We start from the raw sequence: 285,013 nt of genomic DNA, 5'->3' as shown, positions 1-285,013 counted from the left end.
TGCATTAGATGGTTTACTGTAGTTCTTTCAATAACAAAAAATAATTACATCAACATACGCATGTTGATGCAGCAGTTTAATAAGTGTTTTTTCATATCATAAAACTTTGCACTTCCTGACATGGCAACTAATACAAGCCATAAGTTCTACTTTCTTGATTAGTATTTCTTTGCTGTCCTAAATTCAGGTGAATTATTTTTATTTTAAGGTGTTTTTTAATCTTTGGTATGTCAAACTCAATTATGTTCTTATAACATGGAAGAATAAATGCACACTGCTTACTTGTTTTAACACCCAAGAACAATACTTATGTCTTCTCTTGAGGACACACATTTAACATTTATAACACAACTGAGCAATTATAGGCACACACACACATGCCCACACACACACCATGCTCTGACCCAAGTGGCAACCAGCACAGTTGGACATGAAATACTATCCAGCACTATCATCTTCTTTTCTTACAGCTTTGTTCTCCCCTTTTCTGTGTTACATCTCTTTGTCACAGCTCCCTCCTCTTCCTATTATGATTTTATTCCTTTCTCAAAATGAATCATATTGTTATATGAAAAGCAGACAGCTCTTCCTCTCTTGGCTTTTTTTTTACAGTTTTTCTTTGTTTATTTTGTTTTGTTTGATGAAGTGAAAAAGCGCAAAAGTTTGTCTTTCATAGTGACTGTCCAATTGTTTGACTTTATCTTCTGCTATTGTTTTTTTTCTTTTAAATCTGTTTACAGAGAGTATTTCAAAAAACCAAAAAAAACAACAAACTTTGTAAAACTCAAGTTAATCAATGGGATCATAATTTCGTTAGTTAAGGGATTAAATCATATTCCAGTCAATCTTTAATAAATTGCATAAATAGATATTTAATATTTGTAAATTCACAAACTAGTATTTTAACGGCACTATTATTTGATCTTTTTGATATTTTCAGTTAAAAACTCATCATGTGCATGCAGCCACAATAAAAGGAGAGTTTTGTTTATATAAAAAAGATTGTTTAGACTCTAGTGACCTTTATGAAACAGTCCACCAATGGAGCAGCACAATGCCCCATTAAAGGAATATTTTAATGTACAAATTACATAAATGGCCAGTTTCTAAGATTATGTATTCATATTCATATTCATATTATCTATTTATAAGATCAAGCTCTGATTAATGTGTTAATTACTACCTTTAAGTACTTTGAACTGCCTTGTTGCTGAAAATGTGCTATATAAATAAAATTATTTTATCTTATCTTTAGGAAGTTACTCCAAGTAGCTTGGAAAATACCCAACAGACAAATAGTGCACCTTTCTTAGTATGTTGGACTGTGTCCTTTCTGATTGCACATGTACAAAACAGTCTGCTTGTACTGTCGAACTCCAGTATGCCGGCTGTTCTGAAAACAATCGGCAACAAAGAAGAAACATTAAAATGTTAGTGTTGGATTCCACAAAGTAAAAGCCTTTGGTGCACTGACAACAAATCCTCTGATCAGAGGATGTTGTTTACCAAAGAACATGTGGTAGCATTTGGAATGCTAATTCAGAAAAACTTCCTCTTCTCCCAGTGTTGAGAAGATGAAAATGCCCCTATTGTGAAAAGAACACCTTCCAATGACACACATGTGAAAGTCGCTGTCTTTAACTGAGTTAAGAAAAAAATGAAAATAATCTCATTGCTGTGGAAATGTAGGCAAGAGTTAATCTAACTTTGTCCCAAGTAAAACGTTCAAAAAACTGGATTTTCTGCACACAATTTTAAATATCTACTCTCCTACACATATTTAAATGTAAGATACCTGAAACAGAAAAAAAAGACAAAATATTTGATAAGTACTTCCTGTTTTCAAGCTTATAAAAAAATATAAAACATTTAATTTGCTGAAATCTCTAATTAGTGATGTGTTTTGGATAATCACATTTAAGCAGTAAAATTACATTAACATGAATCAGCATTGTCCAGCAGGTGGTTCTGTGCCAACAGAGAGAACTCACAGAGGACAGCAACCTGGACTTCACCCCTGACCTTTGACCTTCAGCTAAGTTCAGTTAAGGGTCAGCTTTCACAGGCAGAACAGAGCTCAGGTTCAAAGAAGGGACATGGAAGGCTCCGTTTAGGACTCCAACACTTTGCTCATCATAGCAGCTTCTTCTACACTTTCTGTCCACTTTTAGTGAGATTGTTTACGTTGAAGATTAAATCATGCCTTTTTTTTTTTTTTTTTGTTAATTCAGTGTTATTTGTATAATGTAATATTTCATACAGAGATATTCAATAAATTATAAAATATGTCAGGTAAGTCAGATTAAAAGTGAAACATTTTCATAAAGACTACATTTATATTTTTAAAATACTTATTTTTAGCTGTCAGATGTAATATTCTAATGTTTTCATTACCTGTAGGTGGAATCTGATCACAGTAAACAAAAGTAAAGACTTTCAAACAGTCATCTGTGTGTAATTACTATAGGTAATGTTATGCTAAATGATAAAGTTTCTGAAATAATTCTCCTTTTCAGTACTTTTCTATGTTTTGAATGTGTCTGTGGATTAAATAGTCAGATTACTTGCAGTACAAAGTTTGTATTTTCAGGGTTTCCCTCTGAAAACTTGTTAAGTCCGGTTGCAGAGCTTCTGAGAGGTCCACCAGTTTTTACTGTTTAAAAAATGTTACAAGAAAATTTGACAATATAAATATATAGTTGTGACATTGGAAGACATTACATAAACACCAGCTTAAAAAGGCAAACTCCTTATAATACAATTAAAATAATAAACAGTTTTTGCACTTCTGATTGGAATAATAAGTGACAACCAGAACCAGCATCTAAAAGAATACCATTATTTTTCATTTATGGATTTTCTCCCATGCATTTTTTCTGGATGCAGCACACTGAGTAAGGCTCGCTGCATACATTCAGAGGACTATTACCATATCACCCTCCACATGTTTTTATGGTAACGGTATTAACACAAAAAATACACATAGCAGCAGTCATCTTAGGTGAGGTATGCATGCCTGTTCCTTGATGTTTATTGTTATTTAGCTCATTTCCAAATAATGCTTCCAAATAAATTTATTTGAAAATTACCTCTGAACAATATTGTCACTTCCTACACAGATGTCATGGGGCGGTCAGTCTGGAGTCACATACAGGTCAGTGTTGTATGAAGTCAAGGGTCATCTCATTGCCCGTTGTAGAGAAAAGGTTAAAGCACCATTTGGGTCAGTTTTATAGTTGTCTGCTGACTCTTGTGCGACATAAAGCTTGTATTCAGAGAGAGGTCTTTTCATCCAATCTAATAAATCAGCATAAAGAATATTCTTTTCCAAATCAAATTTTTTGATCCACAATAAAAAGACACACTGAATATGTCCCACCATAAGAAAAAGATCATTTTATTTTCAATGCAAACTGATGCATTGCTTTTGCCATTGGATTCCACTGAGACGTGTTTTTATTGTCTCACTCTTTAGAAACCTATTGTCAACTTTAACTGGGAAGATGTCCTCCAGATTTATTTTTTTTAACAATTTTTAAACATTTTACAGAAGCAAGTAACATTTTCTCAGCAGTCAGTTTTGTGTTATGTTGCAGATGTTATGTAAGAGAAAATGGTTTACATTAGGACACGTGTCACTGTCATCAGACAGCGAAGCATTTTCATTTCATAGAGAGAACAATTTCATTCAAACAAGAGACCTGTCCTTGTGCCATCAGCGATTAATGGCACAAACAAGCACATCAGTTGGTCTCCTGATGGAAAGAGAGGACAAAGACTTCAATCATACCAGCATTGAGGACATCATTTTACATTGTATTGTAAATAACTACACTTTATTAAAGAATATATGAACAAATTTGTATTTTACATCCACATGATCCGATTGTCATTTCTAAACAGAAACTACCTCCACATCATGGTCCTAATGTACCATAACACACACACACACAAAAACCATCCAGCACAATATTTTATGCACAAGTCGGCAAAAATGAACATTGCGTGAACGTGTGAGGTCATCCATGCAAACTTTTGATTTGCTGTGAAAATGTGTGTCTGTGATGCAAATGTTACCAGCTGACAATAACAAACATCTAAATCCACTCAGATTTGACTTCTTTCAATCCAAACCCAATTGTTTCTCAAAATTTAAATCTTTTAGTGCTTAAATTTTGATGTAGAAACAGAATCACATCTAGCCTCATGAATACCATAATACACATCAGAAAGTTATGAAAAATTCTCAATCAAGTGTAAATAGTAGAACAGTATTTGTTTTTGTTGACTTCCAGGTATACACACTAATTTGAATATGTATATGGAGCAGACATAATGCGTGCAGCTGCACCCAATTAAAAGAAAATCTGAACATTGTTTCAGAATGTCTTCTTACTGCAAACATTCAGTGCGAAAACTGTTGGACACTTCTATCCACGAGGCCCCATGAGCAGCAAGAATGTCTCCATTCAAATGTACAAATCAACATTATCAAACAGAACAACAATTAGTTTCATCTTCCCCAATATTACCTATATTTGAAAATCTGTTGTATCATCAACAGGTGTAAAGATTAAGATGATGAAGAGCTGAAGACTCTTTGACTCTCTTTTGGTGGAAAATATAATATGAGTGTGTATCTATGTTTCAGAATATGATCTAGCTAGAAATAATCCACACCATGAGGGAGTTAGATCTACACCACCTCACACTGTAGAGAAAATGCTGGTTGTTTGGGGAGTGATGTGTCAGACCCCTTTCACAACTCTGAGAACATTACACAACTCTCAAAAAGAACAAGAGTCCTTCACACCTCCTAGGCGTACATCTGCTCTTCTAATAAATTGTTTTTGAAGTGAAAAAGAAAGAAAGAAAGATATTGAGTGCTACCACTACTGTAGTAGTCCATATATCAGAGGAAAAGACAGATGGAGGAGGAGAGCAGAAACATTGCGGGTTCACCAGCAGGGCAACGGCCTTCTTTCTATTCTCCATCACCTATACCCTGGGGGCAGGCAACACAGCATGCCACTATGCTTAAATCTGCCCGTTTCTGTGTGTGTGTCTTATCATTTCTCCCCTTGTGAGGCTCATTTCTTCCAACAAATACTATGTTGTGAGGACCCAGTCTTCCTCAAGGGACCCAAAGTCTGGGCCCCATAAATAGAAGTGCTGTTTTTGGGTTAAGGGTTTGGTTTAGGACTAAGGTGTAAATAATCTGCATGGGTATGTTGAGTCAGGGTTAGGCTATAGAAATGAAAGAAATACTGAATGTAACGTCTTTGTGAGGTTAGGGAACTGAGTGGAGAGTGACGGGAGCGTTATTCAAATTCAAAAATACTTTATTGATCCCAAAGGGAAATTAAATGTTGTAACTCGTTAATTCAAATTCCTCAAACAGTTATTGTAGATAGTAATGGACGCTGGCAGGAAAGATCTCTTATTATATGTTATTATATCTGATTATATATCAATTATCATATGAAGATACATTAGGGGTAACTGCAATAGCTAATAAAGCATTTACAAACTAAAAAAAATGAATGTTTCTATTATTATTCTTTTCTGTAAAATGTGAGCTACATAAAAACCTTATTAAATGAACAAAGAAGCATGAAATCTATTTTTTAAAGCAACTTAGCATGCATGTCTTAAACTCTTCTGAGTCTACCATATTTAATTTGCATGACTTAAACAAACAAAGACAATTTTTTGTGTGATTCTAAAAAGGTGCAGCATCTGATTATTGAACGTTCCTCATGGCAGCATTGAGGACGTAATTCTGTTGATTCTCTGGCTCATGGTGAACTCCTGATTCCAAAGACTATGACAGTATTTCCAAACTCATGAAAAACCTGGTTCAAATAAAGGCCCGAACATATTTAGTTCTGTTAAAATATTTGCATTGTATGGTACCTGCATTTAGCTATTTTGTAAATCTTTATTGGCTCTAGTAGCCTTTATTTGAGAGTGATCAGACAGGAAGGTGGTTAATGAGAGAGAGGGAAGACATGTAGCAAAGGTCATCAGGCCAGGATTCGAACCTGTGACTGGCACAGGTTTGAGTGTGCTCATGCTGTACCCATGCATCACCTCAGCATTTATTTCAAAGCTATTTTGTTCAGGAGCTACAATATAAGTCCCATTACATTCTGAACTCTGTGACTGGTCTTCAGTGGTGTATTGTAGGACAATTTCCAATTGGAAAATTTTTCTAAATTGTTCTTTATTTATGAAGTGACATGTGGTTTGACAAATTAGGCTCACCAGATACAAGCTGGATAAAAGAATGCAAATCAGTCCAAATCAAGCTGCTAATATGAAATGACAGCTTATACCCAATCCCAACGTCTGACCCAAACAGAAACAAAACAGAACAAAAGAACACAATACTGTTGTCTCTCTAGTGGGACTGTCTTAAAGGAAGGCTGCTATATTTGAAAAAATTAATTGTCAGCATTCCCTCGGAGCCTAAACTTAATTTTTTCTAGTTTTAAAAAGACATGACATTCTTCTGCTGGAGGGTCAGGAGTTTTCCATGATAGGAGAATTCTTCGTCATGTCGGTAATGAAGTAAAGGCAATAACTTCCATTTTCTGTCAAACAGATTTTTTGTGAAATCCTCTGGAAAATTATGTTAATAAATTCTGACATTGTCTGTGTTTATTGTTCTTTGTGCATCATTGACGCAGATTCACTCCTTCATTCAATGATCTATAACACCACACCTCAGACTGACTGGGACCTACACAGACTGAAAGTGTTTGGTTTCTGCCCCAACTTGGAGACTTAATCACAGATTATTCTATTATACTCATAAGTATTCTTTCATATTTATAAGTAAAGGTTATTATTTCCCAAAGAAATAATAATAAAAAATAACCGGAAAGAAAATCTCACCCAAAGCTAAACAACGGACCAACTCTCCTGGACTCTGCATCTATCATCATTCAATAGATAATTTGCTTGTTTTCATTTTTGTACATTTTTGTTTTTCTACCTAATTAAAGACTAGATATTGAATCATTTAATTAGTTCCTTGACTGCATTGATTGGAACATTGTCAGCCTCAATGCACCAGCAAGGCCCAAAAAGAAATTGGCAGTAACACCAGAGGAACAAAACCCAACTACTGTTTAACAGAGACATCCCTCGAGAGTGTGAAACCATAAAAACAAACTTTAAGTCCCCCAGATAGATCCTGAAGACATTACAACTGCACAACTAAAACAAAAAACTGTCAGTGCAAAAAACTTTGTCAGCCAGCTCCAAATGGTATGGAGCACAGTTTACAGGAGACTGCTCATTTCCAGTTGCTTATATTGTAAATTAGGCTAAACATGAACTCAAATACGTTTTTTTTTCTTTTGCAAAATTCCCAGTTTCACACAATTGATATTTCTTATATTTGTAAATTAAATGTGACTGTGGCTGTTTTTACACACTCTATATAAATTTGTAATTAGTTCTTTAACTCATAAATCATTAGATGGTAAAAATAAAAGCATTATCTCTCTTAGCCACTCTTCAAAATGGGAAAGATAATATAATGTCCAATTCAGGTAATGCCATCATCATGAAAATGGCCAAAAGTGGCAAGTTGTCTAAAGAGCTGCTTAAGCTGCTGAAGGACATAATGACCACTTTTTCTCACTCTGATAAATTATATGCATATGTCTATCTGTTATTTCAATAATTGGAAGATTGATGCACAGATTGAACGGCTTCCTTCGCTTCCTCTACTGCCAATGCTAAAACTAGGCAGACTACAATTCTGAAACAACACAGAAAATCAACATCATCCTTCAGAACTTGTCCTTCTGATCGCTGATTGAAATTCTACCAGAGAAATACAACTCAAAGGGAGAAAGTCCTGATTGAGTACAAGACTGAGATGACAATCAAGCAGAATTATTTTGGCAGGCCATGGCCAGAATACATTGATATGTACCCTCAGATCAGACATAGATTGGTCACTGCGTGCTCAACTTTGTGCCACAAAATTCACACATCAAGCAATCACAACAGCACATTTATTAACTGATATAGCACAGAGCTCTGATTGCAAGCCTTTCCATTTACACACAGGCCCATAAAGGCTGCACAGTGAGTGGTAAAACATACCATGTCCACCCATATGTACACTCTTGCCAGAACATTGCAACACCTCTCAGTGCTTAGTGAGTGTATTTGTCGCTTTTGATTGGCTGGACTTTGTGTCTGTGCATGTATGTGTGTGTGTGTGTGTGTGTGTGTGTGTGTGTGTGTGTGTGTGTGTGTGTGTGTGTGTGTGTGTGTGTGTGTGTGTGTGTGTGTGTGTGTGTGTGTGTGTGTAAAATCATTCCTCTGAATAGAACTGCCATGTTTGTTGATTTGTTCGTTTAGAGTCTTTATTGTATGATCACCTCCTTTTTCGTTTTGCAGGTGATAAAGCTTTTTAAATCAATAAGCAGGTGCTTATATTATTTTGTACTTTTAGTGTACTTACAATCCATTTAAGATCCACAACTGAGATGACCTTGTAGGTTCTGGGTTGTCAGAGCTTTTGAGGAAACAGGAGCCAGAAACAACACTAACTTTGTTGTTCTTGTTTTGCTTGTTAGAAATGACAAAGCGTCGCCTTCTGAACCAGGAGTTTGCACTCAAAACTTTATTATTCATCACCAGATACAGTCATTTTAATTCCCCACTGCAATTTACCAGCGCCATCATCAAATATTGCCACCTGCTGGTCACCTTAGTTATCACAATTAACATTTTACTGCACATCCAGGCACTAAGAATGCTGGTTCATCAATTTGTTTATGTATGACAGTGTGATTAGTTCATTTGAATTTGGTTGCATTATACTTTTGTTTTGCTTTTTCATTTCTGCAGTGGGCCTGTCCAGAATGCTTATCGCTCTGTTAAGTTGCTCTTGTACATTCTTTAGAAATCCTTTGTAAAGACAGGGATCTTCAAAGGATTTGCCAGTGTTTTAGAATCACTATTTTTGCACAAAATGAATTAGATAAGTCATTTAAACTTACAGAAATTACAGCGATATGAAGTGTTGTTAAAAGTGCTATTTTGATATTTATCACCAGAAGGATAAATGGCCACATCATCAAGGTTCTTGAGGTTTATAGAAAGGTCAAACACCTTGATCATTTTATCACAGACTAACAGGAGCATGATGACGATCATGATAATGTGCAGATGTTGCAACTCTAAGCTCAGGCAAATGCCATCGATTTTAAATTTAACATTGCTCACTGTTCTATAAAGAATATAGAAGTGTGCTATGTTTCCTATAAGAAATAAAATATGCCGAAGTTTCATGTTGCATATAATAATGGAATGAGAATTCTTTCTAACCTACTCAGAGGGGGTTTTCCAGTCGGATGTTTGTAATTGTAGGTGTTTGCACTTTTGAAGTACATTTAAGAATGTTAATGTTCACTTTTATGGATCAAATAAATGCCTTTGTAAGCACTATAATTACAACGCCACAAATCCAACTGTGAGTTGTTACCGTCGCTCATCCACTCTAAGGAAGCACTGCTTAAACTTAGAGTCTGAAAGTTGATTTATTTTAATTGTGCTATTGTATTTATTTTCTGCTTTTATTGTTTTAAATATATTTTTAAGATTTGATTATGATTTTATATTTCCTGTTAATTTGTAGCTCTACGTCTGCTGTTAAGGTTTTATTAATTGAAACAGAAAATACCCTCCATTTCAATGCTGGTTTTCACCAGTAAATCTTTCTGCACGATCAAACTGAAGGGTGAAGGAAGGAGCACTGTCACATTTTCCGAGTTCCTTCAGTCCTCAGAGCTGGTCCAACACACCTGATTGAAAAGGGGGCTATACCTTCTCAGCATGTCAGAATGTTCTGCAGGTGTCCTGAAACAGAGAAAGACGCACTGGCCCTTGAGGACTGACTTTGGACATCACTCCCTATGTTCCTTTGTCCTACTCAAACAATGCAGTTGTTGATTTCTTTAGCCGAGTCTGTGTTTAAAAAAAAAAACTGAGTTCAAATATAACAATTTCAGCAAAACTTTAAGTAGATTTTAAAATGTGTTATTTTATTTTATAAAATACGTATTTTTCTTTATTTTTATTCGATATAAGCAGCTTACATTGACACAATGCTAACGACATAAAACAGATTATCCATGTTAGACCCACAGCTCAGCAAATTCCGTTCACTAAATAAAGGCTGAACTGGTATTCAAGCGCCCTCTGGTGATTAACACATACAACTGCGGCTTTGACATGACTAACTGAAAACATGTTTGTGAACTTGTTTCTATAATAGGATCTAAATGCTTTCTTACATTTACACACAGTATCACTGACAGTGTCATTGAGGAGAAACAGGGGAATACTGTTGTTCATCAAGTAAAGACAATTAAAACACGGCCATCCGAGGGGTTAAATGTCACTGTGGTTAACTGATATCCTGTCTTCACAAATGATCACTAGTATTCTTACTTTACTAGTTTAAATGTTTTTTTTTTCTAAAAAGCTGTTTGTTATGTATCTCTGATATATTCATACACAATAAAAGATTTTTGACAAACTTTGAAAATGTTGCACTAATGCTCTTTACAATGTTTTTGCAGCATTAATTATTTAGTTGTGCTATTCAGCTGAGAACCGAATTCAATATGCTGCAAGTCAACAACTTCAAGCAGTGTGCTGGATTTCTTTAAGTAAGAACTTTTTAATCAATTTGACTATTAAACTAAGGTTGACTGCACTGTTTGTACATGTGATTGGATTGAATGAGAAATATTGCGAGGTAATGCTATATAAACAAACTGAATTTAATATGCACAAACAATACTGTATCATACACAATGATATAAAATAACATTTCACTGTCCATGTAATCCAGCCTTTAGATTTATTAGAACAGACGCAGTTTTATACTTTGCATGTTTTCAGAAACTATTGCAATTTGTTTGTAAAAGTAAAAGCTATAACTTTCATGAATATTTTGCTATATTCTTGAAGTGATGTTGAAATGTGTTTTCATTTGTTGTGCAGCATAACGCCCAGAGACAACGTAACAGCTGATTTTATGGACTTGCTTTTTATGCTGTAGTTGCATGAATGGCAATGACCAAAAAAAATTCACACAGTTGGATATAAAATTATTTTATGTATTTACACTAACAGAGAGTTCCCAAAATAATGATCAAGTAAAAACAACAAAAAAAAAAAAGCTTTATGATGGTGAATGTGATTGCTAAAACTAGAAAAACACGACTTCACACACAACGTTAAATCAGCTGAGGAATGTCCTGGAATTTATGAGAATTTCTGTAAGTACAGGAGGACTCCAGGAAATCCACCACAATAAATGGCCTTTATCAAGTCAGAGGACTCCAAAGTGTTTTACACTACATTGAAGCATTTATAAGTCATGGTGAGCTGCATTGTACAGCTGCTCTGGCACAGTTTGACAAAGGTCAGGCTGCCATGCACAGGCACCACTTGTTAGGCCCTCTGACCACCACCATCAGGCAAGGAAGAGGAAAGTTCCCAAGGACACAACAACGGAAAGTGTATTTTTTAATAATCTGGAGGTAGAAATACTCTTATTTTTTTATACTTATGAAATAAATTTAAAGGCCTGAAAATTAAGCATTTTGAACCTTTAATGTATTTATCTGCTTTCCCTGATGAATACTGACAATAAATGTCTAAAAAGCGTCTACCTGTTTGATTGTGTCCCAGCTATAAAGCTACAGACAAAGTAGCCGCTACACTGAAAGACGTTTTCACATTATTTATAATTAAGATTCAATTCAATGATACCTTATTGATCCCAAAGGGAAATCAAATGCTGCTGTGTCTCGTATTAATCGGAGTGGAGTTGAGGTTGAAGCCATTGTCATCTTGACAAAGCAGGCAGCAGCACCATTCAATCTGATTAAACTCAATGTTAATTTAATCAACCAATTACAGGCAGATTGTAATTGCATGTCTATTGTTTGTAGATTGTTTAATTAATGTTGTAATTGCAATTACAATTCTACAATTCAAATTGTAGAATTGTATTGTCTGTAATATATAGATAATACTGTGGTCGTAGTATTAAAATAGCTTCTACTGACTTATTTAACTTTGTGGACTGGAGACCTGTCCAAGGTTTACTCCAGGATGGATGGTTTAAATCCTAAATTGGGAATATCTTCACCAGAAAGATGTCACCTGTATAAATAAGTGGAACAGCAAATATGCATGAAAAATAACTATTGGTATGTAGTGTTGTTGTATCCTTGTATGAATTTCAATTCAATAATTTTATGTACTAATTTGTAATTAGCCCAAAATCACATCAAGGCGTGAAATCCAAAATTTGCGCCGCTATTTTTTGGCCACTAGATGGCAGCACTGGTCACGTTTTTGAATCGTGTTCCTGCTGTTCTGTTTAGATCAGGGTGTCCAGTTCAGAGGGACAGGTTCTCTGATCCAACACAGCAGATTGAAATAGTCCAATTACTTCCTCAGCACGTCATAATGTTCTGTAGAGGCCTGCTAAAAATGAGAGACTGGGTCCAGTCTGTTCTGGTAGGTACTGACCTTGTGTGATACATGCGGGGAGAGGGGCTATATTAAGTTTATTTGTGCTTATCTATCTATCTATCTATCTATCTATCTATCTATCTATCTATCTATCTATCTATCTATCTATCTATCTATCTATCTATCTATCTATCTATCTATCTATCTATCTATCTATCTATCTATCTATCTATCTATCTATCTATCTATCTATCTATCTATCTATCTATCTATCTATCTATCTATCTATCTATCTATCTATCTATCTATCTATCTATCTATCTATCTATCTATCTATCTATCTATCTGACTGATTTCTAAATCAGACTAGTTTTCTATTTCTGGTCAAGATTGTTAGGATTACCAAAATTGTCCTTGGGGACATTATGCCAAAGAAATAAAAAACAGGGCCATTTATCCTGAATTATTTCAGGTTTCCTCAATTTCAGAAGTTTGAATACATTTCCATTATTCTTGGCTGTGTTGGCTTCTCAACAAATATACACTACCATAAAAGATGTGGTTAAAATATTTCAAAAAGTGCTATTACATGTCGACCACATTTTGCATAATTTATTCTCACAATAACGAGCTGAAATTGTGAGCTGTTCCTCCAGACACAGTGATGTGACCAGGACTAACTGTCCCTCGGTGGCGGAGGGGGCGGGAGAGACGCCGAACAACTCAATATCCGGTGGAGCTGTTGGCGGGCAGAAACGGGTTGGTTGTGTATGTTAGCAACGCAGTTCAGGCTATTGTGTGATTGAGTTGCGAATGCAAATACAGTCTGCACTAAAACTAGCCTGTAAGCCGTGGGATACTTTTAGTTTTTTCTCTGTTCAGCTCCTTGGCCTGTTATTCGTCCTCAGGACTCTAGTAAATATCAGTCTTTTCACTTCGGCCTGCTGCTAGCCGGACAAGCTCCGAAGGTTTCTGCAGAAAGGTAAGGCTCGTGTTTGTTAGCTGAGCTGGAGCGAGCAAAGCACGCCAGCCGTGTTGCCCCCAAGATGCTGTTAGCAGGCCGTCCGGCTCGTTTACATGCACACGTTGTGATCTGCAGTCCACCGCGTTCTGTGCGATATTGAGCAGCTTCTCCCACTGTTAGCTCGTTTCTCCTGGTCGCAGCCTGTTGGGCTGAGCGGGTGAAGGCACGAGGCTTTCAACGTGGTGCAAACGCAATGGAAAACTGCATGCAACACGTTGATTGTTGTCTTTGTGATCGAGGGAAGATGCATGTTTAAAAATGAAGCATCATATGTTTGCATCGTTGGTTGTTGCAGTGAGTGTGCATTCACATTCTGGGTGACTTCCAGCTGCGTGAATCACGCTCCTCCAGTCTGAAACATGGAGGTTACTTCATGGAAAAGGCATGTCTCTGAACGCTTGTGACATTAATTTCGCGCTGAGCAGTGTTTATGGAGCATCTTATGTATTTTTTTCTGTAAAACCTGTATTAAAAATGCATGCCTTACTGTAGCGCAGCTGCAACTACATAAACCCGGGCCCCAAAGTTCGGTAGATGTTCCTCAAACGGCCTCACTTTCGAAAAGTGTTTTTATATGTTAAACAGGTGAACTGTTTGGGCTTTTGATTTGGTTTCACCTGCGTAACTTTTTCTTCTTCAAAGCATTTGAGTTTCTGCTGTAAGATGTTCTCTAACCAGCGCACTGTCTTCATTCCTTCGTGGTTGTCTTTGCGTCTGACTCCGATAGCTTTGGCCTGTTAGAGCATGCACTCTTGCAGGCCTTCCCACTGTAAGCCCCTGCAATCATCAGAACCAGTCTGCTGCAGATCTGATTGGTCCCCCCACACAAGTCTTGGTTGCATGTTCAATATTCATTGCTGAAACTCCCAGTCTGAGGGTGGCGCCAAACTTTTAACAGTCACACAAAAGCAGAGAAGTAAAGCAGAGAATTAAAGCAAGAAGCTTGCAACAGTTTTATTATGAACATCAGCTTTTTTAGAGCTGGTATCTCAATAACTGGCATCACCAGAAACAGAAAAACAAGAATAATTACGGTCGTTTAAATTGTTAGAATAGCACTTTCTTGATCAGCAGTGCCTTGGTTTTAGTTGTTATGCATTTCAACTGTGTGAACCCAGGTCAACAGTAGATCACTGGTCTACATCTCAGAATTGCATGTTTTCTGTTGTCTACAGAGTCCTCTACAGACATCAAACTGGCGACCGTAGCAAAGAAGACCAAGAAGGTTGAGGATGAGGAGCAGCCGGCGGCCCCGGCCCCAGCGGCTGTGGTGGCAACGGCCACCGCGGGAACAGAGGAAGCACCTCCAGTAGAAGCAGCAGCAGCTCCAGCTGCAGCGGCAGCTCCTGCAGAGGAGGAGGAAGAGGAGGAGTATGTGGTGGAAAAAGTTCTGGACCGCCGTGTGGTGCGGGGCAAAGTCGAGTTTCTGCTGAAATGGAAAGGCTTTTCAGAGTGAGTATAACCTGCTCAAATACAGGATGCTGCTTTTTGTTCCAGGTGAACTTAGCACCACCTCACAGAGCAGCCCTCCCCCATAACTCCTCCACTCAGCTCCTTCAGACTAGCCAGCAGCAATTAGAAAACACCTTTTGGAACTTCTGAGTTCATTATAGCAGCTACTCCTTTGTGAAATGCTGGTAAAATTATTAATAAAGGGTCAATAGAGAAGCCATATCTGACTTCCTGAAGGTTGAGTTTCAGAAAGAGCAAGAGTTTCTTAAAGAGACAGAGGCCCAAATTGCTGCCATATCATAAGAATATCCCCTCAGACACAGTCAAGCATCTGAAACGATCAGCGCTGATGATTGTTTATGTTTTATGATGCTTTCTGTCCATGAAGCTGTTGAACAGAAGCTTCCAGTCTGCTCACTGTTTCTGTGTGTCGTCACTTTGTAGAGCTTTCTCAAAGTCACATTATTCTCCTGAACTTTTACCATCATATGCATTAACCTGTTGAGTTAAAGTCATCAAGAATCTTTGTTATTATTGAAAGTGTTGAAGGATTGACTTCAACATTTTCTTCAGCATATTTTGACGTAAACATGAGCAAACTGTATCAATTTCTGCTTGGTAAAGTCTCTTAGACGAAATGTTCTATTTTTAAAATGTTGTTTATTACAATTATATAAAACTACTATTGGCTGGGTTATTGGTCTCTGCCACAAACTTTCTACAGTCATCAAAAAGTTATTATGTATACTGTCTGATTTCCTGTTATGATTGCAGATTTACAAGACTTCTGAGAGGCTGACTTGGGAATTTTGGAATGTTGTTTCAGAGACATCCATGTCTAAAGTTATTTTTGTATTCATCCATTTAGTGAGGACAACACATGGGAGCCGGAAGAAAACTTGGACTGTCCCGACCTGATTGCAGAGTACATGCAGAAACACAAAGAGAGAGAGGAGAAGAAGAAGGAGAGTAAAAGGAAAGCTTCCAGCGAGGCGTCTGGAGATGCAGAGGAGCGGGCCAGCAAGAAGAAAAAGGAGGAGGTAATTTAATTAACGGCTCCACAGCCAGACAGAACCTAAACCTGCTGTTTAGATTCTGTAAGATGCCATTTCATCATTTTATTCCACATCTTATGCTTTTGTTCTCCTTGCTTGACTAGTATGTCGGTCCTTGCACAGTTTCCCAGGATTTTTACCTTAGAGACCGTTTAACTCACATGTATCAAACTCAAGGCTCGGGGGCCAAATCTGTCCCACCGCAGCTTTTTATGTGGCCCTTTAGGCTTATTACATCGATAGGCACTGCTATCTCCAGCTTTTCACAAATCTGCAAAATTCACACAAAATCAAGAGTCCCACAATTTTTCTGATTGTGTGGACAGTTTATTATCAAAATCAGTTCACCAAAGAACATTTGCTTGTCTCTGACAAACTAACATTTTTGTTATATAATTGTTGTGGGTCTCAGTCTGAGTCGTGCCATGTGTGTGTTCTGCTGTCAGGGGGACAAGGCCAGAGGTTTCGGCAGAGGCCTGCAGCCTGAGAGGATTATTGGAGCCACCGACTCCAGCGGAGAGCTGATGTTTCTAATGAAGTGGTGGGTTCTCATAAACACTTAGAGATTCTAGGCTTTCTGATAAAGTCACATTTCACCTAAGATGTTCTACGCTTTACCAGGCAGTGAAATTAACCCGTCAATGTTTCAATACTTGTTGCGTTTTATCCAAACCCCTAAGTGTTGGGGTTCACTGACAGTTGGTTGTGTAACAGTCCTCTTCCTCATGTCGTCCTCCGCTTGCTTTTGGGTTCTAGTTGGAAGTTTTGAGGAATGTTGACCCAAAGCTCAGAGTCAGCAGCAGGTTGCAGAGGAAACAGTCTTTATTGTCGCACTGGGGGCAAAACTCAGCAGTAATGGCAGCATTAGGATATGGAGGTTAAAAATTCCAAAACTATCAAAAATATGTAACATAACAAACAAGATAATCAATAGTAAGATTAATATACTGCACGATATTAGAATATAAAATAAAAATACTGTGGACTTATTAAAATGATTATGATCCAAGGGATGTGCAATTAAGTGATTTTTGTATTATTTTCTAATTTTCATAGTGTATACTGAACATTAAAGGGACAGAATCATGTAAAAAAAAATCTCTCTCTCTTTTTCCAAGCTTCATATTATGTTACACATTTTTTCTCTCATAAAAAGCATACCTGGAGTGTTAAATTGATTCTTATAAGAAGGTTTGAGAAATTCTTTCATCTCCATGGCAACCATTTGGCTGTTCAAAACTCTTGGGTGGACCTATCTCTGTATGCAACTCCTTCTCTGAGCTGCAGCTTCCAAGCTTCTGCCTCACAGAGCAGTCCTCCTCCTCCTCCACTCCCCCAATCGGCTCCTTCAGACTAGCCAGCAGCAGTTAATAAACACCTGGTGGAACTGCTGATCTGCTGAGCTCAATGTAGGAGCTGCACTGATAAAACTTTTGTTAAAGGGTTAATGGAGGAGCCATGTTGTGATGACTTTCTAAAGAGAGAACTTCAGAAAGAGACAGGCCACAATTTCAAGGTGTTAAATTCCAAAGTACAATTTCTTTTATTTGATATTTGTAAAAAACTGAAAGTAACATAGTTATTTGATTGTGCTATAAAATGGCACTGTGTAGCTGGAAAACGCATAACACACCAACAGAGAGGCAGGAGGAGTTGTAGGAGCTGCTGGTTTTACTAGATTAGATCTGTCCCTCTCGTCGGTGCAGATCTGCCCCAAACCTTGTGACTGGTGCTTTGAGTAGGCCAGACCACCTGAATATTGTTGTATCCCTGTATGAGCAACACAGATCTGACCTCAGTGACCCTACTCACTGTGGAAATACTCCCCTTTTACAAGTTGAAACCTCCAGCAGAACCTGGCTCAGGACCAACAGCCGACCAACAGAATGCATGAGAAGAAACAGAAGAATTCTTTGCTAAGTTAATAAAAAGTAAGAAGTCAGTAGTAGCAGAGGGAGACAGCAGTCCAGCTGTAATGGATGTTTAAGGAGACATAAACCATTCAGTCATTTAAAAGTTCAGATGTGAAATATTTTAAATATGGCTTTAATGTGCTTTTGTTTTTCGTATTCTGCTTTGGAAATGGAGCTCTGGTCATGACGTCTCTTCTATTTAACAGCTGCATCCATTCAGGTTCACCTGAAAGAAAGTATCAGTGTTTCACAGTCTCTTTCCCCCAGAACCTGACAATCTTTCTTCTTCTGAAACTCAACAGGAAGAACTCTGATGAGGCGGACCTCGTACCGGCCAAAGAAGCCAATGTCAAATGTCCGCAGGTAGTGATCTCTTTTTACGAGGAACGCCTCACATGGCACTCTTACCCCACAGAAGAAGAGGAAAAGAAGGAGGAGGAAAAAAAGGACTAGTGGATGAGAGGAGATACAAATGAGGTGAAGAGGAAGTGTGACAATGCAGGGCAGGAAATCAGCTCCCCACCAGTTGGCTGTTAACTTTCAGTGTCTCTGACATCCTACAGTATGAGGATCAGCAGCTGTCAGTGGAAGTGACAGAAAATCTGTTTTCCTGCCCTGTAAGGATTCAAGTCCTGAAAAGATGTTCCCACCCGTTAGCAGTTGCAGCGGTTTGTTTCCAGCAGGTGTGTTTGACGTCTGCATTCTGTTCTGTCCTCTTACCATGAATGTGTTGTGCCTTCGACAAGTATTCTTCCAGACCACCGAGTATCCAATGGGAAAGAAAAACAAACACGGTTAAACATTAAGGTCAATGTTTGGTTTCGGATGAAGTTCCTCTTTCCCCAAAGTGTTGAGCTGATGGCGTTGCAGCCACAGCAGAGGGAATCTGAGATGGGTGGGAACTTCTTTTAAAAGGAAAGCAGTGAATTTTCCAACATAGACAGAAAGCAGTTTTTCCCTTTCTGTGACTCATTCAGAAACATTGCTGATCTGATCCCACCAATATTTTACTCTAAAGTGAACAGTTTGTGAAATCATCTTTTTTTTTTTTTTTTTTTTTTTTGCCTTATGTTTTCCTGTCTGAGGTAAAGTGCTCTGTGACAAAGTGGACTTCACTAGAATTAGGGTATGTCTCGCACTATGCTGAAAACTCTTTCTTTAGAAAATGGTTCATGTTCACTTGTACTGCGTCCCACATCTGTTTTCTAGGTTATAAAATCTTAGCATGCACTGCTGGGCAACTCAACTATTCCTCATCTGTTATCAGTTGCCAGGCAGTTTTTTTAAGACGCTCAACATACAGAGAGGAAAAAACCGTCTCACTTCTTTGTTGTTCTCTGTCAAAGCTTTCCAGTTGTGTGTTAACTGTAACCCAGCTGTGCATTTCTATGTAAACTGTAATAGTGTGGTAGCTCTCATTGTTAGTACATTTGGTTTTGATTGATTTCCTTCTTTTTTTTCATCTGGTTTCTTCCTGCTTGTCATTTGTTAGGACCCATACTGTTTTAATACATAAAATAGTGGTGCATGTATTGCACCTTCATCCATTTTAACGATTTGCTATATAAAAACTATCCATCTTGGCTCAACTGAAAACTCTTAAAGCATTTCACAAATTTTACTTGCTCAGTTGTTGGTGATTTAGTTATATTTCTGTACCACATCTATCAGCATTTTAAATATAATTTTCTACATTTTAACCAAATGCTTTCTCTGCTGATGTAAAGAAGTTCTATTCATCTGTGCTGTTTTTTTTTTGTTTTTTGTTTTTTTCTGTTTTTGTATTTTTTTTTCCATTTATCTTTTTTGTTCCAAGTGGATTTGCTTGTTGATCTGTTGCATGTCTGTTGATCTACTTTTAAATGCTAATTTCAACAATAAATGATTTGGGACCCTTGAGGTTTTTCATTCTTTTGTTCTATAATGAAACATGGACCACAGAAATCTGATCATCTGTAAGACCAACCATTGGTGACATTGATAGCTGTTGCACTAGATGAAGGTGACATTTCTGCGACCTCTGGTTATTTGATGACTAAACACAAATGTTAAGTAGTTTAAACTAAATCTGTTGAAAAGACAAGTAGAGTTGAAAATTAAATTCTCAAAATGATTGGACTGGTCTTCAATCATTTCCATTTGTGGTCAGTTCAAGAATTGCTGTCTTTGACTGCTTCTGTATTTGATTCCCTTTGCTTAATTTCTGTAATATTTATTCTGGTGCAACTCTAGACAGGTGGAGGTTTTAGTTTAGATTTAAAGGAATTCGGTGTTTCAGTTTTGTGGTTTTCTGGAAATTTTGTGGTGCATAGAAGCTGAATGCTGCTTCTTCATGTCTCCATGTAGAGCAGAATCAGAAACAGAAGACCTGAGAGTTCTGGAAGGTTGATAAAACAGCAGATCTTGAATGTGGTGCTAAACTGTTCAGTGATTTATAAACTAACTATCTCAAAGTGTTCTCTCAGTGGCAGGACTAGAACTGGGTGACTGCAGGCTGCTGTATGAGTCCTTAATCTTTTTTCTGCATCTGCCGCTTGGTTCAGGGATGATAGTATCATTCACTGCACAAATGAACACTGACTGCTATGAAAGAGGGAGATGTGTTTGAGATCATTGTAAGAAGCGACACTTGCCCCAATAACAACCAGACATTACTGGCTTGCATGATAAATTTCCCACATTAAGAGAAACTGCTGAAGTTGGAGGTTTTCATGTCACTAATAACTTCAAGACATTCTCTTGCAGTGGAGGAGACTTCAAGATACCTGAGAGCAGCAGATCCAGCAAGGAGCTCTGAGGGGAATTTAACACCAGCTCAGAGCTTACTAAATATTACTGCCAGCAGATAGTATTACATCAGTGCAAAGTTATATTTTCTGACTAATTTTTCTAATTTTGGTCATCTGGTCATTTGTTCTGGTAAAATATTATAGTGTAGTATTCTAATCAGAATTTAGAGTCTGCATCTACAAGCAGGTTGAAGGAACAGTCAAACAGGCGTGTTATACTTTATAAAGTATATTTGGATTTTCTGTTTACCACAAATGACTTCAGATGTATGAACACATTTCTACACATTTCTTTTCTTGTCAGGATTTTCTTGTAGATCACTGCAAAAAAGATCCAACTGTCACTTCTGAATACAATAATGGATTATTATTTACATAGAACTGATAGAGGTAAAATCAACATCCTGGATGAAAGTATATTACAACAAAAGTTACAAAATTTCAAGTCCTATTCCATCTTCAATAGTTTCAGTCTTTGTGCTGAAGGTGAGGCAGCAGGGCGGCGCCAGGCTGCGCAGAGAACTTTACACCTTCAGTGTCTTTACAAATGGTGCCGGTGAAAAGCTTTTCTTTGTTCCGCTGTGATGTCCGCCTGTGGTCCGCTGACCAGCTGCCTGCTGACCAGCGCTGCCTGCTAACCAGCGCCCCCTTCTGTTCAACAGAAGATGACCGGTGCTCCAGCCAAGGCTGGTATTCTCTGTTCTCCATCAGGCAGCATGTCTTCTTCTTGTGCATGAAGAAGACACTAAGCAGTGAAGGTGCACATGCAGAACATCAGAATCATCATTCTTCAGTCTGAATAATTTTGTTTGAACTCCAAGTCATTGAGACATCATTTGCGACAAACTGATGTAGTAGATTTGTATCTATTCAAGCATAATCTAATTCACATATTTTCTAAGTACCAAAGATTCGAATTGATCTTAGCTTGTCCAAATACCAAAAACGGTAAGAAGACTCCCAAATGAGCAGAAGCCAGATTTAGCTCTGTTCCTTCAGGAGGAGAAAACCGACATGTTTTATAGTCAAGTTTGTACAATGTTGTTAAAAACAACCAAAAAAATACAAGAAACTGAGTCTGCAAAAGTATACATTTTGAAATTGAAAATTTTAGAAGCTCTAGTTTACATCTGATGCGTACAGAACCTTCCAGTTGAGGTCATCCAGAGGTCAGAGGGCCAGTGTTTCATGCTTTGCCAGGTTCTTGTTGGAAGCTCATCCTGCCTGTTCCAACCTGATCTGTTCTTATTTAGCTCCTCCTCTTCTTCACACCTCTGTGTTTTTTGCTGCTTTGACTGGCTCTGACCGACGCCACAGAAACTGTATCATCAGGTCCAAAGCGAAGCGTGTACTCTGTGGCATCCAGTGGCCTGCCGTTGTCATCTGCCAGCTGGGAGAAGATTTTCTGGCATAACTTCTCATATCTGCTCTTCATGTTCTGCAGGTGTGTGAGGCTGTTCCGCTTCTCCTGCAGCAGCTCTGAGCGCTGGAGTCTCAGGGCCTTCAAGTCTTTTTCCAACGCTAGCAGAACGTCTAGTTTCCTCTTCCTGCAGTTCTGAGCAGCTATCTTGTTCTTCCCACGCCGCCGGATGTCCCTGATGAGTGTCAGCTGCTGCTGGCTGACCTGGCCACTACTCAGCAGCTGGTTAAACTCCTCTACTGGCAGGTTAACAATCAGCTGGTAGGAGAAAGGGATCCTGAGGGCCCGGGCTCGCTCCTCGTCTCGACTCCAGGTTTTAGTTTCTGGAGCCAGGCTGGAGGAGGAGCGGCGGTACAGTCCGGAGCTGCCGGTCCTCACTGATGATTCAGTCAGTATGGGGGACATCGTCCCTGGAGCTGGAGAGGACAGCGAGGACAGGGGCAGGTTGTTGTAGGTGTGATCATGGCCGATGTGTTCCAGCCAGGAAAAGCCTGGAAACAGTTTGGAATCTTCGTGGTTAACAGGGAACCGTAGTACCTCATGTCCTCCAACCGCTCCCATCTCCTCCTCCACCTCCTCCTGCTTAATGGTCACCTCCACTTCTAAATGAGATCCAGCTGAGCCATCCTCATCACTGCTGGCCACCTCATCAGAAAACACATTCCCCACAGCCGACGCACAGGATGAAGAAGAATCGTCAGAAGAAGAGCATTCAGAAACAATAGAAGAAGAGGAGGAAGAAGGGCTGTGGATGAAGTCCAGAGACAGGCCGGAGTCTGAGTCTATCTCCACCTCCACCTCGGCCCGGACATCTAGGAGGACGCAATGGGAAAGATCAAAACAGTTTCACAGATTGTTTCTTCAAAGTCTGAATGTTTGTGACATTGCCTCTGATTTCATGAAAGTCAGCTTTAAAACAAAATTTGCACATTAAAAGCCATTAAAACCCTTTTACCTCTAAATACTACATGTATTGTCCTGCCAAATCAATCTGCTCAGAGTATTAACAAATGAATAAATGCTACATCCATCCAGGAGGAAGTTAAGTCTTTTTGAGTTTACTCTTTACAAATGATCTATGTTATATATTTTTTGGTCTGATGGTCAACAGGCAGGACCGCAGCTCATCAAGGTAGAATGGATGGACGGGTCAGTATTTCATTATGACACACTTTACCGGGTGTCTTATGTGACTGAGCAACATTTAGATCAGTTTAAAAATCTAAGGCCACAGAATTTTTTTGGTTCAATGAGACAACATGGTGAGGACAGGAAACCATGGAAACAGCAGAAAAAAACAACAGGAGAGTGGAAAGAAATATCATGAGTTCAGCTGGCAGCACACACTGCAGCAACCGCTCCAACTCCAAGGTGTCTGGTAGAGGAGCTACTCTCACAACAAACAGCCTCAGCGTGGGGCAAAGAGGTTAGTCAAAGTAGAGGTTTACTGTATAAATACTTTGCATGTACCTGGGTGAGCTTGTAAAATTCATATAAAAATGTGGACATGCAAAGTATGGCCAACAGAGAATGATCTGGGAGACAGCCAACAGCTCTACTAAAGGAAGCTGAAGTTTTAGTCCAGGTGAAATCTGAAAGGTTCCTGACACCAGTCAGTTTGACCCATGACCTTTAGGTATCTGCTGGAAAGCTGATACCGAAGCAAGATTTTAGCTTGATTGAACCAAGTCTTCATCCAAATCAGGAAAAACATTGACATCACAAAGAAATATAATTGTTTGGAATGGCCTAGTAAAAGTAAAGCTGAGATGTGTTCTGTGGGGTCGCATGGAGAAGAAAGTTTCTCACGATCTGATGCATATTAGGAACTTTTGCAAAGTGAAAAAGGCAAATATTGCCAAATTAAAGAATCAGTTGCTAGAAAACCAAGATGCTTCAAAACATGTTGGTGTCACTGATGTTTCTGGGTTATTGCACTTTTCCCTCTGACAGAATTATTTATTTTTGGCTGTATGGCAAAAAACAAATGTGACATTATCATGTCAAAATGATTTATTAATAATTCTGCTCGCTATAGTGAAATACCTCCGGGTCTGCTGGGTTGCTCCTGATCTTCCATCCAGTTGCCTCTTCTATCAGCTCCATGATGGACTCCATCACAGTGTCGCTGCTCTTCCTCTTCCTCATCAGACCTGGCTTCCAGCTCAGGACTGAATCCCTTCTCCAGTTCTCCATCCAACAACTGAATGTCTTCCAAGATGTTCAAGTCCTCCAATAGGTCACTGATGTGGCTGGGAAAACCGTCTGCATCTTCCTCAACCATCACAAAGGATCTGGATGATGTTCGCCCAAAGTCCTGGTCCAGATCATTCCCTCCGGACTCTTGGCTGACACTAGGAGTTTTCAGGTCATATGAAGGAGAGTCTGAGCTGAAGGGAGAAATGTCTTGAGTCAGCAGGTTCATGCTGAAGGCTGCCAAGTTATCTCCGCCATTCATTCCTTCATCAGTGTTTTCTGTAGGATTTTCATCCAGCAGGTCAGTGTAGTCTGAAGGAATTGTCCAGGAGTCCATCCTGTAGTTCTCCAAAGTGAAGCCTGTGTTGATCATTGAACCCTCCTCATCCAGCTCATCACTGGGAGTCAACGGAAGCAGAACCGGTTCCTGCTCCAGCTGTTTAGCAGTCCCAAACAGATCTTAAAACAAACAGCAAGTATTAGGGAGAAAACGTTATCTTTGAATAATGATAATAAGCTCTTTTTGAATTTATTATATATTTTAAATCTCTGCTCCTTTTGCATTTCTTAGTTTTCAGCTAATGAACATTCGGTTCACTTTCATCTAAAACAATCAGAGCTCAATCCAAGGTTCAGTTTTCCTTTGCCCTGTGTTGCTCACCCTGCTGCCAGCAGGTCCCTGTGAGAGGTTCTGTCCCGGGACGGGTGCTGGACCATGGGGGCGGAGCTTCAGACCCATCACTTACTGCAGTCCCAGGTGTTCTTGAGTCAGCGCTGCGGTTTGAACAGGTCATCATTTCAACATCTGTGTTCTGCAAATAGAAGATTACAGTTTCATCTTATTTCATCTGTATTTATGATCTTTTCAGAGGTTTCATGCACTGCATCTTTGGATCTCTTTTTTGTTGTAGTTCATCACATGCATTTGCATCCCTTCTAATTCTGTTTGTTACCTCAGGCTCCAGGATGTCCATTAGATCCTGCCACTGGAGTTCCAGGTCGAGACCCAGTGGCTGATTTTCAGGGAGCGTGTCGGAGGATTCATCGTTTCTGTCAACATTAGTTCTCTAAAGAACAGCAGAGGAGGGATGAGTGTCCAGACATCTGGGGTGGGGGACACCTCTGACATGACACTGTCATAAACATGATATAACACCTGTTATGAACATGAAGGAGTCTTATTCTGTAAATAATGACTCTTTTAATGCAAAGTTAAATTAAAACTTGCATGAAATGTCCATTAAAAGAGTCGACTTTGTGTTAAAAGTGTCGTTATTTACCAAATAACTCTTCATAACAATAGTTATAAACATTTCTGAAGATTCCTTCATGGTCATGACAGGTTTTATGTCATGTTTATAACAATGTCACGTCAGTCATGCACGCCCCTTCAAATAAAGTGTTACCAAAAGCCTTAATGCTCTACTTCTGAAAGTAAATTTTTTGGCCTCACTGTGACTCAGATGATACACTGCCACGTTTAAAATAGAAAAATAAATAAAATAAATAATACCAGACATACAGTTTAAAATTAAACACATTTTCGAGATGAAATATTAAAGATTAAATAATAAATATTTTTTATTTCACATATCCAGTCTGACAAAAATGATTGAAGTTTAAAAACAATTTTTCTGATGAGCAGTTCTGGTAAAATGTGACGGAGGTCATCCTGCTGCTTGTTTGTGAATATGTGTAGAAGCAATAAACAAGGTGGATTGCAAAACTGGGACATATAAGTACGAGTCAGGATGTGATGATCAGGTTTCAAAACAAGACAGACAGTCACGAGGTTGACTGTATAGCACCTGATATTTAATATAGGAGGGGATTTCAAAACACTGCTGTACACACTTTCATTTAAAGGAGCAGCACACTCACAGATCTGTGTGCTGCAGCTGACTTTCACAAAGTAATCTGACACTGAGAGTCAGCTGTAGCTTTTAATCCCATGCACCCTCCATAGCAGAAGAGGTTGTTGCCTTCTAGGATGTTCTTGGCTCTCCATCACTAGTGTTGGCTTTTGTGTTCTAACATTAACAATCTGAAGTTTGAAGTCCTGTTTGCTTCCAACAGCTGAGCTTTTAGTGATGTGAACTTGAACTACCTTCCTGCTGTCCTTTTCATCCCAGTATGTTTACCAAATCTTTCTGAGACGAAAAAAAAAGTCTATTTTTTTGGCAGATTGTTCATTTGTTTGCACAATGATAGTTTGCATTTAGACATTTATCTATGTCTAGTTAACTGTCCCCATAGAAAATCTGCACCTGAAGCACAAAGAAGCCAGACTGGGGTTGGACCCCAGGACAGAAATGCTGCAGTTCTTTGTGGATGAACATGTCTGAAGGATTTCTAGGTTAGGAAGGCCATGCAAAGCAGAAATATGAGGCCAGAGGTCAGAGGTCAAGGCCACACTAACTGATTTACAAGTTGAAACATGCAGCTACAGAAACAGTCAGTCTCTCCAGTCTGCAGCTCCGAGACGTTCGGAGCCGCAGACTGAACCCAAAGCTCCTGTTTAAGGTTGGTTGCACTGTGTAGACAACGTTGATCGGTGGCCTTCATTTATAAGCTTGGCTGTTTAGTCAGGCTTATAAATGTAGTAGTTTGTAGTAAGCACTGTCCTACAGATGAAACTCAGAGGATGCAGCCTAAATACTGTTATCTCTTGGAAGCAACTCCAGAGGACAGGTGTCTTTTTAGCATTTTTACAAAACAGACAACAGAGCATGATGTGGCAAGAAAACGTTACAAAACTCGAACAGAAACCATAAGGGCCGGCCAACCCACGCAGAAAGGCTTGGAGATATGCTCAGAAAAAACAGGCCGCTTCATATCCTTAAAATGGGAGCAGAACATGTCAGTGTAACAAAACAAACATCTTTGATTTCATCTTATATTATGGAAAGAAGTCAGAGTGACACACACACAAGTGTTGCAGCCTAACTGAGTTCATTGCTTCATTTTTCTGGTGACATCAGGTTTGCTGGTGACTCATCAGTTTCTGACTCAGTGTCTCACAAGTCACCAAGCTCAGCTTTTATCTGTACCCAAAACAAAGCCACTGCATGAGTTTACAGCCTGAGTGATGGAGAGTTATTGGTAACCCGGCAACAGCAGTGTTGTTTTCAGAGGGTGACTGCAAAAGTTGATCTTGAAATAAAAATGTTAAGAACTAAATCATTTTGGTCCCAGAAGGGTCTTTTTTTAAAATAATAACACTATGAATATTATCTATTATTATTACTTATTACAGATAAATGGTTTCATATTTTCAAAAGAAGTCACAGTAACCTACATTATTTCATTTTACACAGCAAAATATATTTGAGCTTATACAGATATCTTGTTTTCTTAAAATGAAGGTAAATGTACATTTTTGATGTTATTGTAATATTATGTCATAAAGTTGTTACTTCATGGAAAACATACATGAGGCATTGCTTTGATTCTTTCATGCATGTTTGAGGGATCCTTGTATCTCCTGTTGCAGCCAATAGTGTGTAGAGCCTCTATAGAACAGTAGCTCTACAGTCGGTTGGTTCTACATTCAATCTCAACTCTCATTGAGTGAAAGCAATATGATTACATCAAGTTATTAGAAAAATACTTAGAAGGACCCAGTATATAAACTAGGTGTCTGTAACTCGTATGCTGGTCTCCAGCAGCTTCTAGAAGTCTCTCTGTACAGCTGGGATGCATGCTAGTGTGTAGGACCAGAGACATTACAGGACTCTGGCTCTCAAGCAATGCAGTGAGAGACCCACACACAAAATACTGCTGGGTTATTTCTTTAGCCAAACAGGTTGGATTTCTGTTGAGATCAAAGTTGGATAGTTTTAACTGAATGTTAGTCCAACATTCACTGGAAGGTTAGAGGAGACTAGAGCAGAGTTGTTCAGTCAGCTTTTTTCCTGGGAGTAATAATATAACTGAGACACATCATGATGTGTGATCATCTGTCATACCTGCTCTTCGTCCTCCAGACTATCCAAAGCTTCTCCTTGTTCAGTAGTTGGCTCACTTTGGACTCTCTCTACCTGACTCAGTGTTCTGTCCATCAGAGAGTTCTGGTCAGAAAATCGTCCAGAGAGAGGACCGGCTTCCTGCTGGACGAGCCATGTCTCCAGCTCTGCCTGAGGGACCTGTGAAGAAAAGCTTCAGGTAAAGACTTTTACAAACACAGGCAATCTGAACTTTTAATTAGAAACAGATTGTTGGACTAAAGAAGCAGATGATGCTTTCTTCTTTTAAGGTGATCCTCTTTTTAATTTTCAATCTCATTTAGGCTTTTTTCTCTAGTTCAAAGGGAACGTGTTCTTGTTATTTAACTCCTTCACTTCTTCATTATTCATATTTTATGAAATCTTTGCAACATAAATGCCTTATAGATGATTCATTCAGTTCAATTCTTTAAATTAAATTTTAAATGTTTTTATTCTAAAAGAGATGATTAAATATTCATCACAACAAGCACACAAGAAATGTGTTTGTTGTGATGATACAACAAACACATTTGGATCCACACTTTTACATTTTTGGTCAATTTCTGTATATACAGACTCATGGTGTGTGTGGCTAAAAGTTGGTCCTTATGAGGGTGTGTTTCCTTACCTGTATCCGGTCCAGAGAGCGGACCCAGCCTAACAGCCTGCGCGCTGTGAAGAACTGATCCACATCCACTGTCTTGGGGTGCAGGCTGTGCCGGTTGCAGAGGTTCAGGATCTGTGAGTGTGTCAGCGCTGAAGTCGGACCCAGAATCAGCTCACACCAGGCTGGAGGCATGAACGCCTCCAGTTCCACATCCACCCAGACTCCACAGAGACTCAACAGGATGGCTATCTGAATCAGCCCCTCTGTGAAGTATTCCTTTATGTGTAACATGGTCCTTTGGTTTGTGCTGTTTCTCTTCCTGGAAGATCCGTCCAGAACAAACTGCTATAACATGGCTCTCTGTGGGAGGACGTGTGTAACTATAGTTTGGATTTTATGTTAAACTGTTTTATTACATTTTGGCTTCATTGTTTTCAAAGATTACTGCAGATAGCTAACGTGCCGTGCTGCTTCAGTCTAACAAGAGAAAGATCTATGATGAGTTTCTGGCCGGTGATCAGGGTGGGTCTTCTTCAGAGTAGAGATGTGCCTTCAGACCACACAGGAAAAAAACAGGAAAGGAAAATACTCATTATTTTTTCTGACAAACACACAAACTGATGAAATAAACAAACCTTCTTTTGCGATTAATATTTGTCTTTCGGGCTGAACTTTGTGTGTTTTGATGATTTATTGTTCTTTTTTAGGTATGTCATGTACATAAAGAATGCAATCTTTTGGACGTCTCCCTCTTCTGTTATTAACTTTTCATAGCCAGAGAAAGTCATCAGTTCATCTGTTTGTCTTGTCACCCAAACTGAGCCAGGTTCTGGTTCTGGTTCTGGTTTTGGTTTTGTTTCTGGTTCTGCTGGATGTTTCTTCCTGTAAAGGGGATGTTTCCCTCTCCACTGTTGCCAAATGATGTAACCAGCCATGTTTGTCTTGCTTAAAAAACACACTTCCTCCTGGTTTCACTTTCTATGCTGGAGCAACACAGTCTGTTGATACCTTCTGAACCCCATCCTCTGGTCAAAATGGAACTGTTATTATTATTTCAACTTTTTTGAAATTGCATGTTTAACCAGAAATCAGAATGAGCTCTAAGGTATCTGTTGTATTTACTTTTATTAACACAAGACAAATAATCTTGAGAAACTACAAAAAAAAAAAAAAACACTCTAAGATAGAGATGCTATGACAAAAACAGTATGGAAGATGTATGTGTCAGAATTTAAAAAGTTAAATGTCCTGGTTATTACAGCTGAAGCTGATTGAAACATGAAACCCTGGAAAGTGAGAAAAATAATTTATCAGATTTTTTTCTGATTGGATGGGTTTTATTATGGAGGGAAAAATATGACCTGTCAGAAACAGCCTGTTGTTTAATCTATATCATTTATATTTAGTTTTACATTCCTTATAAGATGTGCTGACTTGTTAAAAAGTCCCTTTGCTTGAAACCTAATAAGCCAATATTTGTTTCAGACAAAGTTACACGTCTTTGTGGTTGAATCCCTTTTAACCTACTTATTGCTTCAAGCTCTGCTGCCTTTTGACTTCAGATATGAAGCTCAGATAAAGGTATTTAGTACTTTATTCACTGTTAATTATTGACACATTATGTCATCATTGCTTATATGATTACTAATTTGTCCTGTTAAAAAAAACATCTGAAAATGAGCAACATCCTTTATGCAAAATAATAAAAAATATATATATATTCTGAGCTTGTACAGGGTGACATTTCAGGGTTTAATTCCATGAAGAAATCTTCATTTGAGCTAACCACTGAGGAGTTTAAAATAATTGGAAAAAAAATTTTTTTTGAAGTGAATCCTAAATTTGTAAGATTAGGAAAGATGTGGAGAAGTCAAAGTTCATTGTTGCATGATGCTTTGAAAGCTCCCCAACAGTCTGTCAATGCAATATGTTACACAATGTTTCCAGCTGTCATAAACAGATCTCTATAAAATAACTTGGGAATCAGTGAAGTCACTATGAGGTCCAAAACAACTAAGAAAACAAGCAGTTTGTGATTATATGACACAACTTTTTGATGAAGTGTGCGATCTATCAGATCACAGCAGAGATAAACTTACAGTCAGTAGAAATCTGGATCTAGTCAAAGTGTTTCTTACCGGGCAGACAGTTCAGTGGTCAGCAGCTCAGATCCAGGCGCCCTCACTCACTTCCACCATTCGCTTTCTGTTCTGACAAAGTTAGAAGCTGAGCCTTTTTAAAGCAGCTGGCCTGCGCTAGGCTCCTCCTCCTGGTGACTCACACTGTTACCAGAGGAGTGTGTCACTCTGTTGGTGTATGTTGCTCTGCTGGTGTGTGGCAGCTCTGCTGTTAACAGTGTAAAATTGCATCATCCTCCTGCCTGCTGTCTGGTTCCAGGACTGTGTTGGGAAGTCAACGGTGTTAAGAAATAACATCATGGATACACATTTCAGTGTTTCGTCCCCCAAACACAGGCAGATCCACCGAGACAGAGTTCCTGCAGAGCGCTGAGAACAGCGGAGGAAATACACGTGAGGAGAGTTGTCTAAATGTGGCTGACAGTTTGGTCCATTCATGTCTTCCCAGCAGGTTTTTTTTATTCCTAAAAATCCATCTTCATAATCAGTAGTGAACAGTGATTCTACAGCTTCTCCTCACCATGTTCACATTCTGCAGCTCAACAGACAGGAGGAACCTTTAAAGAACAGTGAGAGGAGCTGAGATGTAGTCTCCACAGAGCCCTAAAAGCTGCAGAACCTTTAAGAAAAAAATTATTTCTTTACAAATTTGTTAAAACTGTCATCATGTCATGACAGTTTGGTATGAGACGTAACCTGTGAAAAGATCGAGTACCTCATCTGCAGTTGTCTGAATAAATGCATTGACCAAAACCAACCAATCAGAGTCAAGAGGAGGAGCTTAGCACTGTCAATCAGACTCATGTACTCGCTGCTAACTGTACTAATGACAGAGAAACACCTCATTGTTCCAGAAAAACCGTTTATGGATCATCAATGGCCATGCTAACTAGCGTTAGCATTCATGACAGACTTTGCTAGCTGCACCACAGATAAAGGGGAGGGAGAGAGGAGTGGCATGAGAAGTACCCCATAGAAAATGATTGACAGCGCTAAGATCCGCCTCCAGGTTCTGATTGGTTGTTTCTAGTGTTTCAGGTAGAAGGCAGATGAACTCAATCTTTTCACAGATTTTCTGTCTCATACCGTTCTGTCACAACACGGTGACAGTTTTAACAAATATGTTAAAAACATTTAGAAAAGATACATATTGCAGTTTTAAACCAGATCTTGGGTTGGAAAAAAAGGCAACTGAAATCTCTGCAGAACTCACACATCCTGGACACAAACTGTTTACACTTCTACAGGCTTGCAGCACAAAGACAGCCCACCCCCAAATTAGAAGACACATTCCAGGAAAAAAAAACTACTGTTTTTATTAAGAAAAATGGACATGATCCATACTGGGACAGTTAGGCAGACATTTAATAAAACAGAGACCTACACACGTAAAATAATAAATGGCACTTTGAGCTGGAAATGTTAGCCACTGTTTACATACAAATACAAATCTTTAACAATTAATTTACTTGTCGATGAACCAGTTTGGTTCTTTCTCACAATGAAGTATTGTTCTGGCAGCTCAAGGTAGTACGGTCATATTAAAGAATGAATACACAACAACACATTGGAATACCAAGCTGAGAAAATCAAATGCACACACACTGTAATATTCAGATCAGGAATCTGCAACCTTTACATCTCAAAGAGCCGTTTCTGCCTCCGTCCAACTACATCAACTCATTTAGAGTCACTGATGCCTCTGTCCAACTACATCAACTCATTCAGAGTCACTGATGCCTCTGTCCAACTACATCAACTCATTCAGAGTCACTGATGCTGCAGAAGAAAAACAGACAATCTTTGTCGGCTTACAATTTTATTTTGACTTCTCAGTTTTAAAATGAAGATTAAACATTTGCAAAAAGAAAATAGATCTATTTTGTTCTTGGTAAAAGTCATTAAATTTCCAACTTAATGACAAGAAAAAATGTGTACAGTAAAAAATGTTACCTGTACTTCATGCCATTCTGTTGTGGAAATTCAATCAGTTTGTTTCATAATTTTTTTTTTTCTATAGGTGTCATTTAATATGTCTATATTTTAAAACATTACTTTATTCTATATATATATATATATTTTGGGAGGGGGCTAAAGTTATTAAAATCCATAATTGACTGTCCAAAAACTTATTTACATCTTCAGAGCCACAGGTGATACACTCTGATCCTATAAACTACCATAACTTAATATTTATTCTCATTTTCACTATAAAATATTAAACACTTTCAGCTTCTTCAGAAAAGGTTTTAACTTGAACTTCCCAATCAGGACGTTTTCCAAAACGACAGAGTTAATATCACAAATGGTTTTCTGAGTGGGAAATTGTGAAATCTGACCTGTGAGCAAAAAGCAAATGCTATAACTGAATTAACAAGAACAGAACTGAAACCTTGTGTATTACTGAAACTTCAGTAGAACCTGTTTTCCCGAGTCCATAAGCTGTTTTGTTTCTAATAATCAAGATTTCAGCTAAATACAGGAGAGCATGCTTCCAGTAGAAGCCCAAACGCTGCTGAGTGCTCAACGTTTCCACGCAGCAGACGCCGCTCTGCACCTGTCAGCACAGCTGGAGGAAAATCAGATCACTCAGAGATCCACCAATCAAATGAAGCATGACCAATAAGTTGGATCAGATTGATCTGTTTGTGGATTCTGTAGATTTTCTTTTGCAGAAGAAATAAACTGATCAATTTAGACATTTAGAAGAAATCTTTAATGTGTTTCTCAGGTATCAGATCAAGAAACAGATTCTTCATCTGCAGCCATATAGAACTGATTTTCTACATTATCTTTATTGAAAATAATCCAGCTGATATTCAACATGTTCCTATGTAATCAATTTAAAAACTATCATAATCTGGAAAACAGTAACTTTGGAAATAAATATCAGTTTCAGAACCACCTGGTTTACCCAACAACAAGGACTACCGGCCAATCCTTCTCATCCAAACACAACCATAGATATTTAAAAGCCTTATGGTGAGTATAAGTTCACTGATCCTGGTTCAGTCAGAATCAGTAAAGGCTTCTGTCTCAAGTCATCATATGTACTATGATCAGTTTAAGACGGCAGTAAAAAGAGAACATGATTGGAACATTTAAATTATATTCCAGACTTTAACAGCCCTGTATCTGTGCAATTTAAAGTCCACAATAACAATATTGACTCTAAATCCTTCAAGTTTTAGGCAAACAGTTGTTCCAATGTATCGCTAAATATGTTATAAAATATGCATATTAACTGAACACATACTGAGACTTGCGACCCACTAACACTGAGCCGCCCTTCGGGTAAACCAACATTTTTGTTGCGATCCAGTCGCTCATTTCCACGGCAGCGGTAAGCAGAGTCCCTCACACCACCACTGTTATCAGATTTATCTAAATGTGTAACTTCTTCCTAAATAACAAACATCAGAAGATGGCGGCAGTTTCCAAGCAATGGTCTGGTGTAAACAAAGCCGTTGGGGACCAAGCAATGCTAGACGTTACAAAATAATGTTTTACTTCATTTAAAAGAACAAAAAACATCTATCAGACCCCCGAACCTGAAGTGTATGTAAAATGAAACTTTCACCAAAAAAAAAAAATATTTGACATTTCCTATTTTGTAAACTTCAGTAACTACTTAGTCATTTTTACCTGTCCTCCTGGTTTTCTGTCCTTCACAACAGACTCCATAATGATTGCCGTTTCATTGGTTTAGGTTTTACTTCTTTAAAGAGGCAGTATCACATAAAAAACAACTTTTAGAGCTTTACATCATGTTATAATGTTATTACCACATCAAAAACATACCTGTAGGGTTGTCTTGATTTGTTCATGTATATTTGAGAAATCCTTTAATCCCTCCACCCATGAGGGATCCATGGGTGGAGTTTGCCCCACCTTTGAGATGAAGCTCATCCTCAGATTTGCAGTTTCCAAATCTGAGGATGAGGTGGAAACCTCACAGAACTGCTTTCTGCCACAACTCTCCCACTCAACTCCTTCAGACTAGCCAGCAACAATTAGCAAACACCTGGTGGAACTGTGCATCTGCTGAGCTCATTACAAACTATTTTTCAGTGAAACACTGGTAAGAATGTTCTTAAACGGTTAATAGAGAAGCAATGTTATGACTTTTTCATTTAAAAAAAGGAGAATTTAAAGCGTTAAATTGCAAGGTTAAATTTCTTTTAAGCCATATTTGTTTTTTATTGTATTTTATAGCTAGTAAAGATGACAGTTATTTAATTGAACTATAAAAAGGCTCTATGTGCTTGGATAATACCTAATTACTGGCCCTTTAAAGGCTGAATACCACAATATACAAACATGATGCAACAAAATCATCAACTGATGTGTTTTAGTGTTATAAAAAGGCCTAGTCAGGGACTCCCCGCTTGGCCCCACCCCTTTATTGCATCACAAAGCCAGCTAATCCATGGAGGCTAATAGGTAAGCCTTTGGGTGGCACAATAGTGCCACTATTGTGCTAAAGTGTGTGAAAAATATGTTTTCAAGAAAACTAATAAAAACTCAGTTATTGAATTATAAGATTAAAGGCACCAAACACTGCGCCTACATACAGAGCAGCTGCTGTGGAAATTAAGGAAAACGTTGAAAAGTACAATACCTCAACTGACGGGTTCAAATTGTACAGACTAACAGGAAATGGTCCTGTTAGTCTGTCTTCACAAATCTATAGTATTTGCAATGACCTTCAACACATGCTGCTTAACTGAGGGTTTATCAGAGGATCACCATTTCCTGCTTCCATCACAGAGTATTACAGATGGGAGGAGGAAATGTCTTTATCAAAAAAGAAATAATCAGCGAATAAGTAGGTCATTGATTAGTGATCAAACTGCTGGAATCTTCTTTATTATCTAAAACTACATTAATAAGCATCCAGCCACTGCTCAACATAAAAGTTCTTAGCTGTTGTGCGTGCGTGCGTGCGTGCGTGCGTGCGTGCGTGCGTGCGTGCGTGCGTGCGTGCGTGAATCCGTGCAATGGCTCTGGACACTCAGGGTGTTTGAAGGTCGAGTTCCAAGTTCCAGGTTGGATACCACTTTGCTAGCCTGTTTGCTCCTTCGTTGATACAACATGATGTATTCATGTAAAATGATTTTTGTTCCAAAAGGTAAATCCTGTAACATTAACATAAGGTGGTTTAGACCAGCTGGGTAGAATGACAGATGAAACTACAAATGGTTCCACAATAAAAAGGGAAACACTTTCAGTCCTTTTCTCCATAACCATGACCACATGTGCAAAAATTGTCAATCTATAAAACTTGTCCAATTTGGTCGATTTTCTTCTGGTTTCTGATCAGAAAATAAAGAAGAGGTGAACCAGTACCCCTGCTGGGTGTTTAGGAGCCAGCCTCCTGCTCCTGCCCCATGGCCTCCAGCAGGAGCCCCATGGGGGTCCGCTTCAGGCCAATGCTCTCCAGTTTGTTCTCCAGCTTGTTCTTCAGGTTCCGCAGCCTCATCGATGCATGTACCAGGACCACTGGAAATACACAAGAACAACCTAATCAACCTTTTAAGCACAACAAAATAAAGAATAAATGCTTCTGTTCTGGTTATTTTTTTATTTTACAACCATTATAGGAAAAATATCATGAGCTATTAGACAGATGATCAGATTCTTTATCAAAACAGAAGTGATTTTCACTAATCCCAATGGATAAGGGGCAGTAAACACATGCACAGGTGCATTTAAAAAAAATAAGAAAACTTTTCTTTTTAGTAATTAAATTCAGATAATGAAGCACCTTTGCAATAGATTCATTATATATATTTGTACTTCTAAAGTGCTTATTTCTGTCAACTTAAATTTGATGAACATCCCAATTCAGTTTCTCAGACAATGACAAAATGACATGAGGTCAGATGAAAGCGTTAGCAGTCCCTGACATAGTGAAGTCATTTCACAGCAGGACTTGCGTTCTGAGCACACCACAGAAGCGTCACTACCTCCGATAATGACCTGGTCGATCCAGCAAACACTGGAGAATCTCTGGAGGATTGTCAAAAAGAAAATGAGATGAGTCTGAACTACAGGCTGATCACTCAATGCTACCCTGGACTGAAAATCATTTCACTAGTCTGATGATTCACATGTTCTGAGAAAAAATATTTTAGCTTCTTATTCACTTTTTATAATTATCATAAATAGCAAACATGTCCCTTTATTTATTATTATTTTATAACATATAGAACTTTTCAAAATGAACTCCTTAAATAGATGATATTCTTATTTGCTGGGATGCATCTATGTAGAGAACTCAAAACATGTTCAGGTGCTGAAAGAAAAAACATCACAACTTCCAGGCAGAAAACAAACTCAAGATCTGAAACAATGAATACAGAGCAGTGCGTGTGTTTACAGTCTTACTCAGTACTGGGCTGGCTATTCCAAACAGGAACACAGCCACTCCTCCCAACATCAATATGAAGAGGTAACTGGCCAAGAGAATGGCGAGCACAGACAATAATGGATGGTTTCTTCGGAAACGGCGGATCGGAGCTTTGTTCTCCGCAGCCCAGACGAAGCCCAGGAACAACGCGGTGACCACCGTCATCCCAACAAACATCTGGATGGGCTGGAAATACCTGAGGGAAGAAAAACATCCTCACTTCACATAAAGAGGCTGAGCCTGAAAATAACGTCACAAAGCTTCAGTGATGCAGACGCAAGAACAATGTGGATCCAACTCAGAAGACCATAGTTTATCAAGTAAGCCTACAGTGATCACCCAGCTTTGAAAAAACTAGCCTGCTCATTCCAATTCTTGCCTACACTCATATTTTTGTCTCCAAGTTGCTAAATGTAGCAAGAAAGTCACTGAGTTGGTAACAGTGGGGTCACTAAAGTTAACTGCAACCGTGCAGTCATGACCTGGTGGGCGGCACTAACAGAGCTGAGGAGGACAGTGGCTGATTTGTAGACCTTTGCTGAGGAAGATAAGATCAGCTTCACATGTAAGCATGGGCTGATCACCGATCTCACAAAATGAAGGAACTCCCTGCCGATTTATTGGTGCAGCCATGTTTTAGAACAAAGTCCCTTTTGTTCTCCTCAAGTCAGGTTTTAGTTTTCGTCTGTCACTCATTAGAATCAGGGATGTCAAACTCATTTTCACTTTGGACCATGTCAAAAATCAAAATGTTTTTAAAGAGCCAGTTGTATGTATTGATAAGCTTTATAGAAAATTAAATAATATTGAACATCTTTTCACACTGGTCAGTCCATCCAGAATTTCGTAAATATTTTGGGCCATATGTTTTTAGTTTTTTTTTTTTTTTTTATCAAAATCACAGATTTTTGGGTGTTAATTTACAAATATTTGTAAGGAATTTTTATATTTGCACTAATGTATGATGCTAAATGTAACTTTTTATTATTTGCCATATCAATCATGGACTACAGCTTGACATCAAGTCAGACTGAGGCAGCAGTAACTTAAACCCAATGTTTTTGGCTAATTTTAAGAAAAAAAATGCAGTAAAAATCAGAAAAAAATGCAGGGATTTGTGGATTTTATATAAATTTTGCAGATATTAACTGATATAATTTGGAGTCCAAAGGTCCACATAAAAAAGCTATGGTGGGTCAGATTTGGCCCCTGGGGCTTTAATTTGACACGTGTTCTAAATGAAGGACGTTTCATTCTGAAATATGTCCAGTTATTGAGCCTTTCACAGTTTACAGCTTTAGCTTTTTCTTCTATGGCTGATAATAACCTCCATCTCTACAAATAACTAGAGATGTGAACCTTTCAGTGTCTAGCTATTGGATTCAATTCCAATATTTACTTGCACAATTCTATTCAGAATTTTCATTTCAAAAGCAATTTTACTAAAGGTTTTAGAGACTCTGTTGAAATTATGTGCATGTCAACGTGGACAACATTTTACACCTGACGGTGACAGTCAGATGTTTGACTTCATCAAAGAAAGGCTCCCGTCCACGAACAGCGCCCCTGCAAGGACAAAGATGGACCAGAGCCGAGCAGGGTGAGACCTGGTCCGAACCTCCTTGCATCTTCTGCAGCTGTTTTCCAAGGTGGGGGAACTAATCACTCAAACCAGCTGCATGAAACACTGGCTGCTGAGCGGAGAATCCCAGATGAAATGTCCATTTGCACCGAGAAAATTACATTGTTCAGTAAAGTAAAAACTGTGAGAAAGAGAGAAAGGAATGATCAGGATAATGAAACTTACCCCACAAGCAGCAGGAAGCTCAGAGCGGACAGGAAGTAGTTGCTTTGATAATACAAAAGGTTGTTGATCATGCGGTTGTTCCAGCGGTCCAGGTCCCGCACATCTGGCACCGCAAAACGAGCCGAGCTCAACAAAAAATCATCCAGGCTGCGGAGGGGAGGCGGCTGCACGCCTGCCATCGTTCCCACATCAGAAACAAACTGGGTTTCCCAGAATGCGGCGCGGTGAAAACGAGAGGCGCGTCTCCGTGTAACGGAAGTGAGCTTGTTCCTGACGTCTCATCACGTCTGCTTGATTAAACTCACAGCGTCAAAAGTGACGAGGCTACAAGAAAACATAAACATATCGATAAATAAAAAGAAGCCCTTGTGGGAAGAACCGAGGGCTTTTAACACGCTTATCAGCCTCTTTGCGGGGTTAAGAAAACTCCAAACTCTGTCTGTTTTTATCACGCTAATGTACAGCAGTTTATTGTCAGCCCATACTCAATAAGCTCAACCTGATTCACTCTAACAGAACTTTATGCTGCACTCATTAGTTCTGTTCATAAAACAATATAGAAGCAATCCAACACAAATAGCTCTGTCTGAACAAATAGCAGACTGTGAAGGCAGACTTAGAGCAAGCACAGGGAGAACGTGGGGAGAAAAAAAAAGGTTTTATTGGCTCTAGAGGAATTTATTTTTATAGTGAATTGACATGAAAGAGGAAGTCGGAGTAGCTGGAAAGAATCCAGAGCATCCAAACCCCATGTGGAAAGACCCCAGGCTGGGATTCAAACCCAGGACCTCCTTTCAGTGAGGCAACAGTGTCAACAACTGCAGAATAGAATTGGCATTAAATACAGAAGTTCTAATTAATTTGAAAGTCATTTAAATGAATCATTTAAACACAATCATTGAAGAAACATATAAATATTTTTTTAAAGCGGATATCCACTAATGAATGAAAATATATTCATTCTGGCCTTCTCACTGAAAAGCAAAAAATTTAAAAAATAATCAAAATCAGGAGACGCACAGACTTTTATTATGAAAGGCAGGAAGAGAGGCGGAAGAGGCGTGGTCCTGGAGCGTTCTCTGTTCTACTGGTGGTTGTGTGCTCGTGGCTCCGGGTCGGGAGCGCGCGCCGTGTGACAGCTCAGGGCAGTCCACGTCAACACAGAGTGAGGCAGCGGCGGCGGCAGAGATGGACTCCACGTCCCTGGTGAGCTTCTTCGCTGTTAAATCATCTGCGTTAGTGGACATGGGCAGCAGCACTGCAGGCTGCGGTCAGTGTCCAGGGCATGTGTTGTATTAATCTGCTGGCTGTCGGTGGTGGACATTACAGAAGACAGTCTTGAATAAGCCAAGCGGGGGAGTGGACGAAGCTTGGTTGCATATTCTCCATAAGATTTGATTTCTTCCTCAGTTCTGACGGGATCTCACTCTATTCTTTTCAGCTCACCAAGGCCAATTTGATCAGGGCTTTCTCCATGAAACCGCAGCGTCGTTCGATTTATTTTTAATCCTATATTGGTTTATAAATAGTCGAGAACTTCTCCGGGTGTTAACACCATTAGAATGGACTAGTTGATCCACAGCTGTTTTGTTTTATCAGAGCGCAACAGGACAGACAGTGGAAGTCATGGCTCGATGTCTCCACCGAGCACTTTTATAAATTAGTGGCTCCAGACACACACACCGACACACACCTACACACACACACACACACACACACACACACACACACACACACACACACACACACACACACACACAGCGCTGTGCGTTTAATCCGGTAACTGTGTTTCCAGTGGCTCTGCGTGTTTCAGTGCGCGTGTGGAGCGTGAATGTAGTGACGTGTATTCCAGGGTAGGTGCCACGTCCACCGTTCTGCCTCGCGCACCATTTCTTCAGCTTCAGCCAGGTTTTTGGAGCTCGTGTTTGTCCTATGAAGCTGCATTTACTGATCAACCGCTCCGTCCTTCAGAGTGCAGAACTGCATTATGTGGAACAGTTGGTAAGAAAAGTTCAACCCCAGGAAAAATTCTGGGAAATCGAATTTTCATTCCTTACGACGCGTTTCCCATTTAATGGTAATCAGAGATAAAAACCCACTGTAGCTGCTTAATATGATAGAAAAATTACATTAAGTCAGATTTCTGCCCAATGTGGCTCTTTAGGGCTTTCCAGTGGCTTCTCACAACTTCGGCTAAAGCCTATGCTAATAGTACAAAAAATAAATAAATATTTAAAAAAAAAAAAAAAAAAAACTTGTAGATGTAATTTCAATGGTTTTTCATCAGTATTTACCTACATTTCTTCAACGAAATGGCAGTGCTGTAAAAATCCATTATGTTTGTGTATATATTTGCATTTTTGCCTTTAAGCTGCAAACATCACGTGTAAGTAATGTTCATTTATCAAAATTGTGTCGGTCAGTTATTTATTTGAGGTGCTTCCTAGACATGTGATACCGTTTGGTCATTTAGTCTGTCATAAGAGAACATTTCCCACCAAAGAAAATGAATGTAACAGTTTCAAACTGAATATTTAATTATAGCCTATAGCTAGATATTTAGTTTGAAATATGTTGCTTGAAGCTAAATATTCGGCTCAAAACTAAATATTTGGCTCAGGGCGAAATATACATTCGCAAATTCACTTGCCGATAACCGGAAATAGACTGTCAAAAATAAAAGCTGGGTCTCGGTAATCTCTGTATAGACTCGTGGTGTGGAGCTGGAGTTGTTGCTGTTGATCTATTGTAGCGTCTTTATGGCCGTTAAAAGCTGAAATGTTGTACAAGTCGAGAAGAGAAGGAACACTGATGAAGTGATCACATGAGAAACGTTTCCGTTTGCATAGCCCAGCTTTTATTTTGGTAGTCCACTTAGGCTTATCTACAAATAAATTTGCATATCAGTATAATTTGGTCTTTAGAAGTAGAGAGAAGTTGCAAAATCGCAACTCTACATTGAAACTTCCTCCAGCCGTGTTTTTCTAGTGAGGACGGGATGTGTGCCACATCACACTGCAGTCACAGAGAGAATTTAACAAGGTTTTCATCCCACATGCTCAACTCTGCAGCCTAAAACATAAATGTATTTCCTTACAATAATAATAACCAAAAATAACCAGACTTTCCAACAGTGCAAGACGTATTGGAAATGTAATTTAAAAATACTTTATGGTGTTGACTGTGCCTTCAGCACATCATCACATGAAGGAGACACGGACCCAGTTTCAAGGCGTTAAATTATGAAGTCATGTTTATATGTAAAACATCTTTATAACAGAAGACTACATACACTGTAAAAAAAACAAGTTACTGTGGAATTTACAGTGACTTACAAATACAGTAACTTACAATAGCAGGTCTGCCAGCCAGTTACTGTAATTTTTACGGTAAAGTAATCACAGTAATTTTACTGTAACCTTACTGTTTTACTGTGATTTTATTGCAGTTTTACGGTATCATTATTACTATATTACTGCAATTTGATTAGTGTTACTGTAATTTCTTTAAAATAGCACAGTAATTATATAACATGGTTACTGTGATTTCATCACATTTTTATCATAATAAAATTACAGTAATACTGTAGAATAACAAAATGTTGTCATTTCACAGTAGTTTATGAAACTGCATACTTTGCTAGTTTTTTAAAGTTTAAATGTGAACTTGCAACTTAATTTACCAAACTCTCAAAAAATGTTTTATTCTGCTAATTAAGACAAATAGACATGGACATTTTAAAGTTGCTTCATTTTATTGTCAATTTAAATCTGGCAAACTGAAGCAAAACAAGATGTAATATTTTGCAGCAGCAATATTTGCTTGTTACATAAAAGTCAAAGTATTGCAACCAAAGTGAAAAATACTCTGATCTAAAAACATAACTGATACATTTACAATCATGGTAATATTACATTGAATCTTTACTAAAACAAAAGTGCCCAAATGTCAAAGTTTCCAAGAAAACTGCAGGTCAAAGTCATAAAAACAATATTTTATCAACTTTTCATGTAAAACTTACAATAAAAATTCTAAATGTCTGTCTTTATCTTCCTTTGAAAGAAGGAAGGGATCCAGCAATGTCAAATATTGAAGTTACATATTTTTCAAAACTGTATTGGAACCCCAACAAACATTTGGGCAAGTTTAAGACTTGGTGAACAGCCAAACAAAAACAACATGGATGAGTTCTGAGTTGGTCTCAGTCCTGAACATCAGAAATCATCAAAGGGTTGCTGGAAGATAAAGAAAGAAAAATATGTTTTAATACATGATAAACAGCATATTAAACTACATTTACATCAATGTAAATGTAGAAAAGGACAGATTTAGTGGACAGACACTCTCTCTGACCTTCCTTCATTGTAGATGTCCTCCTGTCTGTCTATTAGAAATGGACAGGACAGATTCAGAGAGACAGGCAGAGAAAAAGACAGAGAGGGAGAGAGATGGAGTAAGAGAACTCATTGTGTATAAATGTCTACTTTTATCATTTTAAAAGTTCCACTGGAAGTCCATGAAGGAGAATGGAGACACACGGGTTCATTGTTGTCCTAGTGTTTTGCATAAGTCGTCCTGTTGTATTTGATGTCACTTTTCCGTTTGCAGCTTTTGATCTGCTTTCTGGGTTGAGGCCTATGAATCGCCTAAAAACAGATGGGAGACTTTTCAAAACTACCTTTTTGTTCTTTAAGTACAGATTATTTTTTTATATTATATGCCTGTGAACTAAAGGCTGTGTAAAGGCATCACTGAACTAGTTCTCAGTTCTCACCTATGGAGCAATACTCTAGGTGGCAAAAGGCGCTGCTGGACCCGCTGGTGCCCTTGATGCTGTTTCCTGAAAAATAACAATGTTCAGTGATATTAGTTTTAATTTTAACTTAATACTCAGCTAACAGACACATTTCTTTAGGCAGATACATTCATCTGTCTCTATTCATATACTATGTTTGCAGACAGAGATGTCTTATGTGCCTTCTGTGCCTCTATCTGTCGACCTAACGTTGGCAGATACAGAGAGATGGCAATATATCATTATGTCTTCCATCTATTAGACAATGGACAAAAAGATGGAAGTTACAGTGAGACAAAAGACAACTGGAGTATCTGGGGCGGTGAGAGGGGTCAGAGGTCGGTCTTGTCACCCCCCACAAGATGCTGCCATGGGCGGTCACCCATAGTAGAATCTGGCACTGGCTGATTAATCAGAATTAATCACTATACCTAACTTTGTAAGCTTGAAATATAAATATGCACACAGCTGTGCAAACCCCTCTTGCTGCCCGCCAACAATTTAAAATTCAAGCAATTATCTTGCATTTGTAGTCTCCATACTCAATACCAACTAAGAGAAATTTACTCCAATACACATACATACAAGTGGTACCAAACTTGTTCAGGAGCCAACTGACAGATAAGATCTATTTTATTAGATATATTTTAATTTCTAGTCATTGGATGCCTCACCATTTTATGATATCTCCAAGGGCAACATGAAGCCCATATCAAACATCTGCATTCTCAAAAAATGTTTTGTTGTCTCAAACCAACCATGTCCGAAGATTCTTAGATTTCCAGGTTTTTATATCCAGGAAGGTTTATGAAAAGTCATTTTGCTTTAAACGTTGGTTTAGAAATGTTCCTCTACATTCATTTCCTGTGATGAAGAGCTCCGCATACATGTGTTTGTATGCGATTCCCTGAAGTCACCATATTCATTTTCTGGAATGAATTAATCTGGTTCTTGCAATCAGACACACACACACACACACACACTCTAATAAAACTGTGGTGATTGTACTGAGTCACTGACTTTGCAGCAGTCCCTCATCCTGAACAAACACGTGGAGACAGTGGAAAGGAATGATCCCATTTTTGCTGGGTGTGTCCCTACTTCAGTTCCCTGGATTGAATCTACTCCGGTGTGTGGACGCTTGTTCATTTGGGTCAGTTGGGATGGAGCTTGGACTCATTAGTCTTGTGAATCACATCTAACAGAAAGTACTCAACCGCTTTCAGATTCTGTTGTGCATACTCCATTATTCTCCCAACATTCCACTCTGTGTCCACACAAAGTGTCAGATTGTGTTTCCTTAAGGTACTGTCTCTGAATACTCATGTTCCAACTGCGACATCCCAGTGTGCTCTTCTTACGGTTCTGCTATTGGTCTGTGATTTGTTTGTGGTCACCACTGATTTGAGTAAAGCTGGAACAGGTGCTGCTGGAAGTCATCTTACGTCTGCCCTATCCCAGGTCTGGTTGCATCACTTTAGCCTGAACTCTTTGTTTTAGCGTAAATCTCACTAACACTAACACAGCCTGGCATCAGACTAATAATGACACAGAATTTAAAAATTTCATTATGTTTTAATTACCAAAAAGAAACTCTAAGGTGAATTTTTTGGAATACATAAATATAAAGTGGTTGCCTCAGTGGTTGGAAACTTCAACAGAATGGCTTTTATTGCCAGGCCTGATTGTTAAAGAAAAAGGTCCAGGTCATATTGGTCATACTATATTAATGTTAGCAGTATGTTGATAATTAGTGTTCATATGTTACTCTGTTTTGTCAAACATCTCTTTGGAGTTCGTGTTATGAAATAAATCTCCTCGGAAGGCTGATGTAAGCAACAGAGTAGATTTACTTTTGACTCCTAGCTGCTATGATTCAGAAGCGTTTTGAAGGTAAAGAAAAGCTTCAGTGTTTAATGGAAGATAACAGCCAGAAACTGTTCCTTCAGCAGCTGAGGATGAAGCCAGCTGACTGAGTGAGGACACAGAGTGCTGCATGTTGCTTGCTAGATCTTGGATTAAAGAGTGGGTTGTTGGGTTGTTGTTGCTTGTTAATATGATCACAATTTTCTTCTTTTTTTTTTTTTTTTTTTTTTTGATTTTCTGTCACACTTAAATGTTTTACATCTTCAAACTGGATAAAAATAACCAGAGTGAATTAAAAAAGCAGTTTTCAGTCATGTCTTCATTCATTAAGGCAAAATAGCTGAGCAAGCAAACCTGACCGTTTGTGACAAAGTAAACCCTCACTTGTTAATTCATAGTTTCTGTGATTAAACTCCATTTTGGAGAAAGCCAGGCTCCTTTCCAAATCATCAGGTTCTATCTTGCTGATAGATCATTTGAAGTAGAACCTCTCTAAAGGCTGAAGTAGGGAAGCAAGTCAGTGACATCTGTTGGTATGGAGAGTATTACAAAGCCATTTCTAAAACTTTTGGAAAACCATTTTAGAGCCGTTATTCATAATGGGAGAAAACATGGTCAGACATTCTGGCCAAACAGAGTTATTCCAAGAACCCATCAACAATTCAACCAGCAGGTTGGACAACAAGCCAGAACAACATCTGTGCTCTGCACACCTCACTTGCTTCAGTTAATGCTAGAGTTTATGATTCAAGAAAAAGAGAAAGGGAATTGTATTCCAGTTGAACATGACCTCCAGAGGAAGACCTGTTCTTCTTAACTCAGCTCCTTTAAACTCCCTTTGGGTGGAGAGTCACCCAGCATGGTTGTTCTCTGCTGTGCAGTTTGGATGTAAGAAGCACAGCAAGCAGCATTTGAACACTTCAGTGTTTGAGCTGAGTGCAGTGATGTGGCTTTTAGCTGATGATGCTGCTCAATGTTCAGTACGTCTTGAAAATTATGATAGGGTTAAGCACCTATAAACACAAATTAACAAAGACAGGAAAGACAAAACAGTTAGATTCTTCAAGACGTACTGAACATTGAGCAGCATCATCAGCTAAATGCCACATCACTACACTCAGCTCAAACACTGAAGTGTTCAAATGCTGCTTGCTGTGCTTCTTACATCCAAACTGCACAGCAGAGAACAACCATGCTGGGTGACTCTCCACCCAAAGGGAGTTTAAAGGAGCTGAGTTAAGAAGGACAGGTCTTCCTCTGGAGGTCATGTTCAACTGGAATACAGTTCAACTGCAAATTATTTTGTTTTAAAATAATTAAATCCTATTGTGACTGCTTGCTTATACATACACAGTGTAACATTAATTGTGCTCTATATGTATTTGGTGATCATTTTTGACAATGTCTACGCCTTGTAAAATCCTGCTTTGTCTGTCGGTCAGACTTATTTCTTGCACACATCTGTAAATGCCATAAAACTGCTCTTTTGATAATCATGTATTTTTCTTTTTTTAGCATTTCCTGTGATTTTTAGGGATCAAAATCCTCTTTGTTGCCATCATTCCACTCTTGTTTAATTATCAATGTTAGAACATCCCACCTGCTCCAAGTTGTAAATATAACTTAGTATAAATACTAATGTACGTCAGATTTAGTGCTTTTTTTAATGTGAGACCCTGAATGTGATGGAGTTGAGGCTCAACCGATCTGTCATCTCTTTCTGCTGCTTTGACACTGTGGCTGAGTTTCTGGTCCAAGTTCTGTGATACACTCTGACTGTGAATCTCTGCTAGTCAGTGCATAACAGAACTTTGTCCCGTTCCTGAAGACTCTTCAGTAGGACAGCCCTATAAATGATTTACTATGGAATGTCACTTTTCCTCGACCAGAAACAGATAAAAAAAGAAAAAGGGTTTGAAGCTGAAGCTGGAATGGATCCGACTGCATTAAGAACCAAAATGTGATGGCTTCACCAGGAGAGAGAAGAGATGACAGATGTCTGTCAGTAGCGTTAGCCTGTAGATGAATATCAGACTGTTCAGAGTGGAGTATTAACTTCATCCAGATGGATAACAGAGGCAGAATCTGAGACCTGAGAGGATGATGGCTGTACCAGCTAACTGGCAGCCAGGGAATTAAAATCTGTTCCATCTCTAATAAAAAAGACAAGAGTTACCTGGTTAGGAAAGGTCTAATTCACAACAAGACCAGGTGTGAAATAAACACAGCTGGAGAGCTAACATAATGTAACATCAGGAAAACTAAGCACATCTAAGTTAAACCTCTTGTTGTGTGTTGTTGCAGGAACCTTCTCTTTATACAGTGAAAGCTGTTTTTATTCTTGATAATGATGGCAACAGACTTCTGTCCAAGGTAAGGATTAAAGTATTTTATGAGATTTTATTTCACTTAGTAAAAAATATTTCCCTACTTGTATATTTTGTTAGTTTATCCATTCACAACCATTCCACCTCCAAAAGATAAAAAGACTTTGAGCTGGTTGATAAAGATGCCTGTGTCTGATAATGAACCCTGAGCTGATTTTCTGACCGATCACAGTTTGAACGCTGGAAAAACCCAAAACCTGCAGATGGAAGCTTTAAATAGTTCATGTTCAACCCAAATGTCACTTTCATTACTATATAATTTTCATTTAATATATTATAAAACTGCCATTTCATAAAACGGCACAAACATGCTTTTGATTTTCATAATTATAGATGAATTGTAAAATTAATAGGAAAAATGTTAAACTTTTCATAGAAATCAGAACTTTGAAGTTAAGTGGTTGGTTTAAAAAGAAAGAAAAAAGACAAACAAGAAACCTTCTTGATCTGACCCAAACAAGTGTCTGCTGTTGAAGAGCAATACAACCAATGATCCATCAGCAACATGGCAGCCATGTTGCTCACCTGCAGTGAGATAAAAAAGACTCCACTGAGCTCTGATTCATACTGAATAGTTATAACTTTGATGGGATCTCACATTGCAAATCACTAATTCATGTTATTGTCAATATACAGTTACTGAAAAGCTAACAATTGATTGATACAATCAATTATTGACTAATTGATTGATTTGGTGCCAACGTGTGTCTCTGTTGAAGTACTACGACCCTGAGCTTTATCCCACCATGAAGGAGCAGAAAAACTTTGAGAACAACGTCTTCAGCAAAACACATAAAGCAGACAGTAAGTTTCTTTATTTCTGCATCTTCTGTTGTAACTTTACACCCAACACCTTCGAAGCCTTAAGTCCTGCTGTACAGAGGATTCACAGACATCTCCAGTGTCAGCTGTCGAGTGTTCTGCTGCTGGTAGCCTGAAGCAGTTTGCTGGTACCTGCCGTGGAGTTAGTACCTGCCAGCTGGACCGTGTTTGTGACTCTGAGATGTTGAATGACTCGTAGGAAGTGAAGCTGTTTGGCTTTGGGAGTGTTTAAACAGGTTGAGTATATGTTCAGAGAAACCAGATCTCCCTCTGCCGTGGGTTTTAGAGACTTCACAGCGTTGTTACCTGATCTCCACTCGCTCCCCTGTCCCCCACCCAGCAGGCCACCCTTTGTTCCAAACTCCTCCTCCTGCCCTTCTTTCTGCAGGCCTGTTTTCACCTTTACCTCCTGCTCTCTCCTCCTTTCTGTTGCTCCACCCAGCCATTCATTCCTTTTCTCCTAGTTTCTCTGCTGCTTTCTTTTTATTCTCCTATCAGGTCTCCTTCCTTGTATCAAAGTTTTGATTTAAAGAATAAGTCCTGAATCACGCCGACTCATTACTTTCTGTTTATTTGTAGATGAGATAGCGTTCCTGGAGGGGATGACCATCGTATATAAGAGCAGTATAGATCTTTTTTTCTACGTGGTGGGAAGTGCTCAAGAAAATGAGGTACAGTGATTTTAGCTTTTATAGGAATGTGCTATATAACAGTCTTTTTTAAGTCCCTTTTTTTTCCTGGGTGGAATGATTGGACAAAATACAACATCAATGATTTCTAATGAGTATAAGTGTCAATATTCTACCTACTTTCTCAGATATATTCAGAAATCCATCAAAATCTTAGGTCATCCTTCCTGAAGTAGTAAAATCTACAACATCTTTAATCTTTAAAACATCTGTTAACACCTGTTTAGCGATCTTAAGAAAAGGCAGGTGATATTTATTCTTCACCAGAATAAAAAAGATATGTTTGAGGTCACTGATTAGATGGACCGATACTCAGAACCACGGGAAAATCTAAAGAAGATCTGAGAACTGTAGATGTACTCAAGTGTTGAGAAAATATTTCTTCATTTCTGCAGACTCCAAAATATTTGTTTCAAACAATCAAAAATAGGTTATTCATTTAGCTATTTGGACGAGTCATCACTTTACCAAGATCTGGCAGAAAGACGCTGAACTGTATGAACATTTCTGAACTTGTAGAGCGGGTATAATTTTAGTCATTGCCCATGAATATTTACAGTTTACTTCTTTGAAAAAAATCCTATTTACTGTTTTATTATTTCTCTCTAGAAACATAACAATTCAAATAAATCACCAAAAGTCATAAAAGAGTGTCATGATGAGCAGAACTGTCAGAATACCGTCTCATCACAGGATGAGACAATGATTTGGAGAATTTGCTTTTGCTACATTTTAACCTTTGGGCTTTTGAAAGAAAACAGTTTTGTGTGAAAATCAATGACAAATATTTTATTTAATATTTTCTTTTCTGTTGGTAGCTGATGCTGATGTCTGTGTTGAACTGTCTGTTTGACTCCGTCAGTCACATCCTGAGGTAATTTTTTTTTTCTTCCTCAAATTATTTTTAAAAATGAGGATAATTTTAGTATATAAATGATGTCTGTCAGCAGGAAATAGCCTTTTGTAGCTGTCTATCTGAAAAGGATACTACCAAAACAAAGCTGCTGTCAAAGGAAAAAGATTCGTGGATATGTGTAAGAGAGCTGGATTCTTGATACATTAAATATAGATCATTTCTAACTAGTATACAAGAATGTTTGTAAATAACTTTCTACACTCACTTGAAAAACCAAGAAAAGCTAGCAGTGAGTGTAGAAAAGGTGCTGAAATGACCCGGCAGAAGAACAGTTATTTGTGGTGGAGTTTATCAATTTCTCTTTTATTGTTCCTCTTTCACTTTTTTATTATTTCTTGTTCAGTGACCTTGAGTGAGCAGATCTACATTCAAATAAAATGTATTATTATTTAATATTGGTTTTATGTATTTACTGCTGGGTACTATGCATTACAACCTGACGAGGCCTTCATGACCTGAAACATAAACAGACATTTGCAGCAACGGCAGTGTTAGGATCATTCAGTTCAAATAACTTTATCTGTTCCTGAGGGGCCATTTTAAGGCACATGAGTTGTGCAAGTCGACTAAAAGGTTATAGCTCAGACAATAGAATTGATCAAATATAATATAAAAGCAATATCCTTGAACGTGTTCATGTCTTAGTTGTCTCTTCTGTGGTCTTAGTGTGACTCCGTCTCTGTTTTGGTGGTCATTACAAACTAGAAAGCATCAAGTACTGCATGTGTCTAACAGTTGCTTCTGTGCTGCAGAAAGAACGTGGAGCGGAGGTGTTTACTGGACAACATGGAGGGAGTCTTCCTCGTCGTGGACGAGATCATTGATGGGGGGTAAGGAAACATTCACTCAGTCGTCGCTTTAGCTTTTGAGAAAGTCTTAATAGTAGTAAGATGTTGTTTCTCGAATTTTTGTATTCCTATTAGCTTTATTCTGTTATAATAATTTCTCATTCTGTTTGGCTCCAACCCTTTCCTGATCGGTTGTTTATCTTCTGTTGCCAGGGTGATTTTGGAGAGTGATTCCCAACAGGTCTTACAGAAGGTCAACTACCGGGTAGGAAGGCTATAAGTCATTGTAATTTACAATCATATTCATTTCAATGTTTTTCACTATTAGGTGATCAAATTGAACAGGAAGCACATTAACCTTCTAAAATCCCAGCAGCTGTTTAACTTGTTTTCAAGAACTTTTCTATGATTGGCTAAAGTTTGCTACAGTGTTTTCGGTGGCATCTTGCTTCACCTTTGTGTCTCTCCTTCTCCCTGTCTCTCCTGTTGTCATTGGTGTCAGCTTATGTCTGAGCCAGCCTATGGCTTCGTCCTGTTTGATTACATCACCGGTAACCTAGAGGCACAGACAGACAGGAGCCAGCTGCTGTAGACAGTCAGACAGACCCGGGGTGAGAGAGACTGACGGACTGAGAGTGAGAGGAAGACAGTTGGGGGATGGAAGGCTTTAGCAATAACAAGATTCTGTGAACGCATGTTGAGAGCATGCAGACTGACCCTCTGATTGACCTTGGTCAAAGTTTTTAAGTTTTGTTAATTAATAACTGGCACAGTCAACCATCCATCTAATAATGATGCTTCTGGACTGACTGACTGAATGGGAGAGAGAGTTTTCTTACCCCACAAGCAAACCATTAACATTCTAAAAACTAGACTAAAATGTTACTGGTTTCCAGTATGGAAAACTGCTGTTACTAGTTGTGTTTCCATTAATCATAAAATTGTGCAAATTGAAATGACAAAAAATACATTTATTTTGAAAAGACTGACATTGTTCTATTAAAAAGTTGTTGCTCTGCCATGAGGTGGTTTTTAAGTTGTATCAAAATAGACAAATTTTGTTAAACTGCAATGGAAGCACTTTATTCACATCACACAAGTCATATAATCAACAGCCACATGTTACTACTGGAGAAACGACAAAGAAGTAGTGTTTGTATTTTGGACATTGTGCAGCTGGCTCCTCCAGAGCTCCACAGCATCACAGTTCGTAAAAAGTTGTGTGTCATTCCAAAGTGTTGAATCCATAACCATTATGAAAAATCATAGACTGCAATTCCTGTAAACGCTCCATTCGTAGCCACTCCCAAGCAGGCTTGTCGCTCTGACATCTGAATAAAGCGCATACATGTCTTCTCTATATGGCTGACAGTGATGAGTGCTAGCACAATGGCTCCATTCTAAATATGTCATGTAACTATTGATATCAGCTGCTACCACAATTTGTAATGACTTATTGAGGTTATTTTAATTTAAGTTGTTATTTAATGGAAACCCATTAAATTGTCAAATTGTGTTTTTTCAACATTAGCAGAATAGGCAAACATTTGCACATATTTATAATGGAAACGCAGCTACACATGGAATGGTGCCTGTGCTGCTTTGCGTCGGCGCTGTGTGCCTGAAGAGTTGCTTCTGCACTTTCCTTCATTGACATGTAAATGTTTTCTTTTCCAGGCTGATGACAACCCATTAACTGAACAAAGTGTGGCTCAGGTAACTCACACCGGCCGTCAGGCAGCATTACTGCAGTTCCACCTCAGATCAGACAATATAAGAGAGAATACAATATCTGATATGGTTTTACATTGTTATTGTATCACACATGCAGTAGGTGTCAATGTAACTGTGCCCATCCCCAGCAGCCATTAGGTGAGAGTTTGGGTAACCAGTCCACTACTTCTCAGAGACACACAGGATAAATAAAATGTATTATTATTTAATATTTGTTTAAATAATAATACATTTTAACACACTCATAATAAAAGATCAGTATAAGCTACAATTTAATGCAACCCCTGCTAAGCAGTGGACTGCAGACTCTGCCAAGACAGACAGACGGATGGACATTCTGAGCAGCTGTTGTCAGTATTATTTTATGCAGAGTAAAGCAGCAAAAATGGCAAATATTCTACAAAATAATACATTGTATTTGAAAATCTCTTCTAAATATAGGAATGTTTATTAAAAGTTTGCTTAAATACATACCAAAATAATAAATGCATGGTATGGAGAACAGTACATCATAACAATAAATAAGTTCTGATTGTTTTAACACTACGGATCATTGTTGTTGCGCTGTTTCATGTTGAAGCACCTCGATCATGTTAAGCATTTCTCTTTTCAAATTCTTATGTAAATATTTGAACGTCTTTTTGTTTTTCATATCTTCTCACTGGAGTCTCCTTCCTTCCCATGAGTACCACTCACTGACTTTCGTTAAACTTTAAAACAGACCAGAGGTTTGAAAGATTTCTCATTCTGTTTATTTTGAGGAAATTTCAGACACTGATTTGAGGACAGAAAGGCCACTTTGTTTACTGATAGAATAAGGAAACTGAGACAATTCTGCTTCAGAATCAGATCAAGGAATGTTTCTGGCTTCTAGAAATATTCCAATAATCTTTGTATACTTGAGATTCACCAAACTATCATAACATCTGCTTCATTTTACACTGTCATGACATAATTACAGTTTTAACAAATATGCAAAAAACAATTTTTTATTAAAGTTACCTATTGCAACCCTAAGGAGATTAATTACTCCCTAATTAATTTTACTCTATGTATGAGCAAGTTCTTTATTTAGATTGCCATTAAACTCTTCTTTGACGTTTCAATATGTACACAGACTAACAACCTCCCATCTAGTCAGAGAAATGCTGCCCTTATAAAACCTTTTTCTTTGATGCATGAAACACAACCATATTCATCAGTCATGGATTACACTCACAATGAAATCTTGTGTCTGCGTTTCTTGCTCCAACAGGCGGCACATTCCCTTAGCGTCATGCTAACTCTTTAACAGCACAAGCAGGCTCCATTGTGAATGCATGTTATAGAAAAAATATTTTCTGTTTTTGCTTAATAACTGCAGCTCTTGAAAAACTAATATTCTCTCCTGATTTCTTATGTTTAAAACCACTTTAGCATGACATTTGTTTTTACTTGTGATGATTTGTGTATTTCTACAAACTGTGTACTTGCTTTCTAAGTTTTTGTTTCCTGCTTTAACCTTAACAGCACCTAACAGAGAAGCTGGCACTGACCACTAACGTAAGTCACTGTTTTGTTTCAGTCAGAGCTCCAGGCTTGGGTACTCTTTACCAGCCCTTTAATATTTCTTAATATTTGGCATCTTTCTCTTTGTTTTTGCAAGTGGTTTCAAACTCCAAGCTTCATATAATACAGTGGCTCTAAAAAGCCTACACCTTGTTAAAATGCCTCTCTGTGATTTAATAACACATACAATTATACAACCTAATGTGTTATTTCTGTGCAGTTTAGTAGAAAAGTAAATCAATCTGTTAGAGGAACAAAAAATGGGAATACTCTTCATATTAAAACTTTGTTGAAGCACCTTGTCATTTAATTTCAGTTTTCTATGGCTTGACAATTTTTTCTATTCAACTCTGTGAAAGTTCTGCTTGATGCTGAGGAAATAGGCTCTCCACAGCTTTGTGCAGGTCACTCTGTAGACCTTCTGTTGAATTTAATTCTTCAAGATTCAAAACATGCTTTTCTCCTGGGAAGTGATTCTTTTGTTGACTGAAATTTATCACTGATTGTCCTGCTGGAAAAAAAAGGATCCTTTTATCATAAGCTGTTGAACAGACATCTGAAGGTCTTGCGCTAAAATGACTGATATTTGGAACTTTGACGAATATTTCAACTCTGTCTAAGTGACCCAAAACCAGAAGAATGTAGAATTCTGTTGAATTCTGCTGAAGTGTGCAACATGGCAGGCGAGATGTGGAAAGTTTAGAAGTAATTTGTAAAGGGGATTATTTTACAGCGCATGCCCTGATATTTTAACGAGGATAAGCACTTCTGACAGCCACTGTAGAGGAAAAAATTGAAGTGAATCATAAAATATTTATTCTTTTTATGTAAAGGCAAATAAGTGTTTGATATCTTATTGATTATTCACTGTCATGGTAACAATTAAACTTTACTATTATTGTAGTCCTGCATCTATTACTAACAGCAGCAACAGTGAAGTTGTTAAATTACTGTAGTGGCCCAGAGTTAGAGGGCCATTGGAACCCTGGGGGCCTTGGGGGCCATTGCAAATACTCTACAAAATAATACATTTTGTAGTGTCCCCATGGGGACCCAGAGGGCCATGGGGACTCTGAGGACTCTGGGGGACATGGGGCTCATGAGGACGCTGGTGGCCATGAAGGCCATGGGATCTGAACCAGGAGCCAACAGGCACACACTCCTTACCTCTTAATCTATACATAAACACACAGATCTGACTGTTTCACTGCTTGTTGCCTTTTAGTGTTAACACTTTGCGCCCCCTGCTGGCAAAGCATAGAATATTTCCACTAATGATTGTCTATGCAAAGATTGTTTAAATATGCACTGCAGTTAAATGGAAAAATTAGTATTGCAGCTATTTAGTCAGCAGCCCGTGCCAGCGTGTGATTGGATGTTTGGTGTTTTGGGTCTTCCTCAGAATGCCTCCATTCAGCTGTAGGTGGAAAAAAGTGTTAAGCAGAAATACCAGAAATGTTTCTTCTGATAAGAAGGCATGGCACCACAGAAGTCCCAAACAATTTGCCTGACCTCTTATGGTGGGATTGTGGTACTGCATCACTGAACCTCATTCTAATCATCTCTCTTTTTGTTCTTCTTTTTAGGTTTTGCAGTCAGCTAAGGAGCAGATAAAATGGTCCATACTAAAATGACCTGGGAAGAAAAAAAAAACAACCAAAAAAAAAAAAAAAAGACAAAATGACTGATCCGTCAAAAAAAAAAGTAAATATTTTCTGTCTCTAAGCTATTTTTGTAGGACCATTTTGACAGACCATCAGCTGGCCTATCAGGAGCCAGGAAAGCATTTCTTCTGGTCTGTCTGAATGATGGCATTTTGTTACTTTTTGTGGGAAGTGTATTTAATGCTTTACTTTATTGTATTCTGTTTACAAGTGATGGTAGTAATGTAGACATGCACATGATTTGTAGCAAGCCAAACGGTGCTGTCAGTTTTAAAGGGACAAGCAGGAAGAGAACCAGCGCCTGGCAGTTCAGCATCAGGGTTCCAAAGAGTAAAGACGAAATATTCATTAGAATTTTCACTTACAAAGTAGAGAATATTATATATACAGTGAGGTTTTTTGTTTTGTTTGTTTTATCCTGTCACATAAGCATGTCCACCATAAATCGTTTTAGAGTCAGTATATTTGTCTTTCTATGGATAACCAGAAATACTGGGGATTAATAAACACCATGGCAACACACACATTCTGAATTGTCCTTCAAAGTTGTTTTGTTGGAATGTTTCTTCTGAAACATTCCAACAAAATGTTGTTATATTTAAAACTATAACACTGAACTGTCCCAGATGAGTTTGGACTGTAGTGAACATTGCTCCAATAGCCTCTTTCAACAGGAGCGGCTTGTCATAAAAACACAAAACACAGTTTATGAAGGATTCTCTACTATAACATTTAATAACACTAAGTCTGCTGATAGGCTGTTTAAAAGTCGACACTCACAGATGCACTGAATAAAAGATGCAAAACTGAAATGTCTTTCTTTTGATTGGTGTTTAAATAGATTTTTGATGTCAAGAAGTAAATAAAGAAGGTAAACCTATAATGTGTACAAAGTGTTACAAAGAATGTCTGTTTTAATTTTACAGTGAGAAGTCAAGATGTTCATAGATGCTAAATATTTTCATAGCTGGAAGTGGAAAAATGCCACAGCTGTTACTGCTTTTGGTGGTACTAATAAACATCATTATGCTGGTTTTAATCTCCTCACTTTCTCACTTTCACCCATCATTATAGACTTTTTTAGGACAGTTTGTGGGAACTTCAGGAAATCTGGAAAAAAACAAACACAAGCGCAAAACATGTGACACCTCTCAGCCAATCAAATTCCAAATCTTAAGAAACTATATGAATAGTTATGAGCAGTAAGAACCAATTAAAATCAGGGGGTTTGGTCATGAATGTCATTGGCTGAGGTCATGTAATACCAGTCAGCACGTGACAGGGGTCCTCCAGCCAATAATCGTGTTTCCACTTCACAGTGATCTGATTGGCTGGATGTGTCTTCCTCCCAAAAATGATCCCACAAGCAGAAATAATCAGACTATTAGTTCTTAGTTATTTTTGTTAAGTATAGTTTAAAACTGGAAGAAAAGCCTTGTGCAGATCAAAACATAAATAACATTGTTTCAAAGTAGTTTCTTCTGTTCAGAAACAGAACTGCGCTCTCTTTTATCTAAGATAAAATCTATTGCAAACTTAATCTATAAGGCTTAATTGGTCACACTCACTGCCTTAACTGGAAGAAATGAGGGTCAGTACTCCCATTAGTATGGGAGGAAAAATGGGCAGATCTATTGATCTGTTGATCAAAAATGTTACTGTACAAAAATAGCAAAGTAAAAAAGATCAAAAACTAATTCTTTATCAAATCCACAACCAGTTAAATCCACAGGGGTCCACTTAGAATAATCATGGATACACTTTTAATTTTAAGCTTCATGGTGTTAGCATACCATCGATAGGAAAAATAACACTGAAAAAATAACAAACAGTCCTTAAAAACATATGAAAGTTATAAATTCCTCTAAACTTAAGATTTTAATAAATTTACATTGTTGCACTTTTCTTTTGTGAAATATATTTATTTTCAGTGTCAGGCTTCAACAAACCAATGCCACTGTATCATCACCATCCCTTTAATTAGAATTTTCTTATTGCGTTTCAAAACTTTAAAGCATGGCTATTTTAGAGCTGACTGGAAACTCAGTTTGAGGATTTTCAATTGATAAAAGGTAGCCAAGTCATGGATAAAATACAAAACAATAGAAGAATCAGAAAATGATCAAGATTTCTATTTAAACCTTTATTAAGAAGACTGCACTGATGGTTTACAACAGAGGAGAGCATCTCCAGCCCCAGAGCCGTTCTGCCGGTTCCTGCTCCAACACACCTGGATCGAATCAGTGCAATAGTTGCTGGACTCTGGAAAACCTGACTGCATGCTGACATCATTCAGACAGTTTATTATGGACACACTTAAAAGTTTCAAGACATTGTCCATCAAGGACTGGAGTTTGTTTTGGTCTGCAGTGGTTTTGGCCTCAGACCAAATGATGCTACTGTTGCCCAATTGCTTTCTTATTGTTGAATGACCTCTGACCTTGCCTGTGAGGCCTGCAGTGCTGAAGATGTTTGTCTGTGTTCTTTGTGTCTCTGTGTCTAGAACAGCCAACCTACCTCTCCTAGGACGATTCACCAAACTCTAACTGTGGCTCCCTGGAGTCGCAGTTTCTGAAGGTTCTGTGGGTTCTGTGTGATTTCTCTGTCCTGATTTCAGGACTATGAAATAGATTGAGTTATCCCAAAAAAAACTGACAGAAGTTTTTAATTTGCTCCTCTGATCCTGAAATATCTGGGGTGTCAATGACTGTAACATGTTTCCCAAACACCGTTCCTGTTTCCACTGAGATGTGTTTGGTGACGTTTCCAAAACAACGGAGATTGAGGGCGACTTAATTATTGATTTATTTCATTCACTGTGATTTCTCTGTCCTGATTTCAGGTCTGGCTGAAATCAGGACTATGAAATAGATTGAGTTATCCCAAAAAAAGGTGCTTAATCCCAGTTAACTAATCAATTATTCATGATTAATATCGGTTTCTCTTGGACAGATAAACCGGTAAAGTAACTAAAATAGTTTGAAATAGTCACATTTCCTTGGTAGCAAAGGCCTTCTTGCCATAGATCAACATCTAAACTCAATTATTTTGCTAACGAAAATGTAAATGACAACATGTTAAAACACAACAATCACCATTTTTTAGAGTAAACATTTTCTTCTTCACTCTTACAATGCATTTCCATTCGTCCATCCGTCCATCTTTTTTCCAAGGTAAGGTTTCAGAGGCAACAGGTTCAAATAAGAAACCCAAACATTTCAATATGTTCTGGGTCCACAGTGATATCTGTTACCTGTTACCTCTCTAAAGGAAGTGTCTGGAAGCTCTCTGCTGAATTCCTCCAAGATGGCAACCTGTAAGGCTGAGCCCAGCTAAATTATAGCATAAATTCTTAGCCACACAATATGAGATTCTTTTCAGGATCTGTGTATCATGACCATAAAATAGCCAGTTTAAGAATCGTCAATGCTTCTGCTACACTACTAAGAGCTGCTAATGAATGAGGCTGAAGGTTGAAGAAGTGTAGATACTTTGTTGACTCCATGGTAAGATGTTCATCATTCCCATCATCTTCATCACCCAGTTTTCACCAAATCTGGGTCCAGCTGCTCTTCTTCCTGTCCAGCTGTCATTTCATGTTGTTCTCTTATAAAAAACAAACCTGGAAGGTTGTCTTGATTCATGCATGTTTGAGAAATCCATTAATCTCCATGGCAACCATTCAGCTGTTCAAAATGCCTGGGTGGACTTAGCACCGCCTTTGAGACTCAGCTCCTCTTTCCTGTCAACAGCCATCTCTATCTACAATAACTCTGTGAACAATTTTGAACTACTATGAGTTCCCACAATATTTAATTTCCTCTTGGGATCAATAAAGTCCTTTTGATTTTGAATTTTCTGAATGCAGAGCTTCAGAAAGAGCAGGAGTTTTTAAAGAAACAGAGGTACATTTTCAAGGCATTAAATTACAAAGTGAATTTTGTTTGAAATCATATTTGATATATATATAGTGTTTTTATAACCGCTGAAGTAAACATAGTTACTTGATAATGCTGTGAAATGGCACAATATGCCTGAACATACATAATGCTGTATTAAATATAGAGAAACAAGATGGAGGAACACAGCAGCTCCCAGTCAACCATCATCCACTTCATGCTGTTGTTCAGGATGTCCTCTGGTTTCATCAAACAGTCCCAACCACGCCCCCTGCTGTTACATGTGCTGCAGTCAGCCTCAGTTCCATTGGCCGCTGGCTCAATTCTAATGCAGCAGCTGATTGGCTAGTGTGGTGACAGTGATGGATGGTGGTGCTCGTAATTGGTTCATTTCACCGTGATGTCATCAGCTGTGGGCCGGTCAGTGTGTGTTCATACAGAATACTGAGTCAGAACAAGTAGGAGGGATGAAAATAGATAAAGAGACATTTAACACACAGGAGAGAGAGGAAACAGAAGCGACTGGGTGGAGCCGACTCTCTCTCTCTTCCTCTCTCTCTCTTCTTCTCTCTCTCTCTCTCCTCTCTCCTCTCTCTCTCTTCTCTCTCTCTCTCTCTCTCTCTCTCTCTTCTTCTTTTTTCTCTCTCTCTTCCTCTCTCTCTCTCTCTCTTCCTCTCGCTCTCTCTTCTCTCTCTCTCTCTCTTCCTCTCTCTCTCTCTCTCTCTTCCTCTCTCTCTCTCTTCCTCTCTCTCTTTCTCTTTCTCTCTCTCTCTTCCTCTCTCTCTCTCTCTCTTCCTCTCTCTCTTCCTCTGTCTCTCTCTCTCTCATCATCATCATCATGGGTTGTCCTTCAAAGTATACATTTAGCCATGTTCCATTCTGTTTTTTGGTTGTTGTTTGCTTTTTATAAACTAAAACTGTGCAGAGGATCAGGTTCAGACATATTTGTATCTTTTTCGTAACATGAAACATCTGATTCAGTTATATAGAGACTATTACTGCTGTATTCTCCCCTTCATTGAAGTAACCTCCTAACTCTCAATTTGCTGCCCTCGTTCAGGCAGAACTTTCTGCCAAACCAACCCAGGATAACATCAGACATTATTTAACAATGCAAACACTGTGTCAAGGCTGATTAAATGCTTTGTAAACTCTGTTTTGAATGATTGTCCTGCCTTCACTGCTGTAATGTAAACTTCTTTCCAAAAGCAATATTGTAACCTCACAGAGACGTTTCAGCTTTTCATTAAGCTCCTCTTTGCTCAGCCAAACGATCTGCCTGCAACGTCTCACCTTTAATTTCATGTGGAAATGTAATTATATTATTCTTGTACAGCGGGCTCCAGCTGGAATCCTGGCTGTAAAAATTAATTAGCATCTTCAATGTGCCAAGTCCCTGACAAAACGAGGAGTCCAGTGACGGCACCTGAATCACTGCCAACAGCAGGAGACAGCTGCAGCCTCCAGAAGCCTCCAAAGCCCCCCAGAACCTAACCTTCCAGAATCCCCCAGAAACTAACCTTCCAGAACCCCCCAGAACCTAACCTTCCAGAATCCCCCAGAACCTAACCTTCCAGAACCCCCCAGAACCTAACCTTCCAGAACCCCCCAGAACCTAACCTTCCAGAACCCCACATATCCCCTTCACCCTGGAGGAAGGGGATATGGTAGTTCTGGAATCTTCCATAACCCCCAAGAATGATATGAACTTTACTAAATTTTCAGTAGGATTATTTCTTGACTGGAATCAGAATCTTTTTAAAGAAAACCTTTAAAAAATTTAAAAAATATATTCTCTTGTCTTTTGATAGAAGGAGAACTGATATGTTTTTTTCTAATTAATACCTGATGCTCTACTTTGTGGCAAGATTATTAAAAGTTCAGCTCAGCCTAAAATATTTTACATTAAAAACTTCAAAAACGTTCAGGTACAGGGTTCTGGAGTGGAGAAGGGTTAGAGTGCTTAGTCCTCAGCGTGGGCTTGAGTCCGATGACATTTGCTGCACGTCTTTTCTCTCTCTAACAACCCTTTTTCCTGTCTGACAACAATCAAATAAAGAAAAGAGAAGAGAAGAGAAGAGAAGAGAAGAGAAGAGAAGAGAAGAGAAGAGAAGAGAAGAGAAGAGAAGAGAAGAGAAGAGAAGAGAAGAGAAGAGAAGAGAAGAGAAGAGAAGAGAAGAGAAGAGAAGAGAAGAGAAGAGAAGAGAAGAGAAGAGAAAGGAAACAACATTAAGACACTCAGTGAAACCTTTTAATGTCAGCAGGAAAATCAAGAATTTATGGAAGCAGTAAAAATGTTTCATGATGGGACAACAGAACTTGTGTCTGTCTGTAAGGCTGGATTCTCGCCAGCCTTTCAGACTGGCAGTCACAGTCAAGCACCACACACATCCAGAACCCTGACTGTAGAAACTAAACCCACTGAGCTCCATCAGGGAGCTCCACCCAGACCCAAGCTCCAATCAGTCTTCATTCACAGCAATGAAGGCTGCTGTGAATGCCTCTATAGGGCTGGACTGTGTGGCTCCTTTCTAAACAAACACTGACTGAAGGAACATAATGCAGGCCTTGGTTGAAGCAAAGCGAGGAGCTGCTCATGCCAACATCTGGCTGAAGTTCATCTTTGTTCCAAAGCAAACAACAGAGGCTCAGGTATTTATACATCTATTATAGACATAATAGATGTATAACATAATTCTTGGGATCCTCAGCTTTATACTCAATCTATTGTATTCAACATGGCACCAGTGTTTGTGTTATATAAAGAAAGACACAATCTACTTTCTGTTTCACTTTGTTTAATTTAAATGTAATTATACCCTATCTTACATAATGCTTCTAACAAACAGTCATGGAGAAAATTTGTGTTTGTGTGTGTTTAACACACAAAAATGTTTTCTTCAATTTTAATTAATTTCCACAGCCTAACCTGACCATTAACAGTACATGACTGATCAGCTGTGGGTCTTCACAACGTAGTATTTGTTGGACAAATGGACCTTACAAGATTATGAAGAAATGCTAACACACACACGTTTTATAAATTATGCCTCTACAGTTGAAAAAACAAACTGGTTCCATGCAGGATCTCAGCTCTCTGATTGGAAAAACACAAAACCAGCCAACAGAAAAGCATACAGAAGCAATTAGCAGCAGAGAAGCCATTTATCCCAGTGTGAGGGTAAACAAGCAGAGACAGGCCGGTGATAAATAGAAAAGAGGCTGGATGCAGAGAGGCTGGAGAAGTTGAAAACAATAAGAGTATTCTTGGTTAACTTATTTATCTTCCTATAAATGTTTAATGTTTCTTCTTTTCTTCTTGTCTTCGACTTAAGACATGCACTTGGTTGCATTTTAAAGTCCTGTTTCACTCCTCTGACTCAAGTGTTGCAAAGGGTTCCTAAATAATCAAATTTGAACATTTAGCGTGGCTCGTATGACCTACTCAAATTAATATTATTCCGTCTTTGTTGAAAACCCGACCCCAGATAAAGCTGAAGAAAATGGATGGATGGATGGATGGATGGATGGATGGATGGATGGATGGATGGATGGATGGATGGATGGATGGATGGATGGATGGATGGATGGATGGATGGATGGATGGATGGATGGATGGATGGATGGATGGATGTTGAAAATGTATTGTTCTTTGAAAAATAATTTATTTACATTGCATGTATTGTAAGGCTATATTTTCTATGGTTAACAAATTTGGCCCACAAGGTGGTGCCAAAAGCCTGACACACCTCAGACCAGTAATAATACATTTATCTGGCTATTATTGCCCTTAGGTGGGTGTGCATGGTTGCTTGTTCTGCATGTGTGTATTGCCTTATGATGCTGCAGGCTCTATTCCACCTTTGGATGGATGGATGGATGGATGGATGGATGGATGGACAGATGACGAATGTATGGATGATGATGGATGCATATAGCAGAATGTGACTGTAATTTTTTCCGGAAACCAATGAATGCCTAACTCTAACCCTTATTGCTGATTTAATAAAAAATGTTAAACTTTTGACACTGCAGGTTTGAGGAAACCTGTACTAAAATACATCTTCACTTATAATTAAAGACTTTATAAATAAATCTAATCAGAAGTTACATAAACATGAATGCAAAAAAAATAATAAATCCTCTGAGTTTATACTAGACAGCAGAGATGAAACAGTCACAGAAAACACAACCACATTTTGGCCTTCTGCAATGTTTAATTTGAAATTAATTCAACAATTTAAATTTAAGTGGAAAGGAGCTTTTTAGGTAAGATGTAGATGATGTTATGCATAATTTAGGGAGTGATGGCGCCTTGTTCTGCTTCAATCAAAATGTGTCAAACAAACACTTCTAGCCAGTTTTTCATAGTGATTTTCCAAATGGCTTTCAAAAGGCATAGCCACACACACACATACAAACACACATAAAGGCATCTGAGTAGTTGTCCGTTCTGCTTGTCTGAGAAGACCAAAGGCAATCCAGGACAAAGGGGAGGTGGCGAACCTCTTTAGTTGGTTAAGTGAATGATTTGACTAACATTTAGTAGCAGTTGGGTTGGATGTGTGTGCGCTACAAAGCTTCTTGGTAGATTCTGATGTGTCCCGGGAGAGGAGTGCTGACTTGGCAGAATAACAAATGTATATGTCTACTCCCCTAACAAAAACAACCAAAACAAAACTGCTGCCTCGACTGCCACTCTGCACTGAAAATCAGTTCTGAATGCTCGACATTCTTGGAGTTTCTGAATCCTGTCAAAGAAGTGGTGCCATTTGGGAACAGTGATGTGCCATTGGGGGACTTCAGTTCACATCTGGCTGATAAAGATAATGATTTTATTTCGAGTGGATCCAACCCACAACCAGGGAGAGAAGTTCATTGCTTTGTTCCCGTCTTAATGTCCCAGACAAAATGCTGTGATGATCAATTATGAACTCAATCTGTACCAAACTCAAACTTAAATTATAACACCAGTTGCCCAAAGCAGTTCCAAATATACTCAAACCTTTCTCTTTGGGTGGCTTTGACTTATTCAGCCCCAGCAATATGCTCCACTTGCAGATCCTTCGTGGTTCCTCCTGTTTTTTCATGACCACCTCAGGACTAGAACAAGTCAGACCAGGTCGTGTATTGTCTACAACCGATATGATTGGAAGCACACTGCATTTTTTGACTGGATTTATGTCAACAACATTTCAACCGTCATTATCTACATTAATTGGCAAGATGATGAGCTGCAAATCCATAATTCCATGGTCAAACCACAAGGTCCAAATATTTTTATCAATTGTGGCGAAAGAGCACATCCAGCATTAACTGGACAGGACAATGACCAATAAAGAAATTAACAAATATTTTGGAGAAATTGGCTCCTCAAAAATACACACAAAAATTGATCATTGGTGCAGATTTCCTGGGTTTTTAAAGAGAACTTTTGAAAGACAGCATGGGCAAATATTGTCCCAGTCCAGAGGTGGGAAGAAAGTCAAATGGAGATACTGAATCAAAAGGTGGTTAAACTAATTAAGAGAGGCACGTCAGGGGTTTGCTGACTTGGATCATGATAACATAAGTTGGTCTTTATAATGATGATGCTATTAAACTATTTTAACATTCAGTGTGCGTGCGTGCGTGCGTGCGTGCGTGCGTGCGTGCGTGTGTGTGTGTCCAGTGTATGTGGTACTTGCCTATATCAGGACCATACTAAAACTAATTGGAAACAGTTGGAGACTGAGTTCTGAACTCTTTAGTATAATATCAAGGTACACACACACACACACATTCACACATTATGTTTAGGGTAATGATTACCTTGTGTTCATTTATAATCGATCTCAGACTCTTGACATTGGCTGTAAATAAACAGAAGTGTGCGTGTTTGTGTGACTGTGTGATTTCCTTTTGGCTGGTACGGAACACCAGGCAGGAAAGTAGCTTCGGCATCTATCCATCACTGTGTCTCTGCTGCAGCACACATGCCTTGATTTGCCTGCCCACTCTCTGTGCAGGTTTGTGGTTTAACCCCTGTGATTGGTTGTAATCTCTTACACATGGCTGAGGCAGTGAAATTCATTTTTCTTCCTACACACAAGCTCACACACAAGTTTTATTGGAGGAAATTCTTAGTTTTACATTTAAGTTGACTGACAATAAATCAATTTTAATTGCGATGTATATATATTTATATATATCTATATATGTGTATATATATAGATATATATATCTATATATGTGTATATATATAGATATATATAAATATATATACACAAATTCTTATAGAAAAAATTTGTGTATGCATTGTGTATGCATTTATTGACAGAACCTCATGCTCCTGTCAATAAAAATATGATAAAAAAAAAAATCCCTGTAATTGATTGATTGGAGTTGTAGTTTGAGTTTTCACTTAATGTCCCTACATATGAAGTAAATTAAAAGACAGAGTAGTCACAAAGCTGAACTGTGTGAACTGATCTGATGGTCACTTCCAGTCCGCAAAGACTCAGCGCAGGCCTTGAGGGGAAATGCTTTTATGCAACAGGCAAAGTTTGTGAATAAAAAATAGCATAAATCTATCCTTCACCCTTAAACAGATCGCCGCTAAATGACACCGAGATGAGCTAACAAAATACCAGTTATGTCAGCTCACTTTTAGCAAACTTCAAAACGAAAGCTTAATTAAATTCTGAAATGCAGCTGCGGATTGAGGCTTGAAAATTTCAACCTTTCTACTCTTGACTAAACATATGCTATCTAAGATGAATAATCAAAGCAGCTGAACTCAAAATTTTAAGATTTTGTTTACTGGAGGCATTCACCTGTTTCTGCATGCTCTGTTGTCTCTTTCTGTGCCCAAATAATGTGTAAAAAAGTATATTATTGTGAAAAACAAGTAAACTTGACAAATCCTTTTTTACTGATCTGTAGCAGGGGGAGCTTTTTTCTATTCCTCAGTTTCTCCCTCTCTATTGTCTCCTCCTTCTATTCATTCCCAGATGGACAGATTGTCTCTTGACTCACCCTCCAGTCACATTTGACCTGGAAGTGCTGTGATTGGTCCAAAGGTCACCCAGCTTGTCTTTGATTGGCTCTGGGGTCATTCCACTGACTGACATAGGCTCCACACCAATCCATCAATGTCACTGCTATTTCTGTTGACACTTAGTGTAAATGTGTATGTATGATAATTTCTGCATTTGTGTGTGAGGTCTTGTATTTGATACATCGCAAGTACCATTTCCCAGCACATAGTGAGGACCGACTGCTGCTGAAGGGGATGGAGACCTGGGCCCCAAAAGCAGAATTCTGTTTTGGGGTTATGGGTCAGGTTTAGGACTAAGGTGAGAATTGACTTTAGGTTAGGATTGGGGCTAGCCTGCAGAAAGGGTAACCCTTGTGACAGGAGAAAGACATTGTGTGTGTGTGATGGGGGAGGAGTGGGATATTGAAAAACATCTCCATCTTGTTTCCCAGTATTTTCAGCTCTAGGCTTCTTGGTTTTGAAAATAGCATAAAAAGATGTTTTCAAAATCTATCTGCTCCATTCTCAGGGTGTTGTGAACACTTCAGATGCGTAATATGTAATTGTCCTGCAAATACAGACATCTGGTTAAAAACTCTAAGAAAGAAGAAAGAGAAGTGTCAAGTATTTATAATTTTGTTGCAGATTATATGCAGATTTTTGGAAATTCAAAAAAATAAAAAATAAAGAAAAGGACCAAGAGACAACTAATGACTACATTCTTACTCACACACGTTTAAGAACACTATAGTATATATAACAAGTACTGAAAATGAAAAACAAAATGCAAATGTCAAAGTGAAAACTGATATTTACAAATTAAAATAATTAACATAAAATAAGTGTTTGCATAATGTTCACCCTTTAAGTCAGTACTGGACAGTTGTTTGACTGGCACATCACTGCACTGACTGCAATGTTACTGCTAAACTGTTCAGCATCTGTCAGGTTTCATGGGACTCGACTGTCGACAGCATTTCTGTGTAGTTGGATGGAAATAAATATTCTCTGAAACCGTAGTTTTCTTGCAGATGGAAACAATTCGTCCTCCAGGATTTCTTTATGGTTTGTTGTCTTCATTTTATCTTTCTCATACAAGATCAAATTAATATTTCTTGTAAGATTCATTTTATCTTACAAGAAAGATAAAAGAAATATAAAAGAAGGCAGGACCTGCCAAGAAGAGTTTCCACAGTGTGTTGCTTTCACCATCACGCTTCAAGATGGGAATGGTGTGGCTCTGGTGACATGATACAAACCCCCAGCTACTTCAGGCATAGCACATCTTGGACAATTAGTGAAAAATCCTCCTTGCTTTCACTGAATCAGCCAGATGCAGAGCAAACGCTCTGCAGCGGAAACAGAGAGAAAAGGATGCTTCCAAAACCGGCTGCAGTTTGACAATTAACTTCTAATTAAACTGGTGACATGTCGTCTCTGTGTGTGGTACAAATATACAGTCAGGATGTAGGTGACAATGTACATGACTAGATGACTCACATGTGGAGGAATCAACAAGTCTTTTTTTGTCTTTTTTTTTTCAAATGTTTAAATAAAGCCTTATGTGTTGATTGTCTGTTTTTATCTGATTGTGAGTCCGATGCCCAGGCAGCTCTTGCAGATGGGGCTGACCGACTAGATGTTCTTCCTCTGAGGGTCAACACAGTCTCTTCTTCCAGAGGCTTCATTCACATGAACTCTGAAAGAGGAGCTGGGGATAAATATGATTTACCTTATAACTCAAACATAAATCTGCAGGTTTATGAAGATCAGTCCCATAAAAATCCATCAGGCACCTCTCAAAGTTATCTTACTACATGTGAATCACTTTGATCACTATCAGTGTCCATCATCAGGTCTCCAGTTTGCCATCCTGCCAGGCACTGATGACCTTCTGCTCACAGCTCTGGGAATCTGCATTTGCAGTCTGTTCCCTGGACATGGCCCATTTACACTCCGTATGGAATATCAAATCAACTGTCAGTAGTATGAGTCTTCAGTCGGAGGTTTCCATTAGACCCTCTCTGCTCCAGGTTTACCAGCTACGTCTGTCATCTTCTGTGCCCCACATCAAACTCAGTGTCGAGTGGTCATCAGCTGACAGTTCTGCTCCACTCTAATCCAGTTTGAATCCATTCAGTGTTACTCAGTAAAGCTATCATTGAAATCATATTAATGTATTTTGAAAATTAACATATTTGAAAAGAACTGTTCCTTGTATGTCATCCCATTATTGAGTGTCTGCCTCTTTCAAAGGCATTAGAAAGATATGCTTCATGTGAATAACATTTTCAGGTATGATGATCATACGTACACATGTACAAAACCCACACATGTACCAATACACACTATGTTGCATCTGTCACACAGAAATCTAGCAAAAAAAAAAAAAGTTTACAAAAATATACAAGTCTGCATTTTTTTCTTACCTAAGCCATGGCAAAGATGTGAAGGAAAAACTAAGCTCAGGTTTTTCTTCACCTTATTGCTGAAAATGTGTTATATAAATAAAATTGCCTTACCTTAGGTTCGGATTATCCTTCTGTTGTCTATACCTGTTTCTTCATGCAGGTCACAGTCATGCTGGTGCCAAGAGGCAGGATTCAACTTGGACAGAGCGCCCAAAAATGCACACACACTCTCTCCTAAGGGCAATTTAGAGAACACAGTTAACCTAACATGCATGCTTCTGGGCTGTCAGAGGACCATAGAAAACTCAACCAGGCATGGAGAGAAAATACAAACAGAATCCAGAAAGACTCCAGTCTGGAGTCTCAGCCAGGATCTTCTGGCTGTTCTGCCAGTTCTACCAGCTGTTCCACTGATGAGCTCTACTTCTGTTATTTATGGTTATGATAATGACCTGCTCTTTAAATATGTCACACATTACAAACAGTTGAAGTACATCCATGTCCAAACTCACTGTGTTTTAACAAAATATCCAAGATGCTCCCTCCCACTCCTTCCCCGTCTATTGGAACATAAACTATCCTTCCATTTGCAAAATAATGTGCATTTAATTTTATTTATCCTAAATTATAGCATCATTGCCGCATTCTCCAACATTAATAAATATCATGTTTTCCTAACACTATGCAGCCCTGACACCCAGTGAAAACACACTAATACAATTACAGTACTGATAAAGAAGACACTGAATTTCTTTCAGTTTTACAACTTTAAAAAAGCACCCTTGATTATTTTTCATTAAAAAAAATAATCTATTGTTTTAATTTTGAGTCCAACAGGGACCAAGGCCCCAGAAAAAAAAACAGCTAAAATTACACACATAAGAGTTTTCACTTAATCCTTGTAGCTAAATATGAACACTTTTTGGTTGGTTGATTCAGACTTGAAGATAAAATGTATATGCTGTTGGTTTAATTTGAAGTTAGTAATGGACTCTTTTCTTTCAAAAATAAAAATAAAAAACAGAAACTTTGGTAGTTAAAGGCTCATCTTGGAACGGGCATTGAGGCGATAAATGTTTCACTGTTCAGTACTTGTTTGTCCCCATTCAAATAAACAATAAAACAAACAAATAGTTTTAACATATTCTCTTTGTCTCGTTGAGCCCCTTAATCCAAACACACACACACACACACACACACGCATTCACACACCCACATGCACACACTCATGCATATGTACACAGACAGACCCACTCCATACTGAATTATACCAAACCCAACCCCACTGTGGATCAGCTCCATGTGTCCTATTAGTGTCACAATTACTTCTGTGTGTGTTTGTGTTTGTGCATGTGTGTGAGTGTGTCAGGTGGTACATAGCCAGACTAGATTCCGGTGGCTCCTTGTCCCCTGACACAAACAGACACACTCACACACAGAGACCTCTGCCAGCTGCCCCTCTTCTAAAGGGAATTGACTCTGCTCCAACCCCCAGCTGAGCTCCGAGGCACAGGACGAGGGAGCAGCTGTCCATGGTGTGTGTGCCACGGTGGTCAGCTCTACATGGAGAAGAAGACCTGATTACTCGTGTACCCCGAGTCTGTGTGCGTGTGAGTGTGTGTGTGTGTATTAGGCTGTTACAAGGAGTAAGTTTGAAAAATGCTCACCCTGTGTTTTGTTCAGCCTTCCTCTGAACTGGCAAAAAGCAAAACACACAGGAGAGATAGAGATCATGAGCAGCTTCTCTCTTTCTATTTCTTTATCACATTCTCTCTCTCTTTCTCCCTCTCTCTCTTTCTAACTATCTCTGTATCTCTCTCTCATGCGGGTGTCTTTTCATAAGGGTTTAACCTTATGTCAGGGCTGATTGATAGCCGTAATAATGATTGGATAGAAATATATGTGGAGGCAGGGTGAGCGGTGAGAGGGGAGGGTAGAGCAAGAAAGGTGGAGAGAGAAAGAGAAAGAGAGAGTGAGAGAGGCTACTCATGATCTCTATCTCTCCCTGTGTCTTTTGTTTTTTGCTTGTTCAGAGAGATCCACATAACCAATCCGGCCCCAGAAAAGGTCTGGACCCACCAATCAAAGACAGGACCCAACGATTAGAGAAGTAGGAAGGTGGAGTTTGATGCGCAAAGACAAAGAAATAATGTAGAGAGAAAGAAAACAAATGAGAATGAAAGAGTTTTGTTTTTGAACATATTCAACAACAGTAAATCTTCTTCAGTGTTTCAGTTTATAGAACTGATCATACTGGTATATAGTAGGAGTAAACATTATTTATGTTTGTTGCAGTTTCATAGCAGATGACGACAGCCTGCTCTCATTTTGGTTCTCAATAGAAGTCAAAAGTTATCAAGTCAGCTCAAAACATTATGAAGCTAAATCAGCAGTTAGTTTTCTGGTCGGAGTGAACTGCTTCTCTAACAAGCTAAAAATAATCATCTGCTGTTGAAAAACTGATACTTTTGTATTTTAGGCAATCGTATGAATATGATTTTTCTTTCTACTTTTCCCTTCAGATGTCTGAGTTTCTGAATGCGACTCAGTGGCATGAATTGTTTTAAGGTTAATGCTTTGTGCAAAAGCTGTGAAGCAGGTGGTAAAAAAAAATTGTTGGAAATAATTTGCATATTCATAGATTCATGAATTTAAATGAAGCAAAGGCTCAGTTGAAAATTTTGTGATATAAATAAATGAATGTATTTATTTTGAGGCTTCTAAATAACTGAATAGTATTAGCAAAGATAAACTTTAATGTCCCTACTGTTACACAATGTGACTAACTACTAATTACTAATTATCACTCAGTTCCATGTATAAAGATGCATGCAGGCAGTCACACGTTTTTCACATGGTGCTCACTTTACTGAGATACAGATCAGGAGACATGTACAAAAGAGGGGAGGTTTGATGAGCCATAGTGCCTCTTATATACACACTTCTTTCCATTAAAGCACATATGCAGAAGAAACATACAACCTTCAAGTGTCTGCAGCAGACACTTGAAAGATGGTGCTCTCCATTCAGATCACCGGGTTTGTGTAAGAACAGAATCCACCAGCCACAGTTAATGCTGTCTCCATCCTTCCTCCTATTAATGTATCTGTGTTCACCTTTTTCAGTTCCAAAAATGCTAAAATTGACTAAATTACATCCAATCCACACATGTCTGCCTGTTTATTCTGACCCTCACTAAGGAGATCTTATGGAGAAACTATGGAAGAACCACACTACTGGTTCTGTTGGACTTCAGTGCAGCATTTGACACTGTTGACCATGATATATTATTAAAGAGACTAGAGAGTTGGGTAGGACACTCTGGTTTCAATAGATAACCTCTCATCAAAGCAGATAGAAGTTGTGTATGAGGTACACCTCGATTATAACTACGTTCAGTTTTCCAAACCCACCTCTCCTCATTGGGTTCCTGTAGTGAATGTTGTAACTGTGGTTCTGCCTCTCATCCCTCACATGCATCAGTATGACCAGGCTGAGGACAGAGGTGCCAACTCTGATTTAAACTGAACCACTTCTCCCAGGTTGGTCACTCTGTGCTTAACTTCACAACTCCTAACCCCAGTCCACTCATTCATCCAGCCTAACAGCCATTCACTCTGTGAGCTCCTGTGGCAGGTTATTGAGAAGTTGCATGTAGAGTTGAACAGTGTATGTTTGCCACCGCTGTTGGCAACAGCCTCTTTACTTCACTCAATGAATTCACAGTCCAACTGCTCTCTCCCTGACAGATGACTACCACAGGTTCAGAGGTGTTAGGGATGGCTGTGGACATATTAAAATTGACATGCTTGGCACCGCCACCTTTTTTGTCTGCTACAGCTCAAGAACTCCCCCAACATTCACATTCCAGGTGTCTCGCCATGGTGTCAATCTCCTCAAATTTGATCTCTTCTGCACCCTGTGACAACACAGAAGCCGCCGTCCTTGTGGTGGCCACAACCTGGCAACTGTTCACTGGTCATTCCCAACTGGATAAAAAAAAATCAATGGTACCACAAATAAGAGAAAGGTGGCAAAAAACTAGAACTGATTTCTGTTCATTCTTTACTTGACAACATCTGGGTACAAAGACACACACGTCCACACAAACAGACCATTTGAGCTTATGTTGCTGGAGAACCCCTCTGGTTCAGCTAAGTTAGTCCTGAGTGTGACTGATGGGGGTCGAGACCCCCCCTGCCCCTCACACACACACACACACACACACACACACACGCATACACACACACCCACATGCACGCACACACACACACAGACAGACAGACTCCCACAGACACATGTAGATAAGCACAGTACAATGTTTGCCATTTAAAATCCGCCCAGATACACAGCAGACTCTTCACCCTGAAGGCAGTACATTGTCAAACCCCCAACCCATCAGCAGCTGAGCCAATTTTAAATACACATTTTCCTTCAGGTGGTATTTACGCATCATGTGTTTCAATACATATGTATACATATTAATTGTAAAAGCTCCTACATGATGTATGAAGCTCGTGTGATGCTAAGGCTGTATGTAGCCAGCCACGATGAAACCAAGAACAAATCTCATGGAGGTTCTGTTGTTTTTTTTTTTACAGATTCTGAAAGTATGGCTTTTAATCTTTCTAATGATGTTAAACACATGACAGTAAAAATAGAAATATAAAATGAAGAAGACATGGGAATTGGTGTTCAAGTACTCTGGAAACCAGAGTATGCTCAGGCATAAAATGGTTATGTATTTTTATAAAACATAATATTTACAAATATAAATATCAAATACCCATATTGTACTTTACAAGTGTTCTGTGTATTAATACCATTTTAGGGCGTTGTAATGTGGAAACATAATAAAAGGACAATGTTAAAAATAGAGAGAAAATGTGGACTTGAGAGAAAACCGTTCAAAAGAATTAGATTGTGACATTAGTCTCTCAGCAGGAATGACTTGAGACTGGCTTATCTAGTTAAAAATATTTATTTTTAGAAGTTGAGAGGAGGAAAGATCTCCAACAGTTGTCTGTATTATAGCAAATATGAAGAACCTTCTGACTGAAGACATTGTTGCTGTTTAACAGTTTCATGTAGAGGATGCTCCGAACATTATGTTCATCGTTGTCTGAGGACCCAGAACAGGGCTCAGAACAGAACCAGCCTCCTTCACCAGATTGCTGAGCTTTTGTGAGTCACAACTTCTAGTGCTGTTTCTCCAAGAGATGATTGCGGATTAAACTTAATATTTTTGCAAAGCTACAAACTAAAAGACTGATATGCTGCTGTTTTATTATATAGGAATATGTTTTAGGGGATCCTAAACCTAATTTTAAATACAACAATCGAAATTTTATATTTCAAATAACAAATGTTAATCTGTGTACCTGTGTTTTTTAAAAAGATTATCTCAATTCCATCATGAGTTAAATATTTTAACTAAGGTCTAAAGAAACGGTTTTCACATCACAACTATCTGACCTCTGGAAAGAGGGCTTTAAAACAGATAAGTTGTCTTGAACACTGTTCATTCACAACATGCAAAGTTTATATTTCCCAGTATTTCCAGTAGCTGTCTGCCACACACAACTTTATCACTGGAAAGAAAAACTCTGATATATAAGAATGACCAAAATCATTTTTGCTATGATATATTATAAAACTTCTTCTCTGAAAACAGGTTTATTTTTAACCAGAGGAAAAATATCAGTTTGAAAACAGAAGCATTGCCAGGACTTGAGTTTTGCACTGCAGGACGTTTTGTCTTGTTGCTGTGATATAAACGTCCATTCATCCTGTTTTTCATCCTTCTTTCTTGCTGTGTCTGTCTCTTCAGGAAGCGTTGGGTGTGTTGGGTAGCTAATGGCTGGAGGCCTCTTGTTCCTCCCAGTCTCTAATGTGTTATGCCTCAAAACATGCACCACGTTTACACACACTCAAAAGAATGCAAACACACACAGATGGACATCCACACACCCAAACCCTGCTGTGACATCATGATGGAGTGTCAGGTGCTGCTGGCTAATTTCTGGCTCTGTGTGTGAGTGCAGAAGTGGTAGAGTGGATGGCTATGAATACTAAACAGTTAGCTAATGATATCTATTGGACATGTGCATGTAGCAGCTAACTAATGATATCTATTTTCTTGGTGGAAAAAAAACATGATATGTCTCTGCTGTGGCAAATCCTGCTTTCTACCCCTTCTTTTCATTGCACATGTAGTGTGTGTGTGTGTGTGTGTGTGTGTGTGTGTGTGTGTGTGTGTGTGTGTGTGTGTGTGTGTGTGTGGGTGTGTGTGTGTGTGTGTGTGTGTGTGTGGTGTGTGTGTGTGTGTTGTGTGTGTGTGGGCACACACGCATGCAGACAAACATGCAAACTCTGAAAGCAGATTACCAACATCACCTTCCTGCTCCCACATCCATTATTGGCTTATTGTAAATCTTTATTTTTGAAACATCTTAATGGTAGTAGAATACTACAAATAGTTGTTTAAAGTTAGTAGTGTCAATTTTAACAGCAATACATGATGTAGCAAAAACTAAGTGTGACTGGTATGCATTTAAAGTTGAAGTAAGAAGCATCGAGTTGGTGATGGTTGTTTTGTTGGTGTTGGTTGTTTTGTTGGTGTTTGTTGTTTTGTTGGTGTTTGTTTTGTTGGTGATGGTTGTTTTGTTGGTGTTGGTTGTTTTGTTGGTGATTGTTGTTTTGTTGGTGTTGGTTGTTTTGTTGGTGTTGGTGTTTGTTGTTGGTTGTTGTTGTTGGTGTTGGTTGTTTTGTTGTTGGTTGTTGTTGTTGGTTGGTTGTTGTTTGTTGGTTGTTTTGTTGGTGATTGTTGTTTTGTTGGTAATGGTTGTTTTGTTGGTTGTTTTGTTGGTGATTGTTGTGTTTGGTTGTTGTTGTGTTGGTTGTTGTTGTGTTGTTGGTTTTGTTGGTGATTGTTGTTTGTTGGTAATGGTTGTTTGTGGGTTGTTGTGTTGTTGTTGGTGATTGTTGTTTTGTTGGTGATGGGTTTTTGTTGGTTGGTTGTTTTGTTGGTGATTGTTGTTTTGTTGGTAATGGTTGTTTTGTTGGTGTTGGTTGTTTTGTTGGTGATTGTTGTTGTTGGTTGTTGTTGTTGTGTTGGTTGTTTTGTGGTGTTGGTTGTTTGTGGTATGGTTGTTTTGTTGGTGTGGTTGTTTTGTTTTGTTGTTTGTGATGGGTTGTTTTGTTGGTGTTGGTTGTTTTGTTGGTGATTGTTGTTTTGTTGGTAATGGTTGTTTTGTTGGTGTTGGTTGTTTTGTTGGTGATTGTTGTTTTGTTGGTAATGGTTGTTTTGTTGGTGATGGTTGTTTTGTTGGTGTTGGTTGTTTTGTTGGTAATGGTTGTTTTGTTGGTGTTGGTTGTTTTGTTGGTAATGGTTGTTTTGTTGGTGATGGTTGTTTTGTTGGTGTTGGTTGTTTTGTTGGTAATGGTTGTTTTGTTGGTGTTGGTTGTTTTGTTGGTGATTGTTGTTTTGTTGGTAATGGTTGTTTTGTTGGTGATGATTGTTTTGTTGGTGATGGTTGTTTTGTTGGTAATGGTTGTTTTGTTGGTGATGGTTGTTTTGTTGGTGATTGTTGTTTTGTTGGTGTTGGTTGTTTTGTTGGTGTTGGTTGTTTTGTTGGTGATGATTGTTTTGTTGGTGATGATTGTTTTGTTGGTGATGGTTGTTGTGAATTGGCACAAAAACAGTCAATTCAATAGTAGTGTTTCAAAAAGTAAGATCATATGTTGGATCAAAATGAGCAAACCTTTATCTTTCTACAGTGTTCAAAAGCACTGCTTTTAGTTTAAAATACATTCTATAACCTGAAATCAGGCAACAATGTCAGGACATGTATCTGCATGAATATCAAGATAAATAACAATGAGTTGTTAAACTTTCTCCATGCTCCAGTGATTTTTCTAATATAGAAAGTCGAGCTGTGCTTCTTCATGTAACCTTGACAAGCAGAACTTGTCTGATGTTGAAGTCAGATTTGGGGCCGTGGCTCCTGCAGTTGAAACTCATCCAATTCTTGTCACTGTGATTACAGGACAGATACCAATAGTTTTTACTGCTCCAAATGGGACACTGCATGTTTAGAGCTTCTTGTGTAAGTTTGAATTAGTGTAAAGTTGAGTTGTTGTTTTTCTCCTAAAGGTTATCACTTTTCTTTCTGTTATAAGTAACCCTCATGACCTCTGACCTCCTTAGTGATTTCGTACCTTCTGTTTGAAACAAATTCCTGCCAAAGAGGCAGATATAGACACTCCAACCAAGTGTGTGTTTTGAGCTGAGCTGAGCTGAACTGTGTGTGTGTGTGTGTGTGTGTGTGTGTGTGTGTGTTTGTTCTCTCAATATCCTGGCTCTGTGTGTGGCCCATTTACACACAGGACCTGCTGCTGTGCTGTAATCTAATTTCCATTTTTCTAATCAAATTATTAGAAGTCTATCTCAGATTATAGACAATGGTAAATCACACACACATACACACGCACACACACGCAGACAAAAGGGTTTCTATTTGTGTTTGTTGCTCTTAAAGCAAGGCAGTGTCAACCACTGTGAGACACATGCACAGAGACTCAGATAAATGCTCATTCTGTTTCACATATGCACTCACAGACACTTTTCAGGATGCCATTCATCAACAGCAATAGGCTGGAGGCTGACCTCTGACCCTTTGAGAGGTCAGTTCCCAGGAGTCAGGAGAGCTGTTGTTGGAGCAGAAAGACATGCAGGCATCTGGTTTGAAACAAGGGGGTTGTCTGTGTTGCTTTAGGGCCGTTTGTGTGAATGTATGTTTGAACTGGGAAAAAAATGTTTTTTCCAAAATCTCGTTCTCCTGCCATTAGGACTTTCCATAGTTTTTAACCCAGTCTAATTATTTTAAACAAACAAATCATGTTTTATCTTTACACAGTTGAGTTTGTATTTTGTTGTTCACACCTTGTAAAACACTACATATTTGTAATATATGTGGTTTGGTGGTGAAAAAGGAAGAAGATCAAGGTTTCTCAATGGGAGAGGTATCGCCCTCTGGGGGCTGTTAAGAAGATGACAGGGTGTGCTGCAAGTCTTGGGGGCTTCAGGGAGGGTGCTTAAAGGGATCCACGATTAATAGTAATGATAGACTTTACTTGAGAAATTTTTATTTTATTGATAAAAGCAATACAGTAATAATACTGTAGGCTGTTTAGATTTTATAAAATTTAATAAAATATTGTGACTGTGACAGACTGACGACCTGTCCAGGGTGACCCCGCCTCTCACCCAAAACGTTTGCTGGAGTTAGTAATGCACCCCTCCTGGCCCCACGAGGGACAAAATGGATCTATGGATGGAAAATATTGTGACACAAACATTGCCATGTTGTTTACGCTGCAATGCATTCTGGGTAAATGCCATCTTTAGATCCAACTGCGCTAGTTCTATCCAACCAAAACAGCCATGAGTAACGTCTTTAAGCCTTTTTAATTTGAATCGGCCTCTTTGACATCAATGTGAATGTAGAAATGTTGCTGATAACCTTCAGCAGAACTTCTCTATCAAAGCCTGCTTCCATATTGAAAATGTGTGCTCTTGGATTATGGCAAAAAAATTCCTCCATAAACCTTGACCTGAACTCAGTTCACACCCTATTCCTAAACCTAAATATAGCACTTGTCATAGGGCCCGGGCTCTGGACCCCAGAAGGACAGACCAGTCCTCACGACATAGCATTTGTTGGAAAAATGGTCTTTACACAATGTCAAAAACAAGGCCAAACACGCATGCAACACACAGGTGTTTATAAGTTTTAAAGCTCCAAATGATAGAAACAGTGGCTGTAGCTGAAGTGAAACTGCACAATGCTCTGTGTGACACACCATCCATTACACTGCAACACCAGGGAGTGTGCTAGAATGAGACGCTGCACAGACTGTTTCAGTTTGCTCACACGTTTGGCTTGGTGTATTAACTTCTCTCTCTGTCTCTGCCTCCCTCGGCTTTTCTGCTGCTGACTTAGAAAACTTTATTCACATTAGCTCAGACATTTTTTTTTTGTCATATTTTCTCCATTGGATTGTTGATCAATTAAACAGGCTCTTGACAGATTTGATGGTCTGGTGGGTGATTAAAGTTTGCATAACAGACAAAAAGTCATCACTCTGAATTTGTTCGAGCACAAGAACTGGAGCAAAACTAAGAGAAAATCAGTCTCACAGCAGTGCAAACTTTGAGAGACAAAGATTGTAGCTATTGGCTACAAGAAAAATTGACAGCATTTCATCTGCCCAGAAAAACACTTCAAATAACTTTGATTCAGTATTTTTAAGTAATCAATAATTTTTTATTAACTATCCTCAACATGCCCACAAATATATTTTGAAAAAGAAACATTCTACCTGAATGTTTGATTACCAATTAAAGGAAAGTGTGACTAATGAGGCCTCTGTGCAGCCCTGATAACAGCCACCGCATGTTTCTTCTTACTCTGCCATTAGCATGAAATACTGATAAAGAAATTATATTTAAATGGTAGATGGGCTTTAAAATCTCCTTCTTTGTGGCAGCGAAGGTGTGATGGAGGCAGTGTGTGTGTGTGAGCGTGCATGGGTGTGGGTGTCTGTGCATGTGTGTGGCGCTCATGGTGGGGGCTGGGGCAGTTAATGTTGTGAGCGGCTGAATGAAACGGTGCGGGGAGTCGGTGAGTGCAGATAAAGCCCTGCTCATGTATCAGCCTGTTCACCTGTCTGAGCCAGACCGCCGTAATGGATAGACACAAGCTGCAACCATCACTCATAATCACACGGGTTGCCTCTGAGTATGTGTGTGTGCATGTGTGTGTGAGAGAAAGATAGAGAGAGCATGTGTGCTGGTGAAAGAGAGTGAGAAAGAAAGGAGAGTTGAAGAAGGCAGTGTGTGTGTTTTGTGTATAAGATGGTGGTGGGAGTGATTATATGTCTGCATGGGTGCATGACAGAAAAAGACAGAGACAGAGTGTGTGGATGTGTGTGTGTGCGAGTGCTTGTGTGTGCAGCTCCTCTGTCTTTTGCAAATTTTTGATTGATACTTGGATCGTCACTTTTTTTGGATGAATCTCTCTCTTTCTATCCTCTACATCTCTCTATTCCTGCTAATCTGCTAATCATCATGTTGGGGAACATGTGTGTGTGTGTAGCCTTCTATGTGATACATTTTAAGGAACAATTTCCTAACACAATGTACATTGTGGGGACCAAAGCCTGAGCCCCATAAAGAGCAGAGCTGTTTTTGGGTTAGTGGTCAGGTTTAGGGTCAGGATTAGGCTGTAGTAGAAATGAATGGGAAATAAATAGAGTCAATACAAAGTTCAGGTGAAGACAAAAAGACAGACTGTGTGCGTGCGTGTGTATGTGTTGTGTGTGGGTGTGCATGTGTATTTGTTTGTGACGCACACACACACACACTTGTGAGGACCATTTTCCTGACACATACCACTGTTCATTATGAGGACAGACGCCTGGTCCTCACAATGAGGTTTAGGACTATGGTGTGAATTAAGTTTTGGTTAGGGTTAAGATAAGATTTAGACAAGAGAAATGAACGGAAATCAATGGAAATAGAAAATAGAATAGAAACAGAGTAGAAAATTCTAACTTAAATTCGACCTGAAATGCTAATAGTCACATCTCACAGGTTCCCATGGTACATGCTGCAATGAATTTTATTTAAAAAAGGCTAAATATGAATCAGCTGTAGAGACAGCCTCCATAGTGGACAACAATATTTCATCAGTGGACTGATCTATAGCTGTACTTATACAGCTATAAGTACAGCTATAGCTATACAGTACTTTATAGATGTACTTATAGCTATGAAGTACTAAATACTTTATAGCTTTATAGCAATGGTGTAGCTATAAAGTTACACCATATTCAATAATTAGATAATCAATTTTGGATTCATTTTGGAGAATCTGAGTAAAGGGGGCGTGATGCATTTTCAGATGCTTTTTTTGTTGTTCTTGTTCAAAATGACTAAAATCTTTCATCTTTTTCCAAGTGGCAACTTATCTGAGAGGAACTACGATGTTTTCTCAATGACTGCTGGAGATAGGCGCCATTCCCCTCTACATACACACACACACACACACGCACATGCACACACACACCCTCCCAACCCCACAACTTTGCAAGAATAAGCAGAAATTGTAAAGATGGTCACGCAGATCATTGTAATTATCATCAAGGCTGTGCATCACAATGAATGAAACCGAATATACATTATTTTACAGACGTTTGCCAAAGTAAATGTGATATAGTTCTTCAATATAAAGAAACAAAACTCTTGAAAAGTTAGTCATTTTCCAAACATTTAATGGTCAGTTTGACTTGTACTGTGTGACCAGACCTGATTTGTGTCAAAGCAGCTTGATAAGACCTGATTTGTGTCAAAGCAGCTTGATAAGACCTAAAATCACTGGATGCATAAAGATAGAGAGGAAAGGGTTAAAACTTATGGGCAGACTTCACTTTAATCTTCATAATGATGGTTAAGAAGGACAAATGATACCTTCTCTCTTCTCCCCAGCCCTCCTACCTCATATTTTTCCTCTTCATTTCCACACCTCCATCCTTCCCCTGCTGACCTCACTAAGCGTTGCTGCTTCCCTGACTTTATCCTCCCCACTCTGCAGCTCTCTATCATTTCCTCCTTCTCTCGTGTTTCTGTCCTTTATTTTATCTGCTCACTCTTACATGCCATAGTAGCATTTTTTACATTTCTAAATTAACTTTTCATTTATAAAATTAATTCAATTATTCATTTGTCCCTTTGCTAACCACCTCTATCACAGAAGTTCACTCTAAACATTTCTCCAAAATAAAAACATGAGACAACGTTCGATCCTGTAACAAGGCTCATATTCATGGAACGTTGGCAACAGTAAAAGAACGTGGGCATATCAAAATTTCTGATCATTTTGATTTAGGAAGCCCTGCACTTTTGGACCTTCATATTGTTTTTGTTGAAACCAAACAAGCTGGCATCAAACTCTACAAGATCTTACTGTAAGACCATAACAAAGTCAAGCTAATAATAGCTATTGTCTTACATTTAGTTACATATTTATCCCCCAGGATGTAATGGAACTGCATGCAGCATCCACTGAAGTATTGGAAAATAAGTCTGTGTGTGTGGAGGGGGGGGGGGGGTCTTTGTGTGTGTCAGAACGAAGGAGACGGTGATGGATGCACATTTGTGGTAAATGATCTAGAACTTCCTTTAACAGGAGATACAAGAGGTGGCTAAAAATCCCAACTAATGGAGAATTATGACATTGGGTGAGGGGAAAGGTTGGGTGGAAACTGAGCAAGTGGAAAACATGATATGAAGTGAGGCACATATGGAAATCAGAGAAGGAAACAGGATCTGAAAAGGGAGAAGAAAGTGATGTGGAGGACATGATTCTCTGAAATAACATGGATGACAAACTGTTATAACTGCGAAAGATGGTAGGCCAAATGGCATTCCTTTAAGCTAGAAGGAGACAGTGGTGCTGTCTCTTCTGGCAGACGGAGCATTTTCTCTTATTGACAATTCTATGAAAAATCCTAAATCTGAACAATTTGTTAAGTTCAGAATTTCTTCTGTTGCTTCTACTTTGAGCTTGAACAACATGTCAAATAATTTACCACTGGAGACAGGCACCAGCACACCACACAAATCAATCGATTGATCAATCGATGGATGGATGGATGGATGGATGGATGGATGGATGGATGGATGGATGGATGGATGGATGGATGGATGGATGGATGGATGGATGGATGAATGGATGGATGGATGGATGGATGGATGGATGGATGGATGGATGGATGGATGGATGGATGGATGGATGGATGGATGGATGGATGGATGGATGGATGGATGGATGGATGGATGGATGGATGGATGGATGGATGGATGGATGGATTTCAGTGTCTAAAATGTGCTTCTGTTCCATTTAAAATATTTCCAGAGGGTCAGCAACATTTGTAGAAATATTCCAAGATAATAAAAACATAGAAATGTCTGGTCAGAAGCTAAATGAAAAGTTATTTATTGCTGTAAAGAAAACTGATGTTTCCATTGATTATTTAGAAGAGTGCTGATCATTTTTCATAGATCTTTTTAATACAATGAAATTGCCACTTCTTTCACACTGTTTTATGTTTTGGGGGGGTTTTGGAAGACGTGTCTGATTTCCTATCAGAAACAAACTTCTTTTTCTAATATTAATCCTTCATGTCTTTAAAGTTACGTGAACCAGTACTTCTTTATTGACCAAAATCGACACATACTCAAAGAAACAACCTCAATTGTTTTAATGGTGATTAAAAAACTGTACATCTTCTCAAATAGTAGATGAAAAAGTATTTTGGCTTTTTACTTGTGTTTTGATTTATCAAGTCCAGAAAACCCGAAAGCATTGCGCACTACAGTCAGTGTGTCAGACTGACAGGACCAAGGCTGCCATGCACCGGCGCCACCGGACCCTCTGACTGATACCATTTTCATTAAGCTTTTCTAGATGTAATCCATATAGACACAATATTTGATTCCAATTTGTTATCAAATTACTCAAATTTGCAATTAAAATGTTCTCTTTAACAATGCTGTATTTTACCATATCGACAATTTACTTTTCGTAAATTGCTAAATGATTGCAAATGGTGTTATTCAACAACAGGCAAAGCAGAATATGCTTTGCCTGTTGTTGAATAGTGAGCATAGAATATGCTCACTAATCTCACATTGCTGGAGATTGTGGCAAACTTTGCCTCATGGTAAATCTATTATGAAGATTAAGAAAACCTTGAAATCATGCAACCATGCACAGTGTCTGGTTATCAAACAGTGAACAGCTATTTGCTCTCATGTTATCACATTACTTCATCACACTCAGAGAAAGTTTTATTTGGATATGTAAAGGTTTATTTGCACCGCCTCCATTAAGGGACTGTAGCGTGTTTTACACAGTTTAGTCCAACATCAAATTGGAATAGAACAGCGTTTTCAGCAATCTGTATTGTTTAGAAGAATACAGATTTTAATGAACATGCTTCAAAAATATCTTATTATTATTATTATTATTATTATTATTATTATTATTATTATTATACGAAGAACTTTTTAGAACACTCAAAGACGTTAAATCATTTCAGAATAGCATGTTGTATCTGCAGAGAACATGTATGCAAGGAGATTATCTCATCTAGCCTCTGAAATATGGAGGACTATTGTTTTATGCCACAAGATGGCGACAAAGCTCCACAATAGAACAGAAAGTTTAACTACAAAAATCCACTGAAGAAAAGTGAAAACTTTCTAAATGCCAAAGCTTTAGAAATGTTAGTAAAATTTAAAATAACTAAGGGCCAAACCTTTTCTTTAATCATGAGGACTTGAGGAAATTAAACTTGCAACTAGAAAATGTTTCTGTACAGTCCAAAAACACAAACATTGGACTTCTAGTGTGTAGATTATCTCATCTGCTTTTCTTTTCTTGTTTTTGTCTGAGATTTTTTTTCTTTTAGTAAAATTATTTATTTCAGTGTTTTTTTTTTTTTTTTAAAGTCAAGAATATTTAACTGACAATTAAAAGCTTTCAGGTTTTGATGGCCTCAATTTAGTCATAACTATGGCAGAAGCAGAAAGGCAGAATGCTGTTGGGTTCTAAAAGTTTATGTTTTGGTTCAAGTTAAATTGCTAAATATCTGCACAGCTGGATAGATGCTCAGTTCTATTTAGTTGATTGCTGAACATATTGTCTTTTCAGCTTTCCCCTTCAGGGGTCAGTAATCATCAGTGACTCATCTGGCTCTGGTTGATCCTATCCTCTTCACCCTCACACCGACTAACGTCACCAGTATGATCATCTCCCCTCCTCAGTCAGGTGCCTCTGGCTTTATTTCAATTCAATATGGTTTATTTGTATTTAGTGAGGTTTTCACATCATTTTTTGATGCGAGCCACTTTATTGTATGAAGCTAAATGTGATTTAGTTTCATCATTTGGGTTTAAAATAATAAGAGATTAAGCTCATGTCGATGAATTGGGTTTGATGTTCCTTGAGTTAAATGATAAAGCTTTTTTTTCTTTTGTGAAAAATAATTCATTGTTTTGAGTGAATTATGTGTTTATCAATTTATTCTCCACTAGATGTCCCTGTTGTAGCATTGTAGTACCTCTTAAAATATTTTCCAAATCTTCTCTATTAAAAGAACTGTCAGGTGGCGTTTTTATATTCTTCAGAGGAATATAAATGTATTATTTATCATACATGTTAAATGATCAATAAACATGTTAAATGATCAATAAACAAAATTTATTAAAAACAATTCTAAGCTTTATCGGCCATATTTAACCAACAAATAACATTGTTTACAGAACTGTCTAGGACACATGCTTTTGTATGTATATCACCTAAAGTTTTATCTCTGTGTAAAACAAGTTTTTGGCTCAGTAAACTACTACAGAGACATTATCTGTTGAAATATGAAGCAGTCATTTTTAAATGAGTGTTGATTTCTAGATATAGGTGTAGACAGAATCTATTGTCTTTCAGCTACATATTTACAATGTACATAGTGAGGATTTTTTTTGTTGCAAGGCTCCAATAAAAATGACTAGATTAATTAATTAATCAAAAATTGAAGGGGTTGTTATGCTTCCATCTGGTGTCTCTGCCGAGTATTACAGCTGAAAAGTCTTAGCAAAAACAGTGAGAATCTGGGATTAGAGCAGGAAGCAGTGCAGATGTTATTGGATGATGGTTTTAAACCTTGACTCGAAATTCCATACGTTGTATATTCCATACATAAGACATTTGTTTTGTTTTTTTGTTAGATTTTTAATGGGCAATACATTATGCATAAGTTCTATTACTATTGTCACAATGTTTCAGGTTCAGCCATCTTTGTCTTTTCATTTTATTTTATAAAACATTCCTTTTGATTTGGTCTCTTTTCAATATTTTAATAACTTCAAATTTAATTCAGTTAAATTGAAAAATACTTTAATGATCCGAAAGGGAAATAAAATGCCGTTATATCGCATATTACCTCAAATTCTTAAAATACTTATTGTATATGCAGATGGCTGTTGGTAGAAGGAATATCCTGTGGTGGTCTGGATTACAATGGTTCTGAAGAAGCTTGTGACACTGTTTATCTAAGACGGTCTCATGATGAGGATAGTTCGGGTTTTACCTTCTTTGCATCATCATCTCCAAAGGTTCCACAGTCGTCCCCTGAACAGAACCAGAACTAGCCTTTATCAGGTCTGAGTCTTTTAGGTCCCTGGTTGTGATGCAGCAGTTCTAACAGATGATGGAAAATGGATGACAAACTCAACAACAGACATTTTGCTTCAAACCTTGAAGGATCTTGGCTTCAGCAAGTCCAGTCTGCTCTGTTCCTTCGAGATGCTTCACTGTTGCATCTCCAGTCCAGTCTGTTGTCCAAATGAACGCCGAGGTATTTCTATTCCTCCACCTCTTCACCCATGATGGAAATGGGATTTGAGCTAACCCTGTTTCTCCTGAAATCAACAATAAACTTTGTTTTGTTCACATACAAGAATCAAGATGAGTATTTCCACCAGCTCTCTGCGCTCATTGTGTGTGGCATTAGATAATAAAGCCCCCTTGAAAAAACAAGATAACTATTCATAGCCATTTATGGAAGCTTGGTAAATCCACAACCCAGTACTCTAAAGCACCTCACCAGGAAACTGGAGAGAAAACGGCAATCTACAAATCTAGAAGAGTTCTATTAATCCTGCAAAAGTAGTCCACTGCTCTATTTAAAGACCCTTTCCCAAACTAGAAAATTGTATTTATCATTAATTGAGAAGAATAATTCTAGGGTTCTTTTTTTGTCCAATTTCATGAGATACTCAGCAACTGCAACTATTGGAGGCAATTTTAAAATTTGTATGACCATCATAATTCTATTTCTTGAAGTTGCTGAGTATTTCGTAAACCAATCAAGACCAGAATGATCATCTTTTCCTACAGTTTTGGAGACCCTCTTAGTGGAGCTTGCGTGTCCTTCCTATGTGTGACTGAGTTTTGTTCAGATACTCCATTTTGCATCCAGAGTTTAATAACATGATCTGTTTGTGGGAAAAGTAGTGAGAAGTAGTCCAACAGAGCAGCAACATTTATGTGTTTCAGCCAACAGCCAGGCAAAAACAGAGGAAGTATGACTCCTGTTGGTAAAGTTACTTTAACACTGATGACTACCACCTTCTACATATGAATCTACTGTTATGATCTGTGCAAACAAAAACACACACAAGGCAAACTAGATCCATTATCTCATCTTTTAATAACACATTCATATCTATGGTCTGTTTGTTTACAAGGAATTAAAATAAGTGTTGACGAGGAATAAAGAAATCATTCAGGCAGAAGGTGAAAGTCCATATACTGTGAAGACCAAAATATCTTATGATAAAAGTGTATATTCATGACTCTGTGACTGCAGCGATTCAAATCCTTTAATTTCCTTTTAAAGGTCAAATCTAAGTTTTGATAAGTGTAGATGAATCCAACACAAATCAACAGTGAGACAGCATCGCCCTCCTTTCACCAGCATCAACACAGTCAGCTTAGAAAACAGGTCCTTTTGCTTTTGTTTCAAATGAATCACGAGAAATGAGAATACATCATAGTTTGTGTAAAAGGTCCTTGTAGGGTGCTGAAACTTTTCACAAAGAGAAAGGAAATGCTAAACGCACCCAAACATAAGAGTTACAATCTGATGTCAGAAAAGGGAGAGAAAAATAGGAGTCAACCAAAATGAGGCAAAACATGAAGAGTTTCAAGTTACAAACAAGAAAGTTCATTGAAATAAAAAGGAATAGATGTGAACTGAGTAAAGAAATCTAAAATATTTTGAGTTGGTGACGATGAGAATTAGGTTGTATTTGTCCGTTTGATATCCCATCATATATTTCCTTCCAAATCAACTCAAAACAGAGAATGTAAATAAAGTTATCTTTGGAAGAAGTATAGGTTTCTTTTCCTTTAATAGACTATCCACTACAGTATATGGAGATGCCACTACCATGTTATTCATTCATCTATATTTCTTTTGAAAAATTTCTGTCTTCATTTCTTTTTAAGGGTTTTATTTTGAAATCTTTTTTTTTTTCCCCAACAGAACATAACCTATTATCTTTTTCCTAAGAGGTAGATTAACAAATTAATTACATGGTTTCCGATGTCATTGAATCCCAGAGAGGGGGCGTGTGGAGGGGGGCTGGAGGGAAACTGGGCTAACTTTAGCTGTTCTCACTTCTAATCCAGTTTAGATGGAGGCCCATTATGATTTCAATGGGCCTCCAGCAGTCGGCCTGTGACCCACAAACAGGATCAATCAACACTTTGCTGTGATTGCTTGATGTTGGTCCAGTTAGGTTCTCCAGCTCACAGCGCCCCCTGACTTCTGGCACGCACTACTACACAAATTCTGGATTTTTCTGTGCGCATCTTCTTTAAATTTACTCTTTTCAGTTTTAACTCTACCTGGAGAAGTACAATGTTAAAAACTGAAAACTTGAAATCAACGAGTGACAAATGTAATTGTGCTATAAAATATTGTGTCCTCCTCTCTGTTTGCATGTCCAGCTGTCTGAATACTCACTCCTGTCCTTTTTAACCTTCAGGAAACGGACAATCTTCCAGCTGTGTTTGATCTTTTTTTTATTTTGAGGTAGCATTGCTGGTTATGTGTTAAGAGGATCACGTTTTGTTATTTCCAGGTAACAGTGTCCCTCCGCCGTGTTTGTCATTGTCCAGCTCGGAGCCGGATGTCGGGACGTTTCGCCACATTGGAGTTTTGTCAGTTCCTCTGAGTTCTGTCGGGGCAGACGTTCACACTGCTCTTTAAAGTGCAGCTTTAACGCACTACAACACACAAGAAGCTTCTAAGTCTGACTTTCCAAGGTTCTACACTTAAAAGGGAACAAGAAAATGTATTTTTATTCATTTTTGTTTTTTGATTTTTTTTCTTTTGTCATTTTGTTTTTGCCAATTTATTGTGTACTTTTCATTAATGCTGATCATATACTAATGTTTAGGTAATGTTTACATCAGTGTGCTGTCATTACACTGTTGTGGTAACAAAATGGATTTTTTTCAGCCATAATAAGTAGCATTATTACCCTGAAGAGTGTCTGCTATACTCTATGGATCCATGACGACGCATGACTGCATCCAGCAACTAATCCAACATGACAACAGAGGCTTTTCTATTTTCTTCATCAGTTGTTGGTGAGACTTTACATGTTGGTGTTTGTCAGCAACTTTTTGGAGTGGAATTTCTCTGGTAAGGGATTCCTGGCAACTCATTCTCATTGCAGCCAAAGACTTCTTAGAATTTCCCAAATAAACATGGCTCCAAAAATCATGCTACAACAATAAAAATGAAAATATGACATCTGTTGTTTTCTCCCATTACACTTGCATAAAATCTGATTGGATATTTTACGGAATTTAAAAATGTAACGCCAGCTTTATTCTACAGAAATGATCAGCAGTAATGCAAAGTACTTCAGAATGGAAAGGGGCAAAACATGCACAATAAACTAAAATGAAGATTCAAACAGTATTGAAAAGACTTTAATACATATTTAATGTTAGCATTTGAAATTAATATTGAAATAGTTTTAAAGGTGGCATCACACTAAACTCTGTCAATCTTATACAACAATAGATCAGTCTGGAATTAGCCCAGAAATGATCCAAAACTAGGTATTAAATGGCTGAGAGCAAATTAGAAGATAGTCCTTCTCACTACATTCTGACCTACAGAGGAGCTGCAGGCAGCACAGCGTGTGCTGGCTTTCAGTTTGATCCTAACAGCCATTTTCTCTAATGTACAGAATAAAAAATAAAACAACGAAGAGGAGTTCAGTTCCAAGATGAGACTCTGCTGTTTCATAACTTTACCTTCAGGAACAGCTCAAAGATCAATTGCAGATATTCTTAGTTTGCATTTTTGGACCGAGCCTCTACTGTGGGTTTGGCACAGTTAACATCCTGTACTGATACTTGTTAGTAATTCAGTATTTTTAGTAGCCATTTTGTTAATATATGTATGTATTCATGTAGAAGTTAAACTATTTTCAGATTTTCCAACCAAAAGAAAGTTTAAACATTGATACTCTTTTTTAAAGTGGACTAAATAGAAAAATCAACAGGTCTTCAACAGAAGTCAGCAAAACGAACACAATGGAGACCAGCGCAAGATAGGGCAAGAGACCCCGACGTTCCTGCCCACTCCAAAAATGAAACATTATTCAGAAACTGAAGGAAATCAAATATTTTCTTTCCAAGAATACAAAAAAGAGGAGAAAGACTGAAAGCGATCATTCCATCTCTATTCTCTGCTGCACTTTATCTTTTTCTTTCGCTATGTGGGCTGGGTGTTCTCAGTCGTTTTGGTAGTTTGTCATCGTCAGCATATTTTATCAATTAGTGCAACACTAAGTCCCTAGATGTTATGTCCAAATAAAGCTTGCTGTATTGTCTAAACTAGATAAAACAAAATACGTCAAATCTAACCAATCAAAAACCCTGCAGACTGAATAATAAATCCTAACTAATGTGTCTTGGCGGTTGTTAACAGAGCTCTATGGTTTGGAAACGACAACAATGCCGAGCTCTGAAGTTCGGGCCTCTGGGCAAAAATGGAAGCATAGACATGACAGAAAATGCTTTTCCCTGTTTGATGCTCAGGTTGCAGCGCAGCCAGCGCAGCCAGCGCAGCCAGCGCAGCCAGCGCAGCCAGCGCAGCCAGGCCGCTTTGTTCAGCACTGTGAGGACTTGAAAGGAGTTTTACGTTTGGCAGTGTCCTATGATGACTAGCATTATCTTTCTGTTCTCAACTGCTTTCCTTTTTGGGGTTTTTTTTTCTGAAATTTTCTCCAAAAATACAAAAGCATAACGATCACTGAACAGGTTTTAAGCTTTTCGCAGCAGTATGGCTGCCATTTTGCTCCCATTTTCTCAGAAACTTTTTAATTCTCTCCATCCTTGATGGGTTTGCAGGTGGAGGGCCGTGGGTTCTCATCCTACTTTTTTCAGCTTCTTGTGAACCCAACCACATTCCCTGACCAAAAAATAAAAAATAAAAAAAATGTTTAAACTTTGAACACAAACTTGCACATGCCTGCATTCACATACACGCCCATGTAGCCAACAGGGAGCATCATGGTCAGTGCACAGGTAATAAATATTCACATTTAGAGACATCAAAGCCGCCTGCAGTGTAAGCATGAACAGTCGGGCTCTATCTGGAAAACAAGTATACAACTGATCATAAAACCAAGTTCTTAAACTGCTGAGGGAGAAAACACAGCTCCTGTTTAGCGCTTCCTGATGATGTCAATAAGGCACCAGAGGAGGGTCCTTGAGGGTTCAAGGCAGGCACACTGACAAAGACTAGAGGCAGGGACTGGACTGGTCAGGGGGGGTCTGTCTGTCTGGAGGAGGACATCCATTCATAACAGTCAGCTAAAGACCCACTGAGTGGTGTGTTTGGTCATCCTTGAGCCTGTTAGGACCCTCCCCTTGAGGTAACACTGCTCCCCATTGGCCAGTTCTCCACTTCAGGCAGTGGCTGCTCCAATCACACTTCAGGTACACAGATGGGGGGTTTTCCCACCAAAAAAAGGCAAACTAGCTCAGCATCATGTACTGTACCAGCTCTCTGCTAAAAGAGAAAACAGCCTCTTTGTCATCCTGAATTCACTGATCTATCCGTCCCCACCAAAAAAAAAAAAAAAAAAAAAAAAAAAACAGAAAAAAATTAACCAAAGCAACAAGACAATACTTAAAAAAAAATCTTTTTTCTTAAAAAAATAAAAAATATTCAGGACTATTAGCTCTTTTTCTTCTATTTATATAAAACACCAGCAAGCGAAAAAAAGTTAGGAATACTGAGGTAATTTTACCCTGAGGTAGTTTTTTCTGTTTCATTTCTTCTCTGATCTGTTCTAATCTTGGTAAAAGCTTCCATCCTCCTGCCCCTCTTTATCATACACAGGCAGGATGTGGAGGCTCCGCCCACAGGCCTGTGGCATGTTAGGGAGAGAGAACCAGGAAGCTGCTTCCGCTCAACTCAAACTTCCTCTACCGAGGTCCAGGTGGGGAGCTGCGGAAGACTTGACTTATTGCTTCCTGTGCCGTCAGAGCAGAAACAGAGACCCTGACGGGAGAGCCAGGCTGCTTCAGAGAGGTCACCTTGCAACAAGCAGAGGGGCTCAGACGCTCCTTGTCTGTCTGCCTTTGCCGGACTTTCAGGTGCAGCAAACCCTCACAACTGACTCACTAGCTACAGTCCACTCAGCGGGGGCCGGGCTAACTCACATATCATATATATATAATATATAGAAAATATGCCGTTGACGGTGCGAGTGGCGGCCAGCGAGCACGGCTGCTGGGGGCTGTGAGCCGACCACTGCATTAGAACTGCAGGACCAGCTCCGACTGCCGCCTCCTTACTGTCTCCTGCTGCGTCTTCCCACCAGCAGGGGGCGCCTGAAGACCCCCCTCCCCTCTCAACTTGCTGTAGGCACTGTATGCTACATCTCAAACAGGAGAGAGGGAAACATAAAGACAAACCCCTCCGTTTTTCTTAAAAAACGTGGTTCGGACGCAGCATTTTTAACAATAACTTGAAGATTATATATTTACAACCTCATATTTTCATTTTTTTTTCCATTCAGCTCCGGCTGCTTTTTAGAGAGCTGTTTAAAGAGCAGTGTTAGCATCTACGGCCCCCTCCTCAGGACCCCAGAGCTGGCCCACCTTTGCCCGCTGCAGCAGCTTCCAGACTCTCTCTCCCAGCTCCGCCTCACTGCATTCTTATCATAATAGCTCTGAATAAAACATTTCTATACATATATCTCTATGTTAAAAAACGCCCTTAAAATATCAGACTGACTGCAGATGTTTGGAGAGGTGTGTGGAGGAATGAAGCGTCGGAGCAGCTGCACACAGGCCAGTGGAGCTGCGACTCACACAGGTTTCATTAACTGCACCAGCTCTCCATCACTTCATGGAGAGAACCGCCTGCCTGTCAATGAAAGCTATCGATCCAAAGTGTGAGAACTGCAGCGAGCCAGGAGCTCTGTGCAGCCACACCACGACGCCTGATTCATCCTCTCCATCCCTCCTTCTCTTCATCCTCTCATCCACACTCAGTCTCTCTTCTGGCCTGGCACTGGGTCTTTGTTTTCAAGTTTCTTTTTATCCCAATCATTTCAGCTTTTGATTGAATTAATTTTAGATTTTTCTCACTGAGGATGTTTCTCAATGGCCATCAGGCGTACTTCCACCCTTCCTAGTATCTCCCTGTCTATTGCTGGGTCCGCGTTTTACTCTTCTGTATCCGTTCGTCTGTCCGTCTGCACGTGTCCGTCAGGTGTGTGGGGCGGGGGAGTCCCACAGCAATGTGAGGGGACCCTCACTTCCTGCGTGGCTGGTGGTCCTGAGTCAGGCCCTGTGTGGGGCTCCCCATCTCAGTGAAGCCCTGAGGGTGGGGCCCGGGGCCCATACCCATCCCACCTTTCTGGGACATTTTGACCTGCGTCAAGATGTCTCGGATCTTCCTTTGAGCCAGCTGGAAGACAGGCAGAGGACCACAGAGTTGATCGGAATTAATCAAAAACTACATACAGACAAATTAAGCAGCATATTCAATTCAAAAATCCTATTTGCTGCTCAGTTAATGAATAAATAGTCAAATGAGCCCACTAACAGAGATATTTAAAACTGTTCTTCTACCATCAGATTGGTGCAGCTTTCCAGTTCTTCTAAGAAGTCCTGGACCTTGTTTAGAAATGTGGTCTGTGGGTGCTGACTTTGGTGTCTGTGCTGCTGCTACATGTTTAGCATCAAGATGCTATTTTAGGCTTGGATAGTTTCACTGACAGGCTAACTAATTTTAGCATAACTTGAACAGAGCAATACCCTGATTTTTGAAGCAAAAATTAAACCCCGCGGGCCGAGAGAAGCTGGTTTGTCTTCCATTGATGTTTTCTGCAAATGTTGCATGTGCATCAGATTTAAGGGTGAAGCAGAAACAAGCAAATATAAAGGTTCTGGCCAGAAATGTATTATACATTTTTTGTAAAAACAATTAATTGCATTTTTTTTAAGTATTTATTTAAAATCTATTAAATAAATGTATCAAAATTGAATACCATTCTGAATTCATTTTTCTGTATAATATTACTGAAAATTACTGGTCAGTCATATACAATATCATGGAGATGCAATGAGTTTGTTGTAAATTGGCAGAAAGTGAAACATGAAATGTGATGTGCCTCATGCTAGCGACCCAACAGGGAACATACCTGGCTGGCGTAGAAATGTCCATTAATCTTGACAATGACCTGGTCGTTTTCATCAGGTGTCTGCTCTCTAGGGACCACCACCTCAGCTGCTGTCAGGTTCTGAAGCTCATTCACCTGCAAATACAACTCTCAGTCACTTCAAGAATGAGCAACGGTCGAATGTTAATTTGCTTGATATCAGAACAAGCACTCTGGAGCTCAGATTAGGCTCAAATCAGGTCTGCAAGCACCAGGTTTCTGCTGCTTACCGTTTTTCCTCCTTTGCCGATGACCCTTCCTGCAGCTGCAGCAGCCATCTTGATGTGAGTTTCCAGTTTCACTTCCTCTTTAGGACCAAAAAAATTCTCCTCTTTCAGTTTGCCATAAATTCTGCCCTGAGCCTATGGGTAAGAGAAAGAAAAGGAGATTAATAATCCTCAACAGAAGATAACCCCAGTAATCTGTCGGCTCTTAATGTTAACCTTGAACTGAGCTTCTGGAGGTCCGGTCACAATCACCATCCTCATCTTGGAGTCTGGTGTTTCAGCTGGTGCAATCTGGGGAACAACAGGAATATATTACTGGCTTCAAGATGTCAGCTACAGTAGAGGAGCTGAAATTCTGTTGATAGAAACTATTACTTTCATTTTTATCCAAACCTAAAACATGTCAAAGTTTTTATTTCAGGAACAGCTGAATGTTGCTCAACCTTGGTGAATAAACCAGAGAGCTACAGTGTTAAGCAGCGTTAACACTGATCCGTCCTGCCAGCTGCTGGGAGACTTTATCACAGGGGTCCCCAAAGTGGGTCCTGGATGGCCAGCATCCTGCGTGTTTTAGTCTCTCCTTAGTGGTAGTGACAACCTTTCAGAGTGTCAAAGTTCTTCTTAGGCCTCAAACAACCCATCTTTAGATCCAGGTGGGTTAAATCAGGGAGAGAACTAAATCATGCAGGATACTGGCCCTCAAGGACCAACTTTGGGGATCCCTGCTTTATCACGTCACTGCTCCCAACAAACTCAATCAGTAACTTTACATCCCTGCTTTTATTTGCAGTTTTCTCATTTCAGATAACATCCCTGCTGTCATTTGCACAGCCCCGTTTTTGCTTCTTAGAAATAGTCCTTTTTTTTATGTAGCTCTTGTACATTTTTCTTTTTGAATGCATTGGCTGCACATTTCTTTTAAGCAGAGTAACAATAACTCTACAGCATTATTTTTCTAATATAAATTTGAGCCACATTCTTGTTTTTATCTTTTTGTGAATATGCATGCTCCCGCTTGCTGTGGTGACACCTGAACATTATAGCATATTTCTATTCTTCTCTTCTATTTCCATATTTAACAAACCTTAATGGAGGCTCCAGCGAAGCGGCTCAGCTGTTTGATGTGCTGTCCCTTCTTGCCGATGATGGCTCCCACTGCTTGTGCTGGGATGTATACATGAACAGTCTCCTGCTCTGGCGCCTGCCCACAAAGTTCATATGTATGTAGGGTTAGGTTGGGTTAGTCCTTTGCTCCCTTTACTGATATGCATAAGATTTGCAGTGTTTTGGCTGTTCCATAGTTATCCAAATTCTATGATTTGCACATGCATTTCAATCATTTTAAAACCTTTTGCATCAATATGCAAACATTTCATAAAGATTCATGACCAGAAATCTAAACAATAATATCACCATCACATTCTTTTAAATGTGATTTTTTAAACTTTGAAAATCTGATCTTTTATGTATACATTTGTTTAGTTTATAAAATTCTTCATGACATTGTTGCTCCTCTTTCAAGAAAGTTTGTCTGAGATCAAATAACATGAGTGGAGTGTAGAGGGCAGTGCAGCATCCCAAAGTAGAGGACGAGATAAGATCATTTATTATTCTCCAGTAGGAGAAATTTGTCTAGAAAGCAGGGGAAAACAGCACATCCAAAGGGATGTGCCATAAATAAATTCATAAAAGCATAAAAAAGATACATTTAATGCATTTAATGAACGTGACAAGTCATTGGAATAATTTGCCAAACAAGATTACATGTTCTAGTTATAAATGTTGGCACATTTGGTAAAAGATTGCTTGTTAAATTATCAGATTGCACTCTCTACTGATGACGGCAAGGACATTGTTTTATGGACTGCTAGCTGGTTTGTAATTTGAGTTGCTTGGTTTTAGTGAGATCTGAATAATGACTTGTCACACATGTACATAAGGAATTAAGAATTTTCCTTTGTACTCTGACTACATTACCCCAAAGGAGCCATAGGGGGTTCCTCCAACTGCATTTCCAGGCGGTGGGGGAGGCATATTGGATGAAGGGGGGAAGAGACCCAGAGCCCCCAGGTTAAGTCCAGGGATCAGGTGAGTTTGTTGCTGTAAAGAAGAATATCACAGGAACATTTAGAAGGTTGATCTTAGCTGTCAACCTTGAAGATACAGTGACGATCTAAAAATCTAGTTTTAGATGTTCATTGATCTTTATGAAATATCAACTGCAGTTACTCAGTACTGTACTGAACAGGTAACACAAGCAAGGGTACATAAACCCAATACATACAGAAAACGTTTGATGTGTCGGAATTCTTCTGCTTTGACCTTTTCTCCTTTTACAGAAACAAGGTTTTGAAGTCTGACCTGAATATTTAAAGGTCATTCCAACCTTTTCATCTCACCTACCAAGCAGATTTTTCACATTATAATTGTTTAAAAAAGAAGTATAGACATATCCTTTGTAATCTGTCCTTCAAAGGATAACATGACTGGAGATAACAGCTCTGATGAGCATGTGTGTGCACTTACATTCATCGCTGCAATGTCATTCTCATAGGCCTCTCTGACCTTCTTCATAATCTCGACCTCGGCCTTACAGCAGGCCTCGATGGAGCCTTTGACTGTGATGGTTCTCTCTGGGTTGTACAGGGTCAGGTCCTGCAGACTGCACACATCAGCACACCCAGCATGGTTACTCACACGCTGCGTTCGTTTGGAATGCAGCGCTTCAGCTTCCTGTTAGTTTGCAGAACTGAGAGATACTTTCACCTAACACAGGAAGTCCAGGTCACAGATATCATGAACATGCTTCGACGTTACAAAATGTAAATGCTCAGAATTATTTAGTGAAATGAAAGGTCAGTAATTATCTCAACTTTGAATAAGCCTGAAGACAGAGTTTTGACTGCCAAATGTTCCCGTTTATGCAAAGCAAGAAACTCAGAACTCTATTCATAGAAAGAACTGTAAGTGCCTAGATAAAGCTGATGCAGTGAGAGCTGCTGTACCTGTATTCATCTGATAAATGATCAATCAAGCTTGTGGCCTTCAGTCACTTCAGACAGAGCGGGGGATCAGAGGAGGAAGACTAGTTCAGAAATCAAAGTCCAGACAACGACATGATAGATGTATCTACATAAGGGGTGCTAGCTTTACCACTGCGCTAACAATATAAAAACAAGAACTTTGATTTTAGTTATACAAAAACTATTTAAACTATTTCACAGCTTTCTCATACAATCAGCTATTGTTGGCCAACAAAAGACATTTTCATATACAGATAAAGAAACATTTTACAAAACAGTACAGAGAATATTTCTACTACACATTAGACTTCCAGAACCGTCTCAGATTACAACCACAAGCTTCAGAGTTTTTATTGGGCTCTGATGTGATAGGCTGCTGCAGAGTGGACTTGTTAGAGAAACAGAACAACAAGCTCTGTTCATCTTAGTGTGTCCTGTGGACCAAAGTGTTCAGTTCTGGTCCCATCTCATCAGAACACCTTCTGCCACATTCTGCCATTTTCCCAATATGGCTGGTGAGAAACTGTTTGGATGTTGCTTTAGAACCTAAGCCGCCTTTACACGTCGTCAGCTTGTTCTCTACCAAACCTCAGAGGCCTTCACAGAACAGCTGGATTCCATTTACTAATGAGGAGAATTAGTAAATGGTGATACCAGTTTATTAAATGGTATCAGTGGAGAGCAAGCCAAATATTAATTGATGCAACAGTTTTGTTTGAAAAACTTATTATTATTTTCCTTTGTCTTTATAACTGTGTACTACTTAGTCTGTCACATGACGTTCCAATAAAAATACTGTGAGGTTTCAGGATGTAGTGTGACAAGACAAAAAAAAGTTGTCAGAGCTTATGCAAGACATTCTAAATACTGGAGCTGGTCATAGTTAGCATGTCTTACGGTGAGATGGTTATCTTGGTGTCCGTGTCCTGCTCGACTTTTTTCAGGTTGCGTCCCTCCTTCCCAATGAGGCGGCCAACAAAGTTGTTGTGGGCCAGAACCTTGAGAGGAACCTCGTCAGCTCTGAAAAGCAAAATCCCTGCTTATCACACTGGACATCATGCGGCCTACGGTCATCATGCTCTGCCATGCTGGATCTGTTTGACACATACGTCTTGGTGTCTTTGGCCTCCTGATGCATGATCTCCAGGATCATCCTGCAGGCGGCTGAGCAGCCCTCAGGAGTGGAGTGGATGCTGATTGGCTTCTCAGCAGCACCTGCATTCTCCTTGCGGTGAACATCGATCCTGTGGGGCAACACAGTAAGTGTGCGGGTGTAAATAATTTAAAAGTTGAGATTAATAAATTTATAATCTGTCCCGGTATTGAAAAATAAATTAGAGATTGAATATTGGTGACAATGTGCCCGATCCATAACGTCAGATCTATTCAGTCTAATTCTATGCTTTGTGCTCTGAGCAATGTCACGTTTTATTAATTTTACATTATATTTAGAATTCCTAATTGCACTTTCTGAACCATTTAAAGTTTCTTCACGTTGGACTGAAGTAATCAGCCTGCTGTTTTTGTCAATTTCAGTTTCTTTATTATTTATTTTGCATTGGCTGTTTTACTCATAACTGCACTGACTGAACAAGTGAAAGTTGTTGTTTTTACATGTTTGACCAAGATTCTGAATCTATTTCTGTATTTATGCACATTTTTAAGAACAGAAATGTTTTAAGTCAATTCAGCTCTGTTGTTCTGTATCACATCAGTATCGGCCCATATTAAACCTCAGATATCGATACTGGAAGTGAAAAAAGTGGATTGCCACATCCATAGTTGGTATCTCTCTGTTAATCACCAAAAATCCACAATGGTCACTGAAATCATTTGAACATGAAGAAAAAAAGTAATTAAATAGTAATAAAAAAAAACAATTTTCAAACTGAAAGTTAACCAATGAAAATCAGACACTGCTTTTGAATTGTGGTTCAAGAGAATCTTAAAAAAAAAAAAGATACTAATGAAGCACAGTGTGTTTCCCTTGCTGCAGGTCTCTCTCTTGTCATGATCACCCACTTGCTCTGCGTCTGCTTGGTGATGTTGCGAATGGTGGCTCCCTCTTTGCCGATGATGGCTCCCACGTACTGCGTAGGGACCAGCAGTCTAAGGGGGATGTCAGCGTGTGGAGGCTTAGGGGGCATTCCAGAACTGGGGGACCCCCCACGGAGTCCGCCACGGGGCCCGTAACCGGGGCGACGGCCATTTTCAGTTCCCCGTTGACCCCCCTCCATGTCAGAGGTCTCATCAGGGATATAGGAGACACGCAGGGCGTTGCTCTCCAACTGGTATCCGTTCAGCTTCTGGATGGCTCTGATGGCAAACAACAGATCAACACCTGACTGCAGATCCGTTTACAGAGAAACAGGTCTGGCATCTTAACAAAGATGTCTTTCCATTGCCATTTACAAATTTGGTTGTTTTCTATTTCATAAAAATTCACAGCAATGCCTATGTGTTACACTCTGTATAATATAATATAAAATCAATTTTAAAATCCAGGCACACCTCAGAACACCAAAATTCTTCTCACATATAAAGTTCATTGTGTTCTATCAAGTTACAGCAGTCAAACAGCGCTCGCCACTTCACGACTCTTTTTGTTTGTATGTTTGTCAGACATGAATGTAGCGGACCAACCAAACAAATGTAAATACTAGTCCAAAATAAAACAATAAAATTAATTCTTCAAATCAAATTTATTATATCTTTGTGTGAAAAAGGGACTGTCCCCTAAACTTGAAATCTATTAAGTTGGGCTTACACCGATTTATATAAACCAATACTTTTGCATTGTTTTTGTTTTCTATATTTTGGAATCTGTGCTTCATTCCTTCTCCAGGCACAGCTGACATCTGGTTTAGAACATCTGCACCAAAACCCATGGTTATGAGCAAATTCAGAAGAAGTCTTGAAAATCTCAAATATAGCTGGAGATGAGGCTTAAAGCCAAATTATTATCACTTAAACTGAACTGCAGCAGAACTTGATCCCTCACTATGGGGAAAAGTTCAACATAAAAATGGCCACTAGGTGGCAGACACACACCATGAAAAATAGATGAAAAAAGTTTTATGACGGCCTTCTTTGATTTAGGGACACACAGGCCTAGTAATAAATGGATTTGATTACCCAATTATGCCAAGTTATACATATCTCCAGATTGTTTTCTTTGGTATATTTATTATGCTGTGTATTTTTAGAAGAGCAAATGAAAAAATTAAAAACTTAAATTAAAAAAAAAACTGGAGTAACTTACTGCCTTGCATGTTCCCGGGATGCATATGTAACGTTAACCACTGCAGTCTCGCTCTCTGTGTTGACTGAAACAAAGCAAACAGGAAATGCACAAAGTTGAGTGAGAATCAGCCTGATGCAGAGCTGCTGTGAGGAGCCTGGCTTCACCTGCACCTTCACATGGAAAATCTCAGGAATGATTAAAGGTAATGAAAGATTTTTCAGTGAGGAACAATTCGTGTAAGAGCAAAACTTAATCAGAACCAGCTTAATAACAGGCACAGATTAACCACAACATCTATAGACACTATGGTAAACTGAAAGCACATTACTGCAAAGAGTTGGCTTAATAATCCTGATAAATGATAACCAATCCATGTAGAGCAAACATTACTGACAGAACACATGAGATTCCCCCTGGTTAGCTACAAGGCCTGCTCTTCAAATTAAAAAAGAATCCGTTATGGAAGGATTTACATGAATTTTTGTGTTTGTTTTACTAACTGGTGAATCATTAAATCTCAGACAAAGTGAAATTGCAGGTTTAGGCTTTCAGAGATCTCAAACACACAGGGTGCAGTTGGGTAAGAACAACCTGACATGTTTAGGCAGTTTAAAGCAGAGAAGATGACGAAATAAGAACAAAGCTAATTTCACCCGATGCTGAAGGTTAATATGATTAAATTAAACTAATTTAGTAATCGATTAATTATTAACCAGAGCACAGAGACTCATAAAATGCAATTTTTTGAATGAACATATTTAGAGAATAAATTAAACCAAAAAATATATAATACATGTTACATTTAAGGCAATAAAAATCTTTGTAAAATAAATAAATAAAACAACTCATATTAACACCTTTTGCTGTTGCATTTTAGGTAATAAATGGTTTTCTTATTTAAAAGAGGAAGTAAATGATTTATTTGTATTTCTATGTACTTCAAATATTGTATAAAATAAGCTTCAACAGTTAAATGGAGGATCTGCAGAATGTGCCAGTTTTTTTTTTTTTTTGAGTAATCAAATATTTGTCAGGAAAATGTAAAAATTGAAATAGTATGTCAGAGACTCACCTTGTTCACAGTTTTCAACGGTTCCACACTGAGCCAACAGACCATCCAGCACCTGACAACACACACACACAAAAATATCAAACCAAATAGATAACTGACACAAACGTATAAATTTATCTATAAATTATTCATTCATATTTACACATTTTTCTCATCTTCTCAAACTCCTGCTCTTTTTTGGGGGCAATTATTTTGCTTACTTAAGACTGGCTTCAAACTAACAAACATTTAATTACTCTCAGGATTTTTACTGTTTAAATGTATGTTTAAAACTTCATTATAATTTAAAAAAGGCACAAAAAAAGGACTAAATATTTTAATGAAATAAACAGATTGGGGCACATGCATACATCTGGTAGTGAGTGGAAACTTTTTCACTTTTTCAGCTGATTTTGTAAAATCTATTTCTAAACCTTGAGACTTTTTAAAGATCTGGCTCCATAACAGTACAAACAGAACAATTAATTTATCAGCCATCAATAAAAAATTTTCTTCTACATAAAATATTAACATCATAGAACAAATTGCTACACGCTGTAATTAGATGAAAACAAAGAGAATTCAATAAAAGTCGATGGAGAATTGTTGGTTATTGACGGTCCAGAAAAAAAAGCTTCTAGTTTTACATAGAAATACGAATGGAATAAATCAGATTCATTGCTAATCTTTGACATAGTCAAGACAATAATCACTATTTATTTTGTGTGAATTAACAACCTTCTCTGGGGGATTTTTTTTATTTTTTTGGTAATGAGCAATAAACATTTCGGTTAAAATCCCAAAGGAATAATTGTTTGATAGTTTTTACCAAGTCTTTAGTAGGGTAATTTATTTATTTAAAAAAAAAATCAGAAAAAGAATATACTTTATGTTGTAAAAAGTAGAGTTCTTGCAAATATTCATACCACAGATTTTAGATCTTCAACAATAGGTTAACCCTGTTGTAATGAGCAATAAATCAATTAATTGCATGATAAATTAAAACAAACATAATAATTTTCATTTGCATAATTTGTTTTTCTTTCTCTCTCTCCACCAAAAACCAGATGATTAAATGTCTTCTGCATTGGTTTCAATTAAATCATTTTTTGAAGGACAATTTTGTTTACAGAGATTTTATAATTCATTTTATTTTTATTGTTTCCGTTTTGTTTAGTTAGGATATTTAATATGTCTTGTTAAATCCAGTATTAAATGTTCATTAGAATTTGAGGTTTACTAATCTATCTTGCGTTATTATGTCATTACATTTAGATTGTTTCAAAACAACAATAGTGTCGTTTACCGCAACAACTTCTGGAACAATTTATAATCCACCAAATCTTGTTATTGTGACAGAAATACAAAAGGTTAAGAACTCTTCCAACAATGCAACAAACCTATAACTCAGTATTAGTCAGTAATGATTGAGGCAGTGAGAAAGTGGACTGGGGGACAAAGCTGCTGAGACACCCAGAGAGACACCCACTCCTGCCTGGGGCAGGAGTGGGTGCTCTGCATGCAGGCTGCATGCAGGCTGCATGCAGCAGAGCAAGAAGCAGAGCAGCAGGGTGAATCTGGATGGAAAATGTCTGACACAGGATTCATCGCTGCAGCAAACTGCCCAGAACATGGCAGAGGAGAAATAACAGGTGAAAAACCCTGGTTTCAAAAAATATACAAATCATAAAGATACCTGATAATATTGTATTTGCTTCTGTATCATATTCAGTTTGGTACCATTTCATTTTATTTCATTTATCAAACCTATATTTGATTATTTTATTCATTCATTGGTTTTTGTTTTTTTTCCTCAAGTAAATTGGGGGGAAAAAAACTCCTGGAATTTAACATCTTTAGATTCGACTCTCTTGGCCAAGCTAAACAGGCTGCAGCCAGACTGGATTCAAACCAGAAGAGCGATAAGATGAGAGCAGTTGGCAGTGTGAGTGCAGAGGTCAGACACAGTGTGTTTATGACGAAACAGAAACTAACCTCCCACTGCAGGTGAGGTGGAATGTTTCTGATCTGCAGTTTTCTGGTCCTGTTGGCAGAAGAAAAACAGACATGAGAAACAACATGATGAGCAGAGAAAAGGTGTAAAGTCAAGTTAGACTTTAACTGAATAATGTAATGTAGGATATGTAAACTCAAAATCAAATGTATTTCTGAACATTTCCTCTGCTGGTCTGACAGTGATTCATGCTGAACACCAGCTCTGTGCATGACAACTCAACTCAACCACTGCATTTCAAACAAAGTGGACTCATCACTGCTGGCCTCTAGCTTTAATGGGAGGATCACCAGAACCGATAGCATGTTGGTGATAGAGTACATACTCCAAGGCCTGCGGTTTTCTTATCAGTCTGTCTTCTTATCCAGCCCATTCTTGGGCTGTTTCCATGGTTTCAGCCTATGGTATAAGCTGTGGGTCAGCAGGTGGTAATGGTAGGGGTCAAACAAGTCCTTTGATGGTGACTAGGGCACTGATGGCTTGCAGTGGCATGGGGGGAGGATGAAGAGTGTTCAGGTGCTGATAAGACCAATTTTCCATGTGCATAGTTCCATTAAATGTGGCAGTGGCTCTGACTCTCAGCGTTTTGTCCAGGTTTGGTGGTAAAGGCCGTCATAGAGCCACGAATCAAGATGATGACAGATCTTCCCATTGGGGCTGCCAGGTATCTGAGCGACACAAAGACGATATCCATGGTAACGCCTCCTGGGAATTTAGCATTCGGGTGGGGGAGTGTTCTGGTATGAGTGGGTGTGGCTGTTTAAACCTATTGATGCTCAGCTGGGTGCAGGCAGTGATTGTTATGGATTGATGCGGATGGTAAAGATGGATTATAGAACTGATCCATACATTGAAGCTTTTTACAAGAGTGAATGAAAAACACTGAAACAGAGCAACCTTACAAACTCCTGCTACGCTGTTTTAAATCACCTCTTTTAGTTTTTTGTTTAGAAATGTCCATTTAATGGAGAAAATATCTATTTGATATAGAACTTCAAACTTAGAACCACATTCTTCAGAATCAGGTCCATCTCAACTTACATCTGAAGAGGTGTTATGTGAAGGACAAACAATATGAGGTTAAAAACTGAACTCAGTAATGTTCAAACACTGTTTCCTTCCAGATTTACATCCATATGTATTGCCAGGATTAGGAGACAGTCCCACAATCGTCAGAGTAAAAGGATCAGCGATGAAGCTGCTGAACGGAAAAGATTCAGCAACTACAAGATTTTAGTCCAAGATGAGATACGGCTGTGACATTAGGTTTAGAGTCGGGACCTGAACACATTCATTTTGATTGCCTAATTACAATTAATCAATCAATTTTAATGCAATTAATCTCGCTTTAAAAAAAAAAAACATACAAAAGTCCTGAGCCAGAACCATTGTACTCATGTGTTTTTGGTACTCCCATAAAACTGATGCACAAGTGTGCTAACAACGGCGATGGGCGATAAAGCCGGTTAATTTAGTTTTAAAAAAACTATCTAATCGGACGCTGAAAAAGCTTGTTGAGTTCAAGCTGTGCTAAAAGGAGTTAGCCTATCAGGGAAGCTTTTCAAGCCTCAAATAGCATCTCAATACTAACCAGGTAACATTGACAATGTCGGCGTTCTTAGTCCACATTTCTAAAGAAGTTCCATCAATGATCAGGAGTTCCTGAAACACTGGGAACATAAATGAATGGAACATTTTATTCCAATCTGATGGTAGAAGAACAAGTTAAAAACAATAAATATCTTTGAGCTAATATGTCACTTGATTCAGCAACTGAGCAACAAAAATTGTTGAATTAAAATGTTTATTTTGTGAAAACATTGTTCAATTACTATGAGATTAAAATCACTTAATTACAAACTCTGCAATTAACTTTATCAAAATTTTAAATAGAGGCCCACCACTAATTAACGGAATAGATTAGAAATCTGTCATATCCAGACCGATCCAGACTTCAACACAATAACTGACTTCAACACTGATCTTTGACTCAAAAAGATGGCTTCACTGATGAATATTCTAGAAACATTCATAGAGTTGAACTAACTGTGGCAGTTTGAAAAGGACACCAGGAATCAAGACATAAGAAAATTTAAAGCTGCAGCATCATGTACATTAGTGCCATTTTATAGCACTATGAACTATGCTATAAAAATGCTGCATATCTCAAACATGACTTAATTACTTCTCTTTAAGAAGCTCCTGCTTTTTTTCAACACCGCCTCACAACAATGAGGCGCCATTGTGAGAAATAACGTTTCTCCATTTTAGCCTTTAACATTTCTACAAATATTGGACTGAGAAGTAGTTTGTATGATGAGCTCAGCAGACTCCAGGTTCCAGTAGGTGCCAATTGCTGCTGCCGCTAGTCTGAAGGAGCTGAGTGGGGGAGATGAAAGGGAAGGGTGCTGTGTGGGGCGGAAGCTCAGCTGGAGACTGCAGCTCCATGGGAGCAAGAGCCCCAATGGTTGCCATGGAAGATTGAAGGATTTCTCAAACAAAGAATCAACATAACAGTTCAGGTAAAATAAAACCATATGTTTTCTTTAGTTGCATTAGGACGTTCCACCAGATGAGCCTGCGTCTTCAGCAGAGTGAAACATTTATGCTCCATGTGTCAGGAGGAGCATGCAACTCCAGCTTCTCATGACACAAAGAACCGGTGATGAAAAGAACAAAACAGAGAAAACACAGAGAAGAAACGATAGAAAAGGCTTTGGTTTAAAGAGGAGTTAAAGGTCAATGGTCACAGCTCTTCAGAAAGGGGGTGGGCAGTGATGGGGGGGCCGGGTATAATAAGACCACTAAAGAAAGATATGAAAAATCTTTCACCTCTGTCTAAGCCGGTTGGGTGATCCAATCATGAACAGGCAGCAATAAATACAGCTGAGAAACCTATCAGGATGGTGAAGGACTCTGGGGGGCGGGGCTCATCTGTACCAGTTCACCAGTCCAACAGCAACATGTCCTGACACACAACAAAGACCACCGGCCCACCCAAAGGTGCTGATTAGACTTTTGAAAGGATTCAGAGACAATATTTTTCAACTTATTGATGCTCTATTATAGTTGGGACGAAACATTGGAACCAGTAGAGCCATAAAAAGTTATTATACAGAGAGAAAACCAACATCATCCAATATAAAGCGTAATAAACATGTACAGAAGGGCAACAACATTACGCTGAGCAGAGTTAAAGAGCTGACAGCTCCAACAGCATCAGGGTGGGCGGGATCTCTCATGATGCTCTGTCCTCCAATTGGATCTGGTCGACATCTGAAGGGGCCAATAAGCTGCAGCCACTGGTCACCCTCTGCACCCCCGTTTCTCCACTGCCAGTAATACCAGCAACACTACACTGCAGGAGGAGCCAACATGCTGGAGCCTGACCACACCTTCTGCCAACACCCTGAAAACAGCTGCTGGGCCTGCTGCAGGCGGAAGGTGTTGTCCTGGAATCCCAATTCATCTGAAGCTGGTGACAACTTCTACTGGAGATACTGAGCCCATTCTTTAGAAGGTCAAAGTACTGAAGAGATGATAAATCAGGTTCTCAAGGTGACATGCAGTGACTCAGACCCATAACTAACCAGAACACAGTTTTACTTTAACAATGAATTAAAAATTAAAGAGCTGCACATTTCAGAGAGGATCAGTTTTCACCTGCTGGACCACGACTCTGCATCCTGGAGGTTTGGAGCCAAAAGTGGCTCTGTGGCTCTCTTCACTTATTCAAATAAAATATTGCACTTGTTCTGCTTTCATTGCTTAGTTTTGTGCCTCCATGAAAAACCCTCTGCCCCCACACATTCAGCTCACCACGTTTAAGGTAGGATGCTCTAGTGGCCCTGGTGCAGATCACATGTCAATACCAGATCTCACCCGGACTGACGACACTGTCCAGACGTGGAGCCAGCACCCGACTGACAACGTCACGAGCTGCTTTCAAGACATGTAAGACTGGAATGCCATTTAAGCAAATAATCACGGAATCCCATCATGTCAGGTTATGTCAAAGTCATTCATCTTCCAAAAAACTAAACGGATTACCTGTTACGTGTGCTGAACTGTTTTGTTCTCATTGTTTGCTTATTGTGTCTGCTTTCCAACCCCCTTTGTTCATTTCTTATCTCAGTCGCTCCTGTTCATTCCTTTTTCACAGACATCATCAGATTTGCAGTAATTGCAAGATTTCTATTTCTGGAAAGAGGGGAGTGACAAACATCCCAGCAACAGCCCCACTGTGTGTGCAGTGCTGTTGGCACAGGTCAAGCAGGAACTACTCTTTGATTCAAGCCAACTATCACTCACACAGCTCAGAACATTTTCCAGATGTGCTCTTTAAATTAGAAACATGTATTTATTGCATGAGTGATCAGATCTGGGTCCTGGTTTATAATGAGACATCCCATAATGCTGCAATTAACACAGTAGGATAAACCAGAACAGCTTTAGTCCAAATAAACACATCCTCAGTATTTGAAGAACACAGTCAGCTCACCACTGTTAAGTGTTAAATTAGCCTTTTAGGACAAAATGTAACAGGCTGGAATTTCATAGAGGAGTTTGTCCAACATGGTCAACGCGCTTCCAGCTCAAACTTCCTCCAAAACCCGTCCAGTCGCCCCACCTACCAACAGTACAGAAACTCCATCAATTTTGAAATAAGAATATTTGTCTCTGTAATCCACGGTCGGCTTTTTTTCTGTGACTGTGGCGTTCTCACATGTTTCATTCTGAGCTGTAACTCAGTCTGGGCAGGAAAGGTGTTAACATGAGAACCCACAGAAAGAACCAGGGAGCTCATTCAGACATGCCAACAAGTTCATCTGCCGTCATTACCACACTAAACAATTAGAACACAGTTTGCTCTCAAATGTCCCCTGGTAGGGAGCAAGAGCTGGGGCCCGACGCAAGAGCACAAAAGTGCAGGGGCTTAATATTTTATAAGAGCTATCTAAGCAGCATAAAAATGAAAGATGAATATTTTATTGCTATAGCTGCAGAGCAAGGAGACAGAGGAAACTAAACACAGGCTAACATGTATGCTAGCTTAACCATTCAGTAACGCTCCAGCTAGTCTAGTCAAAGTAAAGGAAAGCAAATATAGCCTCTCAGTAGGTCCTTAGAAGGCTTTCAAAATGTGAAAATGAAATACTGGATGTATCACATGCCAAATCAGAATAAATGTAACATATCACACAAATTCCTAAAAAATTTAAAGAATAAACAACTATTACACATCGCAAACTTCAGCGATGTTTGTGTGGCAGCGGCAGACAGGAGAAGAATCAACCATGTTCTGCAAGTTCACTGTAAGGTCAGACATTTAACTCGGAGCGCTGCATGGACGCCACACGCCTCAGTAAACATGTTAAAACATAAAGTTCAGCACAGGACAAAACAAGTTTGAAAGCCTCAGAACAAAACATTACAGCTTACATTAATCAGGATTCATCTGGAAAAACCACAAGACTTCAGAAAAAAAAATGTTTTAGCAGCCAATTTTATGAATTATACTTAATCCAAAACAGAACTTTGCATTGTTTTTAAAGGAAGAAGGAAAGATATGAAGGGGAGTAAACTGATTGATAACTCATATTCAATTACTTTTAAAAGGTGACGTCTGCTACATGATTAAATCATTTCTGCAAAAATATAACCACTCCATACGTAGAGGGTTCAGACTTTATCATTTCTGTTCTGCAGGTTGTTGGCTTGTTGTGTCCGCTTTCCAAACCCCTTTGTCAAATTCTTATCTCTGACGCTCCTGTTCATTCCTTTTCAGGAGTTTTCCATTCGCAAAAAATGGATTTAATTAGAAGATTTTTAAACAGAAAAATGATTTGAGTTGGTCGGACAAACGAAGAGTTGAGAAAACGGCAGTATTTCTGACTTCACCTTATTGAGATGAGGTGTTTTAATGTTGGACATGCAAGGGTTCAGCTATGAAACGTCAAAAACAACACACAAAACACGTTTATTTTTATAACTCTTAGTATGAAAAATACGATTAAATCAAAAATTAATCAAAAAATGATCTGCAACTGTCACTTTCTTTTTTTTTTTTCATTAAATCCAATCTATGAGAGAAAATGGAATTTAGACGGGGTGAGAATCATGGTGAAGACAGAGAGGCCTCAGGTCTGGAATCCATTAAGGCCAAAGGAGAGGTGGGGGTGCCATGGGTCAAAGTTCAGGTTGTGCTCTCCACCACCAAAACCACAACCACCCCTCCCCATGCTGCGCGCCTCCATTTTAAGGAGCGTCTCCATTTTGAAAGGGGGCGCCTGACTCTGCGTCATTATATCAATCAGCCAAACCAGCAACTTTCATCCCGGTTTGAGTAACGAACACGACCAAACTCAACTCCAAGTTGAGTCTGTGAGACTTTTGCTATGATATAAAACAGCAGATTAGGAGAAAACTACAAAGCCTCGAGGCGCAGGTCTGCCCAAGACGCACGTGCTACGCAGAACGAGCCTGTGACGTGTGATGGTGTGATGTGGTCAGAGTAAAGACTAAAAAGCCAAAGAATAAATGAAATGATAAACTCGTGAAAACCAGCACCTTATAGCCTTTACCTCCTCCCTTCCCGCTCGCCATTTTGCGCTCATGAAGGCGCGCGGACACGACTGAGTAACAGCAGAGCCACAGGAAGCCATGTTAGTGGATATCAGGCTCCTCAACACGAAGCCCAGGTGGAAGGAGGTGGGACGGGACCGGCTGTATGCACCACTACTCTGTGAGAAGGTCACAGGCCGGGTCACGAGCCCTGAACCGAATCAGGATCCCCACTACATATTTAGTACTCATTTAGAACATCAATAACTAACAAAACCATATGTTGAAAAATCTCAGGAACGATGCGGACGAAGAGCGAACAGGAAGGAAGCGAAAATCTACTGAAATTCAACACCGCCTCCCTTCTCCTCTCGCCCGGCTCTTGTTCGCACACAGGATACATACATGTGGGAGCCAGCAACCCGCCATCTTGAACAGGCAACGCCCATTTACTACAAGAGTGGACCGTCACGTGACGTGGAGAATTCCCCAGAAAAAGCACGAAGCGCCTGCGAAGGAGGCGGAAACGCACACAGCAAAACTACATGAACAATGGAGCCATGAATGCGAGGCTGTTGGAGCTGATCTCCACACAGAGGAACAGAAAACCTGCGCAGAGGTCCTCTGAGAGCTTCATCTGCTTCACATGCACTGACTGGAGGCTGAGCCAAGCTCTGAATCTGCAGGGGTTACAAACAGAATCTAGAGGAACTAACTGTAGGTAAAATGAACAGAACAAACTGGCAGCTCCGGGTCCCGTCCAAAGCGCTGGTAGAGCTTACAGTCGCTCACTTCAGTCTGAAATTAAAACAATAGTTTCTCACAGTACCAGTAGAAAACACGTTAACTTAAAGCAGCAATGCCTTTAGGCCAAACTTGAAGGAAACGCCTCTTTGTCCATCGCCTCCTCTGAATACCTGCCGTTGTCCGCGCGCACAGTGAACAGCGCGAGCGCCTCCCCGTTCACAAAGAGCGCCAAAACGAGACGACGTCTTAATGCGGTTTCTTCAACTGCTCTGTTTTCCCCTCAGAAATAAATCTCTCAATGTTCCCTGGAAGGAGAACCTCGGTGATCCACCAGACAGATGTGGAACATGGAGAAGATTTGAAGTCATTTAGGAGAAATTTTGTTTTTGGAGTCCAGCCAAGAAAAATATGAGACGTCAGTGAAATAGGAAATATTATCCCAAATACAGAAATACACTATACTTTGGGATATAGTGTCTTTTCATTATACCTTTTTAAAAATAAGCAGTCATAGAAAGGTTACTACAGACAGCATTTATAGGTCAATGTTAGAAAGTTTCTCTTTAATTAGTCCTCACCCTATAACACAACAAAACAGAAAATATATAATTATTTACGAAATAAAGCAACAGGCTGTTTCTTTAAAGAGAATTGCATTGCTTACTTTAAGATACCTTTTAAAAACAGGTTTAAATTTAACTAAATTAAAATCAATCAAACTAAGTTTAATTGTTTTGTACTTAAACATGCCAAAGTCCAGCTAAAGAAAAACAAAACAGAAAAAGACAGAAGATTAAGAAAAAATGCCTTTTTATAGAAATAACATAGAATATTTGATTAAAACTTAAAACTGTGATGTTTAATGAAACATAACTTTAAGAGGGGGGGCATAGCAATAAAAAACTGAGCCAACAAAAAACCAAGTTTGGTTTTTCAAAAGGCAAAATCCAGAATAATGCAAATCTCTATTAAGTTCCAAAATAAAATGCAATTATTACAATTTTGCTTCCTGATTCATCCATTCGCATTAAAAAGCGACTTCCTAATATTTACAAACATCTAAGAAATATTATTGAAGCAACCAAAAAACTAAAGGCTTTTGCAGGCAAAACCAAAATCTTTTCACCATTTTTTACCCCCGTATTTTTATTAAAAACTTTACAACATATCTATAAACAACTTAGGTAGAAGGAAAAATTTTGTTTATGTATTTTTCATTTAACAGTAGCTTACTTCAGATAGAAACAGTATTCCATAAAGTTATGGCATATGAAATGCGTTTTCAGAAAAAAGTGTTTTTCACTTTCTTTTCTTTTAGCATTCATGTTCATCATAATTTTGGTGTCACTTGTTTGCAAGAGTAAGACTGTTTTCAATTCTAGGAGTCATTTATTAAATCACCTTTAATATTAAAGGAAATAAAATTTCAACTCGAGCAGACTGTTAGCAGTGATTTAATTATATAACAATTTTTAAGTTGTTTGTAAAATGTTTCTGAATATCCTAATAATTAATTATATGCACAATATATATATATATATATATATATATATATATATATATATATATATATATATATATATATATATATATATATATTACAAGGTAGTTGATTTTTCAAAACAATTAATCAAAAATCTAACCATAGCCCTTTAGTCATAATCAATATTAAAGGTTTTCAACACCTTTCCTTTTCCCCTCAACATTTTTCCCTTTTTTTCATCTGACTCTTTGTTTGGTCTGAAATGGAGACACTGACACCTCGGAACCAACCGGGCTGAAGGAAGAACATAGATCCTGCTGCCGACAGCAGCAGAGCAACCCCCGCTTTGTTGTGCGTCTGTGAGAAAAGGGGCGGGGCCAACAGCAGCCAATCGAGAATCAGCACGGAGAGGGGCCCGTCTTCACTCCACACATTTCAGTGCCTCGCCTCACTGGATCTCATGAAGCTATTGCAGGTTCGGCCGGCAGAGGGCGAACTGAGTCACACTGCGTCTCCGAGCTCTACAGCGGCTGCTGAGCCTTGAGTACATCAAACCTCTGCGGTGTTAAATCCTTCATCTCTGGGCCTCGGCTTCTACGGGCAGCACATCCAATTCTACAGTCAATTTAATTAGATATGTTGGTTTAAGAAAAATAAGGTTAAAGAGTCGAAATTCTTATATTCTTTTTCTGTGTCACTGCAGGAGCAAAGGAGCGAAGGATCAGCTAAATGATGGCGTCTCTGTGGGTTTCTGCTTTCCATCAACCCAACCTTTGGAGCATTCTCTCATTCTTGTTGTTCAGTGCTTTTTCATTCTACTCCCCCCAGTTTAGATTCACAGTTGTTTGATCAAAAATGTATAAAACATTGATCAAAGATATATCTATAGTACTCGTCAGGTATGGTGAGAGCTTATTACATGAAATAAGCTTAAAAGAAATCAAATTAAAACATGCTTCAAAGAATCTGAGGAGTTTTCTCAGCAGATTCATGACATAAAAGTTTTCTGTCAAACTTGTGGATGCTGCAAACATAATGATCAGCTCCTGGACCATGATGCACAGCTTGAAATACCTAACAAAATAATTATATAATCAAAGAGGACTGCTGTAAATAAAACTAGCAGTGTTTTTTTCCTCCTACCAGATTCCTCTTTGCTTCACATGGACCCAAAGCTCTTTATGTTTACTAATGAGTACATTTTGCACGTTTGTGGCATTTATTCAGGACAGAGGTCTGAGGAAAAACCACACAGCTACAGTAACTGAAAGTTTGTCTGACATTCACTCATTTTCAGGCAGATTAAAATAATAAACTAAAAATGCGGTTTATTATTTTTGTCATAAGCAGGAGAGTTGTTAATCCATAAGAAGTTTCAAAGATTTGAGTACTAAAAGTATTGTGCTCAGGTCACCTTCTCTTAAATTACATTTAGTTTTTTTGTTTTAGGAGAATTAAGGGTGACATTCTACTCAGTCAGTCAGGTTACGAGTTCATTCAGTTCTCCGTTTATTAACTGACTGGATCATCTCAGTGGTTTTGTTTTGACCTGGAGGGAGATTTTCAGCAACAAGTGGGGCCAGAACGACGGGCCGTGAAGGCCTTTTGCATTAGGATAATTGGGCCCTCATTTCTCCTGGGGTCCGCTCGGCTGCTCCAGCTAAACGACCTCCATCGGCCCTGAAGCAGCCGTCCCACACCGCTTCACCGCGTTCTGAATTCAGTGAATAATTTGCTAGTTTGCAAAGACAACTAGCTGCTCTGAGTTTTCTAGAAGAATCTCACTCAGCATAACAATAAATACTACTCCTGCTGCTGCTGCTGCTCCACCTCCCTAGGAACACACACCTCCCTGCCATGTGAGCCAGGCCTGTAGCTGTGATACGGCACACCCCCCTCGCCCACGCCCACTCAGGGGGAGGGAGCTGTGACACACATCTTCGCTGGGGGAGGGGATTCCTCCTCTCTGGATCTTGCTTCCTCTCTTAGCAGCTCATACATGTCTGCACACAGCGTGTGTATGCGTGTGTGTGTGTGTGCATGCGCGAGTCCAGAGCACATGCTGTCGTGTCAGACATGTGACCAGCAGGCATAGCCTCCATTTTAACTCTGAAAATCCCAGTTTGATTTGGGTGGGAGGAGGAGGGTGAACAGGGGAATGCTGCCGTAAAGCGTTGGTTACTGCAGGAGATTCTTTACTGAGGCAGTGCTCACTGCAGGCTGATGGGTTCAGTTCGGCCCTGCATCCAAACACTGTTTTCACCAGGAAATGCTGCTCCATTGGCTTCATGACCTCAGCTCAATCCTCCACTCTGTAAAAGGCTTGGCACAGGAAACGGGCAAGATTTTTCTACAGAATAAATCCTAAACTTTAGAATCTCTTCTAACATTTATTTGGAGCTCAGACCAACTCCTCGTGTTATTTAAAATTAGATTTAGTTTCCATCAAGAAGACGGCTTGTAAAAAGTGAACTAAAAGGTTTGTTGTTTCGTGTAGAAGTTTTAACATTGTGTGGTTAAAGATGGCTTCCTTCATCCAAGCAAATTAAAAGACAAACTTTTCAGGGTATAAAAATTTAAAAACTTTTTCTGGAGACAATCAGCTGCCTTATGATGTCTAAAGACTAACACTGCGTTCTCCCCCATCTTTATGAAAACATGCCTTTCAAACAAATGTAAAATTTGTTGCTCTAGTTTTTTAGGGCAGACTTTCTAAAATGGAAATTAATAAAGAGCAAACAGAAAAGTTCCAATTAAATTTTATTTTATAAAGGCTTCTCATTTTATTTTATAGTTTCTAAAAGGCAGATTTTCATTCTGGCTGTTTGAAGAAAGCGATGTGCTGGAAACGTAGACTCTGCAGGAAGATTTGCTGAATTATTTCTGACATTTTGCCTGCAGATGGAAAATATTTCATTTTCCATCTGCTCATTTTTCATTAAACTGAGTTTTGATGAGTTTGTTTTTCCCACCTAATTCACCAGTTTAAATTCTTTCTAGACAGAAGAAAGAAAGAAAACCTAAATTTTCTTTTTTCTAAACTTTGCTTTCCTCTTTAATATATATAGTATTTTATATAAAATTCAATTGACAGACCTGAACTGCTTAAAGTTTTTGTAATTTAAAACTGTCTACATTACACTCTCACTAAACCTCAAGTAGAGAGAAATAAATATTTTACCAATGAAAAGCTAATTATTAAAACATTTACAAGAGGAGAAAACATAAAAATTATTTATTTAAAAAAAAGGAGGGGGAAACAATTTCAACTAAAGCTGAAATGGCTAATTGAGAATAATTGATTATTGAAAGAACTGTCAACTAATTTATCATTAACTTGATTATTCAGTTAAAGAAAACATTCACAGTAGTAATTAAGCCAGAACTGCAAATGTTTTTTGTTTTTTTTTCTCCCAATTTTACATATTTTGCATTTGAGTAAATAAGTTTAAGCCAAACTTCATCTGGTTCAAATTTACAAAAAGAATGCTATAGTTTCTAATTAAAACATTTTATTTTAGGCAAATGGTTATGTTTTTCATTAAAAAAGAAACTAAAATTTTTGTTATGTTGCATCTATTAATGTTTTTCTAATATTGTGCAAAAAGGCCTAAGTGGTTAAATGAAACAGCTGTAAAATGCACAATATTTTTAACCATCAAAACAATCCATTGATTAATCGATTGCTAAAACATTTCTTCATTGCAACTCTAATTTCAACAATTGTATTTATTCAGATTTCACCCACTTATCAATGGAAATAAGGATGAAGGGAATGTGACTGTCAACATATTATTTTTTTGGTTAAATGAAGAACGTGTCTGCTGAACCCGCATGACCAGAGAGACCTGGATCAGCCCCCACCCATTCTTTCTGGGTATTCCAGCTTCCTCCCACTGTCCAGAACCAGCCTGAGACATTTGGGTTCACTCTCATTCCAAAACGCTCGTCTGTACCCCGCACCCGCCCAAAGCCCGCTGGATGTAGTCAGCAGCCACCCCCCGTCAAGACACTGCATGGGTAGTGTGTGTGTGTGTGTGTGTGTGTGTGTGTGTGTGTGTGTGTGTGTGTGTGTGTGTGTGTGTGTGTGTGTGTGTGTTAGGGGGTGAGGGGCGAGTATAGAAATTGTATAGATGTTTGCAGATACATCTGATGGAAATAAATAATTGTAGACAAGAAGGAAAATAAGCCAATCTGGGTCAGACAGCCGTTCTACATTTTACATACAGCAGTGAAAAAACCCGACCACAGTTCTATATACATGGAACTATAGAAGCGGTTCTGAGCCAATCAGAAGTCAGCAGCAGCTAATGAAAAGCTACGACGGCCTATAGGTTCCTTGAGCTTCTCTTCCCCTTTTTATCTGAATTCTTCAAATTTTTTCAGCAGTGAAGTAGGCTGTGTGCTTCCCTGTCCGTCCTCTCTTACCCTTCGAAACACACACTCACACACACACACACACACACACACACACACACACACACACACACACACACACACACACACACACACACACACACACACACACACACACCCTATGCATCTTCTACTGGCTGTTGGGGGAAGGGTCTTCTAGGCAGCTCCAAAGGTTTTACACTCAAAAAAAGAAATTATGACAAATGACATGAAAAACAGAAAAAAAGGCACTAAAGGAGGAACACACACCCACCAAAAAGGGGGAAAACCCCAAAAATTAGCAAGAATGCAAAAGAACATTTAATTCCTTAGAAAATAAAATGCCTAATTTGCCAGGATGGATACAAGAGATTTTTGTTGTGCTAGGGTGTCAGACAGGAAATGTTTGGAACAACTTCTAAAATCAATTTCCTTTCTTAGTCCATAAGCACAGCTCTGTCTTTTTTCCCCTGATGGTTGCACAAGGGGCCTGTTGTTTTAGGAACACAGAAGCGGAAGTAGGAGAAATGGCGGCTCAGTTTTACTTCCACCAGCAGACAGGAAGGGTCACTTCGCAGAACATGGTCAGAGAACATCTGATGAATTTATCACTTATTTTCATTCTCATTTTCTTTTTATTTTTCTTGCAAAGCATGATGTTTGTTATTAAAATATCAATAAACTGGTTCAGGTGGTTGCTCAAAAGCTACTGCTGCTGTACTTCATCTATATGTTAAGTGCAAGTTTTCTGACTTTTCTTGACTTCCTTTTAGATCCAACATTTACTTTGATATTTAAACACACCTAAATATTTATTTATTTATTAGTCGTCCTGTTCTTTACATCAGGATAACTGATCAGCAAAAAAAATTGTTGTTCAGTCAAAATTGTATTTGGATGTTTTCCATCTGCAGTTTTACTCCCCATAATGCCATTTTGTTTAGAAAAAAAAAAATCAGGTTAAATATCTGTGCCATAGAGTATAAACATTCAGCTGGAGACATTTCTATTTCATTACCAATTCAATTTGATAGCAAAATTTGTTTAGCTAAAAGCACACGATTATTATAATTAATTATTATTAAGGTAAAACACCAACGATTGATCAATAAAATTTTCTATTAAAACATAGTTTACTGGCAAAGACGATCAAAATTAAAAACAGGTGGCCCAAAAGAGGACATTTTTTTAAACCATTTTGACGAAGCCAAGTGGTTTTTAGAGCCACATAAAAACCAAACAAACTCCAACCAGAGAGTCATTCATGTGCAGAAGAATAAGCAGTTAGAAAAACATGAAAGAAATAAAAGGAGTGGTGGCAGACTCCACAAATGAAGGCTCTGGGCAGGGGCATCATGGTTCAACTGCTCCAACCCCCCCGGCAGGTCACCCAGGGGTCAACATCCTCCATCAGATGGTCTGCTATCAAGCGACAGAAAAATGTCCAATTGGACCCAAATGGGATCAGAGCAGGCAACTGTCTCCATGTTTCACCAGGATCAGTAACAATTGAGAAGTAAGTTGGATATTTCACAGCACAAAAATGCTCCAACAAATCCAAAACTCAGAGCCGTCCCTGTCTTTCTCCCTCAAACAAAACATTTCTCTCAGACTTTATTTCAACGGTGTGTGGGAAGGAAAATGTGAACAAGTGAAGCATTCTGTGTGGGAACAAGGACAAAAACTTGGTTAATACATATATATTTAAGATTGATATATGCAGCATTTTTATAACAACTAAAGGTAACAGTTACTTGATTATGCTACAAAGTGGCTCTATGTGACTAGAAAACATATGATCCTCCTTTTTCTCTTGCTTTAAGGATGAGCCAAATTTTTCTTGCAAGTCAGGGAGACCCTTCTTCAGAAAGCTGACTGCCAGTGCAGAGCAATATGTGGGGGAGGGGCAAGCATACCAATAAATCATCAGTATCGTCTTTGATCTCTCATTCAGTGGTTTACACTGAATGTAAACCACAGGAACAGTAGAAACTTTGGTACACTGTTACCAGTAACTGGTCTATGTGCATGTGTGTATATATATATATATATATATATATATATATATATATATATATATATATATATATATATATATATATATATATATAGATAGATAGAGAGAAAGAGAGAGAGAGAGAGAGAGAGAGAGAGAGAGAGAGAGAGAGAGAGAGAGAGAGAGAGGGAGGGAGAACTGAAGATGCATTATTTTAATAATCTCTTTGGGACAAAAGTTTTGTTTTTTCATTGCATCCAGTTCTCTCACAACTACTAGCATTAGTCTGTGGCTGAGATAAGAAAAATGTATTTTATTTTTGATGTTGATATGAAACACTAACAGTTTAATTTCACTATGCAAAAACTTCAGCACTACATCTTGCACACATATTCCTATTGCGCTTTGTCAACACAGGAGTATTTCACTTCCTCAACCACAGACCTCCCTCATCGGTTAACTAACTCAGAGTTAAAGCAGCAAAATGAGATCGGCTTGAGGTGTGAAAGTAAATACAGGCTTGTCATTTGCATCAACTGAATGCCATCAGAGCTGCAGTGCAGTGAGTGTCGGGCTGGGTTCAGGGGTAGAACTGACCACCAGGCCTGTGGAGGTAGAACCTGCAGCTGCAGTTCTGCTTCAACAAAACAACGTCAGAGAAAAATGCAGGATCCATGAAACAATGGAGCATTTTAAAGCCAGTTCAAATGCTAATCAGTACCTGTGGGCACCACCTGTGAGTTACCATGGTGACCAACGTAAGCTGAAAAACGAAGAGAGAAAAGAATCACGATTGATAAACTGATAAACGTGTTAATATTGACATGAGTTAATAACACTTTTACCTAAACTATCATTTTCACTCCAGATAAAAGACTAATAAAAAAATTAATTCTAAACTTTGGATCCAAGTTCACAGCGCCTTCTCTGGGGCGTAGTCTAGTAAAAAAAAAAAAATGCTAAAATGAACTTTTTTTTTTTTTTGCATAACGTTATTGTTTGGTAATTTGGAATAACTATTATGGATCCTCACATTGAAAGCTGAGAGTTTCATGAGATTCAAGTTAAACAGGGAGAATGACTAACATTTCTCCAGCTGCTCCTCCCCAACTTATTGATACACTGCAGCTCAGCAATGTTGACTGCTGCAGTTTTCTTGAATTTCTAGAAGGACAATTTTAGTTGTTTGGAAAATATTCCCAGTCACTAAACAGTCATTGTGTGTCCAGGATCGCCTGGCCTTGTGGATAACATACTATAATAATTCATATGGTTTTATTTACCACCAGCTGTGGGAGATGTAGACTTACAGATTTGTTATATTTTGTGATATTTATTGCAATCACAATTAAAACATCAATAAACATTTTCTTAATTTGTCACAGCCCACAGAATTAGTAGTTTTGGGAGTTTGCGAATATTACCAATTATAGCTGAATATTACCTCAGCTTGACTAACTCATCCTGACACTTGAATGACACTCGTCAGCACATATTTTTTCATTCCTGACCTTTCAACAGATATAAACTTTCTTTGTGCGTGTCTGTGTGAGAGAGAGAGAAAAAGGGAGTGAGAGAGAGAGAGTGAGAGAAGTCCCCTGTCTGTACTGTAGTGTGTGTGTGTGTGTGTGTGTGTGTGTGTGTGTGTGTGTGTGTGTGTGTGTGTGTGTGTGTGTGTGTGTGTGTGTGTGTGTGTGTGTGTGTGTGTGTGTGTGTGTGTACATCAGTGGAGCTGGCTTCTTCCCAGCATTACTTCTAAACCAGCCCCGGCAGATAAAGTGTCTGCTTCAAGACAAATTGGCCCGGCGGTTCCCGTGTAAAGTCTGGGACTCCTTGAAGGTGTCAGTAAAAACAAACAGGAGCCTGAGACCCACCAGTAAACAGTGGAAGATTACTTGGTTTAACACAGAATCACAGCACGACGCATTAGTGCTAGACATTTCTGATGAGCCCAACAGAGCCACCTACTAAGTGGAACAGCTCTGTCTCATTGCATGTTTTACATTTGGAATAAATCTTGAAGCAGTTTTTGATTAATACCTTGGCGGGTGTGTCCATGTCCAGATGGACATTTTCATTTGGCTTCTTCTCATTTTCAGCCCATTACATCTAAGAAACTCAGGACATCGCAGTTAATGAATATTTCAAGCAGGCAAACTCAGAAATAAAACGGATTTAATAAACATTTGAGAACTGTGTTTCAGAATTCTCCATTGCTGCACTTTTAATACAAGGATTAACAGAATAAAACTTTTTCCACTGAACTGAGACACATTGCCTATTTTTGTTCACAACGTGCTGAATTTTCAGGATTTTTATTTTTAATTAAGTCTTTGTTTTACTTGTTCCTTTGCTGAATTGGTACTTTGTACTTAAGACCATTTTATACTTTTGTATTACCTGTTGCCTTCTAAAAAAAAGTTTTTTAAGACTTAAGAATTTGTTGATTTGTTATATAAGCTTATTTGATAGGGACAGACACACATTGACATAGACAAACTGAACAAAACAGTAGTCCCATGTTTGCATCACAGTGCAAAAGCTAATTCACAGCACTTGTCCCTGTTTACAATAAATGTTAACAATAAATGTAGTGGTCACCCTATGGAAACTAAAGAATATATAATTTTACTTTTTTCCTCTTTTTTGATGCAGCACTGCCGTAAAAACTGCTTTTGATAAAATCATTATTATAATTGCAATAAAATACTAGAACTGTAAACACCAGGATGTTAATTTTATTTTTGGCAGCAGTTGAAAAAAAATTTATTTTATTTTAAATGACAGCAATTTGGTCATGTTAGTTTTTGCTCATCAGGTTTTATGGAGTTGGAGGAAATCTGGTAGATCATAACTGTTTTTTAGCTGAGGTTGCCGATTTGAGGGAAGTCTGTTGTAAGCTAAAACTTCTGGACGTTTTGCTACTGCTGCTTCACACATCCAGGTGTTCAAGAGGCAAGATCCACCAGCCTGATGAAGAAAACAAGCATCTGTTTACAGCCATGTGCAGTTCTGGGTTGGTTCAAGAGCAGCTCTGCAGACGGCCACTCAGCTGTTGGGTTTTATATGATCATTGGTGTGACGGACATGAAAATCAGAACCAGCACGCAACAAAATCAGTCACCTTACAGGCCCCACAGGCCTGTGGCCTATGCAACTCAACAGTAAGATGAGAACAACCTTACACTTCTAATGAGTCCATAAAATGGTCGTGTTGCACAGGAAAGCAACACAACAGCAGCCATCTTGCAGAAACACCTGTTGAAATGCACAAGTGACTGAATCAGAGCCGACTTTCCAGAAAATAACACAAAACAGGCAGAGGGTGTTTTTGATGCACGCCATGACTGAAGCAGTTCACATAACCATGGGCTCCCGACCACCACACACACCCAACCCTGGGCCCCAACCAACAAGCCTCCACCCTCCTCCTTCCTTTGTCTTCATGTCTTGATTGTTCCTCCAGCCCCTTCCCCTCCCATTCCTCCTGGTGTGTCATGCATGTACCCAGATGTATGTGCAGTTTATTTTTGGTGAGAGAAAGAGCAAATCGACAGAAAGAAAGACGGGACAGATGGTTTGAACCAGAGAGAAGAAACAATCAGAAAAGGGTGAGGGAGGGGTGTGTGAGGGGTTAAAGGGTGGGGGCTTCTTAAAGAGACAAGCTTGATTTAACTCTTCTTTAGAATGCGGCCATATTTTTCCGTTCCAGGACCCTCAATGGAGCCCAAATAAAAACAGTGTAGAAAAGACATTCAGAACAAATGATCAAATATGCTTCACATTGACCAGAGTTTAACACTGATATGGATATGTGTTTGGTTATTAAATCAAATTGAGCTATCAATTTAATGTTTAGTAACCCATTTAAATTATTAAACAATAAACTCAAATTCTGCCATTGTTAGTCAAGTTTTACTAAATTAATATTAGATATTCTCAATTTATAGTGGCACAAAAAAAAACACCTAAAATCTGGCAGTTTAACAATAAATTTGTATTTATCTTCTACTCTAGCTCAATTTCCCCCCCCCTCATCTACTATTTCAGTTTCTATGTATTTATTTTAATTTTCTTTGAACACTGGAGCAACAACTATGCGGCTAATATTCGGATGTTTATCTCGAGACAAATGTCACAGACAGCAACAACCAAAGAGAGACGGAGGACGTTTAATCCCAACACTGAAGACAACGACTTTTGTGGTTTTTGTTCACAGGAGGAAGATGGTGACCAATGACTTCTCCTGGCAGGCTGTTATTTTTAAATCATATTACAGGCACTGTTTGGAAAGAGCAATTGTGGCTCATATTTGTGTACATTACTGTTCATTAAAAACTGTAAATATCTCCATTGGACACCTGCAGCTAATACATAAGTATGGGCTGCATATGGAAAAGATTTCTTTTGTTTTTTCGGTTTTTTTTAAAGTTTGTGAGGCGTCTGATGATGGGCGCACTCAGTTAACTAACTTGCTGTTAATCTAGGTTGTAGGAGATCTCAAATCAGTTCCAGCTCATCTTGCCTAAACAAAACTTTGAGAAAAAAATGTTCTCTGCATCTTCAAAAGATTAGTTTTGCTTTGCACGGCCTATAATATTTTTTAAGTTATGTTTACAAAAATAAAAACCTGGACTTTACTGTGCTAATAGAGCCAACGGGTACTGTAAAAGCTTAATGTCAACCACAGAAATAGTCTTAAATTTTTTGTCTTAAATAGTCTTTGAATTTTCTGATTAAAAATTAGATCTACGTAGAAGAACTCGTTTCAACAGCTCAGTGAAAATACGATTTTCTCAAGAGAAATTCCTGACTTTTTTTTATTATTTTATAATTTTTTCTACACATTCACATATCATCCCAAACACTGACTCCATAACAATTGCCATTCACAGGTCTTATGTTTAGAACAACAAAACACCTTGAACACAAATCTACACATTACAGGAGGAACTGACACCTGATCTCAATACCAACATGAACTGAGATTTTTTTTTCAAAGTTAGCATCTCCAAAAAAAACTAACAGGGAAAAAAAGTAAAAAGTATTTTACTTTTTTCTTCCTTTTTCCCGAGGTCCTGCTGTTATCTGAACAGATATACAGCTCTGTCAGAAACAACCAATCAGAGCCAAGACAAGGGTCAAACAAGCCTGCCATGAACGCTCAGGCTAGTCAGCATGGTCACTGATGACGGCCGATAAACGCTTTTCCTGGAACAGTAAGTTGAGCAGCGTGTACATGAGGTTGTTGACTGCGCTAAGACACTTGTCCTGACTCTGATTAGTTGTTTATGACCAGGAGCAATGTATTGAAATAAAATTAATTATTGTAGTAGCCTGAGTAGAGGAGCTTTACTTTTTGACAGATTATCTGACACATACCTTATTGTCACAACATGGGGACAGGTTTGACAAATATGGAAACATTTTCTGTTGTTTTTTTTGTTTTTTTTTTTTTTTTTTATAAAAGTGACATACCCCGGCTTTAACGAGAGGCCAGAGAAAGTAAACGGTTTTCTTCATCTATATGGAGCAGTATAATGCTGCACTGCCACAAAATGTGTGAGCTGACTGAGAGAAGACTGCTTCACTTTTTCTTTTCATGCAAAAAAAAAAAAAAAAAGAAAAAAAAGACAATGTTACCCGTTTGGAAAAATACCTTGTCTTTAAAACCCAACTGGTGGCAATCAGCCCCAGACTTAACCAGCTTATGTTACAAATAACACTTTGCACAACAACTAACCGATACAGGACCACATATGAAGAGTAAACTGAAAAACTGAATGTAAAGATTAAAGTACAAACAAAATTTAAAGAGGTAAATGATGGGATTCTGGTTCCATGTACAAAAGGTGGCCAGTAAAGAGCAGACTAAAGATTTTTTTTTCTTTCTTTGCGTTACCAATGGATTAGTGAGAGCAGCCAGTCTAAAACCATTTTCAATTTGTCTTAGAAGACCTTTCATAATAAACACACTTTTTTTTATATCACTTTGGACTTCTGACATATAGATCGTAACCCAGTGAACGAGCTGTATCAGAATGCACCATATAAAAGCGCAGCTGTTGGGAAATCCTTTCTGCTCAGAGGAATCCTTCTAGCACCGTTCTGGTGACATATAAGAAGCGTCTTTAACAAACACATTGAGTTGTTGGTACAGTTAGCTTAGCGAAAACCAGCGAGCCGAAACAAGAGGAGAGGAGCAGCTTTTAGCCTCACAAAACTGCCACCACAATTAGAGAAGGAGCAGGAAGTCTGGGCCAGACAACTAAATACTACGGCAACCTACTTACTGGCATATGAACGTTACATAACAAAAACATTTCAACAACAGTTTTGACACAGTACAACACACAATAGAACTCCTATCATGTCTACACATCAAACTGTAAGGAGTGCTATAGGATTTCACTAAAGCCTTTTAGGTATTCCACACACAAAAAAAGCACTTTACACCAACACATAATTCAGAACAGACCTAACTGTATACTTGACAATGTGCAAAAATAAAATGATCTAATTCTAAGTCTAGCTGGAGCCATGCATGTCACGTCTCTGCTGCAGTTTATTTTATTGAAGCACTTAAAAGAAAATCAGGAGATTTTACGAAAACTTCCATTGATTCTTTCTTTCAGGTTGGAGTGACTGTTTCCATCCCCGTCTCCTAACTGTGTTTTAGTCTTCAACACACACATGCACACACACATGGGTCTACAGCAGCTGTCTGGAGACACACGATCACTTTCGCCTTCCAGCAGCCAAAACTGTTTGTACGACATGCAGAAAAACTGCAATTCAAATGTAAACCGCACGGATCCATCTTCCAGCCACATTCACTGCACCGCTTCATCTCGCCGTCTGCTTTTGTTTCCACCGCGCAGCGTCGGCTCTTTGTGGAAAGCACTAGGGTGGTGCAGCGAACATGGCAACACGCCAAGAGACGGCCGGGCATAACAAGAGAGAGGGAGAAACGAACATACTGTACTGGAGAGAGAGACGGAAAGCGGCGAGTAAATGTGGACGCAGATGGAGAGCGCTGTCAGAGCATGCGTGTGGGGGAGGACCCAGTCCCTCCAGTCATGGAGCTGAGTGACCACAGGTAACTCTGCCAGATGATTGGTCGCACCCCCTTGCTCCCTCCACCCACTGTCCCCTCCTCCTCCTGTTCTCCAACCACAAGAGAAGAGGAAACCCAGCCATGGCTCCCTCTCTCTCTGAACGCTGCAGCGTCTCACATGCTCCGTGTGTTCCACACTCACTCTCTCCATTTCAGTTTATGCAGAAGAGCAGCTGTTATATCTGAACTCCTTCACTCTCAATGTTCCTGGAGATTATTGTGGAGCAAAGCAGCGAACAAAATGCAGCATCTGGGTGTAGCGATGTCCACCTCCCCTCAGCCCCCGGCCTCCAGACCCAGCAGCCTCAGCCAGGGTTGGTCTGTACACTGATTCTCTGCTGCCTTCAGCGCCACATGACCACCATGCCTGATAACTGAATGTGACATTTGAACTTTTCAACTAAAAAAAAAAAAGTCTCATTTTAGAACAATACAAATTCCAGAGATCTCCAAAATATGTCCACCTATGTAAATTATAATGATGCTCCTGCCACTGGGTCATCTGACAGACTACAAGTTGACATTTTATGAACACATATTTAACTTTTCCTGTTTACTGGTCTTAGCTTGTAACTAACAACAACCTGCTGTATTGTGTGAATGTCAAAGGTTTTCTTGCTTTTGCTGTTATTGAGCTCTCCTTGTATTATATTGAAATATGAAGACCAAAGTTCGCTTTGTATATAATGTATCTTTAGTCTGACTCAGGTAGTGTTTAGTTTGCTGATGCAAGTGCTGGAAAAGCATCTGAAAGCGAGTCTAGAATCATATTTGAGAAAACAGGAGAGACAACCAGATAACACAACCTGATGTGATTAAGGGTTTTTAACCAAGCACTTCCAGCACACTCCATGTTGTCCACACAACTGGAACCTGTGCTCCACTCAACAATAACCTGTTCATTAAGAATAACCCAGCAATTATTTGGGTCCAGCAATTATTTGGGTCCAGCTTTATCTTTCGGACACTCGAATCACAATCAAACCCTTCATGTGGTGTTGCTCTGCTGGGCTGCCTAAGGGCTCTACGACCTGACCAACACCAAGTCCACCACGGCTAACCAACGCCAGCAGAAAGAGGAGCATGATGCTCCATCCTTCCTAAATAGCAAACTGATACAAAAACATGTCAAGATTCTAGCAGCTGCTCAGTGCGTTCTGTCATTCAAATATGAAACATTTAAAGCTTGCTTTACCCACCCAGTCCCTGGAAATAATCTGCAGTAAATTTGATGCGTTTAAACATTTTACCAATTTGCTGAAATACATTTTCTGATGTCAAAAATAGACAAAGCATTAATTCCTATGGGTCTGCCGAACGTCCCTGAACACTCCACCGCTGGGTGGAGCCGGGGAAGAATGCCAGATACTTTTTAATGACAAGTTCAGCTTTAGTTGGTGGGAAAAAATCTCCACTAAGAATTCAAACGAGACCGTTATTATTGTTTCTCTGCCTTCGGACCAAACGAAGGCAGAGAAACATCAGACCACGTTCGCAACCCTTGACATGTCAAATACTCTTCCTCCTATCAATTAAACTATTCACTTGATATTGAAAATAATGATACAATAGGCTAATAAAGACTGTTTATTATCAATTATTCATTATTCTATAACCAAAGCCATTTAGAAAATGAATGCCCATATTTGTGCAGCAGTTATTATCCAAGAGAATAAAAGCAGCGATTCATCCATAAGAAAACAATCACTTTCAAATTCACCTGTCATCAGCGTCCAGTAGCTCTTTTTCAAACTCAAAATTTGTCAACAGACTAATCAGGAGTCTCCAAAGTTGGTCCTCACAGGCCGGCATCCTGCATGTTTTAGTTCTCTCCCTGATTTAACGCACCTGGATCAAATGATGGCTGTTAGAGGCCTAAGAAGAATATTGACATGCTGAAAAGGTCGTCACTACCACCAAGGAGAGAACTAAAACATGCAGGATGCCGGCCCTCCAGGACCCACTTTGGGGACCCCAGCTTTAAATCAAATAGCCTCTATTTCAAATGGCTGCTGGAAATAATTCAGGATCTATTTCCAGCAGCCACTAAATGTTATTGAAGAAAACATCTAATGTTAATAAGCCCAAAAAGTCCCATAACTAACAATATCATTAATATGATGCTAATAAAGTCTAAATATTTATTTGAGCATCCACAAATCCTTTTTTAATCTCTGCAGACTCAATGGATGTCAAAATATAGAAATTATAAACACTGACAAACTTCTGCTTGAATACATCAAATTCAACACTGAAACCTGTGTTAATGCAGCATAAATTCAACTTAAAACCTATCTGAAATGATACAGTTCACTTCAGATTAAATTTGCACATTTAATTGTGAAATTAATATTTTTACTTTGTAGGCAGCTGTAAAAAATATGGAGTTGTGTAGAGAGGATCCATTTTCAAATCATTTTCACTCTGGTTTGTCCAGACTATGTGTTCATCATTTCCTACTGATCAGGACTACGGAGAGAGATGTTCTCCCCCAACAATAAGGACTCCATACATGTGTGCATACACATACACACACACCCACACACACACACTAGCTAGCTAGCTAGTCTGCTCTGAGCTGCCCACCGTAGGCTTCCCCAGATCCCCCCCATCCTTCCCAATCTCCCCCATCCACCAATACCTTCCACAAGCATTCCAAAAACATCATGATGAATACTATTACTGTCTTAGAATGTTACAACCTATCCACGTGCATCTTCCACAAAACACAGACAGACACACACTCGCTGCTTCTACGTTCACAACATGACCAGGGTCAGGGGCTGCCCCCTCCCCCTGTAGCTAATAAGTTCAGACCTGCCACTTGCAGCATAAAAAGAGAGAATTGAAGCCTTTTTCTTGTAGAAAGTGGGCTGCCCCTCCCCCCTCCATAAGGGCCAGTCCCCTCTGAACACCCCTCCTCCTCCTCCAGCACAAACACACACCTCCATTGAGGTCCCATTTCACAAACAACTGAATACTGCAACCAAAAGGTGTAGAGGCAATTTTAGAGCAACACCAGTAGCTTCTTCATAGACTGGATTTGAACCAGTACCCATCACACCCACACTGGCAACATCCCCAAAAACATTTAGTTTCATGTGGAATTTTCAAACAATTTGATATTAAACGAAAACAGGTTTTGTTTGCTTCCCTTTCCTGATTTACTTGACCATAAACATGGATTCAATTGAATCCACTGCTGACTTTATGAGGTTTTTACAACAACAAAAATCGTTTTGGTAATTTTGAGACCGTAAAACCTCATAAAGCTGCATGCAGGTATCTAATATGACTAATGAATTAAACAGCACGTTCAAATCATTTTCACCATTTCGTGACATTTTAAATAACCTTGCTGTTGACGGGTGGCTGTATGGACGGCCATTTTAAGATGGAGATCCTAAAAGTTGGGCCACGAGAGAGAAATCGCGGAATTAAAGGAAGGACAGAGCCGCAAACAATCCGCTGTTAATTGTGCCGCTAAAACAGGGTGCGTCAGCCGCAGAAGGGCCCCAGACGCACACACTGCGGGTGGGGAGTGAAGCACGCTGCCTGCACACTGTTGCAGCCAGCTTTTTTCAACTGAAAGCTTCGCCATTTTGCTGACTGCCTGATGTGGAGTGCTTCTTTTTCGCCCGCTGATACCACGTGTTTAAGCGCCATAGAAAGCCTGTGGCTCACAGTGGTCCCTACAAACCGTGTTTTCCACAAATATTACCACATGCAAGGCCTGCGGGTCCCTTTGCACATCACAGCAACTTCACAATAATTATTTGGACAATTCGAACATTTACGGCCTTCCTCTCTTCGCGCTGGTCGAATTTAATTCTCATTTTTCGAGATGTTTCCTTCCTTCGGCGTAAAATAACGTGGGGGTTCAGCTACAGTGTTGCACAATTTTAACTGCAATCAGGCAGCAGGGCGGACACCTAAAAACTCATCTTAATCAAATACTTTGTGCTATTATCGTGCAGGGGAGTCTCCAAAAACATAGTTGGGTGGAATATGAACAAGCACAACACGACCTGATCGTGGATTATTGTGATAATGAAGCACATAGAGGAGCACACGGGAAGCCAAATGGCGGAGCTGTGCTGTATCTGTGCCAAAGGTTACAGGCAGGAATCGAGGACTATAAGCGAATTCCATAATGCTGCTAAAAGCAGGTCTGGTCTGGATCTTAATACAGAGCAGCTGAGCTACAGTGAACGCCAAATTATTCTCCGAAACGAGGAATTTTAAACGCTATATGTAGACCTATGTGGTAATAATATTCCATATTTACCCCCTGCACAAGAGGGAATATTTTATAACGAGGTTTGGTCTAGAAAAAAATAATATAAGGTTGCAGTTTCTAAACTAAAAAACATAGATACTAAACTAAAATGGTGAAATTTACAAAAAATGTAAACAGTGAATAAGAGTGTATTTTATTTGGGACTCCAGTACAAATGCTGTAGAATTCAACAAGCCTTCAGTAGAACAAAAACTGGACTCCACATTAACGTAAACACGTCAACTGTACTGGCATAAGACGCTGAAATCAAGTGGTTGAATTCACAGCACGTGCATGCAGAAGCAGACGATACATATAAAATAACTTTGCCATAATGCATGAGATAAATGCATTTAAAAAGACATTTCCAGAGCACAACACACACACCCCTATTTAACACTGTGGCCACTTTTAAAGCAGCTAGTGTGGCCTGCTGAGTTGAACAGTTTATGGCGACGACTTTGTCCAGAAAATTGTCTGTAGCACTTTAATGTATCCAATTACTAAGGTTTTATATCTAACCAATATCAACACATTTAAAAGAGGAGGGAAATGCAGGCTACAAGAAGCCAGGCGAGCACAGCAGACTCCACCACCAGAGCTATCACAGTGCAGTTCTTCAGCAATGGCCGACAGCGTTCAAACCAACGACACAGCACGGTTCTCCTCTGCTAGCTTCCCAGAGCCGCTTTACACTACAACACATGAGACTGCTTCTTATGGACACACACTCAGAAAATCAGCAGAAAAGGCGGCTTCATCCTTCTGAAATTTCACAGAACGTAAAGTGGTGAAACACATTTAGAGGTGTGTTTAGAAGAGGAAGAGTTGAAAGTGTTTAAGGTTTTTCAGTACCTCTGCTTCTTGGGGACAGAGTGCTCGACCTCAATACGTTTCCCATGAAGTTCCACTTTACCTGGGGAAAAAATACACAAGGAGAGTTCAGAACAAAAAACGTGGCTACATGCTAACTGTTTAGTAGCCTTGTAGGCCTAATGAGGGGGGTTTGGAGTTTTTAAGCTGCAGAGCTTAAGTAATGGGGCCACTGTAGCAATCTGTTTTTCAGCCTATTTATTAAAAAACTAAAATAGCACATAGGCTAAGAAAAGACTCAAAGGAACACCCAAGTGCTTCACAGCATTATTTTTAAAGTACTGAAAGAACCTGTCACACAATTGTGTAAATTCGACCCAAACCTTCAGTTAAAATGCGTGTGTGTGTTTTGACATTTTAGGTGGAAACTGTCGCCAAAAATATGTTCTCGTAATTAAGAGAGTTCAGGCAGAAGAAGAGGCAGCTGACTGGCATGGCGACCTCGCCACTCCTCATGTTACACATGTAGGAAACCATGAACTGTTCGCTGTATGGGGGCCACGGCGAAGACGAGGAAAGGAAAGGCTGTGACGTTCAGAACTGGGTTTCTGAATTTGCTGGACCACTCAACGTAGGTCAGCTTTTTATCTATCTTTGTCATGGTGGACTCTCATCTTTAAGGGGGAGGGGAGATAAGTAAAGCTTCACTCTATATCACTCGGCAGGCTGTTCAATCAAACCTCCTGAGGGGAAGACACATGCAACATATTGTCTTTTTTTTCTATTCAGAAAATAAGTTATTTTGTTTGGTACATTACAGTGACCTCCAGTATATACATTCACCACCACGACCGTAAATTTCCAGAATACGTGACCCTCCCCCCTGCAAAAGTTGAATGACTCCCCGGGGCGTATAATCCGTGGCACCCCTTCATTCATTAAGTCACTGCCGAAGAAGTTCCCAAACAGAATGCATGGATTTTTATGTATCGCCTTTTTGCAAGAGCCTGGAAAATTTCACAAAGAATAAAACGAAGACACACTGTTGAGGGTGAGCATGGAGCCGGGGCTGCACGTCCGCGTCTGACGCTGAAATCACTATGAATTAAAAAGAAGCTTTCGACGAAGAATAATCATTTCAAACTCACCCGAAAAAGTCTCGATTGCTTTCATTGCCCAGTGATCATCTGGACAGTCCACAAAGGCATAGCCGTTTTTCATCAGGAACTGTCCGGAGTATGGGATCTTGTGATCCTCGAAGGTTTTGATCAAGTCCTCGGCAGTCACGCTGTCGCCAAGATTCCCAATGTATAGTTTGTGCATTGTGACTTATTGTTTGTCACAGTCCAAAAAATATGAAAAAAGAAGGAAATCCCCCCAAAAAAGGAAAACGATGAATTTTAAGAAATCAAAAAGTTTCGATCGTGAAACTCAAACAGTGTAAGCAGCTGCCCTGTCACACTGCTCACTGCTCTCACACACAAACTGGAATTCACGCTAAAGGATGAAAATGTTTAACAAAAAAAAAAAGGATAAACAAAATGACTGGCTACAGAGCAAAAGTTACAAATCGGACAAAAGTCCAAATTTAAAAGGAAAAAAAAAAACAATTTCAAATGTCGAAGCAGGAGGTGAGTTGGTGTGTTTGTAAATCCAGATGGATTAGAAGAGCAGAAGAAATAAAATCCGATGAATCGCAGCCGGTCCAGCAGTCGAAGCAGCAGCCTGCGGGCTCTCCACGGACTGTGGATCACAGGGGGTTGGAGCTGATGGGTGGATGATGGGTCTGTGCTGGAAGAGTGGGGGAAACTCTGGCGGGACCAGATCAAATCGGGAGTAGGCTTGTGTTTTCCTTTCTCTCTCTCTCCTTTCTACCCCTGTCTTTCTTCGCTGGCTGCCGGCTGAGCGGTGACGCCGCCCCTCTTCAGACTCCGATTCACGATTTTTTTGTTACCACGTGGTCTGGTTGGAGTAGGGTAGAGGCGGAAGGGGCGGGGCCACGTTTAGACTTTAGCTTCGCCAGATGAGAGATGTCTCCATTCCACTCGCAAACGTCTCTCTTCTGTGGATTTCTGTCTTTTCTGCTTATTATTTAAGACAACAACCAGTTTCAGTTGTTTCTGCTCGTCGTTACAGTGACCTTTATGAAGTAGGTCAACAGTGTCATCTGAGTGCTTGGATTTCCACTTGCTATTTTTATTTGCCCCTTCCAACACATCCTGATGTTTATATGGAGGGAAAAAAAGTAAACATGGATATTTGAAGTCATCACTAATAGTTTTGCTTCTTCAACTTTTGTTCGCAGTAACAAACCTAAATTTTCCTGCAGAGCTGTAGTGGCCCTGCTTTATTTCTCAACACATGTATCTTATAGCAGAGTTTGTATTTATTGAAACTGTGAAAACTGCAGCAGCTTTCCTTTGTGACATTTCCCAAAGTCAGACGGATATTAATTCAAAAGTCTTTGAACTGCTTCAGATTTGGTATTGAAAGTGTTATTTATCGCCCTGGATGTATTTTTGTGTTTTTAACCTCACTCCAAAAGCGCTTAAGCTAAATTCTCGACCTTCATGTTTACATCAGTTTTAATTGTGTTGCACAAGTGAACAAATAACATGGCGCTGTCTCAGACCTGCAACCTCTCAAAATGGAGGCTGCAACAGTTGCGAAGGCCCGTCCTGAGCGCGCGGGCTACGTGGAGGTGGGCTGTGTCATTATGGCGCCGCGTGGCGTGCTTATAATCCGCTAGTTGGTTCAATCTGCTGCCCCGAACCCGAATCTGAGTCAACGTGACTATTTCAATGCAGTGATAGGTGAGGCTCATCATGGTCAGGGTGCTTCGTGGCGTCTCTGCGAAGATGATCCGAACCCTGAAGGCGGGTCCAGAGCTTTCCGTCTGTCCAGACTGTTACTGGGTCCGATATGAAGACCCAAGAGTTCTGAACCCTTAAGGACTAAGTAGCATCTTATTCAAACATCTCAGGACGAAGCTAGTATTTTAAAAAAATATTGAATGACTGGACTGCATAATTTAAATATAGCTATTACATTCAAAAGCCTTAGTATTACTCCCATTACATTTTGACTAATCTACCAAACCTGTGACAACCCATCACTTCATACACTCAGCTGCCCAGTTACTGCAACCAATCCTGTGAGATTCAGTTCAAGGGTTTTTTTCCATTCCCTGAGAAAACTTCAGCTCCATCTCTGCAACCCACCTTTGTTCGTTGAGAGAAACATGCAGGTCAAAGGGCAGCTCTGTGGCTCAAACAGCACCGACATGTTTTCAAACAAAGGTAGAGAACATTCCTTGTTAAAAGCTCAACATGAGCTTTTAACAATCACACACACACACACACACACACATATATATATACATACACACGTACACACAGTAATCAATACCTAAAAAAACAAAACCAGCTGTCATCTACCTATGTGTGGTATCCATGTTTCCCATATCTTAGACACAACCAGGTCTATTTGAAGTCCAGTAAAGAGTTTTTTTTTCCTTGTATAAATAAAAATACCAATAATTAAAAGAAAAAAACATTCATAAGTTGTGACCTCTTGGGGTCAAAGTCCATGGATACTGGACTTTGAACCCACACACCTCCAAGCACAGCTCCATGCAAATTTCATAATGTGTTTTCTAATCCTACCTGTAGGAATAAACAAAACAATAGGCTATAAATAACTACAACTAAAACTAGAAATAGCAATAATCACATTATTTTTAACCTTAAAGTACTAGAGGTAATTCCTAAAACATGAACCATGTATGTAGAATTAAATGGAAATTCCACATTCTAAGTCCAGTTCAGGTCTGGGTGCTGCAGCTTCACTATTAAGCATCTGTGTTTGAACACATACCGTTGAGAACGCATGATAAAGAATTATTATTCTATAATTATAAAGATGCATGAATGAGTGATCACTTTTTTCATTTTCATTAAATCATTAGAATGTTTTAATCTTGTTTTCTGTGGTGTCAATTTACCGCTGTTGTCCTTTTCCTTTTTTTTTTTTGTTTTCTTTTTTTACGAGTTTTATTACACACACTACATTTCCCTATTTGCTGGGAAATGTAGCAGTGGTAAAGATCAAAATGTTTTATCAAAAATATGAGCAAAGTCTAGAAAGATGTGCTGTGATATGGATAAGAACTGGATTTGTAAAGGCTGCATGAAGAGTTGCTGGTTTCCAAGAACTCAACTGTAGTCTTCATATTTTCCTAGCAGTTGAATTTAGTGCATTTCTATAGTACCACTTCTCCAAAAATTTCTCAATTTCCTCAGAAAAAAAAGTCAATAAAAGTCAATCTGATTATACAGACTGAATCAGATGCATACTGCAGTAGCTAGTAGCTTCTATGGGTCAAAAGCATTAAAAACAGTAAAATTACGATGTTCATGAGTACTTTTACTATAAGCTAACATTTCCTTCCAATTTAGGAACTTGAAACTATTAAGTAGAATAAAGTAGTCTTCATTGTCTCAGAATGGGGGACTCCACAATGTTGAGAGGATATCAAGGCATGTAGGTTAACACAAAGATAAAATGTTGCTTTTATTTGTTAAGAATAAAGATACTTCATTGCTACATGTAACATATTCAATGATAATTTACTGATTTTTTTCATCGTTCTTCCCCTCTTCAGAAGAGCACGTGAGCAGCGCTTTCTGTGTGCTTGGGGGGAGGGGTGGAGATGCAGAGGTCAAAGGTTGGGGAGAGACGGGGTGAAGTGGGTGGGAGACAAACAGCCCGTTAATGCTGATGTATCCTCTGTTCTCTGCGTTTCATTCTTAGAATGTGAGATCACCACATTCCAGATTAGATTGTCATCATCCCTCTGGTCAGCCTGTGTCTTTGAAGTGTTGCATGACAATATTAAATATTGTTTAGGTTTTGAACACAGACTTTTTGCCATTCCTGTTCCTGACATGTTCCACACTTCTTCCAGAGCCAATCACCAGCACCTGATGAGAGCACAACTATGTCACCCCACAGGATGACTGGTGTTCTGGTTGGTTTAGCCGTAGCAGAGGTATGACTACAAAATTCATTTCCAATTTACACCAAATGTTGGCAGCAGCTTCTAAGAATCCTGAACCACCAGGTTTGCCTCCGCCAGAGGCTTTACATCAAGGAGATGCAGAGGAAGATGGCGAGCCGGGCTCAACCTTGAATGATGAGCATCCTGCAAGACAGAGAGAGAAAAAATCATTCTCAATAAAAAATTAATTAGAGCACAAGTCATTCTATTATTAACAGATGGACCAGAGCATGTAATAAATTTATCCAAAGCCACAAACAGATGTAATCTATTTTTATCCAAAATTTTTAACAACACAAACACGAATGATCACAATACACACCTCAGTTTTGGTACACAATTGTGTGGAAATTCTGAAGATTGTATCATAGCAACAGTTAGCCATTTTAGTAATGATTAAATAACCTTTAAGAAGGTATTTAGCATCTTTTTTATTAATCCCAGATCTACGCATTAGGTTTTTTTTATTTGTCTGATGTAATATTGTAATTTTAAGTGTTGAATTTTCACAACACTTTATAATTTACAAAAATTATAATTAAGAGAATTAAAGGAAACACCAGCCAGTGTGGAATTAACCCATTCAATAAAAATGAAATGTCCATTTAGTTCAGGAACTTTATCAACTTTATGTGTTAAAGTGTAACTAAATGAATATTTGAAAGCCCTTAAATTTGTTAACTGGTGATTTTCTACTTGTAGTTGATGAACCATTGCATTTAAAAAAAGAATATTACATCAGACCAATGAAAAGACTACTTTATGTAATATCCAGTTAAAGGTTGTAAACAGGCCTCTTCTTAACACATACTGTAATTTATTTTAAAATGACTGTACATAATGTGTTCCATTCTGTGAGTTTAGTTCCTGAAGTTAACTTTTCAAAAATATTCTGATTAGTCAAATATGACTATAAACTTTGATGTTTTCAGCACCATGTGACGCCTGTGGTCCAGGTGAAGACCTAACTCTACCTCAGACGAGATATACTTCCTCAATAAACAGAAATATGCACATTAAAATGTTTAACGATTGTTTTAATGGAAACTTTAAAAGGAAGTAAACCAGAATGATATTAAAACAAACATCCATTCACAATTTTCACTGAATTATTTTCAGACACAGAGCTTGTTTTGTGCTCCAGGTTTGAGCAAACAGTCTTGTGTAAATTCAGTGTCTTCCTGTGGAGACAAACATGTTTAAAGACCTTTGGCCTTTGGTCCATACTTACTCTGAAGTAAGTATTCTGATGTTTTTGTGGCCTATCTGCTGCTGGACTAACGACGCAACGTCACAGAGCAGAGACGTCATTCCAGTTCACTTCCCCGTTTCTGGCAGTGAACTGGAAACCACTGATGTAAAGATTGTCGTTCTACGTTGAATTACTTGTGATTATGAATGTGTAAATAACATCCAGATTTCAGAAGCACCAGATGGAACAAATGGACCTGATTTCTTACATTAGGCAAAACCAGGACCAACAGCTGAAAATTCACAACTTCCACTCACTGCATATATGAAGAGAATATAAAAAAAAACTCCGCTTCATCCAATTAATGCATCTGTTTTTAAGCCATGAAGACAGATTATTGACCTCCATTGTGCAAGATACACTTTGTTATTTCAGTCAAGCAGAGTTCTTTCATGTTTCCAGTTCAACATTTGGAACATTTTAAAACAAAACATTTGCTTGATAAATATAGAGATTTTTGGTATCAGATCTATTTTTAAACCTGTCACACACAAGACTATCTGAACTGCATTAACTCACATTATGCTCGTTCTTTAAAATCACAATGTGAGATCTTCTTAAAGATATAAAACAAATGTTAAGATGTGGCTTGTTTGGCAACTGAATCAGATCCAGTTGAAGAATCACAGGTCCAATTTAAAGCCCTGAATCAAAAAGATGCTGTGAAATGTTTGAAGTTTCATCTATTTTTCTTAAGTGTGGATTTATGCAAAGGCTTTATGTCAATAATTCAAACATCTAAACATGCAGCATAAACATTACATTATGATGTGGCAAACCTAATATGAAGTATTTGAACTAAATATAAAACTATATAAAGAAAAATACTGGGGAAAACAGGATAGAAAGTAAAATCAATTTAATTCTTCATTCTATTTTTCTCTATATTAATCCAAATTTGATTGATAATTTCCACAGTTAAGACATTTTGGGACAGTATATAGGAACCTGTTGAAAAAAAGAGCAAGGTAGAGAAAGTTACTTCTTTAAAAAAACCTGAAAAGCTTTGTTGTTTTTAGCTTCTATGCAAAATTTAGAAAAGCTGAGCAGAGCAGAACAGAAGCAACAGGAGATTTGTGATGAAAAAGATTTGACAGTTTTTGTGCATTATTATGTTTGGTAAATTAAGAAATATCTTTGCTCTGAAGTCATGCGAATCAATGTACAAATTTGAATTATTCTTCTATTCCAAAGAAATAGGATGTAGAGCAGATGGAGATGAAAATAATGCTCTGCACTTACTTCCTAAATGTACAAGATCAAAAGAAGTAAACAGAAATACTGTGAAGCTGCACATAAGAACAGAACTGAAGTAAAAATACACTGTAACTTTCCACTACAGCTGGTTTAAAATGATTTCATCTTAAGCTTTTAGTTTTCATCAGCAGATGAAGTTCTGAGGTCGTCCTAACTGGGAAATCGATTTGATGGAAGTTGTGGTGATGATTGTCTCGCATAGGATCATTTTTCCTGTTTTCGCAGATTTAAATTCACTTGTCAGGAACTGAAATGCTCTAGAGGTCTAGTTAACGTCCAAAAACTCATTCAGTTTTTTAATACTAAAAAATGAAAGTTAAATAACCTTTAAATTATCTGGAGGAGAAAAATCTAAATATGTTAGTTAGTTTCATCCAAAGTTATTAGCTTATTAAAATTAAATGTTTTCACAAGTTTTGAAAAACAAGTTAAAGTATTTGTCATCTTTTTCTTGAAGTAAAGATTAAGTAAAATCTCTTTAGTCTGTTTAACATTGTGATGTAGTAGCTTTCTGAAGTTAAATCATTGGTCAGAAAAGCCCAGTTTGTAACAGAAATCCCTTTAATTCTATCCCTTTAATTCTATTAAAGGGATTTAATATCCAAATGTTACAAATACATTTGTATTAGTATTTGTAACATTTAAAGTTACTCTGTCATGCAAAGTGGGATATTACTAAACTTCCTACATTTGTTTTGACTATTTATTTATTTATTTTTTAGCTCTCTGGTTCATTTTTAATGTTTACATCAACTATTTCTACGGTGGTCAGGCCTTAGAAACAACATGAAAAACCACAGACTCAGTAAATAAATCATCAGGAACTACACTTTTTATAACAAATTTATATTCAAAAAGTAGAACTGTTCACCTCCATCAACATGAGGACAGATGGCAAATTAAACCTATGAAAATGAATGGTTACACCTCAGGCTGACAGTTCTAACCCTGGAGGCTGACAGCCTCCAGGGTTAGACGTGAGGCAGTTACTGCTAAATGCCTTGCTTGGCCAGCTGCATAGAAAAATTACAGATGTTAATATTCTAGTACAAACCAAACAAAGAAAGAAAAAAAAACCATCTGGAAAAATAAAATTTTTTCACTATGGTTTTTTTTTTTATTTTTCCATATTTAGTCAAATCTGAAAATTCTATGTCATTCTTTTACTATTCCTTTTGTCTGAAATTGCTAGTAAATGAGAAGAAACCTCAGGTGAAGTCCCCGCACAAAGGTGCATTAAACCTCACAGGGACGTCTTTAAATGATTTATGTTCAACTTTTAGAGATGAAAAGTTTGGTCTCTTCAGTATTGTACAAAAGTAAACAAAGGAAAATAGAAACATGCTACCCAGCTAGCAGGTGGCTCTTACTTCCTGCGCTGACATCATGGAAACAGGATGTGCTCTCTGAGTTTTCAGCCATCATAAAAATTCACATTTCACCAGGGATTTACTGCTGCACAGAAAGACAAACGGTTAGGTGCAAACACGGATTAAACACCTGAAAAAACAAACAAGAAAACTCAAGAGTTAGAAAAAATAAAAACAAAAAAATGGAAAAACACAAGCCAGCTTTGTCCACAAATAATGTCTCATATTTTACATTTTAGTTTGGCTCTGTTTTGTTTAATTATGAAGCATTTTACATGAAAATTTATTTACAACTTCTTGCAAATGTTAAATTAAATGAAAGTTTTAAAATATCACCCTTTTATAAGATATTGCTTGAATATTATCGAATTTGTAGATATTTTTTGTGTTAAATTATGTATTGCAACTGTATTTTTATTTATTTATTTTTGTTTAATTCTACAACACCTGATGAATGAAAAAGTTTGTTGTGGCTGAATGTGGCACATTTGATGATTCATTTACCAACTTAGATTTCAAATAATCTGTCATACCCCATCAGGTTTAATAGAAAAACATTGCAACTTACAAAATAAAAGATTGTTTTTCTTTTTTTTAAGTAGGTTTCAAACATTTAGAACATTTTTCAAATGAATATTTCTTTTTCTGACATTACAGTTTTGTGGTTTAACTTCTTCCCATTTTCACTCTAACTTTTTGGATGATGTTTTTGCTTGTTTAGGTTTAAGTCTTGGGGCCAAAATGTTGCCAAGGTACGTTTCTGGCTAAATAAAGGTTCATTTGTTTGCTTATTCGTTCATTTATTCATAGCTGTTTATTGAAGTGCACTTTCCCTGCGTAATAAACTACAAAACTAAAATAGAAAAGTAGATGAGTGATGATGGGAATAAAGTAGCATGAACTGGTTCTAGTACCAGTGCAGCAGAACGATCAGGACCCAGACAGGATCTTTAAATAAAAGCAGAGTGCAGTAGCTCTTTAAATATGACACAATGCCTTTAGAAGCAACACTTAATAATAAATATTCAAAGCAAATATAAAAGCGAGAATATGAGATGTTTTGAAAACTGCTCGCATGATTTGAATTCAAATCTAAATCAGGTTATTTAGGATCTGGTTGCCCTCGTGCAGGTCGGTCACAAATTCCACTGAAAACATGGCTGTTAGCACCGACATGAAGGACACGAGCATGGATTCATCACGATCAAAACAACAACAACAACAGAAGTTAACTGTTTGTGAGCCGGACTCACCGAACTTTAGGAGTTCTGAGCCCAGCAGGTCCTGCAGCCCGGAGCGGAGCAGCTCAGCTCAGCTCAGCTCAGCTCTGCGCTGCGCTGAGCTGCCACAAAATGGAGCGAGACGCGGCGGCCTGCGTGGGGGCCGGGGGAGGGGGAAGGGGGCCCAACATTATGGGAAACAAAGCACAACACATGAAGCGGGCCGCAAAAAGAACCAAAAACATTGTTTGATTCCCAGGAAACGTGCTGGCGTCAAGAACACGTTCAAAAGTGGGGAACATATTTTTTTGTGCAGCTGCCGGTACAAAAATGCAAGTTTTCAACGTTGTGTATTGATAATTGAAAATATTCAACTTACCTCATGAACTGGACCGTTTCAGTTAAAGCAATAGAAACAAAGAGGGGAGACGGAACTAAGAAACCTCCTCAAGCTGCTTCCTCAGGTCAACTACTTCTCAGAATCATCTCTCTGACACGAAACAAAAAGCCGTCCAGCGTCGTCTCTGCACGTCTGTCGGCAATTTAGCCGTGTAGCTCACCCCTACATGTGGATGTCTCCAAAAGTCTCGTTGAAGCCATTTAAAACATCAAGATGCTGCGATTCTCTCTGTCTGGGCCACTACCGCCACCTACAGGAGAACATGCAGCATAACACCTGGGCCTGTAGCTCCAGCCGAGGCCTCCAGCCTGAAGAGCCGCTGAGGCCCGAAACGTCTCCGGGGAGAAACTCGTCAAACAAGACATGAACCATCCTGCTGATCAGATAAACACCGTCCTGCCTGTTACTGGCTTAATCAGCCCCATCACCTCTGTCAGATATAAACAGTACAATTCAATGGATAAAAATAAAAATCTTTAATAAATTATAAACCTCAAATTGAGCATAATCATGGAATTATCACAAAAGTAACAGTGCAATAATCACATATTTTTCTCCATGTATTTTACACATTTTATAGAGCGCAAATTAAAGGAATTCATAAGTAATTAAGACGTTTCCGTCTATTAAACTCAGAAAGTCACTGAACGTCGATTTGTTTGATCCATTTGACTGATTATCAGCCGTCAGAAACAACCGATAATCATGTTCACTGCGGACATGTGAACGAAAAATGACCCGGTTTGAAGCCGACGCGGGATGCGCAGCGGCCCTGAGCCGGGCCCGACAAGCAATCAAAAAAATAGGCGCGACGAAGCCGCGTATCGAAATGGGAAACATTTTTTGATCAATAACGAGCGAACCGACGCGGCCAACGCTCCTCCCACCGAATACTAGATTTTAATTCGCTGGGATCCGCAAAAGAGGCTCGCGCGACCAAAACCTTAACAATGTATAATCTGCGTGACAAAGGCGCGTGTTCCGCTGAAGGACTTTGCTTCCGATGCGCGCTCCCGACACGTGCACGCGGCGTTTTGGAACTTTTTGGGAAAAAGTGAGAATAATTGAACAAAATAAGAAGTCAACGTTAGAGTCAATGTCAATTGTAGTCAATGTCTACAATCATTCATCATCATCATCATCATCATCATCATCATCATCATCATCATTATTATTATTATTATTATTATTGTTAATAATAATAGTAATGTTGCACAAAGAAATAGAAATATACTGACGGACCATCCTCCCTAAGTAATGGCGTTTAGAATACATCTCCATGATAAGCGGAAGTGAATTTGGTTGCAGACGTCACACCGCAGCAGACCTGCGTAACTGACAGAAATAGTTTTCAGGGTGTTTTCAGCAAACTGGCTTCAGAGGTGATTCGGTTATTCCGGACTTACAGTTATGAAGTCATATTGGATTCAAAGTGTCAGTGACTGGCTCCTGGCTGAAAGGCTTCATGCTTGTTGTTTACATCCAGAAGGAAATGGTTGGGCTGTATTGCGTCACAATCTGCATCGAGAGCCACATTATCTGAACAAATAAAGTTCATGAGCAAGTGGAGGAATACTTCCTCTATGATGCTTACCGCAATGTGCCAAACGTATCCAAGACATCTTCACATGAGAAGAAAGTTGGGAATTGAACCAGTGACCCTCTAATTAAGGCATGAGTAACAAAACACTGCTCTGCAGCAATGGCAACATCAAATTCACTTTTAGACAAAGTTGGACAAATCCACCTGTAGTTATAGAGACCTTAGTTACTGTGAAAAATGATAGTTATATATCATCATTATGAAAATGATTATTTCCACAGTTCCCGGCAGCAGGCCATGAAAACAGAAACATACTTGCATCTCTAATGAACAGATCACAGCGATCTGAATCGTTCATCTTAATCTTGAGGACAGTTAGAACTGAGAATGAAGCAGGAAAAAATTGTCCTTATGTATTTCTGATCAAAAGTGAAAGCCATGTTCTTATTGGAGGTTTACTGATCTGTAAAATAAGACTTTCATAAGACAGAAGACACAAGTCACCTGTTCAGTGAACTGAACTGTGTTTGGTGGGATGACAATGGATTCAGCTGACATTCAGGAAATATGGGCTGAAAACATACTGGAAAACTGCAAAGAATAGAAGTCACCAGAGCCTGAATTATTATTACTGTATTCAAATAAAAATGTTCTGAAAGTTTGTTTCTGTATGTTTAGTTGAAATGAGTTCCACGCAGGATACATGTGTTTCAGATAACTGAGTCAGAAAGTGACTAATGGATGCTAAACCAGGTTCAAAGGTCAACATTTTGCTCTACTCCTAAATGTACAAGGAAACACATATCAACTCAATATTTATTAAAAGTTATGCAACTATAGTTAGAGGTTTTGGTGTTACACAAACGTTTTTGGAGTGTTTATGATTTTTCTAACAATTTGCTTGAAGAGGACAGAGCAGTTTGGTGTTTGATTCATTTCACTTTATTTCATAAAGCATTTTCTATCTAGCCATATTCTGTTGGAACAGGTATTCTGATGAGACGCGTCGGATTAAAAGTACCTTTTGAAAACAAAATAAAATATTTATGCAGGAATAAAACATACTTTCAGTAATCCTACACCTGTGTATGACAAGTTGTTGTTCTGATGTGAGAGATGTCTGGATTTTATTAGCTGGAAGCAGATAATCATAATTAACAGATGTATAACTTTGAAAACAATCTGTGGAATTAGACTTAGTGAACTGAGTTTCTGAAATAAACTTTCAATAAAATTCTGGTGGATTATGACTGTGTGTACAACTGCGTTAGATAGTGGTAGAAATCTTCACAATTGACTCCAACTGTAGAATGACCAGAAAGGAAATATTTTATGTGGTAACCTTACCAAACAACCTTTGGAAGTATTGTACCGGTACCCAGAATCCTTCTGGTGCTCAGAACGCTCAGCACTGGTTTTATGATCTGACCTCGACTCCATGAGTTTGACACCCTGTGGTCCAAAGACAGTCACATAACTATTGTGCTATACGAATTTGGCATTACGGAAAGTTCAGAATGGCAACACATTTCAGATGTTATGATGTCTTCGTTATGGACAAATTTGGAACTAATTAAAATGAGATGGCGAAAACACATTTGCCCCACGTAAATAATCTGCTTGTTCTAGAACTTCACTGTCTTTCAGAAATCACTCACCGTTGTGTCTTTATTCTTGGATTTGAGCTTGAATTCTGCAATTTGCCAGTTAAACATCAGTAGCTGAGCTTTGATTGTCCGCATTTATCTATGGGATCTGCAGCATCAGAACCACAGACCTAAAAATACGCAACATCCCGATGAAGGCTGGTTCTGTTCTGGGGACGACTGACGAAACTCTGGGATGATGATGATGCAGAGAAGGATTTTACAGAAAGTCAAGAATATTATGGACAACCCTGAGCATCCTTTTCATGAGACTAAGAAAAATAAGAGCACCTTCATTCAGAGGCTTCTTCGAATTCCCTGTAATACTGACCGCTACAGGAGGTCTTTTCAGCCCACAACCATCAGCTATGAACTCCTTGAAGCATCTTGAATTGATGTGGTTTACAGCATTTCATGTCCATTTGGGATCATTGAAGTATTTTTGAATTGAATTTAGACTGAAGTTCATTTGACCAGTTTCTGTCACTGTTGCTTATTTTCTGCTTACGCCTCACTTGGCTCATGAAGTCATTAAAGTCAACACTGCAACAGAAAAAACATCCAATTTTATCCTTTTGCAAAGCAAATCTGACAATAGAATTCAACCTGGCCCACTATACTCTGGTCATGTGCTACTAGGAGCCACAGAATGATGGAAGACAAACTGACCATTCAGAAAATGTTTATCATCATTCCAATGCCCAATCCTTCCCTGCCAAAAACCCGTTAACCATAGACACAATGAGAACTGAGCGGCAGGAGAAGGCTTCAATCATTGCCTCTTGGTGATAATAATAAAACATTTTTATTTGTATAGCACTTTTCTAAATACTCAAAGACACTTTACAAGGAGAGAGAAAGCAACAATGAAAACATGTCAGGAATAAAAACAGAAACAACTTTTTAAAAAGAGGAAAGACAATGATAGAATTGTGGGTATTTCAACAACCGTCAAGTTAGCAAGATAAACTAACTACATGCTGGATCCATGAATGAATCATTATTCAAATTCAACAGTTTACAAAATACTCTAAAGTTAAAGTAAGTCAATCATGATTGGCTGCTGAGACCTAGTTATTATTCCATCCTGGGAATAGTGAGACACACGCATGATTTTATTAAAACAAAATTATTCTTACTTTATTTATTTTTTTTATAAATACAAAGACTAACTTTGAAGTTGAAAAGTGAGTTTTGGCTGTGTTGCTGAGCTCAGTCTTGGTCGGTTCTACTGAGGGCTCACCGGGTCTGGATCAGGAGCCGACCTCCGTCTCACTGCGGAGGCTGCAGAGGCTGCAGGCCGACGGCGCTGAACCCTGTAACAGTCAGGTCGGGACACAGAGGTCACTCCCCTTGCAGACGTCTTCAGCTGCTCCTTTGTGCTTGGACATAACAGGTGAGTGTTGAGGGGCGACACCTCCTGATGCACAATATACACAACACTCTCTCCCCAGCAGGTCAAAGGTTAGAAAGGGGAAAAACATTTCCCCCTTTTTTTTCTTTTGCAGAAACTGCATTCGACAAAGATACAGATATTGGACCGATGGAAAGAAAAAATTGTAACATTTAGCAACAACTTGTTGTTCCAGATTTGCAATTGGCTCCTGATAAAAAAAAAAAGACTTTATTTTATTCAACATAAGGGTGAGGGTGTGGGAGCACTATTCATAACGGGAAGGATAGATATTTTCATAACTATGGGGGAGAGAAGGACGGGGATAAATTCTTACCAACAGGGCGGGTCAGGGTGGAGACAGTTTAACTTCTATCCAGTACATGGCATAGATCATACATGAGGGTCAAGGCAACACATTGTTTTCAACCTAACTACTCAGAAATCAATCTCAACTAGTTCTCAACAGTGCCCTTCCCCATTCCCACACACAGCATTCCAAAAGGAGAGGTTCGGAAAGCGGCGGGCCGTTCGGGAGTCCTCCATCCTCCATCCCGGCTGTTGGATGCTGGATGTGAAAGGGGCAGGGTGGAAGAAGAGGCTGTGTTGTTGGGTGGCCAAGGTGACGATAGGAAGTGCTTGGCTGTCAGGAGTCTCACTGATTGTAGAGGGAGCGCTGCTCCCAGGGCATGGCCTGGATGGTCCGTGGCACGGGGGGAGGCTTGAGCGAGGGAGCGCCGTTCGGATGGAGAGAGTGGCCTATGGGGTTGATGGTGGGGAGGGGCCGCTGGGGGGCCAGGGAGAAAGTGTCCTGGTGCTTCTGCAGGGAAGGCGGGTTCGACAGGGAGGCGGAGGACAGCCAGAGAGGAGGGAGAAAAACAGAGGGAGATAACATCAGTGTCAGCACAGAGGCTTTTAGAAAGATGAAGCACACTTAATGTTTTGGTGAAGCATTCATGCACAAAGCGAAAATCTGGTGCACAACCCAGGAAATGATGAACATTAAAAAAAGGAAAACAATAAACTGGATTAAATGACAGTTCAAACAGAAGACCAGGGCTGAAAGTGGCGATTATTTTAGTAATCAATTATTCTGAAAAAAAAGTAGATCTTTAATTTATTTTATACAATATTAGAAATACACTAAAATATAAAGAAACAATTCCTTTTAAAAAATGAGAAAAATGTCTAAACTGCAATTTCTTTAGTTAATAACTGATCATTTGTAGAAAAGTATCAGTATGAGGAAAGCTCAGCTCCTCCTGCTGAACTGACCTGGTGGTTCATTTTTGACAAACAGATGATTAATTAGACAGAAAGAGATGCTTTTCAGGTGATTTTTTGTTTGCTTTTATTACAGAGGAGTTCCAAGGAGAACAGATTTACAAACATTTTTTATCTTAAATGTAGACTGTATGTATTCCAGTAGAGTTTTAGTTTAATTACTGTTGTTGCTTCAGTAATTGACCTTTTTGCAGTCTGGATACTCTAGTAAACAATTCATTACTCAATTAGTTGACAACTATTTTAAAATTTGATTTGTCACAATTAACTGTTTCAGGTCTAAAGAAGGCAACTTGGAGATAAGTTTTCTTTTTCTGTTCACGTCAGAACAGAAAACTAAACATTCTGTTGGTGTTTCAACAGATTTCATTTTCTGTACTGATCTAATGAATGGCTGTATGTGCATTTATCAGTGAGAGGAAGCTTACACCTGTTTAATAATTAAGATATGAAAAAAAAGAGATTTGTTTCACTGAATTTTACAAAAAAAATCGCATCTGTAAGCTCAAATCAGTTCAGTGATTCACTACAAACAGCACAACCAGTAAGAGGACTAGCATTCCAGAATGAGTGAAATGTTTCTGACTGCGATGTGTAACAAACATGGCCGTAACGGCAGCTCTGATGGAATGGAAAGCAGACTGAATTAGCAGCAGAGCCCTAAGGTTAGTAGAATCAGTGAGAAAATCCACACACACACACACACACACACGGTTTATATCCCAACAGAAAGAATCCCTGTGTCAGCTGAATTTCACTCTGTTTTTATTGAAGGCCCTGTGTGTACTGGTGGGGAAACTACGAGCCCAGAAGCAGAACCCGGATCCAGACTCTGGTGAAGAGCTGACATGCTGTCTGACACTAAACACTCCTTCACTGTAGTAGAAAACCCAGATTAAATGTAGCAGCTACATCTGATTTCTTATGGGAAGGATGACAGAGACATTTTTAAAGTTGCAAAAGGCAATCAAATGTGTGAAAGCAGTTAGATTCTCACCAACATTTTTAGCACTTAAATATATATATATAAATATTTTATTGAATGCAAAATGCTAAAAGTTTATTTGTATTCAGCCCTCATGAGTCAATGCTTCATAATCATCCATCCATCTATCTATCTATCTATCTATCTATCTATCTATCTATCTATCTGTCTGTCTGTCTGTCTGTCTGTCTGTCTGTCTGTCTGTCTGTCTGTCTGTCTGTCTGTCTCTGTCTGTCTGTCTGTCTGTCTGTCTGTCTATCTATCTATCTATCTATCTATCTATCTATCTATCTATCTATCTATCTATCTATCTATCTATCTATCTATCTATCTATCTATCTATCTATCTATCTATCTATCTATCTATCTATCTATCTATCTATCTATCTATCTATCTATCCATCCATCCATCCATCCATCTATCCATCCATCCATCCATCTTGTAAATTTTATGCAGCTACACTGATATCACTGGATCACAACAAAATGTTAGTTTCACTGAAAACTGTCTCATAGTAAACAGAGTCTAAAACTGTGACAGATGGACAGACGTTGTGTCTCCATGTCCAGATGAAGGACTGATGGAGCTCAGATGTTCTAGATTCTAGAACCTAACCCTGGTTTAAATGTCTCCTGGATTCCTTGGTCCTCATCAGGCTGGTTGTTCTCTGAGGACAGAAAAATGACATGATCCTGATCCTTCCTGCCCAATCGTCAGCAGCTCCAACTCTCTGAAGAACCTTGGATAATATGAGCTTCATTTCATCCATTCATCCATCATCTGATCACCCTTGTCCCTATTGCAGTCAGGAGCTGCTGGTGCCTCGCCAGCTGCGTTCTGGGCGAGAGGCGGGGTCACCCTGGACAGGTCACCCTGGACAGGTCACCCTGGACAGGTCACCAGTCTGTCGCAGGCTTCATTTCATTTCCTTTGTAATCCATAAAGTATTTTTCAGACTTATGAAGGAAGTTAGTTATACTGCATTTCATATTGGACTAAAAGAGTAAATGAAACTGAATACAAATGAATCCCAAACTTTTACACTTTATATTTGTTAAAGAACTGAGAACCATATCCTTCACTGGGATACATTAGTGTGTGTTGGTCTGTCACACAAAGTCAGAACAAAAGGTTTGTGGTAGTAAAATAACTTAAGGGGTACGGCTTCTGGAAAGAGCCTGTTTGCAGTTAAGGTTTTTTTTTACAGCACCTCAAGTTTTAAACTAGTTTTGAGTCTGATGTGTGCAGCAGGCAGCCGGTTCACAGTACAACCAGGAATCTTGTTAGACTGTCCAGAGCAACAATGGCATACCAAACACTGCTTGTAGTAAAAGAAAGTGGTCGCCATAGAAATTAATTTAAACTGGAGTATGTAACTTTTAAAACAAAAAAAGATCTACATTTACATATTTGTTCAATCTGTCACCATGTTCTGACCGTATTCAATGAGACACAATCCGTGAAAAGATGGATCCGCTCCACCCAGTGTTGCTACTGCCGTCTGATGAAATGCACCGGTTCAAAACAACCAATCAGGCTGTGATTGACAGCCAACCCCTGCTGTAGGATTGGCTGTCAATCACTTCATGTACACGCTCCTCAACGCGTCAATGCTGGCGAAACAACTTACAGGGAGGGTGATTGACAGCGGTAAGACCCGCCTCCTGGCTTTGATTGGCTGTTTCTAGTTAGCACCGGGGGAGGGCAGAGGAGCTAGATTTTTTTTCAGAGATTATCCATTTCATATTAGACTATCAACAGGTTCAACAAATATGCATAAAAAGGTATTTTCTATAAAAGTTACATGCTACAGCTTTAAGAAGGCAAAGCATTTCTGATTATAGTTATTGAAATGTACAGATCATCCCTCAACCCAATCTAATCATTTCAAATCTTTTGTAGCTTGCTTTGGCTAACAACACCTTTAGACAAGTTGAGTTCAGTTGAGCAGAAGTGCAATGGAAGCTTGATAAGAATTCAATATTATTTAGAATTGAACTAAATTTAAAAAGTCTGAGAGAAATGATATAATGAGCAGTTGTCTCTATGTTAGCAGCAATCAGTAGATGAGTGTTTTTGACAGAGTAAAGCTTGTAAATTCATGGTAAATATCAACAAAGAAAGAACCCCCCTCCCACCACCACCACCCCAATGCTAATGTTAGTAAGCAGACTGGGAGAAGGCAGGGGCCAGGAGGGGCCAGCAGGGGCCAGCGAGGGCCAGCAGGGGGCAGGTGTGTGGGGACTCTCCTACCATGGGGTTGGCGCTCAGTCTAGTGTATCCCGAGTTCATCTCCTTTACCTCAGGCACCAGGGGCTGGAGCAGGGAGTAGGAGGAGGAGGGGGCAGCGCTGGGGGGGGGGACGTGCTTGTTGCTGGAGGAGCTCCTCATGCTCTGCTGGCTGCTCTGAGAGGACACGGAGCTGGACCGGCCCTGCTGGGACACACAGCAACATCTCAGCGGGGGTCCTGCTCAGGAACCTGCAGACGCTCTGGCCGTCCCCTACCTGGTGAGGATCCGCCACCGGCTGGCTGGCCCCCGGCCCGCCCTGGGACATGGCTGCCACGCAGTGGGACGGGAGCGCCTCCTGCTGGCTGTGTGCTCCGTGCGGCGGCTGCATCATGGAGTTAGCGCTGTTGTTCTGCTGCTGCTGCTGGCGGCGTGGAGTGGCAGAGAAATTGGAGCGGCGACCGCCAGTCTGGATTGAAGACCAGCAAAGAAACAGAAGAGAGCAGAACTTTTATAAACCTCCGTCGCTCCCAGCTAGCACAGAGTTCAAGCAGGCAGATCACAGTGAGAGTTCAGGAGAAGTGAATGATGAAGGTGATTGTTCTGTCACTCAGAATGATTTACTCTCCCGTTTCTTTCCCTCCTGCGTCTCAGACTGGTCTCCTGGCAGGGCCCTGATTACCTTAACCACTAATATGAGATGGTGTTGTCAAAATGCACACACACACAAACAGAGCCACACACACAGACACTTACTAACTCTACAGTTAAACCTCAGGCTTTAACAAAAGCCGCAATGGAGTTGAGAGTTGGGAAGCTTTGGTTTCAGGTTCTAGTGATGCAGTCATTAAGTCAGCATGGTGACCTTTGACCCTCCCAGTCCATAGCTGGCCACCCCTGTGCTAGGGTCACCTTCATTTCTACTTTTTAAACCCATAGAAACTACCTAGAATAGTCATTCCTGCCACACTGATAAGGTTAGGATGGAGGCTGACATAATGAAGCTCACTCCTCCAGTTTATGCCTGATTCAGGGGCTGCAGCTATTGATTATTTTACTAGTCGATTATTCTGCTGATTAATCCGATAGCAATTGGTTCTTTCTGCACATTTTCTATTTAATCACTTAAGATAATTTTATATAATAGTAGAAACAGACCAAAAGAACAGGAATTAAATCAGAACGTAAACATTTTATCGCCTGAAATTTAATCACATTCCTTTAGTGAACGACTGATCATCTGTAGCAAAGGAACAATCTGCAGCTAAAAATCCTTCTGATATCAACATGAGAAAAGTTCAGTGCTTTCTGCCGAACTGATCTGACATTGATTTATTGGATTGACTTATTAGTAATTGGTTATCAAAAGGTGCTTAATAGGAGACTTGTTCAAGCAGAATGTGAACTAGGTGAAGTTAAAACTACCACTTGAGTTTCACGTAGAAAGAATTTACAGAGATTTTTAACGTAAAACGCAAAATGTACAGATTTTCTGCACAGTTCTGGCTTCATTACTGCTCTGACCGTGTTTTCTTTCAAAAAATGCCCTTTTTTATGAGTCCGTATCTTCCAGTTAATGATTAATCAACATAGTAGTCAACTCTACATGAGTCAAAGATGATTGATTGATCAAAATGTAATTATGTTTTAATTAATTCATTGTTTGATGGCAGCACTGTGGCGCTTCCAGCCGGACAGATTTTCATCACACCTCCAGCTCTTTAAGTTTCAGCATTATATTATTTCTGTTGGTTTACACAAGTCTAAACTTTGTTTTAAGTAAAAGTATACATAAAAAAAAATTCAGCTGCATTATAATTCAGACTATTAGGGATTAATTTTCACTAAATAAATGTTATCATATTAAAGTTGTTTGTTATTTGGTCTGAGATTATACTAATGTAAAACATGTTTTTATTTACAAACATCTTGACCTGAAAATGCACAAAATGCTTGATATAACGCTGATTATTCCACCACATATTTATCCTGAACTCTTCCTGAGTTCAGACATTAGTGTTGTTTCTAAATTACATTTTTGGCATTATTTGAGATCTGAAAGCGCTGCATTTTTTGTTGTTATTTTGATCATTTCTCATTTTCTGCAAATAAATTCTACGTTTTTGTTTGGAATTTCATAAGACATGTTGTTAGTAGTTTATTGAATAAAAGAATAATGTTCAGTTTACTCAAACATATAACTATAAAGAGTGAAATCAGAAAACTGATTGTTTTGCAGGGGTCTCTTCATTTTTCTACAGCATCAAAACATCAGCTGAGAAAGAAAAGTCTAAATGTTTATCGATCTTTTATTTAATATGAAGTTTTATTTTCACTTCCAAAACAGCAGCTTAGATAAACATCATGTGTGAGACTTTTATGATGTCACATCCTATTGGTCCTGCCAGTGTGGGCCTCAGGTAGCTTTGTTCTAGGCTTAGCTTAGCATTCCTGGCTTAAAGTGAAAGAGGCGTGAAGACAACAGAGCAGGAAGGACAGAGTTCCATCACACGGTGTATAAAATGTTTGTTGAACTCCAGTAAACGTTGGGATTCCCTCACAGCTCCAAGTCTTTCTGCTGACCTCTGACCTCTAACCTCTCACACATGCTCAGTCACGCTCACACCAACCTGGTTTTTGGCCGCGGCGCTGCAGCGGTGCTGGGCCAGGTCCAGCATGGTTCTGTAGCTCTTAAAGCAGGACGGGCAGTTGAACCGGTTCTTATGAACCAACCCCACACACGCACACACACACGCACGCACACACACACACACACACACACACACACACAAACAAACAAAAACACACACACAGAAGTTTGGATTACTACACTTGTGCAGAAGATCTGCTGAGCTGTTGTCCAGTCTGTCAGTGAGTTTTAAAGCTGTCCCTGAACTGAACCTGCTCTAACACAGTCAGTGGGCCGGCAGCAGGAGGCTGCTGGAACTACAGCTGGGAGGCACAGAGTCCAGGAGAAACATACCATGTTAGGTCCATACACACATGTAAAGAGAGAATCCTACTGTTACATGTTTCTGGCAGTCAGATACATCAACATTCATACAGGCAGGCTTTCCTGCTGTTGCTTTCTCATCAAAAATGAGGATCTAAGTAGGCTTACAAACGCTTTCATTGAACTCTGCATCATATTTCAGTCATTCAAATAAAAACACTTCTTTCACATGGATCCATTTCAGGGAGTGTGCTCGATTTCATCCTGTCCAAGTATTGTCCACAATTTTCTTCCTTTCTCTAAACTTTCCATTAATGTTACTTGAACCTTCCCATAATTAAATAAACCATAAATGAGCATGGCCAAATGAATTGAACTGAAATTCAACACAGTGTTTTTGTAGCCAAAGCAACCACTTAAAGATCTTCTATCTCTCTCAAACTCAGACTACCAGGCAAACTGTGGTAAACTTAAATCAAACATTATGTATTAAAAATCTATTTTATTGCTCTGATGTAATCATCTCATTCTCTGACTAAATCAAAATGTAATCTCATTTTCTGTAAGCTAGAAACCTTAATGTCAACAGAAAGTGTGAAACAAGACAGTTTCACATTTGAACAACCAACAATCTCCTTACATCTGATTTGGTGTATATTGCTTTTCTCTTATTTGTGCTTGTAAATAAGACTTTGCTATATTTCTATGTTACTTTTATATTTCTTATTTTTTGACAGCAAAGTACATTATTCATACAACATTTTTACTGACCACAAATCACTGTGTGAAATCAAACTAAATAATATATGTTTCAGTGTCTGAGCCACATCACCAAAATAAAGTATCGTAGGCTGCTAAAGGGACTTTGACTCAAATACCCCTAGTTTACAAATCTTTCCTTCACAGTGAGAGAATCCCAGAGAGCATCACATGCTTAACCAGGCTATCACCTCAACTTCTACACTAATTTACTCTGGTCTGGAATTTGCAATTAGGTCCTTTTTTCTCTGCAATTCTATAATTCAGTTAACTTCAGAAACCCTTTGGTTTCATTATTTCATATTTACATTCTCAACCAGGAGCTTAAAATGACAGAAAATTCTACGCAGCCGAATCTTCAGATCTTTGCAGAGAAACAATCTGGAGATTTTTTTCCAGACTTGTTGAGCTTAAAAAGCAGAAACATTATATTCTTGAAAAACATTTTGGATTTCCAATTCATTACTGAGTGAAAGTAGTGAAGTTGCTTTTTTTTTTTTTAGAAAAAGCTAATGATAATTCCCAACAAAATGAACTTCATGTGATTTCCAAAGTCAATGGTTTATAAGTGAAAGGGAGAAAATCCTCTTCTGCACACAATTTCTTAAAGTATAATTAATCTTGTAATGATTTTCAGAAAGCATTTCAGTGAATGAATAAATAGGGGAAACAGCTGACTGACTGTTAGATCACAGCAGGTTTTCAACCGATTCTCTGCTCAACCCCCGGCCCGTATCAGCACAGCAGCCCAATGGCGTACCTGGTTGGAGGCAGCGGCGCTGCAGCGATGCTGGGCCAGCTCCAGCATGGTGCGGTAGCTTTTGCAGCAGGACGGACAGTCGAAGCGGTTGGGCCCATCGTCGTGTATCCTCTGGTGGTTCCGTAGGTACCGCGCCAGGCGGAACGCCTTTCCACAGAGGTCACACATGTAGCGTTTCTGACCATGGATTCGCATGTGGTTGCGTAGCGACATGTAGTTGGTGTACGGCTTGCTGCAGAAGTCACACCTGAGGAGAAGCCGACAGCAGGTCAGAGCAAAACAAAACTGTGCATATAGGTGAACAGAGCCACTTTCTTCACTCCCAATACCGATATCTGATGTTTAGTATCGGCTCATACTGATACCAATCTGATAACGAACAACAGCTGAATTGGCTTATAATGTTTATTTTGAAAAACACACATATAGGCGATGTTCACACTGCAGTCTTTATTCCATTCTGATTTTGGTCGCAGTAACGTTACACATAACAAGCATGCTCAGCGTTTGTGGAAGTGAACATGGATGCTAATGCTGGAATGCATCGTGATTTTAAAACACATCAACAACTTCATCCTTATTATCGTCTACCATAATAAGTTGTTTTTTTTTTTGTGTTTCAGGATTCAGCATAGTGTTGTGTGTTGAGTATCAATGACGTTCAGGCCGGATGAATGCAGACACAGGTCACATTGGAAAAGATCAGAACTGTATCAGGCTCAGGGTCACATATCCCAGCAGCCCAAAAATCCGACCTGTGTCATCCAGACTGTCAAGAAACAAAAAAATCAGATTCAGGTCGCATAAGAGCAACAAAAAATGTAGGTCACTTCAGCTTGCAGTGTGAATGTAGCCATAAATGTACTGAACTAGAAATGTATAATGACTCTGCACCGGTACAGCTCACTGAAACACACCAACAGCTTCAGGGTCTCGGTCAAACATGGAAAAACAACTTTCATTTGTTCAGTCGGTGCAATTAGAAGAACAGCCAATGGACATAAATGTGAAATAAACTGACAAAAACAACAAGTTGACTATGTTGGTCAAATGTAAAATAAACTGCAAGAAACTTTCTTTCAAATGTTTCAGAAAGTGCAATTAGGAATCCTAAATGTAATCTGACCTTATGGATCACTTTGTCACTGATAATCTAGATTTTTTTTCAACATTGAGATCAATACAGATATTAATATCTAGATACTGAGAGAGAGTTCTCACTTGAAGTCTCCAGTCTTGTGGGTGAGTTTGTGGTTGAGAAGAGAGCTGGCGTGTTTGTAGGCGCAGTTACACAGGTCGCAGACGTACGGCCTCTCGTCTGACTCCATGTCATCTGACGCTGTTGTACTAGGCGGCGGGGGCGGAGGCGCGGGCGCTCGGGACTCCATGGAGAGGCTGGAGCTAGAAAGTGACGCTGAGGAGAGACTGGAGCTAGAAAGGGCTGCAGAGGACGGCGGCAGCTGGTCGCACCAGCTGATGGTGGAACTTGGCTGTAGAAGAAAACAAACAGCAGAGATGTTAAAACTCAAAACAACATGGAGTCTAGTCAACGTTTTCTTGACAGCACATTTGCAACAACCTCAGTTGACCCAACTGATTCACAATAGCTATAACATCGTAGATAGAGAAAAGATAAAACAAGAAATAAATTAAAGTTTGGTCAAATAATAATAATAATAAAATAAAATATAGTAAATAAAATATTTTTATTGGCAATAAAATACCAAGAAAAATATTATGAATAGAAACCAAAACATACTTAATTTCAGTTGCAACAATTTCCCAAAAACTAAAATCAATTAAATATTTTTTTCCTTTTTCTAAACTGGTGTTGAAGGTCAGGGAAGAGAAAAGGTGCAGGGTAACAGCAGAGGCCTGGCAGACTAAAAGATGTGGGTTCAAATCCAGCTTCCTCCTGCCACACTGCCCTGAAGCCAGGCAGTCTCTGATCTGAGCGCTGCAGCAGGGTTAACCTGTTGACAGTGCTCTGTGACAACAAAACCTCCTGAGAAATTCAAACCGTTCACCTAATAAAGAGAAAAACGTTCACTGAAAATGTTTTTCAGCAAACAGCAGAGGTCAGGGGCTGAAAAAAGTTAGTCCAGGTGATGTTTAGTCTGAGGGAGACGTTACACCACCGTCCCATTCTGAAGAGGGTCAGAAAACACAGAGTTCCCACTAAAGGCCCAGAGCAGCCAGAGCCAGCTGAGCCCACCAACACACACCACCAGGTGGCACTAACTCTGGACAAACTGGATCACCAGACAAAACATGGACTAATTTCATTTTTAATTAAAAATACTTTATTTACAAAAGTCAAGCTCAAATTGAACCCACTGTTTGGAAAAGTATTGGAACTCACTTTAAACTTTATATTCAATATTTGAAATATTCATTTTGTTTTATTCATTATTTACTGCATTTAGTCTAAAATAGCCAACGAGTGTAATCGCTGTGGTTACGTCTCAGTCTGTTCAGTCATTGGCTGTCAGCTGAACATCTCAGTTCACCAGCAGATCAGATCCGCCTCCAAAAGTTCAGCCATTCAGCCATGACTGAGCCCAAGGTCGGCTGCTTTTCACCAGGCTCCTACAGACTAGCCTTCTCTCCCGTCCTCAGTAGCAGAGGTTTGGGTCAGCACTCCATGCAAATGGTGCAATCTGCCACAACAACGCAAACAATTCCTGACAGCCAATCAGGACAAAACCTGGAACGTTCACAAAACTGGACAGATAAAGATTCATTTGATACGTTTCCCAGCGCCTGTCATTTTAAAGCGATGGGAAAGCAGCTCTTTCTCCACACACACAGTGTGAACTAAGGAGGTGAGTTTCTGACTGGCAGTTTAAATGTCCAGAACTGTGATAAATTTGTTTTAAAAGACATTGAAATCCTGCTTACCTACATGAGAGCAACTCTCATACGTCTCTCTCTCTCTCTCTTTCTCACACACAGACTATGAATGAATGACTTAGTAATCTAGCATTAATCAGAGTTTTTTCTTTACAGATGCTCTTGTTATCTACTTTTGAATGGATCTTGTAGAATAAAAATGTATAAAACAACATAGTGCATTTCTGCAGTAGTAAGGGAGGTTCAACTGAACCTACAGGGAAACATGCTGTGGAAAAGTAGTTGGCTTTTATCTGTCCGACACTCAGGTGGATTTTAGATTATCTGATGAAGTATGCCGCTATCTAACCTCTTTATGTTTTATTAAATTACCTCAATGATAAGCAGGAAGGTAACATTGATGTGCAACTGTACGCAAGACAGAAAGCAATTAACAGACCGACCAAAGTGACAGCTTGTGACTTCAACATTAAAACAGATAAAATGTCATAATTCAGTTGTGGACGTGTGGCCCTGCACACCGTCAGCAGGCTGCTGAGCACTGCACAGGTTGGGTGGGGTGCCAGATGTTCACAGTGTAACATATATTAATATGCTTTGTTGCTGGTTTTTATTTCTGGAGTTACTCTGCATAGATGCACTGAACTGGTTCTGCTCTGAAGTCTGTTTCACAGCGAAGATCAAATCAGACTGATATCATTCTACAGCACAAATACACATCAAACTGTGATCCAAAATAATGGATCACAGTTATGTGATTTAAAGGTTCTTAAATTACAACTTCCAGAAGAAAGTTTCAGATGCATTTGTTTTGAGATATAATAAACATTTCTATGATGAGCAGAACCCACTTCAACAAATGTGAAATATCCATTTTAGGGACTCATTGATGGATTACTAGTGAACTGTAGAGCAAACAGCGGTGAATGCAAAAGCCATAATAACCATCACGTGCAGTGGTGGCTTAATTAGAAGAGGATCCCCAAATCAAATACTGTTCCCGCCTCAACAGAACCTTGGGCCGGCCCTGGGTCTCAGCGTGCCCCTGCCGTCTGTGGACAGACTCCGGTCATGAATGAACCACAGTCTGGCATCACAAAGGGGGCTTTGAAGCATTCTCCGCGGGTCGTCTTCCGCTAACGTTTCCTGCCGAGCAGCCTGGTCGTGTTTACTCTGCGCTAACAATATTCCAGAGCTCAGCAGAAACCCCACAGTCTGACAACTGAGCTGTTAAAACGCACTTCAACACAGGACTTAACCAAGGGACCACACTGCCTTGCTGTACACAGTTAACGGTACATCTTGATACGATGGGGAACCTGCATCCGAAATTAGCTCCAACTATGCTAATAGTCCCTGTGATGCGTTATGTCAACGCTATCGCCATTTTCATCTTTCAAAGCGCAGCCACGGCGTCGCGCTTCGGCTGCTCATACATATCAATCACACAAATTGTAAAAGACTGGAGAAAACGGCTAGCCTGGTTTTTAGCTGAGAGCAGCTAATGGTCAAACTAGGCCAGGAGGCGCTCAGCATGACGGTTGCTAGGTTAGCCGGATGCTCAAAGGCTCTAGCATTGCATGCACAGTTGCACCAACGAAGAGCCAAATGTAGTGCAGACTGCATTCCAGAAACCTAAGGAGGTGTGATAACAAATGCTTCAGTCACTAGTTGGCGAACAGAGTGAGCTGTGTGTTTGTGGCTGGGGTTCGCTAGCTAATGGTGGTGGGAACAACTGGCTTTCTTACTCCGGAATCGTTCGGATCCTTTTTCCAGAACAATTGAGAGCAGTGGCCGAAGGTCTCTGTCGACGAAACGTAGTTCACTCCATTTCTGTCCTGAAAATCTCCATGTGTGCTGCCTGTGTTTGTCCTGGCGTACATCGTCGGTTTGGAAGATTTTTTTTACTTTTCTTGCTGAAAAGAAACAGGGCCGCTTTGTTGGGCTCTTCTTCCGAAAAGCAAAATATTTCTTCTGTGAAATGAGCATTTTGGCGGCGGACACATCGAAATATTTCAAATTTTACTGCCATCTACAGGATTGGAGGATCACAACTTAGTCAGAAAACCCGAGGCAGATAAATGATTGGACATGTAATAATGTTATCCATGCTTCATTTTTTACACAAAATATTGTTGAATTATTCATTTAAATCTGTTCTTCTCAAAAGCTTTGTCAGTAGTCCAGTGCTTGTTTTAATGTCAGACTTTGAGCAGCAAGTAAATAATGAATTTAACTTTTAACTATACTAAAATATAAATAATCTTACGTCATTTTTTAAAAGATTTTTTTCAAACAATCAATTCAAATATTTTAGATAGTTTCTAAAGCAAAGCACTGAATGGTCTTGAGGATTACTGGTCAGATATGAATCATGAAGACCCCTCATGTTATCTGAGACAAGTGAGCAGAAACTGTATTTAGTTTCTATCTTCTGCTGTTTTGACAACAAACTCTGAAAAGCTGAGATGGAAAGAAACAGTTGGTCCTTTTAAATCAGAAAAGGGGGCATTAGTGTTCACTGAAATTATCCCATCATTTGTGTTTTCAGAGTAAAGTTGAAACCAGACATGTACACATAATAAAAAGATGTGTCTTTTTATTGTCTTCAAAATCAAAAGTTTACATCCAGTATGATTACTATCTCTTTAAACAATGACAGTGATGTCATCATTTCTTGGGGGACTTCTGATAGGTTAACTGACACATTTGAGTTTACTGCAGGTTAACTCAAATGTTATGGATGTATGTTAAGGCCAAATCTGGAGCACACTGGTTCCTGGTGTGACAGCCTGAGAAGCTAATGCAATCAACCAAGATATCAGGACGATAATTACAGAGCTGCAGAGGTCTGGTTCATCCTGGGGAGCAAGTTACTGATGCTTGAAGGTGTTGAGTTTATGTGCTCAAGCAACTATATGTTCAGTGTCCCAGAGGGGAACAGGTTATGGTCCAGAATGTGAAGAGTTATACCAGAACAAAAGCTAAAGCTGGTGTGAAAATGCTGCAGAGTGATTATTCCCAGTGAATAAACATGCCTTGCACTAAAGGTTTGTCTTTTTAAAAGCCTAACCATTCAAGTCTTATCACCATCTAGATGTCCTATGAATAGAACAAGGCATAGTGTCTTCTAAATGACATAACCTTTTCATGTTATGTCTCTGATTACAATTAAAGAATTGTGTAGTGTTTACTGGATATGGCTAAGGTCTAACTCTTCTGTTGGTCAGGAAATGTACACTGGAGTTTTGAACCTTTATAAGGACAAATCACAAGAGCTGACTTGCCAAACCAAAGCAAGTTGATTTTATTTACACAATTAAGCAAAAACAAAATGAACACATGTGCATTGTGACAGGCGATATCCAACAGGTTTAATATACTTATTAAATGGATAAGTATGCTGTACATCAATCTACATATTTTGTGTCACAAAACAAAAACAGTTTGAGCAAATGAAGCGACTCACAGAAACAGTGGAACTGGTTCTGTACGACATTTATAATAAATAAATGAAAAGCATAATGGCAAGGTACAGCAATATTAAATAAAGATCATAACCAAAACTATTCAATCTAAGGTCAAACAACTTATGACATAACTGCCTTTTTCTGTTTTACAACTGAATACAAGAAGTGAAAAAGAAGAAATCACAAAATTAGTGCAACACAAAAATACTTGTATTTGTTAAAGGATGTAGAGCTTTTTTCTGCAGGTCAGTAACTGCATTCCTCACTCACAACTGTGGACTGCTGTAACATGATTACATAGCTGTTCAAAGTGACAAAGTGAGCATAAGTTTGAAAGTGATCTGAGTACAATATCTTATTAACATTGGTTAAAGAGAGAATATTTACAACATAAATCTAAGAAGTGGTTCACTGTGTGTTGGACCGGTTCAGGATGCTTAGGCTGGACAAAATGAGTGAATGGTGTCAAATGTTGCTGTTCCTTTGTTTCATTTATTGTTTCCTACAGGAACTACAGAGCTTTTCTGAGAATTAACAACTGGAATTGGTGAAAAACCTGGGTGTCTAAAATGTGCTTGATTTCCATTAAAACATTTATTTTCATTTCATCATTTAAGTGGATCCAGATTTATTTGCTAGCAGGTTTTTTTAACTCCTTGCCAGGCAGGTGAGAACCGACAAAGTGACGTTGTGACAGTAAGGGGAGCAGAATGGGACAAACTCTTCTTTAGTCTTAGAAACACAAACAACTAAAAACGCAAGGTAAAGCTTTTGGATGACATTTCCCTCACTGTCAGATAAAACCTAGATTATAGTACAAACATGTGACATATGTGTCACAATCTAAGTCCAGACATTCAGGCTTTAAGAGATGAGCAAGCTGTTCAGCTTATATAAGGTACTTCAGATATTTGTTGTTTTCTCTCTCAATCAGTGAAACAATTTGGCACACCATTTTTGGCACTTTGAAGACCTGGAACTACCGTTAGGCTCATATGCCATGAGCATAAGAAATGAATGTTATATAGAGCATATATCATACAGCTTGTAAACCTTCAGTTGTGTTCGATCAGACACGCTAAAATATTAGAAGGTGAGAAAGGGAACCTCAGATGGAGGCAGTGCCTGAGGAAACCCTGAAATGCTCCTTACTCTAAAAATGAATTAATCCCAGTCGAACCGTCTACATGATGGAGTCAGGAATATTTCTCTCTGAATATAAAACAAATACACCACAGTCAGTGTTGTAAAGACATTACTGATGTGGCACAGCGCACAGCTGGGGTTTTACTCTATTTTACTTTCTTTTTTTTTATTGTATTTATTCATATTTTACTGTATTTTTGTGTTACTTGGACAAAATAATTTCCTTGTGGATCAATAAAATTATGTTGAAAGAATATGTCAAACAGTCCTGACTCAGCATATTTGTTTTTGTCAAAATTTGGTGAAGCGTATGAGCTAAAAAAAGTTCAAATACATTTTTTGGGTCAAAATAAATAAATAAATAAAAAGATAAAGACTGGAAAGGTTAAAAAAAACATGGACAAGTCCATTCAGTGTTTGAAGCCTTTCATTCTAACATTCATACATATAGAAACTGGTGCCATGGCTAATTACCACTACTACACGACAACATATGTAAAGTTTACTGCTTAATCTCTAGGATGGAAGGATTGTGATCAAGAATGGCCAGAATGATTTTGTCCATATATTGTCTCAGACGCAGGTTGATCTCTTCCTGTTCTTTCAGAGCGTCGACAAGCTGGAAGAGGAAGAAGAGGAAGAAAGTTCAAATGGTTCAATTCTAACAAACAACAAAAAGAAGCGCTCTTCCCATCCGCCTGACCTCGTCTCTCGAAGCGTTGTCGATCTCAGCGGCGAGGCACTGCGCCTTCGTGTGGCAGGAAAACAGGTTCTTTGCTTCATACAAACTCAGACTCAGAATCTGAGCGTTGAGATCGTCGTTCTGGTCTCTGAGCTTAAAGTTCTCCTGAAAGAGTTCAGAGACAATAACAATAGTTTTTCAGCAACAGCGGGTGAAGGTTAGAATCAAAACTCACTGCAAGGAAATATGTGAGAGCAAAGATTCAAACATCTGAGGAGTAAATTGTTTTTCACTAAAGACTTTATGCTTTTAATCAAAGTCGTCTTCACTGATTCTGATGTAAATGGAATCAGCGACTCTTTAAAATTTCACCTAACAATGAAACAGTAGCACAGTAGGCCGTAGCAGCATCATTCTGAAAAATATTTACAGATCATTAACGTTTTAGTGGAGTCATTTCTGAGCTGAAACAGCTCAACACTGGACTGTCTTTATGTTGTCATGAATCCTGAAGCAAAGAGCAACAAAAACATTCCTATTCAAATGTACCTTTCATTGTACAAATGTACAAAACCTTTTAATTATGAATACTGGTTTTAATAATGAATGCAATTTTAGAAATGTTTTGTCTTTTCATTCTGGTTTGCTTTTAATCCCATTTTAAATTGTAATTTGTATGTTTAAATGAAATGTACTCACTATGAAACCACTGATTAACTTAACAGACACAATTAAGCCTGTCACAATAAGCAGTTAGTTACATAATAAAACAAATAAGCTTGGTAACTTCCATTGTGATGTGATATTTTTTGTGTGCAACTCTATTATCCATTTTATTTATGGATTCAGTTGTGTTTGGTTTCTATGTCTTTTATATTTATTGATTTTGGTTGTGATGTTTTATTTTGGATGAAAGTTTATTTGTGTCTGAGATTGTCGACTTGCATTATAATTATATTAATGCTATTATCAACATATTATTGGTCTCAAAGCAACATTATCGTTTATCGAGATCATTTTGTGAGACATTTTATCATCCCGTAAAATTTGATATCATGACAGGCCTGGACGTAATACGAAATCAGTGAGAGAGAATAAAAATGGAACTTAACAGCACAGGATTTTTCTCAACAAGCCGGAGTGTTTTCTGTTCATTGACCTGTTTCAGTCTCCTGACTTCATGTTCCATTTCAGTCTCTCTGGTCTTGGCGTTAAACTCAGACAACCCTTTGCCTTTCCCAGGATGTTCCATTTCCAACTTGAATAGCTGCAGATGCTCCAGCTCCCGGCGCAGATCATCAATCAACTGCAAACAGAAGACACAAAATATTTGAGAATTTATTTTTTTTGTAGATTAATTTTAGTTAGTTTAGTTTAAAATACATTACTTAAACCAAAGAGAATTAATAACCCTAAACATCCATGTTTTTTGAAATAGTCATTAGAGGGTGATGGTGTGGCTGAGAGGAGGTCCTGATATGTGCAGGTGAGTCACAAGAGGGTGAAGTTCTGTTTTAAAGATCTGCTGTTGTTGTATCAACCTTCCAGACCTCTCTGGTCTTCTAGTTCTAGTTTTGCTCTGCATCACCAGAACCACAACTAGAGCCAAACATGGAGAAGCAAACATCTAAAAACTGCAGAACAGCTGAAACACTGAGTTCCTTTAAATCTAGACTAAAAACCTTGGATTTGTTCCTGGGTTCTGAAGCATCTCACTGCACTGGTTTGTAAAAAAAAAAAGTTACATTATGAGAGCTATGCATTATGACAAAAGTAAAAATATAGCAGCAAAAATTTCTCCAACTGCATAATATCCAAAATCAGAACAAAAAATCTTTATAAAAAGCAATGTTTCAACCAGACAAATTAAACAGGAAAAGCTTCATGGGGCACAAGTCACAAGAACCGAGACGGATCTACATCAACAATAAGAGAGAAAGACGGCCTCACCTCCTGCATGGCCTCTTTTTCTTTCTGAAACTCATGGCGGTTGTGCCAGAGCTTATCCATGATCTTTCTGTACAGGTCCACCTCATCCTTCAGCCTCAGACTGGTGTCCTCCAGTTTGTCAGTCATCCTTTGCTTTTCCTGCAGAGTGAACAGGAAGCTAGACTAGATCAGGATGACCGAATGTGACAGAGAAATCACTACTGTTGTGTCAGAGTGATGGCGGTGAACGAGAGGAGAGAAGAAAATGGACATAGACGGTAACTGATGTCGCCAATGCAAGACCTTCTAATATCATGCATCCTTAATAAGAGCATGAACTCTCAGAGACAGAAACAAACATGCTTGTGACATTCACTAGAAGAGGTGAGATTAAGGAGTGCAGGAGTGTCAGGAGTGCAGCATAACTCAAGGTGCTATTCAAGCTATCTGCTGAAAATTCTTTTTTGTTTTTTCATTTTGCAATACTGTGTACATCACAGTAGTAGAAAAATGGCAACATCCGGGCCGGTCATCAGTTTGACTCACCTGGTCCAGTTTCTCAGACTGAGACTTGAGTCTGCTCACATTTACGCTCATGTCTCCATTCTCCTCTTCTAACTGCTGGACCCTGTGCACAAGTTTGCATAGAAATTAAAATCACTCATTTTAGTTTGGGCTTACTGACCCTTTCACACTAACCCCACTCAATAGATTGGTTATTAATATGGTCAAATAAATATAATTATTTTCCATATGTTTGCAATTCAAAATGTGAAGCAAAAGCATAAATTTGAAACATAATTTTTTTTAACACTGTAGGTGATAAAAACTAATACTGTCAGTGAAACAGTAGAGACAGGATGTCCCTGTCCCTGAAGGATTCTGCCTTCAGGGACAGGGAAGCTGCTCAGAGTTACACACAAAACAATCCTGGAAAAACATCTGTGAGAGGCTGCAAACCGTTTCAGATAGGAGCTGAGCTTCAGTTCACAGCAGATAGTGGCTTCTGTTTCACCTACCGATTGTTGATTGATTTTGGTACATACAGAGTCTTCATAATAAACACAAACACCCAGTAAAGTAAGTGTTTACTTGTTGTGCAGAATGTTATACGTCTCTCAAGCAGCACTGACATTAGCATCAGTCACACTGCTTATGGCCTCCCAGCCATATTCAGTTAGCTAAGATTGTGTTTTTGATGATGTTGATGACTCAAAATGAATGTTTGAGTCAGTATGACAATAGTTAATGCTTTATTAGGCAGTGCTGCAGTCTCCTCTGCAGCGTGCTTGTCAGTTACCTGCAACAGAGCAGATCTATTTCTGTGTTTCTGTCTCTCTCCATCTTGCTGTAAGCCTCACGGTGGCGCTTCATCTCCTCCCCCAGCGTCTCTGCTGCCTTTGTCTCAGCATCCTTCACCTGCTCTTCCAGCTCATGCACCCTGACAGGCAAACCGTTACATACCCATCAAACATGTAGAACATAAAACTAGATCTGCGTGAGTTAAGATGAGTCACAGCAGCTAAAAACTCCAGCATGTTTCTCCCACCTGTGGACCAGGTGGGTGTTCTCCTGTTTGAGTTTAGACTTCAGGTCACTGTTGGCCAAACTGTCACTCTCCAACTCAGTCACTTTCTTCTCCAGATAACTGACCTGAGTGACAACGCAGAGGAATCACAATCCATGTTACTTATTCAGTCAAATATCAAGAATCTTCTGCATACCGTTAGTGTTTTTGCCATGTGACATAGATGGAAATATCAATAATAAACTAAACAGCAAATATTTGACATTCTGAAATTATATATATATATATATATATATATATATATATATATATATATATATATATATATATATATATATATATATATATATATATATATATATATATATATATATATATATATATATATATATATAATTTTTTTTTTTTTTACCCCATACATTTAAAGCATTATCTTTATCAAATAACTTGTGGTACATTTTCCAATAATGAAGATATGGAATATTATAAGTATTCAAAAAATAGAATGAAGTAGAATTAGCCAGAATTGGTCAAATAACTTCCTCAGGACACAATGTCTTATAATTGCATATGAGGAAATCTAAATCAAACTTCTTTTTTGTGTGTGTGCATGCCTGTGTGTGTGTGTGCATGCGTGTGTGTGTACTTTGTCTGTGATGTCAAGGTCACAGGAGTCAATGCTGTCTGTGAACAGGTCCTCTGTGCTGCTGCCCTGACTAGAGCCAAAAACACCAAGGTTGGCCTGGAACAGCTGACTGAAGACACCAAGACAAAAATACCTGATCACTCATTACACAGAGAACACTGCTGCATCTCACATCTGCAACAAAAAGGTAAGGTTATCTCCTCAGGGTCACTCACCGTCCAAACGCTGTGCTGGAGATCTTCCTGTTAGGGCTGGAACACAAAGCAGAATGTGAGTCAAGCTAAAACCTGACAGGTTTTAAATGGCCTGCTTTAAAAAAGAGAACAATGCTGCTCTGACAACTACAACCACTCTAGTCTTTATGTTAGTCTTAAAATGACTATTCTGCAGTCAACAATTTATGTTTCAATTCCCTTCCGATATGAGTTTAGCAAGTACTGCAATGACTCACACATCTTGCAACCACTCATCGTACCTGGTCTGAAATTAGTTACCTTAGACACAAGTGTGGCTTAATTTGGAGTGATAAATGCATAACATGGGTTTAGTGTTGATGGCTTCACATCTCCTACAGTAAATCTGTGAAGATAATGCTGAGTCAGCAGTCATGGTGTTATGGTAGTGATTCTGGTTAAAAATAAATCTACAATCAAAAATGTGAACGCAATGCAATTTTCTGTTTTTGTCTACCTGTTTGCCTTGAGGTTTCGAAGACGAGCCTCCAGGTCATTGAGAAGATTCACTTTCTTGCAGCACTGAGAACAGTAGATGTCGAGCAGATCGCTGTGGTACAGCTGCTGCATCTTCTGAGGAGTATGACCAGCACTGTGTTTGGAAAAACAAGATCAATGCATAACACAGGACCAATAAACCAGGCAAAACCTTCCACACGTCCCAACAAAACAAATCAAACAGTAATTTTTACTCAAAAAAGAGAGAAACAGGTGAAGAAAGTCATGGTAAACAGTAAAAGTAACAGAAGAAAGGCTCTAAGATTTTTTTTATCATTGACAGCAGCGTCTCCATTACAAATGTGCACAAAACTTTGTTTACATTATGCTGTTATGTAGGTAGACATTTAGAGGAAAATTGAATTGACTTATTACAACATCTGAGGAGCTGCTTGGTGCTTATTCAGGCTGCAGTGTGTTAAAAGTGACCAACACCTTCCTCCCTTAAAGCTGCCCTATGCTTCAGCATCACAGCGTCTGCTACGCAACTTTTCAACAGTTCCAGATGGAATGGAGTCACAGTTGCTCGCAGTCCTTTTTTAGCTTTCATTCTAACAAATTTGTTCAGAATTATTTTTGACCAAATTATAGATTGTGACTTGTTTGTATTTCCAGACAAAATCCAAACCTGGAAGGGAGTGAGGAACCCAGGTCTGAGAAGCCATTGGTCCTGCTGTCGTCTTCAGGGCAAGGACTGCTGGGGCTGAAGTCTACATCCACCCCCTCACCATAGTCCTCAAACTGCTCTTCTCTGGGGACAGCAGGGGCCGACACCGATCCAGTCACGTGTCTGTGGCTGCACAGCAACAGCTTCAGTCAGGACACGCTTTGCAAAGTTCCAAACGGTCACGTGTTTTTGGAACTGACCCGTCCTGTGATGTCTCTTGGGAGTCAGAGCTGTGGGTGTTTTCAGCAACGCCGTCCATGTCACACTCTGCCTCAGCTCCACGCCTCACGTTGTACACGCTGCATTCTGGGTAAGATCGCGTACATGTGATGATAGGAGGGCCGAGCTGCACCTCACCATTCTGCAAACATACAAAATTAAATATATTGCTACATCAATACTTTTCCTGTGGTCTGAGTCTGTTTAATGCCAGAGTTTTTTGTGGTGGTTCATGGATCCATAAACCATCAAAGCTGGAAGCTATTGATGGTTTATGGATTTTAGACTCATCTGCAATGACCTGCCGCAGTTTGGCATAATTGACGACCCAAATTTATTTCAGAAAAAACTGGCTTAAAGCTGACTTCACTTCAAATTGGATCAAAGTTGATGATGATGCTGTAGTTCCAGTTATTGTTTGGTTATGGCAACATCACTATATTCATTTGATGAGTTATTAATCTGTTCGTTTATCAGATAGGGTAGCACTGAGTACACCCCAGATACAAACATTAATAATTCATGTATCTGTCTGGGCTCACTCTGCTGAAGGCCACGCCCAATCTAATGCAACAAAGGACTTTCATATTTATAACTGCTTCCTTTGGGTTTTATTTGACTATTATAAGGCTATGTTTGCTTTGTTAAGAAAATGCTGGACAGTTTTCACTACTGGACTGCTTTCTAGACATTAATGCATATTTTGTTTGTGATGAATAGGTGTGTGGCACATAACAAACTACAAAATGCTGTAAATGCTCTATTTTTATATTTACAAAATGCATGAAAAATTTATCAGATATTAGAATAGACATAGTAAATTAGCCAGGAAGGTCTGTTCTGTATCATATTTAGAGATTAATAGAGAAACTGGAGCGACATAACTGAAGGGTAACTTCCATAAAGTCAATGCTTTTTAGGTTATTGGCTACACTTTAGCTTTCCATTTCTCATTAGCCAATATGAGCATTATATACGTGTCCCAGAACAGAGACTGATACTGTCTTAACAACAAAGCTGCAGGTCAGAGTTAGGCTCAGATATCATCAATAATTATATTTGTAGTGGTTGTTCAACACCAGTTCATCTAGACAGAGCATCCAAAAAGCTTTCAGTGGTTACATCATAATGGGATCATTTTTAAGGTCTATGTTCAGCCATATTTGTTTAAAATATGGAAGCTAAGTGAAAGATTCAGAGATCACATTTCTGAATATTTCTGAGAAAAAAACTCTTAGAAAACATTTTTGTGAGCCTGATAGTAATTTACTTGGCGACTCTCATCAAAACAAATGAAATCATCCGAGCGCTGTGAAACACCTTTGGTTAAAATGTGTGGCTTTTGCATGTGGTCCTGCATAATGTTAGAGAGACAAGGAATTTCCAACAATCTGACAGAAAATGAGATTTCTTCATTAAAATGTTTGCATCTCAGCAGCACACTCATGCACGATTTGACAACTTCGTGCATGATCTTTAGTTTCACACCCAATTTAATCGCTGGAAGTGATTATACTTTTTATTTCTAATTTTTACTCACTATTACCAATAACAATTTCCAGATGTATAACCAATACACTCATTTATTCATTCATGCCAACATTTACAACACTTGAACAATTGTTGCATCACTTTGTTAGAGGATCTTTGTCAGAACACCTCCGTCTGTCTCACTTGTCCTCCTGTTGCTAAGCAACTGTGTAGCTGAGTTGAACTCTTGCAGGGCTGAGCAACCATCACACCACAGCGAAAACATCATGTTTTACAGTCACTTCACATTAACTTTATCCTTTAAGAGTCAGATAGATGTTGGTGTTCAAACATACTCCTAACCTAGCAGCAGTCTGATACGGGCCATCATTGTACTGAACCGTCATGATGCAGATCCAGCGGATGCTCCAGTTGACGTGTTTGAAAGAAGACAAGCACTCTGAGGATAAAGTGTTTCATTTCTGTGTCCCATAGCTGTGTTTTCTTAAATTTGGATCATTAGCACAAAGGTTTTACCTGATAAACGTAGCCGTTGTCTGTGACTGACTGGTGCTGGGATGTCTGACTCCGAGGGATAACCGCCATCTTTAATATTTCCTCAAAACCTGCAGCAGCAACGGAAGAATAGAAGAGGAACAAGGTGGAGTTAAAGGAATTACTTTTCAGAAATGTAAGAAGAGGTAATAGTGTAAGTACAATAGGCTGCACAGCTTAATGTACACACGCTTAATGTACACACACATACTAAAGGAAAGCAAGACTGCTTTCCTTTAGTATAGTTATTTCAAATTAAGGTGACGATCTGAAGTCCAAAATCCCATTTCTGTGCACCCTGTGCAACATTTAGGATTCCACACACACTAAACTCCAGCACCAAAATGCTCCAGAGCTCACACAGGTTTTTATTTTCTGAACAAAAAATAAAAAAAAAGACCTTTACATCCTTTACATTTCTTAACATTGATCATTTATCGTAGTTACAGCATGCTTGTGAGATTTTTGCGGCTATCCTGATGCTACCCAAAAGCCATTTATTACCCAACATCATTCACATGTTCCCTGCTTTGCTCCCAGGACAACAAGGATGCATGTCAAACTGGTCAAACCAGGGCTGTGCTGTGCTGTTGTTTTCAGCCTCTGACTGTCTTCCTCATCCAAAAGGAGGGTGGACTTTTTCATTTTTATTTTTTATTTTTATGGTGATTGTAAACTAAAGCTACAACTTGGTGCTTATTATTTAATAATATATAATAAATACAGATGGAAGTCATCAGAGAATCATTAGCGACAGAAGTGGTCTTACCTTTGATAGCGAACACTGCATGGCAGAACTCTTTAAAGTTGATTTTGCCGTGAGCATTGGGGCACAGATGCTTAGTCAGCTTTTTGACCTGCAACAACAGACAGGTTCACTTTTCTGTAAACGGAATAGCGGTTCGCATTTCCTTTGAACGCACCGTGATCAAAATTTATCACCAAAACCTGACAATTGTAAAGCTTTCATGAATTGATATAGACATGCTGCTGAGCAATGTGTCTCTGTCACTCAGCTAATTTAAAGGTTGCTCGATAAAAACTGAATCCTAAATGTAAATGTATTACAGCAATAATACATTCCTTTTTGTATACAAAGTAAAACAACATCCATTATGAGGTTTCTCATAAAATTTGCTTAACTCAAGCAGTAGTCTCAGAACGCTTACACAACATGGATGTAGATCCAAAAGCTTTCATACACGACTCTCTCACCTGACATACATTTGATCTCTGAATACGTTTCTCTGTTATGTGACTTTTTATTTTTATATGTTTTACTTACAAAAAGCAAATTAAAGGAAACAGAAGAAGCTAATGTTCTCCTAAAGATTAACAGGTAACATACATGTGATGTATGACCTTGAAATATTGAAATGCAATTCAACAAAATACAATAAAACAAACACCCTGGATCTGATCTTTCATAAACATTTCATCATGTCCATCAAGGATCCTTTTTTTAAATGCTGTCCCCAAGACCATCACTGATAAGATTACCTGCAGATGACGTCTTAAAGCCTGGAAAAACACCTGACACCTTGAAACTGGGTCTCTGTCTCTTTAAGAAGCTATTGGCTGAAGGCTGACTTAAGTCCAATGTTCTTAAGGGCATTGGACTGAGAAGTCAAATGTATAATGAGCTCAGCAGGCTAACAGTTCCACCAGGTATTTGCTAATTGTTGCTGCCGCTAGTCTGGAGGAGTTGCATGTGGTCGTGGTGATATGTGAGGTGGAAGTTCGGCTGAGGACTGAAACTCCAATGAGGAGCTTTGTGGAAACAGTCAGTGCTTTGTGAGAGCAAGCATTGGATTGGCATTCAATGATTCCTCAAACATGCATGAATGAATCAAAGCAACTCTCCTGGCATGTTTTTGATGAGGGAATAACATTACATCCCCGGTTCCAGACGAGTTTAACATCAACTTATTTTGGGGTGGGGAAAATGAAACTATATTGCTGAACGAAGACAATGATATCAGTAGCCTACAGGCTACTTGTTAACAAGCTTAAGGTGCTGTATTGTTATTAGCTAGTCATCTTTTAGCTAACATTACTTGCATCCAACAACATTCCTCAACTCAGTCGGTTAGTTTGGGGGGAAACTGTGCCAAGTTCTTTGCGTTTTGCTGGTTTGCTGCCATAATTCTAGCAGCTCCTGTGTAGATCTGCACGGCAACAGCAGGTCTCTGTCGCCGTACAGGTACAGTATAAACCCAGCACAAGCATCTTAGTGCTCATGTTGCGTTTAAACGCAGCACGGACAACAGGTTACAACGTGTTAACAACGGATTACACAGTATTAACTGCTCAAACCAGTGACAGAGGGCACAGATATGGGAAGTGCAGAAGCCCCTAATGTATCAAATTGATATAGGAATAACAGAAAGTTGGCAATTCTAAGGTGAAAAACAACAAACAGCTTCCAGTCTGGGGGTGGGGACGGCTGACTCTGTAGGCGGGCAATGCCCCCCAATGCCCACCCATGCCACCGGGCCTGTAACATTATACCATGACATAATATATAAACTTTCTATGACTTTGAAATGTGTAAAACATGGAAGAAGTCGGTTGGTTGTAGTAAGAAAAAGAGCAAAGTAATCAAATATAAATTGAGAGGGCTGGTCACATATAATTCATTCATAACACTGTCATTGTTTGCTATAGTAATAAGATGACACATGATGAAAAATAGGACAGAATACTGGGGACCCTAAGTGTGATTAATTAGACCAAACCCTGATTAATACAGTCCAGGGTCCTCAGACTCCTCCATATCTGTGCTCAACAAAACATCATTTTATTCCATTTTTTATGGACAGAGTACAAATGACCAAGTATTGAGATCTTGGTGGAGCTAGTCAGTAGTCTGGGGCCCTGCGCAACCTTCCTGATGCTAGAAGCTCTCCAGCAGCACCTGTCAAGGTTTATGACAGGCTGTCTGGACTCCAAGCTCTGGACTCCATTATTCTCCGACTGGCCACAGAGAAAATGTTGGAATGCTTTCTAAAGTAATAATATTCGTTAGCGAGTCCTTTCTCCTCAACTAGCCCACCTCGTCTCTTCCATTCTCCTCAGCTCACCTCGTCTCCTTGACCGAACTGAAGCCCAAGGTCCATCAAGTGCTCCACCCGGATGAAGCCGTCAGCATCCTCGTCACAGACATCAAAAACCTCCTTCAGCCGCTTCAGAAACTGCAGCAGCTGGTCCTGGTCGGGGAGGCCCGGCCGCTCCATGGTTGGCGGCTCTCTAATGACGGCTTCAGTTGTCAGGTTTCACTGAAGAGAGTCGCTTTGTCGGTCGCCATCATTCCAGTCCTCTGCTCCGCCGGACTGACTGGCGCTGCCGCTGCTGCCTGTGACATCAGCCGCATCGAACGCTCGGAGGACGCGAGAAGATCCGGAAAAGCACGAGGACTCACGATCTGAACAGAAGGCGATTGTGTCACCCAGGAGCTGCCTAGCAACAACCCAGATGTGTTTGTATCAGCATCCGCCGTCTTCTGCCGTGGGAAACAGAAAGGCTGGCTATTTTTAGAAGTATGAGTTCTGAATATTATCGGACAAAACAAAACAAAAAAAAGTGTTATTTTATACATAAACACATTAGCTCTACATGTGTCACTTAGAATAAAAATAACACCCTACCACTCGATAGTATAAAACAGAAAAACGTTTAAACATATTGGTTCTCACATGATGAAATTAATTTGCGAGCTAAAACTGTTAAGATTTTGAAAATGTTGTCCTCCATAATGTTTTGATAGACTACACAGAATTAAAAATGGCAAAATCAACTACTTAAAATAAGCTTTTATATATAAAATCGTACAACTATAGCAGTATTATAATTACTATATTATAAGTGAGTCTTTTTTGAGTTTCATTAAAAAAATATTTATTAATCCCAGAGGGAAATTAAATGTAACACAGATTTCCTCCGCTGTTGTAGATGATTTGAGAATGAGGTTCCACTTTACCAGTGGGTTAAATGGCAAATATGTCAAATTGTTTTTAACACTAAAAATAGAAAAAGCATTAGGTAATTTGCTATAGTAATAAGATGACACATGATGAAAAATAGGACAGAATACTGGGAACCCTAAGTGTGATTAATTAGACCAAACTCTAAGTCCAGGGTCCTCAGACTCCTCCATATCTTAGAATAAAACAATACAGATTCAGTGCAAAGAACATTGGTGACAAATTTGATTCTGTTCTGTTCACTAGAAGAGCATCAGGGCTGATCTTCCTGGTCTTGTACAGGTTTAGGTCCAGAAAAGGGCCATCAGTTGTCCTGCAGACCACCCACATCCTGGACACAAACTGTTCAAATCTTTACCTTCAGGTGGTGCTAGAGTATTTGCAAAAACAAGCTGCTGCAGAGGCAGTTTCTCTCTGCCTCTGATTGGCATGAAAAATAAAGCATAGAAATAAAGACAAATTGCAATATACTCTTCTAAACCCTAATATTCAATTCATGAAGTGAAACAAGTTTTAAAATTGCTTTAAATTTCATCAAGGACATTAAGGCTGTCCTTCATGAAGACTTAACATGTCCAGGTCAATACCATGCGAACTGCACCAAATCAACCTTCCTGTATTGTTAATACAATTCATTTATAGATATCTACCAGAAATGAATAACTAACAATACACTCCAGAACTCAGAATGCAAGATTTCATTTATAAAAATTTTATAGAAAACCAGTTATTGTAGCATCAATATACAAAAATAAAATCCATCCAGAAAAGAACAAATCCCAATAAATTAACTTTAATAAAAGCAAATTTATTTAAATCTAACAAACAAGTTTTTATGTTTAAATGATGAGTCTTGGCTCCAGCAGAGAGTCCCAACGTTCCATAATCTGCATGAGAGACAGTGAAGAACGCAGAAGAATAAAGACTTTATTCCAGAGTGACAGTCACTGAAACATAATGAAGTCTACAAAACAAGCAGCTTACAGAGGATCCTCTTTGTATGGCATACTCCACTCTTTCTGAGCCGTCTGGATTCTGATAGACCAGGTCAAACTTGCCTGGCTCAGCAGGAGCTGGAGGGGAAGCACAAGAGAAATGAGAGGAACAGAACACAGAACATAAACTGGGCTCAGATGATATGAAGTTAGATTACAGTAAGTGTTTTTAATAAATAATCACAAACCACTGATTGTCTTCATCCAAATCAATATACTGAGAAAAGTCATATAGTAGATCCTATATCACATGATGCACCACATTATGACAGGGTTAGGGTTTTAAAAATAGAGTTACCTCTGCATTTTGTAAAAATCAGCACAAAATATAATAATATTACATAATGCAGCAGAAAGCATCACAAAGTGCATTAACTGTTTTATTCCATTTTGAAACCTGATTTTATTACATTATTTACATATTGTGATGTTAGTACATGATGTGGCATTTCAGGCAAATTTGTTTTAAATAAAGAAACCTTTTATTTTGTGACTGCTAACTTCAGCCAACAGAGCGAGACTAGATTGTTTCCAGATTTGATTCTGTGTGAGAACAGAACTAAACTCACATTGTAAAGCTGGAGTACTCCTCACCATAAAGTTTGTGTAATCAATAAAGCATTCAGAATGAACCCCCTTTGATTGAAATAACAGGCCAAAAGTTTCAAAAGTATAAGTAGTTTGGTAGCAGTGAAGAAAACTTGTGAGGCTCCAAATAACTAGTCATATAATGAGGATGAAGGATCAACACATTTAGGGATGCAGTGAAATGAAAATATTGATATTGCTGTTATAGCCGATAACCGCTTCAGTTAAACTCTCCACAATCCTGAACTCCATCGCTGTCACAGGACCGAACAAATACCACCTCACCCACCGCCCAAAGAAATAAGCAGCAACAAGATGGACATACATATCTGTCAATATCAGCCCCGTTTTATTTAATCAAACCAATATGTTAAAAAATGTCTGATATGGGCCAATGCTCATGTTCGTGCTGATATATAGTGCATCCCTAACAACATTTTATGCTGCAACATATTTATGGAACATGCCTTTTCACTGCCACAACTCATAATTCTCAGATAAATCAAATAATAAATACTGACTAATGCAATAAAATACATTCTAAACTGGAGTTTTATTATGGTTTACGTTATATTAGTTTTATACACGGATAAAAAGAAAAAAAACAAGAAAAAAAGGTTCCTACCTTGTGAGGCATTAAGAAGTTCCAGCTCAATCTGTTTGGTTGTTGGGTCAAAGTTGATAATCTTTCCCTCCTGACAGACATGTAGACACAAATGTAGAGGGTTTGACTAACAAGGAATTCACTAGAACAAGTTTTGACGTTTTATTCAATTTACATTGTTGGGTTATGGGAACAATGACTTCATTGAGGCTGACTCTCCTCACCTTATATTCAGATACTTCTGGTGTGTAGTTCTCTGTTAACTCCAGCAACTGTACATGAAAGAAAGGACGAAAAAGGTGAAGAGAAATATGCAAGAATGATTTGTCCATTTATTGAACATAGTAGCTTTATCCTGTGAAGGTAGGCATGTTCACAGACATTTACTGAAGGGTCTCTGATAAAAACCTAAGCTGGATTATATATAATATATGTATGAACAGTGCGAACTGTTTCTTTAAAACAACTATAAAGCAGCTATCATGAACAAGTTAAACTAATCAAACGCTTTTGTCTTTCCCATTTTTTGTTTGCAGCACAAAGAATATTTATCTCCATGTGATGATCAGCCCTGATTCATTAGAACAAACTGACCTTGAAGGCGATCTTCTGGCCCACCTGGGGCGGGGCAGCCAGCAGCGGCATGGAGCTGTAGTCCTTTGGGACGGGTTCTGCTTCAGTCTACTCAGAGGGATTAGAAGTTATTGTTCAGCCATATATGGTTAACAGTAATGGCCACATGCACACATGCATCTGTGTCTAAACTGTTGAGGCTAACATAAAGTTGGTAGAGTAGTAACTGTTTCCTAAACCTGACCAACTACCTTCAGTTTTACAGGCTGAACAGACTCCAGTGTTGGGTCTTCATCACTTTCTCTCTTCTTAAATTAAAATCTACATCAAAGGATTTGTTAAAAATGATTTTTGGTGCACATAATTATTAAAATATAAACAGATGAGTACAAGCAGGACGCAGTTTAATTTTAACTCAACTTTTTTGTTTTTTGTTTTTAATCTTTTTTTTTCTTTTGACCAGTAGGCAGACGGGAAAGAGGGCGAGGACAGGGAGGAAGACATGCAGGAAAGGTTGCCGGGACCGGGAGTCGAACCTGCAACGTCCATGTCGAGGACTGAGGCCTCCAAACGTGGGTCGTGCTAACCCACTGCGCCACCACAGCACGCAGAGCACATAAACATTTACTTCGAAATAAAACGCTGATGATCAACACACTTCAAATGTTGATCATTTGAAGTGTGTTGGTCCAATAACCCAGTTACTATTATTGGGGGCTTTATGGGTGTTTACTATGTGTAGTTCAGAGTATTGGTAAAGGATGTGGGAGCAGGGAATCGTTTAGGTTTTACTTGATTAGCCATAGATCTGTGAAAGACATAAGTTCTGATGATAAAAGCTTGAATTCCAGTGACAACACTGCTGTCTGGATCCACACAAACACAGCAAACATCTGCAGACACATCTGGAGACTCACCTGCAGAACAACAGACTTGCTGCTCAGAGAGTCAGTCTGGTAAGAGGGCTCCTTTGTGCCATTCCCGAGTCGCTCCACGTCACTTTGACCTCTGACCCTGGGGCACTCTCCAGGATCCCCTCCAGCCCACCTCCTGTCCCGGCCCCTGCCGAGGCCCCTCCAGGCCCCTGGGACAGGGATGTTCAGGAAAGGCTGCTGCGGCTGGCGGATAACCAGCTGGATCTCTTCTTCACTGTCTTGGTTGAGCGGAGGCTGCTCTGTGCTGGACGCCTGGTTCTGGTTCTGAGCTCCAGCCTTGGAGCTGCTGGTGTCAGGATCCAAAGGTTTGGTTCTGGCCGGGACTTTTAAAGTGTCGGCCACGTCTGAGGAGGAGTCTGTTTGTGAAGACGCAGATGAGGAAGAAGGCTGAGATTTTTCTGGGCTGGGTTTCTGGTGTGGAGTTCCCTTTGAAGCAGCAGGAGAGGCGCTGGGTTTCTTGGCCACTTTTTGATGGCAAGCTTCATTTCCATTCCTGCTGGGGCTTGATGAGGGGCCATTCTGTGTTTTCACTTTTCCTGCTGGGGTCTTGTCAGGGCCAGAGGGAATGTCTGAGGCAGCAGCAGCTTCAGGGACAGCAGGATGTCTTCTGTCCACTGACTTCACTATCCTCTTCTTCTTCTTCTTTTTCTTCTTCTTTGCAGCCATCTTTATTTCTAACATCTTATTCCCATCATCACCTTTAGCTACATCTGACCCATCTGCCGTCCTGTCCTCCAGCTCGTTTCTCTTCTTCTTCTTCTTCTTGTGCTCTACGCTCTGTCCCTCTGCAGTGTCTCTCCGTCTCTTCTTGCAGGACACAGCAGCCGTCTCTGGACAGCTGCTGTGTCCATTCACCTGAGGCAGACATTCCACCTTCACCCTGATCACAGAAACACACAAATGTTTTAAATGGTCACATCTCTGTCCTCACAGAGTCTAGAAAAATTATTCATTCTTTAAAAACTTTTGCACATTTTGTCACATTATAAGCTTTAATTGATTTTAGTGGGATTTTATTGAAAACTGAACGCATCATAGTGCATAAGTATAAAAACCTTTCTTTCACAGCAAAATAAATTTTGCTCCTCGAAATTTTTCCAAGTAGTCATGAAATTATGAAGGCAAAATGAACTTTGGTGAGCTGACATTAGGGCTGGACAGTATGGCTGGAAAACATATTACAATGTCAGAGTTTTCTATCAGTCGGTATCAACTGTTTGTTGATATATGAATTACTGAGAACAATTCTGGTAGAAAACAGTTGGAGACTGCAAAAAATCTCTAAGAAAATATAATGAATAGTCCGGGACAATATCAGTCTCATCTGGTTGTAACGTCACAAAATCTGAAAAAGTTCAAGTTATGAATAATTTTGGAAGGATCAGAAATGTCCTTGCTGTGAGAAACAGCGTTCAGCTCAGAGAATCAAAGATCCAAATCCCAGATCAGAAGAAGAATGCCTTTTTCAAATCAGCTCCTTCTTTGGAGAGCAGGTTGTCATGGTGATTTGATCCACTCGTACCAACACGTTGCTGACCGTCACCAGACTGAGGTCTGTCTCGCCCAGTGACACCTGAACTGAACACGCACCTGACGTTGTCGTTGTCCCGCACCACGTAGATGCTCTCCGTGTGCGGCAGGTAGCAGTCCTCTATGAACAGGCTCAGGATGCTGCTGCGGCTGAACTCAAACTTCTCCCGGATGACGCTCTCCAGGTCTGCCACCACGCGGCACGTGTTCAGGTCCACGAGCAGCCAGCACATGCGGCACCCCACGACGGCCGGGGGCGGGTAGTCAAAAAACAAGCGGAGGCGAATAAACTTGTTGCGGTGCGCAGCCATGACGCCAAAACGTTCCATTCACGCGCTCCCTGGCTAACTCAACCACAACTTCCGCTTGAACCTTTCAAAATAAATCTCCACCTCTCACTTACTGCCCCCTAGAGGCCGGGAGTGGTAATAGTCATCTCATGCTCGTCTCTGAGTTCTGCTGTTTACAGAACACTAACTAACTTTTTGAACACATTTTTATGTGTGGTGTTTGTGAAATGGTTAATAGTATGCACTTGTATGCGGGAAATTTACAGAAAAATAATAAGGTGGGGTAAAAACCCGGTGGTTTGCAGCCAGAACCAGAGAGCAGACTGCTGAGAGAAGACGGGGTTCTGGTCGTGGCTTGGACTTTTTCTTGCCATTTGTTTGTCTTTATTTTATTCAGATTTCAACCATCTGATTCAGGTGGGATGAAGAAGGGGCGCATTTAACAGCTGCAAGGGCGGTAGTTCTCTAGAACTGGAGTTGGCCACGAACCTCAAGCTGTTCCGTTCAGTGACTTTATTTCAGACGAACCAGCTGTCGGCCTGTAGATACGTCACTAGACACACACCAACCGGAACCTCCCTCCCCCAACCCATGTGGTTGTCAGCTGACTGGGCTGCTGTCATGTGATTTCTGTCCTGAATCAGAGCAGAGCGGCTGAAACAATGTCTCGGTTCGGATCTCTCCTCTGGTTTCTCTCTGTTCTCATCTCCCAAGGTAAGCTTTCTGGATTGGTTCCCCCAACCAGAACCTGCCAGGTAGGAGATGATGTTTTCTGACCATCATTGACCCCACTGACTGCAAACCGAAAGTGGAATCATTGTGAAGAACTTTCTGAATGAGAACATATTTGAGTTAATTGTGGTCCATGTAGATCCAGGAATAATGTGGACATGTGCGTGTGTTGTTCGCAGGTCTTCCCTCCCCGCTGGCGGGTAAAGAAGTCTGGGACTATGTGGAAGTGAGGCCCGGGGCCCACATGTTCTGGTGGCTTTATTATGCTGACAGTCCGTCTGCTCAGTATCACGACCTGCCGCTGGTCATGTGGCTGCAGGTACAAAATAAAACCTAAACCTGTATTTCAGCGTATTGGTCTGAGTGACCTTAGATGAAAAAGAAGGATGTTTTTTTTTCATATCTAGTCATATTTCATAAATTAGAATCTGCATTCACATGAGGCTCATTGACCAGATTCAAAGTACACTTAATGCTAAATACTTTACCCTAAGCATAATATTACATGTATCATAAGCATAATATCGCCTGTAAGAAAAATGTTATGTTTTCAATGGTCTGTCATATTCTAAAGATGTAAGCAGAAAAAAAGCAACAATTAGCAGAAATAAAAGCTTGAAACACCAGTGTGTGGACAACAGAAATACTTCAAAAATGCAATAATAATTAGAATTTATTGAATATGTAAAAGAATGCATCCATCAGTGCTATTCAGTTGAATGGCTCATGTAGTTTGTGATCCATGGAAGAACTGAATTTAACATGTTTGTTGGTGGAAGTGAACATGACATCACCTGATGAGTAACACCAAAGATGCTTCTATTAGTGGCCACAGAGGAGGAAGTACGGTAACCATCCACCAGCAATGTCAAAGTTTCCCTGAAACTGTTGTGAAGGTGCTACATCTCTTGGATAAAAGATGCACACGTTCCTGTTCTTTCTTCAGTGTGACTCACTTTTGTCAATCCATATTCAGGACAAACATTTGACCTGGCAGCTCAAGTCCTAAGAAATACTCTGTGGACGATGCAAAAGTTCAGAAATGGATAAAAAAAACCAAAAACAAAGAGAATCTGTTATAAAATTAACATGGCTGTGCTCTGTGTTTTCAGGGTGGACCAGGAGGATCAGGGAGTGGCTTTGGTAACTTTGAAGAAATTGGACCACTGAACAGAGACCTGGAGCCCAGGAAGACGAGCTGGGTAATATTGATGCCGATAACATAATATTGATGCCGATATTCTGATATCAATGCTTTTCTGTGATTTTCAGTGATTTTTCTGAAATATTTTTATAATTTCAACAGTTTGTCATGTTACAATTACAGATTATATCATACAGATTTTACTCTGATTCCATGCTGCTATGATTATACCAGTGTGTAAAGCCAGAAAGTTTCTCCACTGGTTTAAGGTCCATGTTTCACAATAGAGATGATGTGGTATTTTTTAGTTTTTTTGTTTTGGCATAGTGATAGGTTTCTTACACAGGTTGCATTTTGCATGTACGCTAAAACTTCGAAGTGGAAGTTTTGTGTGTTTTGATAATAGTTTAGTTGAAGTTGTATTCCATGCTACATTTAAGCAATTTCATAAAGCACCTAGAAAAATATGGATGAGCAATTTATAGGTCAAAGGCTGCTCTGTTCCTTTGTGCAATCCATGCTAGCCAGCTACAAAATAAAACCTAAAATAATGGACAAAAAACTTTGTGTGTGCTCTATGCTGTGTTGTGTAGGTGCAGGCAGCCAGTGTGTTGTTTGTGGATAACCCAGTGGGCACCGGCTTTAGCTACGCTGAACGGCCCGACGGCTTTGCCACCAACGTCTCCACTGTGGCCTCAGACATGCTGGTGCTGCTCAAACATTTCTTCACACAGATACCAGAGTTCCAGGTGAGCTCATATTGAAACAAGAGTAATGTTGTCTAAAAGCTTGGCTAACTTGTGGGAAACTATTTACTGGTAACTACACTCATTCTTATGGTTCCAAGTGGGGTTATGTTAATACATTTTCCCTATTTCCTTGCCTAAGTTTGAGAGGATTATTTGCCATATGAAAGAAGTGATTCCACTGCGAGTTAAAATGTGTGAACTTTGCAGAGCATGCCCTTCTACATCTTCTCTGAGTCATATGGGGGAAAGATGGCCGCTGCCATCTCACTGGAACTCAGCAAGGTGAGGTTACTGCTCTTTGGGTCTATAGCATCACATCCATGGCTTTACAGAGCATTAGCTGTAATGATGGAGTAAAAGCTTTGTAAAGCAAGTATCACACGAAGGGCCACATGAGCCACAAATAAATCAGATTTGTAAGTTTGCATTTTTTTTTATTTTTTTTTAGGACTCTAAGCAGACGTGTTCTGTCATTAACTCATATGACTTGAACATGTTTTAATATAAAATTATAAGAGTACTTTAGCTTTTTCTGATAACAAGGTGTGGTTTTTAATCTGGGTGAATTGTCTGTTTACAGGCTGTAGCCCAAGGCTCAGTGAAATGCAACTTTGCAGGCGTGGCACTTGGAGACTCGTGGATTTCCCCGTTGGGTCAGTATCAGTCAGTTTTTAACCCTCCAGGTCAACCTTTGTCCCCAGTTCCAATCAAAAACACCAGAAGAATGCTGCACAGACAGATTTCGGACCTTAATGCTTTTGCAAGTTTCCCTTTGTGGCAGCATTTCATGTCACACCACTAGATGGTGTAGTAATTTAAAACGCATGTATTCATTAGACTCCAAAGTGCCAGAGATCAGGAATTGCCAACCTTCCTTCAACTGGCTTTATTTAGTAATAAGTGATTTACAATTTCAGGTAATATATGTATTTTCTTTTTCACTCAAACAGGGATCTGTTTGATTCAAAGCTACTATCTCTACCAAAAAAATAACAGCACATCATCTCACCTTTTGTTTTATAATCATCAGGGGGAAAAAATTAATTGGTCATATTTTCAGTCAACAGTTCAGACTTCAACAAACATAGTAAATTGTTAAAGGTCAGCCAATCGTTGATCCATCTCTGCTGTTTTGGATTTTTTTATCTTTTATATGTGGATATTTTTTTGAAAAATGTAAATGACTTTATTTTTATGTACTTGAACTTAAAATCACTTTTGTTTTTAGAACTTAATTAGTGGTTTTACATGGATGCTCAAAATATTTTTTAGAGTGTGAATTGCGCTTAGTAAATGTGTAGAGATTTAAGTGACGACATGCCACTCACTGTAAGAACGTCTTTTGTTACCAGACTCTGTGATGACATGGGGTCCATACCTTTACACCACTGTGAGTAACACACAGAGTGCGTTTCCTTAACAACCGTGGATCCAAGCTGCTCTGTTGAATTTTCCTCTGACCTGCTGTGTGCAGTCCCTGCTGGACGACAACGGCCTGGCCGATGTCAACAGTGCAGCGGAGAAGGTGAAGCAAGCTGTGGAGCAGCAGCAGTTTCTGAAAGCCACAGAGCTGTGGTCGGTCACTGAGACGGTAGTGGAGCAGGTTGGTACCACACTGGAGCCTGTACACCCAAAAGGTTTCTTTAAACCTTCAAGCCATAACAATTGTGATCTCTCACAACTGAACTATTCAGCTATTCTAATTGAAAAACTGACACAGCCATCAAGTGTGGTTCTTATACCACACTTGATGTCAAAGAAAATTTGATCACATTAGCGTTGTCGTTCGGCCAAAACCTGCCAACAGCAAAACAGGCGAGTCGTTTCAGCACAATGTTCTTTGCTAAGCAGCCACTTAGGGCCCTAGGGCCACTAAGGGGCCCCCTCAGTGGAGCTGATTATTTTATTTATTTATTTTTTTTCTGGTAATAATTTCTATGTTATTATAATATCAAAAACATACAATTTCACTATGAAGCGATTTGTTTTTACAATAATATACAATCATAAGATATATCGTATATTTGATTATGCAGAAATTCTTTTATGGATAAAAAGAAAAAAAATGCTTTTGGTGCCCCCTGGTGGCACGCACGCTTCCTGTATGTAAACAACACTGCCAGAGATACAATAAGTTTATAGCAGGTGTGTGAATGATCCAATGATCGGGCTGCTGATTGCAGCCAGTCCACATTGTTAGCAGAATTAGAGGGCCCCAAAACCAAATTTGACTTTGGGCCCCATGGAGGCTTGGGTCGGCCCTTCCTGGAGCAGACAGTAGTGAACCAAGAGCTGCAGGCAGCTTCTTATATCATGTTTCATCTTCCTCTGAAGTTGGAGTCAGGAGGTGGAAATGGCAACAAACCCCAAGTCCAAGTTCCAAAACCAGTGGGATTTACTAAATGATGTGTTCACTGGCCGCACTAACAGTGGACAGCTGTTGGTAATACAACCTAATAAGAATTCAGTTTACAGTTTGCTTGAAAACAATTCTTTAAAAAAATGCATTCTTCAACCAATCATACAGTACCCATGGCTTGTTGGGGATAATCACTTTGATTATCAGTGGGTATTAATAATTTCCCAAATGGCAGTTATTGATACAACTGATTTATTCATTACAGATTATTATTTTCAGATTGTCAGGAATCACTAGCCACATACCTATGTAGTTTATTGAGGTGTGAAATGCTGTGAATGCCCGGATCTGGAGTTACTTTACCAGTTCCAGCTTGTGGTCTGGTCATGAGGCGTTTGGGATGCACTGATCCAGAAGACCTCCACAGGGTTTGGTGTTATTCTTGACAAGACAGGAATGTTTTGGTGCCGTGTTGCTGAACATATTGTACTGAGCACATGACCTTTAGGAGAGGGTTATAATAGGACTGAAATGACGTACAAGATTTATTTTTCAAATCAGCAAAATTGTTTTCTTCTCAGAACACCAATGGGGTGAACTTCTACAACATTCTAACCCAGCAACCAGATGAGAAAGTCACTACTGCTGCAGGAGAAAACTTCATCTGTATGGCACTCTTTAAACCTAGACTCCACTTACCAAATGAATTTATGAAGATTGGGTCCAGCATTATTGCTCTAGCTAACTGATGTGCTTTTCCTCTCTGCATCAGCTCTGCAAGCCCACCGCCACATTCGCCCTCTGCACAAGCAATCACTGAACGAACTGATGAACGGACCAATAAGGAAGAAACTGGCCATCATCCCTCAGAATGTCACTTGGGGAGGTACTTGGTTTAAATCTCCATATATAGACTGTCTGATACACATCACAGTGTTATGTTTCATGTCCTCTCTGCCTTCTTTGTCCTAATCTATTCTGGTTTCCAGGTCAAGCAGAAGACGTGTTCAGCAACATGGCGGGTGATTTCATGAGGCCAGTGGTGGATATAGTGGACCAGTTGTTGACAGCTGGAGTCAATGTGACAGTTTACAATGGCCAGCTGGACCTTATAGTGGACACCATGGGTAAATGAGCTTCCAAATCAGTGACATCTTTAACACTAGAGACGCTGGCAGCCTTTGGGAAATCTGTTAAGGTTCTGTGTGTTAAAGATTAATCACTCGGATTGCTTTTACTGTCAGTCAAGTTATGCTGACCACTAAAAAGAGGCTAAAGACTGTTGCAAATGCCATCAACGTCTGTTTTTAAAATCCTGATGTGCATAAAGTTGGCTTTAATTTCTTCACCTGTTACTACTGCTAAATTACAACAATTAAAATGATTGTGATCATTTATTTATATAGTCTACATTTGATCAAAATGTTATTCATACCCAGTTGTACCACAATGGAAATTCATCCCCAGTTAAAGTGGAATGTGTCTATAAACCAAACTATTCCAACCTCTTCAGCATCAGTTGGCAAACTTCTTTCACTGAGTGCTTTGATAATACACCATGACCTCCCCACCCCCCTTCTAATTTAGTAAGTTATGAAAAGACTAAAGCAGAAGGAAATATAATGGTTTTCCAAGAAAAACTTGACACTAATACATCTCTGGTGAACGCATGTAACCAACCCTCATGTTTGAGCTCCGGATGTAAAAGCACATTTTTATTCTTCCAGGTCAGGAGCTTTGGGTGAAGCAGCTAAAGTGGGAGGGGCTTTCTGGCTTTAGCCAGCTGAGGTGGACCCCTCTGGATGACCCAGCCTCCCCAGGAACCACTGGAGCCTTTTTCAAGACTTACAAGAACTTTGCATTCTACTGGATCCTCAAAGCTGGTCACATGGTAAAATCTGAGCTGGTTCTAACTATTTTAGTTTTAAATATTGTATTTCATGAAACACTGATCTGTTTAGTTTGGAAGAATAGAAGGGTGTAGAGTAGACCTGTAATACAATGTAGATGGTCGAACTGTAAGATGCAAACTTTTCTGGTATAAAAGTATTTTATCAAGAAGTCCTCAGATTTTTACTTTGCTTTCTGTTTGGGGTTGACTAATGCAGCTTGAGGTGTGATTTTTCTTATTATTTTTAATGAAGCTAATTAAATTCAAAGTGCATAGTTTATAGCAAAATGGTAGAAATTTAGTGTTAAACTGTTATCTTGTTGTTTCTCAGATCCCTTCAGACCAGGGAGCCATGGCCCTGCAGATGCTGAAGATGATCACGCAGCAGGACTGAATGAATGTTGTGGCAGCTGGGACGGCTCTGACAATCACAGAAATTCTTTGTTTGTTTTTTTGTTTACTTGCTTTACAAAATTTACTTTGATATCAGGTTCACTTGACTTAAAGCTCTGTAAATTCCACTCACTAAATACAACTTTCTTTTATAAATACTCTTGCACGCTTTCATTTTTTCTTGGCATGCTTCTTTGGGAGACGTGGATCTAAACTAACTTTAACTGAGTGAATTGATTTGCAGGTGATGAATGACCATAAAACAGAACCTTTTGCACCATCTGCAAAGGATCTGAGGCTTATGCCCCTATAATCTACCCCATCATTTTGCCATCACCATCTATAGTGACTCTCTTTGAAGAATTTGAATTAATGAATTATAACATTTAATTTCCCATTGTGATCAATAAAGCATTTTGAATTGAATTTGAATAAGGGTGTTGAAAAAGTTTAGGCTCCACTTTTCCACTTGGAAAGTGATAGAAATGAAAATTGGAGCAAAAACGTTTTAGTCCTGACATGGATGATATCCTCCACAATAATGTCCTGATCAAATTGTATAGAATAAAGAATGAAGGAATGTCTGGCATGACTGTGTTCCATTCTTACAGTGGAGTTATCAATACTTAAATTGATGTATGGGAGCCGTTTTAGCTGACCCTCATCGTACTGACAGAAACCTCACTGTACACGGCGGTGGAGCCGGGTCACTGAAACAACATATTTGCTTTGCAGAAGGAAACCATGACAGGAAAGAACTGGGACTGAGTTGTGTTTGTTTTTCTTTCAACACTTTTGAGTCAGCCATCTGTATTGCCTTGCAAGAATATTGATGCACCTGAACACTTGACATTTTATATTTGCATACGTTTCTGTATTTTATTGAGCTGGTATGTCGTTAACCAATACAAAATGTTTAGTGCTCACAGTTGAAAACAGGTACATGCAAACACTGTATAAAAAGATACTTAGTATAACTGAAATGAAATCAAACTCAATTTTCTGGTTATCCTTCAAAACTTGCTCTATTTCTCTATGGAAAGCTCCTTCTCAGCGTGACCAATAATGGAAGCTTGTAGCCACCTGGTTTTTCACAGTAATAAGCTATCTTATCAATTTATGGATTTAAATGAGACCAGCCACTTCCGGTCAGTGAGTGGCCAACTCACTTTTTACGTAGCAACTCATCGTTATGCCTTTTATGATGACCAGGATTGTTTGCGTGGTCTCAGAAATACATTTCTTCAAGGCCAGAGTCCTACAGCTTTTAAATGTGTCCTTCTTACACAGAAGGACACATTTTGCAAACTTTTCCAGGAATGCAGTTTGAGACTCAGAGGTTGCCCTAGTAACGAGTGATGGTGGAATGAAGCTTCCATGTGCTGTGGTGCTTCATTCACTCGACTGTGAGATCAAGTGGACTATATAAAAGTAAACAGGCAACATAAAAACATAATATGTGAAGCCTGGAATTGAATAAACAAGTAAATGTCCATGATTCCAACAACTAAATTATGATTATAATCTTAATCTGATTATAAGAAACAATGGTTGGATCAAAAAGAACTGGGGTTGTGATGGGCTTGTTACTCTAACCACATTATTTATTACTTAAAAATAAAAACTGAGCTCGGGTTCAGGTGGTTTCACTGTTTGAGATGATCCCATCTGCTTCAAAAAAAACATTCATGCTCAAAATGTATAAATTTAAAGTTTGGAACGTATTTGCACACAGTTATTTGTGTGAAATAAATGTTCAGATCATTCTGTGTAGCTGAGCTGTCTTCTTCCCCATTGGCTCTCTGGGACGAGGGAGCCCCACCTGGTCACCGGCTCCACCAGCAGCTCCAACACTGTGGGTGGCTCAGGCACCAGCAGCTCTGTCACCCTGAACTGGTTGGAGTAGGCCCGGGCCAGCAGCTCCAGCTGACCTGGAGGGATTTTTGGGTCCGGTCCTCTCAGCCTTCTCCAGTACACCCTGAAGTGGCGCACAGATTCCACGGGGTAGTCCCAGCGCAGGGTAGCATTGAGGCGCAGGCAGGGGGACGAAGTCTCTGGTGTTGAACCGGCTCCACGCAGCCAAACCACGTCATCGATGCACAAGCCCTGAACGGGGTCGGTGGGTGGCTGCAGAGTACCCACGTCCAGAATCTGACAGAAACACAGCAGGTGGAAAACAGTTCCTTCAAGACATGTCAGGTTCGATCTATAACGTAAACCGCTTGTTTTAATTATTGGATCTACATAGATACATTCATTCTGGATGGATATTATATCACTGTTGGTATCTGAAATGGAAGAACTGATCTAAGTTGTTTATTGGGTTAGATGACTTTTGAAGTATAAAGTTTAAGAATGGTTGAGGTCAAGGCCATTCCAGAAACTCAATGTCAGCGTGTTTAATCCTCTTTAAAATGAGTTTATAAGTGTTTGAGAACAATCTCCACTTGATCCAAGATGTAACCTTTGACAAAGGAAATTAGTTCAGGTGTTAAAAAATAACCTGAGACCCACTGACAGACTGAGCAGAACTGCATAGGAAGGTAATGGCCAGACGGGTTCTTCACTGAATCTAGTAGAAAAGTTCAGAAAACATAAATATGATCCTGACGCGTTTCTGCAGGGACTGAAAAATGCACATGGCAGGATAAATCGGAAGTCAAAACTATAAATAATTAAGAGTAAAACGAGATCACAGCATATGAAACTGACTTAAATTATATGACAAAGATAGGTCTGTCCTTTAACTAGGCCATTTTATCTACATGACCAAACATGGAGGAACGGCATTCAGATGATGCAACACAAATATGGAACAAACTTTCTGAAAACTGTAAAACAGCTGAAACAATGAGTTCCTTTAAATGCAGACTTAAAACACACCTGTTTAGAGAATAAATGAAAGATTTAATAAACACTCTGATGTGTAATAATGCCATCAGACAAAATGTTATGTTTCAATTGTTGAAATGTGCTATAAAATTAACTTGATTGATTGCCGTCATAGAAAGCAAGATTAGTGAACTCTAGATGCCACATGTTTCAATGAGATTTACCTGATAACTGTAGAATGAGACTCATTACAGCCCTTTACAATAATGCCAGAAGGCAGTTAAAAAAACGTCCTCAGTTTTCCCAAACAAAAAATGACTTCAAACTATGTTGGAAGTGGTCCTTGAGATGCATCAAAACTATAAAGACTTCATATAGCAAATCTTCTCCAGCAACACTTTCTATTTCTCTGTCCCATCTAGAAAATGATTCATGTACTCTGTAGAGAGTAGTCATCGTCTCACCATGACCTCTCCCACTCTGCAGCTGAAAGTCGTGTCCTGAGGCTCCCCGTCCCGATGGATAAGGACACACACTTCTCTGAGGACGCAGCCATGAAGCTCCAGTTGTGAACATCTGCTCCGAGCAACATTGGAACAACAGAAAGAACAGACATTTACGCCGTGTGTACTCAACTGAACTGCTGCTCCGCTGCCATTGTACCTCACCTGACAGTCCATCCATGCAGCTCTCTGTTTCCACAGAGCTCAGAGATCTGGCTCTCTGGCTGCGGTCCGCTTCCAACAGTCTCAGGGGTCACACTGCTTACTGTGGAGAAACACAGAACATTCATCAGCTCAAACTTTAAGACGGACTGCTTTCCTTTTCAAAAACATCCAAATCAGCTTTGGATTGTTTTCCTTCAAAGAAAAACATATTTGATTGTACATTTCTAACTTGACTTGTATTTAAGATCAAGTATTTGTTAATATACATGTTTTGTTTTTAAGTTCAAATGTAAGGTTATACTGAAGAAAGAATGTTTGCCCAAAAGTTTACTAAAGTATATTTTAGTAAATAGAGAGTTATTACAGAACTCCTACATTGTGTGTTTTTGATCCAACAACAAATCCAGTGGATTGTTGGCTGTGTGTTTCTCTTCATATTGGTCCTGAGGTTGTGTTCCACAAGAAACTCACGTGTGACGTCATGGACATCAGTGTGGGAACAATGAGACGCGTCTGTTGTCCTCAGCTGCAAAGAGACGGTGATCCCAGCAGACGCTTTGTACACCAGAGTTACCATGATCCTGGAATCCAGCGGCACATGGAGAGAGAAAATCCTGGCAAATACACAAAGTCACTGTCACTCTTTTAATGCTTATAGCATGAACATGACACTGATCTCTGATCCTCTCCAATGTGTAGCTTTAAAATAATCCTGTTGGGTTCTTACACAAGAAACATATTAAATCACCATGTGAAGCCATATGTTCTATTCTGCCTCATGATAAATATAGAGTTTGTAAAATAGTTAATGTGAATGTAAACACTGTACTTGGCACAAATTGGAGTGCTTAAAGTTGCAGGGATGAGTCCATCCAGCAGCAGCGAGCAACCTCCATTCCAGGCGTCTTCAGGGCAGCCGCTGCTCCTGACCCAGCCTCTGTCCTCCAGAGCCATGTGGTAGTACAACGGCTGGACCTCCTGAGCAGCCAGGTTGAACCAGCTCTTTTCCATCTCATGCTGCAACACACAGGAACCAAACGGTTCTTTTTACCTCTAGATCCACTTTAAAGTGCTTGATCTACTTCATAAAGATCTGACAGTCATTAGCCCTTTCATGCATAGCGGTCACTGCAGTGGGCAGTTATCTAAAAGCCATTTTCTAGAGTTTCTTGTGGATTTTTATGTTATAAATACAGACCACTGATGCATCATACCCTATCCACTGCTGGCTGTCCACTGCAAGTGCATGAAAATTTTTGCCATATTGGATTTTCATCCAATATGGCAGAAAAACAAGTAAGCAACTTAGGAATATCCAGTCCCTCCTTCTACTGTAGAGGACTATTGCAGGTAAAAAAGAAAATTGTGACATCATTTAACCCCTTAAAGACTAATACTACTGATGTATTTGGAGAAAATTACAACTGATCACCTAGAACAAAAAATTCTAAACATTATTTTTTATATTAAAATACATTTTTCCCACCTTTTTATGCCTTAAAAAATTTTAAAAACACTTTGGGAAATAATTCTGACATAAAGAATTTGATTTTTTGCATAAAACAGTTAAAATGCTACAGGTTTATCATGCATGATGATAAACGACAACATCATCAGCCTAAAACTAAACAATTAATTAGTCATCAGAGTGAAAGATTAAAGACACGGGCATTTAAAAACTTCATGCACGTTAAGAGTTGAGCATTGTTCATTGTCATTTTATATACATATACTGATACTAGTTGTTGTGGTGGGGTTGGTTTTGAGCATTTAAGCTTTTACTCCTTTTAGTTTCCAGTCTGTGAGTACCTGTCCTTTCCAGTACACTGCTTTCCCAAAGCCCTGGCAGAAAGAGGAGATGAATGGAAGCTGTGAAGCTGGTCGGTGGATGTACAAGTAATCTGAGAGAAGAGCCCAGAACCTGCAGGGGGAAGCAGAGCATCTCGGTGTCATTAAGCCCGCAGAGCTTCACCAGGTGTGCACTGCACATGGTGAGTTGGCCTCACTTGTCTTGATGGGTGCGGAATTCGCTCTTATCACTTTGACTCTCATATACCCATCCTGGAGCGAAGATGGCCACAGAAAAGTTGTGCTTTCGGATGACATCTAGAGCCTGTCAACAGCCAGAACAGGATGCAGAACTAAGACAGTGATCTGAGAAGAAACAACTGAACAGACTGTTAAGGTTTCTACCTTATTGGTTTCCAGCATCCCTCCCACCACCTTCCCTCTGGCAAACACATCCACTCCGATGTACACATCAGCCTGACGGCTTTGGACGACTGAGTAGTTCTTCATCCACTCCAGGTTTTCCTTTGTCCAGTTGTAGTTTGTAAAGAAGCCATCACAGGCATCAAAAAATATCCTGTCAGAGAAGCGTGAGATGGATAAATTACTGTCAACAAACCAATCATTTTGATTCTAGGACAATGTGTTATGATTACAACCACATGTATTTCATAAATATTAAAGATACACAATGCTCATGTCTCAAGGAAAAATGCTGGATGAACAGGCTTCTTACGAAAAGCAGTAAATTATATATCCTGCTATCTAGAAGACAAAGTCTATTAAGAGAGTAGAGGTGCAGCTGTTCCCTGGAAGTCAGCTTTCCTAAACAAATTGTCCACCATCTATCATCAAATGCTCTCCATAGGTCCACTGAAATTTGAAAACACCACTGATTGTAGCACATGAAGTCAAAAATAGGCGGAGTTTTCCTGGAGAAGCTGCAGATCTGCGCTGGGCGGTTGTCAAACAAAACCTCAGAAGATCAGATAAATGTTTTTTTCTCCCTTCTACTCACCTGTTGGACTGGTTGAGTTCATTCTGCCACTGAAGCTTTCCGGTCTCAACAACACTGTCGTACCACAGGATCAGGCTGCTGGGCACTCGCTCGTGGATCTGCTCCGTCAGGTAGCGCAGAAACAGCGGAGTATTCTTCACAGCTCCCTCCTGCAAAACACCAGCACAGAGATCCAGTCTGGGTCCAACCTGCTGCCTGATTTATTCAGTAAACATTTACACCAGTGCTTATGCCTGACAGCATTTCACTTCACTGGGATACAAATACATTCTGTTTGGAAGTTGTCTACATTTTTTCAACTGAATTAGGACTATGAATCCTAATAAAATAAAGTCAGTTTTTCTCTATCAGGTTAAGTTTTTATTCTAATGGTAATTTGATTTAGAGGTCTCTGATCTTCTGACTAAACTCATTGACATTTCTGTGATAATTTTTTGGCTGTTGACTAGTGCTATTGACTTGCAATTAGTGCTGATTCAGGCTGTTGATTGTATAAAATGTTTCACTGAACTGTTACATAATGATTGGTAATGTTTTAAGTTTATTGAGAAAGGTAAAAAACAAATTTGAATCAAAATATCTTCTCTACCTTGCTCTTTTATTGTTTCATATGTTTGTGAAAATGCACATGGAATAACAGTGTCATTAAAAACTAATAATTTGTTATAGATTGTCAGTGGACAGAACGGGAACTGCTGTCATCTGTGCTGGGTATGCTTTATAGTCAGCTTTAGATTATTCTACTTTTTGTTGTTGTCTTTTTTGGGTACAATTTAGTTTCATTGGTGTTGTTTTGCTTTTCCTGGTTCCATTGTTAAAATAAATTCACTGAATGGAAACACATAAATTTCAAGAAAGTCTAATATTTTGATAAAAAGTATTTGAGTTAAAGTGAGGTGTTTTTTTCATCTTTATTGACAGCATATTTTGCAAAACTGCAATTAAAATACCTTTTTTGCCTTTTTATCAATAACTGAACAGTGCTATTGGTGAAAACGACAAAGACCACAACGGTAAGTGGTAGGAGGATGATGTTTTCTATTGTCTGGATAAGTGAATAATCTTATTCATGTGACTCATGTTTCTTATTTAATTGCAAAATTGTGTTTTTCAAACACAATGTTTTGTGCACACTTGTAATGGAAACACAGTTTGTGTAAGCAGCAACATCAAGTAGGTTGTCAGGAAGGGTTTTTAGGTTAAACTCTCTCTGATCCGATTTTTAAAGTTAATTTGAATTTAAAAATACATATTTAATTGTTTCTATAACTAAGGAGTTGTTTTTCTATAATATGCACATAGCTATGAAGGAAACCAGAGTGTTTTGGTATAAAGGCCATGAGGAGAAGAAGTGCAGACTTCTGACTCACACTCAGAGTGTTCTCTATGTTAATGAGCCAGCCATCAAAGCCGTAATAATGACTGATCTGGACCAGCTTGTCAGCCACGGCCCGGTACGACTCCTCATCTTTCAGGAAGGCCTCGCACACTGCCGCTCCGTCTGTCCACTCCGTGATGAAAGTCCCTGAACAGCAGCTCAGTGATTCAGATTATAACAGAAGGTGTGAAGACAGGTCAGGTCAGGTCAGGTCAGTGGCTAAATATGTTCTGTCATAACTGTGTAACAGTTCAAGGGGTATGCATTGTAAAAACAACTTCAGGATATTAATCCAGATGAGGGCCTTTTATGCTTACCAAGAACTATGACTCCATGTTTATGCGCAGCATTCGTCCACACAGCTGGAGGAACAGTGACCATCTGATGAGTGAAGTAGTTAAAAATGTCTATGTACTGCCAATGGTAGAAGGCATAGGGTGCCTCTGAACTGGTGCCTTGGACAAACCTTAAAAAGAGAAGTACAGATGAAATGTCATTATAAAAACACAGATTTGAATGCAAACATTCAAAAAAGAACTTCTAAATGGAAGAAGTTTAACCAGAGATATATCCACCATACCGGTCGTCCAGGTAGCCACCCATCATGTCATGGGACACCAATGTCCGGCGTAGACAGTTGACCAGACGGGGCTTTCGAGGTGCCAGAGGAACAGCTGCCACATTGAAAGGGTTCGCCTCGCTTCGGTTCCATGACAATAAGTCATTCATAGAGGATAGACCACAGCTGATTGGTTCGGTCGTGTCTGCATCGTAATGTTTGGCTGGGACAGGAAATAAGAATAAAAGCAGCACAACACGTCATCATACCAGCAACAGGTCAGAGTGTCATCAGTCTTCATGACAGTCGTCTTACCAGGAAGAGCAGAAGGTGAATACTTGATGACCTCATGAACACTTGAGTCCACAGGCTGGTCAAAACACGACTCGGTCCTGAAGAAACAAGAGGTACCATTGCCTTGTTTTATGAAGAAATGCAGTCCAGCAAAAAAACAACAACAAACAAAAAACAAAACAAACAAACAAACAAACAAACTATATATATATATATATATATATATATATATATATATATATATATATATATATATATATATATATATATATATATATATATATATATGGCTACTGAACGATCTGAATGGCTCTGGACTTTCACACAATGTTAACAGGACCTGGACCGGGTTATTTCCAGATGTGACTGTTCTTTCTGACTATCACATACATATGAATCATTTAAGTTCTCCTCACCAGCAGACTGACCTTATCAGGAGGCATCTTCAACCCTCTATTGCACAGAATTGACTTTACCAACGTGATCTAGTCACAAAGTTCATACCAAGCATTTTTGGGACCTACTTTTTCTTACACTTCCATCACTTTTAACTCAATTTCATTTTTAAATTGTGGAATCTGTTGTGAGTGGCTCTCTCCACGCCAGGCTACATTTTAATCATTTTATAACCTTAGAAAACCACATAATTATGTATTATAATCACCGCGACATCATTTTTTGTCTGTTTTAGACGGAAACTGTCCAAACTTAGTTTTAATCTGTTAGCAAACTGTACCGTTTCTTTTTACTGTCCACTGCTCCGTCTTCAGCAATGTCTCCACTTCTTTTGACATCAGCAGCTGGCAACCCGACTTCTCCGAGAGTCACATTTTCTTTACCAGTTAACGCCATTTCTCCGCACTGAAAGGAGTCAGCGATGAAAGAGAAACCGGTAAATCCAAAACAAAAAACTACTTCCGAGTTGATCCTTTCAGAATAAAGATGCTGAGTTGAAGGCAGACAGTGAATGGTCCAACCACAGGTTGTCCTTTTCTGCCCTCATTTTTCTATGTAATAATAATAATAATAATAATAATAATAATAATAATAATAATAATAATAATAATAATAATAATAATAATAATAATAATAATAATAATAATGGAAGAAGAAAGTGCTAAAAGAGAAGTAATATGAAACTGTCAAACGTAATAACTAACTATTCACTGAAACTTAACTAATACAAATTTGATATTGTTTTAGATGTTGCTAAACATAATATTTTTATTGTGTGTGTGTGTGACGTTGTGTTATTAATTAACTTCCTTCTATGTAATAATGATGTAGCAGAAGAAGAAGGGGAAGAGGACCAGCCGCAATAAAAATCACTTTGAAGTAATAAAAAAATGAAATTCGTAAACTGCACAAACATACCAGGGAACATTTTTCGTCAAGTGATGTACTAACAATATAAACGTTTAAAGTGCAATGAAAGTAGCATTACACGAGTTACAGAATGCTGCGTTTTTTTAGAATTGTTTTTATTATTATTATTAAAATATTTTATTTTTTTTGGCTGAAGAATAAACTCGCGCGTTTCATTGACCACTTGCAGATGGACAAAAGCCAGAGGGACAAAGATAGCGATCTTTTGTTGTTGGGTGAAACCAGAGCCTTTAAGCTTTAGGAGACTGGTCACACATTGAATGCACTGGAAGCATAACGAAGGAGACAATGAAGTGCGAGCGAAGAAAACTTCACAATGTGATTTTATTAAGATAGTTGAACATAAAAGTTGCAAAACAAAAATTATATGTAAATTTTTGTGTGTATATATATATATATATATATATATATATAATATATATATATATATATATATATATATATATATATATATATAATATATATATATATATATATATATATATATATATATATATATATATTTTGAATGTACTTGTAACTGGAAAGTACACTTGTTTACACTCTATACATTTGGAGCGTGAACTATGACCAAATAAATCATTTAACATATGCAGTCTTGAGCAAATGTGATGCAGACCGCTTGAGAATTAGTGGGGTTACTGACACTAGTATCTATTAGAGGATCTATAACAACACGCTCTTTGGTCGTGTCCTCCCCCATCATCTAACAAGGAAGTGGCGTCACCGACCCAGCAGATTGCTGAGCAAGGTCCTAACATAGAGCAGTTCAATGCGAGCCAGAGATACCGTGCCAAATAGCTGTCGGAATTTTTTCAAAATCCATCTTCATCCGTGGAAATTTAAGGCTTATCAATTTTAAAAACAGCAAGAGCATAACGTACAGAGATTCATCTTTCCTATAAATGCCATATTGTCGCAATATGATATTTTTAACATTTTAAAACAAGAGGCGAAAGATCGTCGGAGCCGACTTCATCCGGAGACAGCCACAGAACAGATTTTGTCGCTTGAACGGATCTCCGGTGTCTGCTGGTTGATTCTATTCTAATTGTAAACGGGCTTGAACTCCAAAGCTGACCATATTTTGAATATTTTGGAGCTAGTGAGCGTGCTTGCTAGCCAACGACAGATTTATTAACATGGAGTTGAGAGTCGGAAACCGATACAGACTGGGCAGAAAGATTGGAAGCGGATCGTTTGGAGACATATACTTGGGTATGTTTTTGTCACTGAAACTTGTCTTCGAGTTTATGTCTGTATTTACATCAAGACGGACAGTGTGAGGAAGTTGGCCAACTGGTTCCCTTTTCAGAGGTTCAGAAGGAGCTGGTGATATGCGATCAGCTGTTGTGTTCTCTGTTAGCATTAGATGCTAGGCTAGTAGTTTCTGTAACAAGTAAGCTAGGATTTCCATCTTCTGTTTTGAAAATGTGCTTAGTAAGCTATTTATTTCGACTGTGTTTGGCTTACAAACTTAGTTCCCGGTATCATTTCAACCCGGTGTCCAAATGAAGGTTTCAAATTACTAGGAAAACTGTCAGCTGATATGAAGCTAAGTGGTTTGTCCTCAGCTAGCTATGTCAAATCTGAAAGTTTTGGTTTGGTTCTTTTGCTCTCATTCACCTGAAATTCGTTTTAGACCAGAATGATCGTTCAGTCTGAGCCTGTGAAGTGTTCGGGAATAATTGCCTACATCTGTTTTTCAATGGTTTTAAGCAGAACAAAAGTTTCCAGCTGAGTAAAAAAAAAAGACTCAACAGATCTATTGTGGTTGCCTTTCAGCGAGTTTTATATCATATGTTTTATTTCATAACATTTGTGTGAAAAGCATGCTGCTATTTTATAGATTAGCCCAAAGATTTGTGTTTGATGTTAAGGACCTATTTCCTTCTGAGAACAAGCTGTCACGAACATGTTGTATAAATATAGCTTCATCTCTACTGAGTGAAATGTAGCTATCTTCAGTTAGCTAAGGCTGCTGACCAGCTAAAGATAAAACCCATAAAACCCCAACCATCTTTCTTTGGGGCTTATATTGGAGCTTTAATCATAGTTATTCACATTTCTGCTTGGGAAACCTCACCTCTGGCTTCTAACAGTGTCACAGGCCTGGCTGTGAGGTGCAGTGGTTTCTAAATGTGAAGCTTCACCAAACTGGAGCTGTCTGCTTTACTTTAGATTAGTCCCTTCTGATCTTCTGTGGTGGATGAGATGTAGACATAAAGCTGATTCTATGGGTGTTTTCCAGTATAATGCTTAATTATTGATTCTGCCATGGAAGTATCTGAGTATGTTGTGTTACATTTGTGTCAACACATGTGCAACTCGTAAGAAAACCTTTTTTGTAGTTTTGGATAGATTTTTTTTATGTCTTTTTTTAAAAAAATCACATTTGGATCTGCTAATCACAAAGGCAAGAGATTATGGTCTCCCTTTTTGGCGCTGTGGGAGACGGCTGCCTCTCCAGTAGCTCTTCAGTTTTTAGCTCTTTTTTAACTTTTTCTGTTGCCTCTTCAACACAGAAGAGGCTGTGTGTGTTTCTATAATTTCCTGAGGGAGTCTTCCCAAGGGATCAATAAAGTCAAGTCTAAGTCTAAGTCTATATCTGGGACTAAATGTTTACATTCGACTATTGTTTTTAATTTGATTTTACATTTAAAATCAAATCAAATTTGGTAAAGTATTCTTTACTAAAATCAGTAGCATTTGTGCTGGAGTCGTGGTTTGAAATGTTTTGTGTGACCTAACGAGGCTGTGTGCTCTGAAAGTCAACTCGTCTTGTTCAACTGAAACTCCCAGAGCGATGTTAAATGTTCTCACTTAGCGGCTGTGAATCCAGAAGAGGTTAGATTAATTAGCTGGATCTGGACTTTCTTCCACATGACCTGTTGTACAATCTGATAGCCAGAGCTGCCAGCCACTTGCATAATCGCTTAGTGTGTTTTTTTGTCTTCACTCAGCTGTCCTTCCTTTCCATTGACAGGTTGATGACTAATGTGTTGTAACATTGTAAATGAGTCAGAGCAGTGTGTGGTTCTGTTAAATCAGTTAACCCTCTGCTGCCTGCATTAAGAACAGGAGCAGTTTTTGATCATTCGTGCTTCTTTTACAAGAGACAAAATCCTATTAAAAGGCGTCCATGGCAGATGTCCCACAGTGATTCACTCATCGTGTTTAAACCAAGTTTGGCTTGGTTGATGGTGATGAATGTTTCTGAGACCTAAAGGCTTGTTCCTGTCGGGTCATTAGCAGGGTGGCTTCAGGTCACCCTGTTGACCTGAGGTTTTCTACTCCTATGTGATTGGTATGATCCATCATAGAGTATCAGGAGGTTATACATATATTTTATATTTGTTTGAAAATACTCAGCAAGGTTACAGAGACATGAGCTGAGACAGAGGACAGTTTTATATAAAAACCAAAGAAATGTCCCAACCTAATCAGGATCAAACAGAAATCTAAACCACTCTGTTTCTTGTACACATCGACATTAAGGTCACTTACAACTTGTTTAACAAAATATATTTGTTCTTGGAACACTAGCTGTGTTGTCTAATAACATTATACAGGTATGAAACCAGCCCTTCCGCCTTTCTGTTTTTTGTTTCACTGAATATATTTTGATGCCAAGGTGTTTGCTTTTAAGATATCTACAAATTCATTTGTATCCCACTATCATGTTCATTTAGCCTATTTTTAAATAATTATAAACATTTCTTGGAAATAAGTTGTACACATAACTTCAGTAATTTAAAGGTTGTCAATTCTCCCAGTGTTTTAGTCCATGGTATGTTAAAAATCACAAACAAAATGTCTTTTTTTGTCACATGAAAGCAGAAAAATCTGATTTTATGATAACTGGTAATTCCAGCCGGACTGATTGACTGAAGTTGAAGAAAAGCCATTTGTTTAGTGTTATTTACCACCAAGCGCTCCTTCCAGCTCATAGATGATTGTTTTATGATGGGACAGAATGATCACTGAGTCTATGAGCTGGTTGTGTTGTGCTGCAGGGTGTTATAAAACGCTCCCTGAGGCTGCTACCTGTCTGACAGGAACATAGAGACTTGTTTAACAGATACTGTTGATGATATCACATCACTGTCAAATGAGAGCGCTCCAGCCATATATGCTAACAGGGAGGGGCATATTTACAAGCAAAGCTAACACAAAGGTTGTTTTAACTCACAGACCAAAAGTTATTTAGAATGGCTGAAACTTTGTGTTGTTGGTGATTCAGTCATCAAACTTATGAGACATTTTTGTGCTGCCCATCTGCTGACATGTTTGGCTGACATCACACCAGGCGTCATCACACCGCTGAATGTTTGCTTGTTTGTCTTTCTGATCACTAATAACAGTGGAGGTGATGTTGTTATACAAGTCACAGTATATTTGCATGTTTCTGCAGCGCTTCCTGGTGAGGCCTCATGAAATAATAGTCTACAGAAATGTGTCTGAACATGTTGCACCAGCAGCACAGCAGAAAAACACACCCTGCACACAACGTGAACACTTTGGCATATCAGGAACAGTCCTCAGTGTGAGAGCGAGGGAGGGAGTGCTGCATTCCCCAGAAAAATCTGTTCAGACAAATCCCGTTCCTCTGACACCAGAGAGCACACACTGTAAAACACCCGCTTGATTCAGATGTTTCTGTTGCAATAGATTCTTTATTTAATCCACCTGGGAGTCAGGTGGGTCGTGTTGAAAAATATCCTTTTTAACTTCTCTGACACCTACGGCCCAACGAGTCTTATGTAAATGAGGATACAGGCTTTAAAAATAAACACCTAACACATTAAATCTGAACTTTGGTCATTTATGTAATGCATAAAATCCTATGTCCTGTAATTTCCCTCCATACTTTGGTTGCATGTTGAGAGCCTGCTCCTCCATGCAGGGCAGCCATGACCCCGCCTCCATGACCCCGCCCTGCTGGGTGCCAGATGAGGTACAGAGAAATCAATGATGTTCCATCAGAGCTGCTATCAAACTCTTTCTGCTATGAGACAGTGTGTTCACATGTGAGCGGGAGTAATGGGATTACGTAAGGTGGTGTCAGGTTTCTGTGTGTGTGTGTGGAGGGGGGGGTGGACTCCGTTACCATGTTTAGGAAGAAGGCAACCTCAGCACTTAAACATGGGGTTAGTTTTGAAGACATTTCCCTGAATCCCTTCATGCATGAGCAAAGTAGATGAAAATCTATTTATGTCTGTCATAAAATAATGCTGGATGTTCAATGAGAACTGGTGAATTGAAATGTTGGGCTGGTTTTTGCGTTTGACAGATTTAGCTAGCATTCTTAATTCTCTCTGTCCACAAACTGAACTGCTCACATTAACTTTTAAAGGATCTCTATTTACTCAAATGTTTTTCATGCATTCTTAACAGCAGGTTATTAGACATGTCAGGAAGATAAATGGAGGTCTGTAGCTGCTGCTAGCATACCTAGCTTTGACAAGGTTTCATTGTTTCTGAGATGAGTAAATGCAGCTCCAGTGTTCAGACTCTTTGACTGTTTTCTTAGCTCCATCCAGCTAAACCTCGTCTGTCTCTGTCTAGGTACTGATATCTCAGTGGGAGAAGAGGTGGCCATCAAGCTGGAATGTGTGAAGACTAAACACCCCCAACTCCACATCGAAAGCAAGATCTACAAGATGATGCAAGGCGGAGGTATGACACTCCCAAATTCACCACTTAGTGTGAGTTGCATAACAGCTCACAGTAACTCTGTCATCACTTCAAAAGAAGGTATTTGGCTCGTCAAACTTAGTAACTAGTTTCAGGGAAGAAAAGTGATGAGCAGTTGGCCAACCCAGGTTTCCATGCCCCTTCGCAAACCTGCAGGCGGTGCTACAAAATATGTAAAGAAACATCAGCTTTTACAATGTCTTTTTACTCGTCTTTTTAGTAATTCTTAGATTAGTTCAGCACATTTGTTCTGATTGTAGTTGGCTGAGTTGTTAAGGTTTCCTGCAGCAGAATGCCCCACAGCGGGCCTGCTGGACGGATCCGTTTCTCTGGTCAGAAACTTGTTCATACTGCAGTTACTACTCGAACAAAGCGATTTAGTACATTTGACTGGTAACTAATCAGAAAGATGAAAATTGCAAATAGCATTTCAATAAATTGTTTTAACATATTTTCCATTTAAATTATAATACTTCCATCCTTCATCAGTTCACCCATGTCCCTAGTGGGGTCGGGACTGCACCACTGTGCAGTCTTGAATTACAATTATGATATTAAAATAATAAAAAAAAGATAAGATTTTATGACTTTTTTTCTAAATCAAAAATTTATTAGGTATATTTTTACGTTTTTATTCCTCATCTCTAACTTTCTGAGTCACAGAAGATTTGAATGCAGCTCCAGTCTTGGACGCGGCTGGTTTTACTCAACAGAAAAAGTCATTTTCTTTGTCTCTAGTTGATCTAAAGTTTGAGTGGTAATTAATAAAAACATTCACACAGAAAATACTTTTCTACCAAACTGTATCAGATCAGAAGTTATTTTGACGTTACTTAGTGGGAAAGAAAATCATCTTATAATAATCTAGTTATCAAGTTTTCAGATTAGCCACAACCACAGCCGAGCAATTATTTGAAGCATTCCCAGGATTAATGAAACAAATGAGTACAAATGGTGAGTCTGTATTTTCCATAAAATAAATGCGTGTTCTACTCCCAACTACTTCTAAATCCTAAAATATTAAAAGACATTGTTTAGGATTAGCAGTATTACCTGCTTTGTTTAAGCTTATTACTTATTCTGTTCAAACCACAGAAGTGGCTGTTAAAATAACTTGTCTTGGTTTTGTTGGCCCTTGATGGTAAAATGTAAATGAATGTGTCGACAGATTCCTCAGACAGAACATTTGATACTGTTTAATGGTTCCTTTATATCAGAATACTAGATAATTACTAATGTTTCCTTTACTTGTACTTCCAGTGGGGATTCCAACAATCAAGTGGTGTGGTGCTGAGGGAGACTACAATGTGATGGTGATGGAGCTGCTGGGCCCCAGTCTGGAGGACCTGTTCAATTTCTGCTCTCGGAAGTTCAGTCTGAAGACCGTCCTCCTGCTTGCTGACCAGATGGTGAGAGAAAGTGCTCTGACCTTTACTAAGAGCCTTAAATGTTCTCAGTTATGTAATGTGTTGGGTGGAAAGCTGCAGGTGAAAGACTTGAAGGTGTCTTCAGGTCTTTTTGCTGCTGTCTGTCTTGTGGTTTTTAGTTATTAATGTGAGTCTGACTTTCCTTTGTAGATCAGCCGGATTGAATACATCCACTCCAAGAACTTCATCCACCGAGACGTGAAGCCGGACAACTTCCTGATGGGGCTGGGCAAGAAGGGCAACCTGGTCTACATCATCGACTTTGGTCTGGCTAAGAAATACCGCGACGCTCGCACGCACCAGCACATCCCCTACCGCGAAAACAAGAACCTGACCGGCACCGCCCGCTACGCCTCCATAAACACACACCTCGGCATTGGTGAGAGGTGGTGATGGCTGCCGATGTTGCTGCAGTGCGTTGCCCCCTGCTTACCCTACCTTGTCTCTACCTTCAGAACAATCCAGACGGGATGACTTGGAGTCTCTGGGCTATGTCCTGATGTACTTCAACCTGGGCTCTCTTCCCTGGCAAGGCCTCAAAGCTGCCACCAAGAGACAGAAGTACGAGCGCATCAGTGAGAAGAAGATGTCCACCCCCATTGAGGTCCTGTGTAAAGGCTACCCCTGTAAGCTAAGCTGCTAACATGCCTTTCCGGGCTTTTCTTACTGTCATAACCACTGCAGTGCCTGATGTCCTGATCTGTCTCTCTCCGCTTTAGCTGAGTTTGCCACATACTTGAACTTTTGCCGTTCTCTGCGCTTTGACGACAAGCCCGACTACTCCTACCTCCGCCAGCTCTTCAGGAACCTCTTCCACAGACAGGGCTTTTCCTATGACTACGTCTTTGATTGGAACATGCTCAAATTTGTAAGTTGTTTCGACACACCATCAAAATTCAGTCCAAAATAAATGACAAACAGGGTTTCAATTGTTTTAAAGTGAAGCAGTATGATGCAAAATCAACTTTTTTGAGCTTTGTCGTGTTTTAATATTTCCTCATAAAAACAGAGCTGAGTGTTAAAGGGTTGATAGAGGAGCCATGTTGTGATGACTTCCTGAAGGCGGAGTTTCAGAAAAAGCAAGAGTTTTTAAAGAGATAGACGCCCAATTTTATTGTGGTAAATTATAAAGTCAGGTTTCTTTCAAGTCATATTTGATGTGTACAACATTTTTATAACAACTGAAGATAACATAAATGGCACAACAAATGGAAAACATCTAATCCTGCCCCTTTAATAGTCAAAGCACTTGAATCATTCAGTGATTTGTTACAGCCAAGTGCAAGTGTGAAAGAAAAAAGTTGCACAATAATAATGCAATAATCTGTTCAATGATCTAATATCCTGTTTTAGCGTAAAGTTAAAGTAACATTGGTTCCTTTCCGGCTCTGTAGGAGTAACCTGTATTTAATCCCCATCCAGATTAAGTACAGGCTAACTGTTGCTATAGAAGCGACTGCGCTACCTGGAGGTGACTGTGGGGCTGTGTTGTGTGTCAGGGCGCCAACAGGGCCGTGGAGGACGCTGAGAGGGAGCGCCGGGAGCGTGAGGAGAGGCTGAGGCACAGCAGGAACCCCGGGGCCAGAGGCATGGCTTCAGCTTCAGGAAGAGCCAGGGCAGCTCAGGACGCCGCAGCCCCCTCCCCACTCAACCCTGCTTCACACACAGGTCAGAGCGCCGTCCGTTCATCAATGAGACGCTTTCGCAGCCTTTCCAGGGTGGAGGCGACTTCAGAAGAACTGCATGGTGACAGACACTTGGCTCTTTGTTGTTTAGGTATGGAGAAGGAGAGGAAGGTGAGCATGCGTCTTCATCGTGGAGCACCTGTCAATATCTCCTCATCAGACCTGACCGGACGACAGGACACGTCTCGCATGTCCACCTCACAGGTACTTCCCTTAGAAGTCACAATACAGAGCTAATATGTTAGAATCAAGTCAGTGAAAAGAAGAGTCAGCATGAGAGGGAACATGAGTTCATCCACCACAGAGAGGAAGCAGCGACAGAGAACAGAACATTGTGTCAGAACTTCCCTTTTCTTTTCTACTTAACCAATCAGAACGACCAGGAAGCCACAGCAGTTCATTAACTTTCTGCTAACTGGGAGCTGTGGGTGTTCTGGACTGTTAGTTTGTTCCCCTTTATAGCTTCAGCCTCCACCATTCTCCTTTCAGCACTTTATGAATTTTTTGGACAAAATTGCCTCGTGAATGTTTTTACAATCTAAAACCTATCTGCTCCTGATTGTATTTTAGTCTCCAGGTGTTTATGATCTGCTGATGTGTTTAATCTTCCCGTTTCCAGGCTCTGTCCCGGGTTACACCAAGCGGCCTCCAGTCTGCAGCTCCGCGGTGAAACGACCCAACATCCGCTGAGGACGCCTCGACACGCATCACCTGCAGCACACACACTCTCTCACACACATATTCACATAGATTACCAGGACTCTCAGACAACCCAGAACTGCTCACCAATGCACCAGGCTCTGCCTGCGCATCTATTCACTTCAGTGGAGAAGAGATGCTCAGTCAGCAGATTGTGTATGTGTGTGTGTGAGAGACGGGCAGGTGGAGACCAGTTAGGTTGCCTTAACAACCGTCTTGGCGAAGTTGAAGCCACAGCAACCCTTCTTCCTCACTTGTGGAAGATGTGAAAACTCCTCCTCCTCCCTGCTGTTAATGAAGCCATTGATTCACTTTTCTCTGGCCAAATGTTTTTTTTTCTCCCAACTTTTGATTTTACTTGTTTTTAATCTTTTTAGCAGGAAAAAACCATCGACACCAGCTGATCAGCATGAAAACGGGGAATGCGGTGTTTGTTCAATGTTAACATGTTGGATTTACTTTGATTTGGGTCAGATGGAGAGTCGCTCCATCATGGCAATGTTTGAGCACAGTGCCTAAACTCTGTGTGTCCTGTAAAATACTTTGAACCCCGCAGTCCACGCCTCCTTATTTACTTCTTTTGATGTGAATGAGATGTTTAGGTAGAATAAGATGGGGGTGAAGGAGGCTGTTGTACGAGTTGTGTCCATGTCCTCAGGTCTGTTGGAATATGGTAAACATGCAGCACATTTAGTTAGTGTTCAGGTTGAGTGGCGTGGGAAAAGCTGTGAATGGAAGAGTGAGTCAGGAGCTCAGTCTGTCCACACCAAACTTCTTTCTTTCTAACACTAGTGCATAGTGACGTGGCTTTCGTGTGTTTTTGTGTGGTTGTGTCCTAGGGGTTTCCATGCTCACAGGTGGGATAAACATGTCGATTTCTTTTTATATAAATATATATATATGAAAGTAAACATTTTTGTAAGCTTTTACGTCCACAGCATCTTCAGCCTGATCCTTGGACCTCGTGTCCTTCTGCTTCCACCCTGAGTCCAAACACCGTTTTTCATTTTTCCAAAGCACAACTTGTCCATTTTCTAGATAAATGTCACCATCAGAAGCAGTTTTTCAGGACTTTGGACCCTTGTTTTCACTCTGCTGTAGCTGATCTCACAGAACCTTTAAACAGTGCAATGTGTTGGGGAAAGTATGAGAAACATGAACTGATAGATCTTTTCTCCCTGTTTTCAGGATCTGGTGGAGGAACAGTTTTAGTTGCTAATGTCCAACTAAATGAATTTGAAATTCTTATAAAAAGCAGTTTCAGTTTGTGACACTACTAACCAACCCGTATCTTAATGTACATATTTGACTTTGCTGATGAGAAGAGTGCTGATTATCATTCAGAATGTCTTAAATGTTTCAGTCAGGTTTAAACCCGACTGGGTAAACTTTGGAATTTTCCTGGGTTCATGTGGCATAAATGATTCAACAACGCTGCGGTACTCAATAGTTTAGAATTTTGCAGAGCTTGCGGCGTCAGATGGCTCCACTTTCCTGTTTACATGGAAAACAGACGGGTTTTGCTTCAAGGCCAGCTTCCTGGAAGCAGAGGGGTTTTTAGGAGCTGTGGACTGAGTGCTGCGTAGTGAAAGGGCCCCGGACTTCAGGCTCCTGGGGATCTGATCTAAAGTAGGAACTCCTTGATGTGATAGACTGATGAGAAGTATTTGTAGGCCATTTTCTGTAGTCGATGCGGGAATGGGTTGTAGTTGTAACTTGTACATGTTCCTTGGTTCTGTTATGTATAGGATGCGCCTGTTTACCACGTCCTGGTGAGCTGCTGTAGGCTTCTGGACGAGCTGTTGATAGAGGGACTGGGAATGCTTCAGGGTTCCTGTGAAGGAACCTTTTCTTTTCTTGGAAAATGTATTTCACTCGTTGACTTGGAAAAACAACTAAAGTGATAGAATAACTTGTATGTCTCTCTGATGATGGCTATGATAAATGCAAGTACACGTTTCCATGGAATGGGGTTTTCTGTGGCGTTTCTCATTCTGTCACCACCAGTCCTAAAAGCTTGTAGTTGTGTTCTGGATTCAGGTCCCACATCTTATACTGTGGGTTCATGGGATTTTTTTTCCCTTTCACTCCCATCTTAATACTTCTGCTCTTCAGTTGTAATGCCACTGTATTTGTGTATTTTAAAATTGTGTAAATAAATTAAAAAGTACTTGTATGTGTAGATCTTTGATTTGGTGACCTGCAGTTGGAATCTAACTCCTTTAGATTATAGGAAGTACACATTAATGTTGAGAATACATAATTTGCTGAGAAATGTAAAGGGCAGATGAGGAAATTATCCTGCAGTAATCTTAGTCTAGCATATGTAGCATCAGACATGGTTCATGTTCTGATTTGCAGAGAACTTTCAGGATGTCCACTGATAATTAAACTATAGAAATTAGCTTAGCAGCTAGCAAGCCACTTTCAATATGCTGCCATATTACAAAGTCAAATATGGCAGCAAAAAAACCTAAAGATCCAAATGTATGTATCCTATATTTAACCAAGAAAATAACTTGATGAGGTCAAAAACCTCTGAGAGTGACCTGGTCAAAAACAGAACAAATCCAGAAACACAAAACACAACCAAAGATTTTAGACCCAATGACATTGCAGGAAGTAAACATGGACAGAAAGAGACAGGTGCAAAGATGTTTCCTGTAAAGTGACGGCACCCATGAGTCCTGTTATGTACCAGCACACAAAACTCTTGCAGTCCACATGTGATGCTGCTTTCAGCTCTGTCAATGATCAGATGTCATCTTTTTGTGATCAAATTCCAACTGGATGGAGAGCCAGGTCGCAGTGCAGAAGTGATGAGGAAGTAGCTCAAAGATTCTTTTAAAAATCAGCTGGAGACAGAAGAAGAAGTTAACATCCAACAGGTCTGAGGAGCAATGCTGAATTCAGTCTGTTGACATCCCAACAGCTATTAAATTAATTGTGTGTGTGTGTGTGTGTGTGTGTGTGTGTGTGTGTGTGTGTGTGTGTGTGTGTGTGTGTGTGTGTGTGTGTGTAGATGATGCTGTTGGATATAAACAAAAGTGATTTTGGCCCCCCAAAAATAAAGAAAATCACTTGGCAAAAAATGTGCCGGTATGTCATTTAGAGTAGTGGTAAAGTAATTGAACCACTGGGTGGCGCTGTTTAACAATCTTTACTGGTGCAGTGACAGGACTGTTACACAACAGGTCATGGTGACCTTCATGAAAGATGTTTAAGAGTAGAATAACTGCAATAGGTCAACTTGCAACAATGAAAAGGATCATTCCTGGTATGCTGTTTGTTTGTTGCCTCTGCTGACCTTGGTTTGAAAGTGGGTTGTGCGAAAGATTAAATTAGGTCAAAAGGCCAGGATTCAAACTTGTCAAGGACTAAGACCTTTATACAAGGGTCGCTCCAATACACCAATACATACATGTTTGAAGATGTGTGCTGTAAGTAGAGATCTCTTCTGGTCTGGAAGCAGAGTGACGCTGAGTTTGCTCATGTTTCCTGTGGAGGGATGTGGGAGACAGACTGAACACCAGCAGACCGCTGAACCAGCCCTGAAGCTGCAGCTCTATGCTGGGTTTATTTCCTTCATGATAAGACGCCAGTCACAGAAAAGCAGGGAGCAGCAACAGGAAAACAACATGCAGCAACAACAACAGCTGCAGAGGTTCGGATTAAAGAACTTGTGTGAGTTGAAATTGAAGGAAATGTCTGGTTTGTGCAAATTCAGCTTGAGGATGTAAATACTGGAACCGCACAGATATAAAACCATCTGATGTAATCTGAAAGGAACCATCTGAAATCAAAGGCTGTTAAATTATTAGTCAGCGAAGCAATATTTTTACAAATAAAATCATGTCATGTTGTGTGAATGCATTTTTTTTATTGTTATTTTAACCTTTCATTGCACTTCTTATATTTTTGACCAAGTCAAAGGGACCCGAAAGAAACCGGGGCTGACCAGGTCAAGCCGTTCAACACGCGAAGCCAGAAAGACTCAACCAGAGCTTGAGTCACACTGAGCTGAAATGAAATCCAATATGAAAACAAAAGGTGGAGTCAGAGTTAAAATGGCTGCAGAGAAACAAGCTATGGGGGATGTGGTTCCAGCATAACATTTCAACATGACACACAAAGGAAAAGAGCAATATAAAACGAAGAGAAAGATTACAACATTTCATATTTTAGGTCAGAACCAGGTTCCTGAATGCTGCAGCTTCAGCCTTATGGAAACAAGTCCACACTTTGAGGATCTTTTTCAGCACAGTGCAGGGGAAAGGTTTGACTTTTTCGAGCTTTTCACAGTTTAAATGTTAGATTTATCCATCTAAAGATTTCCACTGTGACAAAGTAAAATCACATTCATCACCAAAGATAAAGAGCCAAAAAGCAAGAAGAAACAAATAGCTGACTAGCATTTCTTCCCTACTGATTATAGAGACAGGCATTAAACATTTTCAAAATGCCAATATTAAATATAAACCAATACCACGATAGGATGGATTTATTACGAGTTGATGACATTGTTTTCTCACCTTTTGGGAGATGTCTGTCTTATTTCAACCAAACTATTTGGTTAAAGGAAATTATTTCCTTTTAAATCCAGAGGTAAATAGTAACTATTTACATTTACAAACGCTTGAGTAACGTTTTGGAAAGCAACTTCCGGGACTTTTGACTTTTACTTGAGCAATATTATTATGAAGTATTGCTGCTCTTATTGAGTTAAGTCTCTGGCTATTCTGCCTGAATCCTTTATTTTGTGACAATGTTATTTATTTATTTAATCTTTTTTTTTTTTTAAAGTCAACAAATCAAATGAAGTTTATTTGTGAAGCACATTTCAGCAATAAGGCAGTTTAAAATGATTAAAAACACAATACGGTATCCTAGTATGAAACAAACAATAAACATTATATTTGATCAAACATCACCATATCATCAAAATCATCCATCAAATATTCTTCAGCTATATCAATCAAACTTCCGGTTATTATGAATCTAAAGCAGCTTTAACTAGTTGGGTTTTTAGGCTTCATTTAAAGGAACTCAGTGTTTCAGTTGGATTGCAGTTTTCTGGACGTTTGTTCCAGTTTTGTGGTGCACAGAAGCTGAACGCTGCTTCTCCAAGTCTGATGAATCCATTAGGGGTATAAAAAATTAGGAGCGGGCAGGTGGCGCTTTGTCTTCAGGGACATTTTGTGGACACAGCCTCTGATGGCTCAGGTTCTCTGATGGCTCAGGTTCTCCATCAGCTCTGGCTGCGTGGGCGCCGTCTGCAGCTGGAATCCCTCCGAACCGTCCGGGAAGTCTGCGCAGTCAGCAGGATGATGGTGATGCTCAGGCCACAGAAAACAAAGCCTATAAATAGCACGACGCTGATGCGTTTCCTCCTGTGAGGTCAGACTGTGGAGGGGGCGTTAGGACCCAGCAGCAGCTCGGTCTGCCCGGCTCTGACGCTCTGCGGGTGGACGTGCAGGTTGGAACGCCGCGCAGGTGCTGAGGCTGGATGAGGGACGGCTCCCCGCTGCATCATCCGGTAAGACGCTCAACCGTTTGCCGCTGGCCGCAGACGCACGTCTTCCTGTTTCACATCGGCATCAGCGGTCCAACGACTGTCATAGATGGACGAGAGGCGATTATTAATGATCATGTGGCATTTTCAATTCTGGGACGACTGCGTGAAATGCATCATGTCGATGGGACGCGTGACTTTTTCCTCGGTGTTTTAGAGGCGATCTGTTTCTGCAGGAAATGACTGCAGCAGCTTCCAGGATGAAGGTGTGAGGCTGCTGCGCGACGAGAGGAGAGAAGGTGGAGCAGAACGTTCTCCAGTCAGGAGGTGTTGGTTTGATCGGTCAAGCTTTTATTTTGAAAATGTCAAGATTCTGTCCTCACCGTTACCAATTCTGTTTAAGTTAGGCATGTAAATATGTAGAGAGATAAACTATTAGTAGAGTAGAGTAATATGCCGATGTACCGGGGATGAATCGATACGAGTTAAATTGGAAAACGGTTTTATTTTCAAAGGTTTATCTGGCTGGAAAGGATGAAGGATTCTGTTGGAGATAAATCAAATCACCCTTCCCTCCCTTTCTCCCTCCATCCATCCATCCATCCATCCATCCATCCATCCATCCATCCATCCATCCATCCATCCATCCATCCATCCATCCATCCATCCATCCATCCATCCATCCATCCATCCATCCATCAAATGTTAATATTGAGTAATCTGATCTGAAAATGCCATTTTCAAATGCTAATTTTATTTATTAGTGAACCATAAATGATCCTGGCCAGTGGAATCAACAGATGCCATCATGTGTCTTGTTGTGGCTGTTGGCCCTTCTGGTGTTGTGTGGTTCATTATTCCACTGCATTAGCAAAGTGAACTGAAGGTCACAAACTGACGTCTGAACATGGTGACAAATAAGGAAACCACAGGCCTCCAATGTGAAGAGAGAGTTTTAGCAAGACTGATGTGCAACATCAGGCCAGATGTTGGGTGTGGTACCAAAATTCTAGGAAAAAAAAAATATATATATATATATATCTATATCTATATATATATATCTATATATAGATATATATATAGATATATATACTTTTTTTCTTGGACATGTAGCTTGCAACAGCTACATTAAAAAATATGAATAAATAGCGACCTTTTGAAAGAATCTGTGTTTTTGAGACATGGATCAGACTCTTTCTAACTTGTTGTGTCAGATTCCCATCAGAAACGTGTTACCTGGAGACACTGGCTGTTGGATGTTTGGCTTCACCAATCAAGTATTTCTACTGCGCAGCTCATTCCATCTGTTTCCTCAGGTCGTAAATCAGGTGATGGGGCCTCCAACTGCAAGATTAGTCAAAACAGTGACTTTACAACCTTTATTTGTTGAGGCTTAAAGACTAAAAATGATATTTTGGGAATTCAAGAACGACTATTCAATACGAAGCAGTGTTAGGATTTTGTAAGGCTGCTGTTGATTTCAGTGGCTGTGCAGCAGCGCTGCAGGTGGGGGTCGGGGGGATATGAAGGATGGAGTTAGCACAACTGAGCCTTCCCATTACAAAGCGTAATAGGACGAGGCAGAGCTGTCAATTTTACTTGTTGATCTTCTGGCGCTGCTTGTTTGTGGAGATCAAGAGAGAGGACGTCTGAGAGATGAGTCTTCAAATGAAATGGTTCCTGCATATTTTTGTCTTTTCCCCCATAAGTATAAATCTTATGTCACTTATTCAAGAGTAAGTGAAAAAATGATTCTAGGGTTCTTTGCTGTGGCTTTAAGGTCCACAAACCTAGACAGTTAGAAACTCATTCTTTCATTGTTTCACCACATAGACAGTGAATGCTGCATGCTGATGTAGTAAGGATGGGAACATTACATTTCATTCATTCCTTCATTGTTTAAATTACTGACTCCATGTAAAGGTTGGGATAGCAACAGGAGGGGCAGGTAACCCAGGGCTCCCCGGTTTACAGCAGCATTACTCCTTTAATGTAAAGGGAAAAATAACCTCCATCCATCCATCCATCCATCCATCCATCCATCCATCCATCCATCCATCCATCCATCCATCCATCCATCCATCCATCCATCCATCCATCCATCCATCCATCCATCCATCCATCCATCCATCCATCCATCCATCCATCCATCCATCCATCCATCCATCCATCCCTTAAACCTTATACTTGATTATGCATGTGTATAACTTTGCCAGAGGACATGAATCATATTAACAAAAAGAGAATGTAAACATTATCAAGCAGTTTCTTTATCTGACTGAAAACACGAAGTGAAGGTTGCAGATGGAGGATTCGTTGTTGAGCAATTGAAGTCTTGTAGAGGCTTGCTCTGCTACTGCTATGAAGGAACTCCTACTTCACAAAAACATCAAATAAAGACTTCCTAGGAAGTCAACCCACTGCAGTATTTGTATATCAAAACTCTTAGGTACCATGCAAAAAATAACAAAAAAAGGTTGCAGCTCGTCAAAAACGAGCTGCAAGAATTCGGAAACTTGCAGCTTGCAAGATGTCATAATTATCTTGAAGGCCAGAGAGAGAGAATGATTTCTTTGTTCTTTTGAAGTATGTAGTAACCTTAACTGTAATAAAAATAATACATCCATAAGTTAATAATATGGATGTATTTTTCTCTCTTTTGTTCTTTCAAACACTGGAGCAGTTTATATGCTGTAGTACTCTTTTGTGTTAAAGACTTAATGAGAAACTTGAGAAAAATACAAACATGCAAAAAAAGTTGTTTTTGCTGCAAATAACTTTGCTAAAAAGTAGCAACTGACTTGGAGGTCTGCGCTGGTAAAACCTCACAACATTTACATCTAAACTTTTCTAATTACAAACAGAAATGTCAGCCTCTGAATACAAATGAAATGCATAATAAAATTGCATTTGTGAAGCAGTTAAGCAGTGATAAAAGGATAAAATACTGTTTAATTTTTTTAATAACAAAATTTCAGAATCCTGATGCAAAATTATTTTAAAAAATGTATCCAGCTGGTGGTACTTAGAAAACTTGCTAAGATGATATTTGGTGTAAAAAGTTTGAGAATCACTGCTATAACTTTAGCTAATATGGCTAATAAAGAGTTTTATTTGTTCAATATGTTTATAGTTGAGTTCTTCAAAGTTATGATCAGTTATTATTAGACACTTTTTTTTTAACGTTTTATTAAGCCAATTTGAAGGACTTCCGGTTTTAGTTGTATGATTTTATTTTTTGAGCTCTCACTTCCGGTCTCAGGCTGTTGCATAGCAGTCAGCTTGTTGATCCCAGCAGTTATTCTTGTTTCCATGTTGATTCATATTGGCAGCAACTCCGAAGAGTCAAAAGGTTTGTAAAAAAAAAAGTATTACTATTCATGTGTATTTTGTCCTGTTCGTGTGTTTTTTTTTGTGATAAACCTAAAAAAGCTCTGGAATAAAACCATAAAATAATCAATTGCACACATATGACATGTTTTAGCTCTTACGGTGGCTGCGGCTAACGCGCTAACGGCTGATGGCTCAGAAGCTAACGGTCAAAATCACAGTGAGTTAAAAAGTCACAGTGTAGCTCGTTTAACAACGAGCTACAAACAGAAACCAATTAAACCAGAACTTTAATGCATCAAACAGGAACAAGAATTATAGAACATTGAGTGCAAAGAGAATCTGTTGTCTGAATTTGAAATGTTTTCTCCAGCTGAGCCCAGGTGCTCAGAGCGCCCTGCTGTGTGGCAGAGACAATGATAGCCTAACCTAACCTAACATAAAGAAGAATGAATTAAAATGGAGAACAGGGATAATTGTCTGAACAATGGAAAGAGCTCATCAGACTCAGAGCATCTAGAGAAAGCTTCAAGTCTGACTTGTCAGAGCAAACGTTATGTGCAGTGGCAGACAATATTGACACAATGAAACTGAAAAGAAATTTTTTTTTGAGGGAACATTTTATTGAAGTAATGACAAGAGATGTAGGGATGCCTGGCAATGACTTGACCTGTGGTGAAGTTTTTATTGTCCAAATACCTTTCAGATACTTAGGACATAAATGGACAAAAATAAGCTCAAAGGATACAGAGGGCTTCAGGACATCTTCAAATTTCCTAAACACATTTCATCAAGCTCTGCCACATGTAAAAGGCCTAGAAAGTGACTGTGAGGGCGATCCATAATTGTTACAGAAAGTTCCAGACTGGCTGGTGTGTTGGAATTGCCAGGACACAGTAACACTTATTAGCGATCTGGATTTTTTTTCTGCGGCTGTTGAGGCAGGGATTGCAATTACTTTATATTCAGTCACACGCCCCATTCTATGAGACAAAAAACCACAATGGACTTTCAATCAAACAGATCCACTCAATAACCCAAACCACAGTACAAAACAAAAAGGCACAGACAGCACAACAGCTAAGACACCCTCATGGTTTGCAAAAGTGAAGAATACCATCTGATAAAATGGTTTTCTTCTCCGTGTTTTCTAATCCCTTGGATAAGAAAACACACATATGCTTGACACATATGTTAAGCATCTTATGGATACTATGAAGTGGGACATAACACCAAGGATTGTTGCCTTGGCCACACATGACATTTCTAAAGGAAAGCATCCCACTTGTCAACATGATGACATTGCAAAGGAAAGGTTTCTTTGCCTTATCGACACAGTTTCAAACACTCCAGATGAAACCACTGCAGCTGTCAACATTACAAATGTGGGTCTGTCAAGTAACACATCAATGATTGTGTTTGTATGGTGTCCACAAGTCAGAACCTATTTAAAGAGCAAATATTATACACAAAGAAACAGCACAGTTGTCAGTGAAGGAGTAAACCAGCTATAGGCAGACATTCCAAGCTAAAGCAAACTACCATTCACTGTACCACTCTATTGTTAAGAGGCACAGAGCATCAGGTCTGTGTGAAAAAGGTAATGACACAGACATTCTCATTAACGTTCCCTCCTTATGCAGTAAAGACTTCATACTAGTTAATTATGACTAAATACCCACCAGTTGCACAGCCAAACCATGGTTCCATTTCCATTTGATAGAAATCACTGATGAGATGCCACTTCTCCTGAGTTGCAATGTAGGACTCCTGTCTAATCCGTCTTCTACTTGAAGCTTGTGATCTTCTTCATCTCTGAGCATACATCTGGACATTGTTTCTTTGTAGTTTGGTCTCAAGCTTCTTCCTGTACTTCTACTTGCTTTCTGTAATCTGGACTTTGAGCTGCTTCTGTCAAAGCAGTCGTCTGTAATTTCCTGTCGTGCTCTCTGCAGGCTCTTTTATCAGGTTCAACAGTTCCTTCACTGGTTTGTTATTAGGGAAACATCTCATTGTTCTGGTGGGGATGGTGTTGTCCAGTCGTAAGTTTAACACTGTTGTGGCATTGATGTGGCTGGCAAAGAGTAATCTGGTCTGTAATTATTTGTGTCTGTATTTACTAGCCAGACAATGTACCAGTGTTTAATGGAAGAAAAATAATGTCTGAAATTCTAGAGATTTATGTTTTTATTAAATGCTGAGAAAATGATATGATGTCTGATTTTTATTGTAGATTTTTCTGGCAGTGGATCCAGTCGACATTTCTTCATTCCATGATTGCTGGATATGCATCACATGTGATTGTGAAGATTTGCGAGGAGAACCCTTCATTAAAAACTGTGAGTCCCTGTTGCAGGACAGTTCTTTATATTTACTTAATACAGTACAATTAAAAATTGGTTTATTGAAGCAGAATGAAAAAGCAATTTTAGGAGTTATGTGGATCCACACTAAGGAAAGAAATTCAATCTGAGAGTGCACCACCTGCTGCCAATCTGAATTTAAAATGTAGAGGAAATTTAATTTCCTAATATTTTATGTTTGTTCCAGCATCTCTCTGCCTCCATTAAGGAACAGCCATAAAGCACCATGGGAGGTGCTGTTGTGGATGATGAAGCACCAACAGTGAAGGCCCCAGATGGAGGATGGGGCTGGGCAGTGTTGGCTGGGTGTTTTGTCATCACAGGCTTCTCCTATGCATTCCCTAAAGCAGTTAGTGTGTTTTTCAAAGAGCTGATCCGGGAGTTTGGAGTTGGATACAGCGACACCGCCTGGATCTCTTCCATCCTGCTGGCGATGCTTTATGGCACAGGTAGGCTGCTGCTTGTTTGCACAATACACAAACTAATTCATTCAGTTTACATGTACTGCATTAAAAAATATCTAGTTTAACTTAACTGTGGGTTAAACAGGAGACCCAGTTCAAAGGTAAACTGACAGACAATTACTTTTTCTCCTCTGATCTCTGGATCGCTTTCTTTTACAACCGCTCAAGTATTTCCTCAAAACTGTAATATTTGATCAAAGTTAAACATTTGTCATTAAATCTGCATGCTCGACACCAGAGAGCAGACCCAGGGGATTGTTGATAGCAGAATGTAGTTTGGGGAGATGGAGCGTTCCTTTCAGTAGCAGAGTTGTGCTGCTGTATGACTTTCAAACAGTTGCTCATGAATATGAAGCTCATGTGTACACAATGGGCATTTCAGACCCTGCACATCATCACTATCAGTTTTTGTTCACAGCAGTCAGCATGAGTGCTATAGAGTGACATTTCTTGTGACTGGCTCTATAGAAATTTAATGAAATTCTACGTGTAAATCATAGTGAAATTTGGTGAGTTGTTGAAGTTGATCTGTTTGTGTCAAAAATGTCTGTCCTGTAACAGTCATGGCAAACTGTCTCAGTAATTTGAAAAATGTAGCATGAACTGTAAGTTCTGGAGATCATTCAAAAGCTCAGCTCAGTGTTCCTCACCACCCAGTGGTTCTCATGTCTTTGGGAACCATTATCCATCCATTAAACCTCCATTTATATACTGGCTTTCTTGTAGCAAATGGCCAAGCAACTCGAGTTGTTAGCCTGGTAACGATTGACCATAAATCTGGGAACAGGGCCGTGCTTCTGAATGCACCACTCAGCCAAACATGTTGCGTGGCCTTCAGAAGACAATTCAAGCTAATCTACACATGTGATATAGGACAGATATTGGTGGGAAAGAAAGCCCAATAAATTGACAGCAAACTAACCTACTTACAGCTATTTCAGTTGTGTGCAAAGTCAATGAAATACACTGACTTCCTTGTCTTTCATAAGAATACTGAAGTTTGAAATAAAATGTTTAGTTCAGAAACCCTACCTCTATGCCTCTAAAGCTGGTAGAATTTGGTGAATAGTTCAACATGGATCAAATAGAGATGGATCACATCTCTAATTATTTTTAGTTCAGTTCAAAGTTTTTTTTCTCCAAATTTAATAAAAGAATAACATAGCTGCAAAGTACTTTTTATTATGACTTTTTTTTTTTGCCAGATTAATGCAACGTCATTCTTAAATTATTGAGTGAAATATTTAGGACAAAATACTGAACCGTACCTAAATGCAGCAGCTGATAGTATATGAGTGTCCAGACAGTGTCTGAGCTCTGCTCTGTGCAGGTCCTCTGTGCAGCGTGATGGTCAACCGCTTTGGCTGCCGCCCTGTGATGATGGTGGGAGGCCTCTTCGCCTCTCTGGGAATGATCTTGGCCTCCTTCTCCACCAGCATCATCCACATCTACCTCTCTACTGGAGTCGTCACAGGTTTGACAGTTTTTTTTTTCTTTTTTTCTTATTCACATTTTTAGTGAAGCTGAAAAGCCATCCTTGGGGTTTCTCTTGAATTATCTGTCAAATGACTAATTGACAGATACTGAATATAATTTTATTAAGACTTTTAAATGAGATCTGATTAAATTTGCACAAATGCACAAACTTTTGAATCCATTGTTTTCCTTTATGCAACTGTCTATCTGTCTAGTGATATGCCAATAATGCATATAAGCAAAGGAATGAGATGGATTCTACAAAGTCTTGTTTTCATAAAAATATAACATTTTCTAGTGTTCCATATTAAAGCTGCAGTGTGTAACTTTTACAAATATATTTTTTACATATCTGCTGAAACTCACTGAGTGGTGAAAGAATGATACGAGTCTGCCTTCTCCCTATAGTCCTGCTGCCATCTGCACAAAAACACAGCTCCATCAGAAACAACCAATCAGAGCCAGAGGGAGGGTCTAATTGCTGTCAATCATACTTGTGTACACACTACTCACAACCTAGCCCTGCTCTCTAGTTGGAATGGTGAATTCTGCACCGTTAGCACATTTAGCAGTGCATACATGATGTTGATTGACAGCGCTAAACCCCTCCTCCTGGCTCTGATTGGTTGTTTTTGACTTGGAGCGGTGCATTTTTTCAGATGTCAATAGTAGCCAAGGGATGAGGCGAAGGAGATCAACTTTTTTCAGATTACCTATCTCACGTGACAGCTTTACCAAATATGTGTAAAGCAGATTTTTGTAAAAGTTCCACGATGCACCTTTAAATTTCAGACTTTTTACATAAATATTTCTTGTCCTTGTCTTTGCTGAAGGTCTGGGATTAGCTCTGAACTTCCAGCCATCTCTCATCATGCTCAATCGGTACTTCAGTCTGAAGCGTCCTCTGGCCAATGGGCTTTCTGCTGCTGGGAGCCCCGTGTTCCTCTGCTGCCTCTCGCCTCTGGGTCAGCTTCTTCAAGACTATTACGGGTGGAGGGGAGGCTTCCTCATTCTTGGTGGGCTTCTGTTGAACTGCTGTGTGTGTGGAGCCCTTATGAAGCCCCTACCGATTCCCAAGACCGTGGAACAGCAACACGACCAGCAGGACAAGAAGAAGACAAAGAAGCTGCTGGACTTCTCTGTATTCAAAGACAGGGGGTTTGTCATCTACACCCTAGCAGCATCCATCATGGTGCTGGGCTTGTTTGTGCCGCCTGTGTTTGTTGTGAGTTACGCCAAGGAGCTGGGGAACGAGGACACCAAGTCTGCCCTGCTGCTCACCACCCTGGGCTTCATCGATATTTTTGCTCGACCAACCTGTGGTGTGATTGCCGGATTGACATGGGTGCGACCTCGGTGTGTCTACTTGTTCAGTTTTGCAATGCTCTTTAATGGAATTGCTGACCTGGTTGGCTCACAGGTGAGAGAAGACTTGTTGGTCATTAACTACTAATAATAGTTTTTTCTGCTCACTCATGTAGAGTTTAGAGTCTGTAAGCTGATCATCTTTTTTACATTTCTTCCAGTCCAAAGACTACGTGTCTCTAGTCATTTTCTGCATCTTCTTCGGGATCTCCTACGGCATGGTGGGCGCGCTGCAGTTTGAGGTGCTGATGGCAATCGTTGGCACTGAGAAATTCTCCAGTGCAATTGGCCTTGTCCTCTTGGTGGAAGCTATTGCTGTGTTGGTGGGACCACCAAGTGCAGGTCAGTCAATTATTTCCAATATTTGTCAAAGCAAGTAAGTTTTTTTTAGAACAGGGTTTCCCATAAAAAACAACTTGCTAAGCCCAGTTCCCGGGGCGATGGGGCAGTGATGCAGAGGCCGTCCATGTTTTTTGAGTTATGAATTGTTTAAAATTGGACAAACCTTTCAGGGCTTTAGACCAGGGGTGCTCAATACGTCGATCGCGATCTACCGGTCGATCGCGGGGAGGTTTTGAGTGGATCTCTGCAGGACGCTGAGAGCAGCACTTCCTCTTCTGACAGGCTTATCAAAAATATTAACTAAGATCCAAAACGTTTGTAGCTTCATTAAATAATAATAAAACATGGAAACCTGATATCTGAACGTTTTTAACGTAATCTTTGCTCGGCTTGCGGGGCGCAGGCGGTTGCCACGGCAACGGGTGTGCTTAACGATAAAGAGAGAGAGAGTGTGAAACGGTGCGAGTGGTTCTGAGTTGATCACCTGTTCGGGTTATTCTACTTTGTTTTCCTTCGCTGTGGTTCATCACAGCCGCTGGAGTTTCTCAACATTCAATAAACTACAAACTTGGACTAATGACCTCGTTCGTTTGCAGTAAACGTCACAACCAACATCAAATAGTACACATATATTTGATTAAGTTTTAACAAACAAATAGCTTCTATCACAATAATTGTGTCAAATTACATTAATTATATCCCAAATTCAGAAGATTTGCCTTTACCTCTGCAGAGCTCTTTGGTTCCTCCTATCAGTCTGCAGTTTCGCATATTGACGTCATCAAACCAAATTTCAGATCCACCAGAACTGACTGACACCTGCTGGCCTCAGGTTTGCAACCAGCTTCTGACTGAGAAACCAGTAACCTGCTCCCAGTGTCAGAATCTCACTGAGGGAGAAACTGCATTAGGTTTTCTATCGTTTTATCATTTCTGATATAACTGATGGATAGTTGCATAGAAAAGTAGTCAATAGGGTTTAATTTATAATTTGTATGTCTTCATGCCATGAGGTAGATCTCAGCCGGCTGGTGAGAGAAAAAGTAGATCTTGGTCTCAAAAAGTTTGAGCACTCCTGCTTTAGACCATTTGAAATCTATGTTCTTTATTTATTTTGAACAAGTAAAATGTCAACGACAAAATAAAATGATCAAGAAGAAAATAGAAAAATATAATAATCATAACATATGTTGAGATAACCCAAGGTCATCTCATTAGTCCCATTCTGGAGATTTTTGCTTCATAGTAACAATGCATGAAGTTACATTTAAAATAAATCAAACAAAGAATGAACAGTAAAATCAAACTTCAATAAAATCAGTGAGGTTGTATTTTATGTGTTGTCTCATGCAATCTTTGCTATATTTCTATTTCTTCCTGTATTTAATCATATGAAATCATAGTAAGGCAGAGAGAGTGTTGTAGTTGAGACTATTTCTTATTTCAATGCATGAAGGTTTTACAGAAAGAACACGAGTAATTGATTGAGACCCAAAGCAAAAATACTTATTTTAATATTGTTTCACTTGTAAGAATGAACAACTGTTACTTTGGTTTCAAATAATTGGAATCGTGGATGATTCCTGTTTTTCTTTTATTAGAACGCCTACAGTAACTCAAATTATGATTATGATAAGTGTAACTAATACGTTATGGTTGTCATGATATTATAAATGAATGCTAAATCAGAAGCTAAAGAGGTTTTGATGATCAACTTGAAATGACGTAAAATGTATAACTGCTATTAAAGACCATCATGTTGGGTTGGAGGTAATTGGGGAAAGTTTAGGGAAAGGAGGAACTAAAGGGAGAGCAGATGACCAACGCCTCAGAGTTTGCTGATTTGGAAACAGATTGTTGAGCAACTCAAACTGTTGGAAGAAAAATATTGTTCAGGAAAAGGGTGCAGGGTGATCTTTGAGCATCTTGTGGCATGGTGTAGTAAAATGACTTTGAAGAGAAGAGGTAGACTAAGATTTTCAAACTCCTTTTCATTCAAAACTTATGTTTAACATGTAACATGATCATTTTGATCTGTAAATGGGTAAAATTAAAAAAAAATGTCTGTTAAACTCAAGTCCCATCTTGATGGAAGTGTACCTCCACATTTTTTCTTGTCATTGTTTTTTTTTTTTTTTTTTTTGTCACAGGGCGACTTCTGGACGCTACCAAGAACTACATGTACGTCTTCCTGCTGGCAGGAAGTGAGGTACTGCTCTCAGGAGTGGTTCTGGCTACTTGCAACTTCTTATTTATCAAGACGGAACCCTGTGAACTGACACTCTCTCCGGGTGAGAGCGTCACACTGGCAGATGATAGGATGAAGCAAAGTAGCAGCATGCCGCAGAAAGTGATAAGTGAGAACAAGAATGACAACAATGTCCGACCAAAGAGTGAAGCAGTGGACTCACAGGAGGTGGAGAGGTTCTTAAAGGAGCCGGAGGCTAATGGTGACATGGCTGCTTGTCCTGAAACCTGTCTCTAGGTACAGACAGAGCGTGCAGGTGAAATGTACTAGTTAGCAGCATTTCCAACCCCAAGCTTTGGCCATAATTCAATGTTTGAGTGAGTGATGTGTTTATGTCTGTCACCAAAGTAGCTGTGACTCTGCTACCATCCAAATGATTGTTAGCATGGACAGCTGTGTCGGCTTCGTTTTTCCATTCAATGTTTGCCGATTGGGAAAACTGAGCCGCAGTGCTGCCATGTGTATAACATAGTTTATAACAAATGTTCAAGTTATTTTTTATGGATGTCACCACCAGCAAATAAAATTAAGGGATAATTTTGTCAAAATTCTGCATTCTATGCTTTAGCAAATGACATAACAAGTGATTTGTACAGATGAATGTAAGCTCCCCGAAAAAGAAACACAGTAAAGTTGCAATATGTAATTTTTGACAAATATGTAAAAAAAAAAAAAAACAACAACACATTTTATAAAACTGTCATCATGAGGTGACAGTACGGGATGAGACAGATAATGTGCAAAAAATGTCCAGCTCCTCTATCCGTTAAACTTGCTTTGTCAGAAACAACCAATCAGAGGAGGAGGGTCTCAGTGCTGTCAATCACAGCTTGTTCCCCACAGTGAAACCTGCCATGAATGCTAAGGCCAGTTAGCATAGCCACCAATGATGGCAGATAAACTGTTTTCCTAGAATAGTAAGTCGTTTTTCCACCATGAGCACATTTAGCAGTGCATTCACAAGGTTGATTGACAGCACTAAGCCCCTCCTCTGTCTCTGATTGGTTGATTGCTTTGAGTGCATTTCTTCAGATGACAAGAGTAGCTCAGGAAGTGGAGGAGATTGATCTTTTCACAGATTATCTGCCTCATATTAAACGGCCTCAACACTTCTAACAAATGTAAAAAACATACTTCTGTCAGGTACAGACTGAAGCAGTATGCAGCAATATGGAGCAGTTTGATTTGGATGGAATTTGACACAATTACAGAACAGTGGGGGCGTAAACAATCTGATTCAGACCAGCCACTCGAGGCCATGAGTGATGTCATCAGAGAGTAAGGTCACCAGACACAGACTCGATTGGATTCAGTTGTCCATTTTTACCAGGTTTCAGGCTGGGTGACTGTATCAAGACACTGCCTAGCATATGGGGCCAACTACACACACTGTTGAAACCAGAGTGAAAGGCTAGGCTAACCAAGGAGGTTAACCTAGCATGCCAGGGAGTCAGAACGTAGAATACTTGACCTCTTTCAAACCCTGCATGAGACCCCCATCACGCTCCTAGTGATGGTGTTTAGTCCAACTACATGGCATCCTGTCTGTCTGTCTGTGTCAGATGACTGCCAGACATTCTGTTAGCATCCTGCCACACTATCATTCCAGTCAGGCTGCCACTGCTGTCCTCTGGTGAGCCTCTACACCTGCCAGCTCCTTGCATTTTAACTCAAGAACATCCTCTGTGCCGCTCTCCACCAGATGACTTTCTAATTTGACTATTCGTTTGTGGTCCTTTACATGGTGCTTAACTTTTGTCTCAATAATTAATTTTTGATGAAGTGGAAGGAAATTCATTTTCAATAAAAGGGGGAATAGAATGAAAGGCTAGTAAATCATCCTACCTAAGTTTAGAGTCCGATCATAGAGGAACAAACGTAACGTTTAAGAAGAAAGACCCAAGCTGAATATAATGTCTAGCTCTGCTCCACTGTTTGAACAGCATGTCACAGAGATCATCAATTCTGAACTTCAAAACAACCTAATGCTTCAGGCTTAGTAAAAGTAAAATGACAATTCTATTCAGTACCATGAAAAAGTATTTACCTTGTTTGCTTCTTCTCTTTTAGTTAAACTCAAGTGTTTTTCATTGGTAAACATTTTTTTTAGTATCAAAGATGACCTGAGTAAAAACAAACTGGAGTTTAAAAATGAAGGTTTGCTGCATGAATCCTATCCAGACCAGCCTGACCAGGGGAGAATGTAACTGGTTATTTAATTCTTGGCAGCAGTCACTGCCATCCATACACTAAAATTGCTCATCCCAAAACCATTTTTTCATTTTGTTTCTTGTTTTTTTTTTTTTTTTTTTTGCTTGCTGGAGTGCTTCTGTGTGACAATATATTCTGATGATTGTCAGAAATGCTTGTTTATGGTTTTCATTATTAATTATAGCAAGTTGTTCAGATCTTGAATAAGCAAACCTGGTCAGACTGTCCCACCACCATGTTTGGCTATCAGTTTATTTTTTTTCTGAGCCCAGATGTCACAGGAACACATCCACTGCAAAGTTCTACCTTGTCTCATCAGTCCACAGATATTTTGGAGATCATCACTTACCAGTGTTTTCCTTGGAACTCTACCATGGAGGCCATTTTGTCTCGTCTGTATTATTGTTGAACCCTGACCTCTAACCTTCACAGGCTGTGTTCTGTCCTCCTGTGTCCTCCTGGAGGAGCCATCCCAGGTCTCTGGGAGTGATTCTGGTTGGCTGGCCTCTGCTGGGAAGGTTCTCCAGGGCTCCTTTGTTTTGTCTGATTCTGGCTAAAGCTCTCGTTGTGCTTTACTGGAGTCTGGATGAGTTAATGAGGGAGCCAATTAATGTTCTATCTAGAACCAGGTTGGTTTGGATAACTTCATTTTCACTAGAGTTGAGATCATCTTTTCTTAAGTGAATTTTGATTTTGCTGAGGTTATCTCTGACTGAGTGACTACAACATGGCTCACTGCCATCAGTCTGTGTGTGTGACTGAATGACTGTAATTACAGGCCATTTACTATTTTTACCATTTCAGTGTTTTTGATTATCTGAAAAACACAAGAGTGACCAAAACTAAAACATAAAGTTAAAAAAAACAATCTGTAAAGGGGAAAATACAATTTCATGTCGTGTCATTAAATAGAAAGTTATAAAAGTAAATTTATACCGGAAATAAAACTGAGTGCCTCACGTAAAAAAATCAATACAGCGTAAAAACTAATAACATATACTTTATATATTTTTTTAGTTTTTATTTTTTCAGGAAATTTGTGATAAGAGAGGTGCAGAATCCTGTCAGCCTTATCCTTTAAATAACAAAGTGCTGCTTTCTGCTGTTCTGCATTCTTAAGTGTTGGAAAAGCTTTATGTGTCTGTATAACCAGAAACTCATTCCTGTCATATGGCTTGAAATCTTGTGTGTCACAAACTTCTAACAGATTGCAGTTTCTTTTCTTCTCTTCACTTTTGAATCACAAGGCAGGAAATGTCTTCCCCCTCAGTTTGTGACGTGACACAAACTAACCAGGTCAGGTACTAGTTAGATACGATACTAAACATGGCTGCAAAATGTGGCAGCTGGTTGGAAAGTCCTGCTGCAACTTTTGTCTCAGAGTTTGAGGTTGGGGGTAAATATTTTATGCCTTAAGTCTTTATTGTGGCATTCAAAAGACAGAGAAGCATTTCACTGTGAATCAGACGCCCCGGTCTGCTTCACTCTCCACAGGTTATGTCGTTCCTACTGACTTGTATATGATTGTGAATCGCTGTTATTGTGAGCTTACTTGTGTTGATAACATTATACTGCCTCTCTAAAGTACTGAGCTCACTTAGTTTCACAACCCAAGATGTCCAGCAGAGGTGATGCAATAGCTTTCTATGGAACAAAGTGTGTTCTGCAACATCGTTTGCTGTTTGTGGAGTAAAAAGGCATATTTAATCAAAATATTTTAACAAAGTAATTCTAATTTGCTATTACATTTTTTTATGGACAATGTTACACATTACTGTTCCTTGTGTGTTTTTTATTGTCTGTAGCATTTGTGAGTGTTTCAATAAATATATTTTTTGCTGTTCTAGATCTCTGGTTGTCTGTGCATCCATTATCCAACATCCTAGCAGGGTCACTGTGACACAATAAGAATATCTTGATGGTTTTATTCTGACTCATCATCAGAACCGCATCATCTACAAAAAGCAGGTAGAAAACACCGGGATTCCTGAACCAGAAACTCTCAGCCACAAACAAGGTTAGATGCTATTATAACATCTTACTATTAAATCTATTAGTTGAATTTTTTTTAGTATACAGTACAGAAACGGTAATATTCAGTAGAAGGGAACCCAAACGATGTCCTTTTAAAAATATCATTTGGAGGATTTCTTTAACTGTAAACTAATCAGTTTGTTTTTTGTAATCTGAGCACCATGAGGGAAAATCACACAGCAGCTGGGTGAATAATGGATCTGTCAGTTTCCATGGTGATGGCTTACTTTGCTTCTGATGAATAAGGATTGGTGCATTAAAAACCTGGTGGTTTTATTTTTAATGTCAAACAGCAAAGTTCACCTGCAGACTGCTGTCCCAAACAATAAATCAAGTGTAACAAAAATTACATTTTATGTCTGTGCAGTATTGTTTATGACGGGAATCATTTTCAGCTAACAGTTTTAGGTTATCAATGCAATCTTCTGTCAGGATTACTCCTGATGGTGAAGGTGGTAGGCCCCATCATTAACATTATTGCATACAAAATACACATTTAAACGTATTCTGCCCCAAGTTTATTTTTAACATCTACTATGACATGTCATGGCCAAAGGGGGGCGTCGTACCACGAGTCTGTTGGAATATTTTATTTACAACCAGAAGTAGCTGAAGCGGAGAAGAAGAAGAAGAACAAGAAGAAGAAGAAGAAACGTTCCGTGCCGGTGATATTTGGCTGTTGCACATGGCTGAAGGTGCCGCGTGAGGAGCTGTCTCCAAGCGCCACAGTGAAGCAGGTGAAACATCAGCCTGAGGTTCCAGACACACGGAGGTCCCGCTTCTCGCTGGCCGCACAGCGGGCCAGGAGGCTGGGACTCGGCCACAGCCTTCTGTTTGACCCGGGATAACTGCGCGCCGGTTAGCGCGGCTCTGCTAGCGACACCACAGCTAACAAGTTTTAGGACTGCTGAAGGCTACAAGGTGAAAAGAAAACAGAAAAAAATGTTTGAAAACAAAGCAAAGTTAATCAAACTCGCTGCTGTCAAATAATCAAACATTTACTATATTTATGAGATACTCCATGGTGCTGAATTGCAAAATGAAAACGTTTAGACATTTAAATAGCTTCAGAGAAGCGCTGAACATTATTAAATATTGACGATTTAATCTGACACTACTTTTTAAACATGCTATTTGATGATCTTATATTAAGCTTTAGACATTCGTGTCGGAAACGTGCATGAAACGCTTTTTAATGCCTAAATATAAAGTACAGTAATAAAATACAAGAGAGGTGATAACAGAGAGGTTCTTATGTTGACATCTCTAAACAATCACAAATACATTTCTAAACTGGTCAGTCTAATTCTTACAGACTACCTATTGATGCTGAGGGCTTTAAATTTGCATATTTATTCCTGATATATGTTGGTATTTTGTTCTGCATAAGTTGTAGGTTGAGGTTCAAGGATCAGTTTTTTCAGGGCCAACTCCCTTTTCTTTATCTGAGCTTTACTAACTCAAAATAAAATCTAAGATGGACATTCTGTGGGTGGATGTTCTAGTTCGTACACCAAAAACTCTGGGAATTCTTAGTTTTCACATATTTATATTTTAAAGCTCGTCTTAAAACCCGTCTATTTTACTTGACCTTCAACTCCAGCGAGATCTAGTTTCACATTGTATGTTTGTTTGTTTTAAACTGTAAAAGTTTTATTTGTTTTTATCTATTTTATGTACAGCACTTTGTATCAGCTGTGGTTGTTTTAAAGTGCTTTATAAATAAAGTTGGTATGGTATGGTTCACTATCTGTCCTTTTGATCACTGTTCAGAGCCAAAATTAGGTAATATTGGGAAATTCGGATATCTGATGAACTGATAATTGCATCTGTAGTTTCAGCTACTTCTTTCTGATTCTAGCTTTCGTAGACATTTGTTAGCTGGCCGTTGTAATCACCAAGAGAAAAGCCTGGCAGAAGTGTTTCTTAATATAACGCTGCTCTGTGCTGTCTGTGGACCCCAGCTGTGATGGCCAAGCTTCAGGGCTTTGAGTTCTGGAGGAAGACGCTGGGGGAGGCGCGCTTTGTGGTGGCGCCCATGGTGGACCAGAGCGAGCTGGCCTGGCGCTTGCTGAGTAGGAGACATGGTGCCCAGCTCTGCTACACGCCGATGCTGCACGCTCAGGTATTTGTCCGGGATGCCAACTACAGGAAGGAAAACCTTTACAACGAAGTCTGTAAGGAGGACAGACCCCTGATCACCCAGGTGAGTTCTTTTATAAAAAATATGTATATAGGGCATATATTTTTTAAATGTATTATAATTTTTTTTTCTTTACTTATTTTTTGCTGGGTGAGAGGAAGGAGTGCAGTGATCAAAGGCATGACATTAGATTTGTTTAAACAATCACACTTTGTTCAGCAGAGACTTTAAGGACACATTGTATAGTTCTTATTTCATTTCACATACATTAATTTTCTAACTAAACCATTTAAAGTCCGAGAATCAGACACAGAACCAAACTGTTCCCTGCTGATGTTTCTCTTGCAATATATTTGTTTTAATCATGTAGTTGAGGATAAAGGCTTTGTGTCTGAGCTCTTCTACTGGACCTCCTTTTAGGTTTTAACTGAAAAAAGTACAACTGAGATTAAAATGATTTTATGCATTTCAGTTAAAAGTTCAAGATTTAAAGTGTTGAAATAATCATTTTTCTTGATAATATTGTTCCACTACTCCACCTTCACCAAAATAATCAAACTATAGTGAGAAATACACATCACTTTGAAACACAATGGGTTGGAGTGAAATCGATATCCTGGTTGTTTGTATGTTTGTTCCAGTTTTGTGCCAATGACCCGGAGGTGTTCCTCCAGGCTGCTGTCCTGGCCCAGGATCACTGCGACGCCATCGATCTCAATCTGGGCTGTCCACAGATGATAGCTAAGAGAGGTACATATGCTCTAATCTGAACGTAGAATAACTATCTAGAGTAGAACTAATACGAAGGACCCAAACTAATGTTACGTTATTATTTTAAGGACACTATGGAGTTTTTCTGCAAGATGAATGGGAGCTGTTGGAGAGGATGGGTGAGTTTTTACTCATTTTGTCATATTTTATGTGTAGCTTTTTAAACGAGTAACAATTTCTAACATTAACATGCAGCTTTAATTGTATGGTTAAACCAATGTCTAAATCCTCTGTTTTTTTAAATAGCAGCAGTTATAAGGAACTACCTTTCTCATTACATCAACAGTCAGCTTAGCCAATGAAAAGCTCTCGGTGCCGGTCACCTGTAAGATCCGAGTCTTCAAAGAGATCGAGAAAACGGTGCGCTACGCTCAGATGCTGGAGAAAGCTGGCTGTCAGGTAGGATCTGTTTCCACCACCTGTTGAGCTTTGATTTAATTAAAAAAATGCTTTAAAACTGCGGTGAAGTCTGAGATGTTTGGTAAATGTCCCAGTTGCTGACAGTACATGGCAGAACCAAAGATCAGAAGGGAGCCATGACGGGGATCGCTAGTTGGGAGCACATCAAGGCAGTCAGGTGAGCTGCTGCCCTTTTTCTCTGGTGTCTCTATAAAAATGTAATGGGAAGACATATTTCTGACTTGGATTTTCATCTGCAGAAAAGCAGTAAATATTCCAGTGTTTGCAAATGGAAATATCCATCATCTGAGTGATGTGGAGCGCTGCATTCAGGAGACAGGAGTGCAGGGGGTCATGAGTGCAGGTTAGTTCTCCTTTAACTTTCTGTCCTGTGAGGTTCAGTTATAGAGTGCTCTGTGTCTGAACTATTGCATACCTTTGATCTGCCTTTGTGTTATCCGTAGAGGGGAACCTCCATAACCCGGCCCTGTTTGAGGGCCGCAGCCCCCCAGTGTGGGAAATGGCAGAGGAATATCTGGAGGTGGTGAAGCAGTACCCTCCTTGCTCGCTGTCTTACATACGGGCTCACCTCTTCAAGCTGTGGCATCACACGTAGGGCTTCATTCATTCTTACACTCTTTTCCCTTCCTGGCAGAAACATAAACTCCTACTGATTAAGTTGAGCTGTTGAAACTGTAGTCACATGGAGCTAAATTGTGTGTGTGTGTGTGTGTGTGTGTGTGTGTGTGTGTGTGTGTGTGTGTGTGTGTGTGTGTGTGTGTGTGTGCGTGCGTGCGGGTTTAGGCTGCAGATCCATCAGGACCTCAGGGAGGAGCTGGCCAAGGTGAAGACCCTGGAAGGGTTAGCCCACGTTAACTCACAGCTGAAGCAGCGCTGCCAGGTACTGTATCTTAGGGGAGGAGGCCAAAAAGTTGACCTTTGACTCCCCCCTGCCCCCCAAAAAAATAAATAAAATAAAACAAATTAATTGATTAATAAACGGCCCCTAATCTGGTGGCAGAAAATTAGCACAATTTTTATTTTTTTTGCAAATCAGCTTAGCCTTGTATCAAAATGCAGACTTGCAGTTGTATTTGTACTCTCTGGAGTTCCACAGAAACTGTTTCCTTCCACTTCTCAGAGAGCTCCGCTTTGTGCCGCTTTATTACCTAAAACACCAAGAAGCATGTGGAGGTTTGTGGTTGTAACAACATAAAGAAGTTAAATGTTTTCAAAAGCCAGAACGTTGATTCTTCCCATCCTGGCTAACATTCACATCTGGAGATTTAGAGTTATGCCAGAGCAAATGGTATCATCAATAAATGCTAATGTGACCTGATGGTCCTCACATCAATCAGATGTAAGGACCGTCTGACTCATTCTGAAAACCAGAGCAGGTGGCATAAATGTTGCCATACACACTTCATTTTCTCTTTGATATTACTTGTAAAAAACAGATGGTTGGTTACAGCTTGTATTGGTTTCTGCATGATTGCAATGTAACTAATGAAAATGTATTTGTCAGTTTGTCGCAATAAGCAATTAATTGCATGATAAAATTGAAATGAACTCAGTAATCACTCCAATGACTAATATTTTTGAAGGGCAATTTTGTGCAGAGACTTGATAATCCATGTTATTTATGGTTTAGGTTATGTGTGGTTTTTAATTTCATTTTATTGATTTTCTTTGGTGGTTGGGCATTATTTTGCATATTTAAAATACCTTCCAGTTCCAGAGTAAAGAATTGTTTACAGAATTAAAAATGTTTGCCGTTATCAGTATAGTACTTAAAAATGTTCTCAAAACAACAATATTATTGCAGTAATATTGTCGCAGTAATTGGAAAGCTGTATCGTGACAAACAATTAGTTTCATTGAAATGATTCAGGTTCTTAGTTCTTAGGTTTCTCGTTGTCTCAATGTAGGAGGAGATTTCTGGTGGGGATGAGAAAGACGGGGGTCTGCCGCTGCCTCACTGGATCTGCCAGCCATATGTCAGACCACCGTGAGTCACATCCTCTGTTTCTACTGGTGCAAGCATGCGGCCTGGATGACTGCAGATGTGTAGTCAGTAAAGTAATCAAACAACAAAAGGATTTGTCATTTGTCTTTTCCACTCTTCTGCTGTAAATGACCAACATCCACCAGCCCCAAGCCGGCGGTGACCAATGGCAGCTGCCAGGAGGCCGAGGTGAGGAGCACCGCGTGTCAGAAGAGATCTCTGGAGGTTTCAGACGGGGCGGCTGAAGGCCTGTCCAAAAACAAACTGAAGAAAAGATCCCGCAACCCCAACAAAAACTTCAGTCCTGAGCTGAAACGTGAGTCTACCTCAGTTAAAGATGTGCTTTTAAATCACTACCAACAGAACAAGAAATCTGAAACAGTTCTCCTTTTCCCCGCTTGTAGCCAAATACCTCAAATGTGAACAATGTGGCAACCCAAAGGTAAGCGGATGTGTCAAACTGAAGGCCTGGCTGCGGCCCGCTGGACGTTAACAGAACCTTTAAGTTAAGAGTTGTATGCCTAAATCTTACTTTATCAATTAAATCCAAAGTGTTTATCTCTATGCTGCTAAATTACATCAATGTGAAAATAATTTCAGAATGATTTAATTTTAATAAGTAAGAAACAGCTATTGGGTGATATTTGAATATTCCAATGTTTTCAGTAAATTCCACCACATGCAGTCGTTAGAGGACATTAATGATCTTGATGTGGCCCAAAAAGGAAATGAGTTTATCAACCTTAGTGTTGGTGTTTTATATCTGATGCACACATCCGCTTTCACAAACATAAATCATCTCTTCTAAAGTTCTCTGTTTCTCCAAAGTCACATAAAACGACTGCATAAAGGATATCATTTTTTGTCAAGTTGTGTTTTTATTTATTTATTTTTTAAATTAATTCTCTCCTTCCATTGACAAAGACTTCAGGCAGCTTAGTGATTCCTGTCATGATTTGCTCTGCAGGGAAATAAATGCGTGTTCAGCCTGTGTCGAGGCTGCTGTAAGAAGAAGGCTTTCAAAGAGGTGGCAGATTGTCCAAGTGAGTACAATGAGGACTGAATGTTCTGTTGTTCTCTATCATTGGGTTCAGAAAATCTCAGTCAAGAACAACTTGATTTCATTGAATCTTCTCACGCAATTCATCCTTCCAGTCATTCCCACTGCTTTTAAAACACCATTAGTCCAACATATTTGTTTGCGAAAAAAAAAGACTAAACAGCTAAACATAATAAATGTTGCAGCTAAAATAAAGTGCTGTAATGCATTCGGTGACTTGTGGATCACCTGTTTCACCGTAAGTTTGTTGTTCGATGAAACAAACTTAAATGCTGACTTTTTCTGTTTTAAAGTTCTGATCATCGCTGAAACGTAATAAGGAAATCTAAACCATGTGTCTGGAGCAGACCTTTTGTTTCCTTTATCATCTTGGTTCAAATTCAGGCATCTGTTTCTACGACGGCTTTAAGAATTTGGAAGTCATTTCTTATCACTGAACAAGAGAGAAAATAAAATGGCCTGTAATAAATTATAAATAAGCTTTAACTCAAGAAACACACGAATGAACAATCCAGTATGGCTGCCATGCTTTTTAAAGGGAGTGATCATTACAGAAATAAACAGTTTTAGTAATGATACTGTTCTGCAGCCTCTGTTAGCAAACGCTTTGCGTTGGAATGTATTAAATCAGGGGTGTCAAACTCCAGTCCTCAAGTGTCCTGCAGCCTTTAGATGATTAGATGCCTCTGCTGCACCACACCTGAATATAATAATTAGGTAATTAAGGCTCTGGAGATCTGATCTACACAAGGAGGTAATTAAGCCATTTCATTCCAGCATTTTGTACCTGTGGTACATCTAAAAACTGCTGGACAGTGGCCCTGGAGGACTGGAGTTTGACACCTGGATTAAATGGAGAGGAATCCATTATCATTCTTTGTTGTAGTTCTGACTGGGATCGCCGAGGTAACCATGAGGTTCAGTCAGAGCCAGAACTCAGTGGGTTTGGTTCTGTTCTGTCTGCCTGTGGTAAATATTGTATAAAATCAACCTTGTTCAGTAAAATTATTAGAATGTCATTCCCTGATCAAAAACATAGCTGGAGTGCTGCCTTGACTCTTTCATTCATAAAGAATCTTAGACTCTCTCAGCTCCTTCAAACTAGAGGCAGCAGCAGCAAATGGCAAACACCTGGCAGAGCTGCACCTCTGCTGAGCTCATCATATGAACTACTTTCTGTGGAATATTGGTAAAAGCATTGTTAAAGGCTGAATGGAAGAACTTTGTTACATTGACTTCCTGAAAGCAGAATGTCAGAGCAGCAGCTTCTTAAAGAGACGGAGACCCAATTTAGAGGCGTTAAATTCCAAAGTCATATTTCTTTTAGGTAAAGTTTGATGTATACAGTATTTCATAACTGAAGGTAACATAGTTACTTAATAGTGCCATAAAATGGCTCTATGTCAGAGTTGTCAGACACATAACACTGTCCCTTTAAGGATGCCTGCTGTCTGATTTTCAGGTCATGGGCTGAGGTTCAAGACCAAAGCAGACAAGCAGAAAGCTGAGGAAGACCAGCAGAAGGAGTGTGAGCGGACAGAGGGCTCAGTGACGGAGCCGGGCAGAAACAAGCAGACGCCTCAGGTGGCAGCAGCTTCCTGCAGGGAGCAGACTGAGCAGACTGAGGCCTAGCTGCTGCCTCTGGCGGGGTCCTACAGGGTTCTGGGGCAGGATGGTTTTATTTTGGTCCGTGAAACATTTTCAGGTTCATAACATCACATTCCAACCTTGTTGGTTTCATCTGAAATGTTGAACCTTTTCATTTGGGGGAAAATATGGACAATAAAAGCTCTCATGAGGAACTGCTGGGCTTGGGCTTACCACAAACTTTATCTATGGAATTAAAGATGGTTGGCTCATAAAAATGCTTTCCCATCTGAATCATGAGTGTGTGTTTATGAAAGGAGAATTATTTTACCTGACAAATTTTACTGAGTCACTAAAATGACATAAACTGTTTCATATTCCATATTTTGATATAACAGAGTATTTGGCTGCATCTCAGCCCTCATTCATGTTGACTTTCATGACTCTTAAGTCTGTTTAGAACCAAAGTCCTGATTATATCAATGCTAATAAAAACTAAACGGGGCTGTGAAGAGGCGGTGCTGTTATGACCAACAACCTTTTACATAAAAAGCTTCATTTCCATCTTTTTGATTTCATGTAGTTGTTAAAGGGTGATTGATTTCTAGTTGATTCTCATGAGAATTGATTCTACCTGTTCAGAAGCTCACCTGAGGATCTAATGGAGGAAGTAACAGAAAGCTGTTCTCTATCTGCAGCTACGCTGGGGCTATTAAACAGAAGCTTCATTTAATATGACAGCATATTACAATCATTGTAGATTGGGGAAAAGGAATGACTCCTTTTTTTCAATCCTAATTCCAGCCTTGTGCAGGTTTACTGTCTCAGTCCACAGTGCCGCCTCCTACACTGTTTGCTTCATCTGCCTCTGTTCCTTTTCTTTCCCTTGTCTTTTCTGTTTTACTAGAGAAAAAAGGCAACTAGTGCCACAACATCTTAAAGAGGCAGTATCATGTAAAATTAACTTTTTTGATCTTACATCATCCTCATCAAAAACATGCCTGGAGTGTTGCCTTGATTCTTTCATGCATGTTTGAGAAATCCTTTTATCTCCATGGCAACCATTCAGATATGCGGAACACCTGGGTGGACCTAGCCCCGCCTTCAAGACGCAGCTCCTCCTCAAAGCTGCAGTTTCCAAACTTCCACCTCACAGCGCAAACCTTCTCCACAACTCCTTCACTCGGCTCCTTCAGACTAGCCAGCAGCAATTAGCAAACACCTGGTGGAACTGCTCATTATAGGAGCTACTTCTCAGTAAAATGCTGGTAAAGAGTTAATAGAGCAGCGATGTGATGACTTCCTGAAGACAGTTGCAGAAAGAGCAGGAAATTTTTAAGTGATAGAGGCCGAATTCCAAGGCTTTAAATCAAGAAGAAAATTTCTTTTAAATTATATGATTTAAAAGATTTTTTTCTTTTTTGTAATAAGGCAACATAGTTTAAAAAATGGAAATAAATATTGCCCTTTTATAAGAAGTGCTTACCAGTTCTTTGTAAGAAAAACATCAATGGTTTCTTTGAACAGTGGATTTTACAGAACACAAAGTACCCACTGTAAAATACATTTTATTTAATAAAAATATCTACATATTTTTTTATTAAGCTGCAAAGAGGAATCTGGTATGGTGCAGGTCATGAAGTTTCGAGTTGATCTTATCTCACCTAATGTTTATTTCTTCAATATTACCAATGTGGACCTAGTGCATCTTTTCCCTGGGATCCAGGTGGGTGGAACAGAATCAACAATGTAGGCACAGAAACTTTCTGAAGAAAAAAAGATTGATTTACCGAGAAAAGATATTCCAAGCAGGTTCTGACCACATCCAGCCGAGTGATTAGAAACCCTCCATTTCCTGACCAGAGAGAAACGATAAAGCAGAACGGACAATGCATGGATTTTACTCATTTTAAAATGTAAGGGTTTGAAATATGTTGATCATGTTTTTTGACACATGAGACAGCTTAAATGCAGTGTAATTTAAGGCAGCAGTTGTAGCCACTTTGTTAGCGGGTGATGCACCACGAATCTCCAAGAGATCTTAGAGTAAAAAAGACAGAACATCCTGTGCAAAGCAGCAAGAAAAGCAAATCTGTTATAAAATCTGGTGTCTAGTGTAGTCTTAGCATATAATCCTATTTTTGACCATAAGCAAATGTTTGTTGATTTAAAATATTAGAATATTTTTTTTCAATTGTATTTTTAATGTTCAACAGAGTTATAGAAGAAATATTCAGCACCATCTCAGACTGTCCTAAATAATTCATGGATTTCTAGGGTTCAGCTGCAACATCTTTGGTTGCAATTTTTCCACTTTACATGTATGCAAACCTTATAAATCATCGGGATCGTTAAAGTTGAAAGATTCTTAATGATGATGCTCCACCAACTGACTCTTGTCACCATGGCGACACTTGACCAGCTGGATGGTGCCTGCTGGCTGATGGAGGAGAAAAGCTGCTTCTCTCAGTTCACACACTGCCACAAGGTGTGTTGGGATTTATTTATGTGTGTGTGCAGTTTATTCTGACGCCTTATCAATTTGAACTGATAATGTTCCCAGACCTGCTTACATATTATGTTCTTTATTTTTTAATCATTTTTATTGATTTACTTGTTGCTGCTGTAGCAAAACCAATTCCCGCACAGGATTAATAAAGTGTCCGTTTGTCCAGTAAAAATGGTAACTAACACAGGAATTACACCTTTGTACATAAAACATGTGAATCTGTGAGGTTTTCTAATTGTAACATTGCTGTAATATACTGACAACAGTCTTTCTCTGCTTTTGCCAAGTCAACTATAATGTAAAGTCAGACCACTAGTTAATGATGGTCTGATTTTTTTATATCATAAAATATTTTATATATTTTTTATATCATAAAATAGTATTTTATGATAGAATATTTATTCACAACTGATGTATCATCATGATAATCATCATGACATTGCTAATAGTTGCAATACAGTTCATGCAGTATAATTTGTATCTCAAAAATATAAAGTTTATAGTTGCAGGTGCTACATGTAAAATAATTTTAGACACACTCTTACATGTGTCTTGTAAAGTGAACATTGCTGATGTGAGGAGCGGCCATTTTGAAACGCCTACAAGTCATAGCAAAGTTTCTCCCAGTTTCCAGTGGAAAGTCCAGCTTTGGATGGAGTCCCAGTTGATTTTCAACAAGAAAGTCAGGATCTCCCAGTTCCAACTGCAACTGATCAGATGTCCTGGATACGTGTGTGTGTGTGTGTGTGTGTGTGTGTGTGTGTGTGTGTGTGTGTGTGTGTGTGTGTGTGTGTGTGTGTGTGTGTGTGTGTGGGTGTGTGTGTGTGTGTGGGGGGGGGGGGGGGGGGGTGTGTGTGTGAAGGCTCTTGGAACTCTGACTTCAGCTGCAGTTCACAATCACATCTTCTAAATTTCCTCCAAACCCTGGATTGGACTTTGTTCACAATCGAAACCGAACAGGAAGCGCTGCGCCTCGGCAGAGGCAGTCCAGACTCTGAACACAAACTGGAGCTTTTAAACCCGTCTTTATTCACAGGCCCTCAGTTTTACTGAAACTTTGTTATTCTAATGTAAACTTTGTGGTTCATTTGCTTCTAAAAATGTTTAGTTACTTAAAGTTGTGTTTTCATTTACATAATTTCATGTTTTCTTTGTCTTATTCCTATTTTGGTAATATGCAGATTTTCATTGTTTCTTTTTCCCTCCTTTCAGAAAGTGAAACATGTAATTTGTGGAGTGAATAATTTACTTCTTCATTTCTTGAGATAAATCCAATGTTTCAGAAAATTTTAATCTGACTATAAATACATTTTAAGATGGGAAGCATTTTTAATGCACCGATGTCATCCAAGCATATTCATAGAAAATTGAGTGGAAGAAAAAAGTGTGCAGGACAACAATACCGCCAGCAGGGTTTATTACGACCTTGGCAGGATTTTATGTTATACATTTAATTTCCCTCTGAGATTAATAACATATTTCAGAATTGTCAAGCACAATCAGTTCCAGAATTTGGTGGAACTTCAGAAGGAGGCTGGAGTCAGCACATCAAGAGCTGCAATACACAGACAAACCGACTCATTCCTGACCCAGAGATGCCACTAGTACTTTCTGAAATGAGTGACAAAAATATTGATTTTTTTCATGATATTCTCATTTTGTTAGACGTGCCTGGATGCGTTTTGACTTATTTGACCTTTTTGCCCAGAACTCTGGTCCAATAAGTGTGGGGTTGTAAATGGGCCTTAGAAATACATCATTATTTCTAAGGCGTTATTTCTGTTGCTGCCTCACCTTTTTCTACCACACATTTTCTAAATAGTTTTTAAAAAGTCTTTCTAGATGGTCTCTTTTTTTTTAGCCTTATGGAGGCCGTCAGTGACTTTCTGCAGGGCTGTTGTCATATCAGTAGCCTTGCATTGCAGTAATTCCACTTTTTGAATAGAAATCCTGAAACTATATCTTATTACTTAATTTACTGAGATGCATCTCTGGGTTAGAAAGAGTGAATAAACTGGAAGGTTTGATTGGAACAAGGAGACAAGCTGATGAAGGCAGAGAGTCTTCAGGAATTAATTATCAAATTAGATGTACGAGTTGATATAGTTCAGATATTTTTACTTGCTTCTTGGTATATTAGCCAAAAAAAGTGTATGTTGTGATGTAGTCCATATAACTGGAGACTTGAGTGTAGATTCCAAAGTGGTCTGGGATACGATAATCATCCGGACTGTGAAAGCTCATGATTCCCACCTGCACAAAGCCTCTGGCTGTGCGGCACATGAGCGGGCTGCCGTAGTCTCCTGGTGGATGCTGAAAATTGACACACTGTGATAATGTTAGTTTGTTTGTAATGTAATTTCCTGGCTTACATGGTTTTAGCAGATGGTTTTATGTTTTCCATGAACCAGTTTTGACTTAATCTGTAAAATTTGTGGATGTTCTCCACACAACCTCATTCACTGCATTTTAGACTAGACTGATGTTCTGCATGTTAGTTTTTATATAAATGCTGAAACTCACGTTGCAGGAATAGTTTCCTCCAGCAGGGCTGCCAACACACAGCATGTTATCAGTCAGGCCTGGAAACGCAGCTTCACATCTGGTCTGACACACAATTCGAACCTTCATCTCCTGTAGAGTGTTTGAGTACTCACCCTGGGCTACTTGGGCACAGAGAGAGGTTCAGGTGATGAAACAGATTATTACTATACAATTACTATGCACCTATATAATGTGTGTGTGACAGAAGAGGGCATTCATCGCATTGCTGACCATTTATCGTGATAAATTTCATGAATTTATTAAGATTTATCGATGAATTCCAATTTATTGTCATGTTTAAAATCCCTTAAAACTGTTCATGTTGTCTGGATTGTTAGTTTTACTAGTTTCTCCACTGTTTGCGCAACTGAAGTATCAATAAATATTAATCCATTTGAAAATATTATTAAGTGAAGTTACTTTCTGCAGTCTAGTGATATAAATACCGCTTCATTTTCTATAAACTTGTCCTGCAGAAGAGTTTTACAGAAGGTTTGATTTTCAGGGGCCACGCCATGACAGCAGTAATGTTGTAACTTTTATCACCGTTGATTGTGGTAACTATATAATGTTACCACAATATATTGTGATAACACATTAAGTTCACCCTTAGTCTGCGTATGTGTGTATAGATTTATGCAACATGAGTGTGAAAAACGTACAATTGATTTTTCCCCACCAGCCTGCGATCCAACACTCAGAGGAAGAATCGAAGGTCTCATCCTCGTTGGGTAAGTTCACTGGAGCAACAGTGTTGGAGAATTCTATTCGGCTTTTTAACTTTATCAGTGAGATGTCATTGATGAAGCCATTGCCAGCAGCCCTGAACTCAGGTAGACGATCAACAAGGTCTATATTCATGTAACGTTCAGATGGCATGTCCAGGTCATATGTGCCGATCCACACTCCTGTTCGATCCCACCTGGTCCGTAATTCACTGACACACACAAAAACAGACAAAAGAGATCAGATTTCTACCTCTTTTTTACTCCCTGTACACCCAACTCTCAAACATTTTGTGACACTATTCAGCTGCAGGATCCGTTCACTCTCCTTTACTGCCTTTATCTGTCTTGACCAAACGAGATGATCAGATCTCACTCATTTATAGATGTTATGCTTAATATTTTTACAATAAGTTCTTTCATAGTATTTGATAGTATCACTTTTCTACCCAATCAAGTACAGTAAGGGACTGGAATGTATTTTGTAAAAGCCTCTGACTAACTCCGTATAAAGCAAATTAATGGTTCAGACATTTAAACTAGCAGTTGTAAATGCTAGTTTACAACTGCATTTGTAAACTGCATTTATTATTATAATAATTCCATCCAGACTTACTCATCCCAGCAGCGCCCAGCAGTCAGGATCCACTTCTGATTGAGAATTGAACCACTGCAGTGCCACTTTTTCTTTCCACTGTCTGTGACAATGTCAAGGTAGACCAAACCGGGCCACCTGCCTCTTGGGGCGTCCCCCCCACCAATGATGGAGCTCCTCACTCCAGCTCCCATCAAAGCTAAAAGAAAGAAAAACAGGAGAAATACACAGTAGTTACGTTCGGCTTGATTTAAAGTGGAACTCACAATATATTCAAGGGTGATCTTATGTTACATCATATAATTTGATGAGAAAATAAATATCCAGCCAGACAATATGACATTTTTTTTTTTTTTTAGCCACAATGATTTATTCAGAAAACCACAATACTAAGAAATAATAATAGTTATTCTGATAAATATTTCACTAACCAAAAATAATTATAGGTCAGATTTAAATCACTCAGTTTAAGACAGCAAAAAAATAGTTAAATGTCCAAATATTCCTGTTCTTTTTTTAATGAGAGTAATGTACGCAATAGAGTTCAATATCCTCAAAAAATAAAACAAAGTCCTGAAAGTGTTTCTCCTTTCTAATCCAAAATGAAAAAGAAAAGTAAAGTTCAGTTTCTGTCCTCTCACTCCGACCCAGTTTCTAAATGCACGATCTGCGGTGCTGGGGAAACTTATGTCTCTTTCATGTCTTTTCTTCTATTTTTACTCGTTTTAATCAAGTGAGGTCTCCCGCTGCGCAGACCTGACGGTGTGTGTCTCCCTCTCCGGTTGTGCTGCTGCGCCCTTAAATCTTTAATCTTTAATCTTTATTAAGGACAGTACACATTAATGGACAGTCAACACAACTGTACAGACTGTAAATGAGCCAGATATTAGCATAATTGCTAATTTCCATCTGTAGTCCTAGACAAGGAGACCCAAACAATAAAAAGACATTATAAACATACAATCAAGAATTAACAGACATTTAACAAACATTCACAAAAAACACAGTAAAAGTAAAGTCCTGAATCACACGCCACAATTAATCACTGATTTCAGCGCCACTTCAAAACAGCAGGATTTTCATGTTCAGGTTTTCCACAAATCAGTTTTAAACAGTGGAAATTCTGAATAATTTAAACAATTAAATAACAGCAACTGCTCCACAAAACAGTTTGATACATTTACAAAGAAGTTCACCACTGAAGAAAAAATGAAACAGGTAGCTACAAGAGGACTGGACAGTCAGCTCATCTCTTATTGTGATTTTGTTCTATGTAAAATGATCTTGTTTCTCACCTGCAGAGCACTGGAGCAGAACCAGCAGAGCGAGCAGTTTACCCACAGCCATGGCTGACATGCTGGAGCCGAGAGACTGCTGGAGTTTTATACACACAGCCGATGATGAGAGACTCTTATCAGCTCCATCAGACACACACACGCTAAATAACATGCAGAGCGACATATTGCGTGTTTTTAAAGTGGATACAAAAATTACATTTTTCCCATTAAATTTTGACATATTTCATGGGGGAAAAAATTATGAAATACAAACTTACAAATTTACCAGAAAAAAAAAATCTAAAGTTTAACAAAAATAAACTGTTACGAAACTCAGGCCAGTTATATGAGGAGAACTGTGGGAGGCCAGAGAAACGACGAGGAACAAAAGAGTGAAAGAATGAACTAAAGGTCTGGGTGGATTAGTTAACTGACTGCAGGGAGAGCAGGAGGCAAACTGAGCAGAGGGAGAAAACGGAACAGCTAGTGAGGGAGAGTAAAGAGGGGAACAGGAAATAAATATAACACTAAAGATCAGCAAGACTAAAGAAAAATAATGAAACTAGAGTAACAAAGAATAACTGAAAACACAAAGAACTGACGTAAAAGAAAACAGGAACAAGACAGCTAATAAGAATAAGATCATAAAATATTTTTATCCTCACTTTGTGTGGATAAAAATCTGAAGGAATTCAGAAGAATATAATCTTTTAATAATTGTAAATCAAAATTAAAAATGTTTTAAGTTTTTCTAGTTTAAATGTTTATATTTGTGCACAACATAGTCCTTGTGAATGTAGGAGTGTGAGTGTGATTTTGTATTTGATACCTTGTAGGGGCCATTTTCCATACAAATATTACTTTATGGTCCGACTGCATAAGGATTGCTATGTGTTTAGTTATGTTCTAATTTAACACATTAAATCATAACTGAGTTTAATGTGTTAAATGTTCATGTCAGCCCAAGACGACATGAGGTTCAGTCTGTCCACCTGAACTTCAGCTGAACAAGCAGAGCTCTGATCAGAGATGCAGCCAAGAGGCTCCAGGTGAGTCTGGACCAGATGATCCACAGCTCAGAGCCTGTCCACAGGACAACTAGTCATCACTGCACAAATGTGGTCTATATGGAAGAATTGCAAGGAGTTGCATTGTTGAAAATAAAAATAAGTATCATAATCGTAAAATAGTTAGTTTAGAAAAGTCTTTATTTTTCACTTTTCAGGTAGTTAATGTTTTATTTTTTTCATTGAGCTACAGATAATTTTTGTTTATGAAATAAACACAAACACCAAAAGTGATGCTTCAAAGCTTTAATGCAATGTGGTTAAATGTTTGACAGTGAGAGAGAGAGAGAGAGAGAGAGAGCAGTGGGTTGAGTGGATAAGGAGATAAGCTCAGAAATGCATCAACTCTGCTGGTTGGGGAAGCCTTTGACTTCCTCTGGCTTCTGGGAACATTAGGCAGAGGCTGATTCTTCATCAAGGGTTCTCATGCGATCTTTGATGTAGCCAATAAAGCTGGAGACTCGAGTGTAGATGCTAGGAAAGCCTGCGACCTCACAACCATTAGGATTCCCATAACTCATGATTCCCACCTGCACAAAGCCTCTGGCTGTGCGGCACATGAGCGGGTCGCCATAGTCACCCTGAGGAGAAGCAGATTTAACTTAAAGTTAGGTTTTGTTACCTGAGCATGCTTATAAAATCAAAGTGCACAATGCTCAGAAACTATGTGAGAATGAAATTGTAGTTATTGTACATAAGCACACATGTTGAGAGGGAGCTGAGACAAACAGATCAGGTTTGCATTGTTTTATTTGGATGTTAGGGACAAGTCCGAGTAATTAAAGTTTTTGCTTTGATACACAAACGACTACACAGATATTGAAATCGAAAATCATCTCAGTTCACATTTAGGTTGAAACTTACATCACAGGGGTTCTTTTTCCCTTTAGGGTCGCCTGCACACAACATCGCATCAGTCATGGTCGGATATTTGGCTTTACAATCTGGCTGAGGCAAGATGGAAATCTGCACCTCCTGAACAGGTTTTGTTTTTGGCAGAGCAACTGGATGGAAACACAAAGAGTCATGCAGCCTTCATGTCAAGGATGAGCGTTTACTCAAGTAGATTTTAATGTCGAAACATAGTTCATTATAGGAAGGTTCAAAAAGCATTTCCAATGGCAAATTTCTGAAAACATTACTTATGTAGATTTTACAGTGCAGACAATTGGAAAATGAAATCACCTTTGCCAATATCACCCCAGCCTGCGATCCAACACTCAGAGGAAGAATCGAAGGTCTCATCCTCATTGGGTAAGTTCACTGGAGCAACAGTGTTAGAGAATTCTAGAGGGTATTTTAACCTTAACAGCGCGATGTCATTGATGAAGCCATTGCCAGCAGCCCTGAACTCAGGTAGACGATCAACAAGGTCTATATTCATGTAACGTTCAGATGGCATGCCCAGCTCATATGTGCCGATCCACACTCCCGTTCGATCCCACCTGGTCCGTAATTCTCTGACACACAAAAAACAAAAGAGATCAGATTTCTACCTCTTTTTTACTCCCTGTACACCCAACTCTCAAACATTTTGTGACACTATTCAGCTGCAGGATCCGTTCACTCTCCTTTACTGCCTTTATCTGTCTTGACCAAACGAGATGATCAGATCTCTCTTACTTTAACTGCCAGGACAACAAGAAAAATCAAATCTACACATTATGAATTACATAACTCAGGTTACAAAAAACAACAAGGTCGATGATGTTGCTGCTTGTGCATACACCTTGACTACAACTAATTAAAGGGGAAAAATGTTTCAATTAATTACGTCAATAAATTAAAATACATTTAAGGCATCTCCATGATTGTGAATAATACCAACTGAACAACCTGTCTGTTGTTTATATGTCATTAATATGGTTTTAACTCTCCCATGACGGTCAGAAAGCAGAAGTTGGGGTCAGGTGTGTCCCTTCAGACCATCAGTTCCCAAAACCACACACAAAAAATATCAAGTAAAGACACAAAGCCAGAACCTCAAAAGGTTGTGGGGTTTCCTGTCTCTTAAGACCAGGGGTGAGTTAAAAATTTCAAATTTAATTTTAAATATTAATTTATGGGTATTTTAAATTATTCTTAATAGCCTTGTCCTGTCAGGATTTTCTTTCAATTTATTTATCTAAATTAGAACAATACGTATTAATGAATATGTCACCAATAAGCATGGATGTAAATATGCCATAGTTAGCACAACTGCTAATTTTCTTAGTATCAGCTTTCTACCCATTCTAATCAACTACATTAACTGATTGAAATGTATTTTGTAAAAGCCTCTGACTAACTCCGTATAAAGCAAATTAATGGTTCAGACATTTAAACTAGCAGTTGTATAATTGTGGAAGATTATTAGAAAATACTCAACAATTCCATCCAGACTTACTCATCCCAGCAGCGCCCAGCAGTCAGGATCCACTTCTGATTGAGAATTGAACCACTGCAGTGCCACTTTTTCTTTCCACTGTCTGTGACGATGTTAAGGTAGACCAAACCGGGCCACCTGCCTCTTGGGGCGTCCCCCCCACCAATGATGGAGCTCCTCACTCCAGCTCCCATCAAAGCTAAAAGAAAGAAAAACAGGAAAAATACACAGTAGTGTCACCTCAGAATAAAGAATTCAACATTTTGGTGAAGACAAAAAGTCAGTGTGGACCAAAAGGCACAACACAAGAAACAACAGTAAGGTGGCCAACAACATCCTGACTAAATAATGAAAAGATATTTATCATATCAACCTCACAAATAATCAGTCTGTGGGATCCTTCATTCATGTTGGGAATGAAGGAACCCTTACAATGAATGATCTTGTTTCTCACCTGCAGAGCACTGGAGCAGGACCAGCAGAGCGAGCAGTTTACCCACAGCCATGGCTGAGATGCTGGAGCCCAGAGACTGCTGGAGTTTTATACACACAGCCGATGATGAGAGACTCTTATCAGGTCCATCTCCCAGCCCCTTCAGGCGTGTGCAGAGGAGAAACCTTTATACGTACTTTGAAGCAGATTTAAAAGACCTTCTTACTTTGTGTGGACAAAAATTTGAAGTAATTTGAAAAAACATCATTTTTTATTGATATTTCTTTGAATTGAATACTGGAACAATTTTAAAAAAAAATTTCACTTTTTTTGCATCAATGTTTACTATGTTTATCTTACACTGTAACACAAAACTACTCATATCCTTTGACTTTTTTCACATTTTATTATTGCGCAATCAGATATTTCAGTGGACTTAACTAAGTCTTGTTACACATTATTTTTTTAGGGGTTTAAGGATAAAATGGAGTAATAAAAGAGACGCAACCTCTTTCTGATTTGTTAAACGTTTTGTTTACTTTTTATTGTTTCTTTCCACAATCATGTTCAACTTTATGTTGTTTATGTATAATCTGTACAGTAAAGTACATTGAAGTTTGTGGCTGTAATGTGACAAAATGTGAAAAAGGCAACAATTGAACAGTTTGGCAAGACACTGTATATTACCTGCAATAACACTGACTGAATTCAAGTCTCATTATAAAGGGAGTAAATGTCTCTGAATATCTCGGCCTTAGTGTAGTTTAGGTTTAGATTTTTCAAAACAGACATCAAACAATAATTTGAATAAATAAAGCAGATCTAACTTCTGTAATGGTCCCAACCAGAACCCTACTGAATATAAACTATTTTTAAAGTTGGATCGGGAGCATGAATACAACACATTTAAACCAGTTTAAAATCACACTCTAAAACATTCCAGGTCATAGTGATAGTTTCCCCTGCAGCTTTCTGAGCCCTTCGTGGATTGCAGAAAAATATCCATCAAATGAAATGTATTAAGTCAGTTCTTTATATAGTGCTCCGTAGATGTATTTGTTGTACTGTAACGTTAATCCACTCGGGAAATTTTATAATGAAAGCAACAGATGAATGTGACATTAATGTCGGTGTTCCAGCCTCTGACATAGGAACCAATGTCCTATGCTGTGTTTCTAGGGGAGCATTTTCAAATGAAACACACAACTTGTGACGTTGTTGTTTTGGATAAACAGTAGACAAAGTCAGCCTGCTGTTGCTTGTTTGAAACAGAATGCTGTAAACGTTGACTCTGGGACGTTTTGGTAGCTCGACTCGGTGGAAGTTTTCATGTTGGGACCATGGAGAGCTCAGCCGGCGTTAATGCGGACCAACCGGAACAGCTCGGTACTAATGGTGGGTCACCCAGCTCACAGTTTCACCCAACCCTTTCAGTTTGAACCTTATTTCACTTCGTTTTCTCTGTTGTGTCCAGGTTGTTGCGTCAAATGGCGCAACTGGTGCGGCTTTTGGTGAGTGTTCACTTATAAAATCCCAAAATATGTCTGCAGAGACAAGAGCCACTGCTTCAGCAAATTGAATGTGAATTTTTGATTGATTTTTTTTTATGTTATCCTGGCTGGATGACTCATATGTTCAATAGTATTAAAAGGGACACAAACGTAAAAAGAAAGGCTGAGAACTAAACTCCAGCCGGTGAAGCTGCACCTTCCTCCTCGCTGTCAGGTGATTCTGGTGTCACTTCCTCATAAAGAATAGAAACTATTCTGAAACTGTGCTGCGTATAGAGTCTTGTAAAAGGAACCATACCACTGTCATAACATGTGATATGGTTTTTACCATATCACATGGTGATACGCTACATTACTGCAGCGTAATGTATTTTATGTCAAAGACTAAAATTAAAAATGTCTGCTATGCATTCAGCACTGATGATTTAAAGGAACTTTTACTGCAGTTACAAAGTGCAAAGTGAACCACCCCCCACACACACACACACACACATATATATATGTGAGTGTGTGTGTGTATATATATGTATATATGTATATATGTATATATATATATACACAATGAAAAGTGCTGTCTCTGTCCTTCTTCAGGCTCCTTGGACTCTGCAACAACTTTGCTTATGTGGTCATGCTGAGTGCAGCTCATGACATCCTCGAAAAGCAAGAATCAAAAAACTCAACAGCGACTGTAAGAAGCAAATATTGTGATTTGTGATTAAAAGCACATGTTGGATAAACATTATGTTATGAATAGTTAGAAAGGTGTTTCATAAGATCATTTGTGAACCTTACGTTCTAGACCCCTGATCAGCTGGCTGTGGGTCGCCGAGCTGGAAACCATAGCAACAGTAGTCGGTATGACTGCAGTCCTGTCAGCACAGGGGTAAGAAGAGACTCTCTCACTGGTTGCCTCTGACCAGACCAGTAACATCCACTATTAGCCTCAGAAATCATTTCCAGGGTGTTCTGACGCAACAGACAGCAAAGCATTTAGTTCCATTCCTTTAAACCCCATAAAAAGAGATGAAATCTGAATTTACTCAAGTGCTCTTGGTTAGGTCCATTCAGATGATGATGTGGAGAGCTGGGAACATCACTTTACCGCACAGTAATAGGGACTACTGTCATAATGTTTAGGCATTTGGCAATATGAAGTAGCAATATGACTTCATATTGCTATTTTCTTTTCCTTCAGCAGACATTTTCATAACATCATATGTTTGATATCAAGGTGAAGGCTTATTTTGGAACTGTTTTGCTGATGGAGCTTCAGCACATATCAAGCTGAATAAACTGTTGGAAAGAAACAGTTCAACAAAAATTACTTTAAAAATTACTAATAATTTACTAGTAATTTTGTTGTCGTAATAGATCTATTGTTCTATTTGCATGCAGTTTAACAATACGGTTAATAATTGCCAGTTGTAAAAGCGTCAAAGTGGTGGCAAATATAAATAATTAGTAGCTTCTTTCTGGTTTTACTGGCAGTCAGAAATATGACGTGTCTTTGTATCCATCATGTCAGTTCTGTACTGCAGGTTCAGCTGCAGACTTTGCATTTCTGTCTATATATATAACTATATGAACAAAATCAGCTTGAATAAAAATATGTACATATATATAACCTATTGAATAAAATCAGTTATTCAAAGTGTCATTTCAGTTAAATTAGGGGACTTCTGAAGGTCATTGGTTTGACTGGACTTTATTTAGGAGTAAAATATTAAATGGGGGTGAATACAAATTCACACACTTTTCAGATTTTTCTTTGCAAAAATAAATGGTATATCCTTTTCCATTCACTTCACAGCCTTACAGTAGCTTCTGTTAATGTCACATGAAATCCTTAGAAGTCTGAGGAAATGTGACAAGATGTGAAAAGGGGTATGGATACTTTAGGAAGGCACTGCATTTAACATGGAAACACTTGTCATGATTAGTTCTGTTAGGTCAGAATGAATGAAGCTAAGCCGTTGTAATGTGTGTTTGTAGGCTGTGCTGCTGGCTGACATTCTTCCAACACTCTTCATCAAGATTTTGGCTCCCTTTGTGATCCACAAAGTACCCTATGGGTGAATTCATCACTATTGCTTCAAATTCCTTTTTTTTTTTTGATAAAGCTTGACATGTCAAAGAAGCATATCTGATGGGAAGAACTTTGAAAGTTTTAGTGTTTTTTTTTTTTTCATTACTTCATTTTTATTCACATTATTCCAAGTGAAACAGTTTGTAAATAGTTTATATTTTTTTGAATATTATGGTAAGGATGCATTCTTTTCCAAAACTCTAAAAGCACATTTTTTTTTCATATTTCTAGTTTTCGGGTGCTGTTTTGTGTCGCCATGGCAGCAGCAAGTTTCCTGCTCGTTTCCTTTTCCTCTGCAGTGTGGCTAAGTATTGTCGGTAATTATTGATGCTCCAACTCTTCTCGATATATGTGGTGAAGCTGATAATGATGGAGAAGTCAGATGATAGATTTGAGTCATTTCAGTTTAGTTTGCACCTTATCTCCTTTGCACACATAGAGATATGATTTCACAGCTTCATGCTGAAATGAGCCTGAGGCAGCTCGTCATGATAAGTGCAGTTAATAATACATCCTTCCGTGAACATTTCTTATCAAAGGAATCTGACGTGATCAAACTGAGAGTTTTAACAACAGCATGTTGCTGCTACACGAGTCCAGGAAACAACAAAGTTAATGTCTTTGAAGTGTACATGAAATTTTATCACTTTTAATGCAAATGTGCATTAATAGTTGCATTAAAAGTGCATTTAAAGTGTCAACTTTGCATTATTTGGTAAATAATTTCATTTTCATGCAAAGTTGCAGTAAAACTTGCATTAAATGTGAATTAAAAGTGTCAACTTTGCATTGAAAGTGTCATTATTTCCTTAATGACAATTTGCAGCAAAACTTGCAATCATTCATGCAGACTCCTTCATGTTTTATGTTTATGACAGTCAGTCTTATGCCCACCCCTTCAAATAAAATGTTACCCAAGCTATTTACCGTTTTACCATGAAGCACTGCTCTATAACGCAATTCAGTTTGGTAAAACTTTATTCGTCCCTGGGGAAGGGGGGAAAGTTAAAGCAACACAAACATAAACACAATCGCTTAAAAAAATAACACATAAAAGCAAAAAACAAGCAGACAAGGATCGCCATGAAATGTGTCAGTAATTACATTTTAAATAACTGCAACAATAAAGAAAAATTTATACACACATGCACATATAAGCAAGCAAAGACATTCAGAATACTGTGAATGTCCACACAGTCACAAGCTGGTTACAAGATATTACTGTCTGTGGCCTACAGGATGCAGTTAGGTACTTTCTGGAATGTAAGCAGACATGTTGATGGATGTTTTCAAAGCACAAAGATCTGTTTAAATACAGAAAATTCTGACTGGAAAAAATAATTCTGTGGTCGTTCTAGTGGCGCCCCTATGCACGGCATTGAGCACAAAGCAACACTTTGCTCTTTCCTACTGTTATTTGTTATGGTTTAGGCCAACATTTCAGTCATGCAACAGTTGGTCTGTGGTGTCAAAAGATGAGATTGTTTTGGTAGTTTTTGTAAATTTAAAATAAATACGACACTTAAGAAAACATCTTGGACATTAAGAAATTGTACAGTAATGCAAAGGTGGGGATGTTTCTGTGTAAACGTTTTGGTGTCTTTGCATGTCTGCTAAAAGTTCCTGCATTCACACCGGATTCACTCTGTCATTACAGGAGTGATATTTGCCAGTATAAGCTCTGGGCTGGGGGAACTATCATTCCTCTCACTCAGTGTTTTCTTCAACAGGTAAAACCATTATCTATGTCTTAGTTTCTTTTGAGTTTTATTTAAAGTGAATCAAACACATAACCAAGAGTCGGACTGTGCTACAACCTGCAGGAAAACGTGATAACATTGGTGAATGTCATATTAATATGACTCATAACGTGTGAATAAATACTTACAGGAGACCTATTATGCTAAAAAAAAATCCGCATGTTTTGGTAAATACTTTCATTTTCATGCAAAGTTGCATGAAAATGCAACTTTGCATTAAAACCCAAATGTTCTTCCATTTGGGTTTTAACCCAAGTGGAGCTTCGTTGACTAAGATAGGCAGATTTGGTCAGCTGGTTTTACTGCTGTATGCACTGGACTGTGGCTGCTGGATAAACATATCCAGGCATTCTCCCAGTCACAAAGAACAGAACTATGTGGCTTCATTACATCTTTTTATTATGTTTCTATCAATGTTTTTTATGCACATTTTGAATCACCGCATTAGAAAAAGTTGATGTAAATGTCAAAAATGTAAATAAATTTCTCAGATTCACAAAAAAATAAAAAATTGTACTCACTTAAGTTTCTTTTTGGCTTTCCCCCCCAAAAAATAAAAATAAATTCTTTAAAGGTGAGATGGAAACAGCTTTGTTTAATAAGTTCCAATGTAGCAAATGCAAATTCCTCCTTAATATTGTTCACAATCATAATATTCTACAATATTATAGCATATTTCATGTTTTTCTAATATTGTGTAGTCCTCGGGTTTTGTGCTTAGAGCTCTTGTTTGCAGCTCTGTTACATAAAATTCCAACAAAATACATTGAAGTATTTGTGTGAAAGGTGGAAGGGTTCAATGAGTGTGAATACTTTTCCATTTTCCAGTATATAGTATTAAGTGTAATCCCTTAAACTGTGTGGTTTGGGGTAGTAACTCTGCTGGCTTCATCCTCAGGAATGTTCTGGAAGGCTGGGGTTCTGGGACTGGTGCTGCTGGTGTTACTGGTTCCCTCCTCTATGCAGGCCTCATCCAAGCACATCTCTCCCCCCGAACCACGCTGCTAATTATGCTAATTGTTCCGATAGCAATGCTCCTTAGGTAAGTGTCAAAATGGTGTTAAAAACGTGTTGTTAAAAACGTATTACTTCTGTAATGAGCTGTTTTCAGGAAACGTGCTGACAGTCTCTCCCTTTTCAAACTGATGACGCAGTTTCAGTTTGTTCACAAGTCACTCAAGCTGAGCTTAGAAAAATGTTGAAGTTCTCATGCTGTTAAAAAAGGAAGTAAAAACCACTTACAAACGAAACAATAAATAAAATGGATTATGATGTTTATGTAAACAAAATTACTCTTAAAAATTGTTAATAATTGGTATAGAAATTACAGAGCTTATTTTAATTTATCATGTGATTAATTGCTTATTGCAACAGACTTTAATGGGGCAGTATCACTCAATCAAGTAACTATCTTATCTTCAGTTGTTATAAAAATGCTGGATATATGACTTAAAAGAAATTCTACTGACTAATTCAGCACATTGCTAAAGGCCTCTGTCTTTTTTTAAAGCTCCTTCTCTTTGAAACTCTGCTTTCAGGAAGTCACCACAACATGGCTCCTCACAGCGTTGCTCTGGGAATTATCTTGCATCAATCAATCAAACAAGTTTAGCCATACAGCACATTTCAGCAATGAAGCTGCTCAAAGCTGTTTGAATCAAGTTCAAAGTGTTTACCTATTAGAAACACATAAATAAAAAGACATGAAGTGCAATACACATCAAGTATCCAATTATTATGGCTCTAAAGCAGCTCTCAGCAGGTGGGTTTTAGGCTAGATTTAAAGTAACTCAGTGTTTCAGCTGTTTGGCAATTTTCTGGACGTTTGTTCCAGTTTTGTGGTGCATAGAAGTTGAATACTATACGTTCAGTAGATGTGCAGTTCCATCAGGTGTTTGGTAATTGCTGCTGGTTAGTCTGAAGGAGTTGCATGGGAGAGCTGCTCTGTGAGGCGGGAGCTCAGAAGCTTGGAGAGCTGATAGAGACACAGTTGTGCTATGTTCTAGTAACAGAATGAATACAGAGAAACAAAGGCACACTTCTCTAATTTCCAATTATTTTCTTGCTCTTTATGATTCTGGACCACTTTGTGTTGGTTTATTAAAATAAATCCCAATGAAATAAACACTCTGAAAGTCTGTTGGTATGGAAACCTTTGCAAAGCAGGTATATGTTGAAGAATCTAATAAGCATTTTCAGTGATTTATTGGGCTTTATTGTGGGACAGAAGGCTGATAAAGGTTGTACCCTTAAAACCCATGTCATGTATGAACACATTGCAAGGAAGAATCAAAATCTGACATAATCAATATGTTTATGTGTTTTGCCTCCTTCACCAGCTATTTCTTTCTGCTGGTTCCTGAACCTTCGCTACCTCAGTGGAGCAGGTCGGAGACAGAGTGTCCACCTGGGGACTCGGAGGAACGACAGCAACTGATGGACGAATCAGAAGATGACCTGGAGACATCAGCTCTAGGTAAAACATCCAGCAACATCCAGAACGTCTGACATTAACATAGAATTTTCAGAATGCTTGATTTTTAATTGGTCAATCAGTTAATGCAATATCAGAGTTTGTCCATCAATATGAGTTGGCCAGTATCATGTCTTCCATTGGTTTTATCTGATCTGACTGAAATGTCAGTTTTTCTGTTTGAGGAAAACGTGTTGATATTTGGTTTGATTAGAAAGTAATTAATCTCTAAATGAACACTTCCTCTTCATAAGACGTGCTTGTTATCATGCAATGTGGTTGCTGTCCACTAATTTAGCTTAAACTTTTCCGGGCAAGTGATAAGAATCTGGATGTTGGCTTGATTTTCTGGAAAAATGTTATTCATATTTCTACATCAGTTTAATTCTGTACAAAATAAGTAAGTCACTGATAAGTGGTGAAGGTTGATGGAACACCCGCTCTGAAGTAAAGAGTCATTCAACGAATCATTCTCAGGACTTTAAATGATTTGATTCATCTCAGTTCAATTCAGAAACAGAACAAACATCAAGTAAAAAAAATCTTATGACTTTACACACAGCAATTATCAAAATCCAGCAGTATATGTGTTGAAGTCTAATCTACTTATTTTTGGATTTAAGAAGGCAGAGCGAAAAAGAATGGATATATGACTGTCATACCAGTATTATGATGAGAATACAAAAGACCCGAGCTGGAACCTTTGTACTGTGTTTCTGGGATGCCTGAAAATCTGATGCGAAACAAAATGACCTTCAGCAGGTCAAAGCTGCTTCAGGTTCATTTCTGCTTCTACAGCAGATCTGATTAGATGCTGGAAAAGACTATTGTTGTGTTCAAGTTATGCTAAAAGGACTTAACCTGTCAGTGAAGCTATTCAAGCTTAAATAGCTTCTCAATGCTAAAGATGTAGCAGCAGCACAGACGTTCCCAATGCTAACATCAGAGTCCACAGTCCACAAACAAGCTCCAGGAATGACCAGGAGTTCCTGAAACATGAGGAATTGATCAGGTGTAGCACTTTGATTCAGTTTAACCCTGTAATTAACTGAAGTCCCACCTTTAGATTAAACCCTTCACACATCCAACCAAACCTGGAAGTTTTGATGTTCTGGGTTTAGCTCTATCTATCTTCCCATCAGGCCTGACCAGCTTCACTGTTGAAGAAAAACATCCCATCAGTAAACACCACCATGCTTGATTGTTGGGACAGTGGAATTATGGGGATTTGACATGTTCCTTCTCATCTACACCAAACATTTAACATGTAGGACAAAACATTTAGCGTTGTCCAAGCAGAGGCAAAACTAAACGCAGTAGAGTGTGTTGATCGACGGCGAGTTGATCGGTCACATTCACTCCCAATAAAGTACACTAAAGTTTGTATCTTTACTGTGACATGAATAAAATGATTATGAATATTTTATCTTGTAACTGTAATATATGTAATAATGATGATGTTCTCTACAGTGAATGCATGTGTAGTGACTTATTATTCTCTCCTCTTTGACTGTAACAGAGGACAGGACCATGGGACCGGTCACCCTGCAGGAGAAGTTAGCTGTCATCAAGGTAAGTGCATCTCTCACACGTTTGGAAGATTTTCTCCATTGTCATCAAACACTAAGAGTGGATATTGTTTCTGTGAACAGGGCTTGTTACAGTTTGTTATTCCTCTGGGAGTGGTCTACTTTGCTGAGTACTTCATCAACCAAGGCTTGGTAAGCTCTTTAGTGACCTCTGGCCTCACACTCATCTCACTGCATGCTGTAAATTTGTGTGAGATTTCAGGAATTATAAGACACTCCTATCATGAAGAAGAAATTATTCTTTTTAGCAATAAAACGACTATAAACATTTATACGAGAAGAATTTTGATTTTCTTTTTGTTGTATTTGTCAGATGGAGCTCCTGTTTTTTCACAACTCTTCCTTATCGCATGCGGAACAGTATCGCTGGTCAGTAAACTGTCTTTTAGTATTAAATTTTTCGATACTGTTTCATTCAGGTGAAAGGTTCTGATTGTTGTGTGTGTATTTGCTCAGGTACCAGACCCTGTACCAGGTTGGTGTGTTCCTGTCCCGATCATCTCTGCGTTTGATAAAGTTCAGGAAAACTTGGATTTTCTCGTTACTGCAGGTGAGAAATGGACCAACTACAAATCTAGAAGTGCATCAGCTGTCAGTGACCATGGTAACATGTAACTGCACTTGTAGCCAGGTTTATCAAATACAGCAGAACCTTATATGGTAATGTCTGCTTAAAGGAATTAGAAATAATGCCTGTTAAATAATTGCAGGAGGCTACTTGAAGGGCCAGGTGGAATCTCTCTCTAAAAATAAAATAATTCACTATTTGTTGGTTTATTCTTCATGAGTTATTAAACTTAGATGATAGATTTATTGTTGACTGTAGCAGACTTTTCTTTATTAGTGGAAACATGCTTGGTGAATGTTTTCTACTTGTAACATTTCAGTTGCTATGGAAATTAAAACAAAAGATGCACCAATAAACACCACCTTCTGCTGAGACAGTAGGAATATAGCATTTTGTGTTTCTTCCATCAGGACAGAAAAAATGTAATGATTATGTAGTTTGTATCTGATTGTGAAAGAAGAAAAATTCAACTTTGTACTAGTCCAGGGGCTCTGAAACTGTTTCTCAGTCGGTTCATCTAAATTAAACTTGCCAATCACTCTGGTGGTTGCACTGAATAATGAAACGATCAATTGATCCAACAACTTGCAGCTGGTCATGTTGTAAATCCTCAAATAGAAAACATTCAACAGAAGTTCTCAGTCTTACAGCGAGGTTTACCCTGAGATAATGAAGTCATTCCAGATGGACTATACACATATCAGTTTACATATTGGCTCGTTACAGCAGATTACAAAAAAGATATGAACACGTCTGACCTTTTTGGCTGGACAAAAGGAATTATGTAACAATCCAGAGAGGACAGTCAGAGCCGAAGTGACCGACCACACAGCAAAGGATCAGAAATGTTTTATGTCAACAGGCATGGCAGCTGCTGCACAGCTGAGGCTTTCCAAGCAAGTCAAGGATAAGAGATGTTATATTGATGGTCATTTTAGCATAGAATTTGTGAATGCTTCAAATTTTGTTGTTTCACTGTCTTTTGTAAAAAATTGCTCTAAATGTTTATTCCCTGTCCTTCTCTCTGCCTGCTACAGATGGTGAACGCATTTTTCCTCATCTTTGCTGTGTTCTACCAGTTTCTGCCCAGCATCTGGATTGTCTTTGGTATTATTCTCTATGAGGGTTTGTTGGGTGGAGCAGCCTATGTAAACACCTTCCACTTCATCAGCAAGGAGGTAACGTCGTCTGTCTGCCTGCTTGTTTTTCAAGTTGAAGAATGCATATTTTTACAGTTTTGACTTTCTTGGTTTATATTTACTTTTGTGGACAAATTTGTTGCCTCTTGGTAAAAATGGGTAAAAAAAAAACACTTAAAATTAATTAATCATCTATTGCAGAAGCATAAATCTTGTTGAAAATGAGAGACAAATGAGAATATATCACCAAAATTTAGTTGGGTGGAAATGACATGTTAGGAAATCCTTTTTAATGAAAACATCACCACAATCACAATTGTTGGGGTACAGACCTGTTAAACTCTGACCTTAACTGGAAGTGCTTAATTTGGCCAGATGAGACTGTAGGTGTGTTTGCTTTAAACATCTGCCAATATGTACGGAGGAGGAGGAGTGATGCTGTGGGCCAATTTTGCTGCCAGCACTGTGGGAGCTTGTTTGATAGCATGGCAACTTGAATTTCCTGATACACCAGGAGGATCTAAATACAAATCTGGTGAATATCAATTCAGTCCAGTTTATCAATGCAGCTCTAATTCATAACATGGGTCATCATCTGCACTTTACCATAATTGGACCTGCTGCTTCTTCTTTGGTGTGGTTGAGTGCCTTTAGTTAATTTTAGTGTATATTATTATTATTATATTATTATTATTATTATTATTATTATTATTATTATTATTATTATTATTGTGTGTTTGTTTATTTAATATTGTATATTTTGACTTTTTGCACGGGAGTTGCAATAGAAATTTTGTTGAATCCTGTTCAATGACAATAAATGCTATTCTATTCTATTCTATTCTATTCTATTTATTAAAAAAGTCAAACCATAATTCATCCATTCCAATTGGTCCTAGTGATGAAACAGTGGAGTCAGGTTCTGTTCATTAATAGATACAATTATCTTTGCGTCTTTCGGTCACTCAAAATATATTGACAAATGCATATAAAACTGATCAAACATTCTTCTTTCTGCTTGCTTCATTAATGTAAAGTGATAAAGATTAAACTGTGTCCAGTAGAGAATGGAAGCTGTGCAGTGCATCATCTGCAAGGGTGTTGCTAAAGGTGTCAGAGGGGATTTTCCCCTTAAATATTTAAGTGTCCCTCGTAGTAAATTTACACTAATTAAAGGGAATTTTTCTAAAAAATCAAAATGAGTTTGAGATGATTCTTGTGCAATAAAGGATGTTTGCATTTGATCCACATCTTTACCAGGATGGCCAAACATTTTTCCACATCTTCACATAAACACACCTCTAAGCGTTTCTTCATGGATGTCCTTTCTCCCACAGACTGAAAGCAGACACAGAGAGTTTGCCATGGCAACGTCCAGTGTGGGAGACAGTCTGGGAATAGCTGTGGCTGGAGCTGCAGCTTTCCCCACACATAGCTACTTCTGCTCCCTGTGACGAAGCGCCTGCACCCCCCATCTTGATGAATAACCAACATACTAGAGGAGGACTCTGTTTTAACAATTTCTTCAAAGATTGGGATTTAGAATAAAACACATAACTCTTTCATAAAAATCCTCATCTACACATAAAGAATCCCCCCTGAATTCAGCAGCACCAGTTGCTGAATACTCTGCAGAAGAAAACTGACATTATCAGTGGTTTCAGCTTCCAGCCCATGAAATACCAGTGAAGGAGGCTGGTGGTAACCCAGACTGTGCCAGTTAAACAACTGACAACACAACCTGCATCAGCTGACAATGAATCCTCTTGGATCTGTTTTTATTCTCTCATAAGTAGTGATTTTATCTCTTGATTTTGATAGCCTTAAAATACAGTGCTACAACACATTATTTTATTTAGTTCAATTTTTAAGGGAATCTCAAGACATTTGAGGATTCACGAGTCCAGACGGAAATACTGACAATGTTGAGAACCTCTGCCTTATAGTGTGTCTGCCCCACACAACAAATTTAAGAAACTCATTACATAATGTGTCTTCATCTGAACCTGCTTCATGTGACAGTTTAACTTTGATGTTCTTTGTACAGATTAATTGTCTGAAGTGTATTCTATGATCAGTCAGTCAGTAAAGTCTTCAGGAGGGATGACAGGCTCCTGTAAACTGTAATATTTGCTTAAAAGCATTTTCTGCTACATTCTTTTGAAACATTGATGTTAAAAATAGCTCTTTATGTTTGTGTTTTAAACACCTTCACATTTTCACTGTTAACTGAAAGCACCGGCGTGGTAGTATTTGATTGATAAAAGCTCTTACTTTCCTGCAAACTTCCATCAATACAAATGGAGAGTATTAACCTTTGACTGGGACACAGAGGGCAGAGATGCAGCTTAAGCACCTTGTTAAATCGAGCAATCAAGTTTGTTTTACAGCAAATTTTAGCACTGAGGCAATTCAAAGTGATAAGCACTTTGTGGTACAAAGAAGCTGAATGATGCTTCTACATGTTTGGTTCTGGATGCAAAGCAGAACCAGAACCAGAAGACTGAAGAGGTCTGCAAGGTTGATACACCAACAGATCTTTGATGTGTTGTAGTGCTAAGTTTTTTACTGATTTATAAATGAACAATTCTTGAAACTGTTATTTTGTATATAAATATATACTAGATAGTATTCAAGTCTTATTTCAATGATAGTTTTAAACAAGTTTATTTGTACTGCTAGTTTTAAAGGTTAATGGTTACTCATCAAATAAACTTGAAATAAATCAGTTTCTCAGTAGATATTTATAGATACCAGAAAATCACTAATATGCCAGTAAATAAAACTTTGGAAATGGAAAAACCTCTAATTTTTCTTAGTAAATTATATCAGAACCTTGAGACTAAACAATCTGAGCATCAAGCTGGAAGCTCTGTCGTTTTTTACAGTGCCTTTAAAAAGGTTTTGGCTTCAAAGTTGGGCCTTTACTACCATCTTTAGTTTCTACTAGGGGTTTAGAGTCTTTCTTTTTTTAGCACTCATTGCTACATTAACTGTGTAAAACTTTTGTGTTGATTGTAAGGGTGTCACTGGTCCAACTGGATCAATGAACCCACCCGTTGAACAATGTTCAGAGCTTTAATGAGCAGTGGTGGAGAAAGTACGACTGTTTTTCAAGCTTTCAGAAACACGGTAATTACATTTTTACATATACTTACTGTAAAATGTGGTGGAGTAAAAGTCGAAAGTATCCACTATTAAATCTACTTAAGTAAAGTAAAGATACACAAAAACTGTACTTAAGTACAGTGACAAAGTGCCTGTACTTCGTTACTTCCCACCACTGTTAATGAGCCAAATTTCATCCGCTTTTAACTTTTAGTTATGAACATACAATTAGTTTATTACTCACAAGAAAATAGTTATGTCATGCACCGATGAGCTTTTTGAAGATGTGCCTTGTGTTCTCAGAAATGTCTCCAAAAATGAACCAGTGTGCTCATTCCTACTGACGTGACCATGCTTTATTTTTATAATGACTTTGTGTACGATTTTATGCCCATGTTTTTCTTCATTTGTTGAATAAAGAATGATGTTTTAATTTTCTGTGACTCTTGTTCTACAGTAACACTGGATACAAGTTATTAAAAATTATTTCATAAAGGGAGAATTCCAAAAGAACTGATCAAATGCTCTTTTAATGGCAATTTTAAAAACTTAGGAAATAAAATAACATTTTAGATGGTGTTTATCATTATTATTATGTTATTATTATTATTAAATATTTTCTGTATGAAATATTTTCATACAGGAAAGTTGAAAATACACTGAAAGATTTACATACACTGTAGATATAGCGTATGCCGATTTTCAGTTTGGCATTGAAATAAAAACTGATTCTAACAATTTAGAATCCGTTTTTCTAAGTTGACTAAGTTCCCTTAGTCTCTTAACCAGTGGCTAAGAAAAATAAATATATTTCTATTTTCATTAGTCACTGGCAAATCAAACAAAAAATATCTCGAGTTTCTTTAAGAACAAAAAAGATTTTTGACCACAACCTTGAAAACAGAATAGTCTTTATAACCCAGTCACAGGTTGTAGATTTCTATTTCTATGTCGTTTAGCCTGTTTTGTAAGCTTTTCCAGTCAGATACCGATTACCTGGTTGAAAATTAGAGCAGCGCGCGTCCCCCGCACCGGAAGTTGGAGGAGCTCACCACCAGTTGACGTTGGTGGTGAGCGCAGCAGGACCGAACCGGCAAAGACGATACCGGGGGAGGGAGTGGAGCCGGTGAACGAGAGGCGAAAGAATCAATCATCTACGGAGAGGAACGTGGATGACCGTTTTTCAAGCTTTCAGAAACACGGTAATTACGTTTTTGAAGTCTTATCTATTCAGACAGGATACGCTCGCCGTTATGAAGCGCGCTAGCGGTAGTGTCTTGCTAGTGAAGTTAGCCGAGGAGAGCTAACCAGCGTTTTCGCCGAATGTAAAGTTAATCAGGCGATGCAGCCACTCCTCTTCATAAATTGACATAGTTCATTAAAACAACCAGCCATCGAATACAGGGCGATGTTCGGTGTCCGCTGTGAGACATTTGTCAAACCATTACGACAAATTCCTGAACAAAATGGTTGGCTTAGTTCTCTAAGAATCAGTTGTTCTCTGACGCATTAGTGGTGATGTAAGCTAACATGCTAGCGGCTAGCATAGGTTAAGCTGCGCCCATAGGCCTCACATTCCTCAAGAAATAAGCCAACTTTTCTGCCACATTTTTAAGCGTTTAAGAACTTTTTGAAGTTACTATTGTTTTACTTTTTAGACAGCAGACTGGATTACGCGTATATGTAGCCTCACAACAAATACAAGGCTGGTTAGTTCTGAATGTTGGAAGCTGTTTATTTTCCATTTGAATAAATAGCCTTGTTTTATTTCCCCCTCAGCTTTTGGTTTTACTCAGATCTCTGTGACTGAAGCGGACCTCCGGCCTCTTCCCGTGCTGGATATTGGCTCGGTTGCTGTGGGGTTGGAGGAGCCGAGCACACAGGGATCCCAGTGTGTGAAACGTGAATAGTGTGAACAGCTCTATGTGTGTGACAATGGGGGATATCAGTGACCTGGACCGACAGATAGAGCAGCTCCGACGCTGTGAGCTAATCAAGGAAAATGAAGTGAAAGCACTATGTGCCAAAGCCAGGTGAGTGCAGCAGCAGTTCTACATGTAACAAATTCATCTGAAACAGTCATGGTACTGGATCGGCCATAATCGCCTTAAAACGTCTCAAGAAATGATAGTAAATCTTCAATGCTTTGTAAAACTCTCAGCAAAGGAGTACATTGGGCATTTCACTTCTAAAATAACTGCATGTTTCTGTTTGTAAGTAGGGATATAAAAGTTTCATGAAAAGTGTAACATGCAGAAATGTTGGAGAGTGTTGTGATAACAGTACGACTTGCAATAGACTCACTTTAGTTATGAATAATCTGTCCAGCTACTGAAAAAATTCAAATTCTATAGTTTCATTTCCAACAGATTTGATAGAAAAAGTTGCTTTTGGCTGGCATGTGCTGTTTTGGAAATGAGACAACTTATAGTCTCGATGACTGAAGAACTTTTCCATCTCTTTACCTTCTAAAGTGTTTGTTGCTGCATTAAAAGTGGCCTCATATATATATAAAACTAAACTTGTCATTTATTGTACAGCCTTTGCATTTGCATATATGTTTACTCTACATTTACAAAAGTGTCTATCTTTTAAGGCTTTAATTTATTATTTTTTCAGGTCCTGTTTCTAACAGTTGCAGGAAAAGCAGTTATTAAATAGACAGGTATCAATTTGTAGACTGGGATCTTGTTTAACCCTGTGGATAGAAATTCCTACATTTAAATCTTTTTTAATACCTTTTCTAGTGTTATTGTGAGGATGAAATAACTAATTTTACACTTGAATATATAACAGCCTCAGTAACCCAGATATTGTTGTAACAATGAACTTTGTTCCTTTTCACGCTGTTCTAGGTAGTTTTGCAACTATGTTGTGAAACATAAATGCAGCATCTATTTGTCGTCTTTTTGTGTTGCTTTGATTGGGAGTATTATAGGTGAACATCATGATCATATAAAGCATACTAATAACTTTTTGTTATGGAGATTCTGAATATATACAGTTAGGGCCAGAAATATTTGGACAGTAACACAATATTTGTGAGTTGGGCTCTGCATGCCACCGCATTGGATTTGAAATGAAACCTCTACAACAGAATTCAAGTGCAGATTGTAACGTTTAATTTAAAGGGTTGAACAAAAATATCTGATAGAAAATGTAGGAATTGTACACATTTGTTTACAAACACTCCACATTTTAGGAGCTCAAAAGTAATTGGACATATAAACATAACCCAAACAAAAAAGTTTTTTCTCAATATTTTGTTGCGAATCCTTTGGAGGCAATCACTGCCTTAAGTCTGGAACCCATGCACATCACCAAACGCTGGGTTTCCTCCTTCTTAATGCTTTGCCAGGCCTTTACAGCCGCAGCCTTCAGGTCTTGCTTGTTAGTGGGTCTTTCCGTCTGAAGTCTGGATTTGAACAAGTGAAATGCATGCTCAATTGGGTTAAGATCTGGTGATTGACTTGGCCATTGCAGAATATTCCACCTTTTTGCTCTCATGAACTCCTGGGTAGCTTTGGCTGTATGCTTGGGGTCATTATCCATCTGTACTGTGAAGCGCCGTCCAATCAACTTTGCAGCATTTGGCTGAATCTGGGCTGACAGTATATCCCGGTACACTTCAGAATTCATCCGGCTACTCTTGTCTGCTGTTATGTCATCAATAAACACAAGTGACCCAGTGCCATTGAAAGCCATGCATGCCCATGCCATCACGTTGCCTCCACCATGTTTTACAGAGGATGTGGTGTGCCTTGGATCATGTGCCGTTCCCTTTCTTCTCCAAACTTTTTTCTTCCCATCATTCTGGTACAGGTTGATCTTTGTCTCATCTGTCCATAGAATACTTTTCCAGAACTGGGCTGGCTTCTTGAGGTGTTTTTGGGCAAATTTAACTCTGGCCTGTCTATTTTTGGAATTGATGAATGGTTTGCATCTACATGTGAACCCTTTGTATTTGCTTTCATGGAGTCTTCTCTTTACTGTTGACTTAGAGACAGATACACCTACTTCTCTGAGAGTGTTCTGGACCTCAGTTGATGTTGTGAACGGGTTCTTCTTCACCAAAGAAAGTATGCGGCGATCATCCACCACTGTTGTCTTCCGTGGACGCCCAGGCCTTTTTGAGTTCCCAAGCTCACCAGTCAATTCCTTTTTTCTCAGAATGTACCCGACTGTTGATTTTGCTACTCCAAGCATGTCTGCTATCTCTCTGATGGATTTTTTCCTTTTTTTCAGCCTCAGGATGTTCTGCTTCACCTCAATTGAGAGCTCCTTTGACCGCATGTTGTCTGGTCACAGCAACAGCTTCCAAATGCAAAACCACACACCTGGAAACAACCCCAGACCTTTTAACTACTTACTTGATTACAGGTTAATGAGGGAAAGGCCTTTTGAGTTACTTGCAGCCTTTGGAGTCCATTGTCCAATTACTTTTGGTCCCTTGAAAAAGAGGAGGCTCTGCATTACAGAGCTATGATTCCTAAACCCTTTCTCCAATTTGGATGTGGAAACTCTCATATTGCAGCTGGGAGTGTGCACTTTCAGCCTATACTATATATAAATTGTATTTCTGAACATATTTTTGTCAACAGCTAAAATAACAAAACCTGTGTCACTGTCCAAATATTTCTGGCCCTAACTGTAACTGTAGGTACTTTCTAGTTGTGTGACATTATTTCTTTGTGTGCAGAAAATATTATGCATATGAGAGCCCATACTGTGTTCCCTTTAGGAGAAATAATTTGAGTGCACATCAGGATGTTAGCTTTTGAGATGGTCATGAAATGCAGCACTGCTTTGTTTCTTCCTCTGTGATTGGTGGACATTTGTAAAAGCAGTTTTAATTAAGATTTGTTTCCAATTTATTGTGTAATAAGTCATTATTATCTCGTTCTTTGAGAATAAAACGGATAAATAGATTTTTAGCTGTACAGAATGTCAGCTGACCTTTGACCAAAGTTGATGGTGTCTTCCTCGTATATCACATCACAATATCAATATCAATTATATTCATATCGCAAAGGATTGTTTGGAGAGCAATAATTGTTGGCTAATATATTTGAAATGTTCTGAACTTGAATTTTACATGCTGATGGAATATTTAGTCTGATGGATAGATTCATGCTAGACCCTAACGATGTTGCCCAAAAGGTTAAAGGTCATAGAGTGATGGAAGCACTGCTGAGAAACAGAGGACAGAATAAAATACACATCTATTAAATCTGATATCACAATATTTTCCAATATTATGTCAAAATTTTCTAATATTTGCCATCATCACTAGTTATGTATGTTGGTTGATGTAGCAGTGAAAGGTTCAAACCAACCTAAATCTGCTCTGCCAGTGGTTGGCCTTGGCTTGTGGATCCTTAACTGGAACAGTGTGACCATTTTAATGTGACTTTATTTATGTTTATAGTTCACTATTTGAACATTCTGAGCTCTTTCACTGTCCCAACATTAGTTGTTTATTATGAAATAATAGTCTTATAAGACAGTTCATGTTAATCTGTTGGTTTTTGCATAGAGTCTCCAGTCTGTTGTCTGCTTTTGTGTTTAATTTCTTTCTTCACATAAACTGTAATCTGCAAGAAAAAAATATTCTTTGTTACTTTGATTATTTGCCCAATCAAATGAAGTTTTTATTTATTGTCTATTTTAACCTCTGTAGGTTTAGTCTACCTCTTGATACAATCCTGAAGAAGCAATTCTGTTGTTACTTTGACTATACTGGCCTCTTCAGCAGTCAGAGATGAGTGTTAGAAGTGATGAAATCCATTTAGAAGCGGAAGTTACAAATCCAGTGCTTGGCTCTGTGCCTGCAATAGGATCTCCTCCACCACAGGAATTAGGTGGTGAGGTCGTGACTGATTAATTTCTATAAAGGTTCAATTTATGGGACTGTGATTAATACCAGGCACACATGCAGAGTGAATATTTGGGCGTTACAGTCTAAGCAGCACATGCAGAGTAGGAGCTGAGCTCCTCCTGCAGTGGGGAAGGCTGGCTGTTCTCTGTATAAAGTCCAAACATCCCTATGGCTTTTTATTCTTTGAAATAATAAAAATCTAATTTCCTTTTCAGAGAGATTCTGGTTGAAGAAAGCAACGTTCAGAGGGTAGACTCTCCTGTCACAGTAAGGAACATCCAGCATGCGTTAGATTGATAGTTTGTCATGTTTTTAAAATGTTTCTCTGGTTGCAGGTGTGTGGAGACATTCACGGACAGTTCTATGACCTGAAGGAGTTATTCAGAGTAAGAGTTTCAAATTCTATTGAGAGAGAAAATGTCACCTTTATGTTTAAGTTGTATGTTTTTTCAATTGAATTAGAACTATTTTGCACCACTGAATCAAAAAATGAAATCCATTTTTTTCATTCAGGTCAGGTTTTTATTCTGATTTGATTTAGAGAAATCCAATCCTCTGACTAAATTTATGACTAAAATAAACATTTTTCAGTTCATTTTTATTAATATTTTTCATCCAAAAAAGATTTTAGGAGAAAAACGTTTTTCTAACAGAGTGTATTAATTAAATGTTACAAACTTGGATTTGTGTAAATTGAATAATAAACATTGATAAGGATTGAACATCACATCGTCACTGTAAAATCCTCCATCTATTTTCTGTCCTGATGGAATCTCTCCTGCTCTTCACTCATTGGTCCAGAGTGATGATCACTCAATGATCAATGAGTGATCATTAGAAGTGGTCATTAGAAGAAGTCGTTCATTTTGATGCTCATGTTGCTCCTTAGTTCAGGAAGTTGATCTGATTGAACAAAACCAATGTGACGTTTGGATTCAGCTCATCAGAATGATCCTAAAATGATTGGAGAAACTCCAGGCGATATTTTTTGGCTGTTGACCAGCGTTATGGAGCTTTAACTGCCTTTTTATTTCCATTTCGGTTCCACATTCATTAAGAAAAGAGTAGGAGCAACATTCTGAGCCTAGATAATGTTGAACTGTTTTTGGACATGCTGTCTCTTATGAACTGAAGGTAATCTGTACTGACAGTGCTGTCCTGTTATTAATGTCCAACAGGTTGGCGGTGACGTTCCAGAAACAAACTACCTGTTCATGGGGGACTTTGTGGACCGTGGCTTCTACAGCGTGGAGACTTTTCTTCTGCTGCTAGCTCTTAAGGTGAATATGAAGCGATCACATATTCCTCGGTTTGTATTTCTGTGCTTCCATTTCATCTTCCAACCTTCTCTTTTTCTCATATCAGGTTCGTTATCCTGATAGGATAACCTTAATCCGAGGAAACCACGAGTCCCGGCAAATCACCCAGGTCTATGGGTTCTACGACGAGTGCCTCCGCAAATATGGCTCCGTCACCGTGTGGAGATATTGCACAGAGATATTTGATTACTTGTCGCTTTCTGCTATCATTGATGGAAAGGTGAGATGCGTTCACTTGTCACCTGGCTGGTCGCTGTTACAGCACCACTTTAATGTGTCTTGGTGTGTGTCGTAGATCTTCTGCGTGCATGGTGGCCTGTCTCCCTCCATCCAGACACTGGACCAGATCAGGACCATTGATAGGAAACAGGAAGTGCCTCATGATGGGCCCATGTGTGACCTACTGTGGTCAGACCCTGAAGGTATCTATCTGCAGGTTTCTTCAACCTGCCTCTAATTTCTTACATTCCAGCCAGTCAGCGCTTCCAAGAGGGAAGGAGGGAGTTTTCCTGCTGATGTTTTGGCTTCTTGTTTGTTGCTCTCAGACACCACAGGTTGGGGGGTGAGTCCCAGAGGAGCCGGCTACCTGTTTGGGAGTGACGTGGTGGCTCAGTTTAACGCCGCCAATGACATTCACATGATCTGCCGGGCCCACCAGCTGGTCATGGAGGGCTACAAGTGGCACTTCAATGAGACAGTCCTCACTGTGTGGTCAGCACCCAACTACTGCTACAGGTGGGCTTCAGTTGGGTCCAGCTCAGTGTTGACTGGACAGTCAACAGACAATTGATATTTTGCAGTGTTTAAAATGTGTTTTTGGTCACTATTTATAAATGCAGAGGCAAACTCAGACCGATATAAAACTCACTGAACATCTGTCTAGGTCTGTCACAGTAACACGTTTTACTGGACGATAAATTGTCCCAGAAATTATTCCAATAAATGATAATATTGTCATTTTGAGACCATTTTCAGTTAATATAATTATTATGGCATAATAATGCAGGTTTGCCTTCTGAAAGAGTAATAAACTTGAATTTTGTATAGAACAGTCCACACTGGAAGACATTTTAATAATACAATAAAACACAACAACCAAAAATAATAAAAATATTAAAACCCACCAACAACCAAAACCATAAATAAAATGGATTATGAAGTGTCTGAGCAAAATTTTCTCAAAAAATATATTAATCAGCAATTGCTGAATGTATTGAGCTTCTTTTAATTTATCGCGTGATTAATTAAATCATTGCTGATTGCCACAGGCTTGCAACTGTCCTACATATTCCTACACTTCGTACAAGTTTTATCTGGGGCTGCATGAACTTAAAAAAATGAAATTATTTTTTAAAATAATTTCAAGGACAATATGGATTGAGATTAACCAATAATTTTCTTTTCCAATATCATTGTCCCGTGCACTAGGCTTGGTCACTAACATAAATGTGAGCTTAACACACAGTGTCATGTCGATCCAACCAGCCATATTTAAATATATTTATCTCTCGCCAGCATTTTGCTTAGAGGTAGGAGAGAAAAATACCTTTTTTTTTTCTTATTCCTTTGGATGCAGACATAGACAATTCTAACCCAATTAACAAATGTGAAAACATGGCTTGTCTTAAAATTCACTTTCAGGTCATGTGTGAAAAGAAAATCACCTTAATAAGATCTATGCAGGAAGCACAAAGTTAAAAGGAATAAAGTTGATGTTTTGATTTTGAGGTGAAAGTAAAACCGTTTGATGATTTCTGTCATAACAAACCACAAGTTGAAGGCTAGCCATGCTAAAAGTTCCCCCAAACCCAGAGAAGATAGAGCTAACCACAAAGTTTATTCCATCTGTTACCACCAAGGATCTGAGCTGAGAATCAACGCGACGCCACAGCCAGACCAAAACAAAGTGAGCGCGTCATAAGCTAGTCTGATATCTGGAATGTGTGATGTATGGAAAGCCATTCCTGCAGAATCTCTCGTTGCTGTAACTACAACTTTTCTGATGCGCAGTAGTTAGTGTGTCTTCAGCAGTTAGCCCGTCTTCAGTAGTTAGCATGTCTTCAGCAGTTAGCCCGTCTTCAGTAGTTAGCATGTCTTCAGTAGTTAGCACGTCTTCAGCAGGGTCACACATGTCTGGAGTTCAGTTTTAGTTACAGGTGAAGTGTTTGGAGGGAGTATCAATGCTCGCAACATCCAGTGTGATCTATGATGCTAATCAAAGGTAATTTTTCAACCTAAGCTCGTATTGGTTTGACCAAACCAATTCTCTTGCCTCTCCTGACTACCAGGTGTGGAAACGTGGCAGCCATCTTGGAGCTCGACGAGCACTTACAGCGAGAGTTCATTATATTCGAAGCGGCACCGCAGGAGACCAGAGGCATCCCTTCCAAGAAGCCAGTAGCTGACTATTTTCTGTAAAGTCTCTGAACCGCCAGCCATCACGTGTCAAATTCTGGTACCATTGAACACCAAACACCCTCCATCCTGCTGCCGGACCATTCTCTCAGCCTGAACTCTAAGCAGACAGAAAACCCGCCCGATCCTCCAGAGCTCTCGCACGGCTGCAGTCTGAAGAGCTGAATCTTTGCCCGACTGCCTGAGCCTGACGGATGAGTCGCAGAGAAAGGTGGAAGGGGGTGACAGATACTGGGCCAATGACTGTTGTCGCTTCTTCTCAGCTATTTGTGGGGGTTGCTCTTAAAGCCTTCAGTCTACTTCTTCCGTCTGTGTCCCTCCTCACTCTGTGTAGATACAACCTTCTTTTCAGCTCAACTCTTTTCTAGTGTTCTTTTCATTTTTTATGACTAATATTGTCATTTAGTTTTAGAATTTTTTTTGGATGGAGCAATTATTTTTTTTCAGAGATATACAGCTGTAGAAGATTTTACACATTTTATCAGTTAAGGAAGTCCTCAGTGGGTTTATCGTCTGATTTTGTATAACTGTTGCTGATGGAAGAAAATACAAAACGCCCCTCTTCCATTTATTTTTCTTCTGTTTTTGTCTGTCATCTGTTGTGCGTTGATATTTAACATTCTAAGTGCTGCTGCTCAGCACCAATACAAGCGAACGCCAGATGTGTAACTAACTTAAGAAAAGTCACAATATTCTTTATTTTTCCCCTCTTAATTCATTTTAATCTCTGGATTGCTCTAGCTCTGTCAATTTTGATATTGTGAAAATAAAGTTTTGTATCAATACTGATTAGTTGCAGCGGTGATTATTTTATGAGCTGCATAAAAATGTTTGTGGTGGCTTTTTATTTCAATAAGCCCATTCACTGGAGACACGAGAAAGACGCAAGTATTATATATTTCTGATTAAATTGTTTAAAAAATAAAATAAAAAATGGATCCACTCGCAAGTTCCAGGATTTCAGATTGTTTTTGTTTCGTTTGTTAGTTTTGTAACAAAGAAAAAAAAGACCGTGTTTGGTATGTTGAGGTTTTGTTGAGCTCCAGGTTTGATAAAATGTTGCAGCGTAAAATGTGATTCTTTTTTTGTTATATTTCGTGTAGGTAAGCAAAAGGTATTAGTATTTCTCTTTCCCAGAAGTTTCTGAATAAAATGTCAGCTGCGGCAGGATACAGCGCTGGGGTGAGAGTGCACGCGCTGTCTTGCCTGACTAGTTTTCCGGCTCGTTTTTCCAGCTAGAACAAAAACTAGGCCCCGCCCCACCTCCCAAATGGAACAGGACCGAGACCGGTAGAGGACGCACCACCCGGAAACCAGAAATCCTCACCTGAAGCACTGGCTCGTCACGACGGCTGCTGTCGGCTCTGATAGTTGGAGAAACCAGCACATCGGCAGGTAGATTAATCGCAGCTTTATCTCTTTTCTCAGTTGATTTTGAGCTGTTTACACAAGGTTGTCCAGTCACCGCGGAAGTATACATAGCAGAATAGACGAACTGGTTGTGCATCATATAAGAAATGGAGGAAATAAACGAAGTTTCTCATGTTCTTTGGGAATTATCTGCTCACTTGTAGAAGCCGGAGGGTTTTCATATTTCTGCTCGAACATTTGTAGTGATTTTGGAACTATGAGTAGCTTTGACAGTGTTTTAAGTTGACCAACCTATTACTCATCGTAAACTAACCGGTAAAGCTGTTCATCAATCAGGCGCGGTGTTTGCTGTCATGTTTCTGTGATTTATGCACGTAAGCTCAGAGGATTGTTTCCCCAACCCTCATTTTGTATAATTTTCTGTAGATGTTAATGTCGTGCTAAAGCAGTCTAAGATAGTTTAGAGAACGTGACCTGACCTGCGGTTCCAGATATTTCAATATATGTCTGTTATTGGAGAGCTTTTCGCTAATGCTGAAGTTGGTATCTGATTCGGTGATGCAGCACTTGTACTAGTTCACTTCTTTTAACAAACTTGGACTCCCGATTCTCTTTAGAAGTCAAAAACCCGGGTTAAACAGAAACCAGATTATTCTGCAGTGATCAGAAAAGCTTGGTATGTGATCTGGTTTTTGAAAAAGCACTAAAGGATGTTTTTATTATTATTTTTTTTATTTTTAATGTTTTTCTTTTTGTTTTAGTTTCACAACAACCTCAAATGGGATTCAGCTTGACATCTCAATACCGAGTGCCATATTCCTAATTGATTAAGAAGATTGACTTGGGGAAAACTTTCTGTGTGAGTCCAGGTTGATGGAGTGTAATCAAGAGTGTCCCCTTTATGTCCCTGAATGGTTCCAGTCAGGCTTCTGTTCATGTTTTATTCTATTATTGTCTTTCTACATTAAAAACTGAAGATGATACACTACTTGCTGCCACCTTCATAAAATAATGGCCAAAGTAATTTTTTGCTGATAGATGACATAGGCCAAAAATAGAAACAAAAAAAATCACTAATTGAATTCTTTGCTCGATTCTAAAATGTTTCATGTGAAATTGCTTCCTGGGCTAATTTATTTATCAATAATTTCCTAAACTTTTCTGGAACCTTGAACACAACCATCAGGTCAGTGCACCATGACATGGATGGGTAAGATTGGTAGAGATGTGAATGACTGTTCATGGTTTTTAGAAATGGAATAGTTAATAATCACCACCTTTTTTTCTTTTTCTCCTTTCTAAAGATTAAGTCAAGTTAAAAAAAAAATCACAATAATGGCCAACAAAGTTCAAATCATTCACTGGGGATGAAGCATTTCATCATTCCTTTGGGGGGAAAAATGACCTAAGTGTTTCAGATTGTATTAATTGTCAGTGAAGGTAGTCCAGACAGAGTGAAATATCCCTTTACTGAAGTCAAATGTGATACCAACTTCTGCTGACATTGCAAAATGAGGTACATTACTGCTGAGTTTCCTTACCTCAGTTTGAACTAAAGTCTGCCTTTTCACACTAACACTCCCTATCAGCCATTCCTCAACATTGTTTCTTTATTTTTAAAGTTTTTGTATGCGTCAACAGTAAAACTCAATGCATTTCTCTAATCCTTGTCTTTTGCTGAATCACTCAGACAGGCTTGTCAGGTTTTATTACACCTTGTGAAATATGTTTTTTGTCTTCAGAAAAAGAACAACTTACAACTGCTTGTTTTCACCAAAACCAATTCCCAGACCTGTTTCGTGTTGATGTCAAACCCTTTTCTAAAAGTCTGAATGGGATGATGTGCTCCAGGTGCAGGGATGGAGTCCCACAGTCAGGTTCTGGATCGTTTACGAACGGCCTTCAGGTCAGGCATCACTTTGCCGCTGGAGTTTCGTCGAACGCAGCTCACCAAGCTGCTGGCCCTGGTCAAAGACAACGAGGAGCAGATTGTAAAAGCGCTACACCAAGACTTAGCAAAGGTACCTGATACCGGTGTTACACAGACTGACACCACATGACCACACGAGAGTTGCGCAACCAAAGCCTGAGGGATTTACTTGTCTTGTCCTGATTGTGATACAAAAGGAAAGTTTTTTTTTAGTTCTTGTTTTAGTCATGCAGCAACAATCCAACTGCAGGAAGTTCCTACTTAGTTTTTACACAACTTTGTTGTAAATTGTTTTTAAGCTGCATGTGCGATTCAGATCAGTATGTGTCATATCTGCTGAGGGATAACATCTGTCTGCACTGCTGCTTCTGCATTTAGCCAAAATTTGAGAGCATCCTCTCCGAAGTGGAAATGGTGACCAATGATCTCCATTATGCCATCTCGAACGTGGCAACCTGGATTCAGCCGGAGTATGTGTCCAAAAACCTGGTAAGTTCACCTGAACGCTGCGTTTGCTGCTGCTGCTGCTTTCAGCAGAAAGAGCACTGGGAGAAAGTATTTGTTTCCTAGATGCAACTCTTTAATGTAAGGCAAGCATAAACAGTTTTTAAAACTCTTTTATTCATGAAGAAAAACTAATTACTACGGTAACTTAATACCTGGCTGTGCCAGCATAGGCAGCAACATCTGCTATGAAGCATTTCTGATAACTGCCAGGGATCCTTTGGCATGAAAATGCTGGAAGATGGTTTTAATCAGCCATGTTGGATGGCTTTTTGTGTCAGAGTTTCATGAAATCATTACAATTGCCTCCATATTTGGGACCTCTTGGGATGAAGGGGGTGACACCATACCAACAGTCAACACATGGACTTCTTTGCTACTTGAACAATCTGCTATGATTAATGGAACCACAATTTCCTCTTCTGAGAAAAATCCTTGCATGTCACCTTATCAGTTTGCAACCATAATAATCTTGGCTTGTGAAAAGAGCTAAAAACAAAACAGTAACACAAAGGCTTTGAGTGCTTTTGTCAAATGCTGGACTAAAATTTTTTCAAGTTGAGGAGTTGGTGGGACCTTATGGTGCATTCACACCAAATGTATTTTGAGCATCAGGCACGTCTGGTTTACATTCAAAGTCTGTGTGGAGGCGCAATTCGAACCATTTGGAGCGTTTGACGCGCCGAGTGGATCCAACAGGAGCGTTGCTTCACATTGACTTTGAATGTAAACCGGACATGCCCAATAATCAAAATGCGCTTGGTGTGAATGCACCAAAATTGCACACGCATCAAAATTGAAGCGCCAGACCAGTTTTTGACGCGCATAATGAATTTGGTGTGAACACACCATTACAGCAATCCACTCATACTTCATCATTTACCCGGTAGTACAGGGTTAGTTTTACACCAGATGTAAAATGGAGACATGCCTTCTAAAAATGTTCATGTTTGTCTCTTCAGTCCACAGAATACTTTCCCCAACAGTCATGGGGATTATGAAGATCTTCAAAGCCTTGTAGTTCTCCTGGGATGCCATTTTTGTAGTTCCCTTTCTCATTATTGAATCATAAAATCTGACCTTGATAAAGAAGTGTGAGGCCTGTAGATATTTGGATGTTCTGGATTCCTTAGTGACCACACCATCCTTTGGTGGGAATGTTACTAGACATTAAAAGTTCTGTGGAGTGATGTCGGCTCGTCATTCAGGCAACCACAATAGCGAAACATCAGATAACTGAAAATATTAGAGCAAAAATGCAGCTTTATCTTTTTTTTAAGAATTCCAATTCTATATGTTATCATCTGCTTTTAGAAATTTCAATCATTTTGAAATCATTGTCGTGGCTTGTAGTTGAATTGATGCTTTTCTGCTCTTTTCACAGGCTACAAAACTAGATGACTGTTTTGTGCGGAGGGAACCGTTGGGAGTTGTGCTCATCATCGGACCCTGGAACTACCCCCTGCAACTCCTCGTTTTACCACTAGTTGGAGCCATTGCTGCAGGTCTGCAGACTTTGTTTTATTATAACTTGCTGACGTTTTTATTAAATGTCAACAAGGTGTCTGAATCCTTGAGACGGTTCCAAGGTGAAAGGCTCTTCCTGCAGCTTCTATCTCTGTATCGATGCTGTTTGTCACGTGTTTTGAGCTGTGTGAAGTAACTGTTAATGTCCCTGACAGGAAACTGTGCAGTTATCAAACCTTCAGAGGTCAGCTCAGCCACAGACTGCCTGGTGGCTGAGCTCGTTCCGAAATACCTGTCTCAGGTGAGCTGTTCTAAACTCATTTCATGTTTGATGCTGGTCCAGTTTTGTTCTATGGCTGCTCCATGTCAGCTTCATGTCATCTCCGTGTCATCTCTGTGTCATCTCCATGTTAGCTTCATGTCATCTCCGTGTCATCTCCATGTCAGCTTCGTGTCATCTCCGTGTCAGCTTCATGTCAGCTCCGTGTCATCTCCGTGTCAGCTTCATGTCAGCTTCATGTCAGCTTCATGTCATCTCCGTGTCATCTCCATGTCAGCTTCGTGTCATCTCCGTGTCAGCTTCATGTCAGCTTCATGTCAGCTCCGTGTCAGCTCCGTGTCAGCTTCATGTCAGCTCCGTGTCAGCTTCGTGTCATCTCCGTGTCATCTCCGTGTCAGCTTCATGTCAGCTTCATGTCAGCTTCGTGTCATCTCCGTGTCAGCTCCGTGTCAGCTTCGTGTCATCTCCGTGTCATCTCCGAGTCATCTCCGTGTCATCTCCGTGTCAGCTCCGTGTCAGCTTCATGTCAGCTTCATGTCATCTCCGTGTCAGCTCCGTGTCATCTCCATGTCAGCTTCATGTCATCTCCGTGTCAGCTCCGTGTCATCTCCGTGTCATCTCCGAGTCATCTCCGTGTCATCTCCGTGTCAGCTCCGTGTCATCTCCATGTCAGCTTCATGTCATCTCCGTGTCAGCTCCGTGTCAGCTCCATGTCAGCTTCATGTCATCTCCGTGTCATCTCCGTGTCAGCTCCGTGTCATCTCCGTGTCAGCTTCATGTCATCTCCGTGTCAGCTCCGTGTCATCTCCGTGTCATCTCCGTGTCAGCTCCGTGTCAGCTCCGTGTCAGCTCTGTGTCAGCTTCATGTCAGCTCCGTGTCATCTCCCTGTCAGCTTCGTGTCATCTCCGTGTCAGCTCCGTGTCAGCTCCGTGTCATCTCCGTGTCATCTCCATGTCAGCTCCGTGTCAGCTCCATGTCAGCTTCATGTCAGCTTCATGTCAGCTTCATGTCATCTCCGTGTCAGCTCCGTGTCAGCTCCGTGTCATCTCCGTGTCATCTCCGTGTCATCTCCGTGTCAGCTCCGTGTCAGCTTCATGTCAGCTTCATGTCAGCTTCGTGTCAGCTCCGTGTCAGCTTCATGTCAGCTTCATGTCATCTCCGTGTCAGCTCCGTGTCAGCTCCGTGTCATCTCCGTGTCATCTCCGTGTCAGCTTCATGTCAGCTTCATGTCAGCTTCATGTCAGCTTCATGTCAGCTTCATGTCATCTCCGTGTCAGCTTCATGTCAGCTCCGTGTCAGCTCCGTGTCATCTCCGTGTCAGCTTCATGTCATCTCCGTGTCAGCTTCATGTCAGCTTCATGTCAGCTCCGTGTCAGCTCCGTGTCAGCTTCATGTCAGCTCCGTGTCAGCTTCATGTCAGCTTCATGTCAGCTCCGTGTCAGCTCCGTGTCAGCTTCATGTCATCTCCGTGTCAGCTCCGTGTCATCTCCGTGTCATCTCCGTGTCAGCTCCGTGTCATCTCCGTGTCATCTCCGTGTCAGCTTCATGTCAGCTTCATGTCAGCTCCGTGTCAGCTTCATGTCAGCTCCGTGTCAGCTTCATGTCAGCTCCGTGTCAGCTTCGTGTCATCTCCGTGTCAGCTCCGTGTCAGCTTCATGTCAGCTCCGTGTCAGCTTCATGTCAGCTTCATGTCAGCTTCATGTCATCTCCGTGTCAGCTCCGTGTCAGCTTCATGTCAGCTCCGTGTCAGCTTCATGTCATCTCCGTGTCAGCTCGTTCTCTGCCCTCACTGTGCTGCTGCTTCCTCAGGACTGCTATGCGGTTGTTCGTGGGGGAGCAGAGGAGACCAAGGCTCTGCTGCAGAACCGATTTGACCACATCTTCTACACAGGTAGAAGTCCTGTGGAACTCCACATCTGCTGCTCTGAACCAAAAGCATGCAGCACCAGGTTGCACGGTGTTTAGAGGTGTACAGAGGTGTACGTCTGATGGTTGCTGATTGGTTGGAAAGATGTGTCATCTGACATGTGAAGCCATAAGAATATGTGAGCACTCCTCACATTCAGATGTTAAAACACCTGAGTGAGCCGAGCCCCAACTTTGAGATGCAGCTCCTCGTCAGAGTTTCCAAACTTTTGAGCTTCCACCTCACAGAGCAGCCCTTCCTCTTGACTCCCCCACTCAGCTCCTTCAGACTAGTGGCTGCAATTGGACACCTGGTGGAACTGTTTATCTGCTGAGTTCATTATAAAAGCTACTTCTTAGAGCAACCCTGGGAAAATGTTGTTAAAGGGTTATTAGAGGAGCCATGTTGTGACGACTTCCTGAAGGCAGAGTTTCATACAGAGCAGGAGTTTTTAAACAGATAGAGGCCCAATTTCAAGGCATTAAATTACAAAGTCACATTTTTTAAATCCTATTTTGATCATTTTTATTGCAATTGAAGATAACAGCAGCTTATGCTATGAGTTAATATTCTCTGCCCCTTTAAATGATCCTCCTAGCCTGCAAAAAGGACACCTCATAGGCATTCTTGCAAAATATGACATTGATGTCCATGATGAGTGTCTAAGTTCAGTCCTTTTACCATTTCACATGAAAATGTTGCAGCTCCTTCCTCTGTGACCTCTGACACTGAAGCTCCTCCCTCCAGGTTCCCAAGCGGTGGCTCGCAGTGTGGTCCAGGCCGCCTCCCTTCACCTGACGCCCGTAACGTTGGAGCTGGGCGGTAAGTGTCCCTGCCTCATATATGGCCGGATAAACATCCAAGCTGCGGCCCACCGACTGGTGTGGGCCAAGTACTTCAACGCGGGCCAGAGCTGTGTGGCTCCAGACTACGTGCTCTGCACCAAGGCCACCCGGGACGCCCTGGTGCCCGCCCTGTCCACTGTGCTGGAGGAGTTCTACGGGAAGGAGCCGCAGAAGAGTCCGGACCTGTCCCGCATCGTGTCTGCTCGCCACTTCACTCGCCTCATGAAGCTGCTGGAGAAAACCAAGGGCAAGGTTGTTATCGGGGGACAGAGCGACGAGGACGATAAATACATAGGTGGGCCTTTAACTGGTCCTTGGAGAACAATGTTATGCATCTGACCAATCAGGAGCCGCTGCTGACACGTCATTTCCAAACATTTAATCATACATAGCATCTGAGATTCTTTTCTGTAAAGCTCACTCTGACTCAGCCATGTTTACTGTGGCAGGAGCGACGTGTTCAAACTAGTCATTAAAAGATCCTTTTTGAAAGTTGGTAATAAGCTGGACGTGTTAAAATCAATTTATGGTGAAGAAGAAAACACTAAATCCTCCTTCTAATTAAACATTTTAAATGTTGCCATATAAATGCTGTTGTCATGTAAAGCTGCAAGTCAATAAATTAGAAAATCATAGAAAAGTTTATTTGTCTCAGTAATTGAATGCAAAAGGTTCAACTCATATACTGTGTATATTTATCACACACCAAGTTATACATGTCAGTTTCCTAGGAATTTAGTATATTATACTAAGAATAATATACTATTATGTAGGTTCAGTTTTCTAGCTGATCATCGATCGTTAAAAAGCCTGACCTGTGGATCCCGATTTTGGCCGATACTGTTTTTATTTTCTGAAATGTTGCTAAATAAAGCAAGGAAGTCAACAGTCGTTGATTTTTAGACAATGTAGACAAGACTGGCTTGACATGTAAATATCGATCAATCAGCAAAATGAAGTAAATCAGGGCTAATTTATGGGCGCTCCCCTATGTTACACTGAACAGCACATGGATTCCTGCGTTAGTGCGGCGTAGCATGGAGGAGGTCAGGAAGCCAGGCTGACCTTCAGCTCATCTGCATCATTGGTTCTGGTGTCTCATCTCCTATTGGCCACAGATTCTGATTATTTATCAGAATTCTGTTTGATTGTTTTGACGTAATATTACATTTTTGGAAAACCTCAATTCTGAATTTTTATCAGCTTCAGGTCATGATTATAAACATTATCATTAAGGCTTAAATAAACAGTAAATATATCACTCTGTGTGTAATAAACGTAATGGACTAATTTATTATTTAAAATGGCTAGTTATAAATAATTGTTAAAAATTACATTCCAGTTTATTTGAATGTGTTCTGAGTTATTGAGATGTGGTTTTGTAGTAAAATTGAGTAACTTTGGTAAGAGAACATTTTTTTTCAGGTCTGCCTAAATTCATAGTTAATACTCAAAGATATTTCATGTATTGTGAAGTTTTCCATGCGTGTGTCTTCCAGCGCCCACGGTCCTGGTGGATGTAGAGGAAGACGATGCCCTGATGGCGGAGGAGATCTTCGGCCCCATCCTGCCCATCCTGACTGTGGAGGAGCTGGAGAAGAGCTTTGAGTTGGTGAATCGTAAGGAGAAGCCGCTGGCGCTCTACGTGTTCTCTGATGAATCCTCTGTAAGGACCAGAACTCTGCTGGCTGCTTGCTGAAAGCTGGAATCCTGGAGCTGTGAGGATCACCATGTTGTTGCTCTCTAAGGTGGTGAAGACGACGATGGAGAAGACCAGCAGTGGAGGCTTCTGCTCCAACGACGGCATCGTTCACATGGCCCTGCCTGGGCTGCCCTTTGGGGGTGTAGGTAAGTGTACATACTTACTCTATATTTTCTTTTCAGGTCACAAACTATGAGCCATCTTTCTTATAAATGTAGAAAAATCCATTCAAGAACAAACATGTTCCTTTGTTCTAAAACTTCAAAATAAGAAAGAAAATGTTACTATTTTAACCAGCATTTGGTACAAGTACTAAAATAATGATATATTTTATATGTTACAGCTTTTTCCAGAAGACATTTTGAACAATGGGATAGTGGAAGTTTTTTTTAAAGGTCAATGAGTCACGCTTTTTGAAGGTATTTTAGTAGGAGCGGATATAGTGTTGTGTTTTAGATGGTGCAGGTTGCTGACCCCCGGGGTCAGCTGGGGCCCGGGGTCAGCTGGGGCCCGGGGTCAACTGGGCAGCCATGTTGTGGTCGGTTGGAAGTTTGGTTCTAAGTTCTTCCTCATGTTATGTTGTCAGGACGTGGTGACAGTTTTAACAAACGTGAAAAAAACAACATATTTTTATAAAAGTTTTGTACTACAACTTTAATAACTTATGCATATCTAACCGTGTTTCTCTCCCTGCCCATCCAGGGGCCAGCGGCTGGGGTTCCTACCACGGCCGCTGGGGCTTTGAGACGTTCAGCCACCGGCGCGCCTGCATGCTGCGCGGCTGGGCTCTGGAGCGGCTCAACGGCCTGCGCTACCCGCCTTACAGTGAAGAAAAGCTGAAGTGGCTGCGCTGGACCACGTCACCACACACCACCTGCTCTCTCATGTGACGCGCGTCTCTCTCAAAGGCAGCCTGAATCAGCTTAGTTGGAAAATAAAGTGGTTTTTTGCAACATTTTGTAAGGTCGTGGGTGTATTTGTATGAATTAATATCACTTATTTTAAGTGTGAACCTTTCCACATTTTACTGCCTATATTTTTTAAGATGAATTTTTTGCTGAGATCCTTTCTTTGAAAATACTTAAATACTGGTATCATTTATAGCATCGTCTTTGTAAAACTGTAGCATTTCTCCATTTAGTCAGAATAATGAAAATAATTTTTTTCTTTTTTACTTTTGTTGCAAAACAGAGAATTCCATCACTGTCCTTAAGTCACACTTTTCTGCATGGATTTCACATGACAGTCCTCTCCAGGCTGTGGTTCTCCCTGTTGCTGCCTTAGCTTTCCTGGGACACGTCTGCCTTCCACACAAATGTCTATTAATACGCTTTGGATACAGAACTCTGTGAATAGCCAGCTTCTTCAGCAATGACCTTGTGTGTCTGATTGTCTCCTGGACATCAGTCCAGTTCTACTGACACGGAGTGAGAGACTCAGAAAACCTCAGCAGGTGTTCGGCGTTCATCTGTGACATCACAAGTTTCCACTCATAACCTTTTTTCACAGTATTCTGATTTTCTGAAAGAGAATTTTGGGATTTTCTTTATCTGTAAGCCACAATCATCAAAACTCCAAGAATCAAGTAATGTCACTCTGAGTGATGATTCTATGTAATATATGAGATTCACTTTGAAATGATCAAGAAATATTGCAATTTTATGCAAAAAGTAGGATGAATGAGTATTACACTACAGAAGAATATGCTCCACAACAGAAATATATATATTAAAAAAAGTTTTGAGTATTTTGTGGTCAGAACCAAGATACTGCGGGAAACACCAGAAGTCGTCCAGCTGCCTTCAGTTCAAGTACTGAATAATCATATCGTATCAAGACTAAAAAACTGAATTGATGTTCATAGTTCAGCTACAAATTTATTTTGTTCTCCTACATCTATTTTCTCTTAATTCAGAAATAATGAAGAA

The 285,013-nt window shown here is 39.2% G+C and overlaps 17 protein-coding genes, 1 long non-coding RNA gene and 1 pseudogene across 30 annotated transcripts; 9 read left to right on the top strand and 10 right to left on the bottom strand.

The window, feature by feature from the left end:
- Positions 1-14,704: 14,704 nt before the first annotated feature.
- Positions 14,705-19,866, top strand: LOC129363892 (chromobox protein homolog 1-like; annotated as a pseudogene).
- A 1,103-nt stretch (positions 19,867-20,969) lies between these two features.
- Positions 20,970-31,170, bottom strand: LOC129363635 (endoplasmic reticulum membrane sensor NFE2L1-like). Its single transcript, XM_055035854.1, has 7 exons — positions 31,106-31,170; positions 28,989-29,517; positions 28,343-28,519; positions 25,328-25,441; positions 25,036-25,186; positions 24,225-24,833; positions 20,970-22,990 (listed from the first exon to the last, which is right to left on the bottom strand). Exons 2-7 carry the CDS (start codon positions 29,256-29,258, stop codon positions 22,008-22,010), a joined length of 2,304 nt encoding a protein of 767 aa, XP_054891829.1. The 5' UTR covers positions 29,259-29,517; positions 31,106-31,170; the 3' UTR covers positions 20,970-22,007.
- A 1,225-nt stretch (positions 31,171-32,395) lies between these two features.
- On the bottom strand, positions 32,396-39,529 carry praf2 (PRA1 domain family, member 2). The gene is made up of 3 exons (XM_055035855.1): positions 39,325-39,529; positions 37,496-37,713; positions 32,396-36,607 (listed from the first exon to the last, which is right to left on the bottom strand). The coding sequence occupies exons 1-3, from the start codon at positions 39,501-39,503 to the stop codon at positions 36,468-36,470; spliced, it is 537 nt and encodes a 178-aa protein (XP_054891830.1). The 5' UTR covers positions 39,504-39,529; the 3' UTR covers positions 32,396-36,467.
- Positions 39,530-40,409: 880 nt separating this feature from the next.
- copz2 (COPI coat complex subunit zeta 2) lies at positions 40,410-57,567 on the top strand. 6 transcript variants are annotated; one of them, XR_008606336.1, is made up of 11 exons: positions 41,201-41,325; positions 48,290-48,358; positions 49,092-49,176; positions 49,774-49,865; positions 50,702-50,757; positions 51,552-51,629; positions 51,801-51,852; positions 52,090-52,198; positions 53,265-53,303; positions 54,831-54,863; positions 56,456-56,550. XR_008606336.1 is itself a non-coding variant. In XM_055035902.1 (10 exons), exons 1-10 carry the CDS (start codon positions 40,513-40,515, stop codon positions 56,501-56,503), a joined length of 570 nt encoding a protein of 189 aa, XP_054891877.1. In that variant the 5' UTR covers positions 40,410-40,512; the 3' UTR covers positions 56,504-57,567. The 6 variants fall into 6 exon arrangements, 4 of the variants coding, with proteins under 4 accessions (XP_054891877.1, XP_054891878.1, XP_054891875.1 ...); XM_055035902.1 differs by lacking the exons at positions 41,201-41,325; positions 52,090-52,198 and adding an exon at positions 40,410-40,530 and having other exon boundaries at positions 56,456-57,567; XR_008606335.1 differs by lacking the exon at positions 54,831-54,863 and having other exon boundaries at positions 56,456-57,567.
- A 35,081-nt stretch (positions 57,568-92,648) lies between these two features.
- igf2bp1 (insulin-like growth factor 2 mRNA binding protein 1) lies at positions 92,649-134,091 on the bottom strand. Its single transcript, XM_055035753.1, has 15 exons — positions 133,353-134,091; positions 132,247-132,307; positions 104,792-104,840; positions 102,818-102,869; positions 101,764-101,827; positions 100,524-100,817; positions 99,611-99,745; positions 99,399-99,521; positions 98,005-98,140; positions 97,456-97,578; positions 96,563-96,679; positions 95,695-95,769; positions 95,482-95,613; positions 95,234-95,347; positions 92,649-94,497 (listed from the first exon to the last, which is right to left on the bottom strand). Exons 1-15 carry the CDS (start codon positions 133,525-133,527, stop codon positions 94,342-94,344), a joined length of 1,806 nt encoding a protein of 601 aa, XP_054891728.1. The 5' UTR covers positions 133,528-134,091; the 3' UTR covers positions 92,649-94,341.
- Positions 134,092-136,751: 2,660 nt separating this feature from the next.
- LOC129363673 (uncharacterized) lies at positions 136,752-142,992 on the bottom strand. Of its 2 annotated transcripts, none has more exons than XR_008606339.1 (4): positions 142,742-142,992; positions 142,396-142,514; positions 141,121-141,227; positions 136,752-137,407 (listed from the first exon to the last, which is right to left on the bottom strand). It is a non-coding gene; the product is annotated as an uncharacterized LOC129363673 (long non-coding RNA). The 2 variants fall into 2 exon arrangements; XR_008606338.1 differs by having other exon boundaries at positions 141,143-141,227; positions 142,742-142,987.
- A 4,072-nt stretch (positions 142,993-147,064) lies between these two features.
- LOC129363802 (zinc finger protein 646-like) lies at positions 147,065-161,145 on the bottom strand. Of its 4 annotated transcripts, none has more exons than XM_055036091.1 (7): positions 160,917-161,145; positions 157,537-157,805; positions 156,316-156,562; positions 154,474-154,563; positions 152,121-152,312; positions 151,868-152,050; positions 147,065-148,164 (listed from the first exon to the last, which is right to left on the bottom strand). In XM_055036091.1, exons 1-7 carry the CDS (start codon positions 161,049-161,051, stop codon positions 148,000-148,002), a joined length of 1,281 nt encoding a protein of 426 aa, XP_054892066.1. In that variant the 5' UTR covers positions 161,052-161,145; the 3' UTR covers positions 147,065-147,999. The 4 variants fall into 4 exon arrangements, with proteins under 4 accessions (XP_054892066.1, XP_054892068.1, XP_054892067.1 ...); XM_055036093.1 differs by having other exon boundaries at positions 151,916-152,050; XM_055036092.1 differs by having other exon boundaries at positions 151,868-152,047.
- Positions 161,146-162,459: 1,314 nt separating this feature from the next.
- Positions 162,460-175,583, bottom strand: rab11fip4a (RAB11 family interacting protein 4 (class II) a). Its single transcript, XM_055036191.1, has 15 exons — positions 175,295-175,583; positions 172,981-173,068; positions 172,194-172,282; positions 170,168-170,328; positions 169,929-170,096; positions 169,260-169,394; positions 168,785-168,820; positions 168,570-168,678; positions 167,945-168,048; positions 167,696-167,836; positions 166,942-167,023; positions 166,417-166,554; positions 165,626-165,772; positions 164,488-164,631; positions 162,460-164,403 (listed from the first exon to the last, which is right to left on the bottom strand). The coding sequence occupies exons 1-15, from the start codon at positions 175,445-175,447 to the stop codon at positions 164,287-164,289; spliced, it is 1,812 nt and encodes a 603-aa protein (XP_054892166.1). The 5' UTR covers positions 175,448-175,583; the 3' UTR covers positions 162,460-164,286.
- Positions 175,584-176,981: 1,398 nt separating this feature from the next.
- coil (coilin p80) lies at positions 176,982-181,779 on the bottom strand. The gene is made up of 7 exons (XM_055034974.1): positions 181,480-181,779; positions 179,872-180,769; positions 178,976-179,062; positions 178,606-178,653; positions 178,403-178,472; positions 177,179-177,267; positions 176,982-177,081 (listed from the first exon to the last, which is right to left on the bottom strand). Exons 1-7 carry the CDS (start codon positions 181,746-181,748, stop codon positions 177,034-177,036), a joined length of 1,509 nt encoding a protein of 502 aa, XP_054890949.1. The 5' UTR covers positions 181,749-181,779; the 3' UTR covers positions 176,982-177,033.
- A 539-nt stretch (positions 181,780-182,318) lies between these two features.
- On the top strand, positions 182,319-189,566 carry scpep1 (serine carboxypeptidase 1). The gene is made up of 13 exons (XM_055036175.1): positions 182,319-182,423; positions 182,621-182,760; positions 183,554-183,643; positions 184,179-184,334; positions 184,542-184,616; positions 184,915-184,987; positions 185,687-185,724; positions 185,809-185,937; positions 187,275-187,359; positions 187,466-187,579; positions 187,683-187,820; positions 188,421-188,584; positions 188,916-189,566. The coding sequence occupies exons 1-13, from the start codon at positions 182,372-182,374 to the stop codon at positions 188,976-188,978; spliced, it is 1,317 nt and encodes a 438-aa protein (XP_054892150.1). The 5' UTR covers positions 182,319-182,371; the 3' UTR covers positions 188,979-189,566.
- Positions 189,567-189,667: 101 nt separating this feature from the next.
- On the bottom strand, positions 189,668-198,379 carry engase (endo-beta-N-acetylglucosaminidase). The gene is made up of 14 exons (XM_055036174.1): positions 198,251-198,379; positions 197,536-197,612; positions 197,242-197,443; positions 196,979-197,127; positions 196,654-196,808; positions 195,284-195,432; positions 194,671-194,842; positions 194,484-194,590; positions 194,287-194,398; positions 193,307-193,494; positions 192,949-193,091; positions 192,478-192,577; positions 192,274-192,385; positions 189,668-191,128 (listed from the first exon to the last, which is right to left on the bottom strand). Exons 1-14 carry the CDS (start codon positions 198,364-198,366, stop codon positions 190,739-190,741), a joined length of 2,172 nt encoding a protein of 723 aa, XP_054892149.1. The 5' UTR covers positions 198,367-198,379; the 3' UTR covers positions 189,668-190,738.
- Positions 198,380-199,652: 1,273 nt separating this feature from the next.
- Positions 199,653-210,584, top strand: csnk1da (casein kinase 1, delta a). Its single transcript, XM_055035786.1, has 9 exons — positions 199,653-200,118; positions 204,469-204,579; positions 205,858-206,006; positions 206,175-206,403; positions 206,480-206,650; positions 206,744-206,892; positions 207,524-207,692; positions 207,801-207,913; positions 208,329-210,584. Exons 1-9 carry the CDS (start codon positions 200,043-200,045, stop codon positions 208,377-208,379), a joined length of 1,218 nt encoding a protein of 405 aa, XP_054891761.1. The 5' UTR covers positions 199,653-200,042; the 3' UTR covers positions 208,380-210,584.
- A 3,089-nt stretch (positions 210,585-213,673) lies between these two features.
- On the top strand, positions 213,674-229,565 carry slc16a3a (solute carrier family 16 member 3a). 2 transcript variants are annotated; one of them, XM_055035627.1, is made up of 7 exons: positions 213,674-213,944; positions 219,484-219,589; positions 219,801-220,062; positions 221,408-221,551; positions 222,387-222,973; positions 223,080-223,260; positions 225,411-229,565. In XM_055035627.1, exons 3-7 carry the CDS (start codon positions 219,840-219,842, stop codon positions 225,743-225,745), a joined length of 1,470 nt encoding a protein of 489 aa, XP_054891602.1. In that variant the 5' UTR covers positions 213,674-213,944; positions 219,484-219,589; positions 219,801-219,839; the 3' UTR covers positions 225,746-229,565. The 2 variants fall into 2 exon arrangements, with proteins under 2 accessions (XP_054891602.1, XP_054891601.1); XM_055035626.1 differs by lacking the exon at positions 213,674-213,944 and adding an exon at positions 217,175-217,272.
- Positions 229,566-230,384: 819 nt separating this feature from the next.
- dus1l (dihydrouridine synthase 1-like (S. cerevisiae)) lies at positions 230,385-237,929 on the top strand. Of its 2 annotated transcripts, none has more exons than XM_055035625.1 (14): positions 230,385-230,490; positions 231,718-231,959; positions 232,538-232,646; positions 232,736-232,786; positions 232,954-233,066; positions 233,162-233,244; positions 233,327-233,430; positions 233,531-233,678; positions 233,871-233,967; positions 234,995-235,074; positions 235,218-235,387; positions 235,476-235,513; positions 236,039-236,114; positions 237,594-237,929. In XM_055035625.1, exons 2-14 carry the CDS (start codon positions 231,723-231,725, stop codon positions 237,761-237,763), a joined length of 1,476 nt encoding a protein of 491 aa, XP_054891600.1. In that variant the 5' UTR covers positions 230,385-230,490; positions 231,718-231,722; the 3' UTR covers positions 237,764-237,929. The 2 variants fall into 2 exon arrangements, with proteins under 2 accessions (XP_054891600.1, XP_054891599.1); XM_055035624.1 differs by having other exon boundaries at positions 230,385-230,674.
- Positions 237,930-242,322: 4,393 nt separating this feature from the next.
- LOC129363770 (trypsin II-P29-like) lies at positions 242,323-245,438 on the bottom strand. The gene is made up of 5 exons (XM_055036048.1): positions 245,387-245,438; positions 244,113-244,290; positions 243,434-243,708; positions 242,751-242,890; positions 242,323-242,555 (listed from the first exon to the last, which is right to left on the bottom strand). The coding sequence occupies exons 1-5, from the start codon at positions 245,436-245,438 to the stop codon at positions 242,364-242,366; spliced, it is 837 nt and encodes a 278-aa protein (XP_054892023.1). The 3' UTR covers positions 242,323-242,363.
- Positions 245,439-246,666: 1,228 nt separating this feature from the next.
- Positions 246,667-249,321, bottom strand: LOC129363657 (tryptase-2-like). The gene is made up of 5 exons (XM_055035886.1): positions 249,255-249,321; positions 248,822-248,999; positions 247,621-247,895; positions 247,300-247,439; positions 246,667-247,016 (listed from the first exon to the last, which is right to left on the bottom strand). Exons 1-5 carry the CDS (start codon positions 249,304-249,306, stop codon positions 246,828-246,830), a joined length of 834 nt encoding a protein of 277 aa, XP_054891861.1. The 5' UTR covers positions 249,307-249,321; the 3' UTR covers positions 246,667-246,827.
- Positions 249,322-250,437: 1,116 nt separating this feature from the next.
- cln3 (CLN3 lysosomal/endosomal transmembrane protein, battenin) lies at positions 250,438-262,960 on the top strand. Its single transcript, XM_055036072.1, has 15 exons — positions 250,438-250,628; positions 250,708-250,744; positions 251,336-251,432; positions 251,544-251,627; positions 252,737-252,816; positions 253,062-253,147; positions 254,488-254,560; positions 255,489-255,632; positions 256,930-257,066; positions 258,583-258,635; positions 258,716-258,784; positions 258,966-259,021; positions 259,109-259,202; positions 260,258-260,398; positions 261,697-262,960. Exons 1-15 carry the CDS (start codon positions 250,574-250,576, stop codon positions 261,811-261,813), a joined length of 1,323 nt encoding a protein of 440 aa, XP_054892047.1. The 5' UTR covers positions 250,438-250,573; the 3' UTR covers positions 261,814-262,960.
- A 1,558-nt stretch (positions 262,961-264,518) lies between these two features.
- On the top strand, positions 264,519-273,868 carry LOC129363697 (serine/threonine-protein phosphatase 4 catalytic subunit B). Its single transcript, XM_055035942.1, has 9 exons — positions 264,519-264,669; positions 265,247-265,500; positions 269,561-269,612; positions 269,681-269,731; positions 270,524-270,625; positions 270,711-270,884; positions 270,960-271,086; positions 271,210-271,399; positions 272,953-273,868. The coding sequence occupies exons 2-9, from the start codon at positions 265,391-265,393 to the stop codon at positions 273,080-273,082; spliced, it is 936 nt and encodes a 311-aa protein (XP_054891917.1). The 5' UTR covers positions 264,519-264,669; positions 265,247-265,390; the 3' UTR covers positions 273,083-273,868.
- A 465-nt stretch (positions 273,869-274,333) lies between these two features.
- Positions 274,334-284,043, top strand: aldh3b1 (aldehyde dehydrogenase 3 family, member B1). Of its 2 annotated transcripts, XM_055036052.1 has the most exons (11): positions 274,334-274,474; positions 275,212-275,309; positions 276,302-276,471; positions 276,759-276,869; positions 278,269-278,389; positions 278,567-278,652; positions 280,442-280,523; positions 281,286-281,678; positions 282,883-283,049; positions 283,132-283,231; positions 283,788-284,043. In XM_055036052.1, exons 3-11 carry the CDS (start codon positions 276,310-276,312, stop codon positions 283,973-283,975), a joined length of 1,410 nt encoding a protein of 469 aa, XP_054892027.1. In that variant the 5' UTR covers positions 274,334-274,474; positions 275,212-275,309; positions 276,302-276,309; the 3' UTR covers positions 283,976-284,043. The 2 variants fall into 2 exon arrangements, with proteins under 2 accessions (XP_054892027.1, XP_054892026.1); XM_055036051.1 differs by lacking the exon at positions 275,212-275,309.
- Positions 284,044-285,013: the final 970 nt, after the last annotated feature.

This window comes from Poeciliopsis prolifica, unplaced genomic scaffold (genome assembly GCF_027474105.1).
Source record: "Poeciliopsis prolifica strain line A6 unplaced genomic scaffold, Auburn_PproV2 SCAFFOLD010, whole genome shotgun sequence".
In the NCBI taxonomy this organism is placed as follows: Eukaryota; Metazoa; Chordata; class Actinopteri; order Cyprinodontiformes; family Poeciliidae; genus Poeciliopsis; species Poeciliopsis prolifica.
Note: the sequence above shows the minus strand (reverse complement) of the source record. Positions and strands in the feature narration are given on the sequence as shown.

What these genes read in the sequence shown, in the direction of transcription:
- scpep1 (XM_055036175.1), top strand. Translation starts at nt 182,372, where the DNA reads ATGTCTCGGTTCGGATCTCTCCTCTGGTTTCTCTCTGTTCTCATCTCC. An exon ending in CTCTGTTCTCATCTCCCAAG is followed by an intron (nt 182,424 to 182,620) that starts GTAAGCTTTCTG and finishes TGTTGTTCGCAG; the next exon opens with GTCTTCCCTCCCCGCTGGCG. An exon ending in AGCCCAGGAAGACGAGCTGG is followed by an intron (nt 183,644 to 184,178) that starts GTAATATTGATG and finishes TGTGTTGTGTAG; the next exon opens with GTGCAGGCAGCCAGTGTGTT.
- dus1l (XM_055035625.1), top strand. Translation starts at nt 231,723, where the DNA reads ATGGCCAAGCTTCAGGGCTTTGAGTTCTGGAGGAAGACGCTGGGGGAG. An exon ending in TGGAGAAAGCTGGCTGTCAG is followed by an intron (nt 233,067 to 233,161) that starts GTAGGATCTGTT and finishes TAAATGTCCCAG; the next exon opens with TTGCTGACAGTACATGGCAG. An exon ending in CTTCAGTCCTGAGCTGAAAC is followed by an intron (nt 235,388 to 235,475) that starts GTGAGTCTACCT and finishes CCCCGCTTGTAG; the next exon opens with CCAAATACCTCAAATGTGAA.
- LOC129363635 (XM_055035854.1), bottom strand. Translation starts at nt 29,258, where the DNA reads ATGTTACACATAAAGGAATACTTCACAGAGGGGCTGATTCAGATAGCC. An exon ending in AGGGACCTGCTGGCAGCAGG is followed by an intron (nt 24,834 to 25,035) that starts GTGAGCAACACA and finishes GTTTGTTTTAAG; the next exon opens with ATCTGTTTGGGACTGCTAAA. An exon ending in GCAACCCAGCAGACCCGGAG is followed by an intron (nt 22,991 to 24,224) that starts GTATTTCACTAT and finishes GCGTCCTCCTAG; the next exon opens with ATGTCCGGGCCGAGGTGGAG.
- coil (XM_055034974.1), bottom strand. Translation starts at nt 181,748, where the DNA reads ATGGAACGTTTTGGCGTCATGGCTGCGCACCGCAACAAGTTTATTCGC. An exon ending in CGGGACAACGACAACGTCAG is followed by an intron (nt 180,770 to 181,479) that starts GTGCGTGTTCAG and finishes TTCTGTGATCAG; the next exon opens with GGTGAAGGTGGAATGTCTGC. An exon ending in GCAAGTCTGTTGTTCTGCAG is followed by an intron (nt 179,063 to 179,871) that starts GTGAGTCTCCAG and finishes CCCTCTGAGTAG; the next exon opens with ACTGAAGCAGAACCCGTCCC.
- slc16a3a (XM_055035627.1), top strand. Translation starts at nt 219,840, where the DNA reads ATGGGAGGTGCTGTTGTGGATGATGAAGCACCAACAGTGAAGGCCCCA. An exon ending in GGCGATGCTTTATGGCACAG is followed by an intron (nt 220,063 to 221,407) that starts GTAGGCTGCTGC and finishes TGCTCTGTGCAG; the next exon opens with GTCCTCTGTGCAGCGTGATG. An exon ending in CTCTACTGGAGTCGTCACAG is followed by an intron (nt 221,552 to 222,386) that starts GTTTGACAGTTT and finishes TCTTTGCTGAAG; the next exon opens with GTCTGGGATTAGCTCTGAAC.
- cln3 (XM_055036072.1), top strand. Translation starts at nt 250,574, where the DNA reads ATGGAGAGCTCAGCCGGCGTTAATGCGGACCAACCGGAACAGCTCGGT. An exon ending in GCAGTCCTGTCAGCACAGGG is followed by an intron (nt 251,628 to 252,736) that starts GTAAGAAGAGAC and finishes GTGTGTTTGTAG; the next exon opens with GCTGTGCTGCTGGCTGACAT. An exon ending in CCGATAGCAATGCTCCTTAG is followed by an intron (nt 255,633 to 256,929) that starts GTAAGTGTCAAA and finishes CTCCTTCACCAG; the next exon opens with CTATTTCTTTCTGCTGGTTC.
- engase (XM_055036174.1), bottom strand. Translation starts at nt 198,366, where the DNA reads ATGGCGTTAACTGGTAAAGAAAATGTGACTCTCGGAGAAGTCGGGTTG. An exon ending in GGATGCTGGAAACCAATAAG is followed by an intron (nt 194,591 to 194,670) that starts GTAGAAACCTTA and finishes GGCTGTTGACAG; the next exon opens with GCTCTAGATGTCATCCGAAA. An exon ending in CAGTGTACTGGAAAGGACAG is followed by an intron (nt 193,495 to 194,286) that starts GTACTCACAGAC and finishes TGTGTGTTGCAG; the next exon opens with CATGAGATGGAAAAGAGCTG.
- LOC129363802 (XM_055036091.1), bottom strand. Translation starts at nt 161,051, where the DNA reads ATGTACGCCAGGACAAACACAGGCAGCACACATGGAGATTTTCAGGAC. An exon ending in GCGCCGCTGCCTCCAACCAG is followed by an intron (nt 154,564 to 156,315) that starts GTACGCCATTGG and finishes TTGGTTCATAAG; the next exon opens with AACCGGTTCAACTGCCCGTC. An exon ending in GCGCCGCGGCCAAAAACCAG is followed by an intron (nt 152,313 to 154,473) that starts GTTGGTGTGAGC and finishes TCTTCAATCCAG; the next exon opens with ACTGGCGGTCGCCGCTCCAA.
- copz2 (XM_055035900.1), top strand. Translation starts at nt 41,257, where the DNA reads ATGAAGCTGCATTTACTGATCAACCGCTCCGTCCTTCAGAGTGCAGAA. An exon ending in GACGAGATCATTGATGGGGG is followed by an intron (nt 51,630 to 51,800) that starts GTAAGGAAACAT and finishes TTCTGTTGCCAG; the next exon opens with GGTGATTTTGGAGAGTGATT. An exon ending in CTGAACAAAGTGTGGCTCAG is followed by an intron (nt 53,304 to 54,830) that starts GTAACTCACACC and finishes TAACCTTAACAG; the next exon opens with CACCTAACAGAGAAGCTGGC.
- rab11fip4a (XM_055036191.1), bottom strand. Translation starts at nt 175,447, where the DNA reads ATGGAGCGGCCGGGCCTCCCCGACCAGGACCAGCTGCTGCAGTTTCTG. An exon ending in AGTTCGGTCAAGGAGACGAG is followed by an intron (nt 173,069 to 175,294) that starts GTGAGCTGAGGA and finishes CTGTTGTTGCAG; the next exon opens with GTCAAAAAGCTGACTAAGCA. An exon ending in CGAAACCTCAAGGCAAACAG is followed by an intron (nt 168,821 to 169,259) that starts GTAGACAAAAAC and finishes TTTGTGTTCCAG; the next exon opens with CCCTAACAGGAAGATCTCCA.
- praf2 (XM_055035855.1), bottom strand. Translation starts at nt 39,503, where the DNA reads ATGGCAGGCGTGCAGCCGCCTCCCCTCCGCAGCCTGGATGATTTTTTG. An exon ending in AGCTTCCTGCTGCTTGTGGG is followed by an intron (nt 37,714 to 39,324) that starts GTAAGTTTCATT and finishes TTCTTCCCTCAG; the next exon opens with GTATTTCCAGCCCATCCAGA. An exon ending in AATAGCCAGCCCAGTACTGA is followed by an intron (nt 36,608 to 37,495) that starts GTAAGACTGTAA and finishes GTGTATTTCCAG; the next exon opens with TGGTCCTGGTACATGCATCG.
- igf2bp1 (XM_055035753.1), bottom strand. Translation starts at nt 133,527, where the DNA reads ATGCACAAACTATACATTGGGAATCTTGGCGACAGCGTGACTGCCGAG. An exon ending in ATGACATTGCAGCGATGAAT is followed by an intron (nt 97,579 to 98,004) that starts GTAAGTGCACAC and finishes TCTTCTTTACAG; the next exon opens with CAACAAACTCACCTGATCCC. An exon ending in TCGCTGGAGCCTCCATTAAG is followed by an intron (nt 95,770 to 96,562) that starts GTTTGTTAAATA and finishes GTTGTTCCCCAG; the next exon opens with ATTGCACCAGCTGAAACACC.
- LOC129363657 (XM_055035886.1), bottom strand. Translation starts at nt 249,306, where the DNA reads ATGGCTGTGGGTAAACTGCTCGCTCTGCTGGTCCTGCTCCAGTGCTCT. An exon ending in GCTGGGCGCTGCTGGGATGA is followed by an intron (nt 247,896 to 248,821) that starts GTAAGTCTGGAT and finishes TTTGTGTGTCAG; the next exon opens with AGAATTACGGACCAGGTGGG. An exon ending in GGAAAAAGAACCCCTGTGAT is followed by an intron (nt 247,017 to 247,299) that starts GTAAGTTTCAAC and finishes GCTTCTCCTCAG; the next exon opens with GGTGACTATGGCGACCCGCT.
- aldh3b1 (XM_055036051.1), top strand. Translation starts at nt 276,310, where the DNA reads ATGGAGTCCCACAGTCAGGTTCTGGATCGTTTACGAACGGCCTTCAGG. An exon ending in TACACCAAGACTTAGCAAAG is followed by an intron (nt 276,472 to 276,758) that starts GTACCTGATACC and finishes TTCTGCATTTAG; the next exon opens with CCAAAATTTGAGAGCATCCT. An exon ending in CGAGGACGATAAATACATAG is followed by an intron (nt 281,679 to 282,882) that starts GTGGGCCTTTAA and finishes TGTGTCTTCCAG; the next exon opens with CGCCCACGGTCCTGGTGGAT.
- LOC129363770 (XM_055036048.1), bottom strand. Translation starts at nt 245,438, where the DNA reads ATGGCTGTGGGTAAACTGCTCGCTCTGCTGGTTCTGCTCCAGTGCTCT. An exon ending in TCTGCTCCAGTGCTCTGCAG is followed by an intron (nt 244,291 to 245,386) that starts GTGAGAAACAAG and finishes TCTTTCTTTTAG; the next exon opens with CTTTGATGGGAGCTGGAGTG. An exon ending in GAGGAAACTATTCCTGCAAC is followed by an intron (nt 242,556 to 242,750) that starts GTGAGTTTCAGC and finishes ACATTATCACAG; the next exon opens with TGTGTCAATTTTCAGCATCC.
- csnk1da (XM_055035786.1), top strand. Translation starts at nt 200,043, where the DNA reads ATGGAGTTGAGAGTCGGAAACCGATACAGACTGGGCAGAAAGATTGGA. An exon ending in ATTGGAACATGCTCAAATTT is followed by an intron (nt 206,893 to 207,523) that starts GTAAGTTGTTTC and finishes GTTGTGTGTCAG; the next exon opens with GGCGCCAACAGGGCCGTGGA. An exon ending in CTCGCATGTCCACCTCACAG is followed by an intron (nt 207,914 to 208,328) that starts GTACTTCCCTTA and finishes TCCCGTTTCCAG; the next exon opens with GCTCTGTCCCGGGTTACACC.
- LOC129363697 (XM_055035942.1), top strand. Translation starts at nt 265,391, where the DNA reads ATGTGTGTGACAATGGGGGATATCAGTGACCTGGACCGACAGATAGAG. An exon ending in GGGTAGACTCTCCTGTCACA is followed by an intron (nt 269,613 to 269,680) that starts GTAAGGAACATC and finishes CTCTGGTTGCAG; the next exon opens with GTGTGTGGAGACATTCACGG. An exon ending in GCACCCAACTACTGCTACAG is followed by an intron (nt 271,400 to 272,952) that starts GTGGGCTTCAGT and finishes CCTGACTACCAG; the next exon opens with GTGTGGAAACGTGGCAGCCA.